Genomic DNA, 288,358 nt, shown 5'->3' on the forward strand with positions numbered 1-288,358 from the left:
CTGTCCTGGAAGCAAGCTTTGATGAAACAGCCAATGAAGCAGTCTGAGGTGGGAGCAAGATCCTAGAATACATCTCAGTGTCTCAGATGTCCAAAAGGCTTCTCCTGTCCAAAAGGCTACATCTTGATTGGGCCTCTTAACAGCATTGGTGTTTTTAAATATATAAACGTTTGCTGGATATATGCATTTAGCCAATGTATGGAATGTGCTATGTGCACAATTAGGCTAAACATGATTCTCTGTTCTCTGTTCAAGCAGGTGAGGCATCTGTCTTTGCTTTCTACAGTTTGGACTGTATAAATAAACTGTAATATAAATTTTTATCTATGCTATTTGAAAGAAATCCTGAGGATTTTGGAACCAACAAGACTTCTTGGCTATGGTTAGTTGAAGTTCTGGCTGAGATAGTTTCACATCTCAGAGCTGTTCTCACATGAAGGGATCAGCAATATGTTACCTGTGTTGTTGGTCTTCTTGATTTCTTTCATGTCTGCAGTCAGGATCTTCAGGACGACTTCCTCTGTCAAATCCGATTTTTATTAATTTTGAAGAAAATCATAGTTATCTTTTCCTGTTGAAACAAGAGCATATTCTCTTCCCCTAAGGTAACACATTTCCTGCCTTCCATTCTGAGGTGATCCTATACATAGGCTGATCTAAATTAGCAGTCCTTTTTAAAGTCTAGTGTATTTTAGCTGTTATGTTATCCGTCTCGTTGACATTTGAATTTTCAGTCAATAAAGCATTATGTAATGGATCTCTGGGAGAATGCTTGTCCTCCTTCTCATGAGCACTTTCTTTAAAGTCCTGTTACATTGCTCTGCAACTGTGTGACCTGCAGGATTGTAAGACAGAACTGTAGCACTTTTATGCCACATTTTCAAAAATTGTTACATTTCATTGGATACATATGTTGAAGAATCATCAGCTTCAATCAAACACATCACCAAGGCTGCCATCACCTCTAATAAATGTGCAATCTCAGAATCAGCCTCTCCAGAACCGAAAGCAGGTCCCATTGAATTTTTAAGTAGGTATCAATTTTATTATTTAATAACATAAACATATATCTTAATTTTCCAAAGTCTATAAAATGAAACATAAGGTATTATATGACATTATTCTAAAGCATCAAGAAACAGAATCTAGATTCTTAATTCAGAATACTACATCTCTATGGGCTGCCATTCTAAGTCCTCAGGCCTTTCTAGCTTTTTCTCATCTGGAACAACCTTTTCTGCTGTTGCTGTAGAGCCCAGATGGGGATTAAAGGTGGCCACTCCCACACTTCTTTCCCCTTGTGGTGCCTTCCAGTAATAGTTTTTCTTCCTCCTCTTCCTCCTCCTACTCCCCCTCTTTCTTAGACAGGCTTTCTCTGTGTAGTTTTGGCTGTCTCTGTGATGCATTGACTTACATTCCTCAAGGCTTATATCCAATGGTATGGCTAGGTCATATTTTAGTTTTTTGAGGAAACTACTTCACACTGACTTCCATGGTGGCTGCATTAGTTCACATTCCAATCTTCAGTGTATAAAGATGCCCTGTCAGTTTTGGCTGTTGTTTCCTGGCTATTAGAGAATATTCAGTTCCATGACTTGTGTCTTCTTCATGGTCTGTGTGCATCGCTCACGGTCACACCCTGAGACCCAGCCTACAGCAGGTCAACGCGGGCTGCTATTCTGGGCTACTCCAGAATACCACTTACTAGCTGCTGTAAAATAAGGAGTAGAGGTTGCTGGACTAACACACTACAGTCAGACCTGCTTTGTACTCTGAGATCGTGAGTCTCAAGGTCCCTTCCTTGAGCAAAGTACTAATATTCTTATCTTACTTAGAACATAAGAGAACAATGCGTTTCATGTTAGATCTGTTACCTTGCCCTCCACTCTAGCTTCATTAGGACTTACTGAAGATAATACTCTCCAAGAAACTGCACCCCATGGCAGCCTCAAGCTGAGGGAAGTATTAGAACATACTATGTTGACCCATGCATGCACACTCACGATGAAGCTACTTACGATGAGACCTAGTGAGACATTAATAACAACTGATTCACTTGAGTGTGAAGACTAAATTCTGTACAGTGTTGCTAGCAACGCTGGACCTGAGCTTTGGGACGGTTATTAAATGAAGTCAGGCTTGGACACAGCTCTGTGGTACTGTGATAATCGCCTCACAGCCGAACACTACTGGGTGAGTAACAGGCACCTAGCATGTACAGTTTGATGCAGACTAAGGTGGCGCAAGACAATGAGGATCTTATCATGTCATTCAGAATGGCCCATGGTTTTAAATGAATTATTTCTGAAGTTTCAGGTGCAGCTTTCCCTCACATAGCCAAAACTCCACACAAAAGGAGACAACTGGGCAAAGCTGTCATTGTCAGTATCAGGTTCCGAACCCAGTGACATCACTTTTAGGCGACTCCCACATTGTTGCCGAGGCAACAGGCGCACACTCCCAGAAATCACCTAGCTACCTCACCTTTACCTGGGAGATACTACGTCACCACCCATATAAAACAGGCAGGACCCCGGACTCGAGCTCTTTTTAACCTCTTATCTCTCCCCACCTTTGCCCCATCTCCTGAATAACCCTCCCCCCCTTTAGAACCGCGTGGTCTGGAGTGGTCTATTCTGCACGGAGGCTGGATTTTCTTTCATCTTTCTTTCATTGGTGCGTTGGGCCGACTTCGAATACTTCAGGAACCGCAGTGGCCAGGCAGGACAGACGCTGCGTGGCTCGGGCCACCGCGCTGCCACCACCGCCACTGCCACCGCCACTGACCGGGCCTGGCAGTGCCTCCGCTGCGGCTGCTGCCGCCGCCGCCACCAGGCCTGACATCCCAACAGCTACTGGCGCCCGCCAGACCTGCCACGTGCCACCACCACCGCTGCTACACTCCATCGCTGCTATCACGGACTGTACAATTTCCGCTGCTGCTGCAGATTAGCTACGCCTGTGGTCCACCATGTGGTGCTCCACCGCGTGGGTTAGGCCCACACAGACTGCGTGGTTCCACTTTCCTGATATCAGACTGCATAGGCCTTCAAACACACACCGGCTTATTTGTTAAGGAAATTCTAATTGGCTGGGAGGGACCCTAGCCGTCCAAATAAGGTCCGGCCAGCCTTTCTTGGGCAGAGAGGTGTTGCCATTTGTCTGCCTAGTCCCTAGGACTAGCCTCCTAGCCGAACCACTATTTAGGACATTGGCCACTGGGTGACTCACCCCTCGAAAGAAATTTACATCCTCCCTCCCCATTAGCTCTCAGAGCTGCCGGAAATCCTGGTACCAGGTTAAATTGCTCGCCACTGAACTCCGGGAGTTCGCGTTGACCCCCTGGGTACCCTCGTGACAACCTGGTTACCTAGGCTGTTGGCTGATTCCTTGCCGCCTTTCTATTGGGACGCCCATACGTTAGCTCGGTAAGCCTTCCCTGTCACCCAATGGGCACTACATTGTCTTCGGCTGCACCCCCAGACACCCCACTGGATTGTCTCCTTAAAAACCTCAGATCTCTAAAATTAACGCCTGCATTGAGGCCTTCCAAATTGATACATCTCTGCAATGAAGTTTGGATCCTGTGTCCTCTAGATAATGGTTTAAAATGGCCACCTAATGGCACCCTAGACCCAATTATTTTAAAGGGTCTTCACACATACATACAGCAGTCTGGTAAATGGAAAAAGGTCCCCTATATCCAATCATTCATCTACCTCCGCTCTAATCCCTCCATGTGTTCTGCCTATTCCCCACCCCAGGTCCTTTTAGCAATGGAACCTCCCCAATCCCCATTAGATAACGCAACACTCTTAGATCCAGCTGACGAACCACCCCCCTTCCGTCGCAGAAAACCCATGATACCTCAGAGTCTACTAACTCAACCTCCTCAGACCCCTCCCTTCCCTCTATGCCAGCTGGAGGCCAAGCTAATCGCCTTGTGTTGGCTCCGACCTTTAACCCTCCTATCACACGTTCTAGGGCCACAGCCAAACCTCCAATTCCTTCTCCTCCAGGGACACCTAAACCAGCATCTGTCCTTCCCCTGAGGGAAGTGGCTGGAGTAGATGGCCTTGTCAGAGTACATGTTCCTTTCTCACTAAGCGAACTCTCTCAAATAGAGAGCAGATTGGGTTCCTATACCTCTAACTCCTCCGCCTTTATTAAAGAGTTCCAGTACATCACTCAGTCTTATAGCTTGACTTTTCATGATGTTCATATGATTCTCACTAACAATTTACTTCCTGATGAACGCAGGCGAGTTTGGGAAGAGGCAAAAACGCATGCAGATCAGATTCATCAGACAGACGGAACATATCCAATCGGATCTGAGGCGGTTCCTGACCAGGATCCTAGATGGGATTACAATTCCGCAGGTGGTAGCTTAGCTAGAGATAGATTTATAACATGTCTCTTGGCAGGCCTAAGAAAGGCAGCCTTAAAGCCAGTAAACTTTGAAAAACTCCAAGAGGTTGTCCAGGACAAACAGGAAAACCCGTCCCAGTTTCTGGAACGCCTTACAAAGGCTTTATTGCAGTATACCAATCTGGACCCTGAAAATCCGGAAGGTAAGTAACTCCTGATGACCTACTTTTTTTTTCCCAGAGCTACCCCGACATAAAAGCTAAACTTAGGCGATTGGAGAGGGGGACCCTAACTCCACAGGCAGAAGTCTTGGCACTGGCCTTCAAGGTGTACCATGAGAGGGATGAGAAAGCCCGAAAACAAAAATACCATATGCTGGCAAAGGCTATCCAACCAGCCTCAGCCGCTACCCCAGACTCCTGGTCCCTGAAGACTCAAGGACCACATGGCCCCTGCCATAAATGTGGTCAACAAGGTCATTGGGCGAGGGCTTGCCCCAACCCCAGCAAACCAAGGGGACCGTACCCAGGTGCGATTAGAAGGGACATTGGGCTGTTGATTGCCCTCATGTTGCTCAGAACAGAGGGACATCACTCCCAGAAAACCCTTCAGCTGACCTTCTAGGATTGGCTATGGAGGACTGACGGGGCCGAGCTCTCTCGACCCGACCACGCCTATCATTAGCAGGAGCCTCGGGTAGATATTATGGTATGTGGAAAACCCATCTCCTTTCTCTTGGATACTGGGGCCACTTACTTGGTCCTGACGGAGTTTTGGGGACCCACCTCACCTTCGCGTTTTCCTATTGTCAGGGTAGGAGGACAACCTTACCTTCCTCACCAGACTCCTCCACTTAATTGTATTTTTAGGGGTGTACCTCTCACCCCTTCCTTTTTGGTAGTGCCTACATGTCCTGTCCCCTTATTGGGAAGAGATATTTTAGCTAAGTTGGGAGCCTCTATTTCCTTTGCTCCCCCAATTCCCCCAATTCTTTGCTCCGTCAGCAGTTCCTCTGCTCCTTCTTCTAGCTAGTCAACCTACTAACACTAACATGTTATTTCCCTTACCAGCTTCTCACGTAGACCCCCGAGTTTGGGACGTCCAGAACCCCTCTGTTGCTAAACACCATCCTCCTGTTGTCATCCAGTTACTGGACTCTACCAGGTACATCACCCAAGCTCAATACCCTCTCTCCCTCCAGAGCCTCAGAGGACTTAAGCCTATCATTTCTGACCTCCTAAGGAAAACTCTCCTTCCCCCTACCTCCTCTCCCTTTAATACCCCTATATTAGCAGTTAAGAAACCTAATGGTACCTATCGCCTGGTCCAAGACCTCAGACGCATTAATTCTGCAGTGGTTCCCCTCCATCCTGTTGTGGCTAACCCTTACACACTTCTTTCTACTATCCCCTCAGGGACCTCTCATTTCTCAGTCCTAGATCTCAAGGATGCATTCTTCTCTATCCCTCTAGATGCCCGATCACAGGACATATTTGCCTTTACCTGGACAGATCCTGACACCCACCTTTCTACCCCACTTACCTGGACTGTTCTACCTCAGGGATTCTGGGACAGCCCACACCTATTTGGCCAGGCCCTGGCTTCTGACTTGCTCTCTTTATCTCTCCCTAGAGCTAAGGTTGTACTTTACGTAGATGATGTGCTTCTCTGTAGCCCCTCTCTAGAGATTAGCCAAGCTGACACTGCTGCTCTTCTAAATTTCCTTTCCAGTCGGGGCTACAGGGTCTCACCTTCTAAAGTCCAACTGTCTACTTCTCAGGTTACCTATTTGGGACTAACAATTACCCCAACCCACAAGGCTATTACCTTAGATAGAAAGAATCTGATTCAGTCTCTAACTGTTCCTTTGACAAAGGAAGAGATTCTATCCTTCCTAGGAATGGCTAGCTTTCTGCGCTCCTGGGTTCCTTCCTTTCCCCCACTTTCTCGACCCTTATATGAAGCAGCATTAGGCCCCACCCACGAACCTCTTCTCAAGCCTGTTACTAAGCCCTTTCAAAGGCTCCAACAGGCTCTCCTTAAGGCCCCAGCCTTACATCTCCCTGACCTGACTCGTCCTTTTTCCCTCTATGTAACTGAAAAGGAGGGGTTTGCCCTTGGAGTCTTAGGTCACCAACTGGGACCATCTTTTGCACCTGTAGCATACTTGTCAAAAAGACTAGATCTAACCATCCAGGGATGGGCACCTTGTATTCGTACCTTAGCAGCTGCAAAACTCCTTATTCGAGAGTCAAAGAAACTAACCTTGGGATCGCCCATAACTGTTCTCTCTTCCCACAATTTGTCACAGCTTCTAACTTATAAAGGCTTACAGACTCTACCTCCCTCCAGGGTTCTTTTTCTCCAGGTAGCCCTAATAGAAGACTCTACCTTCAGCTTTTAATCATGCCCACCTCTTAATATTTCCAATCTTCTTCCTCGACCTAATACTAACCACTCCCTATCTCACTCCTGCACTGAAACTTTAGAGGAGCTACTACCTCATCCTTCACACATACAGGAGGGCACATTGCCCCAAGCCACCTATACCTGGTATACAGATGGAAGCTCCTTTTTACATGAGGGAGCCAGGAAAGCTGGTTATGCCATAGTGTCAGACACCAAGGTGGTGGAGGCACAGGCCCTTCCTGATCACACCACCAACTAACAGGCTGAACTAATAGCCCTTACCCGTGCCTTCCAGCTGGCACAGGGACAATCCCTCAACATCTACACAGATTCCAAATATGCTTTCCATATCCTCCTGTCCCACGCTGCTATCTGGAAGGAGCGCGGGTTACTTACCACAAAAGGAGGATCAGTAACTAATGCAAACCAAATTATGGCCATGCTAAAGGCCTCCCATCTCCCACAGCTATTGGGATTGTCCACTGCAGATCCCACAGGACGGATGACTCTATTGTCTCCAAGGGAAACAACCGAGCTGATGAGGCAGCTAGAGCTGCAGCCCTTAGGGGCCTAGACTCATCTCACCCTCCCCAGGACATTCTTACACTGCAACCCACATCCCCACCTACACCACCTGATACTCGTCAAACTCTGTCCTATCTTCACCAACTCTTTCATCCTAACAGCCAAGCATTGTCTCATTTTTTTAAGAGTCACCTACAGCCTACTCCTGAGGACTTAAGTTTCTTAAAATCTATCACTGCTTCTTGCAGAATCTGTCAGATGTCAGATCCCAACTCCAAGTATCGTAGCACCCCTTTTCCTACCCACCAGGCTAGAGGTTCCCTTCCTGGAACTGACTGGCAACTTGACTTTACCCACATGCCCGCCGTCAAACGTGTCAAATACCTCCTGGTTTTGGTGGACACCTTCTCAGGCTGGGTAGAGGCTTTTCCCACAACTAACAAAAGGGCTCAGACAGTCTCTGATCTTCTCCTCTGAGAGATCATCCCCCGATTTGGCATCCCAGCCTCCCTCCAGTCAGACAATGGTCCCGAATTTACTTCCCTGGGTTCTCAAATTGTATCTAAGGCCTTAGACATCCCCTGGCATTTTCATATTCCCTACCACCCTCAATCTTCAGGTAAGGTAGAAAGAACTAACCGCTCTTTAAAAACCACTCTTGTTAGGCTGTCACAGGAACTTCATCTTGACTGGGTAAAACTTTTACCTCTGGCCCTTTTCAGGCTACGAGCTCTCCCCAAGCGGCCTCTCCTCATCTCACCCTTTGAACTCATGTATGGACGTCCAGTCCTAACTCCTGGTCTTTCACCTAAGTGCTCTCCCCTCCCAGACCATCTACTCACCCTATTACTTTGCCACCTCTGTTCTCTCTTGTGGAACTTTGCTGACGGCCATCTACCTCGACCACACACTGCCCTCTGTCCACCGCCTGTCAGCATTGGAGACCCAGTCCTTCTTTCCCCTCCAGATCACCGGCTCTCACCCCTCTCTCCCAAATGGCAAGGCCCTTTTAAGGTAATTCTTGTGACCCCTACAACTGCTAAACTTGAGGGACTCCCTCATTGGGTCCACTTGTCTCACCTCAAGCCTTTCATCCCCCCACCTAAAATCGACTCTTCATACACGTCGACTCTAACAGGACCGTGCTCTATTAAGCTCCAGAGGACTTCGAAATCACCCACCTTGCCCTCAATCCCAGAACATGAGACTCTACTCCGGCAGCCGAGTTCGACCTCACTGGACTAGACTTGGGTTTCTCATTCTCCCCTGCTGCTTGTCTCTATCCAGGGTCAGGAAACTGCTCCATAGCCGGGGGCCAAGAACCAGTCCAAGCTGCTGTCATCTCTATATCCGTTACTCATTTAAATATCATGCTCTCTACACTTGTTTTCTCCTTGACCAGGTAAAAGATTATTGTAGAAACTGACCAGATGATTATGGGGGCTGCCCATATTGGTCTTGTTAGATACATATGCTAGGTCACAGACCAACCACTTCCACCAACGCCACAAGACCTGCGAGATTCCAGCTGTGTTGCTTCAGAACCGACGAGGACCAGATGTCCTGAAATGGTCTCCGCCAGGAAGAATGTTGTTTTTAAGGAACATGAGATCTCCAGTTCTAAGATTTTTTGAAAAAATCCCATATAAAAAACAAGATACTCTCTTTTATAACACCCTTTCTTGCCATCCTCCTGGTGTTATTATTTCTAACCAAATTATTAATCAGTTCCGGTTACAGGATTACCAGCCGCTGTCCACAGATGAACCTGATACACGTATCTACTGAGTGGACCCCGATGGTGAAAGCCAGCTACTCCCCACAATGGACTATGCCCCTACACAACAGGAAGTAGTTTAAGAGACACTGCCTCCCAACTCCCGTTTCACCATCGACTATCCCTCCACTTTTCTTCTCTTCTTTATAATAAGAAAAAGGGAGATATATTGGTATCAGGTTCCGAATCCAGTGACGTCACTTTTAGGGGACTCCCACATTGTTGCCGAGGCAACAGGCACACACTCCCAGAAACCACCTGGCTACCTCACCTTTACCTGGGATATACTACGTCACCACCCATATAAAACAGGCAGAACCCCAGACTCGCGCTCTTTTTAACCAATTATCTCTCCCCACCTTTGCCCCATCTCCTGAATAACCCCCCCCCCTTTGGAACCTCGTGGTCTGGAGTGGTCTATTCTGCACGGCGGCCGGATTTTTTTTTCATCTTTCTTTCAGTCATGGGCCATTCTAACACCTGAATGCCCTTTTTTTAGATGGGGCTTCAGCAATGATCTCTTGGCATCTGATCTCTGGTCATTGCAGTTCAGTTTGCTGTCTGAAGGCCAGAGTAGTAACTGCCCTGTGCACACAGCAGATTAGCTGAGTCACTGGGACTATGCAGTGTACAAAGGGAGAGGGGTGGGGACTTGTGCTCAGTCTGTCCTGCCTCTCCCAAGGGCTCTGGATGCTATTGTGTACAGAGCTCCATGGGCCTGCTGCTTCAAGAGGACTCGGGGTGCCTGCACTGAGCCCTGGTGGACAGCAGAGCATGCTGGGATAATTCTGCCCAGAAAAGGGAAAAAGGTATAGCTTGTGTCCCCAAGGAGACAACAGCAGTATGTTAGTCTCTCCCAGCTACAGGCAGGTAGGGGTTGATGTTCAATTCCCTGGGCAGGTTGGTCATCTCTCCTGCTGCCCCTACTTGCTGCTCTCCTGATGACATCATGCAAAACTGTTCTCATTTGCTTCAGGACCTGAAAGCTGTGTCTGAAGTGGCAGTGGTTGTCTGTGCTGACTGTGGTGCAGGGTCCTGGTGGCTATGACAGGAGCCGAGAGGTACATAGTCTCATCTTCTGGAAACAGGGTCTGTGATGTTTTCAGTCTCAGGCTGAGTGGTCTGCATGTGTCTGCCCTGAAGCCAGGGCATTTGTGTCTCATGTTCCCACAGTCCTTACATATCCACAGTCCCTGTCTGATGACAATGGCCATCAGAGGACATTGTATACCTTCTCAGAGAGGAAGTGAAGACCCCCATACTCGGGAGACCCTTCCTCAAGCCTCTGGAATCGCGACCACCCAAAAATCACAAGAAACCATACCTGGATGCAATCAGCAGAGGTTTATTAGGGGAGGAGCTGGCGGTCAAAAACGACAAGCTCTTTAGCTCCAAGAGTAGGGTTTTTGGCCACGTGTGGTGGGTTAAAGGGTCTTTTATAGCATGGGGTGGGGGGAGGAAGGCATTTTCGCATGCTTACACATGATTGGTTGTTTTACAAATTTTGAACATAGCACTGGGAAGACCAAGGGAGGGGTAACCAAGAACAGTGGAACATTTCAGAGAATCTAGCCCAAATGATAGCATCTTTATCTGTAGTCAGGAATGCCTTCCTGCCTTGGGCGAGGCTTGGGGAATGTAATCCAGCAAGTGTCCTTCACCTGGAATGTGAAGGCCTGAAATCTTATTTTCAGTTCCGAGTTCTGTAAGGCAAAAAAATCTACACATATTTCATAAAATGGCCTTTATAATTTTTCACTCTACAGAAGGTGTCTTAGAGAAGGAGTTGGTATCTCTGAAGAAAGATAGAAAGAAAGAAAGAAAGAAAGGGAAGAAGAAAGAGGATGAGAAAGAAAGAAAGAAAGAAAGAAAGAAAGAGTGCTCTTCCAGGCCTGAGCAGGCCTGCAAAGTCATTTGCCACAATAGACCAAGCAACAATAGGAGCTAGGAGAGGCATTGCATTACCAGCCTTGGAGCCTGCCACCTGAGCTAAGAAGAATGGACTGCCTGCTGAGCTAGCCTTGACACCTTCCGGACTGCTGTCTCCTTGCCCGGCCCCTGGGCTGAACCGCCCAGCCCCTGGGCTGAACCGAGAAGAGACTCTGGGGGGTGGGGCTTCCCCTTTATATGTGAAAGCAAATTATTAAACTTCAAGCCTTTATCAGAGAACTTTGTCTTGGCTTCATCTCTTCCTGTCCGTTTCCCTATTCTCAGCCTCTCTTGCAGGTGAACCTGTTCAGCTGTTGCTGCAGGCGGCAACAAGAAAGAAAAGAAAGGAAGGAAGGAAGGAAGGAAGGAAGGAAGGAAGGAAGAAAGAAAGGCAAGCAAACAAGCAGGATGTTTGTGGACCCACAAGCAGTATAAATAATGATATGAGATCTCTCATATAGTTTAAAGCTTAGGCCTTTTGCTGAGGCAGTTTCCCAGCTAGCTCATTTAACTTAAACTGACTATCTAGCCTATAACCCACCATGTGGCCTGCTCTCTCTGCTCAGCTCTGATCCATTCTGTTTCCTCCATGTCCACTCTCTGAATCTCTATCTGCCTTCCTTCCCTGTGTCCTCTGTCTGTCCAAATGTTCTGCCCTATCACTTCCTGCCTAGTTATTGGCCCTGAGATCTTTATTACAATCGATCAATATCAAGACAACCTCTGATACATTGCTAGATTGCCTTTAGGCAGGGGAGAAAGGATAAATATCTATGAAATAGAAAACCCAGACAGAATTAACAATTGAAAGTACAGAAACACACCTTCACACAATGTCAAGAAAATTTACCCCAACATATAATGACTAAATAAATACATAAATAAAGAAATAAGATAGAAAAAAAGAGAAGGGAACAGGAAGGAAGGGAGGAAGAAAGAAAGAAAAAAAAAAACTGCTCAACAATCTTTTCTCAGTCCCCTAAAGTGAGGGTCATGTCTGTAGGCATCCCAGGAATGCTGGTCTCACCACCAGACTAATAGTTGTTATCACAACAGACAAGGGTCCTGGAGACAGACATTCAGGGTACCTTGGTTAAGAAAGGAAACCTTCAGCCTGGCAGGCTGGAGATGAGCCAGCACTGGAGATGATCCCCCACGCTGCTGTCTGGCAGGGATGCACAGAACTGGCTCCTGATTCTTTGCGACTCTAGTAAAGTTTCTCACCAAGACTCTGAGCTTCAAAGAACTTACAGTCAGAGGAGGGGAATGTGTGGTAAGTTCAAGTCTATATTCTCAGGGCGTGGCTTCTAAAGATGGCAAGTGTGGGGTCTGAGCATGGCTGTGGCTCTAGCTGAAGGAGACTGAGCTGACTCTTGAAAGCTGCAGTGGTGTCCTGTGTGTGAGGAGGAGTTGTCTGATCACAGAGGAGCTGGCCATGGAGAGGGCCGAATCTGTGGAAGCAGTACCTATTAATGGATGGCTGTGAAGGAAGAAATGGTGGCCTGGGGGCTCATGGTGGGCTGGGGAGGTCAGTAGGGTCCCTGCTAAACACAATCAGTTTCCACACGAGAGCTTCCGTACACATCAGGAAGCAGGTACCTGACAGCTAGCCACAGCTCTGCACAAGTCCCAGTGCTGGCCCTCAGTGTACCAATAGATTTAGGAACAGTACCCACTGGCCGAATTAACAGCTTTAAGCTACACTTTGTGGGAGTTGCTGGGGTCTCTGTGAACACTCAGGAAGAGCCTGACTTACAGGCAGGGGGCTTTCCTACCTTGTGCTCCCACTGCCTCGAGTGGCCCTGAGCCCATCTTCTTCCCTCCACACTGTCTTCCCACTTGTCCTGAAGGTACTGAGTCCTTGAAACTTCTATACACAGTTATTGCACTGATTCTTTGCAGAAGCATTTCTTTGAGGCCATGCTTGCTGTGTGCAAGCCTAGGGTCAGTCTTTTAAGATAGCTACTGTCAGGCTGGAGAGATGGCCCAGTGGTTAAGAGCACTGACTGCTCTTCCAGAGGTCCTGAGTTCAATTCCCAGCAACCATATGGTGGCTCACAACCATCTGTAATGGGATCTGATGCCCTCTTCTGATGTGTCTGAAGACAGTGACAGTAAACTCACAATCATGAAATAATTAAGTAAATCTTTAAAAAAAAATTGTTCAATCCTAAACAAAAAGAAAAAGAAAGATAGGATCTTTGTGTTTTCTGGTTCAGCTGAGATAGGGAGCATGGCTTTTATTTTGCCTTTGTTGAAATCTTTCTGACAGGAAGGTCCATCGTGCAGAATATTCATCTACTCTTTGGTGTCAGAACACCTGAGACCTCACCTTTTCAGATTAACCGTGAGAAAGCCAACCCCAGATCTAGACAGTGTCTGCCCAGGAGTGCCCACTAGTGGCTAGATGGGGTACAAAAGGATATGGGCTTGGTTTTGGTGTGTGTGTGTGTGTGTGTGTGTGTGTGCGTGCGCGCGCGTGAGTTCTTCTTCCAGCGTGCAGTTTGTCCTCCTAAGAAGCAATAGACACACCAGATGAAGCTCTCATGTTCCTTCAGTGGGGTACAGAGCACCCCAACACAGAAAGTGGGCAACAGGAGATAAAGTAAACAAAGTAAGAACTTATCAAGACAAGAAGTGATAATGGTCTTGTGGATAAACTCCACCCAAAACCAATCAGATGCTGCTCCAAGTACTGGTAGCTGAAGAAACTGATTGCAATACACAGGTTGCTCAGATGCCAGGGACTGGGGGCCAAATAGGAGACAAGGAGGACACTGGTCCTCAGTTACCTAAGCACTGACATCACCCAGAGAAAGCAAAGCCATAGAGCCTGGCTGGCTGGTGCTGGCTCCCGTGCATGTGTCAGTAGGTAAAGCTGGATGCAGAGAAAGAAAGAGAAGAATCCTTGATTCCCTCCCTCTAACTAGTTGGGTCCCCTCAAAGCCAAACTGAGGCAGAATCTAGAGCAGAGAGCATGAAGAACAGCCTGCAGGGCCTGCCCCTTTGCTGTTGGGAGTAGAAAGGCCATAAGGCATAAAGTTGGAAGTGGTTAGATGGCAAATGGGTGTGGTCTAGTGCAAGCGGCCCAGGGTGATGTGAGATGAAGGGTCCCCCTTTTTACTAACCAGGCACTAAAACAAAGCACAATGAGATACAATTCCAGACACTCTGGCTTCCAGAGTGGAGATGTGCCCAGCTCTATCCATCCATTCTGCAGTGAGGTAACCATACTGTATAAATTTTTTTTAAATAAAACTATTAAAATAACCATGTACACCCTCTAGAGCAGTGGTTCTCAGCCTTCCTAACACTGCAACCCTTTAATACAGTTCCCCATGTTGTGGTGACACCCAACCATAATTATTTTTGTTACTACATAACTATAATTCTGCTACTGTTATGAATTGTAATGTAAAATATCTGATATACAAGATATCATCTGTGACCCCTACCGAAGTTGTGGCCCACAGACTGAGAACTGCTGTTCTAGAGATTGTTCCAAGGACATACAGTGTACGAAGGAAACATGGACTCAAGAGAATCTGAGTTTTGGAGGAAGATAGGTGCCCACAGCACCCACGCTGTGGCTGTCCTTTCTTTCTTCCAGCTCAGCATGAAGGTGCTGCAGCCTAGGCAGGAAAACCCAAGACATAGACAGGCTTCCTGCCCCCAGCTTCCAGTCTAGGACTCCAGTGTTATCTTGCAGAGGCAGGTTGCCAACATTCCTTACCCCTTCCACCTCCTTTATTACTAAAAGGCTAAATTTCTACATTGTGAAGCCAAGCAGCCTAAGAGTCTCTCATTGCCCTGTCTTTGACAAAGTAGAGAGTCTGTCTATGCTAGCTGTGGTAGGCTGAGAACTGGCACAACCCTTCCCTTACTGTAGGAAGAATGTTTCACAATGGGAAACGCAACTGAGACCAGATTGGGGAGCTGATTTCAGAACACTGTGGGCAAACAGGTTCCTTCAGTGAGAAGCAGGCCACCGACCTATCCCTTAACTTGAGACCAGTGTCTTAGAATTTTTCTCATGAGAAAAGGCAAGCCATAAGAAAAGAGCTCCGAAGCCCTTCCCTAAGAATGGACTCTGTAGAAAAGACTTCAGGAAAACTTAAACATGAAGACTCCCCAGAGAACACCAGGTGTTGGGTGCTTAGTAGCTAGGAGGAAGCCCCTTGAGAGCAGCAAGCTATACTGCACCCTCTCGGCCACCTGGGAGAACCAAGGAACGTGACAGAAAAGAAGAGCCAGCCAGAGTCAAAAGAAATCAACATGACAGCCCTCAAGACCTGCCCAGGAAGCTCTGGGCATGCTCAGTGACAGTGACATGCCCGCCAGGGGCCCTGGGTGCTGCCTCCAGGAACAGTAACAGACGACGTCTAAGAAGCTGCAAGCCCCCATGGCAGCCATGAAGAAGGCCAGCTTGGAAGAACACAAGAGCTGCTTGTACTGCGAGTTTATCCCATAGCTCAGCATTCTTATGCTCCTGGTAATTTTGAGGATGGCGTCACAGCCAAGATCCAATGACAATAGGCTGATTGAACAATTTCAAGGCACATCAGCTGCAATACAAAGACTATGGCCTGCTAGGTTCAAGCCCTGGAGAAGTGAGACCCATTGGAAAAGGACCAAGACGGGGCCACAAACTAACAACTTCAGGCACCAAGATCCAGACAGAATCTTCACAAAGATAATAGAGTGGCCAGCAAACTTTAGAGCAAATGCTACTAAATGTATAAACAAAACCCGACCATATTAACTAAGGGGAGGACGCAGAAGAACTCAGCCACATACATTTTTAGGTACTTTTTCTAGGGAAAGACCTGTCCACGACTCTTCTGTAGCACAGCCAGATACAGTATAGATATTTATCAGTAAGTGAGAGGGTAAACAAACTTCACTGGATGAAATCCTGCTGCGATAACCTGTATATACCTGTGGGAGGCCCAAAAACAAGGTCAAAAACTAATAAGCCTTGCTCAAGAGAATGTAGGCAATCTGCTCCCATTCGAATGATTATGTAAAGAGGCAAGTCCAATCTGGGAGTAGAAAGTGGGTCACCAGTTGTCTTAGTCCTCGGTGTGTTTGGGTAATATTATAGAAATTAAAGAAAACATTCTTTACCCCGACTGTGAGGAAGACATGTATATAGACTCATCACGGATGAAGAATACAGTAAATATATACATGCAGGTCATTTTGGTTTTTTTTTTTTTTTTTTTTTTTTTTGGTTTTTTGAGACAGGGTTTCTCTGTGTAGTCCTGGCTGTCCTGGAACTCACTCTGTAGACCAGGCTAGCTTTGAACTCAGAAATCCGCTTGCCTCTGCCTCCCAAGTGCTGGGATTAAAGGCGTGCGCCAACACCGCCCGGCTGTCATTTTGTATTCTATTCCTCAGTTGTATTAGGAAGATGTTGAAAACACAGTCATCAAGCTCCTGAACGTGTATAGTTTCTCCATCTCTTAGTCACTGCTGTTGAAACCCAAGGTTCAGCTTTTGCAAGTGCATACTGTTTAGGTTAAGTATAATTTATGCATTTTTTCTTTTGCTAATTGTTGAAGCCTACCCACCTAGCATGGCTGTTGCCAGTTTTTTCCATGCCTGCCAGCTATTTCATATTGTTGCTGTAATATGCCTGTAATATGGCGCAGAAAAATGACTTGACCCAGAGCAGGGTCATCTGACCATATCCCCTGTTATGGTCTCTGTGTTATGAGGGTTGTTAATCTTAAGAAATCCCACAACTACAAGCTTCATGTAGGACCCATCAAATTAGAGGTCAATACGAACTGTTCTGTCTAAATTGGCTTGAGCCAGGGCTGACCACCAGGCAGCACTTCCAGCACCTGTGTATGAGCTCATTGTGGTTTTTGGAGTTTTAGCCTTTATAAGCTGGCCCTGAGAAATGTTCAGCACACAGCTTTAAGCTGTTGCTCTGGCCAATCAGTCTTGGTGTGTGCATTCAACAAACCATCCCTGTTTAACTAAGATTGGTGTCCCTGTGATGGGTAGGGTGACTCCTGGACCTCAACATAAATGTCTTTACCCATTAAAGCTACTGTAAAAATGCCACATAAATTCATCTCTCTCAGTTCTGGTAGACAGGAAGTACAAGGTGAGGGGAACGGCAGCCTTGGTATCTATGAGACTGGACCCTGCTTCACAAGCACTCCTGGTCAGTACAGCCTCCTGCCCCCGCTCACATGCACAGGACCCCTTCTGACCTGATGAAAATTTAGATTTTTTTTGAGAGTCTTGGCTCCAAATGTGGCCTGGTGGGAGAGAATTTCCTTCTCTCGTGGAACCTTGTAATTATCCCATTTCAGAGACTAAGCATGTGTGCTTTAGTAGGCACACATGTCCAGTGTTCAGGGGTTCAATATTTGAATAGATAATAATTTTCATCATTGAAAAATAGCAACAATGTAGGGGCTGGCAGTGTGGCTTATTTATACAAGAATACAAGGCTGGCTAACACATAACCTATAGCACCGGGGTGGGGGTGGGGGTGGGAATAAGCAAAGGGGTTTCTGGGGATAAACTGATACATACTTACCACATCATCTGCTGGTTCTTCCCTCACTACTGTCCCTGGGGAAAGAAAAACACCATGTCACTGCCAGTATTGTGTGTGACTGCTTGTGCTATATTTACTTGTAATCATACCAAAACCTAGAAATGCAACAAAGATCAGTCAATAGACGACAAGACAGACTGTAGTGCAGTGCCGTATGATAGAATACCGCTTGGTAACAGTATACACGCTGTTATGTGTAGAGCTGTGTTTTCTATAACCAAATCTTGACACGTTGGATGATCATGATAACAGCCACAAAAAAGAGAAAATAAAAGACTTGACAGGAATGATGACCTTGTACTTACAATCTTTTCAAGATAACATTGATGTGGATCTGTGATGGCTACTCTTGGTTGTCAACTTGACCACATCTGGAATTAACTAAAACCCAAGAAGCTGGGTGCACCTCTGAGGACTTTTCTTTGGGGTGGTGTTATTTGTTTGTTTAGTGGTGGTGATGAGGTTTTTGTTCTCTTGTTTGTTTTGAGACAAGGTTTCTCTGTGTAGCCCTAGCTGTCCTTGAACTCCCTGTATAGATCAGGCTGGCCTCTGTCTCCCTGGTGCAGAGAGTAAAGGTGTGTGTGCCACCACTCCTAGCTTGGTTGTTGTTATATTGTTGTTGTTGTTATTGTTGTTGTTGAGACAAGACCTCTCTATGTAGCTCTAGCTGATCTAGAAGTTACTCCACAAAACCAGCTGGACTTGGACTCAGAGAGATCTGCCTGCCTCTGCCTCCCCAGAGTTAGGATAGAGGGATTTTGTCTTCTTAATGAAATCATTTGAAGTAGAAAGGCCCACTTTTTTATTGAATATTTTATTTACATTTCAGATGCCATCCCCGTTCCCCATTTCCTCTCCCTAGAAAACCCCTATCCCATCCCCCTTCTCCTTTTTGCTTTTATAGTGTTTTTTTATGTTAATCAAAGGCTTTATAAGTTTGGTAATACTCAATAACAAGATGAAAAGGTCCATTTTTAATAAGCATCTTTTGAGGTGGAAGTCTGGGACATGCCTTCTGCTGGAAGCCTATATAGAAGACATGGAGAAGGAATGCTCTTGCTTCTTGCTTTCACCCCAGATAGCAAGCCCATCCCTTCACTGACATCAGAGCCCAGTTCCTCAGGAGTCCAGCATGTACTGAAGACCAGCTGAGACACCCAGCCTCATGGACTGAACAACTACTGGACTCTTGAGCCTTCTATCAGCATAGACAGTCATTGTTGGAGCAGTGGGATCACATTCTGTAAAGCATTCTACTAAATCTCCGTTGTATACACACACACACACACACACACACACACACACACACACACCACATTGGCTCTGTTTCTCTAGAGAACCCTAAATAATAAAGTACTCATTTTCAGTGTACAGAATTTGCATGTGTATTTGTATTGATGTTGAGTGTTGTCCCTGGACACTGCAGTACCCTGAGCCACATGTTTGCGCTATTTTAGTTACATTTGACCACATTAACATTTCTGTCGCTACCACAATCAAGGCTAGAAACCTCACAGCATGTTAAAGTTTTGCTTAGAACAACTGTTCCTCCTTGCATAGCTCAACTGAAAAATAAAATGTCTGCTTTTAGTTATTGTGTGAGTTGGGGGTTTTCTTTATCCATATATGAGCAAAAGGACACCAGCACAGTATTTTGTCCTTTCTTTTTTTATACCAAAAAGCCAGCATGCTATAATATTGCTTTCACATTGTTATTTCCCTTAGCGGCTAGCCTGGGCTATGTGGTAAGACCTTTCCTCAAATAAAGAAACAGCAAAGTCCTTTCTCATCCAGTCGCTCTCAGTATTCTACAGCAGGGGCACATCACACTTAGTTTTGCATTAGTTTCTGTTCCTTTTCTCCCCTCTCCCCTTCCCACGCCTCACCCCAACAATCTCCTTCACACTCACACCCCAGTTCTTTTTTTGTGTTCCTGTGACTCATGTCCCATCATTCCCTCATCCCCCTTCCCTCCTCTCCTCACTTAAAGCTTGCCTTCTTATGGTGCCCTATGTAGTTTCAAGACGTATGCCTGCAGTCACGGACCACTCTAGTCGGGTATGGGAGTTTTTGGAATGAGGATCTTTGAAGGCTAGGTGGGTAAGGATTTGACGGTGACAAACAGAAACAATCACAGAGGCAGTTTGAATCTGAGTGCATTTTTTAGTTCTCAAGCAAGGGCTCTTGTACATAGAAAAAAAAAAAAAAAACAAATACTACAGCTCCTAGGAGATGTTTACAGGAGAGCAATCATCAAAGCACAAGGATCATGCAAGCACATCAGCTCTAAAAAGATATATTCAATAAATCACAAATAGAACAACAGGTAACATCAGTATTATTATTTAACACAATAAAAATCATTTAAGTATTATAACTTTAAAAGTATGTATTTAGTGGGGCAGTCATCTAAGGCTAGTGGCAGATCTCCAAGAGTACGTTAATTAATCTTTATAATCAACTATTATTTAACAACTAATACCTGATTTTTTAATAAGTCTTTAATGCACAAATTTAAACTATTTTAATTCCTTTTATTTAAGACTTTTTTTTACCATATATCAAAACCCTCCTCCAATGACACACATGTAGCCATATGAAATTTTATTGTTGCAAAAGTTTTACTTATCATAATACTATTGTGTAGCTTTTTAAGTTATTATAAAATAAAGCGTCGGTTTCTCTGGAAGCAAGGTCATGTTGGTGACCCCATCTCAAGGGATGATCTTTTCTACTTATTTTCTTGGCATAGGCTATCAGGAACATGTTGTAAATAAGAAAAGGAAGAAGAGAAACTAAAACAAATAAGTCGTCATGAGAGCTACGGCTCAACGTTTTGTTCTTGGCAAGAGTTCCACAACTGGTCCCAGGAGGCCTCCTTCTTTTAAAGTTTTTGCCTCAGTCTGTAAAACTTGTCACACAGATTTTACTGGGGTTGGTGTGACAGCCTGCACCACCCCCAAACAATGCATATATGACAATTAATGGGAGTGGCTCAGTGGGTTAGATGAATTCAGTGGATTTACATATATAACAAGTAAAATCTAGGAACTCAGGGAAGTGGTTCTGTGGGTAAGATGAACCCAGTGAGTCTGGATACACAACACCCACAGACGTGGTTTCGTGTGTCGAAATCAATCCCAACACTAGAGGTCAGGGAGACAGGCACAAATCAGGATTTTTCAGCTAGTCTACCACACTGGTGAGTTCCAGGCTCAGTCAGAGGCCTGGTTCAGAAAACCAAGGTGGAGAGTCGTAGGGAAGGACACTGAGCACTGAACTCCGAACTCCACAGGCCTTTGCATACATGTTCTTACCAGTGAACTAAATAAAATCCAGCATCCACAGGAGGGAAAGTGTGATGCTAATGACCACCCACTTGGGTTAACAGATTATGAAGGGAACGGCTTTGTCAGACAAGCCGGACTTCTCTGGCACATCTGACCTCACAAATTCAGAGAATCAGTCATTATGTCAACCATATTCACTGGTTCCTTTATAACATTTTAATACAGTTTAGCCATCAGTTTTCACCACCAGGCCATTGATTGTGTTCTCAATGAATGAAAAGTGAAATTAAAAGAGGACATGGCCACCCCTAAAGTATGGAGAATGTTTTTATGGTGGATATAAGGGAGAAAGCAGGCAGAGGCAAGAGGCCAGGCTGGATGGGGTTGGCAGACTAAACCAGACCATGAGAGGAAAGGAGAAGGAGAGCGACAGAGGAGCCACAGGTGCTGAGTGAGACTTGTCCGGGCTTTGAACCTAACAGTCAGAAGTGTTCAGGTTGTTTCAGAAGTCCCAGTCTGTGGTCATGTAATTCCATGTCTTCCTCCTTTTACTCGTGTTGTTCCTGTATTATTCCTGTATTTTCTTTTTTTTGTCTAAGTAAAAAGGACAGATTTTAACTGTAACACAGTAAAACTATTCACAATAATGAAGCTATTATCTATTAAGCTTTCCACAAAGTCCAACCTGGTTATATTTGGCAGTTTTAGGATTAAGTATTTTGAGTTCAAAGTTCTGTAAAGTGTCCATATCAGTCCCATACAAACTCGGCAAGTAGAACGTCCTGAGCAGTTTGTAGTCCAAAGCTGATCTCTGGGTGGTATCCATCAGCTTAGTAGCAACCGTGGCTAGGAAGAACACAGTAGTGAACCCAAAGGTGTCCACTGTTTGTGCAGAACCTGGTGGCAGAAGAGGCATGGGGCAGTTTTGCCCAGTGGTTGGTGTTACCACAATCCAGGTGGATTTGTTGTTGCAGGACCCCTTCATCTTCTTGGGGACGTCAAGGGTTGGAAATGGTAGAGAATCTAAACATTTTAAATGCCGTATTCAGCAGATTCAGAAAGGTTTGAGTACACAATCTATTTAGTACATCCGAGGCACACAAACTTTGTTCCTAGTTACCTGCTTCAGACTCAAACCTGAAAACATGTACAGGAAGCTAGGTGAAGGCTACTCCTAGAACTAGTTAATATTCTCTATAACTACTAGTGTCATGATAGAAAGTTTATATGTAATAATCAGATACATTTTTTTTAAATATTAAGAAACTTTTGGAGAGTCAGATGACAACCAAAAGATTGTGATATTGCTGGCAATAAACTAGTCTTTCTCTTTTTTCCCCTGTCCCATATCAGGTGGTTCTTCTGATATGAGACAAAGATTTTGGATTTTCCTTTAACAAGCATGTATGGGTTTAGATAAGGAGAGAGACACTCTCCAAACCCAAAGCCATCTTTCATTTTTAATTGAATTGGAACCACAGAAAGAGCATTTGCCACTTCTGTCTATAGAAGGCAACAATATCACTTGGCCAATCTACTCTTTTTCTTGAGACATTTTCTCTTGATGGCCTGGCCTTTTTCTTCAGATATTCTCCAGATTCCTTAGTGGGATGCTTTTATTCTCCTGGAAAGATAAAACCAAAACCCTGTCCCAACTGCCTGCCTCTGGGGAAGGGGGTGTCCCTTTTTGGCAGGTTATCTCTTTCCTAGGGCAAAATGTTGTCAAAAGACAACAAAAATAAGTATTATCTCTCAATTGAAATTTTTAAAAAATTCTTTTGAAAATTTGAAACTAAATACACCTTAGTGGATAAATTACACCTATATTCTCCTTTCTCTTTATATATAATTTCAAGATTAAGTGTATTTATTTTTAGATCTAAAGGACTGACTAAGTCCTTGCCCAAAGGGGTAGATTGTTCCCTGACCACTTATCCAAGAGGAGAGTTGGAGCATCCTCTGTCCTCTTAACCCAAGAGCATTACTGTGTCCAGCTGTCTTTACTTGAATCACCAAAAGGTACCAGAAACAAGACCAAACCAAGAAAAAGAACTGTGAAGATACAAAAAAAATATCATCTTACCTCCTCATGGAGGGCCAGCTGGCTTGGTGGCATTCACTGTCAGTAACTGAGAAATGCACCAGGATTCGGGGCTTCCTGGCCAATGCACCAATGTTGGGGTCAGGAATCACCCCACAAAACACACAAACACCCATCTCATTCCAACAGAGATAGTTTATTGAATGCACATGCTAAGACTGATCCATCAGGGCTGCAGGGTGATGCTGAGGCTACAGCCTTGAACATTTTTAGTATCAGCTTATGAAGGGTAAAACCACACACAAAAAAAATCATGATGAGCTCACATGCAGGTGCTGGAAGTGCTGCCTGGTGGTCAGTCCTGACTCAAGCCAATGCAGACATAAAATTTCATATTGACCTCTAATTCAAAGGATGCTACATAAAACTTTGTGAAAAAAAATTTTAAGACTTACAAACCTCATACAGAATACAACGGGGGACCCTGCTCTGAGTCAACTTATTTTTCTGTGTCGATGACTGGCAGACATTTTACAGCTACAATACGAAATAGCTGGCAGGCATGGAACAAAATGATTGTAGCCATGCTTGGATGGAGGGCCAGCTTCCACAGGCAGGAGCAGTGGTACCCATAGACTGCAAGAAGGCATATCCAAACCTCAGAACCTGGAGGCACAGCCTGCAGAGTCAGCTGACCAGGCATGGCTGGAGACTGGGTGGGGTTTAGCACCTCCTCAAATGTATTACTCAGCCTGTAAAGAGGATAAAAGACACAGGCCACGGCTGCCATTGATACTGTCACCTTCACAGAGTTGCACCTGGAGCAGATCCTAGGGCAGGTGTGCACACCAGCCATGAGGAAAGACGCATCACTGGAAGATTTTGAGTGGTTCTATACTGATCGGTGGCACAATGACCGACGTCGGGAGATATTGGGTGAGATTGTGGGGGGGGTTGTCTGAAGGGTAAGGTCATGGATGCCTAAGGCTAGGTACTGAACCTCCCCTTTTTCCTCCTCAACTCTCTATCACCAAGACTTGGTAGGAATGGCCCAGGCAAGAAGCCCTCAAGTGGCTCAGAGTCCATAGTGTGGAAACCTGGGATGAGGTCTGCCTGCCACTGTGCTGCACTGGCCTCTCCCCTAGGAAGAGTGGGCGGGACCCTGACTCATATTGTCACTGTTGGCCTTAGAGCTAAGGGTTCATTTGGTTGGGCTATCTACAGCAAGATTCTCCAACTTGAGAGATTCCTCAGGCCATGGATGGGTTGTGATTCAGTGCCTCCTCAAAGGGCTCCAGGCAAAGCACAAAGTCAGGCAGCAGGCATAAGCAGATGCCATGATGCTGAGGGGGCCCAGGGCACTGGAGCCACACTCATGTGATGCTAAGCAGAAGACAGTACTAGCAGAGTTCAGCATCCTACCCTGTGATTCCAGGTCTTGTTAGAGAAGACAGGTCCTGCTGTGCTCACATCTGCCCTCCTGACAGAATTGAAACTTTAAGTTGCTTATTAAGGACATCCCTTTAAGAGACTTTGGGTTAGCCTGGGGAGAGAGCACCTTTTATCCCAGCACCCAGGAAGCAGAGCCATGTGGTTCCACGTGAGTTCTAGTCCTGTTTGGTTTACACAGGAGAGCTTGAGTGTAAGATGGGGGAACCCTTGAATCATGCGTGTTCTCTCTCTCATATTGAAAATTGCTTATGCATACTTGATAGGACTGACACATGGTAATCTTATCTATGCTATCTACATATTGCATAATAATAAAGATAATTAATAATAGCCCATAATGTGATATCCACCAACATGAAAACTCACTCTCAAACAATGGAATTCAGCGTTCTCATCAATAGTCTGAAAATTTAAGAAACAAAAAGTTGTTGTCACCTCAGGAAGACTTTCCCCACAAATCTAGCAACATCCTTGAAAGCAGAAAGGACTTTACATTTCTCAGTGAAAAATAGACCATTTTCAAAGAGGAATGAGAGTGCTGCTCAATGTTCCCTTTCTGAAAACAGAGATTGATGGACGTCGGTGAGAAAGCCAGGGCATTGCTTGAATTACGTTGACATGATAGCATATTTCTGAAACTCTGCCACTTCCTAAGAAGTCCAAGTCATAAAACTGGCAGAGATGCCTGATCTACCAAACACACTCAAAAATCTCAAAACAAACTACAGAATTTATGTGAAACAAGGTAATAGGATGCCAGAAAAAGAACACAACTGGCTCTTAGCAATGGAAGTTGCAGAAACTACTGAGTGAAATGCTTGACAGATTTGTATGGAAGTGGGGCTGGGGACGTAGCTGGATGGTTGGATGCTCGAGCAACCCACGAGAGGTCACAGCCAGCATCGTACTGAACAAGGGAAGAACTCAAAGCACTTGCTCTGCATTCAGGAAGAAGGCAGGGTGCCACTTACTGTTCTCTCTCTCATTATCTCTGTCTGTCTGTCTCTCACTTCCCATTCTCTCTCCCTTCACCTTTTCTTCCCCTTTTCTGTTTCCCCCCAACATGTAAAGCAGTCACTGTTTATTAACCAACCTGCTTACAGAAATACCCCAGGAGACCCTTCCTCCATCCTTCACATAAGCCTGTCTGTCTGTCTGTCTGTCTTCTCTGTTGCCAGTATCTCCATCTTCTAGTGAATGTGTAGACTTTTTTTGCTTCATTCTACCCCTTGAAGAAGACATTTGGGCCTCAGGAGGTTGTTTCTTCCTTGAATTGTATAGATCCCAGAAATTATATTCTTCATATGAATGATGCCGTATTTCCCAAGAGGTAGAGCAATCAAAGAATCGTCTGTCGAAGCAATTTCCTTCTTACTGATTTTGCCCTAAGCAGGCTTTTAGATAAGCTCACTTACCATCTTCTGGTTGGAGTACTTCTATGTGTGTTGCCCAGTTTCCAGCATGTGTATAGAAGCCTGTTGCATTTAACAAAGGTGTCTGTCATTAAAAACCTGGTAGAAACAGAGAAGCTGCAAACTGTTGTGGAGTTCTGGGCCTACAGCACTGGTACCCTGAGCTCTGATGCTTCTGCAGGTATAGAAGTTTCCAGCCATCCTTGCCAACCTAGCTATGCCAATGTTAGTTCTATATATCGACCTGTGTTTGTCTTTCACAGATAAGCTTCCTCCTTGCCTTTCAAAGTGTCTTTAGGGCAAACTTCTTCCTTGGGGGGGGGAGATATCTTAAACTCCATGGAGAGATTCCTTTGTGTTTGACCAAGGGTTTCTGGCACAATAGAAACTTTTTCCTCTGGTGGCCTTCATGGTTCTTGCTGACAAAGAGGACACTCACTGCTCATGCAATAAAAGCCTAACAAGCTTTAGAAATTGCAAACACACAAGAGAAAGAGGAGAAACACAAATTCTGTTTGTCCGTAGTACTCTATATGTAAGAAACCAGACTCTATGCAAAGGCTCTTAGAACTGATAAAACAGGGTTGGCAGTTAAGAGTGCGCACTGCTGGGCTCAGTTCTTAGCACCTAAATCACGTGGCTCAGAGTCCCCTGCAACTCCAGCTCCATGGGATCTGATACCCTCTCTGGCTTCCATGGGCACCCACACACAACTTCACAGACAAAAACACACACACACATAAATGAAATTAATATGATAAGAGAGATAACTGATGTCTTAGACACTGTTCTATTGCTGTGAAGTTGCCCAAGGCAATTCTCATAAAAGAAAGCATTTCACTGGGGACGTGCTTACAGCTTTGGGGAGTTGGCCCATTATCACTATGGTAGGAAGCATGGTGGCATGCAGGCAGGCACAGCTCTGAAGCAGAAGCTGAAAACTTGCATCCTGATCTTTGGGCAACAGGGAGAGAGAGATACTGTGCCTGCTGTGAGATTTTCAAACCTCAAAGCCCACCCTTAGCAATACACTTCTTCCAATAAGGACACACCTACTCCAACAAGGCTCCATGTCTTCTGATCAGTTCATCAATAGCATGAAAATATGTGAGCCTATGGGGATCTCGTTTGAAGCTCCACAGCTGCCCACAAATCCGTAGCCTAGTAAGGTACAAGCACACATAGAGCACTTAGTTTGTTTGCTGAGTGTAGTGGTGCACTCCTGTGCACTCAGTGAGCTGAGGCAGGGGGACTACGAAGAGCCCACACGTTTGAGCCCAAACTGGACAACATAAGGAACTTTCATCCTTCTAAAATTTATACTTTTTTCTGAACCTCAAAAGTAAATAGCGAAGGAGAAACTAAACTCAACTCCACCCTACAATAGATTAAAGAGTTAAATAGTGAGAGGTGGTGGTCACATATGCCTGTAACCCCAGCACTGGAGGCAGAGGCAGGCAGGTCTCTGAGTCTGAGGCCAGCCCTGATCTACATAGGACTGCCAAGGCTACACAAATATACCTTATCTTAAAAAGAAGAAAAAATTAGATTGCTTAGAATAATCTTTAATAATGAAGGAATAGACTCCAGGAATGAAAAAAATGAAGACAAAGTGATCTGCGTAGTCCACACTGAAAATGTCCTCTCATCCAACTGTACAAAAGTCAACTCAAAATGTACCAAACAGCTGGATTTAAGACTTGAAACTGCTAGAATAAAACACACTCAAGATATCGGCAATGAGCAGACAGCCCAAAGGCAAATACAAGCCAGATTCATGAATGGACTTCTACCAATAGTGAAAGCTTCTGCAGAGCAAAGGGAATAATAACAGTGGAGAGACAGTGTCCAGAATGGAAGAAAATATTTGCCAGTTAGTCGTTGGACTGAAAGCCCATATCCAGAACACATAAGGATTTCTAAAAACTACAAACCCACAAGTAATCCAAGTGTAAAAGGAGTTAGTAGTCTGAAGAGCCACTTCTCAATAATGAAATACAAATGGAAAAGAAGTCTATGAAAAATCCCTCAGTACCCCTAGCCACCATAGAAACATAAACAGAGAAATGGCATGCTTGCACCCTGCTATGGGGGCCTTAAACTATACACTTACTGTAGGGGACAATATGGATTTTCCAAAAATTAATTTTAAAAAATAGTGTCTTTCCTCCCATATTAATCTCACAATAGAGCTACCACATAGTCGTCCCTCCCACTTCCTGCTATGCTTCCAAAATGAACGCAGTCAGCATACAAATGAGAAACCTGCACATTCACACGTGTGATATTCACAATAGCTAAGTCGTGGACTTAACTGAAGTGACTACCAATAAACAGCAAGTATAAAGAGACAATGGTGTGTTTACACAAGAGTGTATTGCTAAAGGTTTGACAAATAATAATGAAGCATCCTTAGAGACATAGCTCAGTTAATACAGTGCTTGGGATACAGGCATAATGACCTGAATTCAGATGCCCAGCTCCCAGATAAAAGCAAGGCACAGTGGTACATAAGAGTAATCCTGGAGCCGGGCGGTGGTGGCACACGCCTTTAATCCCAGCACTTGGGAGGCAGAGGCAGGCGGATTTCTGAGTTCGAGGCCAGCCTGGTCTACAGAGTGAGTTCCAGGATAGCCAGGACAACACAGAAAAACCCTGTCTCAAAAAACCAAAAAAAAAAAAAAATAATAATAATAATAATCCTGGCACAGCTCTACCAAAGACAGAAAGGGGTTTATTAGTGTGTCTTAGAGCTGTGGTCTGAGCATTCCAGCAATGGCTGCCTCTTGACAGGAAGGCCAAGGTTACAATAGTTATTCAGTTAAAGAGGCTGTAAAGAGGCTGAAGGCTGAATGTCTTGGCAGCCACACTCTGGTGCTGGAGTCCCAGAGACATTCCAGAGAGCTTCAGGTCTTCCCTCTACATTGGAATACCAAACAGGTAGGGTCTAATGCCAGCAAACGAGTGCATCAGCAACAGGATAGATGAACTTGCCAGTGAGAGTGAGGGCAAGCAGGAAAAAGGCAAAAGCTTGCTTCCTCCATGTCCTTTTATGTGGGATGCCGCCAGAACATTTGCCTCAGAGTTTAGGATGGATCTTGCACTTCAGACAATCCAACCAAAAGAAAAAGAAATATCCCTTACACGTATGCCCAGCTACCAGCATTTAAGTTAATTCCACAGGTAATCAAGCTGACAACCAAGATTAACTGAAGAAATATCTGTTCGGACAGTTTTACATTTAAAAAAAAAAAAAAGATTTATTTATTTTTATGAATATGGGGTAGCTGTCTTCAGACACACCAGAAGAGAGCATTGGATCTCATTACAGATGGTTGTGAGCCACCATGTGGTTGATGGGAATTGAACTCAGGCCCTCTGAAAGAGCAGTCAGTGCTCTTAACCAGTGAGCCACCTCTCCAGCCCAGCTTTACACTTTTAAAATTGGATTGTTGCTTATTTGTGTAAGCTTTAAAAATTCCTATACAGTCTACATAAAGGTCCCTCATCAATAGTATTCCCCTTTTCAGTGACATTATTTGCAGAAGGAAAGATTTGTATGCAGTTGAATTTTTCCTTTTATTAAATTGTTTGAGTGTCTTAAAAACCACAGAGACCATGAGGATTAACTTCAATGTTGTCTTTTGAGATTTGGGGCTTTATTGTTAGGTCCTTGACACAGTTTCAGTTAATAGCTGTGCGTGCTTAAAGGAAGGTGCTTTTACAGCACGTGCTCTTACCCATCCAGCCATCTCAACTCCTTTAACTGTAATTTCTTCAATGTGTTCACTTAAATATACTTGGTGATAATTATGATTACACTAATCTCCACTTAACGACTCCTGTATTTTCTTTTCCTACAGCAAAGTATCCAGAGATAAAATCCTTGATGAAACCTGACCGCAACCTGATCTGGATCATAACCATGATGCTTCTTGTCCAGTTGGCTTCATTTTACTTAGTCAAAGACTTACAGTGGAAATGGGTCATATTTTGGGCCTATGTCTTTGGTGGCTCTATCAACTACTCACTAATTACAGGTTCTCATGAAATCATTCATAATTTCCCCTTTGGCCACCACAAGGCCCTGTGGAACCGCTGGTTTGGAATATTAGTTAACCTCCCTATTGGGTTTCCATATTCGATTTCCTTTAAGAGATACCACATGGATCACCATCGATACCTTGGAGTTAATGGCATCGATATAGGTGTTCCTCATGATCTTGAGGGCTGGTTCTTCTGCACCACTTTCAGGAAGCTTGTTTGGATTGCTTTTCAACCTCTCTTTATTATTTTTAGATCTCTATTTATCAATCCCAAACCAATTTCTTATCTGGAAATCATCAATGCTGTTGTTCAGATCACTTTTGACATTATAGTTTACTATGTTTTTGGAATTAAATCTTTAGTCTACATGCTGGTAGCTTCTGTGCTTGGTCTGGGTTTGCACCCAATTTCTGGCAGTTTTATAGGGGACCATTTCGTGTTCTTTAAGGAACAAGTAACATACTCCTATTATGGGCCTCTGAACTTATTCACCTTCAATCTGGGCTATCATAACGAACACCATGACTTCCCAAACATTCCTGGAAAAGACCTGCCCTTGGTAAGTAAAGTATTTGGTAAATAATTTCATTTCTAATAGCTATATAATCCAAATTAATATTTACTTGCTCATTGTTTAATGAAAGTTAATACATTTTAGTAACCAAAGCTACTCATCAAAATGAAAATCAAAGCATAATGACATCTAATATTTAACGGGCTAGTTTGACCAAGGATACAGTCTTTTAGATCCTTAAGCTCAGGGATCAGAAGTACCGGCAGATGTGTAGAATCTGTTATGCAGTAAAATAACTCTGCCTTAGCTACTGTTATATTGCTGTGAAGAGACACCATGACCAAGGCAACTTAGAAAGCATTTAATTGGGGGTCTTGATACAGACAGCTTCATGGGACTAGCCCATGGTCATCACGGCAGGGAGCATGGTAGCAGGCGGGGAGGCGTTGTGCTGAGCGAGACTGGACCTGTATATCATGGAGCATGGTAGCAGGCAGTGAGGCATTGTGCTGAGCGAGACTGGACCTGGTATATGCTTTTGAAACCTCAAATCCAACCCCCCAGTGACACACCTTCTTAAACACAGCCACACTTCCTAATCCTTCATATGGAGGCCATTTTCACTCAAACATCACAAACAGAATTAGAAATCAAATCCTTCTGTGACGTGAGCATCAATCTGAGGCTGAGAAACTCTGGTCACTGTTAAACTGGTAGGCCTTGCTAAGATGGTGTGCTGGCTTATAAAATACTATTACTGCTTTGTGACAATGCAGTACACAATCACGTGGTGCTAGTTGATTTGTCCATGAGAACCATGAAAGCCTGCATAAATTTTCTGAAGAATGGGTAAGCATTTGTTTGCAATGCTATATTATGTTCCTGGCAGGGACCATCATTTCTCCCTTGCACAGACTTGGATAATGTATTGTAGTTCAGTGTTCTGTGCTTTGTAGAGTGACACCTTTTGGAAACACATATTGAGATATTGAGGAATGAAATACCAATGTTAACTTCTCTGAAACTCATGCATGCCATCTGCAACCTGATTTCAATGGAAGGCTGTGTCTTATGCAGAGTGACATTACACAGGGTAACTGTGTTACAGCTGTCATAGGTACCTGTGTCACACCTTCAAACTGTTGAATGGTGTATGAGAGCTATTTGGTGATTCTTTCAACAATGGGATTTACATTTTAACAATAAAATATTTGAAGAAAGAAGCAGGTTCCTGTGTGACCACAGTCTTGAGCTTGTGTAATGTAGCACTAGCCTCCAGTGCCTTGATATCAATCTGCCCTGAATCTCTAGTGTGGTTTCGTTGACCTCTGCTGTGACTCAGCAGGTGACTTTTAATTTTTTAATAATTTTAATTTAATGTGTGAATGCCTGCATGTATGTGTGTGGGCCACATGCATATTAGGTGTTCAAGAAAAGCATAGGAGGTATTATATATACCTTGGAACTGTGAGCTGCCATGTGGGTGCTGAGAACTGAACTCAGGCCCTCTACAAGAATGGAAGGTGTTCTTATCTACTGAGCCATCTCTTTAGCCTAGAATTTTTATTCTTTTTTAAGTAGGTCTACCCAAGAGACAAAGTTGGTAATATTTTGAACAAACAAATTTTTTCAACCTAAGCTACATAGAAAGGTATGTGTAGCCCTCTGGATCCTGAAACTTTAGTTCAGTTCAGACATCTTGACTTAAGGCCCATGGTACACCCACAACTCTTCAAGTCTCTCTTTCTTTATGCTTTCTTCTTTTTCTGCGCTAATCTCACAAACATCCCTAGATTTCACTAGTCTAGATTTTTTTTTTTTTGATCTTTCTATTGTTTATATGTAGGAACTTAGTTCTTTGTTTCTTAATAATTTCCTGGTGTTTATCACAGTTAATTATAGTAGCATTTGTGTAGCTATAAAATGATTGCTGGTAACACAATAATAAAATGGGTATTTTGCTTGTTCATTTGCTTGTTTGTGTTACTGGAGATAAAACCATGGCCTCGGGCATGCTAGGCAAACATGGTATCACTAAGCTACACCTCCAACTCTTATGATTTGTAATAGCTTTATTAAAGTGTAACTCATATACAATGCTGGGTATGATGGCATACACTTTCAATTCCAGTACCTGGGAGGCAGAGAGAGGTAGGTGGGTCTCCAAGTTCGAGGTTAGACTGGTCTACAGAACTAGTTTCAGGACAGCTAGGCTACACAGAGAAACTCTGTCTAGAAAAAAAATACATATATCTGTATCTACACACATTCATGTGTGTGTGTGTGTGTGTGTGTGTGTGTGTGTGCGCGCTGTTTTGTCAGGAGTGTATATAACTCATACGTAAAATTTGAAGTACCAATAATCAATTACAGAACATTTTTATACAATATCAATTAAAATATTTTCAATTCCAAAGTTAAACATTTTAATAAGCCAGTTTTAAATTTGCTGTTCACAAAACTCTTGAAATATTTACAGTGTGTGTGTGTGTGTGTGTGTGTGTGGTGTTGGAGGAAGTCAAAGGACAGTTTTCTAGAGTTGGTTCTCTTCTTTCATCCTGTGGACTCTGGTATTGGACTCAGATCTTCAGGACTGGCAGCAGTGCCTTTAACTCAGTAATCTCACAGCTCACCCTTAAACAAGCATTTTCCATGTTCTTACAACTTTATAAAGTATGCAGACATCCAGAGATTATGGCAGCTTCTGAATTATGTTGGACAAATTGCTTATAAATTCTCTAAGATTTATAACCCATACATAATGTTGAGTGTCGGGGGCAGCCTTGCTTATACAGTGAAAGCCTAAAATCAGCAATAGGCCTAAGTCAGCCTGCTAACACAAAGTCTTGGTCTTTGTGGAGAAACACTGAAACAGATAGATAGCTATAAGATATTGTAATCAGGCAGCTTTGGTGGAAATTTACCAGCCTGGATAAGAACTAATAGTCATAGACCTTGTAGATAGGTAGCCTTGGTGGATAGTACCAGCTTAGATAAGAAACAAGTGAATCATAGACAGAGTCTTAGTGGCCTGTTCCCTGAACTGTAACCCAGACGATACCCTGCTCTGGAAAATATCTGTACTCCCCCTGAATACAGATCTGGTCATCCCCTTCCCCACATCCTGCCTTTTTGTGTATATAAAGCCTGTGTGAAAAAATTAGAATCAGCGGTTTGATCAGCCTATAGACAAGCTGCTTGTTCTTTGTGTCCCCTGTCCTCCAGTTCTCTCTTCCAGGTCTTCTGATCCCAGTTCAATGCCCCATGGGACTGGGGCAGTTGAAAATGTATTCAATTTTTTTTAACCATATGTCCTCTTTATGTTTACAATTTGTCATCATTTGTATCATCCAGGTTGCTAATATACTTTTAGCCTTAATTAATATCTTAAATGTATTTATTTAACTTTTTATTGATTCTTTGTGAATTTCACATCATGCACCCCAATCTCACTCGTGTTCCCATCCGTTGAAATCCACACTCTGCCCTTGCAACCTCCCCCATAGAAGAAAAAAATCATCTCATTCTGGAAGCAATAGTCTGTCAGTGTGTCGCACAGTGTGGAATTCTTTGCCCACACTTCTTTGCTTTCAAATGTTTACTGCAATGAGTCGTTGGTCTACTTTGAGGCTTTATGCTGCACCATCAGTATTGGATCCTTACGGGGACTCCTCCTGCATATCCTATTGTTGCCCTGGGTCGTGGAGGTCCTGCAGATTTGGAACTGGAGGGCTGATCACTTCATGTGCTTCAACAGTTCATGGATGTGGTAGATTTTGGGGTGGGCCAACTCAAAGCCCTGGCTCTGGGCCTAATTGGTCAGCCCACAAGCTCTCCTGCACTCATACAACTAGTGTAAGCTTTTCAGTACTACCCCAGATAGGTTGCCCAATGCTGCAGCAGGCAAGCAATAGGGTCAGCTCTACTGTACTGCCCAGGTAAGAGGCAGGGCTTGCTAGTGGCAGGACCAGCTCTTCTACTTTCATGACCTTGCGGCTAGATCTCCTGCCTGTCATAGGTGGCTCAGGAGAGGGGAAACATCTGGCAAGTGGTAGGGCCAGGTGCCCTATACTCACTGGTATCCCTTCCACCATGGTCAGCTCTATTGTGCTGCCCAGGTGAGGTACAGGGTGCTCTCCCAAGTGCTGCAGATAGTGAAAGACAGGACTAGCTCTCCAGTTCTCATGACCCCAGGGTCATCTCTCCCATCTGCTGCAGGTGGCATGGGGCCGTGGTGGAAGGAGGGCATCTCTCCCTTACCACTGTAGTTCAGACACGCATTAATAGCTTTCTGTTCCAGTTGCTGAGTGAACTGAATGCTTCTGGCTTTGCCATAAGTCCAGTGTGAAGCATGACAGTGCTGTTAATGTATATGTGGTCTGTAGATTGTCTTTATTCATGAGGAACTGTAGTGGTCTGAAAGACCAACAACAAAGGCATTGCCCTTTAGTTGGTTTGGTTGTTTGTCTCTCAGTTTGTGTCAGACACTCACCTGTCATCTTGAGGCCTCAGTAAAACTCACTGTGTTTTGTTTTGTTTTTTTTTTTTAACTTCCAGGTGAAGAAAATAGCACCTGAATACTATGACAAACTCCCTCATCACATCTCCTGGGTCAAAGTATTGTATGATTTTGTGACAGATAACACGACACATCCCCATTCACGGATGAAGAGGCTTCCAGAAAGGGAAATGGCTTTTAGAGCAAACACTCAGAGCCAAAGCAAAATCTGCAAAGACTTTTAATTGCTGATAATGTGGATTTTTTTCCTTGTTAAAATTAAGGGCTATCAGAAGCCATCTAGACAAGGTTATGGCAAGAAAGTTTTCTGGTGATGACCCACTGTTTTTCATGGCTGTAATGGGTGCACTCTGAGATGTGGGATCCTCAGAAACTTCATCCCAGGGTTGCTTCTCGCTACCAATATGCTTTTCCTGCTACTCTTACATAGCTGGGCATCTGCCAACCCTATTGGGCAGATCTCCTGCAGAATCAATATGCAGATGGTACTTTCGTGTAGTTATGCTGTGTAGATGAACTGATGACTTCATATTCCTGTTTAGAGAACTCCTAAGTTGATGCAAGTAATCTCAAGCCCCCTACAGAACAAAGACTGCAAATAGAGCTCTGTAAACCTTCATGTGTCACAGGCTAATTGCATTAGAGAAAGAAAACAGGCTTGGAATAAATTTCTTCTAGGTTAAGAATGAGGCCACTAACTGGGAATGGGAAGTTTATTGAAGGTGCAAGGACAGAGCATAAATAATGGACTGGTGTACACATGACTTCAAAATAATAAGACACAAGGCAGATAATTTGTCTCTTGACAAAAACTGTGCTAACATGACATAAAATTATTGCTGCAAACTTTTAATGAACTTATGGAGCTAGTGACAGATAATGAATGTTTAGTCAGGTACAAAAATTATTGCTTTAAACTTTTCATAAATTTATGGATCTAATAACCGATAATGAATATTTAGTCAGGTGCTAGCCCAATGGAAAGCCATATAAACAATTCTGTTGAAATTCCTTAAGCCTTATTGATCTATGAACTTATGGAATGTAAAAATGCTTAGAAACCCATGTGATCTATTATCCTGAGAAAGTATAAAAACTAAGAACAACAATAAAATGGCAGTGCAGCCTACTTCAGCTTCATCCAGTATGCATGTACCTATGTGTGCCTTTCTTTTTTTTTTCTTTTTCTTTTTCTTTTTCTTCTCCTTTCTTGTCTCTGGCTCATGAAGAGTTAAGGAACTCCAAGCCTCTGGCCTGACCAGTGAGAGGCCTAAGTCAAAGAGAATAGAACCCAGGTAACTAAGTCTCTTTTTCCCTGCTGCTAGCAGCAGGAGTTAATTGCTAGAAGCCAGCTGCTTTAGGTCCCAGAATAGCAAGAAAGAGTAAAATCACAAGAAGCCATCATCTTCTGACCCCAAAGACAGAAAGAGTTAAATTGCCAAAAGTAAACAGCTTTTGGCTCTGATCACCAACTCCATACCCCCTTTCTGCCCTCCTCCAGAGCTGGATGATGCTATAGCACCCTCCTCTCCCCTAACTCCATCCCCCTTCTGCCCTCCTCCAGAGCTGGATGATGCTATAGCACCCTCCTCTCCCCTAACTCCATCCCCCTTCTGCCCTCCTCCAGAGCTGGATGATGCTATAGCACCCTCCTCTCCCCTGACAAAGAGCAGTGATGCTCAGAAGCTACCTCAGAAGAATTTCAACTCCATAATATCAGGAAGCTGTTCTGGTTTCCAAGCAACCTGACTGTTACAGAGATCAACTGTGTGCTTGCTTGTCCAATTACAATCCGAGAGAGGGTGTCTATCCATGTCTGTCATTTTGCAAGCATGCCATAAAACTGCCTATTTCTACTATATAATTTTTATCACAAAGTTTTACTTTTATAATAGCTAGTGACCTAAAGTATTAATCACAATATATCAATATCTATTGCTTTTTTTGTATTTTTCTTTCTTTATTAATTCTTTATTTATTAATGCAAACAGTGCAGGAAAGTAGACTCCAGTAGTGTAGCTGTCTGCAAGATCCACTGACAGTTTTCCTAAGTGGTCACCAATGGTGGGTTGGGCTTTGGGCATTTCAAGTGTCAAGAGTTATCCATGTAAGTAATGCCAGTAAATTCACTGCTTTACCAAGCTAGACTCACTTATTTGATGCGTCATTGGTACCTCTGTCTGGAATGCTACATATAGACTTCTCAGAAAAACTAACACAACACCAAGCATTGTACAAGGCCGTGAGGATACAAAGTGTGGTCCTAAATAAAGAGTTCTATGCCCTGTCTCTGTGAGACACTATCCCTACTCGGCATCATTTAACAATAAAGATTTCATGAAATACAGGATAAGTGTGTGTCTGGCAAGGGCAGGTAGAGGGTGTACGCCTGGTCCTTGGCTCTGTCAGACACTACTGTGATGAGCACTCTAAGTCTCTGTCAACCTCATTGTCAAAGGCAAAATTTGACATCTCAGGGTAAACTGAGGCAGGCAGTAATAAGGGGTATGGCATTGGTGATTAGGGTCCTGCTGATAGCCCACAGGACAAGGACCTAGGACCCAAACCCAAAACCCAGGTAAGTCAAATCTACATCCTTCTGTTATTCTACCAAATAGCTGACTCAGGAGTTCTGTTTGAACAAAGAAATGTGTCACATTCCCCCACAAAGTATGCCAGGAACCTTTTCATTGTAAATGAATCAATAAAGATCACAGTGCCAGTGAAGGGAAGGCTCTTACAAATTTACCCTTGGAAACTCAAAACAAATCTCTGAGATGATTTCAGTGCAATGTTCCCAGACAGACATGAACAGTGTGCCTAGGACACCTGGGAAAAGAATCTTAGCCTGTGGAGGGAAGAAGGCAGTGAGACATCTGGAGGCAGGGAACTAAACTGATCATCTGAGTGTCTGCAGGGCCTCAGAAAATGGAGTGAGGACAGCCTAGAGAGAGCCTAACCTGGAGTGAGGATGCCTGGATGGAGTGGGAATGTCAGTGTCAGATCCACTTGGCTGACACACCCTCCAGAAATCAATGCAGACTAAAGGCTGCTAGCCCTTATGTGAACCATTTCGGCCAGTGTGATTGCCTCCTGTATCTTTAGTATCTCAGTGAAGCAGATGCTTCTGATGAATGCTCCATTATCTGACTCCTGTTAGACCTTTTTGACTAGCATTTCAGGGTTCCTAGTCTCTGACAACAACATTCTAATTTCAGCAGGAAGTAGTTATAAAAGGACTACATCATCCCTTATCTTCTACAGAAGGCTGGAATATAACAGGACACTTGACCTCCTCTTTGTTTTTTGTTTTTTTTTTTAAGAACTTATTCTATTGTATTAAGAAAAAAATTGTTTGTATGCAAACTACTCGAGAAGCATTAGAGATATTCTGTCTGTACAAAAAACAAACTAGAAGATAGAAGAAAAAAAAAAACTAAACCAAAACAACAACCACCACAACAAAACATTGCAGTGGGGGAAGACCAAAGATGAGATAAATAACTGGCTCTCATTCTCAATTCAGGCACTTCCTAGATAGTAACTCTGATGTCAGGTATTGCAGGGCCCTGAATCCTTCTGTTTCTGGGAACTACTGTTGGCCAGTGCATCACCAATGCCTTAGTGAGATACATAATTCCCTTTAGGGTACCATTAAGCTCATGGCTTTTGGATTCCAATATGATCAGACACCCATCACAGAGTCAAAGATTTGACTCAAAATATAACTCAAGAGGGGAATGTGATAGCTAAAGTTATACTTTAAGTTTGCTGTGTTTAAAAGATCAACAAAATAAAAATGCTTCTAACTTCCTGGAATAGCTGATGACTGCCCTAATGCCTGAATCCTGTCCTGACCTTTGACTAGCATTCCAGGATTTCTGGTCCCTGACAATAACATTTGAATTTCAGCAGAAAATCGTTATAAAAGAAAACCATCAAGCTATTATTTATGTAAGCCATGTGTTTTTTTCTTCTAAAACCAAGCTTTGCTGCCATAACTGCAGAGGGTGTGCTTGACCTCACGCTGGCAGGAGGTGCACAGCAGGAAGCATGAAGGGATGAAGGCAGGAAGTAAGTAGCCTTGTGGGATTGCCATATCAACTCCTGACTACTGTAACTTGTGGCCATAATCTGGGAATCCCTGTATAGTCCTGGCCAATGTCCATCTTTCTGGCCAGGATTTATTAAGGCCTGCTTCAATTTTGGTGCAAAGATTGTGGTAATGGCATTATTCCCACCCAATGGGATTAACACCATTGGCAGCAAATGTCTCTTTGCCAGTAGGGCTCACATGAGCTGTTTTTCTGGTCTTCTCACTGGCCTTTCCCAGAACACCACCCCTTCCCTACAAGTAAGAGGAGTGAAGGTCCTGGCTCTGGCTACTCTTAGCCATGGGCAGTTGGTGTGGGGACTCCATTGGGTCTAGGCTGTATGACTGTAGCCCTGGACTGCTTTCAGAACTCCCTGTCTTTGCAACAAGGAGAAGCTGGAAGGGAGTGAGCAATGCTGTAGGCCTGTAGTCGGAGTCCTGTGCTTCCATGGAGGCTCTGGAGTTCCAGGAACTGGGGAGCAGAGTCTGTTTTTCAAAACAGCTGTATAAGATGCAGAATCTTCTTCACACTGAGCTGTGAAGAAGAGAAATAGCCCACCATGCAAGGCCCAGATACCAGGGTACACACCCCATGAGCAAGCGAGGCTCATGTTTTCTTGGGTGAATGTTGATGCGATGGACATCTCTGGGACAATTTCTTGAGATTGTACGTTGCTATCACAGACTCACACTTTTTCTCTGGGACAATTTCTTGAGATTGTACGTTGCTATCACAGACTCACACTTTTTTTTTTAATGTTTGCTGCACTGTAGAGTAGATACCAAAGTTCCCCATTCCTTCACTCTGACGGTGAGAGTTTCTGAAAAGGTATCCTACTGTGCCTTTTATCCACAAGTCCTTGATAACAGGGGTGGGGCATGTTTCACACTAACCTGGGAAATTTACATACACCCACACCCATTTAGCCTCAGACTCATTCCTGCTGTGTAGAGCAGCAGGCCCTGCCGTCTCTTGCTACTGCTCCCCCTTCAGCTGGATTCTGGCTATTTGCCTAATGGGAGACACAGGAGGAAAGGTGGAGGGAGAAGCCAAGGATTTATATCCCTCCTTTTCTCCCTCAGGTCCCATTTTCTGTCATTCGGGCTCCTGGTCCTCACTGACAGACCCTCTGCAGCTCTGCTGTAACTAGGTGACATGGTGTTGAAGTCCCACTGTCTCTTATCTGAGGAGAAGGCCTTCCAACTGAGGGACAGTGTGTCTTCCTTGTGTGCACTGACTCTGAACTTGGCCCTATCTGTGTAACCAGTGTATCACAATAGAATCCTTATGTTATCAGGACTTGAAAGGGCACGTGTCCACCTCATTAGACCTTGATTGCAAAGCCATAGTGCTTCTTGCCCTGATAAGTCCTTTGTTTCTGGTTTTCGATTCCTCTTTCCTCCTTGTATTTTAAATCACAACTCTTCCTTGATCATACATGTCGCAGTCACTTTCTCTTGGTGTGCGGCTTGACTTTCCAGTCGTGTCTCTGGAGTCTTGTCAGAAACAGATCTTAACTGTTCTCTTCTTTGCTCTTGGTTTGTGGTTCCAAGGATGTGACTCCAACCTCTTCAAGCTAAGCATGCCCTTGACCATTGAGCCGCACACTCAGTGACCAATGTGTCTCCACGATGGTTTGTGCTTTTTGTCTTTTATTAAGTCTTCCCCTAACTGTGACAACTTCTATGTCTCCTAAGTTTAAAAGCATCTTAGTCTTACTGCCCACATGTCAGTCATTGTCTGCCTGAAGCAGTGTTGATGCACAGTGCAGGTGGGCTTGTCTCACAGCCTTCTCTTCTTCTCTGATTTTACAGCACTCCATACACACATAGGATTTCTTGCTGGACACTGTCTTCTACTCCTATTATTATGTTCTTTATTTATTTGTCAATAATATTTTGTTTTCTCCAGTATAAGTCATCTGTTGCATACCAATGTTATGGTACTTCTAGGCAGGGCCCGGGAGAAGTCAGAGTAGAATCGCATTATAGGACTAATTCCCCTATTTAAAAAAAAAAACAAAAAAAACAAAAACCCAAGGGAGCCTCCTTCTACTTCTACCCTGAGGACACAGAGAGAAGATGCCCTCTATGAATTAGGAAGAGTTACCTCACCAGTAAAAGTGCCAGTGCCAAGGTCATACAGTTGTCTACCTGTGACTTAGAACATGTTTTTGTTTTCTGGGACCCACCTTGTCTATGGTAATTTTTTACAGCAGCCTGAGGTAGTCATGATGTTCTATAAATGACATATTACAAAAGGTCATTTTCCTTCTTCTCTGCAGATATCTTGGTGTTGCTTGGTTTTGTTGTTACTCTTTCATGTGAATTGAAAAACCATCTGAACAATTTCCAACAAAATTCTACTTGGAACTTTGGTTAGAATCTGTCAATCAACTAACTGAATGGGAGAACTTACATTTTTATGGAATTTAACCCAATCTATTAGTATGTCTGTTTCATGGAGTATGCACATCTTTAATGTCTGTCTTTTTATAAAGAGCTAATGCTACTGGCCAGAGTTTGGTGCTGAGCGGTAGACTGTTTGACACCACCAAGACAAGACTCACTCCCTTGTACACTTCCAACCAAACTGTTGACATTTAATCTTAATGGCCTAGCAAACCTTTGGTTAGATTTGTTTCTAGATGCATTTTTTTGAGTGTCCAAAAACACTTCATAAGTGGTTTTGCTCCGTTTAATTGCAACTTTGCAACAGTCATTGCTGCCATTATAAAAACACAGGGTGCTTTTGTACATTACTTTTCCAATCTGTCTTATTTTGACAAGTCAGTTCCATCGGATTGTATGAAAAATGATGCTAAAAAGGGAATTGGATTCCATTACGTTTGTTGCTGCTGTTGAGATCATGAAACTGTTCCCCTCATAGTCTGATTTTGTTCTTGAGCTGAGTTGGGAAGCAGAAGGAAAGCATGAGTGATCCTCTGGCTTTTGTAGGATAACCAGAAAGCCTAGCATCACAGGTGCTCTCGCTTGCAACATGCCACTTGAACAGTAGATTAACAATTGGGACCTGAGATGTCTAAACCCACACACATGAGGACAAACCCACAGAACCCCACAGTATCCCACAGAACTGAGTGAGCAACTGAGCCACTGGAAAGCATCCCTCTGAAAGAGGGAGGCCCAGAGCCCTGGGAAGGCTGTGTGCTGGAAGAAAGTGAAGCAGCTCAGCTGGTAGACACTGAGACAGACAGCATGCGGACCTAGAAATGCCAGCAGTAAATGGCACAGTAGCCTCTGGTACCGGCCAGGGACAGCAATGCCAAGGGATGCCTGAGGGGCAGACCACTGACAGGCATGGTGGAATATTGGTCTCATATTGGCTCTGCTCTAATTAGACATACTTGTGGGTGTTTTAAGTGAAAAATATTGTTATTAATGTAAAAGCACAAGAACAAATCATATATTTATTGGCAAAGAATTGCTGACTGCATACTGGCCCCACTTGATATCCAGAAGAAGATATTATGATCAATGTTTGTTTAAAGTGAGTAAGGAATGCTTACTATAATTTTCCTCCTGTGAATTAACATTGACAAAACATCTCACAGGCCTGAACCTTTTAAAGTCATTATAAGAGTTCAATTGGAATATCATTCAAATGTCTGCTCGAAAATGAAATGGTAGCTGGGTGTGGTGGCATGCCCCAGGCTGAGGAAAGAGGATCACAGATGTGACAGCAGCATAGGTGACCTAGAGAAGTTCACCTGTTTCAAGCATATAACCCAGACCACAGTTAATTAACTAATCAATTAGAGAAACAAAAGGGAAGGCTGTATGGGAGAAGGTTCGTATCTCACCTGACACTGCCTGTGGCATCAGGAGCTATGCAGACTTGCCAGGGCTTTCACATGACACTAGATGTGTCTTCCAGAATGACAGGGTAACTACGTCATTGAAACCTCTTGCCAAGACTAATAAGAAAGATGAAAGCTAGATCACAAATTGAGGACATTTCAAACTCTAAAACCCATGCTTCTCTCAGATTATTTTTTTCTTCTTACACCACAAAGCTTTTGAAACTGCAGATCTAGATACAGCTAAAGCAGCGGGTCTCTATCATAATCATTCTACCCCTCAAATTTTTTTCTTAGAATGTCAAACTTTACTTTTTAAAAAATTACATTTTTATCTGATTTTTTTTCTCCTTACCCTTCCATAGAGTCTACATTTATAAATTCTCAATGTAACAGAATGGGAAAGAGTCCAAAATGCTGTTAAGCAGCGAGAAAAGGCCAGCTCAGGACATACACTTGAGCTCTGATATCAAGAGGGAATCAAGAAAACGGCCTAAGCAGGCACTAGTTTGTGTAACCAGCAAGCTCCAGGGTTGGCCTGAATCAGGGGCGCTGATAGCAAGTGAAAAACCTAAGCATGGCTGGAAATACAGGGAGGGCAGGGTCTGTGGAAAGCTGTTATTCTTCATGCAGTGGGCAACTGGAGGACCCAGGGTGAGCACGTGCTCCTGCCCTACACAGACAAGGGTGGGCAGCACTGTGGCCAGGGGTCTTAAGGTGGGTTGAGCCTTCACAAAGCTTATGGGAAAATGTAGCTCTGTGGAGAGACCTTGGACATGGTGAAGAAGTGCTTTTGTGGGTTTTAAGGAAAGCACACACAAGGAAAATATTCCTGGGAAATTGCTTAAAAATGATTAGTGCCTTGGCGAAGGGGTACACACTGAAATTACAGCACCCTGAGGATCACTGTTTACATTTAATGGGAAAGTATTCCACTGGCATCCTCTCACCCACTTCCATCCTTGCGTGACTTGTGTGTACATTTACTGTGTAGCCTGCTGTTCACACCTACTGCTTTATGTCTAGCATAGGCTACCCCATGGGGTCCATCTCATATTAATACACGGAGAACTCTAGTCTGTAGCAGTAGCACAGCACAGCTTCCTACTGTAGCTGTTTTAGTTTAGGGTACTTTTTCCTGGTATTTATCTGGTTCTTACCTCTAAAGGAGAAGAACTCTCTTAAGAAACTATAACCATAAAATACTATATCCTCATTAACATTTTTAACAGTAACTTCCTGACACCTCCAGTGATTTAAATTAAATGCCAAATCTGTTTTTAAAACTACAAAATTTGCATCCTAATAAATCAAACACACTGAAGTTGATTGAACATCTTTCAACAGCCTTTCCTTCTTTCAGATCCCTTTCTTTGTGTCCCTAGAATTATAATCATTAAAACCCGGGTCACTGTGGTTTCTGCTCTCTACAGACAGCTCAGACTGACAGCACCTCTGTGCTCTACCTTGGCATTGTCCTCTGGCAATCTGAGCCAGGGGCCTCAATGGACTTGGCTCTGTGTGTGTGTGTGTGTGTGTGTGTGTGTGTGTGTGTGTGTGTGTGTGGCATGGTGTGGGGAGTGTGTCATTTAGGTAGAGTGGATGGCGTGTCCTTTTATTAGGAAACACACTGTCTACCTTCTGCCATCCTCATCCTGGTTTCTTTTCTGGACCCACAGTGGTAGTTAATTTTGAAACAAAATGTCCCCTCTTGAAGTACATCAGAATGACAGATCCCATGCAATCTTTCTCCTACAAGAATCATGCTTCCATTTGGCTTGCTGGCTTTCCAGCACCTGTTTTCCTTCTGGATGCAAGAACCTTTCTGTTTTAGAAGCAGACACACTGGGCTCGGCTGATCATTTGCTTTGGAAACTAAACATCTAACTACAATTCAGAGTGCTGCCATGTATTAAAGCGGGCAGCCTCCTGTCTTAGAAAACTTGCAGCCACCTTAGGATCCTCAGTTCCAGGAGGTTCTGGGCAGCAGCCTCTCTACCCTCAGACATTTCTTTCCTTTTCCATTTTGTCCTAGGATGAGGAGTTGACAGTAGACACAGGAGCTGGGCCTCACAGGTGCTCATGCACTGAAGAACCTCAGACCTAGCTAGCAACAAATTCTTCCTACTCTGGCCCCAGAGCTAGGAGCCAGAAAATGGTTGGGTGGGGTGAGTGGGAGGAGCAGGCTGGGCTCTGCCCACCTGCAGACCAGAGCTTGCGGCAGCCTCTACCTCCTTTGCTTTCAAGACGTTGAACTTGGAGCAGAACCCAGAGAGGTCCACGCAGAGCCATGGGCGGCCACGTTTCTCGGGAAGATTTCGAGTGGGTCGACACGGATGAGCCACATGCGCATAGGAGACGGGAGATCCTGGGTGAGGTCTTGTGCATATGTTTCATATTGTGTAGCCAGTGCCTGGGGCCCCAGCAGAAAGAGACGCCTGGTCTGGGCTCAGGGCGCTCAGCCTTAGGGATGCATGGAACTTCACCCCCCTCTCTCTCTCTCTCTCTCTCTCTCTCTCTCTCTCTCTCTCTCTCTCTCACACACACACACACACACACACACACACACACACACACACACACACACCATCACCACCACCACCACCACCAAGATTCACCTGTTTGGTGAAGTGGTACAGGCTGGTCCCTGAGTGTGGGCAACCTCAGCTGAACTTGGCGATCTTCAGCCTGAGAAATCCCAGGCCTTATCCGTTAGCTAGGAGATTTCTCAGATGACCATTGGGTAGTGGTTTACCTAAATAGCCTGCCACTGGAGTGTGTGGCTCAGGAAGTAGCTCTGGGAAATTCTGGGACCGTTGGAGCCAAGTAAGCATGAATCAGTGCAGTCTGAAGTCCTCACTGGTGAGGGGACCACAGGGCTTATTAGAGACGCCAGGTTCTGGTGTGCTGCTTTGTGAATCTACCACAATCCTGTGACACCAGAAGGGCAGTTCATAGATACTTTTCCCCTCTTATGGTGTTAGCATGAAGACACTAAAGCACAGATGACCAGCCAAATACAGAACAACCTGGTTTGTCCTGACAGTTTGTTCACTTAGGGTGTTTAACGCAGACTAAGCAGGCCTTACGGCTCTAGAGTATACTGGAATGTCTGTGTTTCACAGAGAACTCTCTCATCTCTCCCAGGCTGCCCTTCATGACCTGCAGACTTTTGAGCTGGTTGCTTTTCAGTAGTGCCTGACTTCTCTCATGGCAGTCTCCCTACTTTTCTGCCTTTTAAAGGTGCAGTGAGAGGGAAGGGGATAAATGCTAGGAGGATGATAATCTGGGCTGGCAGCCTGCAAAGAATATGCTTCTAACCAATAAGTCGGTTGCTTAAAACCAATGAAACCAATGGGAGGGGCTTTGAATGTGAGGAGCTCCCTCCCTCCAGTGAGACCAGACCCAGGGCTTCACATAGCAGCAGCCTTGGCAACCATTTGTCCAAAGAAAAGACAAGGCTCCAAGTTTTATGAGTATCTAAGTTAGAAATGTCTTGTCAGATGAGTTCACATCAGTGTGTGTGGGAAAGCCCCGTAAAAGACTTTTATCTAATTCTTGGGTTTCTTCTGTCTTCCTGAACAATGTTGCAGCTCACTTGTACATTTTTATCTGAGCTCTCAGTCGGCATATCTTATCTAATCCTTATCTACATATTGCATAAGAAGAAGGTGATGTCCAACCTTGCAAAAACTGATGCTCAAATATAGTTTTCTCTTCAGTCGTCAGAAAAATCGATGAAGCAACAAATTCTAGCATCGAATCTTTCTGCACAAACTTATCACCTATGAACTACCTCCCTTGAAAAGCTAAATGGTTTGATGAAAAATACCGTTTTTACCCCCTCAGTGTTCCATTTCTGGAGACAGAAAAGAAAGAAGGGAAAAGACTATGGGAACTTATTTAAATTACATCATCAAAATGACAATGTACTTCTGAAATACGTGTTTACTTTTAGGGAAGAAAGAAATCCATACACTTTCCATCTACATTTAGAGTTAGTATTAGAGGTCCACTTCAGGCTTTACAAACAATCCTCTTATGGGAGATGGAGAGAAACTCCACCCAGCTCCCTTCAGATGGGCTTCTACTCCAGGGATGCACTTCAGCTGAAAGAGTGTGCTGGGGTGCAGGTGCCAAAGAAGGAGTGCTGTGCTTCCCATCTCTGCCTCTTTGAGCCCATACCTCTGAGAGGTCAGAGAACAGGGCTTCAGCACTTCACCACTACAGGGGCTGACAGTGCACAGGCACTTGTCACTGCAGAGCTAGCCTCCACAGTGCCCACTGCCCTACACAGATCACCAGCTGCACCATACAAGAAGCTGCACTGTGAGGACCTCATATCCATTGCTGTCTATAACACACTGCCTGAACCATTTGCATGTCCCCACTGTCAGAACACCCTAGAGGACAGCGGCTCTCACTGCCTCTGCTATAGGATACATTGGGACAAAGTCATCACTCACAGTCACAGATGGGATAGGGAGACTATACTGAAATAAAGTCAACAGTGCACAACAAACTCCCACTTCAAGGCACATCTTCAGAGGAAAATCACTTCCTAAGAAGTCCACGTCATAAAACTGGCAGAGATGCCTGATCTACCAAACACACTCAAAAATCTCAAAACAAACTACAGAATTTATGTGAAACAAGGTAATAGGATGCCAGAAAAAGAACACAACTGGCTCTTAGCAATGGAAGTTGCAGAAACTACTGAGTGAAATGCTTGGCAGATTTGTATGGAAGTGGGGCTGGGGACGGAGCTGGATGGTTGGATGCTCGAGCAGCCCACGAGAGGCCACAGTCAGCATCATACTGAACAAGGGAAGAACTCAAAGCACTTGCTCTGCATTCAGGAAGAAGGCAGGGGTGTCACTTACTGTTCCTACAAAGTTTTAGAAGGAGTCATTAGGAGATAGAAGGCAGGAGATACGAATAAGGTAGAAAGTCAAATGTTCTGACTGCCCATGTGACAGTACAGGTAGGAAAATAGACTCGACACAAATGCTCCTGGAACTGGCAAACTCACTACCATGGCGGACACAATGTCAGCATACTGACACTAGCTCATTCTCTGGTCATGACTGTGCACATCTGTGTACTTGCTATTTGGAAGGCTGAGGCGGGAGGTTTGCATGAATCCACAAGTCTGAGACCAATCTTGCCAATACAGCAAGGATATATCTTTAAAAATATTTTTTGCTTTTGGGGTTTGAGAGATGGCTCAGAAGTTAAGAGAATGTATTGTTCTTAAAGAAACTCCAGATTTGCTTCCCAGCACTGACACGGTGGCTCACAAACATTTGTTATTACAGTGCCAGGCCATCCAATACTCTCCTCTGACACACATACATACATACATACATACATACATACACACACACACACACACACACACACACACACACACACATACATACAAGCAGAACATTCACATGCAAAGTCTTTTTTTTTTTTTTTTTGAGACAGGATTTCTCTGTGTAGTGCTGACTGTCCTAGAATTTGTTTTTATAAAACAGGCTGTCCCTGAGATCACAGAGATCTGTCTGCCTCTGCCTCTTGAGTGCTGGAATTAAAGGTGTAAGCTATTATGCCTAGCTTACATAAAATAACTTTTTTATTTTAATTAAAAATCCTTAGCTTCTCTGTATTACCCCCCCCAAGAAAACTTGATGAGAAAGAAAAACACTAAGTCAGTCACCTTCACAATATATGTAAGTTAAATAGCACAAAATAAATGTTACCAATGAAATAATAGAGTTCAACAATGAAAATTACATAATATTGATGAAAAACTGAAGTAGACACACAAAATAATGAAATTATCTAAATATATGACATTGAAATTTGACTCCTTTCAACATATTCAAAAACTGATTCAAACTGGGTTAAGAGGCACACAATTTTGTTTGTTTGTTTGATTGTTTGTTTTGTTTTGTTTTTTGAGACAGGGTTTCTCTGTGTAGCCCTGGCTGTCCTGGAACTCACTCTGTAGACCAGGCTGGCCTCGAACTCAGAAATCCGCCTGCCTCCCAAGTGCTGGGATTAAAGGCGTGTGCCACCACCGCCTGGCGAGGCACACAATTTTAATCCCAGACAGGCAGGTCGCTGTGAGTTCCAGACTAGGCAAGCTATGTGGAAGAGACCCTGTCTTGAATCAAAACAACAAAATACAATCACAAAGGCATCAGTGCCTAAATATAAGACCAGAAACAACTGACAGAAAACACAGGGGAGACAAGTGAGATACTGACACAGCAATCATTTCCTGGATTGGAGTTAAAAGGCAACAACAATTGAAAATAGGATTTTAAACTTCTGCAGAGCAGAGAGAATAATCAACCATGCAAGGAGACAATGTACAGAATGCAAGACATTTGCCAGCTAGACATGTGACAGAACTAATAGCTAGAATACATGAGGATTACTTAATAACAACAACAAAACACCCGGTAACCCAAGTTTAAAAGGAGTAAATGATTTGAAGAGACACTTTTCAAAAGCAAAACAAACAAAACCCACAAATGGCCAGGAAATCGATTAAAAAAAAAAAAATCTCAGTATCCTTAGACATCAGAGAAATGTAAATAAAACTACAGTAATATTCCACTCCAAGTTAAATGATTGTACCTGTTTAACACTGGAGAGGATACAGAGAAAAGAAACACTTACACACTGCTATTGGGGGCATAAACCATACAGTTATTATGGAGAACAGTATGAATTTTTCTCAAACAATTCTTAAAAGGTCTATTATTTCCCCAAAACACCAAAAATAGGTTTTCTATCTAGTCATTTCTCCCACTTCCTGCTACGCCTCTAAAATGAATACAAATCAGCATATAAAAGAGATACGTGCACATTCGTATGTATTACGGCATTCACAATACCTAAGCTATGGAGTGAGCTGAGGTGCTCCTCAACAAGCAGGGAGGATAAAGAAAGTGTGATGCGTACAACAACGTATCAGTAAACCACAACAACGTATCAGTAAACCACAACAACGTATCAGTAAACCACAACAACGTATCAGTAAACCACAACAACGTATCAGTAAACCACAACAACATATCAGTAAACCACAACAACGTATCAGTAAACCACTGTGGCAGTTAAGAATGAGATGAGCTGGAGAGAGGTCTCAGAAGTCTGTAAGTGCTTGTCATGCAGGCATGAGGACTCAGCACTGACGTTAAAGCCAGGTGCAGATGCCCGTGTCAGCCATTCTGGAACAGGGGTCACAGAGACAGGAGGATCTCTGGGGAGTTTTGGTCAGTAAGTGTAGTCAAATCGGTGAGCTTCAAATTCAGTTATAGGCTCTGTCTCAAAATACAAGGTGGAGTCGTGGAGAGATGTCTCAGTGGTTAAGAGTACTTTACTGCTCTTATAGAAGACCCAGGCCCTCACATGATGGCTCACAATCCTTGGTAACTCTAGTTCCAGGAGACCTGATGTTCTCTTGTGACATCCCTATACACCATGCACACATGTGGAATACCTATATACATGTAGGCAAAACACTTATACACATAAAATAAATAAATCTTTAAAAAGAACCTGTAAAATCTGAGGTGGACAGTGACTGAGGACATTGACTTTTGCACACAGAACCATACACACACAGTAATTAGTAGATAATGTGGTGAACTAGAGATTATTGTGTTAAACGCAATCGAGACAGAAAGATAAGTACCACATCTTCTCCTTCACATGCAGAAGCCAGAGGAAGTTGACTTGAAAGTGGAATCACAGTTACTAGAGGTTAGGGAGTGAATGGAGGAAAGGTGGGAAAGGGGAAGTTAGATTTGATCTGCACGGGCTATATGTGCATTAAAAATGCACACTGAATCTCATTAATATGTATAATTAATATATTTATAAAATGGTAACTTGGGGGCTGGAGACATGGCTCAGTAGTTAAGAGCACTGGCTGTTCTTCCAAAGGACCAGGGTTCAATACCCAGCACCCACATGGCAGCTCAGAATAGTCTATAACTATTGTTCTAGGGTAGCTGACACCCTCCTGCAATCATACATACAGGCAAAACTCAGGGCACAAATATATAACAAAACAAAAATAAATACATTATTTAAAACAAATAAAATGGCAACTTAAATAAAAAGATATAGGGAATTAGTCTTCTAGGTCATGCTCTTCCCATTAACATAGTAAAGACATTGGGAGATATAACCACCCTGGACAACAAAGCATGAGTTCATCTAAAGACAGTAGTTCAGATCTCTAGGGCTCACGGTATGGCTCACTTCTCTTGCATGTATCAGGATCTATTCCTGGTACACACACTCCAAAGAGATGAAATTTGTATTACATAAACATAAAAGCAAGTTTTATATTTACTTCCCAAAGAATTTTTGACTAAAATAACAAAGCTACCTGTCAAAGTTTTAGGCTCTAAGGGATTTTTCTAATTTGAGCATTCCTAATTTAATTTCTATGTCTTGAGAATCTTTTCTTTTAAGATAAGGTCTGTCTACATATTCCTGAAGGTTGAGGAACTCACCCTGTAGACCAGACTGACCTCACTCACGGAGATGTCCTGCCTCTGCCTCCTGAGTGATGGGAGGTGTGCACCACCACGCCCAGCCTGAGAATCTTTACATAGCTGTTCATGCTTTGACCATTAGTTTCTTCTCATTACATTATTCAGTCCATGTATGGAAAACAACCAGTTTTGTTAATATCTACACGATACTTTTTAGAGTATGGCTAAATCTTCTTATTTTTCTATAATTGTTACATACAATAGTATTTCATCTATATTATGTCTTTTGTTGAAGGACAAAATCTGTCACCTAAATTCAAGAATACTTAGAGGGGGCAGGAGAGATGGCTCAGTGGCTTACAACACTGACTGCTCTCCCAGAGGTCCTGAGTTCAATTCCCAGCAACCACATGGTGCCTCACAGCCATCTGTAATAAGATCTGATGCCCTCTTCTGGTGTGTCTGAAGGCAGTGACAGTGTACTCACATACACGCAATAAATAAATCTTTAAAAAAAAAGGAATATTTAGAAAATGGATAATTACACTATTTTATTATAGTACAATATTTCTCATATTATTAAGTGCTCAAAATACTAAGTAAATGATAATAAATTATTTTACCAAGGGATGCATACTTTATCAATCTTGATTTGTCATTATAGCCTTGTAGAAGGTAAAATATTGAGCTAGGAGACTTTACTTAATGTAGCCCTAAGGATCTACCTGTCTCTGTCTTCTTAGCTTGGAGATTACAAGAGCTTGCTAACACACTTGGCTCTTTGCCTTGGGTTCTGGAGATCAAACTCAGGTCCTCATGCCTACACACAAGCACTAGCTCTCCACTGAGCTCTGTCTCTCCAGACCTCATTATCATTTCTTAGGTTTGTTGATTATAATTGTGTATAATTATATTGTATGTTTCTCCACTTACAATTCTTGTTGTATTTTTTTTTTCTTACAGCAAAGTATCCAGAGATAAAATCCTTGATGAAACCTGACCACAACCTGATCTGGATCATAACCACGATGCTTCTTGTCCAGTTGGCTTCATTTTACTTAGTCAAAGACTTACAGTGGAAATGGGTCATATTTTGGGCCCTTGTCTTTGGCAGTTCCATTAACCACTCAGTGACTATGGCTATCCATGAGATTTCCCACAATTTCCCCTTTGGCCACCATAGGGCCCTGTGGAACCGCTGGTTTGGAATATTAACTAATCTCCCTTTTGGGGTTCCATATTCAATTTCCTATAAAATGTATCACATGGATCACCATCGATACCTTGGAGCTGTGGGAATTGATGTGGATGCCCCTTCTGACTTTGAGGGCTGGTTCTTCTGCACCACTTTCAGGAAGCTTATATGGGTTGTTTTGCAGCCTTTGTTTCTTTTTCTCAGACCTTACTTCGTCAACCCCAAACCAGTTACTTATCTGGAAACTATCAATATTGTGGCCCAGATCACTTTTAACATCATAGTTTACTATGTTTTTGGAATTAAATCTTTAGTCTACATGTTAGCCTCCCTACTTGGCTTGGGTTTGAACCCAATTTCTGGGCATTTTATAGCTGACCACTACATGTTCTTAAAGGGGCAAGACACAAACTCATATTATGGGTCTCTCAACCTTTTCATGTTCAATGGAGGCTATCACAACGAACATCATGACTTCCCCAGTGTTCCTGGAAGTCGTCTTCCACAGGTAAGAGAAGTTCTGATTTATTGCTTTAATTTTTGATGGATCTAAATTAAATTAGCCTTCCTTTGTTCATTAAAGAAAAAAACTAGTATGTTTTATCAAACAAAAATTTACTTCAAAATAAAAAGGAAAGCACAGTGTAGGTCCAGTGTCTGACAGCCTAATTTTACCTTCACTCTCTTGGATCCTTACACTTGGTGGTCACGATTAGAATTCAGAAGTGTCAAAGATGTACAAACTTATTACTTGATTTAAAAAAAATACCTCTATTAAAAATCAAATTCCTTTGTAAAGTGAACATCAGCTGCATCTTGAGCTGATGGGCTCTGTTAAGATGTATGTATTTTTTATTTCATTCTTTAGGAATTTCATACATACATGCAGCATATTTTGACAATACCCATTCCCTATTTTACCAGACCTTAACCCTGGCAAATTCTCCCTCCAGTTCATGTCTTCTTTTCATAGCCCAGTGGGTCTAATCAATTCTCTCCTTATTTCATGGGTGTGGGGTCATTAACAGAGCACAGAAAACTAACAGGGATAACCTCTCTGAAGAAAACTGACTCTTCCTACTCCAGAAGCCTTTAAGAACCAAAGCTCCTCAGGTAGGGGCTTCATGTGCCTCTCACGTTTCTATGCTTGATTTTTTTTTGACTGACTCAATCAAGAAGACACTATTTTGCAGCAATCCTTTCCCCACCCCCAGGCTCCTATAATCTTCCCACCCATTTATGAAATACGGTTGAGGTGACCTGCAAAAAATGATCTATAAAATGAATGGACAGGGACCAATCCTATACTCCTCCAGCCAAGACGCTCTCTCATCAAAATAAAGCTTTGTGTAATGTAGCTGCAGTGTGACCGTACTGTGGTTTATACTGCATGGGAAATACTGAGGGATGACCCAGTGTAACTGAATTTCATCTGCAACCTCCAACACATTCATCAAGAAGAGCAAAGGCTTTGGTTCATTTTATGGAGAACATCACAGAGGGTACCTCTGTTGCAGAACTGTTAAACTGATGAAGTGGCTGAAGATTACTTTGACTATTCTTTCAACTTTTTGATAATCCTTACATGATCAGAATAAAGGCTTGTGTAAACAAAGCACATGGTTGAGTGAACACAACCTTGAGTTGGTGTGATGTGTCACTAGCCTCCAGTTCCTGGTGTCAGTCTACTCTGGACAGAGTACAACTATTGTTTCTTTTCTCTGTGAATCACTGAATTATGAAATCCTTGGCTGGCCTGAAGCTCACTCTGTAGACCAGGCTGGCCTCTCTCATAGAATCTACCTGCCTCTGCATCCTGATTGCTGGGATTAAAGGCATTTACCACCATGCCCAACTAATATTCCAATTTTTGAAGTTTGTTTTTACTTATTTTTACTGAGATTTGTTGTTCACAAAATACTTTTTAAGCATATCTTTCTTCAGCTGCTCACAACGTTGTAAAGATAGTAGGTACACAGGGATTTATGATGTCAGCATTTGAATTGCACTGAACATGAGACTAATAAATTCTCTAGGATAACTCCAAGTAGTAAGAAATGTATTAACTTTTTATTTTATGTCCTTAAAATATGAAAAAAATATCAACTTTTATGCTCTCCTGGTTGATAATATATTCTCAATCCTCAAGAACGTCTTAAGTGCTCCTGTAGGATCTGAACTTTGAACTGGCTCTGTGGTTTTACAGGTTTAGATCTCCAGTGGTTCTCTGTTCAGCTGCTAAGCTAAATTGATTGCCATCGGCTAGACTCTAAATTCAATGTTGGTTACGATAGAGGCAGTTATGTGTGTGATCTACAGATTGTCCTTATTCATGAACAGTGTTGCCCTCTGTCTGTGTCAGACACCCACCTGTACTCCTAAGGCCTCAGTGACACAGTTCACCTCTCTGTGTCTTCACTTCCAGGTGAGGGAAATCGCAGCTGAGTACTACAGTGAGCTCCCACATCACATCTCCTGGGTGAAGGCGCTGTACGACTTTGTGATGGATGACACAATGAGTCCCTACTCGAGGATAAAGAGGCCTCTGAAAGGGAACGAGGTTCTAAGTAAATAACCATCACCAGGGCCAAAGAAACCCCTCCCCAGAGCTTTATAATAGCTAACAATGTGGGAATATCTTCCCATTCTTTCTCACACTGGTCATTTAACTTAGAGCACTGTACACACTCATCAAGACCTCTGCCAATGAGCTGCCTTCCCAGCCTGAATTTTTGACTGGCTAAACTTGGGGTCAGTGATGGTCAGAAGCTGTCTTGCTACAATTTAAACTCAGATCTCCATGATATCAAGGATTCACTCTGGTTTTCAGTCAGCTTGACTGTTACAGTGCTCAGCTCTGCCTACAGGGCACTTCTTATTGATAATGAGTTATCATTTCTTGTGGTGTCTTCATCTATGTCTATAACTTGGCAAGCACATCATGAAATGGCTACTTTACTACATGATTTACAACATTAAGTTTTATTTTAATAAAAATGCTAACAGGCTGTGCTGTCAATTAAAATTCACTTACTGGCTTGTTCTTTGGTGTTTGGTATTCAATTGTCTTTTCTCTGTGTTATATTGTTACATTAGTTCTTAGGGAAACCTAACTTTACATTTTTCTTCCTACAAAAAAGACTAGAAAGACTTATAGGCTGTGGTGGCATACACCACATATCTTATATATGGGCTGAGGGAGGCTGGGAAGGAGAATCACTTGGTGCCCTCTACTGTACTGAGCTTTATGTAGTTTCTGGGGCTTTGAACGTGGATCTACATGCTTGAACCTCAAGCTTTTCACCCTCTGAACCACCTCCTCAATCTATCATCTCTGTTTTCAAAAGCTCAGGGAGCAATGCATGTACACCTCAGGAAAATGACCATCCTGCTTCGATTTGACATCATCTCTTTCTAATGCACACATTGGAAAGTAGATAGTCTGGTCCTCATTAAAAGGAAAAGAAAAAAATGAGGGTCCAAAAATATGAAGTAGGTTCTTTCCAGTTGGCCAGCTTCCTCTTAACATGGTGGGGAACTGGAAGTAGTTCTGAGCTAACCTCATTCTAAGTTTAAGGACTGTCCACTGTCTATAATGATAACTCTTCAGTTACATAACCACAGAGAGCCTCTCCTTGTCTACATATAAAAGAAAGGGTTGGGAACTGATTTCTTTAGTTGGAAAGGAGTGTCTCGAAGCTGAGACAGAATTTCAGTAATTGGGAAGATAGTCACCCATGGGGATGCATGCTTCCTTCATCCTCCTGTCATATCCTTATGCTCCAGGGGATGCAGCAAGCTATGCTGAACCAGCGTGGGTTCATAGAAGTAAGGAAAGCTGAGAAGGAAAGAGAGATCAGGTTTGCCACATACACACGTTGCACATATTTGCAATGAGCAGCCTTGCAGTATCTGGCTCATGCTTGCCTATTACATATTGTGTCCTCGCCTCCCTGGTCATTGTTCTGTGCCAGCTCCAGCACATTCCTTTCTTCCATGCTCAAGACTGCCACAGTCAGAGCCTCCCCCACACCCTGTACTGGTCCTAATACATCCAACTCCTTCCCTGCACTCAGCTCTCAGCTCAGAGACCTTCACATTAAAAGCCTTTCCGATGCATGGTTCCTCGGCATTAGGAGCCATGGAGCAACAAGGCATGAAGAAGCAATTCAGTGGGCAAGAGCTTTCTCACTCTGACTCCTGAGGCAGCGCAAGGACACAGTGTCACCAGTGGTAATCTTTCAGCTCTTCATGGACTTGTACATCCACTGTATCTTCTCTTTTCTCTTCACGGAATTACATATGCTTGTAAAGTCTCTCTGAGCAGTGAGGAAATAGAGTTGCATGTTGGTCAGCTTCAGGCCCCCTTCACTAAAGGTTGATCTTAGGCACTCGAATTCCTGTGATGTGGAAGGGACAGAGAAAGTTATTAGGCAAAGAGTCCCATGCCAAAGGGCTTTACATTTAAGGATCACTGTTCTGAGTGGATAGACAGGAGAGGAGAGACCTGACCAGAAGCTGTGCTACCCCACTGGTGTCACACCACCTCTCCCACATCATTCTCTATCCCAAGTCTTAGGGTTTTACAGGTTCAGTGTGAAAGGGGTCCAGGAGACCTACTATGCCTGGGAAAGAGATCTAGAAAGTGACATTGATAGTCCAAAGAACTTGCCCACAACCACAGAGTAGTCTAAGGTGTGCTCCCCCACAAACCCCCCCCCCAAAAAAAAAAACAACAACAAAAAACCTTTAGGGAAGCACCACTATCATAAACAATTAAAAGGCAGATGAGCATGGTGGTATGCACCTTTAATCCCAACACTTGAGTGGCAGAGGCAGGTAGATCTATGAGTTCATGGCCACCTTGGTACACAGATTCAGTTCTAGAACAGCCAGGGCCACACAGAAAAATCTTGTCTCAACATAACAAACAAACATTAAAGGGCATAAAATTTGGGGCGAAGAGATGACTGAGGTTAAGATTTCTGACTTCTCTTCCAGAGGATCCAGGTTTAATTCCCAGCAGCCACACGGTTGTCTATAACACCAGTTCCAGTGACTCAACAACCTCTTCTGGCCACTGCAGGCACTTATAATCAAGTCTTGTAATCATCATTCTCTTGTGTCTCTGCTCCCACTCTCCTCTCTATGAAAGGTGACTCCAGTAGAGACAGCACTGTGTTCTTGGCTCCTGAGGTCACAGGAGAAACTGACGAGCAATGAGGAATATTAATTACTTTGTTGGCAGTTGGCTTTGTCATTCTCAGACTGGGAAAGCATGGAGCATGCCTCTGGCTTCACCGAGTTAAGTTACTTGTTATGCCACCAATTCTATTGATCACTAGCAGGACACCCTTGGCACCTCTGCCTGTAGCTGGTGACCCTCTAGCTGTGGGTCAGCAGATAACAGCATCCAACATTGTTTTCAGGTAGCTCAGGCTGTTTGAAACCACCCACTCCTTAAGTAGGTGCCTTAAAGAATCAGTTCTGACTCACAAGAGGAGTCACCCCAGAAAAGCCAACAGCCTTTATCTAGTAAAGCTCCTTAGAGATGCTTCTCTTCTCTACTTTTTCCTCCCTTCCATTCATTTCCCTAACCCAACTATCTGCTCTGTTCTTGTGTTTTTTTTTTTTTATTTGTTAATTCATTTTGCTTTTTTCTATATCTATTTTTCTTGACAGGGTCTTTTTTTTTAATAGTTCTATTAGAACTAAATATTTTTTCTTTTTTTAAAATTGGATATTTTATTTATTTATATTTCAGATGCCATCCCCTTTCCCCATTTCGCCTCCCTAGAAACCTCCATCCCATCCCCCTCCTCCTTTTTGCTTTTATACCATTTTAATTACATGCAAGTATTAAGGTCAGTTCTAGGTTGAGGATCTAGCAATACAATAGATGCAAATAGTCAAGGAACAAGCAAGACAATAAACAAACAAAATTCCGTGAACACTCCCATGAGCACTGTTTCTAAGGGCTTATCAGGATGACCAAAATATCTGAACCTACTTCACTGTCCTAGCCCAAGGTCATTTTCAAGTCTGAAGATTACTTCCTTGTTCTACTCTAAGATTTAGATTCCTGCCTGAAATTATTCTTTGTTCTAGCCTAATGTCAGATTCCTGCCTGAAGCCCACTTCCTTGGACAATGTTATATTCCTGCTAAGCAGCCAATTTCCTTGTCCTTGGCCCATGTCAGATTCTTGCCAAGCAGCCCCAAAAGCTCTCCACATTTCCCCCTTTTTTATTTCATAAACAAGACAGAGCCTGTTTTAGGTCATTCTGACAAGAATGCCTTCCTTACCCATCGTGGAATATGCATTATCAAAAGCAATGCACTTATTAGGTTGGTAAGGTTCTGTGCAGAATGTTACTCATCCTTGACTTTCCAGCCTGTTAATCTAATAACTGTTTGGGGGGACAGGGTTTTACTACCTAGCCCAGGCTGGCCTAAAGTTGGTGTCCCTCCAACCTCAGACTCACACACACACAAAAAAGATATCATTAATTTGCAAAGAGGATATGCTGGGTCTGGGTCAGAGTTCTAGAGGTTCTCAGCAAGAATGATTTGCCCAGTTGCTTTCTGCTGACAGGAGCTCAGTGGCCTTGGTACCACAGCAGACACCTTTTCACTTAGCAGGTACAAAGGAGGAAGAGGACATTCACTGTCCCTTTCAAGGCAGTCTCCAATGACCTCACTAGCTATAGACCTCACTTCATGTAAGCTGTATTTACATGTATGTACTCATGGGTCAAGTCTATTATCCAAACAGTTCATAGTCTGAGACAGGATACTCTCATATTTAAGATTTCCTGTACTACAAAGGGAACTCAAGGGTGTTCTGGACAAACAAAACAAAACCAAAAAACAGGCTTTCTGAGGTTGGGAATATTGTTCAATAGTAGAGTTGTTGCCAAACATCTTCAAGACCCTAGTATTGATACTAGTACCTTAAATAAATGAATAAATAAGTAAACAAGTATCTGTGGTACATTGACTTAGTCTTTTGGGTATATTTGCAGGAGTGGCATTTGTTCTAGATTTAAACATCAGTGTAGTGTATAATTTTAGACTGTTAAATGTATAGGTGGAAACTGTGAGAGTTCTATATTTAGGTTTAAGGTTTGGTTTTTTTAAGTCACACTAATTTTTATAGTTGCTAAGCTAATTTTCATTACATACATACATGCACGTGGATATCCATGGGTGCCAGAAGAGTGGGTCAGATTCCCTGCAGCTGGAGTTACAGGGGATTGTGACCCACTACTATTCTCTATAAGAGCAGCAAGTGCTCTTAACCATGGAGCCATCTCTCCAGCCTTTGCTGTTTTCTTAAAGATAGTTATTCTAACTGGGGGTGAGATGGGACATCAGTGTAGCCTTGATTTACAATTTCCTCATGTCTAAGCATGCTATTCTTTATTCATATGATTTTCAGCCATTTGTACTTCATCTTTTGAGCACTGTCTATTCATTTCATTAGTTCATTAATCAACTGGATTCTTTGTGAAAATATCTTAGTATTTAAGTTTTTAAGTACTCTAGATATTAATCCCCTATCGGAGTTGGTAATTTCCCTCCCATTCTAGAGTCTCTGCATTAGGTCCATCCCCATTTACTCAGTTGTTTCCTAAGCTGTGTAGAAGCTTTTAAAGCTTATTTAATCCCATTTGTCAATGAATGCTTATTATTTTCTGAACTATTAATGTTCTGTTCACTATGCCTATATCTTGAAGTGCATTATCTATGTTTTCCTCTATTATTTTAAATTTATTTTTAGTTTTGCTTTAGCTAAGACTTATAATACTACATTAAATAAGAGTGGAGAGGAAAGACCAGGAATGTCTTATTCCTGATTTCAGAGAAAAATATATTTTGGGGTTTTTCCCCATTTACTGCATTTTTGATGATAGATTTGATGTGCTGAATTGTATTCCTTCTACTCGAAGTTTAGGGTTAGAAATCATAAAGGGGATGTTCAACTTTGATAAAGGCCTTTTCTGCATCTATTTAAATAACTATATGACTTTTCTCTAATTTTTAATGTTGAATATTTCATTTTTAATTTGCATATGTTGAACTATCCTTGCATTCTTGTGATGAAGCCAACTTGATCACAGTGAATAATTTTTTTTAATGTGTTGTTGGCTTCAGATTGCAAGCATTTATTGAGATGTTTTGTATTTTGTTTTATTTCTGATTTGGTTTTTTTTTTTTTTTTTTTTTTTTTTTTTTTTTTTTTTTTTTTTTTTTTTTTTTTTTTCCCAAGGTTTCACTCTGAGCTCTGGATGGCCTGGAACTAACTCTGTAAACCAGGCTGGCCTTGAACACACAGTCCTCTTCCTCTGCCCGCCAAATGCTAGATTTAAAGGCATGTGCTGCCACATGCCTGACTTACTGATGAGTTGTACATCCATATTAGTGGTGGTTTGTATAGGTATGGCCCCCACAGACTCATGTATTTGAATGTTTGGCTCACAGGGAGTGGCACTATTAGGAGGTGTAGCATTGATAGAGTAGGTGCAGACTTGTTGGAAGTGAGTTACTGTATGAGAAGGCTCTGAGGTCTTCTATGCTCAAGCTCGGTTGGGGATTTAGCTCAGTGGTAGAGCACTTGCCTAGCAAGAGCAAGGCCCTGGGTTCGGTCCTCTTCTCTGAAAAAAAAAAGATGGATGTATTGTAACTATGCTCAAGCTCCACCCAATGTGGCAGAGTCTCCTTCTGCTGCCTGTAGATAAAGATGTAGAACCTTCTCTATGCCGGCCTGAATACTGCCATGTTTCCTGCCATGGACTCAGTCTCTGAAGCTGTAAGCCAGCTCCAAGCAAATGTTTTCCTTTGTAAGAGTTGTCTTGGTCACAGTGTCTCTTCACTGCCACAAAATGACAATATTCATCAGAATCACTAGCTTGCAATCTTCTTTTTGCTTGTGCTTACCATTTTTGGTGTCAGAGTAATACTAGCTTCATAAAGTGAGTTTGGTAGTATTTCTTTCCTTTGTGCACTATGGAATAATTTGAAGATTAGTGTTAATTCTTCTTAAAATGTCTAATAGATTTTAGCAGTGACTCCAATCAGGTCTGAGGTGAGGTGGGTGGGTGGGGAAGTGTTTTTTAGGAATCTTTTTATTAATGCTTCACTTTTATTACTCGTTATAATTTGCCTCAGTTGTTTATACACAACTGACTTATTTTTGGTAGGCCATTTCTACACATTTATCCATTTCCTCTAGATTTTTCCATGTATTGAAAAGTATTTTCACCAGGCGGTGGTGGCCCACGCCTTTAATCCCAGCACTTGGGAGGCAGAGGCAGGCGAATTTCTGAATTCGAGGCCAGCCTGGTCTACAGAGTGAGTTCCAGGACAGCCAGGACTACACAGAGAAATTTGTTTTGATTGTTCGAAACAATCAAACAAACAAACAAAAAAGTATTTTCAAAGTATTCCTTATTGGTTCTGAGTTTCATAGTTTATCAGTTGTAAAGTAATGTCTTCCTTTCCATTTCTAATTTTCTTGGTTTGGTTCTCTGTTTTTGTTTGATTAAGGGCTTGTCAGTCTTATTTACCTTTTCAATAAATCGACTGTTTCTCAGATTATCTTATTCTTTTCATTTCTATTTCATTAATTTGTGATCTTTATTATTCCTTTCTACATTATTGAACTTCTGTCCTCAATCCATGTCCTCTGCTGACAATGGAGAAGAAAGGGATGAAGAATATGAGAAAGAACAAAAATGGCTTACAGAATTAGATATCAAGTAAGAGAAGCTAGAAAGGGAAAGAGGGGTAATGGAGAAAACACGTAATAAAATACTGTGTGTATGTATTTTAATTGCTTTGCCTTGATTAGAGTTTCTGTTGTTTCAATGAAAGTCCATGACTGAAAGCAAGTTGGGAAGGAAAGGGTTTATTTGGCTTACAGTTTCACAGTACTGTTCACCATCAAAGGAAATCAGGACAGGAGCTCAAGGCTAGAACCTAGAGGAAGGAGCTGATGCAGAGGCCATGGAAGGATATGGCTTACTGGCTTGCTCCCCATGACTTGCTCAGTTTGCTTTCTTACAGAACGACACCATCTACGATGGGCTGAGCCCTTCCCCAACAATTACTAACTAAGAAAACACCTTACAGACAGATTCTATAGAGACAGTTTCTCAGTTGAGGTTCCCTCCTTTTAGATAACTCATTTGTGTGTCAAGTTGACATAAGATTAGCCAGTACATTATACTAGTCTTATAATCAGAGATGGGGATGTGATTCAGGTGGAACCCCTGGATTCAATCCACAGTACCACCTAAAAACAAGCACGGTGGTATATGCTTGTAACCCTCATTCAGAACGTGGGGGAGAAGGATCAGGAATTGCAAAGTCATCCTCTACTACACAGAAAGGTAGAGCCAACATGAACAACATGAGACCCTTTTCTCAAGAAAATGGCCTAGTCACAGAAGAGAATGCTCAGAGGAAACATAGGGAAGAATCTATCGTAGAAATATATCAGTTAAAAAAGTGAGAGGAGCATAGTGGCCCACACCTTTAAGCCCAGTACTTGGGAGGCAGAAGTAGACAGATCTCTTGGAGTTTGAAGCCAGTCTGGTCTATATAGAGTCAGGACAACTAGACCTACATAAAGAGACCCTGTCTAAAAACAAAACAAAACAAAACACAAAACCAAAAACAAACAAAACCCAAAAAACCCACAACAGAAGCAAAAACAAATTTGAAAATATGTGGCTCTCCATTGCCTAGAGATTTTACTTGCCTGTGGTAGTACAGTCAGTCTCTTTGTTTTCCTTCTCTGATTGCTTTGAGTTGGTGTCTTCTCATGAGAATTGATTCTTTACAGCATTTGGCTGTGTCAGTGTCTTCATTTGTCTCCTGAAACTATAGGGTGTAGTTCATGTGGCCAGGCAGTGTGCTCTTTCCATCTCCAGGGACCTTAAAGGACTACTGTCAAACATTTCACCCAAGGCCACACAGCACCTTCAAGCTTCTGTGGTTGTGGCAGGGCACAGCAGCTCTGACACTTCACTTTTTGGCTTCTATTGTTGCTGTTTCTTCTTCCTCCACGGTAGCTCTGGTAGCTGGCTTCTCTATTTGGCCCCAAGATGGGGACATGAGCTCCACTACAGCTTATAGTGCAGACAGGGCTAAATTGTGGGGGCTCTCCATGGTGCTGACTCACATCTTTTCTTCAGGCCAACTCTCAGAGCTTAATTGCCTGACACCTACTCAGGGTTTCCAAAGGAAGGAATCTTTCTTAATCTGTAGAACTGCAAGCTGCAGACTCAACAAGGGTATTTCAAAATGGCTTCCTGCAGCACACTGATTCAATGTAGAGATGATTTTCCAAACACAAATATACTGCTTTGTAGATTTGATTAGTTTTGTAGACATGGCTCCATTCTACTGTAGAGTGAAAAATTATAAAGGCCATTTTATGAAATACGTGTAGATTTCTTTGCCCTTAGACCTGGGCAGAAAAATACAGGTCCCAGAACTCGGAACTGTCAGGCCTTCATACCCCAGGACACTAGCTGCATAAATTACATTCCTCAAGCCTCAAGCAGTAGGCCCACCTATGGGTGGGAGAGGCCCAAGGCAGGAAGACACATTCCTGACCACAGATAAAAGATGCAAGCCACCTAGGTGGGGCTATAGCAGGAAGAAGTAAAGATAGTTAATCTGAAATAGTTGATAAATGACAGGGTGGGACACAGTGACATGGTAAACCATTCAGGGTGGGTTTTGTAAGAAAGATGTAAGAAATCTGACCACTGTGCAGAATAGACCACTTCAGACCACCCGGTTCCAAGGGGGGGGGGAGGAGGTTTATTCAGGGGAAAGGGCAAAGGTGGGGAGAGGAAGAGGGAAGAGATAAGAGAGCGAGTCAGGGGGATCCTGCCTGTTTTATATGGGCGGTGACGTAGTATATCCCAGGTAAAGGTGAGGTAGCCATGTGGATTCTGGGAGTGTGCGGCTGTTGCCTTGGCAATGATGTGGAGGTCACCTAGATGTGACATCACTGGGTTCGGAGCCTGATACCAACATATCTCCCTTTTTCTTATTATAAAGAAGAGAAGAAAAGTGGAGGGATAGTCGATGGTGAAACGGGAGTTGGGAGGCAGTGTCTCTTAAACTGCTTCCTGCTGTGTAGGGGCATAGTCCATTGTGGGGAGTAGCTGGCTTTCACCATCGGGGTCCACTCAGTAGATACCTGTATCAGGTTCCTCTGTGGACAGTGGCTGGTAATCCTGTAACGGGAACTGATTAATAATTTGGTTAGAAATAATAACACCAGGAGGATGACAAGAAAGGGTGTTATAAAAGAGAGTATCTTTTTTTTATATGGGATTTTTCAAAAAAAATCTTAGAGCTGGAGGTCTCACGTTCCTTAAAAACAGCATTCTTCCTGGACAAACCAGCGAAGATCATTTCACGACATCTGGCCCTCATCGGTTCTGAAGCAACACAGCTGGAATCTCGCAGGTCTTGTGGTGTTGGTGGAAGTGGTTGGTCTGTGACCTAGCATATGTATCTGACAAGACCAATATGGGCAGCCCCCATAACCATCTGGTCAGTTTCTATAATAATCTTTTACCTGGTCAAGGAGAAAACAAGTGTAGAGAGCATGATATTTAAATGAGTAATGGATATAGAGATGACAGCAGCTTGGACTGGTTCTTGGCCCCCGGCTATGGAGCAGTTTCCTGACCCTGTTTGGAAAGAGATGTTTTGTTTTTTTTTTTTTTTATCTGTGGGGGTCTCTTGACCCTCGAACCTTCAGATGTAAGGCCTGACCTGGATAGAGACAAGCAGCAGGGGAGGATGAGAAACCCAAGTCTAGTCCAGTGAGGTCGAACTCAGCTGCCGGAGTAGAGTCTCATGTTCTGGGATTGAGGGCAAGGTGGGTGATTTCAAAGTCCTCTGGAGCTTAATAGAGCATGGTCCTGTTAGAGTCGACGTGTATGAAGAGTCGATTTTAGGTGGGGGGATGAAAGGCTTGAGGTGAGACAAGTGGACCCAATGAGGGAGTCCCTCAAGTTTAGCAGCTGTAGGGGTCACAAGAATTACCTTAAAAGGGCCTTGCCATTTGGGAGAGAGGGGTGAGAGCCGGTGATCTGGAGGGAAGGGAAGGACTTGGTCTCCAATGCTGACAGGCGGTGGACAGAAGACAGTGTGTGGTCGAGGTAGATGGCCGTCAGCAAAGTTCCACAAGAGAGAACAGAGGTGGCAAAGTAATGGGGTGAGTAGATGGTCTGGGAGGGGAGAGCACTTAGGTGAAAGACCAGGAGTTAGGACTGGACGTCCATACATGAGTTCAAAGGGTGAGATGAGGAGAGGCCGCTTGGGGAGAACCTGAAAAGAGCTAGAGGTAAAAGTTTTACCCAGTCAAGATGAAGTTCCTGTGACAGCTTAACAAGAGTGGTTTTTAAAGAGCGGTTAATTTCTACCTTACCTGAAGATTGAGGGTGGTAGGGAATATGAAAATGCCAGGGGATGTCTAAGGCCTTAGATACAATTAGAACCCTGGGAAGTAAATTCGGGACCATTGTCTGACTGGAGGAAGGCTGGGACGCCAAATCGGGGGATGATCTCTCGGAGGAGAAGATCAGAGACTGTCTGAGCCCTTTTGTTAGTTGTGGGAAAAGCCTCTACCCAGCCTGAGAAGGTGTCCACCAACACCAGGAGGTATTTGACACGTTTGATGGCGGGCATGTGGGTAAAGTCAAGTTGCCAGTCAGTTTCAGGAAGGGAACCTCTAGCCTGGTGGGTAGGAAAAGGGGTGCTACGATACCTGGAGTTGGGATCTGACATCTGACAGATTCTGCAAGAAGCAGTGATAGATTTTAAGAAACTTAAGTCCTCAGGAGTAGGCTGTAGGTGAGTCTTAACAAAATGACACAACGCTTGGCTGTTAGGATGAAAGAGTTGGTGAAGATAGGAGAGAGTTTGACAGGTATCAGGAGGTGTAGGTGGGGATGTGGGTTGCAGTGTAAGAATGTCCTGGGGAGGGTGAGATGAGTCTAGGCCCCTAAGGGCTGCAGCTCTAGCTGCCTCATCAGCTCAGTTGTTTCCCTTGGAGACAATGGAGTTGTCCATCTGGTGGGATTTGCAGTGGACAATCCCAATAGCTGTGGGGAGATGGGAGGCCTTTCCATGGCCATAATTTGGTTTGCATTAGTTACTGATCCTCCTTTTGTGGTAAGTAACCCGCGCTCTTCCAGATGGCAGTGTGGGACAGGAGGATATGGAAAGCATATTTGGAATCTGTGTAGATGTTGAGGGATTGTCCCTGTGCCAGCTGGAAGGCATGGGTAAGGGCTATTAGTTCAGCCTGTTGGTTGGTGGTGTGATCAGGAAGGGCCTGTGCCTCCACCACCTTGGTGTCTGACACTATGGCATAGCCAGCTTTCCTGGCTCCTTCATGTAAAAAGGAGCTTCCATCTGTATACCAGGTATAGGTGGCTTGAGGCAATGTGCCCTCCTGTATGTGTGAAGGATGAGGTAGTAGTTCCTCTAAAGTTTCAGTGCAGGAGTGAGATAGGGAGTGGTTAGTATTAGGTTGAGGAAGAAGATTGGAAATATTAAGAGGTGGGCATGATTGAAAGCTGAGGGTAGAGTCTTCTATTAGGGCTACCTGGAGAGAAAGAACCCTGGAGGGAGGTAGAGTCTGTAAGCCTTTATAAGTTAGAAGCTGTGACAGATTGTGGGAAGAGAGAACAGTTATGGGCGATCCCAAGATTAGTTTCTTTGACTCTCAAATAAGGAGTTCTGCAGCTGCTAAGGTACGAATACAAGGTGCCCATCCCTGGATGGTTAGATCTAGTCTTTTTGACAAGTATGCTACAGGTGCAAAAGATGGTCCCAGTTGGTGACCTAAGACTCCAAGGGCAAACCCCTCCTTTTCAGTTACATAGAGGGAAAAAGAACGAGTTAGGTCAGGGAGATGTAAGGCTGGGGCCTTAAGGAGAGCCTGTTGGAGCCTTTGAAAGGGCTTAGTAACAGGTTTGAGAAGAGGTTCGTGGGTGGGGCCTAATGCTGCTTCATATAAGGGTCGAGAAAGTAGGGAAAAGGAAGGAACCCAGGAGCGCAGAAAGCTAGCCATTCCTAGGAAGGATAAAATCTCCTCCTTTGTCGAAGGAACAGTTAGAGACTGAATCAGATTCTTTCTATCTAAGGTAATAGCCTTGTGGGTTGGGGTAATTGCTAGTCCCAAATAGGTAACCTGAGAAGTAGACAGTTGGACTTTAGAAGGTGAGACCCTGTAGCCACGACTGGAAAGGAAATTTAGAAGAGCAGCAGTGTCAGCTTGGCTAATCTCTAGAGAGGGGCTACAGAGAAGCACATCATCTACGTAAAGTACAACCTTAGCTCTAGGGAGAGATAAAGAGAGCAAGTCAGAAGCCAGGGCCTGGCCAAATAGGTGTGGGCTGTCCCGGAATCACTGGGGTAGAACAGTCCAGGTAAGTTGGGTAGAAAGGTGGGTGTCAGGATCTGTCCAGGTAAAGGCAAATATGTCCTGTGATCGGGCATCTAGAGGGATAGAGAAGAATGCATCCTTGAGATCTAGGACTGAGAAATGAGAGGTCCCTGAGGGGATAGTAGAAAGAAGTGTGTAAGGGTTAGCCACAACAGGATGGAGGGGAACCACTGCAGAATTAATGCATCTGAGGTCTTGGACCAGGCGATAGGTACCATTAGGTTTCTTAACTGCTAATATAGGGGTATTAAAGGGAGAGGAGGTAGGGCGAAGGAGTTTTTTCCTTAGGAGGTCAGAAATGATAGGCTTAAGTCCTCTGAGGCTCTGGAGGGAGAGAGGGTATTGAGCTTGGGTGATGTACCTGGTAGAGTCCAGTAACTGGATGACAACAGGAGGATGATGTTTAGCAACAGAGGGGTTCTGGACGTCCCAAACTTGGGGGTCCAACTGAGAAGCTAGAAAGGGAAGTAACATGTTAGTGTTAGTAGGTTGACTGGCTAGAAGAAGGAGCAGAGGAACTGCTGGCGAGCTTGGGTTTAGGCAAATTGGGGGAGCAAAGGAAATAGAGGCTCCCAACTTAGCTAAAATATCTCTTCCCAATAAGGGGACAGGACATGTAGGCACTACCAAAAAGGAATGGGTGAGAGGTATACCCCTAAAAATGCAACTAAGTGGGGGAGTCTGGTGAGGAAGGTAAGGTTGTCCTCCTACCCCGACAATAGGAAAACACGAAGGTGAGGTGGGTCCCCAAAACTCCATCAGGACCAAGTAAGTGGCCCCAGTGTCCAAGAGAAAGGAGATGGGTCTTCCACATACCATAATATCTACCCAGGGCTCCCTGCTAGTGATAGGCGTGGTCGGGTCGAGAGAGCTTGGGCCCCGTCAGTCCTCCATAGCCAATCCTAGAAGGTCAGCTGAAGGGTTTTCTGGGAGTGATGTCCCTCTGTTCTGAGCAACATGAGGGCAATCAACAGCCCAATGTCCCTTCTGATGGCACCTGGGGCATGGTCCCCTTGGTTTGCTGGGGTTGGGGCAAGCCCTCACCCAATGACCTTGTTGACCACATTTATGGCAGGGGCCAGGTGGTCCCTGAGTCTTCAGGGACCAGGAGTCTGGGGTAGCAGCTGAGGCTGGTCGGATAGCCTTTGCCAGCATATGGTATTTTTGTTTTTGGGCTTTCTCATCCCTCTCATGGTACACCTTGAAGGCCAGCGCCAAGACTTCTGCCTGTGGAGTTAGGGACCCCCTCTCCAATCGCCTAAGTTTAGCTTTTATGTCGGGGTAGCTCTGGGAAAAAAAAAGTAGGTCATCAGGAGTTGCTTACCTTCCGGATTTTCAGGGTCCAGATTGGTATACTGCAATAAAGCCTTTGTAAGGCGTTCCAGAAACTGGGACGGATTTTCCTGTTTGTCCTGGACAACCTCTTGGAGTTTTTCAAAGTTTACTGGCTTTAAGGCTGCCTTTCTTAGGCCTGCCAAAAGACATGTTATAAATCTATCTCTAGCTAAGATACCACCTGCGGAATTGTAATCCCATCGAGGATCCTGGTCAGGAACCGCCTCAGATCCAATTGGATATGTTCCGTCTGTCTGATGAATCTGATCTGCATGCGTTTTTGCCTCTTCCCAAACTCGCCTGCGTTCATCAGGAAGTAAATTGTTAGTAAGAATCATATGAACATCATGAAAAGTCAAGCTATAAGACTGAGTGATGTACTGGAACTCTTTAATAAAGGCGGAGGAGTTAGAGGTATAGGAACCCAATCTGCTCTCTATTTGAGAGAGTTCGCTTAGTGAGAAAGGAACATGTACTCTGACAAGGCCATCTACTCCAGCCACTTCCCTCAAGGGAAGAACAGATGCTGGTTTAGGTGTCCCTGGAGGAGAAGGAATTGGAGGTTTGGCTGTGGCCTTAGAACGTGTGATAGGAGGGGTAAAGGTCGGAGCCAACACAGGGCGATTAGCATGGCCTGCAGCTGGCACAGAGGGAAGGGAGGGGTCTGAGGAGGTTGAGTTAGTAGACTCTGAGGTATCATGGGTTTTCGGCAGCCTGGAAACAGGTCTGTGACGGAAGGGGGGTGGTTTGTCAGCTGGATCTAAGAGTGTTGCGTCATCTAATGGGGGTTGGGGAGGTTCCATTGCTAAAAGGACCTGGGGTGGGGAACAGGAAGAACACATGGGGGAATTAGAGCGGAGGTAGATGAATGATTGGATATAGGGAACCTCTTTCCATTTACCAGACTGCTGTATGTATGTGTGAAGACCCTTTAAAATAATTGGGTCTAGGGTGCCATTAGGTGGCCATTTTAAACCATTATCTAGAGGATACAGAATCCAGACTTCATTGCAGAGATGTATCAATTTGGAAGGCCTCAAAGCAGGCATTAATTTTAGAGATCTGAGAGTTTTAAGGAGACAACCCAGTGGGGTGTCTGGGGGTACTGCCGAAGACAATGTAGTGCCCATTGGGTGACAGGGATTTGCCGAGCTAACGTACGGTGTCCCGATAGAAAGACGGCAAGAAATCAGGCACTACCTAGACAATCAGGTCATCACGTGACTGTCTAGGGGCAGCGGTGAATTCCCGGAATTCACCTGGTACCAGGATTTTCAGCAGCTGCAAGAGCTAGTGGGGAGGGAGGCTGTAAATTGCTTTCGAGGGGGGGAGTCACCCAGTGGCCAATGTCCTAAGTAGTGATTCAACTAGGAGGCTAGTCATAGGGACCAGGGCAGACAAATGCCAACACCTCACCGCCCAAGGAAGACTGGCCAGGCCTTATTTGGACGGCTAGGGTCCCTCCCGCCAATTGGAATCTCCTTATCAATTAATACGTTTGTGTTTGCAGGCCTATGCAGTCTGGTATCAGGAAAGTGGAACCGAGAGGTCTGTGTGGGCCTAACCCATGTGGCAGAGTACCACAGGCGTAGCTAATCTGCAGCAGCAGCGGAAATTCACACAGTCCGGTCCGTGATGGCAGGTGGCAGCCATGGAGCGTAGCGTAGGAGCAGTGGCGGTGGTGTGTGGCAGGTCCGGCGGGCGCCAGGCTGCGGCGCTGCCAAGCTCGGCCTCGGCCTCGGCCTCGGCCTGTTCTGCGGCAGCGGCAGTGGCGGCAGGCCCCGAGCCGCGCAGCCTTCGCAGTTAGGGGCTGCACCGGTTCCCGAAGTATTCAAACTCGGCCAACACACCAATGTAAGAAAGATGTAAGAAATACGACCCACTGTGCAAAATAGATCACTCCAGACCACTCAGTTCCAAGGGAGGGAGGAGGTTTATTCAGGGGAAAGGGCAAAGGTGGGGAGAGGAAGATGGAAGAGATAAGAGAGCGAGTGGGGGGGGGGTCCTGCCTGTTTTATATGGGCGGTGATGTAGTATCTCCCAGGTAAATGTGAGGTAGCCAGGTGGATTCTGGGAGTGTGCGGCTGTTGCCTTGGCAACGATGTGGGGGTCGCCTAGGTGTGATGTCACTGGGTTCGGAGCCTGATACCAACAGGTTTCTCTGGAATGTTTCACTATTCTTATGTTATGTATCCTTGGCAACCTCTCACCCCCGCCCCATTCCCCTGGTTTGTGGTTTTTCCCTTTAAAACCCTCCATGGACTGGATGTTGGGGTCAAACCCCACTCCTGCGTGAGTGCGTTGTGAGACCCCTGGCTGCCAGGTTTCTTCCCTAATAAAGCCTCTGCTGATTGCATCCAAGTATGGTTTCTTGTGATCTTTGGGTGGTCGTGATCTCCTGAGACTTGAGGAAGGGTCTCCCGAGTATGGGGGTCTTCACTACATTTGAGACTCAGTTGACACTCAATATATATACACCAGGCTAACCTCAAACCCAAGTGTGGGATTACAGGCATGAATCACTATGCCCACTCAGCAACCTATGTTTTCTAAACCCCAGGATCCCTGTTCAGTTAGACAGCAAATCTGCTCAGTGACAAGACCTGTTATGTTTTCTCAATCTGTTATGAAATTTGGGGGAGTATGTAGGCTTCAAACCTTACTTTAATAAGGGTTCTCAAATGCTTCAACTAATGAAGACCCCCATACTCTGGAGACCCTTCCTCAAGCCTCCAGAAATCGCGACCACCCAAAGATCACAAGAAACCATACCTGGATATAATCAGCAGAGGCTTTATTAGGGAAGTAAGCTGGCGGTCAAAATGACAAGCTCTTTAGCTCCAAGAGCAAGGTTTTGGCCCCAAGTGGTGGGTTAAAGGGTCTTTTATAGCATGGGGTGGAGGAAGGAAGGCATTTTCGCGTGCTTACACATGAATGGTTGCATTTTCGCACACTTACACATGAATGGTTGCATTACAAATTTTGAATATAGCACTGGGAAGACCAAGGGAGGGGTAACCAAGAACAGTGGAACATTTCAGAGAATCTAGCCCAAATGATCTAGAGTCATGTGAAAATCACTCTGCACACTCATTCTTGTCAAAAATGTGGTTTTTTTCCATGCTATTGTGCCCTATCTTGCCATTTACCAACTATTTCAGATTAACTATCTTCCGGCTATAGCCTGACCTAGGTGGCAGCATCTTTTATCTGTGGTCAGAAATGTGTCTTCCTGCCTTGGGCCCCTCCCACCCATAGGTGGGAGAGGCTTGAGGAGTGTAATCCAGCAAGTGTCCTTCACCTGGAATGTGAAGGCCTGAAATCTTATTTTCAGTTCCGCGTTCTGTAAGGCGAAAAATCTACACATATTTCATAAAATGGCCTTTATAATTTTTCACTCTACATTTTTCACGCAACACAAAAAGCTGAACAGCATTTACTCCCCCCCCCCCCCTTCTAGCCCACTGTCCAAAGGTAGAGGGGGAAGATGGTAAACAGTACAAGGGAACATGCTTAGAAGTAGTTGTTTGGGATGATTCCTGTAGCAGCCAGTGGCTATGGGTAACCAGTTTCACCTGAGAGGAAGGCTGGGAATGAAAGGTGGAATGGAGGGCGAGAAGCAGGGGGCCAAGACAACTATTCTGATCAAGGCCCAAGGTTTATTGTTTGACTCTCAAATAAAAAGACCCCACCCCACAAGAAGAGTCTTCTTCCTTGGCACTTCAGCCCAGCAGTGTGGGTGAGGGGTATGCATACTTAATCACAAGCCAGAGGTGTTTCAAGCAAGCTCAGCAGGCAATCTATTCAACTCAGCTCCTGTGACAGACTGCAGGTCTCCAAGGCCCAAAGCTTCCCAGGTCCTATTGTTATTTGGTCTCTTGTGGTAAACAGCATTTGGGCCTGCTCAGCCTGGCAGGCTGTCAGGATAGGGGAAGGACACAGATTCCTATCTCCATTTGTCAGGATACCAGCAGTCCAGTTCAGTAGTGTCAGGATACTAAAAGTGTCACCAAATACCAATGAGCAACAGTGGCATTATCCAGCAGAAACTAGCAGGCCTCTGCCAAATCAGCAGTCAGCAGAGTGACCAGGACCAGCTGGAATGCCAAAAGTTCTCTGCTGTGCTTCTCTTAAGAAGTGAAGATCAGATGGGTTCCCATCTTCGTCCTGCTGATGGGTGACTGGACACCCTCATGGCCGTCCAGTGTAGCCTTGTGAGAGCTCAAAATAAACTATATGCCCGGCACCACCAGCTTCATTGAGGACATTGACAGATGCCAGAAGAGGGCATCAGATACCCTGGAACTGGAGTTAGAAAAAAGCCAAACCTCATCTTGTACAAGAGGTGCAGTGTTCTTCACTGTTGAGCTATTTCTCTAGCACCTCGAAGCTGTATTTGAAGACCCCCATACTCAGGAGACCCTTCCTCAAGTCTCAGGAGATCACGACCACCCAAAGATCACAAGAAACCATACCTGGATGCAATCAGCAGAGGCTTTATTAGGGAAGTAAGCCGGCGGTCAAAACTACAAGCTCTTTAGCTCCAAGAGCAAGGTTTTGGCCCAGAGTGGTGGGTTAAAGGGTCTTTTATAGCATGGGGTGGAGAAAGGAAGGCATTTTCACGTGCTTACACATGAATGGTTGCATTTTCGCGCGGTTACACATGATTGGTTGTTTTACAAATTTTGAACATAGCACTGGGAAGACCAAGGGAGGGAGGGGTAACCAAGAACAGTGGAACATTTCAGAGGAATCCAGCCCAAATGATCTAGTCATGCGAAAATCACTCTGCACACTCATTCTTCTCAAAAATGTGGTTTTTACCATGTCATTGTGTCCTATCCTGCCATTTCAGATAAACTATCTTTACTTTTTCCGGCTATAGCCCCACCTAGGTAGCAGCATCTTTTGTCTGTGGTCAGGAACGTGTCTTCCTGCCTTGGGCCTCTCCCGTGGGAGAGGCTTGAGGAATGTAATCCAGCAAGTGTCCTTCACCTGGAATGTGAAGGCCTGAAATCTTATTTTCAGTTAAAATGGCCTTTATCATTTTTCACTCTACATATTCATAATCATAAATAAAAGCACTGAAGAACACTTACAGGTTTTTGGTTTTGGTTTTTTTCTTCTTTTTTCTTTTTCAAAAATTTTTTATTGGATATTTTACTAACTTATAGGCTTTTAAAGAAGCACTGGTCAGTTTGCTAACTTAGTGCTCCATCAGACTGTGGAGCTAATTCATGTGGGCAAAAAGTATGGTGACATTCCTCGAGGGATTTTCAAGGTCAGAGGAGAAAATGTGGTCCTACTAGGAGAAATAGACTTGGAGAAGGAGAGTGACAAACCCCTTCACCAGTGTCTATTGGAGAGATCCTAGAAGAACAGAGGGTAGACAGACTGGAGGCAGAGAAGCAGCCTTAAAGATCAGGGTCTCTCTATTCCTTGAGCAGACACTCTGGATTGAGTACTGAATCCTTGCTCAAAGACTGCCCTAGAGAGCAGGTGCTGTCACCTGGTCACCTCACACATTTGACCAGAGTATCACATTGAGAAGTGAACTTATTCTTTTACAGATGCCAAAGAAATTATGGGATTTTTAAAAACAAAATTATTGTATATTAGTTTTGCTTTTCTTCTTCAAACAGTCTCAACATATAGTTATGGCTGACCTAGAACTCACTACGTAAACCAGGATGACCTCTAGCTTGTGGGATTACAGGTGGGCTCCACCGGCCCAGTATTACTGTTTAAAGAAACAGTAGCATGACCTCCCCTCACTTAAGTCACTGTAAAGCCAAGAATTGTGTCTTTATATGGCTTTTATCTCAGAGTTTACATTTCTTTTCAAAAAATATTTCATTTACTTGTAAATAAAAAATGAATCTCAGGCCGGGCAGTGGTGGCGCACGCCTTTAATCCCAGCACTTGGGAGGCAGAGGCAGGCAGATTTCTGAGTTCGAGGCCAGCCTGGTCTACAGAGTTCCAGGACAGCCAGAGCTACACAGAGAAACCCTGTCTCGAAAAACAAAAAACAACAAGCAAAAAATGAATCTCAGAACTGTCAAAAAAATGTGAATGAAGAGTTGCACAGCTAGCTCATGCAAGCACCCCATCATGCTGAGTCCTTCTAGTCTCCCCAAACATTACATGTTCTCTCATAGGTCTTGCCTCAACAAAACATGTGAGTCTGTATCACATAACACAAACAGAAAATTTCACTCCAGGAGTCATTTGTTCCCCAACCAGTTCTGTGCCATGTGGCTTTTGTCCTTTGTATCACCTCTCCAGTGCCCTTATTCTCATAATTTCTGATACTGAAGTACTCATATTTTCTGAGGCTTTCTCCTTGCCTTTAGTGGTTCCTTATCTGGAGCAGGGCATGTCACATTTGAGATGGAAACCAAGAATGAACGTCCTTTCCTACTGTTCTGCTTCCCAAAGCTTTCATGTTTTCTTTGCAGATACTTCAGTGCCTGCCTACCTCAGGTAACTCATTATTATTCCCTTGAGATCCTGTACTTGTCTTCAAGCATTTTTTTTCAGAAAAGCTCCTTTTAAGGTTGTGAAACCTCAGTGAACTAATTGCACATGGAGCAATGCCTAGCCCCAACTAGTGATGCTTTCTGTGGTGGCTATTCCTGGTTGTCAACTTGACTATATCTGGAATAAACTACAATCCAGAAATGGAAGGCACACTTGTGATTCAGATCTTGAGGCTGAAAGACCCAGGCTTCTGACTGGGATCTTGATATGGGTTGGCACACGATTTTGATCCAGATCTTGAGGCAGAGTGGCCAGGAAAAGTTTAGGCCCAGGCAAGGTGGTACATGCTTTCAATCCCAGGAGACTGAGGTAAGCAGATCTCCAAGTTCAAGGCCAACCTGGAACAGAGATAAATCCAGGCATGGTGGTACACACCTTTAATCTTGGCTATACCTTCTGCTGGAGGCCTACTAGATTCTTGGACTTCCCATTCAGTTGCCCATTGTTGGGTTAGTTGGACTACAGACTGTAAGTCATTATAATAAATCTTTTTAATATATAGACATTCCATAAGCTCTGTGACTCTACAGAACCCAAATACATTGTTTAAATATGTCAGGCTTGGCACATGGTAAGTATGAAACTAATTAGCCTATGTGAACAGTCTTCACATAAGAGAGAATGTCCTTAGATTCTTAACTATAAGGCATGCCCTGAGTGGACAAACCACCAAAATGGCAGCTTCTTGGTTTGGAAGTTAGGCACTCATAACACAGGATCACATCACTCAAGAACCAAGTTGTGTTTACTCAGAGGGAATCCAGGGCCTCTATAGCTCCCTTTGTGTATACAGTGGAACAGGTTCTACGCAGCCAAGACCTTTTCTATACTAGGTTCTTTCAGCTCAAAGGCCATTTCTTTGGAAAAAATTAAAACCCTCTTTTTATTTTGCTTTATATTATTTGGGTTTTGTTTTTCCTTGTTTTGAGGCAGAGTCTCACTATATATAGCCCAGGGAGTGCTGGAACACCCTATATGATTCAGGCTAACATCGGACAAGTAGATCCACAAGGGCTGAGATACAGACCTAGGTACCACTCCTGCCACATGCTCCCTTACCTCATAATCTATAACCCAAATTCTAGGGAGGTTAAGATTTGTTACTTAAGACTCCCATGACTTCACAATCCCTACATGGTTAAACTCTTTAGAAAATTATTATTGAAAGTGTGACATTCTGCAGTGGTCAAGATACCTGAGATGAACCAATCTGAAATAGTAAAAACTAGCTCTAAATGCTTTTACCCCAACTTGTATGTTCTGGTGCTATGGGCTTCTAGCAGCACAGTATCAGTTATAGTCCAAGCAAGAAAGTTCCAGACCACTAGTATAGAGCACAGGCTCTTGTCACAAAGAACTCTTGCCCCAGAGCTCATGGATGCAGCATTTATAAAGGCAAAAGCTATGACATTAGTCGCAGAAAATCCTGAATTTGCTGCCACACTCAGTGGTACGAGGCTGGGGATGGCTGAAAGAGCACCCTGACAAAACAGAGTAAGAGCACTGGCAGGACAGCAAAGCAACCAGAGATTGAGTTCAAGGTGCCATTTTCCCCCATCTGGGTACTACTACTGGGTACTCTCACATAGGTAAATTTTTTTTCTTTTCTTTTTTTAAAGATTTTATTTATTTTATGTATATGGGTACACTGTAGCTGTCTTCATGTACACCAGAAGAGGGCATCAGATCCCATTACAGACGGTTGTGAACCACCATGTGGGTGCTGGGAAGTGATCTCTTAACCGTTGAATCATCTCTTCAGCCCCCAGGTAAATTTCTCACAACTTAAGTTGGAAGAGTAGGACCTCAAAGGTTCTTGTACAAAAGGACACAGGCCAGTCATGAAGAACCTGAAGAAACATTCCCAACCAGGATGCCAATAGCACCTCCAAGTGCTATTTATGACGCCTTCCAACCTCTACTCCTCTTGTTAGTGTTAGCAAACTCTCAATCTTTATTTCTATAAAATGTGGATGTCAGAGATCCTATTGAGTTGGGAACACCACATAAGAACACATTAGAGTGTCAAGCAGTCTACAGAATATGTTCGAAAGGTGTTATCTGAAGAAATGTTGTAAAACTTATTTTCTGCCCAGTAACTGACTTCTGTTCAACTTGTACTGCAGCAGATACAACCTGCATTTTATATCCAGGCCAACAGAAATAAATGCACTTAGACCCAATGTTCAGTTGTCAAGAAAATCTGATATGACAGATGGTGTTTCCATTTGGCATATAACAAGTTCAGCATCAGGCTCGACTGCTCAGACTCACTATTGAAGGCTTTCTGGCATTTACTTCTAATTCTCCAATCACCCTCATCATCTACCTCTACTGATCCCAGTTTGGTTTTCTCTCTGGGTTGGTCTCTTTCTGGGATCCAGTACTGTGTCATTCTGCTTAGTACCTATAAACCTCTGTCAAGTCCTCACACAAAAGGGGACATGTTGACCTTTGTAACCATAACTCCGATTTTATTCAGTTGTATTTTTCCAACTGTGTGTATGTGAGAAAGAGAGGGAGGGGAGGATGGGAGGGAGGGAGACATCCACAGGGTCAGAGTAAAACTTTTGGGGGGTGGGGGCGGCAGCGGCAGACATACCCACACGGTCAGAGTACAACTTTTAGGAAGTAGTTCTTTCTTTCCACCATGTGCGTCCCCAGGATCAAGATCAGGTTGAGGCTTGGCAGCAAGTGCCTTTACCTACTCAATCAATCTTCTTGCCAGCCTATTATTAATTTCATTTGTTTTATAAAAATATGTTTAATTTTTAAAAAGTATGGGGGTGGGGGGGTGTTACATGCATTTGAGCACAGGTGCCCATGGAAGCCAGAAGTGCAGGATCCCCTGTAGCTAGTTTTGAGCTGCCTATGTGGGTGCTGGGAATCAAACTTGGTCCTCTAAGCCATTTATCTCTCCAGCTCCGTCATTCTTAAATTCTTAAAAGGACTTTGCACAAGAACTTCTTAAAAACTTTAGAAGAAAATGAAATAACCAGACCTGTTTAAACACTAACAGCAATACTTAAATGGTTAGATGAAATAATCAAGACACAACATAAAATCTCTCATAAAACATCAGCTGAGAAATTCACTAAAGATACAATCTGAGACAATATGAATATCTAACCATAATAATGAATAAAACACTGAAAAAAACTATCCCCTGAATCTGGTGAGGGTAGAGCACATTTATAAGAGATGAAATTATCTCCCCCACACAGGTGAATTAAAAGGACTAGAAGGACATGTGGAGAAAGAGTAACTTGGTAGTAAAAAGCCTGTTAGAACCACTTGAACCATGTGATTCAGTGACAGTCTTAAGTAACAGCGAGCTGCATTACCACCTGAGAGGATGCAGAGAACAGCTTCACCACTGTATCTTCAAAGAGATGAAAGGAAGCCAATCCAATTACTGACCCAAGAAGTTCAACTATCCCCAAACAAAACCCAAAACAACAAAAACTTGTAGAAACTCTAAGGAAGACCTAACACACTGGAATAGCTAACTCAGAGCAGATCCCTTTACTATAAATGACATCATATAAGCTGAGAAAGACTGACTAGAGCTACAGAGTTAAATAGTGGTAATATGTATTTGATGGTTAGTTATGTAGAAAAATATCCTGAAAATTACAGAAAACTGATATGAATGTGTATCTGAGGGGATGGGATGTGAGGTGATCAATTCTCAAGGAAACTGTTTTTTGTAACTTTTATGCATGAACAAGAGAGTTCAAAATAAAACTTTATTTGAATAAGGCTTTATCGGTTCTTTTTTCTCTTTCTTAAAAGGGAGGAAGGGAGTTTTTCCACAAAGCTGGTCAGATGGGAAACACCATTTTCTTCAATTGGGCCTCATCAATTTGAAAATAAAATGCTTACAATAAGATCATCTGTGTCAAGCTGAAAGAAGACCCTTCAGAGCTAGTGTGATTCGTGGTGAGTGCCACGCACCAGACACCTCCACGCCAGGTCTGCAAACGTCACTGACTGAGGGACCTCTGCAGAGCTTCATACATCTCTTGATCCTGTGAGGAAAAAAATACCACACTGTGCTCATCAATCAGTTATGGGATGGAAGGTGTAACCTGCAAATCCCTACATTGAATCCCCAACCCTGGGGACATCAGAGTGTGGTTGCCTTGGAGACAGGGCTTCTGCAGAGCCCTGCAGAAGTTGGTGAAGTTGGGCCTCAGTCCCAAATGGCTGGGGTTGCTGTACAAGAGGAAGTTTGGACACCGAGTGCATAACTAGAAGGACATGTGGAGACAGGACAGAGAGGACACCTGTAGGGACAGAGACCGGAGAACTCTGACAGGTCGACATCTTGATCTTAGACGTGTGTCTCTGTTGTTTAAGGTGCCTGTCTATGGCTCTTTGCTACAGCAGCCCTAACTGCTGGGCCCAGAGATTCTGCCTTGCTACTGTACCTACAGTCTGTACAAGTTCCTTTCTAGGATAGCCATGATTTCCATCATTGTCCAGGGAAGTCTGCACACAGGTCAAGAGGTATTTCTACTTGTAAACTACCCTGAGACCTGATGGAAACAGGAGACTAAAGAAAAGCCCTCTAAAGTGTCTAAACATGCCAAGAAACTGCCAGGATGGCTCCCACATGACTGTTCCACTCTGTACAGCACAATGTATGAGACTTGGAGCATCTCATGTCCTCACCTCCCTTGCTGTGCTAAGTCTTTCAGAGTTCTGTCAGTGTAGCAGGGATGTAGAGGAAGCTCACTGATGCCACATGAGCCTTTTCAGTGTCACGTGGCAATTCCACTCTTACCTATTTATCCCAAAGGAAAATACAACGTGTTCTGCTTTACTTCCGGCTATTTAGAATCTATCTTAGGGCCAAAGTTCAATCCTTACCCTCTACATAACAGAGAGAACTCTCACAAGTTATCTTCTGATTTATGCTTACAAGCTATGGTACGTGTATGCTCCCCACCACACGCAAGTAAAATTTATTTTTAAAAGCCAATTATGCTAGGTGCGGTGGCTCATGCCTACAATCTAATACAATTCTTATGCTTTTTATTTAATGATATGTTTCAGAAATGTCTTTTTGTCTTTCGAGTACCTATACCATTTCATTACATGAACATTTAAAGTTTTGGCCTACTATATATGCCAGTGAAGAGAGTATTGCAGCATATAGCTATAACCCTATAATCCTGAAGGCTGAAGCAGGAGTCTCGGGAGGTTGAGGATGGCTTAGGCTATACAAAGAAACTATCTTTCAATAAAAAATAAACAAAAGAAAATAAAAAGATAAAATTCCTGAGTTCTTTAGAACTGATGTCATATCCCACCTCTTTTCTAGACACCAAGGATGTTTCTTACCTTTATTGATATGGATGGTTTTACTTTCCTGAAAGCTTCTTCAAAGTGCTTATGACTGACCTTAAGATCACCTGTGGAGGAAATACAAAAATACACATCTCAGTATAGTAACACAAGAAAAGAAAACTGTGAGGGGTGATCAAATGGAACCTATTCAAGCACATGTACATATGCCCCTCTCCAGTTCGGCCTCACTGAGAATCTTTCCATTTCATCTGAAGAAACAGGACTGCTGGTAGTCAGTCTGTCTTTCAGGAATGCTGGGATGGAAGAAAACCAGTTGAAGTTGAGCTGTGCATGCTGTTCACACTGTCAGAAATGACCAATGTGATCTCAGGTAGAAATAACTTAAGAGATTATAAGAAGAGATGGTCGACAGAAGTAGAAGTAACTGAGAACCAGTATTACCACCCAAGGGTAGGTTCTTTTTTTTTCTTTTTCCTAAAAAAAAAGGTTTATTTACTTTATTTATATGAGTACACTGTTGCTGTCTTCAGATACACCAGGATCCCATTACAGATGGTTGTGAGCCACCACGTCGTTGCTGGGAATTGAACTCAGGACCTCTGGAAGAGCAGCCAGTGCTCTTAACCACTGAGCCATCTCTCCAGCCCCCTGCCCTCTTTTTTTTTTTTTTTTTTTTTTTTTTGGTTTTTCAAGACAGGGTTTCTCTGTGTAGCCCTGGCTGTCCTGGAACTCACTCTGTAGACCAGGCTGGCCTCAAACTCAGACATCCGCCTGCCTCTGCCTCCCAAGTGCTGGGATTAAAGGCGTGCACCACCACCGCCTGGCTAATACAATGTTCTAAGTTTGCTTATTATCATTAATATCTAAAGGGAACAGAATACGACTTATAAAAAACTTTCTAATGAATGTATGCATATGTGCAGTACATATTGCCATTTGATTTTTATATTTCAAAGAGAAGAAAATAATTGATTATATAGAAAACTGTATTTCTTAAATTTTCTGAAGGTCTCATCAAAACAAAGTCTCATCCTCACTATACAATGTTCTAAAAAAGGCTAGAGAAACACTACTTAAAAGCAGTGTTTTAAAATATCCAGAATGATAAACTAAATGTAGAAATCCTAGAGAACGTCATACCTGTTCCAATTCCATTCTTCTGTCCTGTTATTTCTTGTCTCAGAGCACAGAGAGAAGCTTCTCGTACCAAAGCAGAAAGGTCTGCACCCCTAGAATAAAAGAAGTGTTCTTAAGTATTCCTAGGTGGTCTAAAAGGCAAGACAGAGGTTTACTTATAATATACTTAACAGTGAAGAAAAAGAGGAATGAATGAAGGTGGAGCTAGGAGCAGTAGGAACAGCTTTTAGCTTTCACTTAAAGAATTATCAGCCTTTAGAAGAAAAGGACTTGAGGAAGGTGTCATACAATGAAAAATAAAATGTCCTTCCTCTTAGCCATAGATACTAATGTTGATATAAAACATCTAGTCAGATACTAGAGTATAATGACCTAAATTCAATTCCTAGAAACCACATTAATGTTGGGCAGTGGTGGCACACGCCTTTAATCTCAGCACTTGGGAGGCAGAGGCAGGCGGATTTCTGAGTTCGAGGCCAGCCTGGTCTACAGAGTGAGTTCCAGGGCAGCCAGGACTACACAGAGAAACCCTGTCTCGAAAAAACCAAAACCAGATAGCAAATAATCAAGTGCCTGTGTTACTACTCAAGAACAGCTCTCAGAAGCAAGCCCACAGTGCTGAGCAACAGTCCTGAAGCCCTTAACAATGAAAATTCTCACTCACTTATCTTACTTTCTTGTGGAAAGGGCCCTATTATCTGGCCTCAGTCTATAGGCATATACCAAGCACCAGAGGTTATTAGGGACCATCAATAGGGCTTTTAAAATTAGAGTGGATGGGGCATCTCAGCTAAACTACTAGAATAAACATTAAAACTCAAGGCAGAACTATCAGGTGTCCTGTTTCGGTTGCAGGCTGTCAATGGCACATGAATACAGGGAACAGACAGCTTTGCAGATGTAACTAAGGAATTTGATATCCAGTGAGAAACACATGTACACAGTACATATTTTGAAAAGAGAACTTTCAGCAAAGTGTAACAACCTGGTTAGGGAAGCTTGAGTGACAAAAGGGACAATCTATGCCAGGAATTTAGCCTCCAAATCAGCAGGCAAGCTGTCGGAGAAGAAAGCAGCCAGAAACAGCCAGGCACTGGGAAACACCGTTAGCTTTTCCAACAATCTGAGAAAGGAGCTTCTTTTCCTCTCCTGCTGATGAAGAAACTCTACTCCAGAGGTTTCAGACAGCAGAGACTTAAATACTCACGTATAGCAATTACAACGAAGGTCATTAGCAATTGTTTCCAAATTTACATCTTCATCCAGTGGAGGTTTGGTGCCATTCTGAATAAGAGAGAAATATGAGATTTGTTTGAGGCATTAAAGAATTATATTATCTGTGTCACTGGTTCTTAATGAAAAAGAATGGCTGATGACTAAGGTCCAAAAGCAATGAAGCATGCCATGGGTTTCAATCTGGAGAACCAGGGTAAGACGCAGACTTAAGTGTGAGAAGCTGTAAAGGCAAACCATTGACACCCATGAAGTTGGAGGGATCTGTGTCATGAAACTTACTAAAGGATAGTATTGAACCCAGCATGGTGAGCATGAAAGGAGGCTGCTCTACACCGGACTCCAGATGTTATTTTTTAATCTCTCATCTAAAACCCAAAATTGACAATGGAACCAATTCCTCCCAGCTTATAATTACAGATGCTAAAAACAACAAGGCTCAGAAAAGCCTCAGAATTTCAACACTGAACATAAGCACCACGTACAGGAACCATGCTTATTAATATTCTCAGTAGATTACATGGCAGAAGAAAACACTATACAATTTTTAAAAAAATATTTTTACAGAGACTAGTTAGTGGTTAAGAGCCCTGGCTGCCTTTCTAAGAGAACTAGGGTCAGATTTCTAGTACCCACATGGTGGTTCACGACCATCTATAACTCTAATTCTGGAAGATCTGATACTCTCTTCTGGCCTCCATAGGTACAGCATATATAGTTAATTCATACACATGAATCTTTAAAATCCAAAATATAAAAATTTACAGTTAAAACTATGTGCATATATGGGTACACATATGCCACAGCATGCAAGAGGAGGCTGGAGAAAATTTCCAGTTGATTCTCTCCTTCCATCATGTAGGTTCTGAGAACTGAACTCAAGGTCTTCAGGCTTAGAGGCAGGCACCTTTATCCTCTGAGCCATCTTACCAGTCGCCACTATAGCTTTTAATGACTTAAAATGTTATGACAGTTGAATGGTAGGTTCAAGAATATTACTGTCCTGGTACAGGACTTACTTATGCATTCTATCTTCTCTCCTTAGAGTTATATATATACTACATTATGAAATAACTATTTTTAAGAAATGCACACATGAATAAACATGCCAATGAGTTAATCTTAGCATCAAAGAGCAACACTGCAGGGTGCTGTCACTATGAGATCCAGCAGACAGCTACCTTGTGCAACTATTTATCACTCCACCCAGATCCAAAGAAACTATTCAAAACCCACAGAGACTGTGGGCTCTCAGAGCCACTGTCATGATAAATATCAAACCTACCTAACACGGGGCCAAGGAATCAGTTCCTGTGCCTATTTAATACTTTACCAGTGACTAAGTTCTACATATAGCAAAAACAATTCTAAAGCCAGACTGCATGACCATTAAATACCTCTCAGTTGTCTCAGCCTGGACAGTTATTAGCCCTGGACGGGCACAGTGGTGAAAAGTGTCTAGAAGGGAGCAGAAAGGCAACTACTGAAGACATGTATGTATTTGTGCACAGGAGCTGCCAGGAGGGGCTTTCAACCTCAATGTCACACAGCACACAGAACCTCACATAAATTCTATATGTTATTAGACTTTTACCTTAAACCTTCTAGTTTCTACATCCAAAGCTCAATCATAAGGAACAAACTCACCAGGCATTACCTGAGGATTCCTGTATAGTTCTCAATACCTAAATTCTATTCTTGTCAAGCTATTCATGTGCATATCACAAGCCCAGGATATGCACATAATGTACTTCTCTGACCTTTCCTAACACTGGACTTAAGGAACTGAGCTTGAATTCTGTCCTGCAGAAGACAAGACAATCTGACTTGCTCTGGCTCATTCCAAGGGGCTTTTTACTGTGATGTTAGTAGGATATTGCTTAAGACATCATTCAACACACCCTTTGTGTGGAGCAACTATCAACTTTCTATACCTATCATATCTATAATCTAAGAACTTGTGGGGATGGAGGTAGGAGGATCAAAATTCATAGACACTGCACTACATAGTAAACTCTATGATACTACAGGCTACATGAGATTGTCCAAGAACAAAACAAACAACAAATCACACTGCGATTTCTACAAAGTTTATGGAGAGATTGCACAACAAAGGAAAAATTAGTCCCAGCTAACCTATCATTGAAACATAAAGACAATAAGCAAGAATTTTTTTTTTTTGTTTTTTTGTTTTTCGAGACAGGGTTTCTCTGTGTAGCCCTGGCTGTCCTGGAACTCACTCTGTAGACCAGGCTGGCCTCGAACTCAGAAATCCAACTGCCTCTACCTCCCAAGTGCTAGTATTAAAGGCGTGTGCCACCAACAAGAATTCTTAAATTGAAAATAACTCAGGAATAGAGTTGAATAAACTACCAAGGAATAGAATGAACCCAATAATGACATAGTTACAGATCAACCAAAATAAACTATAAAATGTATTTGGGAGAAAAAAAAAAAACCTGGCAAAAGGTGCTACTTTGAGTACTAGATCTACTGAAACACACTCTGAATACTGACTACTGAACAGAATGCCAGTGTGATAAAACTGGACAAAGATATACAAGGAACAAACACTGGGCAGTGGAAGGAGAGAAATACAAAAACACTAATTATTTCATTAATTAAATGTAAGTGTCCAAAACAAAGCACGGCTGGTGTGATGGCTCACATGTGTAATCCCTGCACTTAGAAAGCAGAAGCAGGGCTATGACAACTTACAGCTGGATTACACAGTGACACCTTTTCAGGCATGACTTCCAGCAGCAAGTTCCAAGCCAGTCCAGGCTATAGTGAGACTTTATCTCAATAATGGTAACAATAACGATAGCAAATAATAACAACAAAGCTAACTCTGCTAACTCAGAAAATAGAATTTACTATGAAGATGTCAAATCTCAATGTGTTTCTGAATGTTCCTGACGGATCTGCACTTACTTTCTTTACATTCTAAAGCTTCCTTCTCTATTTCAGACAGGATAATCTAATGATCAAATATTTAAAGACATGGGGAACATGATTACAAGGACATCTGATAACACTTGTTGAACACTAAGTCCAATCCTTCATTTAATTTACCTTCATTGTGAGTAAGAAAAAAGAATGGACCATGTGTTTAGTGCTCATTTTGGGAGATGGAGGCCTGGTAAACATTTAAGCTCTAGGAAAAGAACAATTAGCTGACCTAACTTACTACCTGGATAACTTTAAAAGTCATATGAGCGGGGCTGGAGAAGTTGCTCAGTGGTTAGGTGCACTTTCTGTTCTTGCAGAAGACCTGGGTTAGGTTCCCAGCACCCATGTGAGGAGGCTCACATCTTGGAGTCACTCCAGTTTAGAGGATCTGATTCCTTCTCACCTTACTGAGCAACTACATACATGTAGCTCGCATACTTCATACAGGCACACATACACACATACATAAAACAAAATAAAAACATTTTAAAACAATATAAGCATACACAAAAAAGCCATTTCTTTTACTCACTTTTGTAATAGTCTTTAAAATGGCAACACGGTCTGCTGGGGGTGGCAAACCCACAAAGAGTGTTTTGTCTAACCGGCCTGGGCGCAGAATGGCAGGGTCAATGATATCTAGAGGAAAGAGAAAAACAGATATAAATTAAATAGAATGTTTTTATTTTTAATGTAATTAGTCAAAGACAGGAAAGATTCTTTTTGAAAACAAAAAAAACCCAACAAAAACCAAACTAAAAATCGTGGTCGGCTGGGTATTATGGAAGTAAAATGCTCTGGGGCTAGGAACATGGTTCAGTTGGTGAAGTGTTTACAGTGAAGGCATTAGGACAAAGTTCAAATTCCCAGAAGCCACATAAAAAGGAAAGTATGGCAGCAAGTGCCTATAAGATCAGCACTGGGAAGGCAGAGATAAGATTCCTAGGGCTTGTCAGCCAGTCTAGCCACAGTGAGTTCCTGGTCCAGTGAGGAATCCTGTGTCAAAAAAAAAGGTGAAGACTGAGGAAGATGCCTGCTGACCTCCACATACAAGCATGCACATCCACAGACAGATTTCATGCACACACCCCTCTTACACAAAATCCATCCATATGACAATGAAACTCTAACCCTACCTGAGCTCCACAACTGCTCTTCTTCCAGGACTTTCAATCTGAGGTAATATGTCCTGCCTCAACTACGCTTTTCTCAGTGGTGCCTTTCCTGTCCTTTATCCATGTATTGGACTTTCCCAAGAGCACCTAAAATTCTCATGAATCTTCTCAAAGAAACTGCCTTATGTTCCTCTGTTCCTGGCTCTTAGTAGCTAGGGCACAGTGCTGAGCTTCATACTGCCATAACACCGAGGCTCATTAGAAAATTTTCTGATTTCTCCACCAAGAACCTGTTGGTAAACCACATCTTTTTTAACAGTCTTTATACCAAGAGAATGGATATGAGAAGTACCAATGGCTAAAACTGGCATTTACACAGACAAATCGAAACACACATGCACATACACAAAAACACACAAGGAAACGTTACTGTATTCACTTACACAGGGCCCTCACGCATGTGCTCTACTGCTAAGTAAATATCCCCAGCCTTCCTTTAGCTATTCATAGCTTGGTTCATGGCAGACTTTCTTAGTCCATCACCTGAGGATATTCTGAAATACATGTATGATGGATACAGCTCTGAGTTGACAGTCTTTTCAGCTTTTGAGAAGTATTATACTATTTCTCTCTAGCCTTTATTGTCTTTTGATATAAATCTGCTATCATTTCATTTTTACAGTGCAGATACAAACTAACACAATAGAACCACACAGATGTGTGTGCTGGGGGTTGTAGCTCAGTTACTGATAGAGTACTTATGTAGTATGCTTGAGACCCTGGGTTCAATGCCAAGCACTGCAAAAAAAATTTTTTAGCTAAAAAAATAATCTAGGCAGAAAATTATTACAGACATCAAAACAAGTCACTTGATATAATGAAACAGAATAGCCAAATAGTCTTGAGTACAACTGAAAAAGATCCAGACAATCTATCTGTAAATACATGCAGTAAACTGACAGAGCAGTCTACATTATAAGAGAATGGGAATGGGTGAGATTCAATAAAGCAGAAGATAAAACACAAATGCACAAGGTAAACTAAGGTTCATTGTTACTCATCATAGGCCTAACTTATTACAGAATGTTAAACAGAATCCTATGTTTTACAACTAAGCACAAAAAACTGGAGAATACTATTCCTCTCTACTGGCCTGACACCTACCCCCAGCCCAAAATGCACTGCTTTGTCTACAGAAAACAAAAACAAACAAACAAAAAAATTGAAGAATAAAGAACTTTAAGATGACTGATACATGAGGGTAAGAAACCTCTCGGGAAGGATAAATGGGTATAAATGAACTGGTGGGTATCACCATGGGTGGGCAGACTCTATAGTAACTTGGGTATCATCATGGGTGGGCAGACTCTATAGTAACTTGGGTATCATCATGGGAGGGCAGACTCTATAGTAACTTGGGTATCATCATGGGAGAGCAGACTCTATAGTAACTTAGGTATCATCATGGGTGGGCAGACTCTATAGTAACTTGGGTATCATCATGGGAGAGCAGACTCTACAGTAACTTGGGTATCATCATGGGAGGGCAGACTCTATAGTAACTTAGGTATCATCATGGGTGGGCAGACTCTATAGTAACTTGGGTATCATCATGGGTGGGCAGACTCTATAGTAGCTTAGGTATCATCATGGGAGGGCAGACTCTATAGTAACTTGGGTACCATCATGGGTGGGCAGACTCTATAGTAACTTAGGTATCATCATGGGTGGGCAGACTCTATAGTAACTTGGGTATCATCATGGGAGGGCAGACTCTATAGTAACTTGGGTATCATCATGGGTGGGCAGACTCTATAGTAACTTGGGTATCATCATGGGAGGGCAGACTCTATAGTAACTTGGGTACCATCATGGGTGGGCAGACTCTATAGTAACTTGGGTATCATCATGGGAGGGCAGACTCTATAGTAACTTGGGTATCATCATGGGTGGGCAGACTCTATAGTAACTTAGGTATCATCATGGGAGGGCAGACTCTATAGTAACTTGGGTATCATCATGGGTGGGCAGACTCTATAGTAACTTGGGTACCATCATGGGTGGGCAGACTCTATAGTAACTTGGGTATCATCATGGGAGGGCAGACTCTATAGTAACTTGGGTATCATCATGGGTGGGCAGACTCTATAGTAACTTGGGTATCATCATGGGAGGGCAGACTCTATAGTAACTTGGGTATCATCATGGGATGGCAGACTCTATAGTAATTTTCTCCAAATGAAAACATACACCAGCTAGACAACTGGGAAATCCATTCAAGGAGCCAAGTGAGGACTCCATCTCTATAATCACAGTACTTAAAGAGGCTGAGGCAGAAATATGTACATACCAGGCCTTCCAGGGCTATTATGTGAGATCCTATCTCAAAAACAAAAAACAAACCAAACCCAAAACATGCTAACATATTGTAAGGACAGGGCTGGGGAGATGATTCAATAGTTAAAAGCACTTGATTATCTTTCAAAGTACTTGAGTTTGTATCCCAATATCCATGTTAGGTGATCACAAGTGCCTAATCCTTTCGCTCCTGAGAATTTGACATCTCTTGGCTAGCAGACAGTTATCAAACATCACAATAGACTAAGAAAGTCTAAGCTGCAGGGAGGGCAAAGGATTAAAAATATAAACAAAAACTAGAGTGAACTAGAAAAGCTGACTTTTAAAGTCTGTAGCCTTTTATCCAAATCCATCATAGAATGCTTTAGCCTGACAACCATTTTTAAATCATAGTTTAGGCCAATAATAGGGCATGGTGTCAGCATAAGCCTTTTAAAATTTTATCTTAAACTTTCAGGAAATATTCTTTTGTCCTAGGAACTTGAGAGATACCATACTGCATAATTTCTGAGACAACTTTTAGGGTCAAAAGTGTGCATTAAACCAGGCATGGTGGTTCATGGCTATAATACTCAGGAAGCAGAGTAGAAAGACAAATAGCTCAAGACCAATGTACATAGCAATATCCTGTCTCTAAAAAGACAAATCAGAAACAAAAATGAGTGTGGTACAAGTATTCTGACAAGAAGACAATGTTATTAGAATTGTTCTAGTTTACTCTCTATTGCTTTGAGAACTTCAAGATGAAAACAAACAAACAAAAAACACCAAATGCAAAATAGGGGAGAAAAGTATTGATCTGGCTTATATTTAATACTGCTAATGGCTTGCTCGCTGGCTCATATTCAACTTTCTCTTCTTTAATGATATATTTATTGTTATTTTATGTGATTCACGAGGGTTTGGGCAGCATGCACAGATGTCCACTGTGTGTCTATGGTACCTGGAGACCAAAAGAAGGCATAGGGTCCCCTGGAACTGGATTTATAGATGGTTGTGTGCAGACATGGGTACTGGGAACTGAACTTGTGTTTTCTGCAAGAGCATCAAGTGCCTCTAACCTCTGAATCAATTCTCCCTCCGGCCCTCAGCTAACTTTCTTATGCAGCCTTCAGTAGGTTGGGCCCTCTCATGTCAAGTAACACTCAAGATAATCTCTTAGAGACATGGCCAAAGCTAGTCTTGTCTGAGCAACTAACTATTCAAATGAAGTTCCATCTTCCTGGGTGACTAGAGGTTGTGTCAAACTGACAACAAAAACAACCAACAGAAAAGTCAATAGAGACAAACAATTTCGTAAGAATCAAAAAATAATGCTTTTAAATTTTTTTTTTTTGGGGGGGGGCGGGTTTTGAGACAGGGTTTCTCTGTGTATCCCTGGCTGTCCTGGAACTCACTCTGTAGACCAGCTGGCCTCGAACTCAGAAATCTGCCTGCCTCTGCCTCCCAAGTGCTGGGATTAAAGGCGTGCGCCACCACTGCCCGGCCTTAAAAAATTTTTTTAAAAAGATTTATTATTTTATGTGTATAGTGTTTTGCCTACCAGGATGTCTGTACATCACATGCTTGCAGTGGATTCCCTGGAACAAAGAGCTGTGTGCTGCCTTGTGGGTGCTATGAATTGAACACAGGTCCTATGGGAGAGCAGCAAGTGCTCTTAACTGCTGAGCCATCTCTCAAACCCCAATGTTTTTAATGCAGCATAAACAAGACCTGTCTAAGGTTTTATTTCACTTTATAAGTACATTTGTGTAATGTTCTTCTTTCTTACCTGGTCTATTAGTGGCTGCCAAAATAAAAACTTGCTGGCGCGTTTCTAAACCATCCATCTCTGTAAGCAGCTGATTCACCACACGAACACTAGCACCTGTCTTAAAAAAAAAAAAATCTAGTTTCTTCACCTTCAAGATAAGGAAAACAGTCTATTTTTCGTCTACACAATTGAACACATTGAACACATTTCCTCTCTTGAATGAGAGCTTCTGTCAAAGAAAGATTACAGTGACTAAGCAGAGGCATGAATCCAGAAGTCCCAGGTACCCAGAGGCTAAGGCAAGAATACATACTCCTAAATCTAGGAGTATAGGGTCAATTTGAGCAGAAGAAGAGAGGGGTGTGGGGAACAAAGTATGGAAGAGGAGCGTGAGAAAAGGAAAGCAGGCAGGCAGGCAGGCAAATGGGCACTGATGTCTATTAAGAGTCACTGTCACTACAGATACTGTGCAAAAGGAAATTGTCGGTGCACTTCCCCAGCCAAGCTGTTGTTACTCTCTGTCAGAATGAGAAAAACTGAAGCTTAGAAGAGGCTATCTGTCTAAATTGTATGCTTCTGAATTATTTAACAGCTACCATGATCCACCATTTGGGCAACTCTAGACTCAGCTTCCGAGCTCTAGATTTCTACCTATGTTGAGTATCACATACCTTTCAATGCAGTACATAAAGGGACACTAAGTAAATTAGATTTTTATCTCTTTCTTGAAGCAAATGGTACAAGTATTCAGGACTATACCAAAGGGAATGATTTAGGAACTAAGTGCAGGGATACAGAGATATAAAAACATGGAAATAAAATACACAGACAATGAAGAAAATGAGAAAGTACTGCTATGGATTTTTTACTATTAATTGACTTTCTTCATTCACTATAAATTTATATATAGAGACAGCAATGTGCTTTAACCCATTGGTTCTTTTAGATGAATGCATGTATGGACCCTTATTATCCCTCTCTGGTGACACAGTACTACTAATTAAGACTCATAACAAACTCATAATCCAGACTCGGTAACATTAAGAATTATTTGGTTTAGCCAAGTAGTGGTTGTGCACCTTTACTCCCAGCAGTTGGGAGGCAGAGGCAGAGGCAGAGGCAGAGGCAGAGGCAGAGGCAGAGGCAGAGGCAGAGGCAGAGGCAGAGGCAGAGGCAGAGGCAGAGGCAGAGGCAGAGGCAGAGGCAGAGGCAGAGGCAGAGGCAGAGGCAGAGGCAGAGGCAGAGGCAGAGGCAGAGGCAGAGGCAGAGGCAGAGGCAGAGGCAGAGGCAGAGGCAGAGGCAGAGGCAGAGGCAGAGGCAGAGGCAGAGGCAGAGGCAGAGGCAGAGGCAGAGGCAGAGGCAGAGGCAGAGGCAGAGGCAGAGGCAGAGGCAGAGGCAGAGGCAGAGGCAGAGGCAGAGGCAGAGGCAGAGGCAGAGGCAGAGGCAGAGGCAGAGGCAGAGGCAGAGGCAGAGGCAGAGGCAGAGGCAGAGGCAGAGGCAGAGGCAGAGGCAGAGGCAGAGGCAGAGGCAGAGGCAGAGGCAGAGGCAGAGGCAGAGGCAGAGGCAGAGGCAGAGGCAGAGGCAGAGGCAGAGGCAGAGGCAGAGGCAGAGGCAGAGGCAGAGGCAGAGGCAGAGGCAGAGGCAGAGGCAGAGGCAGAGGCAGAGGCAGAGGCAGGTGGATCTCTGTGAGTCTGGTCTACACAGTGAGTTCCAGGACAGGCAGGGCTACACAAAGAAACCCTGTCTTGAAAACAAAAAGAAAAGAATTACTAGTTTCAAAAAGAAATTGTGAGGCTGGAGAGATGTCTCACTTGCTACACAAAATATATTTTGTTAATAATTGAAAAAAATAAACACAGGCATTATCCTTAGTTGCTAAGGTGTGGGAAATGGTTAATTTAACACTGTTCTTGGGTATTATGTAAACAACATGTAATTTGAAATATGACATAGTATTAACTGTATTTCAGTATCTAAGTCTCATGTATGTACATCTTTAGATATTGATTCATACTTCCCAAATTCTATTCCATATTATTTGTACATGTGCACAAACAGATAAAAATGTCTGAGAAAGTTCTGTCTGTAAAAGAAACATGTAGAAAAAATACGAATGTCTAAAAGAAGGGATTATTATTAAGTAAATTCTGCTTTCAATAGACTTGTATACACAGGTGAAAATAAAATCCTGAAGATAACATATCCATCCTTATACATTCAGCAGAAGTTCCAAACTATTCAAGTATTTATGAAAGAACTTCAGAATGATTAAATGCTAAATGATAACATGCAGTGTGTTAGTGTCTGCAACTTTCAAGCAGTATAATCAGGCGAAAGGGATGTTAACTTTTTCCATACATGTGACTTATATCAACTTTTATAAGCGCTCATTCACATGTAACTAGAAAAAGCTTTGATACTTACTTCTCGGTCTGATCTCCGAGGACATAAAGCATCTACTTCATCAAAAAATATCACGCAGGGCGCCGAGTTCTTGGCTCGCTGAAAAACCTGTCGCACAGCACGTTCACTCTCACCAACATACTAAACACAGACACAAAGCAGAGGAAATGAGAGAAAGTCCATCCTGGGGCTGAGTAACAAGTGACAGCAAAGCAGTTTTACATCATGTAGATTCTATATATTTATATATTCAGGAATGTTAAACAATAATTTTTAGAGTTTGACAGAGTGGAAGCAGGGAATGGCTGGATAGAGAAAAGTGAAGGGAGCCAATGTTGTAATTATATTTTAATTAAAAAAGTAATTTAAAAATTGAAGTCATATAGATGTCAAGAATTCTGAAAGTATTAAACCATATGCATTTGCTAACAGTAAGTCATTTTGATCTATAAAAATAGCCAATTGTACTGGATATCGTGGTATACTCCTGTATCTCAGTATTTGGGAGACTGAGACACGATAATCACCAGTTTCAAATCGGCCTTCAGTACACAGCAAAGCCCTGTCTTAAAAAAAAGAAAACTCATAATTCTATTGTAGTCTAAAACCAATTTCCTATTTCTTATATAATAAAATACCTAGGAGTAATTGTTATACATCTAACAATATTATTAAAACACACAAATCAAATTGATATCTACTCCCATATATAAACAATCAAATATTCTTGCTAAAATAGAAAAAAATTTTTTGCACAGCAACAGTGGAGTCCAGGTGAATGTGAAGGCATCTTATAGATTCATAATGGCTTACTCATGTTAAACTTAAATTTAAACATTAAGTTTAGTCAAGGAAACACAGCTATCCATAAGTAGCAATGTATCAGGACTGAGTAATTAGACTATTTATATGTACGGACAAACGTTTTTCTCTATAGCCACACATAAAAAAATTTCTGTTAGAGCTGAGGGGATAGCTCAAATAATACAGCAATGCTCAGCATATACAAGGCCCAAGAATCATTATAAGAAGAAGAAAAAGTTTTCACAACTAACACTAAGGAAGAGCAAAGTTTGGGATTGGGAGATAAAGAGCTTGCTGTGCAAGCATGAGGATCTGAGTTCAATTCCCAGGAACAAACAAACAAACAAACAAACACCCAATGTGGTGGCTAGAATTTATAATCCCAACCCTGAGAGGTAGATACTGGAAGATCCTTGGGGCTTGCTGATCGACCAATCTGGACCAATCAGCAAGCTCTAGTATGCTTACTCAGAGACCCTGTTTCAATAAAACAAGGTAGAAACGGAGGAACATCACCCAAGGTATACCTCTAGTCTCCTCACACACCTGTGTATTCACATACCTGTGCACCCTCCAATATATACAAAACAAGCACACTCTACTATTTTGTAGATATTTAATTTTCTTTCTTATTTATTTATTTATTTTGGTTTTTCGAGACAGGGTTTCTCTGTGTAGTTCTGGCTGTCCTGTCTCACTCTGTAGACCAGGCTGGCCTGGAACTCAGAAATCCGCCTGCCTCTGCCTCCCAAGTGCTGGGATTAAAGGCGTGAGCCACCACTGCCCGGCTAATTTTCTCATGTATTTATTTTGTGTATGGCAGGGGAGAAGGCATGCCAGAGCTGAGATAGCTCAGATAGTCAGTGCTTACATGCATGCATGAAAACTCAAGTTCAATTCCTGGAACCCATTGACAAAGCTGGGCACTTGGGAGGCAGAGAAGGCATATTCCTAAGATTCACTGTCCAGTATAGTCTCACATATATATTACATATATATATATTATATAGACCCAGGTCCCTATAAGAGACCCTGTCTCAAGACACAATACACAAGGTGGACAGGTTCTGAAGAATAACACCCTAGGTATATCCCTAACTTCCATACACATGTGGATCTGTAAACATGTATTAGTGTACACACACACACACACACACAAACACAATTCCTACTTCACAGGCTGTTCAAGAAAACATACATTTGAAGTGTCTGACAAATAATAGAGAACAAACACATTTCAATGTTATAACTGTAATAAATTATTTCTATTTTAAAGCAAAAACTCAACTTCATAGTTTAATAGATTTACTCAAGAAAGCATTTACAAACCCTGTATGTTATAGCTCAATCTTCCAACTCTGTAACAGAGATTTTGTCAAAATTTCACAACTGTCCAAAGATCTGAGAGCAGAGTCCTATAATCAGAATTGACATATTTTATCTTAATTAAAATAATGGCCGATGCCACGTAACTTACCATATTCAATAATTCGGGGCCTTTGACAGATATAAAATTTAACCCAGACTCATTTGCAACAGCCTAGCCAGAAGAAACAAAAAGATATAAAACAAATATGAAAAAAACCCTTTTGTACTACACATATACATATATTGGGTTGTCAAATAGTAAAAGAAAATTTAAGACAAATGTAGCAAGTGTACACCTTTAATCATAGCAATCAATCAGGAGGTAGAAGCAGGTACATCTCAGAGTTCAAGGTCATTCTGGTCTAACAATGAGCTCTAGTCAACTGAAGTGAGGCCTCATCTGAATAAAGAAAAACAATTTTAAATAATAATTACAAATTTAAGTTGTGAGATCAATACTCACGCTCTACAATGACACAAACCTTTAGAAAGCCACCTTAATATACTTTAAAATCATGCATTCTATTCACAGAAAAATGATTTAGGACTATTCTAATAAAATTTCCGGTGAATGTAAGATTATATAACGTAATGGGATTTTGTTTGCTTCCTTAGTTGGTTTTTTATTTTTGAGACAAAGGTTTCATGTGGCCTAGTCTAGCCTCAAACTCATTGTGTAGCAGAGGATAACCTTAAACTCTTGATCTTCTTGCCTCTAGCTCCCAAAGTACTGGGATTACAGGTATGTACAAACCATATCTATATTACCACAAACTACAAACATCTCTATGGCAAATTATAATACAGGCATTAAAAAATCCTAAAACACTTTTATTACATCTATTTATGTGTACATATGTTTATGTGTAGGTGTGCACATGCTTTACTGTACTCTTCTGGAGAAGTCAGTTCTTTCCTTCTACAATGTGAGTCCTGGGATTGAACTCAAGTTATGAGGTTTGGTGGTAAATGCCTTAACCTGCTCATTGGCCATCTCTTCAGTCCAAGGTATTACAAATTTTGTATTGAGGGCTGGAGAGATGGCTCAGTGAAGCACTGGCTGCTTTTCCAGAAGACCTGGGTTTGATTCCCAGCACCTAAATGGCAGTTGGTATAACCCTCTGTCAAACTCCAGTTCCAGGGTTTATGTTGCTGTCTTATAATCTCTCTGGGCCCCAGGCACACATATGGTATAACTGATACTGAAAATAAAAATACTGTATTCAGGAAATAATGCTAAGCAAGAAAAGTGTGCTCAAAGACCTTTTATTTATAATCCCAGCACTCAGGAGTCTAAAATAGAAGGATGTGTGTAAGAGATTGTGGTCAGCCCGTGCTATATGAGTTCCAGACCAACCTAAGGTACAGAGGAAGACACTGAAGACTCTGTAATTAAAACAAAAAATTTTTAAAACAAAATTTTGCACTTTTGGAATATATAATTATTGTTATAGTTTAGATTATGAAACATCCCAAAGGTTTGTATGGTTAAAGGCTCGAGTTTCTGCTGAGTTTTGAGAAATAATTGGATCCTAAGAGACATAAATGACAGATTAATTGATACATTAACAATTCAATCTCCTAAGATGTGTCCAGTCCTCTCGGGACTTGGTATGTCAAGGTGGGTTGATATCCAGGGGTGGCCTCCACTTTTCTCAGGAGAAAGGGAAGACAGGAGAGCATGGGGAAAGGGAAGGGAAAGAGAAGGACTATGAGGAGAGAAGGGAGGGGAAGCTATGTCTGGAATATTAAGTAAATAAACTAATTAATAAAAATAGTAATTCAATATCCTGGAGTGGTGGTAGTACATGCCTTTAATCTGGGAGGCAGAGGCAGGCAGATCTCTGTATGAGAACAGCTTGTTACCAGGCAAGCGTTCCAGGACAGCCAAAGGTACAAAGAGAAACCTTGCCTGGGGGGTAAGTGATGGGGGTGGGATTTGATCTCATTACTGAGAGGTAGTGGAATGCTTGAGAATGAAAGTCATCAGGGGCACATTCTGGAAAGATTTATCTTGTGCCCACTCTCTTCCTGGCTTTTCTTCTCTCTGCTTCCTAGCTGCCATGAGGTGAGCTACTTTTCTTTGTTACCCTTCTGATAGGCTGTTCTCCCTCCCCACAGGCATACAAACACGGAGCTACCAGTTACTGGACTAAAGTCTCAGAAATCATGAGCCAAAATGTCTGGTATCTGATCACACCAACCAAAGCTCATTACCAAACTATCTTGTCTATATTATATCTTAATATGCATAAAAGAAAGATACCTGGAACTGACTACCAAATAAAACAGTGGTAGCAGAAAGCAGTAGCAGGGTTAGAAAAGGGTTTTTCCCTTTTGCTCATTTACATTCTCTACTGCAGAAAGGGATTTTTTAAATATCAAGTGACATAACAATACTTAGACAATGCAAAGGTTAGAAAGTCCCTAAGCAAGAGTACTGCAAGCTCATGAAATGTTGCACAGCTTTGAGAAACACATGAGGCTTTTGTCTTCAGGGGTCAGGACCCTTTTCTTGCTTCTTTCCCAGGAATGAGGGTGACACAACCAATTAAAACCATTTTGTTCTAAAGGACAATGTAGAAGATTTTATTGAAAAAAAAAAAAATCAGTTTGCTAAAATGGATTTCTAACAGAGTATACACAGATCTATTTCATGATGTTATTTAAACCTTCACTATCCTACTGAAAGCAAGAAACGCAACCCACACAGTAGAACTTGTGCCATACCTTTGCGAGCAGAGTTTTTCCACACCCAGGAGGACCAGCTAGGAGGATGCCAGCTGGAGTCCCCAAGCCAAGAGTTCTGAACTGGTCTGGGTTGCGAACAGGTGCCTAGAAGAAAGAAAGCCAACTGTGATCCATTGTAGGTGCTCACTTTACACTGAATGTTAAAAATGTCTTTCATCTCTTATATTCAACCCTGACCACAAAGCTTAAAAATGACGGTGGAGGTCAATTTTTGTTTTAGACATCAGATACATGGTACATGGTAATAAACAGGAAAGGCTCTCTCTTCATTCTTTTCTTTCTTTGGAGACAAGGTCCCACTATATAGTCTAGTTAGCCTCTATCTCAATATGTAGACCAGGCTGGCCTCAAGTTCAAAGATCTGCCCGTTTCTGAAGAACAAAGATTAAAGGTATGTACTACCACATCAAGCCAGACACTGTTCTTAAGGAATTTATACATACACGTAAATTATAAAAACATTTTACACACAAAAAATACAGTATTTCATTATTTTTTACCATTAAAATGTGCCAGTGTATGCATAGATAGAGGACAACCTCTGGCCCTTGCCTTCCACTTTCTTTGAGGCAGGGTCTCTTGTTTGTTCTGTTGCGTATACCATGCAGGCTGGCCCACAGCTTCCAGGGACCCTTGTTGTCTCTGCCTCCAGTCTCCCTCTTGGGAGTGTTGTAGTTATAGACACTAACTACTGCATCTGATTTAATATGGCTTCTGGGGACACAAACTCAGATCCTTACCCCTTACATGGCAAATGATTTACCCACTGAACTATTCCCCCAGGCCAAAATAAACTATTTCAATATACTAAAATCAAGTTTTATAAACAACCAAATTTCAAGTTATGAAAGTCGAGAAGACGGCATTCTCAGGGAAATCAGAGGAAGCAGGACCTATACATGGTTAAATACCATACATGGTTGCTCTCTGCAATCCTAGTGTGCTTTCACATTTGGTAGTATATAACTCCTAAATGGATCACAACTCAAATAAAATCATCAGTAAGCAGAAAAGTAAAAGTAAACTAGAATCAATCCAAAGTTCCATGAGCATCAAAACTGCCTTAACCCTCCTATGACCAAGATAAGAAGGTATTTTTCACATACATTGGTCTTGAATGAAACCTGAATTTTTTTTTCTTGAACTCACTATGTAGTAACCAAACACAACCAAAATAACAAATATGAAACATCTCAAGAGAATGATACCGAACTGTTGGGACTTAAAAAAAAATGACTAAACTGAAGCTGAATTTCCTATTATAATATCTGAACTGTATCTGAGTAAAGCTGTATTTTTAACATGTATTTGGGGGCTATAGAGATAGCTCAATGGTTGAGTACTTACTGCTCTTGCAGAGAACATAGGTTCATTTCACAGCACCCAAAAAAGTGGTTCTCAAAAATCTATAACACAATTCCAGAGGAGCGATAGCTTCAGACCTCCACCAGTACTAGACATGTACATGGTATACATATATATGTGTGTGTGTGTGTGTGTATATATATATATATATATATATATATATATATATATATATATATATATAAAACATATATAACACATACACACACACACACATATATGTGTATATATAGGCAAAACACTCATATACATAAAATTTAAAAATCTAATTTTTTAATGACATAATCTGGTAGACATGCGTGCAGGTTTTCTTTTAGATCTTAACTTGTGACCAATGCTAATGGCACAGATAGCTGGCATACCTACCAATATTGCCATTATAAGCTCGTCTCTAATATCTTCCAGGGCACCGATATCAGCCCATGTTACATTAGGGACAGTTACAAAGCCTTCCCTTTTGGCAGAAGGCTGGACTTCTGCTAGAGCAACAATGAAATCATTTAATTCAATGCACAGTCCTTGCATCTGTTCCTCTGAGAGGGTATCTTGGTCTCTTAGCAACTCCAACAGCCTTCGCAATTCGTCCTTTAAAATAACAAAGGAAAACAATATGAACCAGAAAGTTACGTGTAATTTAAATAAGTATTCCAAGATTCTCTAAGTTATAGTGAATTTAATGAACTATACATTGTAATAATGTCTCTACACAATATATATCCCTTTCTAAGTAGAACATACATTTAGTAAAATTTAAAAAATCATTTACAATCAAGAAATATAAATGTAATTTCTAGGTCAGTATTAGTGGCCAATGCCACTCAGTCACCCAAAGCTAGTATGTAAGTTTGAAGCTAGCACAGTCAGATAGATAGATAGATTAGGTAGACAGGTAGACAGGTAGACAGGTAGACAGGTAGACAGGCAGACAGACAGACAGACAGACAAGATAGATAGATATTTGATATTAAACATAATTCTAAATTTTAATCTAGGGTTAGCTAATGTAAACAGAGGCAGTTGGCCAAAAGTATCTATTTCACCAATTCCATTTCATTTCTAAATATTCATAAAGCAGCTGACTTATGACAATATTACTCTGGCATCAATGTAAATTCATTTTAAGTTTCTCTAATAACTTACCAACCAAATCTACAGTGAGGAACCCTTCCCAAGACAGAGTTTCTCTAGGTAGCCCTAGCTGTCCTGGAACTTGATCTATAGACCAAGCTGGCTTTGAACTTACAGAGATCCACCTGCCTCTGCCTCCTGAGGCTTAGAGCCATGCACCGCCACCACCTAGCAAAATTTTAAATTAATTCATGTGGTTAGGTGTTCTGCTTACATGTATGTGTGTGTTGCCATGTGTCTGATGCCTGCAGAGGCTAGAATAGAGTATTGGATCTTCAAGGACTGAAGTTATAGACAGTTGAGAGTTGCAATGTGGGTGCTGGATTTTATACCCAGATCCTCTGGAAGTACTAGCAGCCAGTGCTCTTACCAGTGAGCCATCTCTTCTGCCTGTTTTATCTGTTTAATCATTCTGAAATCAACACCTCTCTATATAGATAGATGTTAATATATTTACTGTGTGCTTTCTGCTAGGAAAGTTAATACTAGTAACAAAGATTAAAATAAAAGAACCTATATTAGACTCAGACAAATCATCAAGATAGGTAAGATTATGTAGCAAACTGTTGCCATTAAAACCGCCATAACAGAACTACAGAGATGGTAAGCACTGCCTGTGATTTCAGAGGACCCAAGTTCAACTCCCAGCATCCACAGGGCAACTCACAACTGTGTGTAGCTCCAATTTCAACAGATCTAACTCTGACATCCTCAAATAGCAGGCAAGCATGTGGTGCACAGGCATACACACTCAGGCAAACACTAGTACACATAAAATAAATTTAAAAATGAAAACAATACCATACTTTGTGAATATATTATTATTTGAGAAATTCTGATATTTATAGAGCTCTCTTTTATTTCTCCTTATAGTCTCACTCTAAGATGTTTAAATGCAGAGCCTGGTTTCCCATCGCTGTATCCAGCACTTAGAAGAACTCTTAATAGATATTTATTAATAAAAAACAAGCCAAATCTGGATTAATGCAAGCCCTGTGTTTAAGCTCAGTTCAGATAAAAGTTAAATCAAATAAAATACGTTTTAAAACACAGCTCTAGGACTAGAAAATTGGTTCAGTGTTTGAGAGTTCTTACTGCTTTCACAGGGGACCTGGGATTGACTCCCACCACCCACAAATAACCCAAAACCACCTCTAACTCCAGTCCCAGGAGATCAGAAGCTCCCTTCTGACTTCCATGGGCAACAGGAACACATGCCTGCATATATACACATAAAGGTAAAACACTCATATAAAACATACAAAAAAAATAAATAAATAAAATCTAAAAGAAAAATAAAATACAGCTCTACTTAGTAGAATTATGTAGTAAATCCCATAATGCATCTTGCATTGATATGAAGTTTACACCATTTGCCAGTCTGTGTATGAAAAGTTATTTAACTGAAAGTTGGAAAATTTAGCAATTCTGTGAGAACATATCTTTACAGATTAGAAACTTGACTTAACTAAAATGAATTTTTGAATCAACCAATCATCAAATCAGGCCAAAATCCTGCATTGTTGCCGTGACAGCTCATGCCTATAATCCATAAGTTAGAAGCTGAAGCTTGAAGTTAGTCAAAACTACAGTTAAAAAAAAAAACAAAAAAAAAAAAACAAAACGCCACCTCAAACAAAAAAAAAAAGAAAGAAAGAAAATTAAAGTAAATCCTAAATTGTATGTAATATTATAAAAAGAATGAGTTTATCATGGTTGACAGGAATAATAATGGTTTCAAATAAGGAAAAAGAACAACTGATTTAAAACAAAAAACCTGGATTTAGTACCTGCTTTGCAAAGCAGAAACCAACTTCTTAAACTTAGTGTATTTGATAACAAAGTAAGGAAACCTCCTACCCGAATTACACAATGCTGTATGTTACAATGACCTTTTATGACTTACCAACTTATACCACAAGTGTCACATAAATGCCAATGCCTTGGCGGGAACTGCAAACTTTTTCCATAAAGGACTAAATCTCAGTCATGCCACGGCATGAACACAAGGTAAGAGAAAGAACATTGAAGAGCACCTGAGTTTCAGAAGTGGGCTCGGCAACCAGCCTTTCCTCCTGATCCCCTTCAGAGGGCAAACCTTCAATCTCAAGCTTCTTCTGCTGCTGCTCCTGTTGTTTCATCAAGACCCTATTGACCGCACACATGGCCGCCTCTCGGCAAAGAGCCATCAGATCAGCACCAACAAAGCCTGGCGTTAGGTGTGCTAAGTGACAAAAATTAAAAGTTTCCGGAAGCCTCAGTTTTCGGCATAACGTTTGAAGAATTCTGCAGAAAAGACAGTTTAAAAACTTCAGACTCCATGACTATTAGTAAAAGTAAATTCCTACCTATATTTACTTGAAAGCTTATACATTAATCTGTACTGATGGTATCATAATGAATGCTACATAAGATGAAATAAATCACTCAATAAATGCTAATTACAACTACATGCCCAACTTTACTTATTCCAGAAAAGCTTATGCTAAGTATCTGTTTACTGGGAAGTATGCTATGTACTATAAAGACTATAAATGCAGGTTTGTTTCTTTTATCCACCTTCAAGTGTTTTGCAATATTGTAGAGGAAAGATCTTATGGGGGATATACTTACAAAGCAAATGTATTTACCAGAAAGAGAAACCTACTCAAACCATACTTCATACTACTCAGCACTAAAAGTTTGTTGTCCCCCCTCCTTCCACCCTTGAAGTGAGGTCTTAGTATGTATATAGCCCTTGTTGGCCTGCAACTTGATATGTAGAGCAGGCTGACCTTGAACTCAGACTACCTCTGTCATCCAAAAACTGGAATCACTGTCATGTTCTACCATGTCCAGCTCTACAAGTTATCTTTTACAAGCATATATTCACTATACAAAATGAAGGTTTCATAGTGGTATTTATCTTGGTACTTCAAACACCCAACACTGGATTTTGAGGCAGGATCTCATGCCACTCAAGATGGTCTCAAACTCTATATGTAGTGGAGGATGGCCTTTAACTCTTGATCCTCCTGCCTCTACCTACCAAGTACTAGGATTATAGATCTGTGCCACCATAATCAGCTAACATCATCTTATATTAGGATAGCTACTATTCCAATTTCCATCACTTACTGTTGTTCAGACCCTATATCATACATGTAAAACATTTCATTAAGCCCAACTGACATATGGTATGTGCCAATGTCATTTAAGAGATGCAGGTCCTCTTATGTTGCTCTGGCTAATTCTAAGTCCTCTGCTCAACTGATCTCTCTGACTCAGTTTCCTAAGTATAAGAGACTACATACAGGTACATGATACCACACCCAGCTTCTAATCTGTGTTTTTTTCAATTTTTTTAAGATGACATTCAAATAGAGTTAGACTTTAGTTTTAAAAGGTCTTTAAGGTACAACCATTTCCTACATCTACAGGCTTCAGGGTGAATTATATACAAAAAAAAAAAAAGGCATTCATACATGTAGAGGATTGTCAAAGAAACATATTTTGAGAATTCTAGTATATGCATATTTTACTAGCAAAGAAAAGTTATCTAATTTGGGTCTTTTCATGTAAGCTCTACCTGATGGATAAAAGACATTTACAAAACCTTATGAAGATGCAAACTATTAGGAGTTCCCAGAATAAACAGTCCAAGCCTTAACAATTCATTTGTTAAGTAATGGGACGGGTATTTAACAGGTTTGAGTTTTATTGTTTTTGACTGAGGTTTTGGAGACAGGATATCATATAATCCAGGCTGGTCCCATACTTGTTTATATAGCTCAGGTTAGCCTTGAATTCTTAATCCACTTACTGTACCTACTAGGTGCTGGGATTACAGGCAACCACATTTTATCTACCATGCTTAACTAATGTTCTAAAAAACATTTCCTTTTTTTTTTTTTTAACATAGCCCTGGCTGTCCTTGGACTTCAGAGATCCACTGCCTCTGCCTCTCAAGTTCTGGGCTTAAAGACACACATCTTTTTATTTTTTAGAACAACTTTAGTTCTACAGAATACTACAAAGTCAGTACAGAGAAGTTTGTATACCCCAACTCATTTCATGCTATTGAGAACAGTTTTTAGGTCTGGTCCAGTTTTTTACAAGATGTTCCCAATTGGGGTTTGTCTGATATCGTTTCTCATGTCCAGAATGGTTAGAAAGACCACAGAAGCAGTGTCATTCTCAACCTGTGACATGGCAGACATACTGACAGCACTGTGAACTTTGGGCTTGGCGGCTTATTCTAAGACAATACGTAAGTTTTCAATTATACAGTTATTCTTGCCCTCAGTGCTCTTGAACCGCACTCTTGAGAAAGAAAGAGGCCATCACCGAGTGGTAGCATGTCAACAGTATTAATGCTGATAAATCGACAGAATGTATTTGCAATTCTTGTCTCTCTCTGTGTGTGTGTGTGTGTATCTGGAGACAAGGTCTCACTCTGTAGGCCTGGCTGGCCTAGAACTAGCTTAGACAAGGCTCAGACTTATAGGTGTCTGCCTGCCCCTTTCCAATTATGTGTATATTCTTAAACATTCATTTACTGAAGCACTTATGTATACAGTATAAATTATTAAGTATGTGATTATCTGTGAGCCTGTCACAATTTATGGACAAAGAGGATAAATGGAAAGTAAACAACCCAGTAAAAGACACAAAATAAAAATAACTCTTCTTGCCAAAGAAATATAATAATGAGAAACAAGGTAATTTGCTTGCTGGAACACCAAAGAACCAAAGGGTTAGAACTGGAGCTATTAAAAGTGTTGGGTCAGAAGCATAGCATCAAAATCCAAAACATAAAAATCACCTGAAAACTCTGTAATATAGTAAGAACATGCGGGCATGTACTCCACCCTGTCAACCACAACTCCAGGAATGTGCTCTCTGAAGAAACCAAATCAAGAAGTAAAGCTCAAGGTTTGGCAGTCTATGTATGTAGTGTGCATTATTCTTCCGCCTCCTTAGCTTGCGTGTGTCAGAAGGACAGAAGACAGACTTACACTACACTATATAGTACCACAATACTGTCTGGAGACCCACACACAGACACATACACACATACATTTAATCTATGAAAAAAAGTGAAAAGAAGAAGGGATGGAAGAAGGAAAGAGAGGAGGAAGAAATGACAATAACCCTAACCAATCTCAGTCAGACTTAACTACATGCCAGGTAATGTTATTTTGCATTTACCTTATAGTTTCTCAGGTACATAATATAACACACACCAAAACAAACACACATACATACATACATGCAGAAGGAGTTAAAAAAAAAAAAAAAAACAACCCTCAGAAAAAAAAAAAAAAAAAAGTGCCTCAATGGTAAAGCACTTGCCTAGAATGTTGGAGGCCCCGGGGCTTTAATGATAAGGACTATAATAAATCCAACAACAAAGTTAACAAATAAAATACTGAAGTTTAAGAAAAGGGAAAAACTTGCAGAAATAAAGTCACCTTACCTAAAGTTAATGGTACAGTGAGCCTTGCTTTCACTTTTAACAGTGGCTGCAGTGCAGGATGTCAGAAGGGCATGTTTCCAGAGCATCAGCCGCTTCCTCTCTAGGGACTCTCTTTCCCTTTTAATAAAGTGCCTCTACTTCTATCGCTATCCATAGCTTTTGTTGTTGTTTTGTTTCTTAACGACTGGCAGTGCAGTAAGAAAACAAAATATAAGCCGGGCGGTGGTGGCGCACGCTGTTAATCCCAGCACTTGGGAGGCAGAGGCAGGCGGATTTCTGAGTTCTAGACCAGCCTGGTCTACAGAGTGAGTTCCAGGACAGCCAGGACTACACAGAGAAACCCTGTCTCAAAAAACCAAAAAAACAAAAACAACAACAACCAATATATATATATATTTTTCCAGTGAGTAAAGCAAAAATCTCACAATCCTTATGAGAACTGCAAGTATCACTATAATCCCACTATAAATTTTATTAAATACATATTTCATACATTTATGAATGTGTATTTCCTAGCTGTGTTTACTGATGGCCTATATAAAACTGACTAAACTCAGAGTAAGATCCATCCCCAGTACTCAGACTTGAACACTAATACCACTTGCCATTAAAAGAATAAACAGTCCTTAGAAGAGCAAGTCTTAACTTCAGGTCTAGCACAAAAAATAGAAATGACCATGGACATTGTGGTATCACAGTGCCCTAGTCAGGGTTACTATTTCTGTGAAGAAATACCATGACAAAAGAAACTTGAAGAGGGAAGGGTTTATTTAGCATATATTTCCACAGTTCTTATACTACTGTTCTTCATTGAAAGAAGTCAGGACATGATGTATAACAGAGCAGGGTCCTGGAGATAGGAGCTGACAGCACCATGGAAGGGTGCTGCTCACTGGCGTGGTTCTCATAGGTCTGCTCAGCCTGCTTAAAACAGAACCCAGGACCACCAGCTCAAGGGAGGCACTACTACCCTCCATGGGCTGTGTCCTCCCTCATCAATTACTAATTAAGAAAATGCCTTACAGCCAGATATTACACAGGCATTTTCTTAATTGAGGTTCCCTCCTTTCAGATTACATAAAACTAGCCAGGACACATCGTAAGAAAAACTATCAGAAGCTATAACATCAAAATGACACATCTTTTTGGCAGTCCAGAAAGGTTGAAACTGTTTGGTAATTGCTGACACTATGGAATAAATACGTGAAGTTCCATAATTGGAACAGCTTTAAAATACACCCAAAGATTCATGACCCTTCTCTTATTGGAAGATTCAGTGTATCTTTTCTTTGAAATTGGGCCAACCTTAATGACAAAACTATCTAGTATAGTGATTTTAATATTTTGTGACTTCTAAAGCTAGGTTTAAAAAGCAATGTTGGCCAAGCTTATTTGCAGAAAGCCTCTGACTGAAGACCTATGTGGCTATGAAGAAGCTCAAACTGTCCCAAAGAAGTTTGAAGCTAGACAAGAAAAAGGAGAGATGATTTTGTGTTTGTGTGTGTGTGTAGATACATAATATACATTATATATATTATATATATGTTTATATATTTTACACAGACACAAATATACCCATAACCTAAGCCTACCTCCTGCCTCATGCTCTTGCTTCAGCTACTGAAGCTACTTGACACCAACATGACACCACAAGATAGAACCACCTGGTTTACTCAGACCTTTCTAAACTGTTAATTCACAGAAATGACGAGTAACAACAAAGTGAATTGTTTAGGGCATGTCGTTTTTAAGGTGTTTTGTTTTGTAACAATGACAGGGAAAGGGACAATGACTTCCTATTCTTGAAATATTGACAATTGATGGGTTCTTGAAGGAAGGAGAGTTGGTTTTCTTTTAAGTGTATGTATGGCTCCTGGTAGGTTGATCCTGCTCTAGTGAATGGTCCCAAACCTTGCTTGAATATATGGGAAGCACAGACTCTGGGCTTTTATTTAAATAAAACCAAAAACAAACCAGAGAACATGAAGTTGGAAGGCGATGGGGCAGAAAGGGATGTATATGCAAGAAGTTTGAGCTAGGAGTGGGAGTAAATATGATCAAAACATATTATATGCATGAATGGACTTCTCAGAAAATATTATTATTCTAAAAAAAAAAAAAAAAAAAAAAAAAAACTTAAAACAGGTCTTTTTTAATGTACGATAGAAATTTCTTGCCGGGCAGTGGTGGCGCACGCCTTTAATCCCAGCACTTGGGAGGCAGAGGCAGGCGGATTTCTGAGTTCGAGGCCATCCTGGTCTACAGAGTGAGTTCCAGGACAAGCCAGGGCTACACAGAGAAACCCTGTCTCGAAAAAAACAACAACAACAACAAAAAAAAAAAAAAACAGAAAGAAAAAAAAGAAATTTCTTGTAAAGCAAAAGCAGGGTTGTATAGAGAGATGCTGCAGTGGTATGTAAACTGCTTTTGCAGAGGAGCCAGGTTTGATTCCCAGCATCCAATGGCAATTCACAACTGTCTGTAACTCCACATTCCAGTAGATCTAATACCCTCTTTCTGATCTCCATGGGCATCAGGCACATACATGATGCACAGACATACATGCAAGCAAAATACTCATAAACATTAAATAATATCTTTCTAAAAATATGTTTAAGAAAAAAAAATAAAGCATCAAGTTACCTTAAAACTTCTTTTCTAGGGCTAGGGCAAAGTTCAGTGAAAAAGAAGATACTAGCCAGTGCAAGCCTTGGGTGCAACCCCCAGCACGGTGCTGTGTTTTTCTGTGTCAAGACATTGTGCTAAGTTACATTAAGTTAATTTTCACAAGTCTTAAAGCATCACTAATAACATCATTAACATAAGGGGCTGGAGAAATGGCTCAGCAGTTAAGAACACTAACTACTCTTCCAGAGAGGTCCTGAGTTCAATTCCCAGTAACCACATGGTGGCTCACAACCATCTGTAATGGGATCCAATGCCCTCTTCTGGTGTGTCTGAAGACAGTGACAAAGTAATACTATATATAAAATAAGTAATTCTTTAAAATATTTTTACACATAAAGTAAATTACCTTCTAAGTTATTTTTGTGTAAAACTAAAGCTTGACTTAAGGGATAACTTACCATGGGATAACTTTCTGTACTGAAGTTGAGATTATAGACATATACCACTTTGCTCAGCTGCTTTGTATTTCATAAATAAATGAGTAAGATCAATATTATTTTGCTGGTTGTATTAAAGTATTAGTAAAGAAATTTTGATAAGTTATTTAAAGAATACGTATGAATATAATTAATCTATACAAATAACTCATGTCAAATAATAGTAATTTTTTAGAAAAATGAGGTGACATCAAACACTGGGAAGAAGGAAATGATGGCACAGACCTAAAGCTGACCATCTTCTCCATCCACCCTCACTTCTTCCCTTCCCTCTCAAGCAGCCATTTCCTTTCATTATTCATCACTCATCCTAAAGGTGACTAGTGATTATGTGATTTTAGTATCACAATTACCACAAAAAAATTGAAAATGTGGTAGTTCACAACATTAATTCACGAGATTTCTACTCTACTACCTTAAATGGCACATCTTCTTCTTTTTTTTTTTTTTTTAAGTTATTTTGGTTAGTATCAGCTGGACAGTTAAGTAGTTGTTTTTTTTGTTTGTTTGTTTGTTTGTTTTTAATTTATACATGTATACTGTCACTGTCTTCAGACACACCAGAAGAGGGCATCGGACCCCATTACAGATGGTTGTGAGCCACCATGTGGTTACTGGGAATTGAACTCAGAACCTCTGGAAGAGTAATCAGTGCTCTTAACCACTGAGCCATCTCTCCAGCCCTTAAGGGCACATCTTAATACACTCCTTAATACACTTAAGACACTCCTTAATACAGCTCCTTGCTCTTTCTGCATCAATCACTGAAGAGCATTCATTATCATCTTTTATGAGACCCACGGCCTTGGGCAGACTAGTGCAGTGATCCTCAGGCCTAACTAGTATATGGACTAGATGGCACAATACTTCTCCACACCTACAGACACGGCTCCTTAAGGTGATGAGCCAATTAACAAAGGCATTAAGAGTATCAGACAAACAGCTATCAATAAACACAATGTTACTGGATAAACTAAAACAAATGCCCTACTGAGTTATTTTGTTAAACATTGGTTTATGTTTTTCTTTCCAAATCAATTTGAGAGAGAAAAGGGAAAGAGCTCAGGGTAGGTTGTTTGCCAACACATTTGAGGTCTGTTCAATTCCCAACACACACACACACACACACACACACACACACACACACACACACACACACACACAAAACCCAATGAAGAGACAAGAGACAGAGAAAGAACAAGCATCAACTACATGGTATTTCTTAGCACTTATTTTCAAAACATGTTACTCAGCTCACATAGTGGTACACAAACAACATTGTTCTATAAGAATATACCTTTTTCTCGATGCCTCATCTGGGATACCCAAGCAGATTTCTCGGTCAAACCTTCCTGCACGTCTCAAAGCAGGATCCAATGAGTCTGGCCGGTTAGTAGCACCAACAACTAGGACCCGAGCTGTAGCTGCCACGTTATTTAGATCTAAGAACCAGATGTGGAAGACAGAACAAGACAGCTGATATTTGAGGACAGCAATGCTTATACAAATGATTTAAAGATTGGAGAGAATTTGTGTACTCTGATATACAAATATTTATAAACATTGTTTACGTAACAAGTGTGAAGATAAAGACTGCCTTTCTTAACAGCAATTCACAATCTACTGAGGACTATAAAGTGTATGAATAAGAAAACATAGTGTAAGACATATTTCAAGAAGTTTAATAACATTTAGCATAAACTAAGTACTGCAATAGAGCAAGAGAGGGGACAATGGTGGCTTCACAGAAAAAAACACTCAGGAAAGCCTAAAGGACTAGTATGGTTTCCATGAGCAGAGGCAGAAGTTCTACAGAGAGCAGCAGCATGAGTGAGTGACAGCACACAGGGGCACATGCTAGGCATGCCCAGATAACCTGAACAGCCCAGCAGTGGGGCCTGGGGAAGACAGCAATGCTGTCCCACAAGGACGGCCCAAGTGCTGCAGAGATGTCTCAGCGGTTAACACCTGACTGCTCTTCCAGAGGTCCTGAGTTCAATTCCCAGCAACCACATGGTGGCTCACAACCACCTGTAATGGGAGCCAATGGCCTCTTCTTGTTTCAAAAAAAAATGAGGAAAAAAAAAAAAAGGAACAGCCACTCTAGCTTACGTAAGAAATAGATTTTTAGAAATGAGCAGAATACAGGTTTTAAATTTTGTCTTTCACAAATATTCTGTCAGTTTTATTTTTGGTAAATGTTCTATCAGCTGAACTAGAATTAAATAGGACAGAGTCTAGGTTATACTGCCTCATAGGAATAACATGGTATTCAAATGCTAAGTACAATGTTATTAATGGATATATTATCTGATTAGAAAGAATCGATGAAAAGCTTTTCTAGAATATAGGCTTCAAAAACATGACAGAAAAAAAATAGCAAAATAGCATCGGGCACAAGTAATAGATAGCTTACAGAGCAATACCAGCTCTCAAGTTCAGCCCTGACAGAAAAGGTTAAGTACAACAAGTCATTTATAATTGGGAGCTGTAAGAAACTTGCCATACGTGTGTGTGTGTGTGTGTGTGTGTGTGTGTGTGTGTGGAGAGTTAGTGATGTAATATTTCAAATTAACTTTCCTTTTTTACTTTGTTTTGAGACAGGTTCTCACTCTGTAGACCAGGCTGGGCCTGAAATCACTATGTAACCCAGTCCAGCTACAATGCATGTCTATTATTCTGTCCTAGCCGATGTGTCTGGATAATACATTACAGAAGTATGACAATACAACACGTGCTATTTCTTGACCTATGACCATGAGGGATCTTAAGGTCTCTTAGGCTCTGCATTCACATATACCCCCACAAACGCGCGCGCGCACACACACACTTAAAATAATTGTTTGTGGAAGGGGGATAGAGACAGGGATTCACTTTGTAGCTCTGGCTGGCTTGGAGCTCACTATGTAGATCAGGCTAGACTTGAATTCACAGAGATCTGTCTACTTCTGCCTCCTGAGTGCTGGGATTAAAGGCATCATGCCAGGCTACAAGTAAGAATATTTTCTTAAAAGGTAAATATAAATGCATTAAAACTTCAACATTTCTTATTAAGGATATCCTTAAAGGCCAACAGTAGGTACTATGCAGCCCTGAAAATCATACACAGCAAAAGCAAACCATTACATGAGTACACACATATTTTAATACTATAGAGTTGGAACACAGCTCGGGTAGAAGAGTGCTTGACATGCAAGTATGAGATCCTGAATTCAATCCCCAAAACCCACATTTAAAAAAAAAAAAAAAAAAAATGCATTCAATGTGGCAGACTTGTAATCCAGTGCTGAGGAAGTGGAGACAGGCAGATCCCTGGAACTCACTGGTCAGCTAGCCTAGCGTATTCAGTAAGTAAGCACCAAGCCAATTCAATTAATGGTGGTCCCTAAAGAATGCTACCTGAGATTGACCTCTGGCCTCCCTCCCCACATACACATGTACACTCACACACAGATACACCCACATACAAACATACATACATACAAACACACATACATACATACAAACACACATAAACGGTAGAATTTGAAATGAATGGAAAATCCTGTTTTATGAGATTCACTATTTAAGTGGTTCATACATACATGTATGACTTGCATTATTTTAAGAAATACATTATCTTAAAATGAATTCATTATTTACCATCCATGCAGGTTAGAAGCTGGGCTACGATTCTTCGTTCCATATCTTTTGAAGCAACTTCTCTTTTGGGGGTAATTGCATCAATTTCATCAATGAAAACAATACATGGTGCATTTGACTAGAAATAAAAATACCAAACCAAAAAAAAAAATTATATATATATATATATAAACTATAAAATAAATTCCCTATATTGGTGTATAACGTTTATGTATTCTTTCGATTTTTAAAACTAAAAGGTTTAGTCACCAACAGAATAACCATGAAGAAGGCAATTCACAATAATGCTTTCCGACTGTTATCAGAGAACCAGATGCTTAAATAGAAAGGATTGTGGTTTATGAAATAGTCTTCTGAAACTGTTCTGTAATTAGGCATACTTGTATGCTACATAATATAAGCAGTCAATTTGAAAGTTCTCAACTAAGCATAGTAGCACCCAATAAGAATTCTGGCACTTGGAAAGATCAAGACAAGACTTCAAGGATTTCCTAGGCAACATTTCTAGTTCTAAGCCAGACTGAGACTCTAACTCAAATTGACAAACAGCAACAAAGAGACTAACATGTCTGCACACATACACACACACAATAAGGATTAAGTGAAAAACAAAAACCTAGACTTATAATCCCAATCTTTCTTAGTCACTCCATTGTCAAAATAGTGACACTTATTGTGCTAAAAGTCACACACTATCAGTTCAAAATGACCCCAAGTAACAGATACTTGGCCCATCACTACTGGCTCTTGGCCAAATCTTCCTCTTGGCAATGTTTGCAAAGAGCACCTACAATTGCTAGATCAGAAACAAAATTAAAAGTACAGAGCAAAGGTCTCAGAAAATAAACCCATTATTTTTCGTCACTGACCTGGAAAACTCAGTGGGAAAGAATAAGTGATGATAATCAGACCTTAGCCTAAAGAGGGGTAACGTTAGAAAACACCTACCTAGCCTGACAAGGCTCTGTTATCCACTTGGATTAGGGAGTGAGTGCAGAAAATGAAGGTGTAAAAACACCCGCATCAGCAGTGCTGCTTAGTGCTGCTTTACAGGGAAAATCGACTTGAACTCAGGACCTAAATATGCCACTTTGCATCCACGTTTGCCATTGTGTTTGCCATATACACAAACATTTCCATGGTGGTCTGAATGAGAAAGCCCCCCACACTAAACAGTGAGACTTTCAAAAATTAATAATCACTCTTATAATTTATACTTACTATAAGTATATAGTACTTAGTAATATTTCTGCTAAAACACATTTTTCTCCTTATTTCACATCAGCTTCGGGTAGTTAAAATGGTTATGTATATGAGCAATTATGAGCCTCAGGTGCAAATAAAGACATAAAATTAAACCCAGTATGGTGGCATACAACTGTAATTTCAACACTTGGGTAGAAATAGGAGGATCAACAGTTCAAAGTCATCCTCAGTAACACAAGAAGTTTGAGTCCACACTGGGTTACATAAAACCCTGTCTGAAAGGAGTAGGTAAGGAAGGAAATGTGACACAAAGACTTCTTATCATTTTTTAGTTTTAGTTCAGTGGTGATTCATGTCTGCTCAAGTGCAAATGTCATGATTAACAGGACTCTTGCTATGTACTAGATACAATGTTAAAGGGTTTAAAATAATTCTTTTAACTGGGCATGGTGCTGTATACCTATAATCACTTGGGAGACTGAGGTTAGAAGGTTGGTTGTCAGGAATTTAAGGCAGGCTAGACAACATAACAACACACCATCTGAAAAAAAAATAATGAATCTTCTGATTTAAATGCTCAGTGACCCTATGAAAATTGGGTATTTTATCATCACAGGTTACTGTTACGAAATAGAGGGGAAAAGTCTCTTCCCATCACATTATGTGACAACACTGAACTGGTCCTCAACTTTTTCAGTGAGAAGGCAGACATTTATACAATGAAAAGGCAGACATTTACCATACTATGCTGAAGATATAACTTTAACTGGATTCCAATACCCTCTTCTAAATTGTATAACAGTACCTGTAGACAGGTATAATCTCTCTCTGTCTCTGTCTCTGTCTCTCTCTCTCAGAATTTTCTTTTCACCCCTCTAATCATATAAACAGCACTGATCCTGAGTCTTACAGTGCTTGCATAATTCTAAGTATGATAATTCTAATGGTGTTTGCAAGTTGTTCAGACATGAGCTGGAGAAAAAAAGTAAATGAAGCATCTCCAGGACAGTATGTTCTGAGCACTTAACTCTGGGTATGACAGCCCAAAGCTTGTCACTATAAGCTTGTCACCTATATACTTCATTTCATATGAAACATTACATAACCAAGAATCTATATCACTAAATTCACTTTAAATTTACCACTAGACATTTTTACAAAAGGAAGGTCAGTGAGCAGGATAAAGAATTCTAGTGTCAGAAAAGCAAACTCTACTGAAAGCTTACAGCAGGTAACAAGGTATAATCAATAGCTGACTCACCACAGCCTGGTCAAATAAATCTCTGAGCTTTTGCTCAGACTCTCCAGAAACTCCTGACACAATCTCTGGAGCAGCCACTTTCAGAATCGGCAAGTCAAGTTCCTATGTACAAATACAGAAAAGAATGACCAAAGGTTAAATAAAATTTAAGTTCCCCACATTCTTTTTATCTAATCTGTCCCACTAAAACTAGGGAGGTTTCTTTCTTAAAGTTTCTAAAAACCATTTATTATTTATTGTGCATCCATTCATGTATGTGTGCAGGTATGTTTGTGCCATTGTGTACACATGGAGGTCAGAAGACAACCTGTCAAAGGTAGTTCTCTTTTTCCACCTTTGTTTCCTGTTTCAATAGAGGGTCACCAAGCATCGTGGAAAGCAACTTTACCCACTGAGCCATCTTTCTAGACTCTACAATTTCCTAAGAAATTTCATTTCTGTATGTGAGTCCAATGACAAACACTATTTAAAAGTATGGAGAGATAGCTCAGCAGTTAAGAGCACTGACAGGGCAGGGTGGTGGTGGCGCACGCCTTTAATCCCAGCACTTGGGAGGCAGAGGCAGGAGGATTTCTGAGTTAGAGGCCAGCCTGGTCTACAGAGTGAGTTCCAGGACAGCCAGGACACAGAGAAACCCTGTCTCAAAAAAACAAAAAACAAAAACAAAAACAACAAAAAAAAAAAAGCACTGACAGGGCAGCTTATAATGGTGTATAACTCCAGCTCCAGGGAACCCTATGTTCTCTTCTGACTTCCATGGACATCAGATATGCATATGGTACATAGACATACATGCAGGCAAAATACTCACAAAGATAATACAATAAACAATTTAAAAAAGAAAAATCAGCCGAGTGGTAATGGCGCACAACTTTGATTTCCTCCCTGCACTCAGGAGGCAGAGGCAGTTGGTTCTCTGAGTTCAACACTAGCATAGTCTAAAGAGAGAGTTCGAGGACAGCCAGGGCTACAGAGAGAAACCCTGTCTCAAACAAACAAACAAACAAACAAGTCTATGGATTTATTCACCAGTTGTAGTGACTTATACCTGTAATATCAGCACTTGGGAGACTAAAGCTTTGGGTTCAAGGTTGGTTTGGCAAACAGTGGGAAACCCTAACTTTAAAGAAACCTAGGGATTTACTCAAACACAAAAATGCATCTTATGGCCTGCTATGCAATGGCCATAAGACAAATTTATTTTTAAAAAGACAAATCAAGTTGCCTTTAAAAAGTAAGTTTGTTCTATTAATGACTAGAATAATATGCTATCCTGCTAGTTAAAGTTCCTTGGACTATTTTATTTTACACTTTATCATGAAATTAGTTTCCAAAAAATTTGATAGGACAAAATCAGGACTGCTAGCTCTTTATTTTGCAAAATAAGTGGGGTTTTTTTTTTGTGTGTGTGAGTGTTTGTGGGTACAGAGGTAGGTGTGGTTGATACAAGAAGAAATATGCAAAGTTTAAAGGATAGCTTTAAACTTACAATCCTCTTGTAGTCCAAGCAATACTGGATTTTCAAGTGTGTACTACAAATCTAACTGATCTTTTAAAAACTATTTTAGAAGGGTATTTTAACAGTGGAAATTTTAAATAAATTTAGCTCTAAGAGAAAAACCATTATTTTGCATGTTTTGCTGATTTTAAGAATGACTAAGATAAGAGAATAGCTACAATGTAAACTAAATGTTTAAGAGTTTTTACAGTTTTGCTTCTGATCCATTTTGTCACAGACACAATAACTGCATTCATTAAACATCACCACCCCCAGCATAAGCAGCAGCAGGAAAAAGTAAATGAAGGAAGCTGGGGCGGGGATGGCTCCATGTGCCTAATGTTCGGGGCAGCCTGAGAACCTGTGTCTGGAAATAGTGCTGATGTAAAAGCCAGGCAGTGAGCTCCACATCTGTAACCCCAGCACGGGCAGAGTGAAGGATGACCCCTGGAGTTTGCTAGGTTGCAGGTCCAGCCAAATCAAGTGTGATCCAGGTTCAAACAGAAACCCTTGTCTCAAAACAACAAAAAGACAATGAGGAAAATGATGGGGGAGGAAAAAAGAGAAGGAGAGGAGGAAGAAGGAGAATCTCTTACCGATTAAATTTGCTTACTAAAAAAATACCAGGTCTAGCTGGAATTGACCAAAGAGAAAAACAAACAACAACAACTAGAAATCCAGCAGCCAATAGCCTTACCCCAGCTATTGCATGTGCAAGTAATGTCTTCCCACAGCCTGGTGGCCCATGCAGGAGAACACCACGAGGCGGCACGACGCCAAGGTGCTGGTATACCTCTGGGTGACGCATGTGTATGAGCATCTTGCAGACTTCCTGTCAAGGAACAAGCATAAAAGATATCTTCCTCAGCCCAAGAAAGAAAGAGTCAATGTATAATGAAATGCCCATTTTTTGAACACCAAAATATACTAGACAGAAGACAGACAGGCGTAGGCTGTGACCTGAGCTGAATCCCAGCATCACACACTATGTACATAACTTCTGTGACATCTCCATGCTTCTATTGCCTAAGCTATAAAAGTGTCTCTCATAAAATACAGTGACTGTAACAGAGAAGACACTAGAAAGCTGCCATGATCATTATTAATGTCATTAATGTTAGCACTGTCAGAACACTGTAACTTACAAAGCATGTACTTCACATACACTATAACTAAAGACGTAAAAAGACAGAAAGCTTCATTTTCTTTTGGTACCCTGAAGGGTCAGGTTTGTTCACCTCACCTTCACAGTATTTTTTTCTATACTTATTTCACAGTAAAAACCAAAGGACTGGAGAGGTGGCCCAGGGGTGAAGAAGAGCACTGGCTGCTCTTACAGAGCATCTGGGTTCGTTTCCTAACATCTACATGGTGGCTCACAACCATCTGTTAACACCAGTTCCAGTGAATCTGACCTCTTCTAACCTGAAGGCACTAGGCATGCAACAGGTATGCAAACATACATGCAAGCAGAACACCTATATACATAAGATATGTTTTAATTTAAATTAAAAATAGGTAGGCTTTTTAGTGTAAATGTTTAACAATATATGCATTTCAAGTAATGCCATTTCTCAGTTGGCACTAACTTTTAATGTTGCATCATTGCCTCCAACATCTTCAAACTTCACATTGGAAATCTGCAACTCTGTACTCCTTGCTTTAGCTGTTAAACAAAAAAGATAAAAAGATAGGTGTTTCCAAACAAACATACAACTAAAGCACCAATAGATAAAAAATGTTTTCAATTAGGTTTTTCTACACACAAATAGTTCTCAAACAAAACGCAAAATAGTCACCCCTCTCTCAAAGCAAACACACCACTGCTATCTACAGCTCACCTTTCTTCTGCAGAACAGCTTCGATTTCTCCGTCTACTTCTTGAAGATCCTCTGTCTTTCTTTTGTTTCCTTTGCTCTTTGCCCTACCTTTCCTTTTCTTATCACTTTCCAGAAGAGAAGAGTCTTTTAAATTCTGGGGAGAAAATATAAAAATTCTATACTTAAAATGATAATGCTAACAGACGGTTTTCAAAGACAGCTATATCCATTTATGCTACAGCATTGCTAACTACTAGCAATCTCTTTGCTCAAGGATGCTGCCTTCTTTCAGAAACCTAAAAGCTTAGATTGTTCATTTGATAATATTTTCTCGGGTCTGCCAGTTAATCTCTTCTAAAAGACTTAAGGCATATATATATAAACATCAGGTTCTTACCAATTATAATAGTGCTTTTTTTTTTTTTTTTTTGGTTTTTCGAGACAGGGTTTCTCTGTGTAGTTCTGGCTGTCCTGGAACTCATTCTATAGACCAGGCTGGCCTCGAACTCAGAAATCCTCCTGCCTCTGCCTCCCAAGTGCTGGGATTAAAGGCGTGCTCCACCACCGCCCAGCTATAATAATGCTCTTGATAGTTACATACTTACAGCTTAAAACAAAGATACTGGGGAATGACCCACTAATAGCGTAAAAGGAAAACCTGTAACCCCAATACTTTGGAGTAAAAACAGAAGAATCAGAAGGGCATTTTTAGCTACATAAAAATTTCAAAGTTGGACTAGGCTACAAAAGACCCTATTTCAAAATTCAAAATCAAAATAAATAAGGCTCAGTCTATAAAGTATTATAAAATCATGAGGTCTGAATGCAGACCCCTCCCCACTCATACATGAGAAGGTGTGTGCAATGGAGAAGGTCTGTAATGCCAGTTCTGGCAAGGCAAAACAAGAGGATCCCTATAGCTTGTTGGTCAGCCAGCAAAGTAGAACTAGAAAACCCCACATTTAGTGAGATATTTTGAGATCACAGACATCTACTTCTACGTGTGTGCTTTAGGTTTATTTAGGTTTATTCTGTTGATGTTGTTACAGGGTTTCTCTCAGTATCTCTGGCTGTCCTGGAATTCACTCTGAAACCAGGTTAGCCTTGAAACGCAGGCATGAGTCACCACTGACCAGCTGAGTTTTCTTTCTCAAAGAAAAGGTAGAGAGCAATTGAAAAAGGCATCTGACATTGATTCTGGTATGTTACCCCACACATGCATTTGCACATAAACATGCACATGCGCATGCACGCACATGTGAAAGAATTCGCCAAACCAAGGCTTGATGCTTAGAAACTAATTATAGCAGCACTGTTCAGGAAAAATATATCACAAGTCAAACATTTTATATATTCTAATTATATATTAATGTGTGCACCCCATTGTACACTAATAATATACACATAATTAAATGTAGAGAACAAAATGCATTTCATAATCACTTTTCTTGGGTGCAAACTATTATATTCTAAGCACTAAACGGACCAATGCGCCACACTCGTCTACCAATAAATTTATTTTAATTAACACATCCCAAACACTTTTTCAACATAGTTAATACAAAAAGTTACTAATGAGCTGGGGTAGTGGTATACAGAATCCCAGCACTCAGGAGGCAGAAGTAGGACTGCCTCAAATTTAAGGCCAGCTTAATCTACAGGACAAGTTCCAAGGCAACTTGCAACATGTCTAAAAACAAGTTGCTAATGAGATTTTTTTTTTTTTTGAGACAAGGATGTAGCTGATAATTTTGGATTTTTGTTTTCTTTGAAAAACACAAAAATACTATGGAAATATGTTTTTGTTTTAATGCTAGGTGTGGGATACTGGGCTGTTTCAGTTTGTCTACAACAGCTGACTATGATTTGCCTTATTTTCTAACAGAGGTGTGATTTTGCCAGCAGCAGTTTTTAAGATAGTGTTGACATTTGGAATTCTGGGCACTTTTCAGAGAACATATAAACACTAGGGCCAGAAAGAGAAACGGTGGGTTATTGGTTATTTGCTACTGTTTGTGGTTTGTTAAGTAATCCTGTGCAAAGAAAGAAGAAATTAGATACCCTGATGGCAAAGATCAAACTTGCCCCAAGGAATCAGTTGCCCCTAATCAGCAAGAAGCAGTCTAATGATAAAGCCCCTTTCCTCTGATCCCTATTTCTTTCCTATCTAGTGTTAGGGGGTTGACAGGGTGGAGAAGGGTGGAAGGAAAAAGAACCCACAAGTAGCCTTGTCTGTTCTCGAGCTTGCCCTATAGACTAGGCTGGCCTTGCCTCTGCTTCCCAAGTGCTAGGGTTAAAGGTGGTTTCCACCACTGCCCAGCACTAATGATATTTTATATTGTGCTTTTAATTAACTCTTCACATGCCAAAATATACTGAAAATTGATAGCACATCCCAATTTGGACACAAATTTTCAGGGGTAATATATGACTTGGATTTTGCAAAATTTATACTTGAAAAAGTTAATCCCTACATCTAATTGTTTCAAATATATTTTGAGGTTTTCCAAAAACCAAGTATTGAATTTACATTTCAATGAAAAAGCTAGTAGGGTAGGGAAGACAGACTAGCTAGCTAGCTTAATGTTACAGATACAGCAAGAACTTGCTGTCACTGAGGAAGGGAAGCAGGCAAACAATGACACCAAGAAACAGCAGGGTAACCAAATCATAAAGGGCTTTGTGGGCTTTTGATATGAGACTGAATGAAGCCACTAAAGGACTGAAGTATTTCAATGGTATTGTGGTTTGGGTATGAAGTACCCGACCCCCACCACCCGCCCACCCGCCCGCCCGCCCAGCCGGCTCATATGGGAAGACTAGTCTCCAGATGGTGACTGGATCATGAGGGTACTAGGTTCATTAATGGACTGATCCACTTATGAGTTCATAGCTGAACAGTATTAGGAGGTGGAATCAAACTAGCAGAAAAGGGTCACTGCAGAGTGGCAGATGTCACTGAAACAAATCCTGCAACTGTGGTCCCTTGTTATCACTGCTTCCTGGTTTGCTGAGGTGAGTAGCTCTGCTCTATAATGCTCTGTTCACCATGCTGTTCACCTCTCAGGGGAGAAGCAACACTGAGTCAGTCAACTAGGTCCTTCCTCCTTTAAACTGTTTCCCACTGCCAGTAAGTCTGATACAAGTGGCAGTGATCCAGTAAGTCACGAAAAGGTAGCCACATGTGAAAAATGGAGTAGAGGAACAAGATGCAGATCACACTTGGAAATCTACTCAACAGTTAAGGCAATAAAGATGCTGGACTACGGTAACGACAGAACTAGTCAACAGTGATGACGTTTTCTGTGTATTCCAGGTATTTGTGATGTTTTAAAAACAGAGTGTAAGTACTGGTTTGATACTACATTCAGTGAAAAGACTGCAATATACTCCAACTATATGGAACTAACTTTCACTATAAAAATACCTGAGTCTCAGAATCCTGCTTTTTATACTTGCTTTGGTCATCTGATAGGTCCAAGGGAAGACTTCCTTTTTTTCCACCTGGGGTTTTGTCAATAAACCATCCTCCCTCAGATTCTCTGGCAGGGGTCTTCAATGGCATGGAGTCCGTTTTAGAAGTCAGCAATGGTGTTGAAGTGACGGCTTCTCTCTGTTCCAACTTCGGAGAGGTTGAAACAGAATCAGAGTTTCCTTTCCGATACAAAGAGAGCAGGGAACTGTTCATGTGATTTGCTGACTGACAGAAACATGATTTCAGTGTAAGTTACTCAAGAAGTCTTGAAGCTCCAGTACCTAAACTAAAAAGCTTTGTGTATTTTGCTTTAAAATAACTTTTCTCACAACATTTGTATTTAAAATTCACAGGTTGTCAGTTAGATAACTCCCAAATGAACTTTTACTATCTGAAACTACTACAACCACTCTTGGCTAACAGAGAACTGGTTATGGATCACCAATCCATAACTGGTGATCAAATAAAAACCAAGAGGTATGAAAATGAACTGGTTATAAGTGAGTCACTACTATCTCAATTCAATACTGGATCAAATATAATGAAGTACTGTAATCACTTTGTTAATAATTCAAAGCCTCATTTACCAAGAAGAAAAAAACCTAAGAAGCTACCTATAAGTAACCTGATGCATTTGTGATGTATCTTTTTAGTTAGGCCCATCATGAATTAGGGCCCTAATTAGGAATTAGGGTCATTTCTTCCTTTTTTGGTTTTTGAAACAGAGACTCATTACACAGGACTGGCTAGCCTAGAACTTGCTATATAGAACAGGCTAGCCTAATACTCAGAAATCTGCTGCTTCTGCCTCCCAAGTGCTGATGTTAAAGGTCACACAAGCCTGTTGAGGTTTCTTTTTATTATCTCCCTTAATATTCTAATCTGCCTTTAGTTTTGGCCATTGTTTTCCTGCCTTTTCTTTATATAACTGATTATACAAATATAAGCACTGGAAGAATAATTAAATCATCAATGGTGTGTATACAAAGCATTTAATTATATATTGATATAGATGGAAACAGTTCTTTATTCTATTTTTGGCCTTTTTTTTTTTTTCCCCTAAAAGAGGATCTTTAAAAAAAAAAACAAAACAAAAAACAAAAAACTGGCACTGGGGAGACGGCTCAGCAGTTAAGAACACTGGCTGCCCTTGAAGAAAACCAAAGTTCAGTTCCTAGGACCCATGTGGCAGCTCCCCAGTTCAAGGGTATGCCTTTATCTGACCTCAGGTTCCAGATGTGCATATGGTGCTCATATAGACATGCAGGTAAAATAGGCATACACATAAAATAAAAAAATTTAAAAAACAAGAAATCGGGCTGGAGAAATGGCTCAGCAGTTAAGACTGCTCTTCCAGAGGTCCTCAGTTTAATTCCCAACAACACACATGATTCACAACCATCTGTAATGGGATCTGATGCTCTCTTCTGGTGTGTCTGAAGACAACTACAGTGTACTCATATGCATAAAATAAATAAAATTTAAAAAAGAAAGAATGAAATCAAAGTGGGCTCACTGACTGTTTATCTTACCTGTGGGTCTGGGTAATCTTCCATGTTTGAATCATCATCAGAATAGCTTTCACTGTACCTCAGAATTAGAGAAAGACAAAGAAAGAAAAAATATTTTGAAGTCCTTTCTCTGATAACCTAAAAAATTACTATACCAAAGAAGTCAATATATTAAGGTAAAACACTGGTTATGAGTCCAAAGGCTGAGAGCTGGCAAGACACCTCAGCAGTTAATAGAACTCCGTGTTCTTACAGAAGAACACATTTGGTTCCTATCACAATGACCTCTAACTCCAGCTCACAAGGTATTTGATGCCATCTTCTTGCCTCTATAGGCACCAACATTCACATGGCATTCATGAACACAGTCACATTCACTAATATAAATAATTTGAGGAAAAAAAGCAGAGTATTGCTCAACCATCCTCAAAGAAGCTGCTTCCTATAGTAGACAGGAAACAACACAGAGACACAGAACTATCATGTGCAGTGTGAGAAACTTTGGAGCACTCAAACAGAAAGACTCCAAGAACCGGAGGTAGTAGATGACTCCAAGTAAACAGTGTCTTCCAAACCCAGCAGGACTCACAACAAGACTCACTCACAGCAGGACTCACTCACTCACAGCAGGACTCACTCACTCACAGCAGGACTCACTCACAGCAGGACTCACAACAAGACTCACTCACAGCAGGACTCACTCACTCACAGCAGGACTCACAGCAGGACTCACTCACTCACTCACAGCAGGACTCACTCACTCACAGCAGGACTCACAGCAGGACTCACTCACTCACTCACAGCAGGACTCACTCACTCACTCACAGCAGGACTCACTCACCCACAGCAGGACTCACAGCAGGACTCATGCATGCATGGACTCACAGGGGCGGCAGTGTGCACAAGACCTGCACAGGCTCACACAAAATCCCACCACAAAAAAGGGGAAGTCAACAAAAGCCAATTGGTATATACTAGGAAAGAGAAAACCTTTTCTCCCCGAGGAGAAAAAATACCGCTGAGTAGATTAACCACACTCCAAAAGAAAGCCCGTGTCTGAGACTAGGTGGCTAACACAAAACGAACTATAAGGTTTCTTTGGGGCCTTTCTGGTTATGGTTTTTTTTTTTTTTTTAATTAGTTTTTTGTTTGTTTTTATTTTCATTTTATGTTTGAGAAGGAGAGAAGAAAAAGGACATGAAGCTAGGTGGTAAGGAGGCAGGAAGAATCTTAACAAAAACGGGAGAATGGGAAAAACATGATCAAAACATATTGTATTAAAGTTTTTTAAATTAAAAAACAAAATAAATAGTAAAAATAAATCTTAAGAAAAAAGGGGTATTATGATCAAAGAAACTGGAATTTAAAAATCTATTTTAAACAGCCAGGCATGGTTGTGTAAGCCTCTGTCCCCAGCACTTAGGAAGCAGAGAAAGGCTGATCTCTGTGAGTTGAGGCCAGCCTGATCTACATAGAGTTCAAGAATAGCCAGGCGTACCGTCTCAAAACTAAACTAGAAATCCATTTTAACCAGCTAGAACCTGTGCTTAACGTCTCTGAGTGTCAGCTTTCTCATCTATCATAAAAAAAGGAATGTCTCATTGAGTATTTTGTTGTTTCTCGTTTTTTAATGTGTTTTGCCTGAATGTATGCATGTGTGTATGCGCGCGCGCACACACACACACACACACACACAGCACCAAGAGGCCAGGTGGGTATGGCTGCCCTGGAACTATAGTTACAGACAGCTGAAGGCACCATGTACATACTGGGATCAAACCTGATTCCTCTGGAAGAACTGAGCTATTGCTCCAGCTCTAGAAATGTTTTCATGTTTAACATGAGTGTTCCAGCCATAACATATTTAAACATCAAAATTTACTGCCATGTTTTAATATACCCAGTATTATAGTAAAGCAAAAAATGAGAAAGATGAGACAACTGCATTTGGTAATACAACAGAGTACATGATTTCAGTGCCACATAACATAAAGATTACAGTAAATCTCTGTAACTAGATGCTAAAAAAAATACTTGGAAGGGACCTAAGAAGGAGCAGGAAAGACTGACATCTTCACTGACTTTTTCACGTAGCTGAGTGGGATGTGTGAAACAGAATGAATACTCAAGTTATTGAAGAGCACAGTCAAATGCTTTAGGGACTACAGAGCAATCAATACGGCTGGGGGAAACACAATGCCTTAGCAGGAAATATTCAGCACAGTTGACTGCTGGCCAAGAAGAGCCACTGAACATATTCTCAGTACGAATGTGGAACTCCAGGAAATTAGCTCTGCAATACTTACTCATCCTCTTCATCTTGTCTTGTTCGTTTTGCCAGATGTCCATCTTCTAGTTCTTTAAGACTCTTAAGTTGTTTCTCACTACTAATTAAGCTAAATACTGAAACAAGTAAACAATAAAATACCAAGTTAAAATAATTATTTCAATGACTGTTGATAATTGTGCTCAAACAGTGAAAGACTCACCTTTATCTACCTGAATTCTAAAAGCATTTCTTTTTCTTCGACCATAATCTACACTGGGAAAAAAAATAATTTTAGCACATAGTTTTCATAAATATTTTCCACTAAATATTATTGGTTATATTGGTAAACTGTCATGTGATACTGAGACCAAAATGGGGTCCCCTGTCTCAGACTCAAGACAGGGAGGGTCTTCTAACCCTGGCTAGCTTGGAGTTTGCTAAGAAATCTATCTGCTTCTTGAGTGCTGCGATTGAGTCCTACACCCAATTACTGACTTTTTTATTTTGTTTTTGATATTTGAGACAATGTTACTAAGTAGTTCAGGCTAGACTCAAACTCAGGATTCCAAGGAAGTACTGAGATAATAGGTGTAGGCCACTATGTCCAGCTGACACTGACATTTTAGAAGGAAATAGGTCAGCTAATTTTTAAAATATTCATTATCTAGATTTATCTCACATTTCTTCATTATTAAATTCAGGTTGAAACATTTGTATGCTAAAGATAGTACACAAAAGATTTATGAGCATAATATTTCTGTGTAAATTCTTTCCTTCCTTCCTTCCTTCCTTCCTTCCTTCCTTCCTTCCTTCCTTCCTTCTTTTCTTTCTTTCTTTTGGAGAAAAGGTCCTGGCTCTCACAGAAAATCTGCCTGCCTCTGCCTGAGTGCTAGGATTAAAGGCAACCAACATCATGCATGCCTTTAAGGAATATAAATTACTCATATTGGGTGTTTTAAAGAATACCTGTAACCGAAGAACTCAGGAGGTAGAGGCAAATGGATGGATCTCAGTGAGTTTAAAGATAGCCTGATCTACATAGTAAGTTATAGGTCAGCCATAACTACATAATGAGACTGTCTCAAAAACAAAATGAATTCAACCTCTAAACTCATATGGTAAAAGGAGACAACTGACTCCTACAAAGTTGCCTTAACTTCACAGCTGTGCCATGGCACCTGTGTGTGTGTGTCTGTCTGTCTGTCTGTCTGTCTGTCTGACTCTGACTCTCTCACACACACACAAAACACACAGAAAATGTAATTTTAAGAATTTTCAGTAAGATACTTGGGGCTAAGATGGCACAGTACAAACAGTACTTGCTGTGCAAGTGTGAGGACCTGAGTTAGACTCTCCAAAACAGGTACTGGGAGACAAAGTAGTGATTGTTTTCCCAGAAACTGGCAGGCCAGGTAGCCTGGAGTATAAAAATGAGAGTTGGAGAGATGTCTCAGCAGTTTATAGCATTGTCTGCTCTTCCACATGATCTGGGTTCAAATTCTAGTACCCACATGGCAGCTCAAAACTGTCTATTAACTCCCGTTTCAGGAGATCTGACATCAGACACCTGGTGCCTGACACTACACATGTGGTACACAAACATGCACTAAAGTACACACAAGTACACACATCACACATAATATACTTAAAAGACAAAAACAAGGCCAGACGCATGCCTTTAATTTCATCACTCAGCAAAGGCAGAGGCAAGCAGATCTCTGAGTTTGAGGGTAGCCTGGTCTATCTATAGAGAATTCCAGAGCAGCCAGGACTACACAGAGAAACTCTGTCAGGGGTGGCAGCAGGAGAACACAGTATGGGACAAGAAAAAACTTGGGGGGGGGGCGTGCAGAGGACACAAGACAACTCAAACAAGGCAGAGTACTGCCAAGATGTTTGTGAACATGTACACACAAACAGGGAGAAACAAAACAGGTACTTAGTTATTTTAAGTGGGGACCATAAAGCTATGATACCTTTATTAAGCAATCATATTCTTTTTTTCTTTCTTTTTTTTTTTTTGGGGGGGGGGTTCAAGATAGGGTTTCTCTGTGTAGTTCTGGCTGTCCTGGAACTCACTCTGTAGACCAGGCTGGCCTCGAACTCAGATATCCGCCTGCCTCTGCCTCCCAAGTGCAGGGATTAAAAGCGTGCGCCACCACTGCCCGGCAAGCAATCATATTCAAGTGGGAAAAGCAGAACTAATTTTTTTAAAGACCTAAGAATTTATAAAGCATAAAATAAACAGAGCATTTGGGGGCTGAGAAATGGCTCTGCAGTTAAGAGCACATTCTGTTCTTGCAGAGGATCCAGATTTGGTCTCCAGCACCCTCACTGCAGCTCACAGCTGCCCATAATTTCCATTTTTTTTTTTTTTTTTTTTTTTGGTTTTTTGAGACAGGGTTTTTCTGTGTAGCCCTGGCTGTCCTAGAACTCACTCTGTAGACCCTACCTCTACCTCCCAAGTGCTGGGACTAAAGGTGTGTGCCACCACTGCCCGGCAGCCGTAATTTCCTTATAGGGTATGTGATGCTCTCTGCAACCAGGAATGCACCAGACACAGGCTCTGTTCCTAGCATCCACATATTGCTAATCTTAATTACAGTCTGAGGCCATTTTGTGCCTCAACTATATGAAAGCTTATCAACAAAATAAGGCAAAGCTTCCTCAATAAATCTTCTCACCAGAATTAGCCTTGTCTACTATTAATAGCACCCCACTTTTATAGTAGAGATAATGCTTCCTGTTAGGAAGCCTGTTAGACACGTGAGACCATGAAGCTTCTACTGGAAAGCAGTTGAGAACTAGGCATGTAGTTCAGCTGGGAGAATGCTTGCCTAGTGAGTTCAATTTCAAGCATAAAAAAAAAAAAAAAAAAAAAAAAAAAAAAAAAAATCAGGTACAGTGACATATGCCTGTAATTCCAGCACCTGAGATAAAGGCAAGACCATTCAAAGTCACCCTGGGCTACAAGTTTGGGGGACAATTGGGCTTTTTGAGACCTGCTCTTAACAACAACACAAAAAGCTGGAGGCAGGGGCTGGAGAGATGGCTCAGTAGTTAAGAGCACTGATTGTTCTTCCTTAGGTTCCCAGCACCCACATGGTGGCTCACACCCGTCTGTAATGGGATCCAATGCCCTCTTCTGGTGTGTCTGGAGACAGCTACAGTGTACTCATATAAATTTTAAAAAAGCTGGAGGCAGAAGCAGGCATATCACTGTTAAGTTAGAAGCCAGCCAGGTCTACAAAGCAAGTCCAAGCTTAGCTAAGGCAATACAGTGAGATTCTATTTCAAAAAAACAAAAAAAAAAAAAAAAAAAAAAAGAAAGCAATTGAAAAAAGTACCACTGACACAAATGAGGGCATTAACAGCTAAAAAAAGGAAGTTGGTCAGGCTAAATAAATGTGCTCTGAAGACATCCCTTCAATGACTATGGTTAGCATAGGTTTGAAGAGTGGTTTTCAATGGTTGTGGCAGTGACCTACCTAGAGGGTACTATGAACTTGTGAGGGGCATTTTATATGGTCACAAAGATTTAAGAGCATTAAGAGATTCGGGGTGTGAGAATACAGCAACTGGATATTCTTGCTCACATATAACAATCCCACCTAAGAAATCTACTATTCCTTCAAGAGTCTCACTTGTTTAGCCATTCATTCATGACAGTGAAAACCTGATTTAGTTACCTAAGCTGGGACCCATCTGCTGGTATATAAACCCATTTTGAATAGTTTTTTTTTTTTTTTTAAAAGATTTACTTATTTATTTTATGTATATGAGTACACTGCAGCTGTCTTCAGACACACCAGAAGAGGCTATCAGATCCCATTACATACTCAGGACCTCTAGAAGAGTAGTCAGTGCTCTTAACCACTGAGCCATCTCTCCAGCCCCCATTTTGAATAGTTTTTAAAGAACAGAACTTTTTAAGAATACAATTACTTCACAAATTGAGTGATTTCACTATTGTTTTTTCTTCAACCTGAAATCTTCCTTCCTCAGTTTTCTAGGTGATGCGATTAAATATGGCTACCCAGCCTGACTCACATTCCTTGACAGAGTCTGAAAGTTGAGGAAGAAATGCTTGATTGCTCTAATTTTCTGATGAAACAGAAAAGGAAGTACTATTGCAATAGCTCTATCTCCTGGCCAATCGAAGAGATATTAAAGAATAAAAAGAAGCCATTTCCTCTGGCAAAAGGAACTAACCCTGAACATAATAGGTGACTATAGACGTTTGTATAACTGACTTAAGATCCAGGTTTATGAATTGGTAAGATAATGCCAATAACCACTGATATCAACTGAAAAATTAAGGAAGATGGAATATTTAAAATCAAGGAGGAGTGGGCTAAAACAAGCAAACAAACAAACAAGCCAGGATTTAGAGGTGCATGTCTTTACCTGTACTTTGTTTGCAAGTCGGATGCTAAGATTCCAATGTCCACATATTTACCACATCTATTACTACTGAGGTACTAAAAGAGAAAATGTGACAATTAACTTAGGCATTTCAATCACTAAATAAGATTGAGTTATTCCCACACATACTTCAATATAAATTCTTCAGCAATAACGTGTACCACAAAAAAAAAAAAAAAAAACCTATCATGAACATAATTTTTTTTTAAATGCCACATCAGCTAGGTAGTACACACTTTTCATCGTTTGGGCTACAAAAAGGATTTCAGGACAGTCAGGGCCATGCAGATTATACGTTCAATAAACTGTTAAATAAATCCTCTCTCTCTGAGATCGAGGTTTGTGTACTTTGTGGGTGACTCCTGGACTTCAACACAATCAAGCTTTTACGCCTTAACAACTGGATGGAAGGTGGTGTCAATTCCCAGTACCCACCCACATGGCAGCTCACAATTGTCCACAACTCCAGTTCCAAGGGATCTGACACCCTTCACAAAGATATACATGCAGGCAAAACACCAAAGCGTATTAAAAAATACTAATAAAATAAAAATACTCTATTTTTTTAAAAGGCAAAATCTGGGACTGGAGACAGCTACTGGTCACTGAGCAGATGTTAACTTGCAAGCTGGATATAAAGAATTCAAGAGACCCTGTCTCAAAACAGTAACAAAAACAGCTGAGTACATTCTCTGGGTAAAGAATAACTCTAAGGCCAGAAGAGCCTGGGCTACACAGAGAAACCCTGACTCAGAAAACAAAATCAAAATGAAACCAACAACAAAACAAATACAGATTTGGGTCACAAAGTATACAGCTCATACTTAAAGGTGTTAGGCTGAATGAGATCCAGTAAAAAGCATGGAATTAAGAGAGGAGTATGAAGAAAGAAGGGAGGTAAGAAGCACAGGGGATTGAGAACTTAGAGAACTTTCGGACCCCAAATGACCCAAGGGCGGTAGGTAAAGGAAAAACAAGCTAAATTTTTGAAACTCCAATTAAAAAAAAAAAAACTTGCAATTCCATCAGTGAAAAATGGCAAACAAATACAAATGCCTTGCTGGGCATGGTTGGTAGAGCCTTCAAACCAACACCGAAGAAGCAGAGGCAGATGGGTGGGTCTCTATGAATTCAAAGCTAGCCTGGTCCACAGACCGAGTTCCAGGCTAGGAAGGGCTACACAGTATGACGACCGAACAACATCCAAATCTCTCCCTCCCTTTAATTCGTATTGCTGAAAGCATCCACCACACAGTGCTATCAAGTTATGAAAATAAAAACCCAGGAGCATCCAGGCTCCTGGGCCTGTTTTTACTGTTCCCCGGGGTAACCGTAAGCTCTAGAGAACGGGAATTAACGTTTGAATTACGGACACCGAGGGCACTGGAAGAAAACCCCTGTCCTGACTACAAAGAGGTACGAATCCCGCCCTCAAAAGGGAGGGCGGGCCGCTGTCAGCCTCCACAGAGGAAACGTCTACACACCATGCGGGAACCCAGCGGCGGCCTGAGGCGCTAGGCCAGGCAGCCACATGAAAATGGAGACGCAGTATATTCAGACACACACGCACCTGAATGATCCGTTCCTTCAGTTTCCTGTCTACGAAAACCGCGGGTCTGGGCTTCATGCTGCCGCTGCCAGGGACTGACACCTCACGTTACCGGGAACGACCGCAGTGGAGCCCTTCTCTGGCCAAACGGAAACTCTGCCCACGCGTGGTCCCGCGGCACCGGAAGTTTCCCCCGCAACTTTTCCTCAGCACGAAAGTTCCGCCAGTAAGGAGGACTGCGCTGCTAAGGAGTTAGGGAAGACCTGGAAGTGGGCGGAAGTCGAGTTCCTTTTCGGGATTGCCCAGCAGTACCTAAGCGCCTAGGCCCGCTTTGAAGACATTCAACTTTATTGGTTCCTAACTGAGCAAACGGACACGTACTACATTCTTTGCGGCTGCGCAGACTCTCACTAGCGAGTGGTAAACTTGATGCCAAGCCAGGGATCGCGGGAAAAATTTATAATTTCAATATTCGGGAAGCCGAGGCAAGGGAGATTGTTGAAGAGTTCAAAGGCAGAAGGGCCAAGTAGTAAGATGCTGTCTCAAAACAAAAAAGTTTGGGCTTGTCACATTCCAGGCTGGAAACCTCAATGTGTTCGCGGTTTTTGTTTGTTGTTTTAAGACGGAGTCTCAGACATTGGAACTCTGTCTGCAGCCTAAGAAGTTTTTCCCTTAGAAACATCTTTTTAGGAAAAAACAAGATTCGTGGCTTTGTTGCAGAAAATAATTTCAGGACAAACCAATATGAATAAGAATTGGAGCCGGGCGGTGGTGGTGCACGCCTTTAATCCCAGCACTTGGGAGGCAGAGCCAGGCAGTTTTCTGCGTTCGAGGCCAGCCTGGTCTACAGAGTGAGTTCCAGGATTACACAGAGAAACCCTGTCTCGAAAAACAAAACAAAAAACAAAAAAGAAGGAGGAGGAGGAGAAGAAGGAGGAGGAAGAGGAGGAGAAGAAGAATTGGAATTTATTAAAAGAGTTCATAGTGGTTAATAGAGAGGTGCTCAAGGAAAGAACAAGATAAAACCCAAGTGTGAGTATAGGTTTCTTGCCCTTTTCAAGGGAGAATTGTGCATACAAGTATTTTGCAACGGATACGTGTAGGAGCCTCTGAGTTGTTATTCGTGTTTGTTATTAAAGAAATTATTCGAAGAGTAATTACAAGGTTTAAATAATTGTTCAGAAAGTTGGATTTGTGGAGGTGCAGTAGTGCACACCTTGAATCCCAGCGCTCAGAAGGCAGAGGCAAACGGATCTCTGAGTTCCAGGCCAGCCTGGTCTACAGAGTTCTATGAGATTTTGAGAGAGAAGTTCTGAGGATACAGAAGGGGCTGTCAGCTACTATTCTGTTAATAAATGCTTGATCAAAGCACCTGTAGAAGGGTTTATTTGGGGCTCACAGTTCCAGAGGGATAGCTGTCCATTATGGTGATGCGGAGGTAGCAAGCAGCTTGGGCAGCTGCTGAGAGCATATGTCTCTAAACACAAACAGAAAGCCTTGAGCTAACTCAAGCTGATAGGAATCATTTGAAACCTCAAAGCCTCAATGACATACTTCCTCCAGCAAGGCCACACCTGGTCCTCCCCCAAATAGCCACCAACTAGAAACAAGTGTTCCAATGGCCAGGACTGTGAGGGACATCTGTTCAAACAACCACAGTAACCATGCCTGGCAGTCCTTAGTTTTCAGTTCTGGATATCAAACCCAAAGGCCTCATATATGATAGGTAATCACTCCACCAACTGAGCTATATCTAGTGAACTATATTCCTAGTTTTGACTTCCATTCCTCTTAATGCCAGAATAATATTCCATTGGATATGTATATATTTTAATCCATTTATATCTTGGTGGGTGTCTGGGTTGGTTCTGTAACTTGTTGTTGTGGAAGTAGTGTTGTGATAAAATATGTGTATTGTAGGTATCTCTTGTGTACTGACATTCATTTAAAAAATTATGCCGGGCGGTGGTGGCACACGCCTTTAATCCCAGCACTTGGGAGGCAGAGACAGGCGGATTTCTGAGTTCGAGGCCAGCCTGGTCTACCAAGTGAGTTCCAGGACAGCCAAGGCTATATAGAGAAACCCTGTCTCGAAAAAAAAACAAACAAAAAAAAAAAACAACAAAAAATTATATATATGGGTCAACTAGATCATATGATAGCCTAGTTTTAGGAATCTTCCTATACTGTCTTCCATAGTATCTGTTTATAGTCACACAAGAGTATATAAGGTTCCTTTCTTTCCAAGTCCTCGCCAGCGTTTGTTGTTAATGGTTTATTTGTAATGCTTGCCTTTCTGACTTGAGTGGGATGGGAGCTCAGAGTCATCTGCAGTGCTGTATGTCACACCGCTATCAACAGCAGCTGTATCACTTTACATTGCCACTGGTGCATATAAGAATTCCAGTTATTCAGGCGGGACACATTGGCTCATTTTATACTTCCAACATTCATTGTAAGTTTGATTTACATTTCCCTAGTGATTAGTAATACTAATCATGTGATTATTGGCCATTTGTATAATCTTGGGGAAATGTCCATTGAGTTCTTTTTCCATCTTTCTTTCTTTCTTTCTTTCTTTCTTTCTTTCTTTCTTTCTTTCTTTTCCCTCCTTCTTCCCTTCCCCCTCCTTCCTTTTCTCTGTATAACAGTCCTGACTGTCCTGGAACTCACTCTGTAGACCAGGCTGGCCTTGAACTCAGAAATCCGCCTGCCTCTGCCTCCCAAGTGCTGGGATTAAAGGCGTGCACCACCACCGCCCGGCTTTAGGAATTCTTGTATGCTTTCGATATTCATCTCTGATGAGATACTCAAATCATGAATATTTTCTCTAATTCTAGGGGCTGCCTTTTGCTTTCTTGAAGCAATTTTGTTGTTGGTTTTTGAGACAGGTTTTCTCTATTATGTAGCTCTGGTTGTCCTGGAACTCCTATGTAGACCAGGCTATCCTCAAACTCACTGAGATCCATGAGCCTCTGACTTGAGCTGAGATTAAAGGCATTTCATGCTACGCCCAGTCCCTCTCTTTTTTTCTTTTCTTTTCCTTTTTTTTTTTTCTGTTATTGTTTTGAGACCTCTTGTTACTTGGCCCTGTTGCCTATATTTTTATATTTTACAAAAACATTTATGTTATGTATAAATGTATATGTTTAGATAGAATTACACACACATATATTTAGAATTACACTTTTGTTTAAATTCATTGTTAAGAATATCACTATCATTTAGAGATGAACACTGTTCATTTCTTCTCTCCATTTTGTTGTTTCCTTTTTGGTTGTAGAAAAATGGACATTTTGGTATCATGTAGCAACTTCCATCTGTTTTCATGTCTGACTCAGTTAACCTCCATCTGCTTTTCTTTCTTTCTTTCTTTCTTTCTTTCTTTCTTTCTTTCTTTCTTTCTTTCTTTCCTTGTCTTTTTTTGTGAGACAGGGTCACAACTCACAGAGATCCACCTACCTTTGAGTGCTGGGACTAAAGGCCTGTGTCACCACACCTGGCCTCAGCTGTTTTCCTTCTTTGAAAAATTTAGGTTTATTAAATTTTTTGTGTATGAGTAAAACTCCTTTGAGACAGTGTTAGCTACATAGTCCTGCCTGGCCTAGAATTCATTTTGTAGACCAGGATGGTTTTGAATTTAGAGAACCACCTGTGCTGGGCAGTGGTGGAGCACACCTTTAATCCCAGCACTTGGGAGACAGAGCCAGGTGGATTTCTGAGTTCAAGGCCAGCCTGGTCTACAGAGTGAGTTCCAGGACAGCCAGGGCTACACAGAGAAACCCTGTCTCGTAAAAAAAAAAAAAAAAAAGAAAAAAAGAAAAAGAAAAACCAATAAATAAATAATAGAGAACCACCTGCTTATTCCTCCTGAATGCTAGAAATAAAGGTATGTGCCATTATATCTTGTAACCATTTAAATCTAGTATTTATACTAATAAGTTTAGACATGGGAGGCATAAACTGAGGTAAAAACCTGCTGGCTCAGCGAAGTAACTTTATTTTCTTTACAATATACAAAAATCTACTTACAAATCTGATCCTACAATTACTAATCTCTGTGTCATTTTACTGAGCTAGTCTGCATTTCTCTTGGGCTCCTCCAAACTCAATGGGACTCCTCAGACCTCTTTGCTAGAATACCATTTTTCCTGTGTCCTGTTTCTCTGTTGTTCATGAAAGACCAAAGAGAAAATCCCTCTCTTTTAACCAGAGCTCCTTCCATAAAGGCTCTTTGAAGCCAAAAGAGCTCTATCAAAGGTCCAGTGGCTTATAAAAGAAGTCTCTAGCTCCTCCCTTAGACCCTTGGCAGGCTGAACCATGTCACTTGTCATGGAGGAGGGGGTTCCAAGACAAGCCAGTAGGGACCAAAGGGTAGCTCAATGCTATTGTTTTAAAGATAAAAATATCTTTAAAAACAACTGAAAACAAAAATCTCAGCAGTCAATTTATCAGATAAGATTCAGGAGCCAGATGCTGTGCTGAAAGCCGGCTAAGAGAGGCAGAGAAAGCACCCAGCTGACCTTCCTACTCCACTGGAAGTTCCAGAAGGAAAAAGTTTTCTCCTCCTCCATGCTGCCTTAAATACCCTTCAACTCTTAAGAACTTCCTTTATGTTTACTGAAGAGTTCATTCCTCTTCAGCTGGTTACTTGCTCTGTCTCTTGACCTAGGCTTAACTCTATTTAGCTCATGGATTAAAGGTGTATGCTAAACAGAAAACTAGATCAAAGGGCGAGCTGCACCACAATTGGAAACAGTTGACAGTCTCTCAGGGGTTCACAATGTGATTGAGTATCCTGCAACGGCAAGGCTACCCAGCTGACGTTGTCTTAGGTCATAGTGCAAAGAACACAAGTAACTTGCCTTAAAATGACTGGAGCTTTCTGTTCTTTAGCACTCTTATCTGTGGAGCCTTTTAAAGGCACACCCAAGCTGCATCTCTTCAGAACACTCCTAACTGCATCTGACAAACCAATGTCTATTTAGACTTTTATATTTTGCTAACAATTAGGCTTTCTGAGTACAATAATCAAATGTCTGTAACAATACCTGGCCTGTTAACTTTTTATGCTGATCATTTCCTTCTTGTAAGTTTTGATCCCCTGTAGAGGAAATCTTTGTTTGTTTGTTTGTTTGTTTGTTTTGTTTTTCGAGACAGGGTTTCTCTGTGTAATCCTGGCTGTCCTGGAACTCACTCTGTAGACCAGGCTGGCCTTGAACTCAGAAATCCGCCTGCCTCTGCCTCCCAAGTGCTGGGATTAAAGGCGTGTGCCACCACCACCCGGCCTGTAGAAGAAATCTTTATGTACTGTGTGGAAGCATCACCTGTCAGTAAAAAGCCTATGGCCAATGAGCTGAGGCAGGATAAGATGGGACATCCAGCAAAGGGAGATGGAATTCTGGGAAATAGTTAGGCAAGGGAGAGATGCCCCAATGTGGAAAGAGATGGTTGCATGAAACTGAGGAGAGGTAACCAATCGTGTAGTGAGACTTAGGATAAAATGAATGGGTAGTTAAGTTATGAGAGAATAAGCCGAAGCTTTCTGTCTAAGATTTATTCATGAAATATTAAGTCTCAGTTATTCTGAGGAGCTTGTGTGCGGGTGGAAAAGCCCGATGTTACAATTCCCCATATTTGACATTGCAACCATGTTTTTGAATTTTAGGTAGAATAAGACAAAATTTATCATAATGGAAAATGGTAATTTAATAATTTGGTTAAGGGCTAGAGAGTTGGGTCAGTGGTTAAGATCACTGGCTGCTCTTCCAGAGTCCTGAGTTCAAATTTCTAGCAACCACATGGTGGCTCACAACCATCTATATTGGGATCTGATGCCCTCTTTTGGCATGCAGGCATACATGCAGGTAGAGCACTCATATACATTAAAAAATTAAAACAAAATAATTGTGGTTAATTATGGTGTGAGCTATTACATTTTCCCAGGATAAAAGAGCATCTAAAGAACACAGGACAGGCCCCATGTGGTGATAAAGAAGGCACTGGGTGCCCTGGAAATGGAATTTCAGACAGTTGTGAGCTGCCATGCAAATGCTGGAAATGGAATCCAGGCCCTCTGCAAGAGCAGCTAGTGTTCTAAGCCACTGACCCTTCCCTCCAGCACTCCACCCCCACCCAACCACTGAGCCGTCCCTCCAGCACTCCACCCCCACCCAACCACTGAGCCGTCCCTCCAGTGCTCCACCCCCACCCATTTTTATATTTGCTTTTTAAACACAGCAAGTTTCTACTGTCTTGGGCCTCTCTGGTCCTTGTAAATCTTCCAACACTATTGTTTCATTGCTGTGTGAGTTCCTCAGTTTGGTCTCCACTGGTGTTAAGTGTTTCTTTGTGCCCTTCAGAGTACTTGGGACTGCTTTTAATTGTTATGGTTTAATCTATCTCCCCCCACACTTACTATGCAAGGTTGTGGGTACCTTCCCTCTCTGTTCACTTGTGTCTCTAAGACCTAGAACAGTGCCTCACACACACTAACTGCTCAGAAAATGGACGAGTGAGTGAATGACTGCTGTACTTGGTTTCCAACGGCTTATCACCCACTTAAGTTTTCTTTTGAATACTTAGTTGCTACTTTATTGCCTTATTACCCACCAGAGCATTTGTTTGCTCTGCTCATTTCTGCACTTGAAGTGTACAATAGCTCTTGGTCTATAGTAGGGGTGTAGTAAGAATTATTTGCCTCCCTCTAAAAAAAAGTTTGGCCTGGCGGTGGTGGCGCACGCCTTTAATCCCAGCACTTGGGAGACAGAGGCAGGCGGATTTCTGAGTTCGAGGCCAGCCTGGTCTACAGAGTGAGTTCCAGGACAGCCAGGGCTACACAGAGAAACCCTATCTCAAAAAACAAACAAACAAACAAAAAAACAAACAGTTTGGTTCCGGATTCTGTAAAAATCTTAAAATTCAAAGGTGAAAAAGCTTGCTGTAATCGAAAATCTGCAAGCAACTGGGTTCGTGTTGGAGAAACAGGTCAGGAACTGAAGCGCAGATCTCGGTGGCTTTGTATTTGAGATGAAAAGTTATAGAATGCAAGCGGGTAGAGAACAGAAATTAAAGCAGCCATGTTTGGAGACCTATGCCTATACACTGAAGAGACCCAAGTTAGAGGCCAGCCTGGGCTACAAAACAAGATCTTATCACACACGTACAAAGCGCATTCCACCGAAACCAACAATGGTAGGCAGATGGATAGAAAGTAAAAGAAAGACAGAAAATTTCATTCGCGGTAAGTAACTTCTTACTGTGGATACTCAATGAGGGTGAGGCCCGCCTCCTCTTACGCTCCCTGGGCACCAGTGAACTGCATTTCCCATCATGCATCGCGTCGGGAGGCGGTGTTTCTGGACCACAACTCCCGGCATGCCGCCTGTCCCGGCGGCGCAGCCCGGAGCTGGTTTGACGGGAGGAGCGGCCGCGGAGGATGGAGGCGGTGGTATTCCTCTTCTCGCTCCTCGACTGCTGCGCGCTCATCTTCCTCTCTGTCTACTTCGTATCCTTGGTTGAAGCGGGCCGCGGCCACGGCTCGTTCCCAGGGCTACCGCCGGGGCAGTGGACGAAGGGTGGGCCCGGTGGGCGCTGGCGGGGGGGGGGGGGGCGGCGCGGGCCCGGGTCGCTAGCAGAAGAGCCGCACTCCCCCTGCATCCTCTCTGCCTGTCCTGGGCCGCCGGGATCCCGGAGAGAGCGAAGCCGTTCCGGGCGTAACCGGTGGGCGGTAGGCTCTGCCGCCTTCTATGATCCCAGGCAGCACCCTTGCCCCTTTGTCCTCGCGGGTGTCTGCGCTTCTGGGGACTCCCCACACCCAGGAGATGACTCACTCCATGAACCGGCGATGTGCTTCCTTCACGTGCAGTTCTTTAGAGAGTTTTTAAAAGGAGTTATGGCAGAAGCATCCACAAAGTGTTTCTCGTTGCCTTTGGCAGTGGAAGATCTGTAAACTCAACCACATGTGATTTAGTCTCTAAACTTAAAAAAAAAAATTGTCCGTGTTAAAATTCAATAATTTTCTGTAGTTGTTTCTGTTGGCAGGTTTCAAACAGTATTTTCCAGACCAATAAATGGTGTTCATCAACCTAGCACTGTAATCGTTGTGTGGCTACAGTCCTTGGGGGCTGATAGTCTTTGTCATAGCACAATGTTGTAATGCAGTGGTGTAGTGCACAGACCAGTTTTAAGTAATTAAATATGACTTGAAAAGTGCTTGAGGACCTTTGGCTGTTCCTCCTTTTCCTATGAAATCACGTCGAATTTAACTTTTTGTTTGGCACTGTGCAACTTTGGAATGGCTGACCACTTTATGGTGAACTAACTGTTTTAATAGGAAGGGACAAAATTTGGAACTAGGAATCTTGCCCAGTACTGTATCTTACCTGCTTTGATTTTCTTTGGGACTGTAGATATCTGTTTCCTAAATATACACAGTGAGAGTCTGTGTTAGCCACCCAGGGGCTGTCCTATCGCAGTCATCCGGCAGCAGTTCTCAACTTTGATGATTTCTAGTGTAAAGAACCCTGTGTTTTATTAGCTTTGAGAAGCTGATTAAAAGGGCACGATCTCTTACCTAAGTTCTGATGACCAGTGTTTAACTTGTGATACAAGGGACCAGAGCTGTTTGACAAAAATGCAACATTTTTTTTTTTTATTATTTTTACAGTTTGGAAAACTTAATTTGGTCATTAAAATAGTCTCAGTCTATATATTAGATCATGTGTATATGTACATGGACCACTGAACAGTGGTTACACAGGGCGCATTTTGGTGAAAATTCAGCATTTTACAAGGTGGTAGAATTGTTGTAGTAATAGCTTTACAGAGAGTAGGTGGAAAATGTTCAGAACATCTTTCTTCTAGAAAATAGGAGTGTGTGGAATTTGACTAGTGAGGAAATCTACAGGGAAAAGGGGACCAGATATTTGCAGTCACTGGCAAGAGCAAGGTGCAGGGCAGGCATGCTCCTTTTTTGGGTGATGGTTAAAGATCGCCATGAGTGCATGGTTGCTTTAGGATGTAGCAAGAGATCAGGTCGGGAAGGAGGAGTTAGATAAGATAAAAGTGCGGGCTTTTTTTATCCTGTAAGCAGTTGTGAGTCACTGCAAACTTTTGACATTAAGTAGTTTTAGGTCAAGGATACACAATTTCTGTTAGAAATAAGTTGAAGAGATTCTTTGTTGATCTGGAGGTGAGTCTCAGTGGTAGAGTGCCTCCACAGAATGAGTAAGATGCTGGACCTGGAGTAAGGGAAATGTTACATTCATCTGGTGACTACAGTTAACAATGTATCCTATTTGTAAAAAATGTAAGACTGAAAGTAGACTGATTTTACCACAAGTAACCATGTGAAATGAAGCATCTTGATTGGCTAGGTTTTATCATTCTACAATGTATATATTATTTTAAATGTTTCTTTCTTTTTTTTTTTTTTTTTTTTTTTTTCTTTTTCCGAGACAGGGTTTCTCTGTGTAGTCCTGGCTGTCCTGGCCTCACTCTGTAGACCAGGCTGGCCTCAAACTCAGAAATCCATCTGCCTCTGCCTCCCAAGTGCTGGGATTAAAGGCATGCACCACTACTGCCCGGCTTAAATCTGTTTCATATGATAAAACATAATTCCGTTACTTTAAATGCTCAAAATACAGTAGTGTACAAGAAAGATGAGTCAGCAGAGTCGATTGAAAATGAGAAAGACTGGAAGATAAAGCAACTGAAATGAGAGTCTTCTGAATTTGAATTATAGTGTTAATTGTATTGGCATTGACTAATTATAAATTTGTGGGGAAAGTGGTAAGTAGGGGATACTTGGTTGAGAATATTTTACTGTTTTACTAAATGTTACCTTTTTTTTTTTTTTTTTTTTTTTTGAGACAGTGTTTATTGTATCCCATTACAGCCTTGAAATTCAAATTCCTATGTAGCTGAGGGTGGGTTTGAACTTCTAATCCACTCTATCTCCTCCTGAGTGCTAGAATTGCTTTCTGAAACATAGGTAATTAGAAAGTGTCATTCCTGAGGCTCTGCAGATGGGAATAAGGTAAAGTACCTGCTTTGCAAGTGTGAGGACTTCATTCTGATCACCAGCACTGGGGAAGAGGACACAGGATCCCAGGGGCCTGTTAGCCAGCCAGGCTAGTCAAACAGCAAGTTTCAGTCTTAGGCAGAGGCAATGTCTCAAAAAACTAAGGTGGAAAGAAATAGAAGAAAATTGCCAATATCAACTTCTGGTGCATACCTGTACACATACATATACCTTAGAAACACCAAAATTATGTATATATAATTCCTTATCTCGATTACCAGATCATTACATTGTCTGATTTAGAATGCGATTACATCAATGCTAGATCATGTTGCTCAAAATTAAACAAGGTAAGACATTTCTTTGGTCATTTTTGGTTGATGCCAATTCTTTTCATATTAAATTTTATTTATAGATAATCAAAATTTGCATTTTTTTGTATTTGTATTTTTTTATTCATTGTAATGTCCTAGATAGAACTGCTATGTTTTATAGTATTTTAGGTCATAAAGTAAAGCTAGATCTGACTTTAAATTTTGTTTCTTCACTGTGGAAGATCCTGGCCATCTTGTGTGCATGAGGCTGGTTGTTCTTGTATTCTGTGTCCATACTGCCACCTCCCACTCATGGAAATGTTTAGTCTGTCTTTTGTTGAATGAAAGAAGGCCTTCCTTGTGTCGTTTGTGGAAAGAAGTGGATTTGATTAATTTGTCTTAGGGCCATTTTATATCTAACATAATAAGGATTTTATACTGGCATAAGTCCTGTAAGCTGGGGAGTCTAAGATGGATACAGGGAACACATTTGTCCCTCATTCGTTTTCTGAGATGAGCAGACGGAGATGCTTTCTGGATAAAGTTTGTGTAAAGCTATATTGAAGGCCCTTTTTGCTTGACTTGAAAACAGTTCCCATGTGACATCACATCTTTAGTCTACTGGACAAAATAGGAAAGCAAGAGGTTCAAAGAAGAGTTGGTTGTTAGGCATTCCCTTATTGAAAACACCCACTTCCTCATTGCTGTCTTGTTGCCGTACCTGGTTTGTGCTAGTTTCTCTTTGCCTCTTCAGAGTAAGCTGATATTCCAGCCTTTGTGTCATTAGGATCTACTCTTGTAACGGTGTGTCCTTGTTGCTGAGCCACAGTGCACAGTGAAGATATTCCCCTTGAACCTCCTTTCTCTGACTTTCCTTGTGTTAATTGTTACATTTCAGCCAGGCAGTGATGGTGTACAGCTTCCAAGCACTCAGGAAGCAGAGGCAGGCAGATCTCTGAGTTTAAGGCCAGCCTGGTCTACACGTGAGTTCCAGGATAGCCAGAGCTACACAGAGAATCTCTGTCTCAAGAACAAACAAATGAGCAAACAAGAAAGAAAAAGAATCAGAAAGGGGAGGGGTGTCATATTTTTTTTATTTCCTTAGTTTTCTGTTTGCCTGTTACTAAGTTTTCAGACACATCTGTAAGCCCTTCAATACTATTTTCTACACAGTAAAATGTTGGATATGGTAGTGAATGCCTGTATTCCCAGTATTTAGGAGGCTAAGGGAAGAGTTTTGCCCTGAGGCCAACCTGGGCTTCTCAGCTAGACCCACTGTTTATCCCACAAATGAATTAGGAAAAGATGAAAAAGATATATCAGTTTTTCCCCAGGACAGGCAGTGTGGGCTACCCCGTCGAGTGCTGGGAAACAAACTCAGGTCCTCTATGAACAGCAAGTGCTCTTAACCACTAAACCATCTGCCAGCCCGCTATTTTAAAATTTTTTACTGTTTTGAGACTGAGTCTCACTAGGTAGTCACAGCCGGCCTCGAATTTCCCATGATTACCTGCTTTCCTAGTGGTGGGATTGCTGGCACTTACTATACCTGGAATTACACCTGGACATTTAAAATTTTTTACCTTTCTGCATGGCATTTGCTTCCTCAGGATTCTGGACTTGGGGAAATTTTTTTCAGAGGCGGGGGCTGTTACTTTAAGATTGACATTCTAAAAGGCGTGTATATGGCTGTGTACCACGCAGGTTTAGAGCAGGAGGCTTTAGCATATTGGCATAAACGCTGGAATAGAAAGTAACGAATGCTCTGCTTTTTCCTTAGTTATTCTGAGCTGCTTAGTGAACGAATCTCAGCCTTTGCTTAAATATAAAGTAAAACTGAAATTTAATTGCTTTAGTTTTGAGCTGTTACCTTATATATTTGTCTAGGGTAAGAAGTTATAGCCCTGTCTGGGGTTTCTGAGTCTAAATAAAAACTCTCTATATTCCTCAATTTGGCTTGAGTGTCATGTCCGGCCAGGAAAGAGATCAGCGGTGTAATGCTCTGTTGTTGGATTGCAGTGGGTGATGCCAGAGTTGGTTGGTCACACCATCGTCACCGTGCTGATGCTTGTCTCCTGGCACTGGTTCATCTTCCTTCTCAACCTACCTGTCTCCACATGGAATATATACAGGTAAGTACACTCTGTTTACTGTCTTCTGACAGTAGTTCTTAAAAAAAAAAAAAAAAAAATCAACAGCTAGACATGGTGGTAGATGTCTGTGATCCTAGCATTTGGGAGGTTGAGTCAGAAGGAGCAGGAGTTAAGAAAGTCTGGCTTTGGCCATTTAGTGAATTTGAAGTCATCCTAGGCTACATAAACTGTAGATAAAAGAAAATAATTAACAGGTTCTCCCCCACAGAAGCATCCCAGTGATTAAATATAAAGAACAACAAAATACTTTATGAAATCAGAATAAATTACTGTTCACTTTAGTATATCGGGCAGATAGCAGTTTGCATGGCTCAGTCTTGTGGTGAAGCACAAAACTCACATGCAGAAGAGTTAATGTTTAGTTGTGAAGCCTGAAGACCTGTGAAATGTTTTCATTGCCCTGAATATCATTTTCTTCTAAGAATAGTCAAAGGCTTGAGACAATAGGGCCTTTATTTATATCTATAATATTGGAAGTACATCAAACAAAAGTGCATTTTAGTGCCTGCAAAGTAGGTAACTTGTATTTGGGATTTTTGTTTGTTTGTTTGTTTATTTTGAGGTCTTTGTCTTTACAGTGAAGATTAACACAAAAGTCTTGATTTAAGAACACTTTAGGAAGCAGGGAGCTAGATAGATATTCAGTGGTTAGGAGCACTTACTGCACAGTGAGTGTAGGAGTTTAGATCTAGCACTCAGAAGCACAGCATTCTGCATGTCTACATACACACACATACACACGTATACACATATACACACACACACATAAAAAATTAAAAAATAGATTTTTTTGTAACTTATGAAGTATATTAGTCACTTTTCTCATGGCTGTGACCAAAATGCCTTATAGAAACAGTTTAAAGGAAGGAGGAATTATTTTAGCTTACCATGTCAGAGTTTTTAGTTCATGGTTGCTTGGACCTGAAGCCTTGGCCAGGAGGTGCTTCTTCACTCCATCTCAACTGAAAGCAGAGAAAAAGGAAAATAGAAGGGACCAGGGTGAGGCAAAGCCCCAGCACAGTCCCCAGTGGCACACTTCTGTGCAGGCCCCACCTGTGGCCTCACCACTTCCCAATAGTCACTTCCTATTATGAGTACACTGAGGAATTAATCCACTTATTGGGTCATAGTTTTCATAATTTAATTGCTTCCGGAAACTTCCCAGACACACTCACAGAGGTGTGCTTTACTAATTTGGCCTTTCTTTATCTCCTATGTTGACAGTCAAGACTAATGATCCCTAGCTGGGCAGGTATGGAGGCGTGGAGAGAGTGTTAATTTCAGCACTCAGAAGGCCTATACAGACTGAGCTCTGATTTCAAGGGTAGCCTAATCTACAAATTTGAGGATATCCAGGGCTACACAAAGAACCCTGTCCTTCAAAAAACCAAAACCATTGTTATCATCATCATCACCTCTTGGAAATTTGTTTAGAAATAGACCAGGGAAGTCACCTGTAGTCAAGCTGCTATATCTTGTTATTTAGTGAAAAATAGTAGAACAATATTTACTTATTTACTTATTTGTGTGTGTGTGTGTATACATACATATATGTGCATATATACACACACACACACACACACACACACACACACACAAATATGACATGTGTGTGGGAGGCCAGAAGAAAGTATTAGGTCCCCTGGAACTGGAGTTACAGATTGTTTTGAGCTGCCATGTGGTATTGGGAACCAAACCTGGGTTTTATGTAAGAGCAGGCAATGTGCCAATGCTCTAATGCTCTTAACCACTGAGCCATTTCTCCTGACCTAGAATTATTTTTTATGTTAATAGATTGCATCTCTTTCTCTCTCTCTTAGCTTTTATTTTGTTTATATTTTATAAAGGCAAAAACCACTCCTTGGCTGATTGTTAAGTATGATGTTATAAAATACTGTTAGAATAAAAATGAGTCATATGTGGTAGCAAACACCTTTAATCCCAGTACTTGGGATGCAGAGGCAGGCAGACCTTTGTGAGTTTCAGGCCAGCCTGGTCTACATCAAGAGTTCTAGGACAGCTGGAGGGACACAGTGAGAGCCCCCATCTCAAACAAAGCAGAGGATAAAAGGTGAGGATGCTGTGGAGAGGCGTTGGCTGCAACCTTGACAGCCTGCCCTTGATTCCTACAATCCACACGGGAGGACAAAACCGACTCCTGCAAGCTGTTCTTTGACCTCATGCTTGCTCCTCTGACTTCCTAGATTTCTCCTGACAGAAGCATGTGTCCTCTCTTCCATCCCCTACTGCCTGAGACCAACCTGACGTACACAACAAGATCATGTCTCAAAAAACAAACCAAGTTCTTCCTAGGATTGGTCCTGACCAGACTGTAAGGAACCTGTGTTCCCAGGATGAGGCTCAGGTTAGGATGTTGGCCTGTTGTGAGCGAGCAGTAAGAAAGGCCAAAAGGAAAACAGTAAATCAACATTCTATACCGGGTGTGTGCTGTGCTGTAGAAAAGAGACTGAGCAGCTTCCACAGCCGAGGCAGGGACTGATGACAGGCCATGGAGGAGTGCTGTTTACTGGCCTGCTCTCCCTGAACCACCACCTCATATCATTCATCAGTCAAGACAACGCACAATACACCACAGGCTTGCCCTTGGGCCAGTCAGGTGAGCTCATTTCTTAACTGAGGCTCTTTCCAGAATGACTCTGTCTTGTATCAATGTACCATCCAGTCGTACGGGAATTTGACTAAAAAGTCTAAGAAGATGGAACCTCAGTTGAGAAAATATTTCCATAAGATCAGGCTGTAGACAGGCAAGCCTATAAGGCCATTTTCTTAATTAGAGGTTCATGGTGGGAGGGCCCAGCCCGTTTTAGGTAGGTACACCCCTGAGCTGGTGGTCCAGGTGGTCTATAAGTAAGCAGGCTGAGCAAGCCTTGAGGAACAAGGTTCCTGCCCTGCTTGAGTTCCTTACCTGACTTCCTTTTTTTATGAACTGTGATGAAATGTACATTTAATAAACTCTTTCCTACCCAAGCTGCTTTTGGTTATAGTGTTTGATCATAGCAATAATAATTCTAAGATGATCATATTGATGTTAAAATTAGCCAGCACAGCAGGTAAGGGATATTTTTGAATCTCTGACTTCTACCTTCTAAGTCCTGAGAAAACAGGACTTAGAAAACCTGCATGTTCACTTATCTAACGCTGGGGCCAAACCCAGTGCTTTGTGCATGCTGGGCAAGCACTACTTTACTAGCTGAGTCCATCCACAGCCCGATCTACTTGGTTAACATGTACAGATTCTAGAAAGCCAGATATAAAGATGTGTAAAATGTAACTTTTATTCTAGTGAACTAATACCTCCAAGGCTGACTGCCTCAGTCTGCTAACCTAAGCATAGTCCTGGAAGCTTCTAGCCTCCATACAATCTAATCTAGGCCTAGAATGTTTTCAGCCTCTGAGACTTACTGCTGAATAAGCTCGACCTTTCTAGCTATTTCTGAGCTCTTGCTGGCTGGTTCAACTCTTGTTCTGGCTCAAACTCCTTTCCAAACTGACTGGTTCAGTCTGACTTCTCGGCTTCTCCTGAATTGCTCTGCTTGGCCTTGAACTAACTGTAGCAGCCTTTTCTGATCTTCTAGCTCCTTGTCACTCTCTGGCTTGTTCTGTCTTCACCTGTAGCTTTTCTTTCTCTTCAGCCTGTCTCTTTACAACTGTCCCAGGAAAGCTGCCTGCTTCTTTCTCTTTGCACTCCTCTTAAGTAGACCCTTTTTCTTCTCTCTTCTTGTGAGAGTTAGACATAACCTTATTCTGTCATATCTTTCTCTGATTCATCACTTTGTCTGACACTCAATTAAACATCACTTCCAAACATGGGTGCTTCCTTCTACAAACTAATTTTATATTTATTGTTTGGGATTAAAGGTGTGTGTTAAGGCTAGCCACATTACAACTAGAAACAGGCTTTTCTAGTAGATATACAATCTCGGGATTCCCAGTGTGATTAAATACCCTGTAACAAAGCTGAGTACATGGTCTTTTTTTGACTGGCCACTTAGAATGTCAAGGTTGGTGTGCAGCTTATATCATCACATGATTACTTTGGAATTAAAGGTGTGCCCACCACAGCCTGCTGAGCTCTGGGAAAAGCTGTTCCACTGAGTCCTATCTCCAGATTACATTTTATGCTTTTAAGCAGCAAAACAACATAAATGCTTCTTTTCATAAGTAGTATGTGTTGAATAGAGAAGTATTCACTAGTATTGAATAGAGAAGAACCAGGATATTACAAATTCAGTTCAGAGAATGGAGAAAAGATTATATTGTTGGAACAGGGTTGTATTAGTAGGAATGAAAAAGACAGCTTATAAAGGGTAGTAGAAAGAGCAAATGGTAGGGGTCAGTGGGCTATGAAAGGTAAGAAAGACAAGAATTGCATAAGAAGAAAGTTTTAAGGATTACCAAGGAACTTAGATAACATGGAAGTCTTTTTGAGACTATTTGGGGGTATTATTTGTATATTCAAGTAAAAGCACCTTCTATTCAGGTACAGATAGGCCAGTAGGATTTGGGGGACAGTTTAAGACAGACAGGCTTTTATGTTGCACAGAAGTGGCATTGAGAAATTGTGTGTGGCAAGAATGAGAAAATCATGAAGCCTGGACGTGCAAGCGGGAGGAGGTTATTTACAGTCCCAGGTGCAGACATATAGTACACATATGGCACAGTCTGGATGGTGACGCCATTGCTGTAACCGTTGAATCTCTCGTTTTCCTTCTCAATTCATATAAACAAGTTTCTGAAAGCCAGGTGTGGTGATATATGCCTGCAATCTCAGCACTCAGGAAGCTGGGAAAGGATAGTCCTCAAGTTCAAAGGACTGGACTATATAGTGACTAGAAGCTGGTTTGAGCCACAAAGTGGGACCCTGTCTTAAAGTCGGGGCTACAGAAATGGGTCAGTGGGCAAAGTGCAAGTGGGGTTCGTATCCTAGCACCCACATGAACGCCAGATGGGCATGTGGACCTGGGCCTTCCTTCCGTAATCTCTCAGTTGGAGGCAGGTTATCCCTGGAGTAAGCTGGCTCTAGCTGAATTGGGGAGTTCTTGGTTTGGGCAAGAAACCGTGACCATTGAAGATCCATCTTATATAAGTAAGATGAAGAGCAAGTGAAGAAAACACTTGATGTCATCCTTTGCCCTCCACATGAACACACACACATAAGCATTCATACATACATGTAGCTCACACACAGAAACACACAAAAAGATCCTTAGAAGTTTCTGAGAACTTATAACATTAATTTATTTTTGAAATCTCCTTTAACTTGTATCTAATGAGAAAGAGCTAATGAGAGACAGATGTGTTAAAGGTTCTCAGTATTTATTAGGTATTACTACTATATTTGTTTCAGTGGGAAGAAAATTAAATAAAAGATCAACAGTAGCTTCCGAAAGAAGACCAGACAGTAATCTTCAATCGTATAGCTCTACTTTCCTGAATTTGAGGCTGCAGTACCTGGTTCACTACCTTTTTGAAACTTTTTCATTATTCATGCTGATATTTGATTTCCTTTTATGTGTGTGTCCTTTGTCAGGTTCATTATGGTGCCAAGTGGTAACATGGGAGTATTTGATCCAACAGAAATACACAACCGGGGACAGTTAAAGTCACACATGAAAGAAGCCATGATTAAGCTTGGTTTCTACCTGCTCTGTTTCTTCATGTATCTCTACAGGTAAGTTTAGAATCATCTTCAGCGTACTGAGTGCCATGCCTGCTTTTGGTTCATTGTAATACTTTCAGGAATTATGTGAGTTTATTGTAGCTGTGTACATTTTTTATGTTATTAAATTAGTAAAATAAGTTAGTTACTTCTAACCTATAGTATAGTTTTCTATACCACCTGTTTCTTAGCTGTTGAAGTGATTAATATGCTTAAAACTGCATTGCTGTTCTGTTTCAAAAAGCCAGAAGGAAAAAATATGTACATGCATGCATATGTATGTATACACACAGAGAGACAGACAGACAGACAGACATATTGGATGCCCTAGAACTTGAGTTACAGTTATGAGCTGCCGTATAAGTTCTGGAAGCTGAAACTAGGTGCTCCGCAAGAGCAAGAAGTGCTCTTAAGCACCGAGCTGTGTCTCCACCCCAAGATACTGGTTTTAGCCAGGCATAGTAGTTGGTGTACATCTTTAATCTTAGCATTTTAGAGGATGAGGCAGGAGAATCACAAATTCGGTGCCATCCAGGACTACTTAGTAAGTTCCATGGTTCCCAAGTTACAGCAAGATCTTATGTCAAAAATAAGAAAACGAAAGAGAGAGAATAGCACTGTAGGGTCAGGGCTAGGGTGTGGTCCTGACAGCTGTTTGGTCTGGGCTGCTGTACCCCTCGTGGGGTGTACCCTCCCCTTTTCTATCCTTCCTTTTCCTTTGTTAGCTTGTTGTTTTTGGCTACATCTTTGTTACCTTAACCCCTGACTGTCATCCATATTTGAGATGGTTGGGATGGATGCTTTTGTTAAGAAATGACTTTATTACCAGCTCCTCTCACACCTGCCACAGCAGGCACTCAGGGGATCCTTAAATGGAAGTTAAGTTTTGGGGCAAGTGCTCCCATGCTCAGAGAATGGTGGGCACATGCCTTTGGTTTGATGTCCAAGTTGCTCACATAGTGGGATCTGGGTTCTACTACTTACCATGAGATTTGGGGCACACTTCCTAGCCTCTGTGTACCTCGGGTTTTCATCCGAACATAGGCTCTTACTAAAACTTACCTCATGGGATTGCAGCATGAACCAAGTGCTATGAAGTGCTTGAGTTTATCATCTATAGCAAACCCAAAATCTTCAAAATATCAGTGACTGCCTTTAACCTGTGCTGTGCTGTGTTTAATGTGCTTGACTTTCATTCTGTTGGAAACTGAGTAACACTGAGGTTTTGTCTGCGCACTGTAATAATTTTCCTGTTAGTCAAGGTTGATCTCGATCTGATGATCAAGAATAAGGTCGATCCCTGCACATCAGAGGAAAGGATTATGTTTCTCTTTTTTGTTTGTTTATTTTCATTGTTTTTCAAGACAGGATTTCTGTGTGTAGTCCTGGCTATCCTGGAACCCACTCTCAGGCTGGCCTTGAACTCAGAGATCTTCCTGCCTCTGCCTCTCAGGTGCCACCATGCCCAACTATATCTCATTTTTTAAAAATTATTTGTATTTTTTATGTGCATTTGTGTTTTGCCTCTGTGTGTGTGTGTGTGTGTCTGTGTGTGTGTGTGTGTGTGCGCGCGCGCGCGCACGCGTGCGCAAGGGTATTGAATAGCCTGGAACTGGAGTTATAGACAGTTGTGCGTGACCATGTGGGTACTGGGAATGGAACCTGAGTCCTCTGAAAGGTGGTCTTAACCACTGAGCCATCTCTCTAGACCCTTTATTTCATTTTTTAATTGAGGGGATTTTCTTGAGTATTTCCTATCCTGATGTCACCTCAAGTGACAAGAAGGAGCAGTATCAATCCCAACAGTGAAAGTGTTCGGCCTGGCAGTTGCAATCTGTGGTAGCACAAAGAATGAAGGAGGGGAGGCCTGGTCCTGCTGTTCTCACAGCTCACAGACCACACAGGAATGTGATGGGCTGTGGAAGGAAGCCATACGACCGCACTGAGCTACAGTGCTTCAGAGGCCAGCCATGAGTAGGCACGACTGAGATGAGAGCGGAGCGAAGGGACTCTGTACAAGGCAGATCTGCATAGGGAATTGATGTGGTTTGTCTTGTTGTTTGCTTTGGCCTGCGCTTAGCTTTCATTTATTTATTTTAACTTTATTTATTATTATAATTTATACAGAGTCTCTCTGTGTTGACCAGGATGGCCTTAAACTCAAAGAGATCTACAAGCCTCTGTCTCCTGAGTGCTGAGGTAAAGGGCATGTGCCTGGCCATATTTTATTTTATTTTATTTTATTTTATTTTATTTTATTTATTTGGTTTTTTTGAGACAGGGTTTCTCTGTGTAGTCCTGGCTGTCCTGGAACTAACTCTGTAGACCAGGCTGGCCCCAAACTCAGAAATCCGCCTGCCTCTGCCTCCCAAGTGCTGGGATTAAAGGCGTGCGCCACCACTGCCCGGCCTTGTTTTGTTTTTAAAGAATTTGTTTTTATTTGTGTGTGTGTGTGTGTGTGTGTTTTCATGCATATGGATATATACATGTGAGTGCAGGTGCCCTTGGAGACCAGAGGCATTGAATCCCCTGGAGTTAACAAGTGTTTGTGAGCCACCTGACATGGTCCTCTGGAAGAGCAGTAAGTGCTCTTAACTGCTGAGCCATCTCTCCATCCCCTATTTGTTTTTTAATGACAGCACCAAATTGATTTTAGATTTTACTCTGCCCCTCACCCCCATCTGTCTGTTGTTTTAGTGAAAACGTTAGCGGCCTCTTCCTATAGCAGGTGTGAGGTGGTGCAGTGAGTGTTTCTTGATGAGCCTGGGTTTGCAGGTCTGAGTGTACTGGATTCCAGGGGAGCCCTAAGGAAACTTAGTAATTCCAGTTTCCTCTTTCCACAGTATGATTCTGGCTTTGATCAATGACTGAAGCTGGGGAAGCCGGGCTGAAGCCAACCTCCACTACACAGCGCACAACTGAGGAGCCAGAGACTACTAAAACCACCCTAGAACCGTGACCGACCGGAGCAGTATATATTTTGGTCTTTGAACAAAAAAAAAAAAAAACCCAAAAAAACAAAAAAAAAACAAAAACTATTTTTGCTGTATTTTTACCACATAAAGTATTTAAAAAAATTGAGTTTTTGTAGATTTCTGATTTCTCAACCCCAGCACATGAAGGTATTTTGTCTCTTCTGTGGCTGTTTGGTAGAAGTAGGAATGTGTGCCAGCTCTGCATGCCAAAGAGAGAAAGGACACACCGAAAAGAGCCCTTAATACAGTGGTCCTCAACCTATGGATCACCACCTCTTTAAGACCATTGAAAACACAGAGATTTACATTGTGATTCATAACAGGAGCAAAATTACAGTTATGAAGTAACAACAAAGATGGGTTTATAGTTGGGGGGTCACAACATGAGACCTGTATTGAAGGGTCTCAGCATGAGGAAAGTTAAGGGCCGCCGCCTTAGCAGATGAGCGAGCCTGTCTGAAAGCCAGAGCAGAAGGCAGCACAGCCAATCTGGACAAAGGAAGAAAGCCATGTGAATGTGGCTTAAGGATGTGGGAGACTTTTCAGCTAAGTCTTTCAATAGAAAATGACGTCTTAAAATATACTTACTTCAGTATTTGAAACCGTATGAGCCATATACCCAAGTACAGTGTAATTCCTGCTTATAGAAAAGAAAAATACATTTTAAAATCAAGATTTACTAAGAGCTTTCATTTTAAAGCTTGTGCCTCCATAATTCTGCCACCTCTCTGATCACCTCAGCTCTTGCCAGGCCTTATTTTGCATCGTAAGTGTTCCATTTGTATTTGATTTCTTTAATAATATATTTTAAAGGATTTGGAGAAGTGATTTGGTAGAAGTCACTCAGAATCAGGAAACCAATCAATCATTGTTAAAAAACAAACCGAGCAGCCTGTGGGAGCTCACTTGGTGCAGAATTCACTGCAGCTCCTTCTGTTCCACACAGACCACTGTGTGCACTGGGAGCCCAGCGCAGGCCATTGCATGCACGTGGAAGCTCCTGCTCTGGGTGAGAGCGAGCAGTTAACCTGGTCTGTGATTATCATATCCTGTAGGGTGTGAATCTGGCGATGCAGCCTCTTTCCTAGCTGTACTTTAACGTTGGTGTCATAATCACTGACAGGGAAGGAAACATGACTGGACACTGTGGCATAATGTACTTTGGTGGCAAAACAAAGTGTGTGGATCCCCAAAAGATGAAATGTTTAAATGTAGCATGTCTTACTGAGTGAGGAGCTGGCAGACTTAAAAGCCAGGACTCTGGATTCCCTGTTAGAATGGGAGCTATGCTCCGACCGCACAGGAAAAAAAAGGCTGGGACAGCATGCAGAGGAAACCTGTTCCCTGGGCCTGTGTGAAAGCAGGAAATCCTCCCTATAATCATCTTGTGCTTCTGTCTAGAAAGGGGCTAAGCAGCCACTACATGGGGAGTTACCTTATATTCCTAACACCTTTCCCTCGGGCACCCTCTGCTAACAGCTCCTCCCACCTTCCGGTGCCCTCAGTGTTAAAGTTTTCAAACAGACCTGCTGGGACTTCATAGGATGGAGAGACATAGTGGAGGACCTTTGTCTAAAATGTTTGAGCTTAAACTGAAAGCCATGTAGCCAAGCACCTTTGGGCTGTCGGTTGTCAGGCATACGCTGGTAAGGAGGAGGGAATGAGAAAGCTGCCCTGTATAAAAAGACCAAACGTAACTCTGAAACACTAGTTAAGGGTGGACACCCTTTATTCCCCATATTGCTCATGTGTATCAAAACCAGGAAGGGGAGTCGTTTTTCTGGGTTTTTTGGAGAGAGGGAGGAAGATGCTTTTATAAACGCTGAAAAAGAGGATGTGGGCGCTGGCCCTAAGTGGCTGTGGTTCTGATGCCTGCAATGCAGCTTTACAGTGATCGGTGTTGCAGAGCGGCTTCAAGACCATCTGTTCCAACTTTTTCATCTCAAAGATAGAGAGCAGAGGCCTAGAGGTTCTTAGAGGTTGACCATCAGGAGCTCACCTCAGTGTTCTCTTACGCCCTCTTCTTCCCTGCCAGAGCTCTGTAAAGCTCTAATGTTGAGGGCCTGGCCAGTGCATCCTGCTGTATCATGGTCCCCCTTTCCCAGGCTTTTAACTGTAGCAGATGCTGTGTGTCTAGAGCTGAGGATGCAGCCCCTCTCGTCACATCTAGCAGGTCCCTTTTCATGCCTGCTACCCAAGAAGACAATGTAGCAAGAGCCCAGCGGCTTCCTTCTGACCTGGTCTGACTTTAAATCTGTACTGTTTCCTGTGGGAAGTACTCCTCACTTTCCATGTGGCATCTCTTGTATGCAAACTAGATTGTGCGCTCCTAGAGGGCAGCATCCACTCTGATCATGTTTGTGTTGTCTTCCTTCCTCCTGGCGCCTAATACAGTGCCTTGCACACAGACACAATAAATGGCTGTTGAATAACAGGTTAATCTGATTGTTCTATGGCTTGAGTCTGACTTATATCCTTTAGTTCAGAGAAGGCAGTTATGGAATAACATAATCAAAGCCCACTTCTCTATTTCTTTGTCTTCAAGGTAGTTAACCTTAGGAGCACTGTTTCTTCTAAAATGGTTTTTATTTTATTGTATTGGTGTTTGGGCTGCATGTAAGTCTGTGTGATGGTGTCAGACCCATGCAACTGGAGTTACAGACCATTGTAAGTTCTCATATAGGAGCTGAGAATTGAACCTAGGTTCTGTGGAAGAACAGTGGTGCTCTTAACCATTTCAGCAGCCCAGTAGCACAGTGAACACTAGAAGTATTGTAAAACCATCTGGACATATAAAAGAAACTTATTAATTGGGTTTACTTCTGATGGCTGAAATTGATGTTGCTTACAAATAATATTTTATGAGAAGTTATGAATTATCATGCACTAGGTATAATTGTCTAATATCTAGAAAAACTTATTTTAATAATGCAGACACAGAATAGGCTGGGGAGTGGCTCAGTGTTAGTGCAAGTTTCTGGCATGAGCAATAGGTCCCATCCCCAGGTCCACAGAAGGGGAGAATTGGAAACTTTTTTGTCATCTAGGGTCAGCAACCTGAGGTTTTGTCTTTTTTAAATTGTGTGTGTGGTTGTGAATGTGTGTGTGTGTTCTGCCTGCTTGAATGTTTGTGTACAAGTGTGCAGTACCTGTAGAAGCCAGAAGGGGGAGTCAGATCCCTTGGACGTGAAGTTACAGATGACCTTTAGCTACCACGTGAGTACCAGGTGAGTACTAAGAAGCAAACCCACCTCCTCCAGAACAGCCAGCGTCCATTAGTGCAGTTGTCTCCCTACCCTGTTTGTTTTTAAAGACAGGCTCTCCTGTGTCCCAAACCAGTCTGGGGCTCAGTATCAATCGAGCTATATCCCAAGTTTTGTCCTTTAAATGAAACACACTCTTTTGCCAAGTACTATAATAGATTGAAATGTAAAGCTGGTTAGCAAAGCTGTTAAAAAAAAAAAAAAAAAAAAGGGCTGTACGTGAGGATTTTCAGTGAAGCCACTTCAATTTAGAGCATTTAAGACACTTCTCTCAAATATTTTAAAAGGCAGAAGGCTAGTCAGTCAAAGCCTCTGCAGTTAGCACAACAAGCCACAGCACTAACTGCACTCCAGTTACTCTTAGAAAGGTCTTTTCAGGTAAGAAAAGATAGCATTTCAGCTGCTCCCGGGAGGCGGGGTGCGAGGCGGGTGTGTGGTCACAGGTGACTAGCTGAAGCTGCAAGCTTTGACTGCGGCTTCTTGTCAGTCTGCTCTGCTACATCCGCTCAACTGTAGTCTCGGGTGGGTCTCTTCTGTGCCAGTTTCCACTGAACATTACAACCTAGTCAAGTGTGGCTGCTGTAAAAGCCAGTGGACGCCTGTAATCTCTGCTCTGCACACTGAAGCAGCAGGGCTCCAAGCCTGCTTGCCCTACACTGCGAGGCATATCTCAAAACCCCAAACTGAAAACATAGAAAAACCTCAAGCGTGCCAAGTTCCGGTTTTCTAAAAGAACCTCTGTATGTCCCACATTGGAAGGTCATGGTTAGCCGGGCAGTGGTGGAGCACGCCGTTAATCCCAGCACTTGGGAGGCAGAGGCAGGTGGATTTCTGAGTTCGAGGCCAGCCTGGTCTATAGAGTGAGTTCCAGGACAGCCAGGACTACACAGAGAAACCCTGTCTCGAACAAACAAACAAACAAACAAACAAAAAGGAAGGTCATGGTTAAGGTTTTGTTTTTATGGTGCTAAGGAATGAACACAGGGCCTTGCATATGTTAAGCAAGTACTCTACCAGTGAGCTCTGTACCCCAACTCTGGTATAGCAAGATAGAGTTATTGCTATTCCATGGCTCTCCTGACATCTCTTCCCCATACCTACTGCCCAGGGCCTGTGATGTCACCTTAGGGAACTTGACCTCATCCTTCATCCATTAACCCCTAAACCATTTACTGACACCTGAACAAAGGAGTTTTTTTTTGTTCATTCCCAAAACTTGCTTCAAAATGCTCATTCTCAATGGAAGAGAACATGGATCCAGTTGTGGACAATTTTCTTCTAGACCTTGATGTCTCTGGAACTCGTGCCCAGGGCCCACTTATTCCACACACTGGATAGATTTGAACCTCACTTAACTGAAGGCAACATATTAACTGCTACGATTGCTGATCTCCATGGGACAAGGCAAATAAGTCCTCTATAGCAAATCTGTGTAGACTCCCCTGCCCCTTCCAGCAGCCAGGGAAGGAAGGCGGATCTCTGGACAACTTCGTGGAGTCAGTTCTCACCTTCCATCTTGTTGAGGTGGAATGTCTCATTTCTGTCACTGCTCAGCACACTCCAGAAGACTGGTCAGCTACCGGCCCAATGATTCTTCGATTTCGGCCTCCCCGCGTTGTAATGATCACAGATACACATCACTAGATCTGCCTGATGTGAGTTCCGGGACTGAACTCGGCTTCTAAGGCCTTTATCTGCGTTCATCTGTTGAGCCACTGCCTCTACCCAGAATCTTTGGAACTGAACTCTGGACCTCACATAGAAGAGGCAAGTGCATGAATCACTGAGCTACATCTGCCTCAAGAATCATGTTTCTTAGTTGATAGTTTTCAACTGGTTGTAATAATTCATTCAACCTTCCCTTCAACATATGTGTTACATATGTTTTAGAATCTTGGAACATATCTAAGTAAGCCAGTACTCTACATAAACCAGCATTTTCTTTTCTTGCTATGTAGCTCAGGCCAGGTTCAAATCTACAAACACCCTGCCTCACCCTCCCAGGTAGTAACTAGATGACTTAGCATTTCTTTGTATTAAATAACCCGTTAGGGCTCAAATTTCCCCCATGGCTCAAAAGTTCTGCAGTTGGTTTGTTAACAGTGATCTAAAGCAAGGCCTATACTTTTGAGCAATGTCTAATAAGGCTTTTTATTTCACTGCAGAGGTCAGAAGTGGGACTGGAATTACCGGTGATTATGAGCTACCATGTGGGTGCTGAGAATTGAACCTGGATCCTCTTGAACAGCCAGTGCTCAGTCTCCTAACCTCTGAACCATCTAGCCAGCCTTACCCCCTGCACCTACCTTTGTTTTTCCAAGACAGGTTTCTCTGTGTAGCCCAAGCTGTCCTGGGACTCACTCTGTAGATCAGGCTGGCCTCAAATTCAAGAGATCAACCTGCCCCTGCCTTCTGCTGGGATTATAGGCGTGAGCTGCCACTATTACCTGGTGCCCTCTCACCCTTTTAAGAGCTCTGGAACTTGGTATGAAGATTAGAATGACCTTGAAGTCTGCTTTATCCCTTTTGTTATGTTTTAAATCACTCTATAAAACATTAGAGTTTTCTTGCATGGATTCTCAGTTCAATGTCTCGTAGGATACCATTAGTTGCTTTCGAAGATGAGTGGCATGGCTTTGACATGCTAAATAACTTATCTGGTCTCTGTTTATTTTTTATTTTTTTGGTTTTTTTGAGACAGGGTTTCTCTGTGTAGCCCTGGCTGTCCTGGAACTCACTCTGTAGACCAGGCTGGCCTCGAACTCAGAGATCTGCCTGCCTCTGCCTCCCAAGTGCTGGGATTAAAGGTGTGTGCCACCACTGCCCGGCCGTCTCTGTTTAATTAAATGAGGAGATACTTCTTGAAATCTTGTATCGTTTAATTTTAGTGACTAACAAATTTTAAGCTAGCTATCTACAGACTAAGGAGGACTATAGACATGAGCTTAGAGGTATAGTTTGAATCTGAGCTTCATAACTGCTTCCCCTCATCTGGGAATTAGCATCTGCCAACTGTGCTCCAATCTAGTGGCTTTTGCATAGGGGCTAGAACACTTTCTAAGCACTGAGGGTATTAATAGTTTGTCAGTTTCCCTCGGTAACCAAGTAGATACACATAATCAGTGGTCAGTCCCTCATCACTGGAGTAATACAGTTCAGTCTTGTGATAGTCAATCACTGGATTGGTAGCAGGCTGATACCATATAACTATGTGAGATATTAATAACAAAAGTTGATCCTCTGGAGCTAGAAAGACAGAGTCCCCATACCCACGTCTGATGCCTCACACTATTAAAGTTCCACTTCCAGGGGTTCCGCTCCTTTTATCTCAGAGTGGGAGCATGAGTGCACATGTGCACAGATAAGAATTCTCTTTTAACTTAAAAGATTATTTCTTTTTGTCGGAGTCAGTTTTCTCTTCATATAGGTCATCAGGCTTGGCAATAGCCACCCTTACCTACTGAACTATCCCAGTGTGTTTGTTTTCCCTCTAATGAGTGATTTGAAACCCTAACCCACCACTGCTTCGAGTTGAGTCTCACATTGGTGCACAATGGCCTTCAAATACACTAAAAGTTGTTTCCTTAGATTCCATTCACAAACCCTAGGTCAAGACATGGCCACCAGCTGAGCAGTGTGTTGATATGGAATGCGACAAGACTTACTTAGTCACTCATTCTGTTTATTGACGCAACAGAAGGGGATACAAAGGACGGAAGTGCTATGCACTGACACGGAAAAGGTAAGAGTTAAAATCTAAAAACCCCAGTAAAGCAAATCAAAGTTATTGTAATTTTAATAAAACAAAAAAAAATAAAGACATTTAATATACCACACATTTATAAAATGTCAACCAAAAAGTGTCTTGTAAATAATTAGTAGAACAAGTGAAAATAAATATGTGACCTGAAGTTTTTATACTTTAATGAAATAAAACAAAGAAATTTAAACTACTAAATATAATCTGAGAGGCAGTTAAAAAAGCAAACCCCAAAGTTTAAGAACACATCCTCCGGAACATCTTTCAGTCCATAGTTAACTGTTACTCCACACCAACAGCTCTGTGTTAGCCACTCACACCACAACGCCTTACCACTTCCCACAGCCCAGAGATCTCCAGAGCAACACCCAGGTTCTTTACACGATCTCTACAGCTTGGTTTATAAGCATGTACATGCTTTTGTGATCTATTTCCCTCAACACACACACTCACACACACACACACTCTCTCTCTCAAGGGGCCACTAACACCCTCACTGAACCTATAAATGTTATGATTTAATTCTAGCATGTTGATCCTGATAATGTAAATGTCTAAGTTAAAAATGGGACACAATTTCATTTTTATAAAAATAGACATTAACCAAGCCTTAAACGCAAGAGAGGGCACTTTACATGTGCACAAGATGTTCAGTAAAAATGACAACATAAAAGTTGTTTCTACAATATTTTACGAATCAAGTTCTTTCTCAAACACACACACAAACACACACGCACACACTCGCTCATTTTTATACGATTAACTTCATTAAATCCAGGCAATCTGGATTAAGTAGATAGGGGATGGGTTTTTACAGCTTGTTTTTGCAACTCTAGGGCAGCTACTATAACAGTAACTCAACACTGCAAAGTTTAGGTTAATTTCACCCTGTTTTTAAAAAGTGTCTAAGTGTAAATGCAAATTCACCTCTTTAAGTTAGCAGTTTATGTGAAACCAGGTATGGTTTTGGAAATGGTGGTGATGCTTGGCCAGCAACACAAAGGGAGAGTTGGCGAAGTCTAAATGAGATATCAAAGTAAAATTACTAAGTAAAATTGTAGTTTTAAAATGGAAACAACGGCTATTAAGACAATTTGTCTTCTTTCCTCCCATTCTTCTGCTGTACAGTAAACGACATAGCATGTCCCCTTTCGAGAGACGTGTGAGACATGCACCCACTGGGAGGCAGAGGGTCAGTTCTTGTTTGCAGGAACCAACATCCTAAAAAAGAAAATTTCAAGATGGGGAGGGTGGGAAAGAATTTTCTATTAATGCCACACGGCAGTTGAGGCAAAGCGCTCCAAATCGATTGCTCTTGCTTCTGTCTGCTTGGCAGGCTCATCATAGAGAATTCCAGTTTTGTTCTCCCACCCAATAAAATGAGCCAATTTATGGGGGCATTTGCAAGTAAAATATCCTGTGTTCACTACTTACCTGGGTCACCAGGACATTTACCTGGCCAGGAAGAGCAAAGTCACACAGCTGGCAGGAATACTAATGAAATTCAAACCCCAGGTGTGAAGCTTTGTCATCTCTCCTGACTCTAACTCCAACTCCAATTCTCTTGATCACCACCCACAAACCAACCTCAGTGATCCCCAAATCCAACACTTTACCACTAATAACCAGTTATTTAGAGGAAAAAGACATTTAATTTCATTCTTACTCTAGCCCTTAATCGATGCATTAACAACAGAAACATTTTAAGCACATGGAACTGAGCCTACTAACCTGATTTTTGGAGCCCAAGTTCTCCACTACTTTGATCTATGTGCAAAAAGTATTGGTACTTTTCAGTTTATACATTGGTTAGCATCTTGTGGCAGACTTGACAGAATTCTCTCCTAAGCCTTTACTGAGTTTATCACAATGTCAAGAGATTTTCCTGTAATCCTGCCACTAGGTTCTTTCACCATAAACCCTAACTTTCTTCACACCTTCCTACCACACTCACTTCATGGCAAACACATGAAACAGACGCTTATAGCAAATTGGCACAGTCAAGTACTGTCTATAGAGGAAGCTGCCAGTCGGGACAGACCTGGAAACCAAACTCACCTAGCTACTTCCTATTAACACCTTCGCAGAGTTGTAACTTCACTCTAACAGGAGTTACGTTCTGGTAATGTCCCTCACCTCTGGTACAGTTTTTCCCTCCAGGTATTTGTAAATGTACTTCAGAAGCACTGTGAAAGCTCAGATCCAGGTGTAGTTGGGTGTACTAACAGAATGTAAGTGCCAAACTGCCCTGATGGGTACAAACCTCAGGAAACATGATGTAAGTGCCATGTAGCACAATGTAACCACATCTGTAAACAGCTGTGGAGTTCTATGTCCACATGCTGTTGGTGACTGTTACTGTAGAGAGTGGGGTGTATGGATTAATGGCTTCAGGGTATATCAATCAAAAGATGGTTTTAACTGCACTGAGGTAAAGAGGAGTTGCCACTTAATTATATACAGTTATGAATGAAAATTTTTATTCAAGCTTAAAGTGAAAAGTAATTTTAGTCAAGAAAATGAAGTACCAGATAAACGGTGACAATTATTTTAACTAAGAAGCATCAAAACAGGATTTCTCTGATTTTCTAAAATGGTGGTCTCTGAAAAATGAAGCTTAAAGGAATCTTTTACATAGCCATGTGAATTAATAATCTGCTGACTATGATCTGCTATCTCCTTACTAGGGGCTTTGGGAGAATGAACAAATGTGTTTCCTTCTCCCTCTTTCTGGCTTTTCCCTCCCTATGACCCACACAATGGAAAGATTCCTCAGTACAAGCCTCTCTTTTTCTCTCAGGATCCCAAGGGGTATGATCATGGCAAACGCTATGGACTTGGCTCAGCCTCAAGGGCAAGTTGTACAAGATTGTTTTTGTTCACCAGGAATGCATTGGGAGTAATTCCATTTCTCTTTCCAATAGCTGCGGTCATCCTGGTTATCCTCTACTGGAAAACATGGATTTCAAAGGAGACTGTTAGACCCAGCAATTGTGGGGTTTAAAACACACCATGCACATCAATCAGGCTTATGTTAGATATAGGGTCTTCAAAATGAGAGAAGTCCTTTCCCCCCCATAAAGGAAACGCTCCCGTAAACTAAAAGGGGAGAGGGAGACTGTCCACAGCACCAGTTTGAATGAGGTTCATTATGGCAACATCTGAGAAGCTGAGAAGGAGTCTTTAAATGAGTGTCCCTATGTTGGACATTAAGGGCAATTAGGAGAAATGACTCAGGCTTTAATTCCAGCTTACATATGTTTGTAGCCTGCTGAATTCAACTACACTGTAAATTCCCAAAGTGGGTCTATCTTCTGATGTCTACTTTTGCTAGATCACACCAAAATGATTCCCCCAAGTTCAGAAGAACTTGGAACAAGCTTTCTTGAAAACCTAGACTGATGCTGATCTCCCGTGTTGGTTTATTTATAAAATTTTCCTTTTGAATCTTGAATTTCTTCAGTATCGGGTACTGATGTTCCTTCGGGAATAAAATAAAAAGGGGGAACCTTCAAAGTATCTCTCTGGCTTTCCTGTGCCATGTCCTTCTGGACACTGTTTCTGACCATGCCATGTCTCATGTGGCACTCCAGAAGAACATCAGTTACACTGCATATCTCAGTCACAGAGGACACTGTTTTTAAGCTGGTTTAGATTCCAAATGTATACAAATGAAGTCACTTTAATCCTATAAATACTTCTTAATTTATTTTTAAAAAATTGTGCTGTTAACCCTTTTACGGGGCAACAAGCTATGTGAAAAGTACAAAACTTTTTGTCAAATGTAATATTGAGAGTGCTTTTGACATAGTTCACTGGTTTATCATCTGATCAGTATATACTGCGCAACGGGCAAGGCTAGAATCCATGAACCAAGCTGCAAAGATCTCAAGCTAAATAAGGCGGAGAGATTTGGAGAAACAAAAGGAAATTCTTTCCTGTTCAATGTATACTCTTCAGACTAATGAACTCTTCCTATTAAGCCTTCTAAACTGTTAAATAAAGTTTCCAAACAAGCATTTGAACTTCATTACACAGAAGAGCAACAAGAATGGTATCCCACCAGACAAAAGGCAGGAGGGAAAAAAATATATATACTGAGTTCAATGGGTAAGCCTGAATGTAGCACAGTTCTTCACAACCGATGGGGAATAATTCAACATGGTGTCCAACAACGTTCTAACGACGTGCTTCATCAACTGGTTACTATGAAGCAAGGTGTAAATGTTTGGCCCCAATCGGGCTTCAAAATGGTTCTTTTTTTTCATGACGAGCATGTCTGTCCAGCTATCAATCATGTTTGTTTGCACCAAATCCCAAGCCATTAAAATACGACTAATTTTAAGTTAAACAGAAGTCGTCTGCTCCAAATTCGCCATCAACTATCCATGCTACTGCATTCCTCTGAATGAAGACCAGATGAAATGTGCAGAGAAAGGAAGAGAAAAAAAAAAGATACCAGTTAGAAAGTTTCAAAATCTGCATCAAGAAATAACAGTAGAATACGTAACAAATTATTGATATTTTCATAATCATTGAACAATCTGTCTCTAAGTTTTTAGATGATATATTTTTAAATTGTAACCTTGTGATTATTTTAAATAATGGAGAAAAGGGAATGAGTAATTATATTAGAATTTCCCATTTCCAGGTTACTATTGGGGGAAGAGGTTGGGTTGAGGCAGAGTCTCGCTGTGTAGCTTGGATGGCCTGGCACTCACTGGGTAGACTAGGGTCCTCTTGAACTTGAAGAGCTCCACCTGCTCCTGCCTCCTGAGTGCTAGGATTAATGGCATGCATGACTATGCCTGACTTCCTATTTTTAAAATAAGCTTGAAATAGGTAATTAGAATAAGAGAATCTTTGCTAGTTTACAACAAAAATGATGGAATGAAAGCCCTGGTAGTAGAAGGCGGGGCTGCACATTCTGTGTACTCAGCTTTATCAGCTGGTCCAAGTCAGTCACATCATCCAGTTTCATGTGGGAGAAGTGTATATGAGCCACAGTCCCCTATGGCAAGGTAAGTTCATCTAGAATATCTAAGCTTTAGTGCACTCACAGGTGCTCAGTATCAGCTACAACCTTAGACCAACTTCACAACTAGTAGCAATCACACATTCTCATAAAAACAAAAGCACTCCTCTGGTATTTGGATTGGCCTATTTTTATACCACTTCAATATAAAATGCAATCATAGCATGTGCTATGTCTGCTATGTTTTTGTTTCTAGTTATGTTTCATTCAGCCTACTGATTTCTAGACTTATGGACCTTACATTGACAGCATGTGTTAACACTTCATCCTATTCCATTTTATACCACCCCAAACACACAAACAAAAATCAGGAAGTACCCAGTTGTGGTTTTTTTTTTTTTTTTTTTTCTTTCAAGACAGGGTTTCTCTGTGTAGTCCTGGCTGTCCTGGAACTCACTCTGTAGACCAGGCTGGCCTCGAACTCAGAAATCCACCTGCCTCTGCCTCCCAAGTGCTGGGATTAAAGGCGTGCTCCACCACTGCCCGGCAAGTACCCAGTTTTTAACTTAACACAAAGGATCAGCAACTTCTCTTTAAAAGAATTGTTGGGCGAGGAGCTACGATGATAGATCAGCAGTTAAAAACAACAGCTGTCCTCAGAGAGGACCATGGTTTGATTCCTAGCATGCACACGCTGGGTTTGTAAAGCCTCTAACTCTAGTCCCAGAGAAGCAGATGGACTCTTCTGGTCTCTGTGAAAACACCCATAGCAAAAAAATAAATCCATTTTAAGAACTTCTTGGGCTAATAATAAGAACTTCATGGCATCATGAGAAAAAGCACTTGTTGCTAAGCTTGAAGACCTGCATTCAATCAACAGAACCCACGCGGGGCAAGGAAAAAAAGTCCAGCAAGCTGTCCATTGACCTCAGCACAGCAAGTGCACCCAGCACCCTCCTGCAGTTAATAAATGGACAAACCTTTAGTATTTAAATGACATGTATTACCAGATGCTACAGTCTTTTAATATTATCTTTAACCCACTTATACTTTCAAATTCCTATTCTAAACAGGTACAATTTAATCAGAATACGATTTTATTGTGTGGGGAAAGATTGCAGACAGTATCCCTTTTTCCTCCCTAAAATAAGGTTTCTCTGTGTAACAGCCCTGGCTGTCTTGGAGCCCGCTCTCTAGACCAGGCTGGCCTCAAACTCAAAAAGCTCCACCTACCTTTGCCACTGCTGGGATTAAAGGCTTGTGCCACCACCACCTGGCCATAGTCCTTTTCTTTGAAGTAAGAATGACCATGCTGGTACAGTCAGATCTATCTTCGTGCAGCATATTGGAAGCTGCTGAGTTGGACCTGATCTTACAACTGAGCCAGTATTTGGCACACCCAGTGAAGTGAATTATCACATTAACCAAAGTAATGGAGTACAGAGTGCAGCTCTTATCCCACTGTGGATAAAACAGCTCTCATGAGCTGCTGCCACATGACCGGTACCTTCCTATTCTTCCAGTCACATTCTGAATGACTAACAGAAAACTACAGAACTGGATCTGAAGAGAGTGGGCCTTGGCAACACAAGCAACAGTAAACATCTCCAGGAGAAAGTGCCTTCCAAATCTCAGCAACCTCACTCCATGTGTCGCACACTCTTTCATTTTCATCTCTGTGTGTATTTTTTTGGTTTTGGTTTTTTGAGACAGGTTTCTTTGTGTAGATCGGGCTGGCCTCGAACTCAGAGACACTCCCTCCTCTGCCTTAAAGGTTTATGCCACCACCGCCTCAGCCTCATCTCTGTATTTATTTAATTTAAAAAAAAAAAAAAAAAAAAAAAAGCTAAAAAAGCAAAAAAAGCTAACTACCCTCCAGTGGAAATCACGAGTATTTGTTCTCTTGCAGAGGACTGGATTCGGATCCCAGCATGCATGTAGATAGCATGGGTCCCAGCATGCATGTAGATAGCATGGGTCCCAGCATGCATGTAGATAGCATGGGTCCCAGCATGCATGTAGATAGCATGGGTCCCAGCATGCATGTAGATAGCATGGGTCCCAGCATGCATGTAGATAGCATGGGTCCCAGCATGCATGTAGATAGCATGGGTCCCAGCATGCATGTAGATAGCATGGGTCCCAGCATGCATGTAGATAGCATGGGTCCCAGCATGCATGTAGATAGCATGGGTCCCAGCATGCATGTAGATGATAGCATGGGTCCCAGCATGCATGTAGATAGCATGGGTCCCAGCATGCATGTAGATAGCATGGGTCCCAGCATGCATGTAGATAGCATGGGTCCCAGCATGCATGTAGACAGCATGGGCACAAAACAAAAACGTCAACTATATAGGTGGAACACACTGAACAAAACAATCTGTAAGTCATTTCCTTCCAAATGAGACATTTTTACCTGTTCTCTTTGAGGAAAAAAAAAGATATTTACATAAAATGTTTTACTTCTCTCTAGTACTATTCTATTTAATCAAGAATTTGTCCTCATCTGTTAGCCTTATGACTTTCTTTATCTTCAAGTACCAAGGTGGTGGGGAAAATTTTCCAGACTTAGATTTGCCAAAATGGCAGCATTCAACAAGTTAATGAGATATTTTGGTTCCTTCCCTAAAAAAATAAAAATAAAAATGTTTCTCTTACAAGACCATGAACATATGTGAGAGCAAATACTCTGAACACACTACTTGGGCTTAGGCAGCACAGGAAATTTTAGTTTCTTTTTTCCCCTCACCATCAGACACAGTTCATGTCAGTATAGCACATTCTATACACTGCTAAGATATTAGGAAAATCCCAAAATGATGATCATTAAAACTAAAGTTTCTCAAGTTTTATACATTTGTTAGTTTTCTTATGTACATAAATGTTTGATGTAATATCACATTTACATAGTAGGACAAAACAACATGTTAATAAACTCGTATGTGCATGCAAGCAGGTGGTAAGATACATGGAGGTCAGAGGGCAACCTTCTGGTTCTAGAGAGCGTCTCTAATTTGCACACGCCTGACAGCTGCTGGGGACTGTCCTCTGTGTTCACCTCCCACATTCCATAAAAGCAAAGAGATTAGAGATTCGCACTGCAGTACACCAACAAGGGGGCTCTAGGGTCCAAACTCAAGCCACCATGCCTATGCGCCAAGCACTTACCACTTGACCCATCTGTAAACCCAACGATCTTTATGACTATAGTTGACTTGATGCAAATGAGGCAGCATATTCTAGCTTACTTTCTTTCTTCATTGCCTCTCCAAAAACAATAAAACCTAATCCTAGATTTCTTAAATTCTTTCTACAAAGTGAGATAGGTTAAACACACAAAAAAGTCATATTCCATGTTTCAACTGTTAGGTAAAAGTACTGTTGACTCAGAACAACGTTTCATCTAGAGAAAACAAGGACTGCATTGCCTTACCTTCAATATTCTGGTGGTCTATGAAAGGTGCTGGTCCCCATATTCTAACAGTGCCATCATCTGAGGCACTGGCCATCATGGATGCAATCTGTGGGTTCCAGCTAACACAATTTACTGTGCGCGTGTGCCCCGTGAGCTCCGCAATTGGCAGTTCACTACGTTTGTGCCAGATGTAAACCTTGTGATCTAAATGTACAGTAATTCAGAGAAATGTTAGCAAGCTGTTAGTAACAAAGTCACTGACCACAAATTACTGTTTACTACACACAGAAAAGGACTCGTCAATATTACAATTTACAGGGAGAAAAATATATGGATAGTTTAATAAATTAATTTTGTGAAAACCATGTTACTTTTTTCTGTTTAAGCTTTAAAATCCCAAAAACATTTGTAAGAGTTTGGCCATATATGACTGATAAATAATTACAATCTGGGACAAGATGGCGCAGCAGTTACAGATGACCAAGTCAGTTTCCAAGCACCTACGTAAGCTGGCTCCTCTGCAGGAATCTGCACTCACAGTCATGTGTGCATACACACACATAAACACATAATACTATTTTTTTAAACAGAAAAACTCCAATTAAAATGAAGGTGTATGAGCACAGCGTGTTATAGATCAGAGATGATCTTAGGTGATAGAAAAGACAAGGTATCCAAACTGAAAAGCGCCAGCAGCTGAGCATACTTTGTGTAATTCAACTGTCACATGCTATGAGGCGGGTACTACGCTTCTCCCACACTGCACAGATGTAAAGCCACCTCTTATGGTCTAACTGCACTTAACCTCTCCACTGTAGCAACCCTGCTTAGGGATTACTGCAGAAAACCACCTGATTTGTATCTGTGCCTTAAGTGCAGTCTCTAGAAGATGCTAATCTCATAAAGTGACCATCAAAGAATTAAATCCACTACACCTTAGTGATAATTACATGATGATGGTTCTCATCTGAGAACAGAACTCAAGGATAAACCAACTTTATTATGACAATCTATTGGTGAACCAAAGGGTCAGTGTGGAAACCTATGAGTGAGTGAGTGTACTGTTCTAGTTTCAAGTACTAGAACTCGGGCACGTACTACCATGCCTGGTGGTTTGCTGTATTTCAATGAAAGAGAAAGAGCACAGGTTTAAAAAGTATGATGATAGATTCACATTTTTGATTCCAGAACTTGGGAGGTGGGCACACTCCTGTGAGTTGTGGTTCAAGTGAACACATGTTCAAGGAGATTATTTGCTGACAAGGCAGCACAAGTGGGATATGCAGCCATCAAGGTCAGAACTAGGCATGGCTTATGAGGGCATGTTCTGTGTGCTACACCAATCTGGAAAAGTTACCGCCTATGTGAAACAGTCATTCTCTTTCTTTTCTTTTTTTCCTAGGATACAGTCTCATGTAGCCCAAGCAGTCTCAAACTCACCATGTTGCAGAGGATGCAACCTCTTGAACTTGAACCACCTTGAACTTTTGATCCTATGCCTGTACCTGTAGAGCTGTGATTATAGGTGTGAGCGACCACGGATGGCTCATGCGTGAGGAATTGAACCCAGAACCTGTGTGTGTGCTCGAAAGCCCAATACAAACTGAGCCATATCTATAGTCCCTACTTTTTCTATATATTGTTGGCTTTTTTTTTTTTTGTGACAATAAGGAGGCTCAGCCAAGGAATGAGAGCAGCTTGAGGCCCTGGGTTCCATCACCAACAAACAAAAGAAAATAAACATCAAAACATAACACCACCACCACCAAAACTAAGACCTCAGGCCATTCCCAAAAGTCACATTAAGAATGTAATAGCTGGGATGTAATAGAATGGGATAGCTGTGTGGTGGTGGTGCACGCTTTTAATCCCAGCACTTGGGAGGTAGAGGCAGGTGGAGTTCCAGGACAGCCAGGGCTACACAGAGAAACCCTGTCTGGACAAAACCAAAAAAAAAAAAAAAAAAAAACCCAAAACAAACAAACAAAATGTACGGGATAACAGACCAAAACACACATTGCCAGATCTTACCCTTGCCGAGAAGCACAGCACTGAAAGCTGGGAGAGAAACGCACCAATAGGGACAGGGAGACTTTACCTTCACTGCCACTAGCGATGAAGTCTTCATTATGGCCTCCAAAACATGAATGAATTGTATAAAACCCTTGTGTAACACCTTGATATTTCCGTACTAAAACTCTGTCTTGCAAATCCCATAAGTGAACTCCCTGTAGGGAAAAAAAAAAAAAAAAAGTCTTTTTTTGTTGTTGTTGCTGTTGTTTTTTGAGACAGGGTCTCAACTCTGTAGCCCTGTAGGTTTTGCTACCTGTGTGTGTGTGGGTGGGGGGGGGGAGGCTTTTTTTTTTTTTTTTTAAATCTCACTATGTCTCAGGCTCCCCTGGAACTGATAGAGCCTCCGAAATCCAACCCATCACCATCACCCGCGCCCCCCCCCCCCCCCCCCCCCGCCTTTTTTAAATGCTAGAGTTTCTCTGTGTAATCCTGGAACTCACTCTGTAGAACAGGCTGGCCTCAAACTTAAAGAGACCCACGTGCTTCTGCTGCCCCCATGCTGGGGTTAAAGTGTTCAGCACTGTAGCTGGCCCTTCTGAGGACAGGCCCACAGAGCATCACTCAGCTTAGTAGTGTTGTTAACAGACATCTAGCCCAACAGTTCCAAAGCTTCCTAATGCTGGCATCATTTAGTGCAGTTCCTTGTGGTGTGCTGATCCCCAACCATGAAACTATTTTGTTGCTACTCATAACTCTAATTTTGTTGCTGTTATGAATCTTACTGTAAATATCTGGTACACAGGATATCTAATATGTGACCCACCCCATGAAAAGTTTATTCCACCCAGAGAGGGGTTGTGACCCACAGGCTGAGAGACTCTGATCTAACCCAGCTGGCTTGGAGCGGCTATGTATACCAGGCTGCTCCTAAATTTATCCACATCAGGCAGTTCTGGGAGGGCTGGTGTGCTCTGCCACACACAGTCTCCATAACAGAGTTAACAGTAACTGTGAATACTCCTTTTCTACTGAAGCAATGTTATTTTCTATTTGTTGAAAATGTCAGCATTTTAACTACTTTGTTCCCGATCCCTACACATTTAGGCACTAAACATAGATATTTAACACTTATACTAAAATAACAAAAGCAAATTTTCACTAAACATTTTTAAAATGTTGTTAAAAAAAAAAAAAACATACCTGAGTTGCTACATTTAACAAAGCTAATCGGCCATTTTTTGAAATAGTAAATGACATAATAGGATGATCTTCTTGTACTCTGTAATCAGAAATAAATGGTCAGGAGCAACAAATGAAGAGTCAAGAATTTCAAATTATGACAGACTATAAAATGTTATAGTGTAAATGATATTTTGCCATATATCTGTCAATCAGAATGAGTTAACACGTACCGCCTAAATGCCAATTCAGATTACCAATAAAAAAATTGCTTTTCGGAAAAAGCCCAACTAAATACACATTTTGGTATAAATTTGAGCATCTCTTTCTTTCTTCCTCATCCCCCTACCCCATCTCTTTTCAAGACAGGGTTTCTCTGTGCAGTCCTGGCTGCTCTGGAACTCACAGATCCGCCTGCTGCCTCTGCCTCCCAAGTCCTGGGATTAAAGCCACGAGCCACCACCACGCCTGGCCAAATTCGACCTTTTCTAATGGAAAGCAAGTGATAGTTACATGTTTCTATCTGTCAGGTCCTCAAAATTGTAGCCCCGGATTCTCTGGTGTGTGTCCGAAGCCAGCACAGTCTTCCCGTCACTCAAGCACCACAGGCATTGCACTCGCACTCCCTCCCAGGAGTCCAGAAGATTCCCATCCAGGTCCTAAGCAGGAAAACAAAAAAGCCCAAACAACAACAACCCACTGAGAAACGCCTGGCACTGCTTGCTGAGGACAACTTGAAGAGGAGCTAACTGAGGGAGTTTGGCTAAGGTCTGTCCTATGACATAACACGGTGACATACAGCACTGAGACAGGAAAAGGAGAACTAACAAGTGATAGCTTGCAACCTGCTAAGTAAACAGTGATAAATCTCCTCAGCTTCATCTTACTAGACAGGAGCGAGTCTCAGCAGCTACCCACAACATCCTGGAATGCCAGTGAGCTGCCCTTGAAGTGTAGTGCATGGCCTACCCAGAAGGAAAGCAGGCTGTTACAGAGCCTTGTAAAATCTGTGTAATTCCACAAAGATCAATTACAACTATGAGTCTACACCTAACTAAAGTGATTCAGTGAGAAAAAAAATTTAAAATAATCTGAAAACCCATTAGTCATGTGTGACAGTGATGTGACTGACAGGTGGACCCTACACAGCCCACTCATAGTATGTTACAGGACAATTTACCTTAGCTTAATTAATTTACAATTGCCTGGCATGGTGGCACATGCTTTTAACCCCAGCATTCTGTAGACAGATGTGGGAGGATCTCTATGAGTTTGGGGACAGTCTGGTCTACATAAGGAGTGTTAGGATAGTCAGGGCTACATAGAAATCCTGCCTCAAAAACACCAATAACAGAATTGCAATCAACACAACGGCTGCTGACTATAAGATCCTTTAAATGACTAGAAAATCTGTCAGCACTCACCACTTCTTAAAAAGATTTCTTAAAACTTATGTCTCTGTGAGGGTGTATGAACAAGGGGACAGTGACTCACAAAGACAGAATGGGACACTGGACCCTTTGAAAGCAGAGTCAGTTGTAAACCACCCAACACAGGTGCTGGGAACCCAACCTGGGTCCCGCGGAAGAGCACTGAACGTCCAGCAGCTGAGCCACCCTTCATTCAGCCCAGCATTCATTACTTTTATTCTTCAGATATTTCTATTCAGTCTATTCTTATGGGTCTGTCATTCCACACAAGGTCTCATAAACCCCAGGCTGACCACAAGCCAAGGAGGACCTTCAGCTTAGGATCCTACTGTCTTTATTTCCCAAGTGCAGAACTGCAGTGTGTGCTACCATGCCATGCCCAGTTTTACTGGGGCCTGGGGAGCAAGCTCAAAGCTCTGCGTATGTTAGGCAACACCTACAAACTGAGCTATATCCCCAGCCCTACAAATATTGTTTGTTGTTTTATTTCTTGAGATGGGGTCTCTCACTTTATAGTCCAGGTTGGTATCTAATTCCCTATAGCCCAGGCTATCCTTTAACTCTTTGTGCAATTTTCCCATTTCAGTCTCCCAAGTGCAGGGATTATAGGCATGGGCCACCATGCCTGGCTAGTAATGTTTTACTTACAAAGTTCTAAACTTACTCAAAAGAAATTGCTGAAATTTTCAGTCCTATAAATTAGTACCTTTGTTTTTGAGACAGAGTCTATGTAATTCTGGCTGATCTAGAACAAGAGATCCACCCACCTCTCCCTCCCAAATACCAGGAGTATAGCTAACTGTACACTTTTCATGAATACTTGAAATAGTTTTAAAAATATGAAGAAAAGTAACAGATATTCTATTAAGAGGAAGGTAAAATAGGTTTTCATATAATGTGTGTCAAATGAATCTGTCTTTATTTTATTTTCTTCTTTTTTGAGATAACTCTCACTGTTCATCTTTGAGTAGCCTGTAAAACTCATGGAGATCTGTCTACCTCCACCTTTCCAGTGTTGTGATTTAAAACTTGTGCCACCATTCCTGGAAAGTATAAATTTAAATAACCATTAAAAACAAACAAACAAAGAATTTACTTTGAAGTAGTCAGACCCTGGAAAGGAGGCACTTAGTACTTACACCCTGGTAGAACTGACCACGCTGACCTCACTGTCAAGGAGGCACTCAGTACTTACACACTGGTAGAACTGACCACGCTGACCTCCCGTCACAAAGCGCTTCCCATCTGGATTCCAGGCTACACTGGTCAAACTGTCTTCATGAGATTGGCTCATTTTTGTTCTTAATTCTCCCGTCTATAAGGAAATAAAACTATGAATAAGATGTTTGAGATTTGTCTCTAAAAGGTTGAAAGAAAAAGACTAGAAAGGAAGAGGAGAGGAGACAGAAAGAGGAGGAGAAGGAGGAGAGGAGACAGATAGGAAGAGGAGGAAGAGGAGGAGAGGAGACAGACAGGAAGAGGAAAGAGGAGGAGGAGGACACAGATAGGAAGAAGAGGAAGAGGAGAAGGAGGAGAAGGAGGAGGAGGAGGAGGAGGAGGAGAGGAGACAGACAGGAAGAGGAAGGAGGAGAGGAGACAGAAAGAGGAAAGAGGAGGAGAGGAGACAGACAGGAGAGAAGAAGGTACTGAGGTAGTCTCTGATCAGAGAAACAAAACACATTTGCAGCCTCACCAGAAACAAGACTACAGCAAAGTAAAATTAACAAGTTCAGATATTAGATAAGCTTTAGTGAATTTTAATATTTTTATCTTAAAAGAATTATATTCATAAACTAACAATTTTTCACAATCAAGGCAAAGAAAAGCCCAAAGTTACACACCTGAAACCTTCTGATCTTCCACCTCAGTCCAAAATTCTTTATGAATTTTATCCTAAAATATCCTACATTACTGCAACTAGCAATTCTTTTTTTTTGTTGTTGTTTTTTTGTTTTTTTTGTTTTTTTGGTTTTTTTTTGTTTTTCGAGACAGGGTTTCTCTTTGTAGCCCTGGCTGTCCTGGAACTCACTCTGTAGACCAGGCTGGCCTCGAACTCAGAAATCCGCCTGCCTCTGCCTCCCAAGTGCTGGGATTAAAGGCGTGCGCCACCACCGCCCGGCCTGCAACTAGCAATTCTTTAAGAACAGGATTAATGGGTAGTAAAGATGCTAAGGGCAATTTTATGTACTAAATTTCATATTCAAATGTTCACAATATAGCAGGAAGATAGGAAAAGGAGACTTTTTTGTAACATATAACTTTATTCCAATATAAAGAACAAAGAACAAACCTCTGAACTGTTCAGCATTCTACGGTGCTTCCAACTAAGCAAGCTTGTTTAGTGCTTAAGCCTCAGACTGTTACATGTTCTAAGTTATTCCACTTAGGAGATAGCACACATACTATTTCATCTAGTCTTGCTCCACTTTGTTCAGGGATTAGAACCAGGATCTAAGAGGCAATTGCTGCCTTGGGCATAACAAAAAGGCCACGGGGACAAGTGAGGACACAGGTGAGGACTGGGCACTCGGGTAAAGTAAGAGTGGAAACAGGGTGTGATCAGGGATAAAGGCATAAGAGGCACACAACAGAAAACGGGATGTCTTCCTTATATGAGAGGAACAGAGACAAAACCAGTAAAAAACTGAATGTGACATCTCAATCTTTCCCTAAGCTATCCATTTTCCTCAGCTAGTCAACGGCTGCTTTAGTCACTTGACCAAAACAGTTAGAAAAGTTTAAAAAGTATATACTTTTCTTTTACAGGTTTATTTATTTTATGTATATGGGTGCTCCATCTGCATACACACCTGTGTGCCAGAAGAGGGCATCAGACCCCATTATAGATGGTTGTGAGCCAACATGTGGTTGCTAAGAACTGAATTCAGGACTTTGGGAAAAACAGACAGTGCTTTTAACCACTGAGCCATCTCTCTAGCCCCTTGAGTGTTTACTTTTAACAAATCCATTAAAACAGTAACTCTATGCACAGACATGAGATAATTCCATTAGAAACCTATGGTAAACACAAGCAGACTCTTGGTATTTATTTGTTCATTCATTTGTATTTTCAAGACAGGGTTTCTCTGTACAATCCTGGCTGGCCTAGAACCTACAGAGATCTGATTGCTTCTGCCTCCACAGTGCTGGGATTAGAGGCAGGTGCTGCCGCTGCCACCACTACCACTACCACCATCAGCACCTTCAGACTTCTTAAAAGACTACCCTTCTAGAAAAAGCCTTAACTTAACAAAGAGTGCATAGGAACAGTTATATCATACTAACCATAACCCAGAAACTAAACCCTGACTCAAGTACAGACCACACAAGTACCAGTCATGTACCCTTATAATACTATAGCCTACTTACGAAGAAGAAAAAGCTTAAATAGGGGAGTGGGGGGAAGGTCATTTAGATCAGATCCACTCTGTTTTATTCCAATTTTATTCAGTGTTTTGCCATCTCTCTAAACCCAAACTTAACAGCGGTTAATTGCTAACTTGATACAAATAGCATAAAAGGCATTTTTGGAAAAAAATGAGATGTGGGTTAGGTATTAGAAAGTGACAGGTGTGGGAGATGGTTTGTCCATTATTAAGAGCACTTGTTACTCTTCCAGGTTTGGTTCTTCACCACATGGTGACTTCCCACCACGAGGACCGGAGGAGGCAGTGGGGAACCCTCCTCAGACAGCATGAGGGCTGTGCTTCTGGTCAGTGTGCACTCTCTTGTCCATGGCTCCCATGCTACTTGAGTCAACTCCGTCAATTATGTTATTTTGGTTTTTTGAATATAGTCCCAGCTGTCCTGGCTATGTACACCGGGGTTCCTTGAACTTAGAGCTGCCCCTACCTCCACCTTCCAAGTGCTGGAATCAAAGGTGTACGGTGCCACACCCTGTTTGGTATATTATTTTTGGTCTTGTATTAACATTTACTAGATCCAAAGGTCTATTCCATCAAGTTTTACTTTTATATTCAAACCATAGATTGTCATTTGTTACTCAAGAGTTTAAATTTTGAATATGGGGTTTCAAAAACATGTAAAATAGAATAAATCTAATGCTAAGTTTTTCTAAGATAGTATCATAAATTAAATTTTAAGTTAGAAAAAGTAATATAAAAGTATGTTCTTAGAACATTCTTTAGTGGCACTAAACTAGCTCATACTATTAAATGTAGGCTGAAAGATGGCGTGCTTGCCATCAAAATATGAAATTATATTTAACAGCTATTTTACATTTTACACACAATAATGAAAACATAAACATCTTTTCTGATTCAACAGTATAAATTCCATTGAGCAAAGCAAAAATGTTGGAAATGCTTACTGATCGTCCTTTAATAAAATAAGCTCTAGTGCCCTAAATATATTTAAATTTATAAATCTAAACATCTGTGCTCTAAACACTTGAAGTACTATAACTTACAGGAGACAAGTTATAGTAATTTAGGTTAAATGGTTTTGTTGTATAAACTAAGAATAATGTTTTGGGTTTTGTTTGTTTTTTTTTTTTTTGGTTTTGTTTTGTTTCCCTTAGAGACAGAGTTTTGGTGGAGCCCTGGTTGACTTGAAACTCCCTCTGTAGACCAGGCTGTCCTCAAAGTCAGAGATCTGCCTGCCTCTGCCTCCTGGGTGCTGGGATTACAGGCAGGGCCACTATGCTGAGTAAGAGTGGAAGTTTTGACAAGTGTATGTATTAAGAGCATGTTGGACTTAAATCAAGGAAAGCAGAATTTGCTCACTTGTACATTCCAAAGCCAGAGCTCAGAGCAGTCATCTGGACCACAAGCAACAAGGTAGCTGTCATCCGGGCTCCATGCTATATAAGAGACACCATACGCATGTCCTTCTAATGTTTTAAGCAGTTTTAACAGGTGTGTATCCTAAAAAACAAAATAGACAATATGGTTAACTCCCATCCCTAAAAGCTACCATTTTCTAGCACAAGAACTTAGTACATGTTTCTGTGCCAATCCTGCTTAAGCTCGGCAGCTTGCTTCACAGACATTCACTCACAGCAACTACTGTAACAAGAAGTTTCGAGCTCAGCAACTTGCTTCAGACATTCCCTAACACTGACTAACCACCTACTATAAACAAGATGTTGTTTACTATATAAATACATGGAACCGTCACAGAATTTGCTCTGAGAAAACTTGAGACTGAAAGTAGATGTGCATACCAAAAGTCAGTTCTTCTTAAAAATTTGGAAAACTTCACAGACACACATAAAATATATCCTCTTAGGGTATAAAGTTCAACAGTTACAACTACTACTGTCTACTCACATTTTTACCACCTGCCCAAAAGAAATCCTGTATCTGGTAGTGATCATTTCTCTCCCTTAGTTTCTAGCAATGATTCCTTTGTTTTTATTAATCTGTTGTCTATTCTGGGTATTTCATATAATAAATTAAGCACAATATAGTTTCTTCTAGTTGGCTTCTTTCATTCACTTCAATGTCTCTGATTCATTCATGCCATAGGGTATCTAATTTTATTGAGTGATATTCCATTTTACAAACATTTTCTCTATTTGGTTTCTATATTTTTGAATATTAAGAGTAAAATGGCTAAGATTATGTAGGCACTTTTCTGTGGACATATCTTTTACCATTAATAATGTGATATCTGGTAACAGAAGCCTTTAATTCCATCACTCCTGAGGCAAAGGCAGGTAGATCTCTGAGTTCAAGGCCAGCCATAGCTACACAGAGAGACAGGCCCTGTCTCAATAAACAAACAAGAAAAAAGAAAAAAGAGAGATCAATGCCAACTACAACCTTACCTGCTTTGCCTTTCGTTTCCCAGGTAATCAACTTTCATAACCTAAGCTAATTATACAGCTGCAACTTTGAGTTATGCACGATTCCATGCCTGGAACCAAAGTAGTGCGTGCATGCTATAACAATCAGTTGCTGAAAGCAAATGTCAGTGACCTCATAAATATCTACCAGAAATATCTGGTATAACATACGGAAATTCCTTGGTAGCATTTGTTTGTCTGGGTCAGTTGGTGTCAGTGACTTCATTTGTTGTAAAAAAAACTCTGCTAAAAGATTTCTGATGGCTCAGAGGTGAAGAGCACTGGCTACTCTTCCAGAGGTCCTGAGTTCAATTCCCAGCACCGACATGGTGGCTCACACCAGTCTGTAATGGGATCCAATGCCCACTTCTGGTGTGTCTGAAGACAGCTACAGTGTACTCATAGACATAAAATAAGTAACTGCCAGGCAGTCGTGGCACACGCCTTTAATCCCAGCACTTGGAAGGCAGAGGCAGGCGAGTTTGAGGCCAGCCTGGTCTACAGAGTGAGTTCCAGGACAGCCAGGGCTACACAGAAAAACCCTGTCTCAAAAGACAAAAAAAAAAAAAAAAAAAAAAAAGCCCTTTGTTGGGGACAGACAGGAACAGATTCACAAAACAGCATTAAGGCAGGTAAATTCAGATTCATAAAACAGCTAGACAGAGAATGGCAGAGACATCGGGAAGAGGGAGAAGTCAAGAATTCAAATCTGGGCTAATTGTTGGTTAAACTACTCAAAGAAAAAGTGCTTATTATGTCTCTTCCTTAAGGATGCCAATGAATCATTTGTGAGTGAGTTTATCACTAATGCATTTAAACTGACAGAGTATACTACATTATAAAGAAAGATTATGAAGTGCATTAGGTAAGAAAATAAATGCAGTATAAATGCAGTATTATCCCGTAATAGAGAAATCTCAAATACTTTCATATTATGATTGCGGCAGATACCTTACAATATTACTAATTCAGAATGCTGGTAGTCATTTTCTGCTACTAAAATTTAGTGCTAATAAAGGAGTATCATATATTGTACCTCTATTATGTTGAGAGCCCACATTTCAATATAGTTAGGTTCCTTAAGTCATTAGGGTGTAATTTATAGTACGTGTGTATGCAGAGGTAGGGGAGACAGACAAGCTGGTTATGTATTTCAGCTTGTGTATTAAAACAGCACCATTTTAAGGCAACTGGGAGTTGTCAGATTGTTAACTAGGTATTATAGTACAAAAACTTCTTTATAGTGAGAACTTCTTTATAGTGCAGAGTTCTTTGCTTTCCTGCTACCAGTTATAACATGCCACAGGTAAGTATCCAAGAAGTGCCCATCTCAAATTTGTATTTTTCCTTCTAGGGTGTCTTTGAATACTTGTTGTGTTATATGACCCTTGTATGGGGAGCACATGCTATGGCTTCTACGTGAGGATATCTTTGTGGAGCTAGTTCTCTTTTTGTACCTTTATGAAGGTCCCAGGGAACAAAATCAGGTCTCCAGGATGGCAAAACAATGCCTGCACCACTGAGCTGTCCTGTTAGCTCCTAAAACTCCTGTTAAAATAAACCTGAGGCCAGTGTATCTATCAAGAGTCAAAAGCTGTATTTAGCTCTAAGCCAAGTTTTATTTACTTAGATCTTAGGTGAATGGCTAAAAGAAGTATAATTCCTTAACCTATTTGAAATCACATTCTGTTTTGACTAATAGACAGGCTGGCTATGTATGTATGTTCAACTGGTTGAGAAATGAACACATTTATTTATATCTGTAGGTTATCAGGTAATAAAGACAATTCTGAGTAGAGAAAATTTAGCACTTAAAATTCATATGCAGTAATTTTCAAAACATCATCACTGGGGAAACTGGGGGAAGGCTGCACATGGGATCCCACTGTATCACACACAGGGAAGGCTGCACATGGGATCCCTCTGTATCACAAATTATCCTCAGCACTCAATACTTCACACCCCAGTTTCCTCATCACAATTCAAGAGACTATTTCGGCACCTCCAAGTCACTCAGTTAAATAATGCATACCAACTTGGCACAGTCTCTAGTACTTAACACTGTATGCTTAACACTATGTACAACTGGAATAATATTAATCTATAAACAAAAAAGAAAACACAAATGGGAAAAAATTTAGAAAAAAGTGATTAACATAGGCATACATCTTTATATTCAGAAGGAAGGCTGGAACGGGAGAGTCTTGAGTTCTACAAAAGTCTGAAAAACTGAATAAAAACCTGTCTCAAAAAAAAAAAAAAAAAAAAGTCAAGTGACAAATATGACAAAAAAAAAAAAGACTTGCAGAAGACTGGACAGTGTATGTATGTGTTTATATATGTATGTATGTGTGTATGTATGTGTGTGTGTCTGTGTATATATATCAATCAAATAGGTAAGTAGCCGCATAGTGTTGGCTCACACCTTTAATCTCAGCACTTGGGAGGCAGAGGCAGGCGGATTTCTGAGTTCGAGGCCAGCCTGGTCTACAGAGTGAGTTCCAGGACAGCCAGGACTACACAGAGAAACCCTGTCTTAGAAAATAAAAAAAAAGGTAACCAGTGAAGTAAAATTCAGAAGTACCCCCTTTTAGGGCTAGAGAGAGCTCCGCACTGTTACTCTAGCAGAGGACCTGGGTTTAAATTGCTGGAATCTACACTGCGGTTCATAGCCGTATGTAACTTGGATCAGATGCATTCTTCAGGCCTATGCAAGTAAGGCACACATATGATGCACAGGCATATATGCTGACAAACACACAAACAAATCTAAACTATGTATACACACACACACACACACACACACACACACACACACACAGAAATACATACCGGATCAACTTGCCATATGATAACTGTGGTGTCCTTTGATCCTGTTGCTAGTTTAGTGCCATCATTAGAGAATTTACAGAACCACACTTCATTACAATGCTCTGTAAGGATCTGCTGAGTGTAACAGGGAAACTGCCTCCTAAAACAAACAAATCCACACATAATTATTCTTTCAAAGCATATTTCAGCAACAACGAGAAGGACATTTAACAACTGAGAGAACTTTTGGAGATCCTATCATGAACCTCAATATAAATATGAATGCATTTACAACTCAAGAATCAAACTTACTTTGGTATGTCGAAAAATAAAACACTCTAACAGCAGGTACTTTTTTTTTTCAAGCCAATTCTAATGAAAATCTGTTAACATAGAATGTACTTCAACCTAAAGGTTACCTTTTTGCTACCTTCTGAAGGCTACTTGTTCTGATTAAGACAATTCATATAAATAATTATTATTCAGGAATTATGTTTACCCACTTTATAGATGAATGACGGCTGTTCTACAAGGAATAAGGACTCACACAACATTTTTAAGCATATAAAATTGGTAAGCTATTGTTAAACACTTGGTATGACAAAAGAAAATGGAGAGGAGCAGTGAGATGGTAAAGTGCCTGCTGGTCAGCTGACTTACTGACACCCCTAAATCCCAGCACTGCCTGCTGCCTTCACTGTGACATGCATGTACACACTCATTAAAAACTGACCAGCGGGGCTGGGAAGACAGCTCAATGAGTGAAGTGCTTGCTGTCAAGCCTGGCAACCTGGTTCAACTCCCGGGACCCACATGATGGAAGGATCAAAACAACACTCGCAGAGAATGTGTTGTGTCTCGCCTGCATATAAGTGTGTGCATCATATGCATGCCTCGTGTGCCCTGTGGAAACCAGGAGGGTGTCAGTTCCTTGGAACTGCCATTACATTTGTGAGCCACTATGTGAGTACTGGGAACCAAACTCATGTTCTCTGCAAAAACAGCAAGTGCTCTTTTAATCATTGGACCATTTCTCCAGACCTCTGACTCCATTTTGAGACTGGTTCTTACTCCTGTAGCTCAGTCTCATCTGAAACTCTTCATCTTCCGGCCTCAGTCTCCCAAGTACTGGTTCATAGTAGGCAAGCAGCATGAGCTCTGCTTTAGGTCACACTTTTAAACTTATCACCAAAGACTTCAACAGTCTTCTCTATTTTTTTCCTACCAATAAATAACAGGAGCTAACATAGCGGCATGAGCTTATGGTCCCAGCACCTGTAAAGTTCTGACAGGAAGACCACCTGAGCCCGAGTTTGAGACCAGCCTTGGCAACACAGCAAGACCATCTCAAAAGAAAAGTGTATTGGTACGCACATAGAGAAGATGTGCACTGTCAACTCATCAGCCCGACAGGCTACAAGGAGGTAACACTCGGCAACTTTAAACTTTTAGATTCTTAACTAAAAACTGCATCAATATTAAAGTTATTTTTCACTGAACCAAAATTATCCATATTTGTATTCTGTACTGTACATGCAAGTACTGACATGCACAGTACCAAGTATTATATGACACCTTTCAGAGGATATGGTTTTCAATTTTATTTTTGTCTCAGGTATATGGGTGTTTTGTCTGCATTTATGTTTGTGTACCCCTTGTGTGCAGTGTGTCCACAGAAGCTAGATGAGAACCCTGGACGCCCTAGAACTGGAGTTATACACAGCTGTTAACCATGTAGGTGCTGGGAATAAAACCTGAGTCCTCGCCGGGTGTGGTGGCGCACGCCTTTAATCCCAGCTCTTGGGAGGCAGAGACAGGCGGATTTCTGAGTTCGAGGCCAGCCTGGTCTACAGAGTGAGTTCCAGGACGGCCAGGACTACAGAGAAACCCTGTCTTGAAAAACCAAAAAAAAACAAACAAACAAAAAAAAAACCTGAGTCCTCCTCAAGAACAAGTACTTTTAACTGCTGAGCCATTCAAGAATTAGTATTCTTGAAACTAACTTGACAAAAGAAATTTTATTGACCCCATTTTTACAAGGCTCAAAAAGCCAAGTATCTTACCAGATTTTCACAAAACTGGTAGTAACTGAACTAAAATTTGAGCTTATGATTAACTGCACTAATTTTCTAAATGTCAACTTTAAATATTTTTCAAAGACTGAATTTCAATAAAAATAAGTTTAAATGCCTAAAGTTGATCACAGTAAAAAAAGATTCATTTAGATTACATTTTAAGTTAAGGTCTGACTCAAAATTACAGGGCATAAATCATTTCATCTACTGACAGCTGTCAGTTATTTTAATATTACTATTTAATCTTTATTAAGACTAAGGCAGGGCTGGAAAGACTGTTCTTTCCATGTGCTTAAGAGCACATGCTGCTCTTGTAAGAAGACCTGAGTTCAGTTCCCAGTACCCACACGGCAGCTCACAACTGTCTGTACGCCAGCTCCAGGACAGCTAGCACACCCATCTGGGCTCTGTAGGCATAAACACATTGCACAGAGGCAGAACATTCATACACATAAAATAAAATTTGTTTTAAATCTAAAAATAAAGACTATAGTAACATGCAAATTTCATGTTACTGAAAACAGCCTTTTTCAGATACACAACTGATAGTTGTCTTTGCTTTCAAATGAATTTAAAATTTAAGATGGTATTAAAAATCAGTACTGTGCAAAAGAAAACACACTCAAGTGTAACATTTTGACCAAAGTCAACCTTTAAATTGTGTCTACAAATATTTGTAATAATCCTGTACTAAAAAAATTAACATTTATAAAACAGCCCATGAAAACATACTTCCATTAATTACTGGTGTAAAATAAAAGCTCAGAAAATCATTTCTCCTTTTTAAAAAATCTGTTCCTTACTAGTCAAATTTAACAAAAAAATATGAGCATATTAACTGATAAAAGCCTCTCCAGTGCTTACATGTTCACTTATTCGTGACCAATTCTCCAGAGAGGAAAGAATGGTTTGCTTTCAATGTTTACATGTAATTTCAGAGAATTTCCAGCTGCAATGCTAAAATCTACTTTCTAGAAGAAAATAAACCAGATGGCTAAAAAATATCAACTTTTCTTTTGAAGACCTCCAGGTAAACTTAAGGAATTAAATTGAGGCTCTATTTTCCAGTTTGGCAACGAAGAGTACAACTTACTGAGTTAATGCCTGGTGTTAATCTCTTAGTGTCCTTAAAATCTACCTCTAGAATGAACGGGGGGGGGGGGGGGTATGGCTCCTGGTTTTCTAACTTGGTAAACTGAGATAGAAAATGCAGGGATGGGAAGAAAGCTTGGCAGCTGAAGTTCTTACATGCAAGCAAGAGGACGGGAGTTCAGATGCCTGAATCCCATGTGAATGCCAGGTGGACATGATGACCAGCCTGCAACTCCAGCCTTTGAAAGTGGAGGCAGGGAGGCCCTGGAGCAAGCTGGCTAGAGATTTGCTGGGAGTGGTGAGCTCCAGCTTCAGCGAGAGACCCTGTCTCTAAAGAATAAAGTGGAACAACAACTCAGGCCGATTCCCAACACCAACCTTGGGCCTCCACACAGACACACCCACATGGACATGTGTATGCAACATGAGTGCCCACACATGTAAAAACAGTCACTCAAGCATATATATATCATACATGTGAAAAACAAAAAATAATAAAAAAGATTTCAAGTGTAAAAAAACAGCCTTAGCAAGTCTGGGGAAGAGGTAGAGAAAATCTATTTGGATCTATGTTTATCTAGCGCAACAGCCAAACTGCACTTGGGTCTGAGGCTCAAGAGAGAAAAACTGCAGCTCTGCTGTTTCCAGGAGTCATAATCTACGGAAGGAGGATGGGGAGAGAAGTCATCTTGGACACAGGACTAACGGGACAGGCAGGGAAGAGAAAGCCGGGAGGGGTTAGAGCACTTGGAACACTCATTTCAAAGAGTACTCAAAAGAAAACACAAGAGGAACACTGGAAAGCAGCTGCTGAAGTAAATAGACTGTCCCTCACCAACATCACCAAGTTTTATGCTGTTTTCTCTATAGGCATTAATCCTAGAAACCTGATGAAGAAAAACCAGACAGAACACGGACAGAAGAATTGTACTTGGTAACAATGCAAGGAGTTACCTTTGAAGGTAGGTGGTGAACAAGAGGCAAACTTTAATTTTCTTATTTTTAAGTTTATTTTTGTATGCATGGGTGTTTTGCCTGCAAGTATATCTGTGCACCACGAGTATGTTTTTATCTTTAAAATCTTAAAGAAGACCCAAGGAACAATTAATTACTTTAGAAAAATAAGAACTTTTCAGACCTAGTAAAATTATACCTGGACTGAGGAGCAGCCCTGTCCCCAAGGTGAAGGCTGGAAAAGGAAGAGTAGTATTTGTTTATTGGTTCCAGACATTGCTGGCTCTCACCTTCCAGCGTGTCTGCCACCAGCAGGTCTAGCATCACCTTTCAGCGGCCCAGCAGAAATTAATGTGAGTCACAGAGACTTTGGTCTACAAGGGCCTTAATTTTGACAGTTTCCAACTACCTACAGGAGCCATGAAACAAGGGACTGACTATAGAGCCCTTTACTTGATTATCTCCTTCTGACCCCAATTTAAACAGAAAATTATTTAAAAATCTCCCAAATAAGTCAAGGAGTGTCAGGGAGTAGAGGGGCTAAAAATGAGCCCTCATCACTTCCAGCAGAGCAGTGCCTCACACAAGCTACAGCCCAGCACTCAAGACAAGCATCATTTCTTAAGGGCAACAGCATAAACGATTCTTTCCTAGGTGTGGTGAGTAATGTCACAACTGTACTCACAGGCAGGTTATAGGGGTGGGGTGTAGCTAAGTGACAGAGCTTTTGACTAGCATTTGAAAGGACTTACGCTCTATTTCCCAGAACAAATGAAATACAAAAACCAGAGTAAAACACCTAATTTAAATACACCTCAGCATCGTTAACTAGTATCTAGATGTGTTACTGATGTTTCCTTGTAACTCACACATACACTTCTGTTTTTCCATTACTGAAATTCATTACTTTCATTAATTCTTCAGTGAATATCAAATCAGCAGGAAAAAAATGTCAGCTGCCTGTTTTTCTAGAGTTTGAAAGGGTTTTTTAAATTTCTATCTTGGTGTTTTAACTGTAAAGTTCTGATTTTATTTTGGAAAGCATCATTAAAAGAGAAAAAACGTTTTTACTTAAAAAAATAAATAACACCAAAAGGCAAACTTGAATCCTTCCAAGTTCAGTCATGTGCCTGGCTGGGTGAACATGAACACAAAGGTAATGCCCATTATTCTAACCATTTTTGAAGTCTTTGATTACAAAAAACAGAACTTTCATTAAGGAAAAGTATTTCCACGATATTTATATGCAGAGAATTAATTTGGTGCATAAACTGCTGAACACAGGTGACAAAATCTACAGACAAAACACAAAAAACTGGCTTGTGGGCTTTAGCTCCCAACTGTGGCATACTACGTAAACATAGGCTTATACAACAGAAACTAATTTTTTATGATTTTTTTTTCTACTAAGTTTTCATTTTAGTAGTCCTGGGGTTTTCTGTGAATTAAGTGTTAATCAAGTATAAACTGTTATACAAGCACACAAAGAAACCCTAGAAAGTGTTCTAATAAGGTTCATAAATTCATCTGTAAAATGTTAACATTTGAAAATGTAAAAAATTTTTCTCTTACCTACTACAAACATGATCTATAAGTAGAGACACAGAATCTAGATTATTGTCAAGTTTGGTATTGTGATATAGGCACCGATCCCTTTGTAGTTCCACCGCCTGCCGCAGGAGAGTCTGTAAACGCCGTGGGGGAAGCATCACTGATGGTGGTAAATAGGCTTTAATAAAAGATATTTTAAAAAAGAGAAATAAAAATAATAATAAACTGTAAAGTGTATATATAAGACATTTACTCCCGTTGTTCCTTCCACTTCAGTATCACTGTTTCCTTCACACTGGCGAGCTTAGGGAGACGCCGGAAGGTGAAGTTTTCAGTACTCGTTAAGGGCTATGCTAAGGCAGCCACTAAGGAGGAATGTATCGCTGCATCTTGTAGAGTTTCTAGGGGGAAACACCACATACAGAAAAATACTACAAAAGTGAAAGGAAGATGAATAGAAAATTTGATGATTATATATCAGTAGACGACCAGTTTAAAAAAAATTCTTAAGAAAGAATAAGCCAAAACACTGACTTGGCCAAGTTCTAGCTGCCTCCAGTAGCTACTAATGCCAAGGGTACTATGGAAACTCACACAGTAGTGTTTTATTATCAATACAAACTTATTCCAATCCTCAAACATTTCTCCAGGGCATATGGAGTCTCTATTTTCTGATTCCTGAGATTTCTGCTCTCACTGCAACATGATATAACAGCATGACTTGACTAGAAAGGGGGTATTCTATATAAAAATATGGCAAAAATGAAATTCCAACTCAACTTCCAAGTGCTGGAACACAGCTGGGAAAAACAATTTACCTAAAGAAATCTAGACCCACAGGCACAATGGAGCACTCCTTAGTCCCAGCACTCAGGAGGCAGAGGCAGGTACATCTCAGAGTTCAAGGCCAGCCTGGCCTAAAAGAGAGTCTGGGACAGCCAGGGTTACAGAGAGAAACCCCATGTCAAAAAAACAAAACAGAGAATAGAAAAAGAAATCTGGTCCTTCTAAAGAAAAAACACAAACTGTAAAGCACTCTGATGTGAAGCTGTGCTCACATGCTGTTCTCTGACTCTAGGATTCTTCTCCAAAGGAAACCCTATTGTGTCACGTGACAGCACAGCCACAAGGAAAGTGCTGAGACCAGCAGTGTCTCAGTGACTCCAGAGATTACAGCTGGCAAACATCTTGGGTTTGAAGGGATCTTTAATGGGTCCCTTTTCTTCCACAAGCACTCAGTAATGTGACTAAGTACAAGCTTCCTATTTGACCTCCAGCATCTATGTGTGACCAAAGAGGAAATACACATCAGACATGACTCTTACTCTGAAGCTTGTCCAGCAGTTTGGATCGGGAAGCTGTCCCCTTGCCTTCCCATTCAGCTTTTGCCCGTAGGTCTTCTGCATGGCTACACATCAGATACCTTTAACAGAGTAGCAAACAAATCTCAAACCCTTTTCCTTGGAATGAAATTGAAAAACAGTTGATTATATTTTCACAATCAAGTTCTTGCTTACACAAATTAAAAAACCATTTTTATAGTGAATTCAATTTATTAATACATTCTGGTACCTTCATAAAATCATTAAGAGGAAAACATTATTAAAAAGTAATGATAGTACCAAAACACCTAATACTACTGTTGCAATTAAAAGTACTCCCTTCTATTGTTATATATTATATGTGGTTATGCCCCAAATTCCCAGCACACGCTTCATCAAATGCCCACAACTATCCCATATGAAGCAAACACTATTATTCTAATTGCATAAATGAAGAAACAGAGACATGAAAGGCTTAGGAAGTAGTCTTGAGGGGAGGTGGGCAAAATGGGAACACAGAAACCCAGGCATTCTAGCTGCAGGCCTTGCTCTTCACACTGAGCTAACTTCACAGCTTCTCTCTACTCTAAGTACTAACAATACAAATCAAAATGACTTAGGGACTAAGAAGATGATTTAGTGGATAATGGCGCTTGCTTTGCATAAGAATCTGAGGTCAAGTACACAAAAGCCAGGCAGGGCTATGTATGCCTGAAAGCCCAGCATTATCTCTCACTGTGTGCAGACAGAGGTATAAGCTCAAGATCCTCAACTCTGAAGAAGAGAGAACCTACTGAAGGAAGCCTATCTCCAATCCAGCTTTTCTTGGGGAACAGGACTGACCAAAAGAAGTAAAGGCCTTTACTAAAAAACTTGGATGTGAGATCTGGCAAGTAGCTTTCCTGGATGCTCTAATATACCTTTCTTGTCACTTATTAGTGACAATTAGGCAGCAAGGGCTAACTAAAGAGGTGCTCACTCTGCTCCCTGCTGCACAGGTAAGACTCCATGCCGCCTCTCAGATGCCAGGATCAATCAGAGTCTACATAAGCAGAGCACAGTATCTTCTTGCTATTTAGTAGAGATGTATAATTTTGGTTAATGAAAAAACCTTTTAGAAAGTGTAATTATACTTAACATGCCTGTGGAGAAACTGGGTATTATGAATATTTTGTCTCTAAACTAATTTTGGAGAGGCAGTGAGAGGGCTTTGCCAGTCAAGGCTTTTTGAATAAGAGCCTGCTTTCCAATCCAAGTGTGATCCCTGGAAGCCACAGGCTGGAAGGGAATCAACTCATACAAGCTGTCCTCCGACCTCAACATGTGCATGAACATGACACAAAATAAGTGAAAAAAAAAAAAAAAAAAGAATGTTGTGGGAGAATTTAATGTCAGTAGCTAAGTGGGAAAATCGTTTACTTTTTAAATTTTGCAAAAAGCACATGCCTACAACCCAAGCTGCTTCAAAAGCTGAGGTAGCCAGGGAATCTAAATTGCCTCAAAACAGAAAGCAGTAAAGGAACTGGGGACATGTACCTCAGTGATAGTTGCTTCCTGTAAAACATGATTGAATCCTCAGTTCAATCACTTCCAAAACTGGGAACAGACAAACTATGTATGGTCTGTGTCCTTTACAAAACTATGCACTATTAAGCTTTGGGTTTCAGATAAATGTGCTTATGGGAAGTAACACAGTAGAACAGAAAAGACAGAGCAGTGCCAGGAGGTAATTCTTTCTTTCAAGATAACTTCAAAATAAAAACTATGCATTAAATTATATGTTCTGGTCCTGTGTGGTAGCTGAAACCTTTAATCCCAACACTTGGGAAGCAGAGGCCAGCCTGATCTATATTGAAAGTTCTCAGGACAGCCAGGACTTCATAGTAAGACCCAGTATCAAAAATAACTAAGGGGGTGGGGGAGGGGGTGTGTGAACAGGCACTCTGTTACCAGAGCAGGAAAGAAAATCACGTGAATGGCATTTAGCTGGTAAAGTAAGACCCCTATGAATAAAGTAACTAGAAATAAATTGTCAGCCACAGTAACAAAGTATCTAGCAGACTTTAAAATGACCCATATCACTTTTACCACATTAGACGTATTCCAGATGCTGAGATCATATTGCATAGTAAAAAAAAAAAAAAAAAACCACCATGAAGAAGAAAACAGAAGAGACAATTGGTCTGAAGACAGGACATTTGGGCTGGACATGCCTACTAGAAATCCAAGTAGAGACTGTCAAATGTGCAATTAGAATCACTAGCAGAGCCTGAGAGGTTCGAGGCTAGCCTGGTCTATCCAGTGAGTTCCAAGATAGCCAGAGCTACACAGTGAGACCCTGAATCAAAAAAACCAATTAAAAAAAAAAACAAAACAAAACAAAAAAAGACCTACCATTAGCATTTAGCACTAAAAGTACAGCAAAGACTGAGGTCAACTAACTAAAGAGAAGAGCCCAGCATGATGGCACACATCTTTGACCCTAGCAAGAAGATGGCAAAGGCAGGCACATCTTTTATGAATTTTAGGCCATCCTGGTCTCCATAGGGAGGAGTTTCAGGCTAAACAAGGCTATGTAATGAGATCCTGATTCAAACACACACATAAACACATACAACAGAAAAATAAAGGCTATGCAGCCAGTTAAGTGACCGATAACTTTGTATGCAGAACACTTGTATGACCTTTACTGCTTGCTGGAGTCAAAGCTATGAGGTTTGCTCTTTTCTTTTGTCTTTCTCTTCTTCCTCTTCTTCTTTTTTTTTTTTTTTTTTTGAGAAGATCTTGAAATAGTATTGTTATTGGCTATATGGATTTCTTCCCCCTTTTACCTATTAAGTATCTCAAATCTTAATATGAATCACTAAATAGCTTGTGCATACATAAGTAAATAAATTTAGCCAATACTAAGAACTTAGTAATATCCAGGTACTTTCTATCTTTAAAAAAATTAATGAAGTATAATTTCAGCCAACAGTAAACTTTATATATATATACTAAAAAAAATAGCCCCTTCATGAGCCTGGAGTCTGAGATCTCCACTTCCTTACCCACTAAGAACATGGATGCGTTCTGTATTGTATTTCAACGGCGTCAGTTCACAGCGTAGAACTTGAAGTGCCTCCAGGACCTTGCCGTCCTCCAGGTATTCCAGGTACTTCTGCTGCAGCAGCAGAAACTTCATCCTCTGACATGACAGAAAGCAGCAGTCAGGGGAAAAAGTTGCTGGAAGTTTCAGAAAACGTTTGTGCCTAAACAGAACAGTAGAAACCATCTACTATGCCTTCTGAAAATAATTTTATAAAGCTTCATGATGACTCAAAATATTCTGGTTTGTGAGTCATTGTAGGTTAACTATGACTCTCAAGGCTACATATCAATAAAGCTCTTTGAATGAAGGAGTAATCTCCATTAGTGACTGATGCATTAACATAGGAAAAATGAATACCATCCTTACATTTCCTTAGAATTTTTAACTTTATGTATCGACATTTAAAACTATTCCAAGAATTCCAAATTTGCTTTCAAAATTCCTGATTATTAAAAAAATTCTGATTATCTGAACTGGTCTTATGCAGCAAACTTTGAAAAGACTGGTGAAAAAAATGGTAGTTAAGAGTCGTTGCAAGTCATGGTGCAGCCAGGGCAACAGCTTGGTGGGACGAATGCAGAGTATGCAGAGGTCTGGATTTGATTCTAGCACCACAAAAACAACAATAAAAACCCTCAACAAAACAAAAAAGACAAACTGTGAAGGAGCTCAGGGTACTGGAAGGCAGGACTTTAGAGAAGCAGGAGAGTGCCAGACTTGGGCTTATTGGAAGCCAAATGGGCTTTCTCAAGATACATACTATAGGCTGGTATGCAAACGTTTGGAGATCCTGTAACTGACCTGGGCAAACACAGCTCACTTGCTATCTCTATGGTTATAAAGACACACTTACATCAGAAGGCTGGATTTAATGGTCTGTAGGAAGATTCAGTATCTATCATGTCTGTATATTTGTAATAATCTGTTCACATTCACTAACATGTTTAGCAACAAGGCATGGATGAATATTCTTTATTTTCTATCCACAAGGATAAAACACTTTTTAACTATAAAGCACTTTCCCATTTTTTCCAAAGGGAAATGTTTGGTTTCAATATTTCTAATGTCACATCATCATGTTACTTTAAACTTGAAGGTGAGGGTCAGTCCTCAAAGGTTTCCCTAGACAGGAGCAGCATCTATTAATGTTCTATGTAGGAGGGCTTTAGCTTTAGACCTAACCTAGGCCCACTGTGTGGAAAGACCTCCTCACACTTGATACCTGTGCTTTAGCAGAGTGACAGAAATGTTCATCATATTCAAAAGCTGCATAGAAAGTGGAAGAACTACGCCCACTTTTAAAAAGTTTTCTAAGTTGTTACAAAATGGTATGCAGAATTTACCATGTAATACCACAGGAAGAGTATAATGAACTACTTTATAAGATTTCTACATGAAGTAGTATTTAGAAGATATAAATTATTCTACTGTGATCTCAAATACAACAGTTTATTTAATAAATTCTCACTTGACACAAAAAAAACCCTCTTATATAAACCAAGCAACTATTTAAAAACACCCATTGTGAGATATGTTACTTATGTTTGGTAATTTAACCTTAAAATTTTAAAAGGTGAGACAAAAAAACAAAAAACAAAAAACCCAACAACAACAAAAAAACTTTTAAACTAAGACCTACTCCTGTAATTGGGAAAAATTCCACTTACCGATTTTACACATAGAGTTGGACTAATCCTAAAGATTCAGAAACAGACTAATTACCAAAAGGCTTTAAAAAGCGTGTGTGTGTGTGTGTGTGTGTGTGTGTGTGTGTGCGTGCGCGCGCACACGCACGCACGTATATATGTATGGGTGTATGTGCCTGTGTATAAGTGTGTATATATGTCTCTGTGTGTATATGTCTGTGTATGTCTGTGTATATATGTGTGTGTATATGTATATATATGTGTGTGTATATATGTATGTGTGTATACATGTATATATATGTGTGTATATATATATGTGTGTGTGTGTGTGTATGTGTGTTGTGTATCCTTAAGCTTATTTTTACATGTCAAATTAAAAAATACTTTGAAGTTCACCAGGTGACAAAACCCTGAAATGAAATTTTAAAATCTTAAAGAGGGGTGGGGGGACTAATGTTTCAAGTAATAGCTTGAATAGGCTACTCTCACCATCTTCTGAATAAAACTTAATTTTACAAAATGAAGTTTCTACATTAGCATGGTATTGAAGGTTTCAACAATTTAGTGTATTTTTAATTCAAATGTAAAGCAATGCCACATGCAACTAGTCATTTCCTCATTAAATTTTCTCAGCAACAGGGAATTTGAAAAACATTCTTTTTCCTTTTAGCTCCAGGCAAGCCTTTGATAAATTATTATTAATCATAAAGTCCTATACCTTCTCCCTCCCTCGGTCCAGCATGTCCCAGTAAGCACAGGGACAGACAGTGCTCAAATGCAATTTATCTATCCCTCACTTCCTCATCGAGGTCCTGGCAGAACATGTTACTCTTGTCTATGAGACAAAGATGGGGCAGAATAAAGAAGAGTAAACACATACTTCTGTATGTACAGGAGACGCTCTCAACGCAGTCCAAGAACAGTTTTCTGAGTCATTTCCATCCACACTGAGATAACCAACACCCTCAAATGGCTATCACAGCTTGGCCTAGTGCATGCCGACTAACGTGTTGCTACGCAAACCCAGCTAGAGAGCTTGTTGAGGAAAAAGCCTTTCTCTGGCTGGAACTTTTACTCAGCCTATGTATCTGGCACATAGTAACAATGAAATGTATTTTACCTTCCTAAATTTAAAGTTCAAAAACGTAAGACACTCAAGTAAATAAAGCCCTTTGAGTGCACAAGTCATGCGTAGTTCTGACAAAGTGAAAACAGGCAATACTGAGGCTTGCTTACACAGGTCTCTCCTTTCTTCCTTCCTTCCTTTCTTTCTTTCTTTCTTTCTTTCTTTCTTTCTTTCTTTTTTTTTTTTTAAATCAGAAACTTCTGAAAAGAAGCCAGAGGGTGAAGAGCAATGAGGAACTCTCCAGTTTCTAGTTAGACCTCTAGAAGATTATTTTAGATCTCTGATGATTTTTCAATGTCTTTTTCATACCTGGTCCCCTCCCTACCCTCTCCCCTTCAAGATTTTTTTATTTTATATATTTGAATACACTCAGAACCTATTACAGATGGTTGTGAGCCATCATGTGGTTGCTGGGAATTGAACTCAGGACCTCTGGGAGAGTAACCAGTGCTCTGAACCTCAGCCATCTCTCCAGCCCTCATCTCCTTCTTTAAAAATCCCGAAATTGAAATTCTTGGACCCTTCCACACCTTGCCCAGTAACTGAATCACTGTTCTTTTCCCCACATTAATTGACTAAATTTAACAATGAAGAAAACAGAAATAGTATACACCTGGAGCTTGACTGTGATGGCTTTAACTCTGGAATAATGTTACAAAGCAAATTTTGCCAATCAAATCCTGATTCCAAGGAAAGGAGAAATAAATTATATTTAAGCTATGGATCTCAAAGCTCTTTCTTACTTGACTTTATGAGTTCATTTTTGTATGTCAAGTCAGTATTTTTTCCATTACATTAAAAAAAAAGAAAGAAAGAAAGAAAGAAAGAAAGAGACTTTGTAAACAGCAATTTTCTGTTCTTAGTCTCAAATGCCCATCCAGATTTATCAGACATGGCTGAGCATATCAACTCAAACTGACTGAAAAACATGAATCCACGACCTTAGCATTTAAACCCACAACCCTTGGTGTTCTGAGTGCAGTATGGGGCAGCAGGGAGTGAACTACATCAGCAAAGACATTCAGGGTTAGAGAACAGAGTCCAGCCTGCAGGCGAGGGATGCAGCTCAGCGACCGAGCACTAGCTCATCCAGACAAGGCTCGGGCTTCAATTCCCATCACAAAAAATAATATAATGTCATTAAGTGTCTGGGTAAATAATTAAGTAATTATGTTAAAAACCCACGTAACTATCTTCTAAGATATTACAAATTCCAGCCTATAATAAGTGATCTTCTAGCAATGAAGTTGGGAAGGAATAAACAGTATCAGAAAGGTGAAGAACGGCTTCAAAAAAGGCTGAACTAAATCGTTACAGCACTGACTCATCAGTGCTTGGGGGAGACAGAGTTGGACCCTTTCTTTGTATAAATACCTAAACAGTTTGATGGTGTGAGGCTCAGCCAGAGATTTAATCTTCATCTCTTATTAGATCCTAGAATGTTCTACAGACTGAACAGGCTGTAAAAAGAAAGGATTCCTCCTTATTATCTATAACTACCTTTCTTCAATTCACACGTTGCTTCTACTGAAGTTTTTAATGAGTCATAATCTAAATCCAAGCAGAAGTCTCAAACTACTATAAATCGAGTTTTAAAAGAAGCGAATCCATTAATTTTTTAGAGTACAGATACAATTTGGATAAACTTAAAAAATGAAAGAACAAACAAACAAACAAACAAAACAAACAAACAAGAAAAGGTACTCTAGGAGATCACATCAAAATACTCCACAAATAATTTCTTTATAGCCACCAATAAATCCCAATTCAGAGTTTGGCCACTTTATTTTCTTTGTTTTAGCTCATTCAGTTTGAGTCAAAAATTTGTAAAAAACTTTCCAATTAAAACACACTCAGGTTTGAAAGCCCAGACATCCCAATTGAGGGCACTCTCTAATTCCTGAAAAAAATAAAAAATTAATCCCTTCAAATAAGGATGCTTGGTTACTTTAGCTCATTCTTATGTTTCAATCACACTATGGAATTCTTTATTCCTTAAGTTAAATCATTTGACTTGATACTGCTTTAAATTTTTTAATACTTTGGGTATTTATTCAAAGAACTGAACCATGAATTTAGCTAACTTCATGTCTGTCATACTTCTTTAGACCTTTAATTTGCCTGAAGCCCACTTTCTAAGATTATATTATTGCACAGAATTATATAAAGAATTTCAAACTACTTTGCAATAAAGTTTTTTTAAACAAACAAAAAGCCAAGGCTCAATCAGGTTTATAGACAAAGATAAAAAGGGTTAATGTTTGACCCAATTTCAAAGAGGAAATGTCAATGGTCACATATTAGCATTTAACAAGCAGCTGCCTTCCTACTTTACTTCCTAGACTCTCCTTTGTCCCTCCCCCACCAGACAGGAAACTTCTTTTGATAACACATGAATCAGCTACAAGTTTATAAGCTGGCAGGTGATTCTTTATGCGTTCCAATCACATGCTTTAAAAACAGAACAAAACAAAAACAAAACAACATACTCTTCTTAATGAATTAAAACCCACCAGCATAAAAAAACCACAACAAAACTAAACCAGTCAAAGTTTATGAAAGAGATTAACAAGGGTAAACTATTAAACTGATCTTGCTAAGAAAATAAGGATTGGAAAGCAGGGCCCGATAGCCAGACCTGCACTGCACCCTCCCAAGGTGACACTGTCATGTCATGCAAACCTTCAATCCTGTCATTCACATAACCTGAATGAAAGAACATGGTGGGCACATCAACAGAAATAATTAAACTTAACTATGTAATTCCAATGATCAGAAAAATTAATGTAGCAGCTTCTTCAGGCTGTACAGTATATACACACCCAAGTATATACACATTGAGTATTTTGAGTGATATAAAAGTATATTTTATTCTTAACCCTAACAATATAAGGCTCCTATCATCAGCACTAAAGTAGGAAGATCTTTACATTTTTATAAAGCTTAAATTACCAATTGTTTCAAATGACATCTACTAAGTTAAGACTTAAAACAGTTAAAGTTCATAGCTTACAATCATAAACTCATTCTTATTTATAAATTATATAAAATTTACTTTCAAGCCTCTTAAGATCAGATGCCTATAATTATCAATAACCTAAAATAAGCATAAATGTGAAACTAAGAACAAAAGTGTATTTACCACAATTATTCCCAACAACGTTTGAGAGATTTCAAGTGCGCCTCTTACCACAATAGCATGAGGAGAATGCACTAAAGGCTTTAGTTCATTCAGGTCATTTTCTGCCTGCAAAAAAAATGATATAAAAGAAAAACCAGAATGTCACAAACTTCCCACCAGACCCATAGCGTTAGCAGCAGTCACACAGCTCGTCGCCCTACTTTACCTTATCCCAGTCTCCTTCCATGACATGATTTCGGAATTTGGTAGCAGAAGGATGCTCTAAACGACATCCTGACTCTTGCATGAGGAGATCAACAGTCTGGCTGCAGGAGAGATACAGTGTGAAAAAGACCTGACCAACTTTCAGGCTTTCCTCTTCCTAATAAACTAGTATCTACAACTTCACAAAGAAGAACAAGAAAAATAGCTTTAAAACCTTCATTAAGGAAATGATTTAAAATGTCACCTACATTTCAAATTAAAAACCTTTCTTGAAACTGGAATTAAGTAATTCTTCCTACTTTTGCCATTTAGTGTTTCAGAAGTTTAAAGGAGTATATAGTTTCTAAAAATGTGCTCTAACACATTGGTTAAATAAAAATGAGGGTCTACACATTTTCTACGGCACAGCATTTTCAAAGATAAAATACGAGGTGACAGATGGCCTATATTAGGTAGAGCTTTCCTTCCAGATTATTTTGCTGGTATGGAAATCCTGCCAGGTCAATCTTTAAAATTAAAACAAATCCAGCATCCCAAACTCTTTTCTTTCTCTCCACACTAAAATTAACCAATTTACTATGCTATAGGTTCCAAACAGTCACGAGTTATTTCCGCCTACTGCTGTCAGCTTGCTGCTTCCCTCAGTAATATATTCTGTTAGCATTCACAAAATTTATGTTCACACTTATCCTTTTCCTTGGGGACTAAAGTGAAATCTTTCTAGATTTTTCTTTGGGAGCTAGCTGCTCATGACTTTAGTTCAAAGTTTCTTTGGCGCTCCCCATTTTTCAGCTCAACAGTGCAATTATCAGCTTGGGAGTCAAAACACTTCTGCCGAGTAAGAGCAGTTTTCCCCCTTTCCCAACAAAAGCACACGCGCACACTCCAGCACACACACAAAGCAAAACCAAACACCCAGGTCTCCTAAAAGTTTAATTTAAAATTCGCTTTGACGCTAGGAAACTGTTGCATGTTTACTCTGTCAGCTCCTGGCTCTTCCACCTTCATTCAGTTCCAGGACACTCCCACTAAGCCTGCCTCAACTCCCTCAGCTTTTCTTTCGTGTGTGTACAAAACAGTTGAGTTTTGGTTGAACCCAATGTCTACCTTCACCATACGTTAAAGGCCACCCAAACTGTATTTGAAAACAAATGATTCACCAGACCAGTCATCACTTTTTCAAAAGGCAACCTTCTGGCTTTTGAATTGGGATTTGACTAATGCTAGGCCTCTAGTACACACACACAGCCTCGCATGACTTCCACTCGGTATCTGACTTCATTATTCCCGTCAGATTTACTCGACAGCCTCTTTCTAAATTCTGCCAGCCCCTTAGTTCCCATAAACACTTGTAGGCGACTGTCCTTCCTGATTGGTAGTTTGCCTGGGCTGTTGTCGGTCAGGGGTGGGGGTGGGGAGGTGTCCCACAAAGATGCCTCTGAGACACACTTGAAAAACAAATCCTCCAAGGTTCATTATTTCCACCGCTCTGATCCACCCCTCCCCCAGTATAAACACCCTCGGTGTGGTGTCCGCCTTCTCCGACCGACAATCCAGCTCTGGAGGTGCGTGGGGAGGGGTCGCTCTGGGCTTCCACCACCCCTCCCCGCCCAGACGGTTCGGCTGGCCTTAAGACATCAGGCCGATTCCTCTTCCTCAGCCTCCCCTCCGCTCCGCGCCTCCCAGGGCTGTCTGTCCGCCGCCTCCGGTGCACTGGGCCCCCGGGTCCCCGCAACCCACCCGGAGGCTCGGCCCCGGCCTGGCCCTTACCAGTTGTAGGACGGACACTTACTTGAGCCCTAGGCCATTGAGGTGCTGCCCTATGAGCCTAATGACATCCTCGTCGGACTGCGAGAGCCGCTTCTTCTTCTTGAGGCTGCTGCCCAGCTCGGGGGTGGCCTGGGCGGCGGTGGCGGAGGCCGCGGCGGCCCCGCCGGGAACCCCGTTATTGACACTCAGGCTGTTGCTATTGTTGCTAGCGGCGGAGGGGGCGGCAGGCAGGAGCCCGTTGGCGTGGGCCAGGTCCCCCGCGGACGTCGCCGAGGGGGACGACTCCCCGTTCTGCGCCGACAGGCAGGCGAGCTCCGGGGTCTGGCCCTGGCCCCCGCCGCCGCCGCCGCCTCCTCCCGCCCCGTTGGCCTGCATGGTGCCGCCGCTGACCAGGCTGTGGCCGCTGCTCCGCTGAGGGGCGGCGGGGGCGGCCGGAGGCAGTCCCACCACCACCACCACGGAGGAGGAGGCGGCCGGCGAGGGCGGGGGGGGGAGGCCTGCTCGGCCGGCCGAGGCCCCGGGCTCTCCTGCTCCCTCCGCCGCCGAGGCTCGGGGCTTCTTCCGCGGGGGCGGGGAGGCTCCGCCGGCGTCCGAGTCGGAGGAGGAGGAAGCGGAGGCCAGAGTTTCCTCGCCGAGAGAGGCCGTGGTGGGAGGCCGGCGGGGCGCGGCGGGGGTCGGTGGGGCGGGAGGAGGGGGAGAAGGAGGACCGGGCCCTTCCCCCCCCCTCCGGAGGCGCTCGCGGCGCGGCCCGGGGGCTCGCGGGCACTGGGGGGGGCGCGGGCCCGAAGCTGGAGCCCCGACGGCGGCGGCGGAGGCGGCGGCGGAGGCAGCGGCCGCCTCGGTGCTCGGTCCGCGCCGCTCCGCTCCCCGGTGTGTTGATTCTTCCCCCAGCTGCTGCCTAATGGAGTCCGGGCGCTGGCGTCACAGGAAATGCCTATACTGCCCTCCTCGCTCACTTCCGGCAGCAGGTATGGAACCTATAGGGGGCTGTCACCCGGCACGTGTGTGTCCGGCAGCCGGGGAAAGGCGGTGGGGTGAAGGCGAGGGCGGCCGGGGGGGGGTCCGGCCTCGGGCGAGGAGCGACCCAGCACGACCTGGCCGGCCTGTGCGAGGCCGCCCTGGCTCCCCGGCCTGGCGTGCGAGCTCGGCCCGCAGTAAGTTCGCAGCCACCCTCCGAGGCCCAGCAGGGTGGGAGGTAGAGATCGTGTCCGTGCCGTGCACCCGGAGTGACCCAGAGAGAAGCGACCGGCCGGCGTGGAGGGGACCGCAGACGCACTGGCACGGACCAGGGTGGGGCCGGCGTAGCGGCCTGGTTTTGCAGCTGTAACTTCGAGCACAAGGGTGTGCTAGGCCCCTGTCCGCTGGCTTCAGGCTCTGCACCCAGGATTGAACCACTGCCTCCTTTTAGGGTGGAAACACTTGAACTTCCACAGCCAAGCACCACACACAGTTGTATCCGTGTCACCCCAGGACAAGGGAGATGACAGCAGAGCGGAGTGTGCTCCACCCTGGGAAGGCGAAGTCGTCTGTAACTGCCTTCCTTCTGGGAGGAAAAACAACTCGTGGGGGCAAGAAGTTTCAAAGGCTGAGGGTGTGTGGAGGCGCTTTGCTTTGGAGTTTTACTGGGTTTGTTTTGTTTTTCTTTTAAGTGCTCGCTCAGATGTCTAGTTCCTGGTTCCTGCTACCTCTCTGACGGGGGGATCGGGGCATCGGTTCAGATCCTGGTTTGAAATTTTCAAGTGGCCCGAGTTTCACTGTCCCGGTGCTTTAAGCAGCTTTCTTGAGTGGAGAAACACAGCAGCAGAGAACTGAACTGTATGTTATCCAATGGCAGATGGTCCACAGGACCCCTAGTCAGTTACATGTAGTTGTGTAGTAGCATGTAGACCTTGTGAGTACAGATATTTTCCCTGACTGTAGGAAATCCTTGGTGACTTCCCTTTGGGAGAAAAAAACAGCAATAACAACAACAAAAAGAACAAACAAACAAACCTCAATAGCCTCAAGCAATACATCTTAAGTCCCTAAATTTACAACACTCAACACCTCAGTAATTTTGAGGTCTTTGGGGACAGCCCTCTTAATTTAGAAGTGTCATAAAAAATTAGCCTATGATTTGTCAAGAATCCTGATCTCTGTTCATCTTGAGACTGGAAAGAGAGACTGGAAAACCAGGGCAGTCTTACAGAGATTTAGCTTTGTGGCTGTCATGCTTTAAATATGCTTTCAGGTGTCGGCTGTAATCCCAAGGTGACTCACATACTGTGTTTGTATTCACCTGAGACAGACCTTCGATTTAGTTGAGGTTCATAGGGCACAGACAGTATATCCAGCAGAGCCAGAATTACTAGATAGTTAATGCCTTCATAGATCCTTGTAGAGTAACTTTAGAAATCTCATTATCGTGACAGTTGTTATTGTTTAGGCAAAATTTACTTTCTGCAAAATGGTTTATAGTGATTTACTAGGTTCCTAGCAACCTCCAGGTGGGTCAAGTCTGGAGCTATTCAAGTGAAGTCTACAGCTTTTTATAAAGAAAACCATTTAACTGCAGGCCAGGCTCACACTCATTCACAAAGGGGGAAGGATCAAAGGAGCAGGAAATAGGGTTCTATCCACATCCAAGTTCAGTGTGCATATCTCAGCTTTTCTCCCTTCTGGGTAACCAAGACTGCTAAGACATTTTTTGAATTTATGAAATCCATATACATGTATATTTCTTTATAGTAAAACATTGGGAACCTGTTGTCTGAACTCTAGACAACAGGTCTTTTTAGAGACAGGTTTCAGGTCTGCTTGCCCGTGAATAATTTTGAAATACTATTCTGCACATTGAGAAACCTTTAGTAACCTCACTTAGTAACCTCACATTCCCCACACGTATAAAGTGTATAATTGTGTTGTTTTCCTTAATGGATCTCTTATGGAAAGGTTGCCATCTATGAACCCTTTGTTGCTGTCACCCAATATGCTGGGCTTGTTTCTTCTGAAAACCTCCTGTCTTCTCTATAAGTCTGATTTTATGGAGTTTCTCTGTCAAGACTCAGCTCCCTGTGAACCTTCTCAGGGGAGCATTTCCCAGTTTCTAGCCTTTGCTAGAAATATGATTTGTGGGAACTTCCCAATACTGAGATTGTAAAATCTCATCCACTGACACTCCTAAGGTCACGCAGGGGACTTTCTAGACCTCTGTCTCCTGACTTTATCTCTTTTGTCCTTCTACAAAAGACTAAGTTGGGTCTAGGATTAAGTCAACTTGCCTCCTAGGAAAGAGTTGCAAGTATATTTAGTTTAGGTGCTTAATTAATTTCTGTACTATTATATGGGACTCTATATGAAAGCCCTGTGGTAGGTGCAAAATGAAGGGAGCATCTTGTCCTTTTGTTCAGCAATGGTAGGGAAGCAAGGATTTTCTGGGTGCCAAGCTGTATTGTGCCACTTGAGCTTTACCCACTGTGTGCTGAGCTGTACTGTGTCACTGTGTCACTAGAAAGCAGAAGTTTTGGTTGTGTCAACTTGTCAGAGATGCTGCAGAATCTGTTTCTCACTACGTTGTTGAGGTAATTGGCACTACGGTCTTCACCAGTCTCCAGGTTCTCTTAGGACTGTGTATATTTGACACTGACAGCAAGTGTTCGGATGCCTGGAGGGCAGAGTCCCTGTGTATTCGTCTTAGGGCTTTGTTCTTCAAACTGTGGGTCATAACCCATTTGTGAAACAGATTACTGAGCCATAATTGATGGGATTTTTTTAAAGTAAAGTAGAAAATTATAGAAGCATGAATATTCAGGTAAATCACTTGAGGGTGGTGTGGTTATTTTGTGAACTTTTTGTTTCAGTGACAGATACATGTCTGGGCTTCATAAAGTAAATGCATGTCTTCTCTTCTCAAAAAGGGTTTGAGGGCTAAAGAGATGGTTCAGCAGAGCATTTGTTGCTCTTGCAGAGGACCCAAGTCTTGATTCCCACCACTTGAACCATCTGTAACCCTAGATCCAGGAGATTCAACAGGCATGTATGTGATACTAACTCAAGAAATCAAAATGACAGATGACTGGTATGTTCCAAGGCAACATTTCTCATCCTTAAAACGTTGAGATGTTTTTAATATAAAGGTGTTTATGATCACAAAAGTAAATTTTCACAGGTGTTGGCTAAACTGGTAAAAATTATGTTTCTGTCAATATTTAAATTTAGGATTTGGGAATAGAGCAGTTTAACGTACAGAGGTCAGGCTGGCCTGGAACTCACTAGATAGCCCAGGCTGGCCTGGAACCTATCTTCTTGCCTTACCTTCTGGAGTGCAGGGATACCAAGCATGTACCAGCACACACAACTCTTCCTCCCTTTCTTTGTTTTAGTTTGCAAAGTGGCAGGCTGGACTTGCTGGTCTGGGGTACACTAGGCAGGCTGGACTTGCTGGTCTGGGGTACACTAGGCAGGCTGGACTTGCTGGTCTGGGGTGTGCTAGGGAGAAGCCAGAGTGAATATGGGAGCGGCCTGGAGTTGGAATACTTGGTCAGTCGCCTGACTTTGAACAAGCCATTTGACTTCACTGCTCCTCAGACACAATGTCATTTTTATTTTAAAGTAGATAATAACCCCTATTAATTTGTCTAATGGAGTTGGTGGATGTGTAAATGGGATTGGAAAAAGCAAACAAAAAAATAAAAAACATGTTACAATCTTTTAAAATAAATTTAAACCTGCAATCCTTTAAGGATTTGAGGCAGCTATGTGTAGAGATATGAGGTGGCTTTATTATTGAGATGAGGACCTGAGCCACTTTCTGATCCTAACTCTGCCCTCCAGCCATGGTTATGCAGTCATACGCAGTCATTCTATCATACTTCACCTCAGCCTTTGTGAGGGGAGGCGCACCCAGCCACCAAGCAGTTCTAACCACTGTCCTGTGCGTGTCTTTCCCACACAGGCGTATTTCCCTCCTCTCTGCGAACACGCCACTCATGCAGTGAGCAGTCGGGGCCAGCGAGCACCCGGGTGCATCTCATGGGAAGACTTTGAACTCACAAGTGAGCATGCATCCACCTTTGTCCCAGAGAAAAGTAGCCTTTCCTCAGTAGTTGTGTCCAGCTGTTCAAAGACCCATTTGAAATAAATAATAATGTCTGGGGAAATTTTCTGAAGGAAATGACTACACTAACTACTTATTTTCTTCCCTATCACACAGCTATGAGAGATTGCTTGGAGTAGTTTTATAATTGCTATTCCAATCTTATGTGACACTAACCTGGGTGTACAGTGATGCTTGTTGAAGCACAGTGTCTGAAAGGAAGAGGAATTCACCAGGACTGGAAAGGACACAGAGGCCAGGTACTGTGCTGCATAGAGAAGGAGTGTTACAAACACTGTGTGTAGGGCTCTTCTTGGGAAAAGAGTAGGCACACAAATGTGCTTACATTTCTGGTAGGACAGATGTGTCGACAGTGGCTTTCTGGGGAGGGACTGAGTAAAACTTCCCTCCCTTTAGATTTTCTATAAGTGTCAACAGGGTTTATTTGAGTTATAAAGATAATAGATAAATTTGCTTTTTTGTATTAATGTTATGCTTTTAAAGCACTAGTGTTTCTAAAAGAACACTCAAAAACAATCAATATGAGAAGTTGACCCTAAGCCGGGCAGTGGTGGTGCCGCATGCCTTTAATCCCAGCACTTGGGAGGCAGAGGCAGGCGGATTTCTGAGTTCGAGGCCAGCCTGGTCTACAGAGTGAGTTCCAGGACAGCCAGGGCTACACAGAGAAACCCTGTCTCGGAAAATCAAGAGAGAGAGAGAGAGCCTAATAAAAACATGACAACAGATAAAACAATGTGTGTTCTATATTTATTCTTTAAGAATCTTTTCTCTGTGCCATGGTTGTCCTATATTCTCAGGCTGCTGTCTTCCCCCTACATACACATACCGTGTCATCACCTCCCACCACACACACACACACACACACACATACGCACACACACACCCCACATGGCTGAATTCATCTGGTGGATAAAGAGCAGAAAGGCATTTCTATTTATTAACTTTGAAAAGTAGATAAATAATTAACAGCCCAGGGAGTCCCTGCACAGATCCTTAGACAACAGGCCCTTTGGGCAGACTTCCTTATTCACAGTTCAAATGTGTTCTTTATCCCTCTGGCATTATTATAACTCATAAATAATGAAAGGACAATTATGACTTGAGAAGTAAATTCTGGCTATTAAAAATATAGTCCATATAGAGGTACTAGACTCTTAGTTAAAACAACATTTTTGAAGCAGGTTTTTAAAAATTGAATGGGGCATGGTAGTGAATTCCTTTAATCTCTGCAGTCAGGATGGAGAAGCAGGAGGATCTCTCTTGAATCAGAGACCAGCCTGATCTATACTCAAGGTCACCCACAGCTACCTAATGAAACCTGTCTCAAAAAAATTATTGGAAAGATATCTATCTCATTACTTTTATTTTAAAATCGCTAAGGGTCTGGGGAGATAGTGCAGCAATTTAGAGCAGTTGTTCTTGCAAAGGAACTGGTTCTATTTCTACCACCCATGGTGTGGCTTACAACTGTAACTGCAGTTCCTAGGGACCTGGCCTCTGAGGGAACCAGGCACACACATGCAGCAAAGCATGCATACAATGCAAATAAAAAGCATACCGTGATTGCTGAATCTGTAGGCTCATCCAGAATTAGAACAATGCTATTCTTGTTTTCTGGTGTCCAGTGGTTCTACTCTTTTTTTATTACTATAATTTATTTTGTGTGTGATGAGTGTGTAAGTCAGGGACAGCCTCAGCAAGTCAGACTAACCCCTACCATGTAGGTAATGGGCATAGAACACAGGTCCTCAGGCTTGGTGACAAGGGCCTTTATCCCCTGAGCCATCCTGACAGCCTCTGGTTCCATTTTACCCTTTCCTGTGATGAAAGCTGTCCACAGCAGAACTTCCAGAATCATTAAGTGAGACTAAGAGCTGACACTCTTGGCCAGGCATTGCTCTAAGTGGCATATATGCATTATCTGATTTTACTCTTCTTAGCACCCTATGAAATACAATTAGCCCCACTTTACAGGTGAAAAACTGAAACTCAGACAGTTTGAGGTCACACAGTTTGTGTGTGGCAGAGCTGGGCACTCTTCAGATAGGCTACTTCTCAGAGATAGCAATTGGTAGACTATGAAAGAAAGTCATTGTTTAATTCCTTCAAGGTTAAAAGAACAAATAGCATGAGTCCTTTAAATTAATTTTTGTTCCTGGTCGTTTTGTGTATATGAAGCCCTGGTCTTTTGCCTTTGATGCCTGTCCCATTTCACTGGACTGATTGATAGTAAATCAGGGTACCACTGAGGGACACTGAAAGGTTTTTCTTCCTTCAAAAGCTGCTACAGGGGGTGCCTGCAGCGCCTTTTTGAAGATGCAGCTTGCTGGGCAGTGGTGGCTCAAGCCTTTAATCCCAGCACTTGGGAGGCAGAGGCAGGTGGATTTCTGAGTTCAAGGCAAGCCTGGTCTACAGAGTGAGTTCCAGGACAGCCAGGGCTACACAGAGAAACCCTGTCTCGAAAAACCAAAAAAAAAAAAAAAAAAAAAAAAGAGAGAGAGAGAGAAGGAGGAGGAAGGAGAACGTGAATCCTGGTTGGAATGCAGATGTTCTGCCTGGTAGAGATTATACACAAAGCCAAATGTAACCTGCAGGCTTAACCAACCAGGACACTACACCAGAAAATGACAAATGTGAGTAGAAAGGAATTTTCTTTCCCTATAAGTAAGAAGCTCTTACAATTGAACTCTTCCTGAGAAACTGGAAGAAATTCCTGAGAATCAAGATGCCCTCACAAAGTCTACTTTGCATCTGCATCTGTCTAAACCCAGGTTTAGGCTGAAGATACTGGAGTTGCAAACAGCCAGACTAGATTCGTTCAAGAATTCATAGTTGTTTTCTTACTGTTAGCACTTCCAGGCAGGTCAGCTTGCAGAGGAGGTCATAGACACTTGTCTGAGATCAAGCATAAGCTTGATGTATAGGAGTGATATGTAGCCTAGGCTGGCTCCAGGTAGCTGTGGGAGCTGCTGTTTAGGGAGGGCAGCTAGGTTGCTCAGAGCCCTTAGATTGATGCATACCCCAAAGAAGGTAGCTGTCTTAGTGTGGTTTTCTGTTGCTATAATAAAAACCATGATCAAAAGCAACTTGTGGAAGAAAGGATTTATTTTATCTTACAGCTCATAGTCTATCATTAAAGGAAGGCTGGCCAGGAGCCTGGAGGCAGGAGCCTGGAGGCAGGAGCCTGGAGGCAGGAACCTGGAGGCAGGAGCTGAGGCAGAGGTCATGGAGGGATGCTTCTTATTGGCTTGCCAGTTGGCTTTTTTATACACACTTGCTCTGGAGTGGCACTGTCTCCAGAAGGCTGGGCCCTTCAACCTCAATCATTAAACAAGAGAACACGAACCACATAAGTTTATCTATAGACCAGTCTACTGGGGCATTTTCTCAATTGAGGCTATTCTCAGATACTAGTTGTGTCACATCAAACACAGACAGACAAACTGTGACCAGCACAGGGTAATACTTTTTGTCATGTCTGGATGAACTCTCTAAGAAGAGGCACTGTGCTACTATTGTGCAGGTCAGAGTATGGTTTGGTTTATGTTTTTTCTTCTATTTCAAATATTTTGAAGATGGGTAGAAGTAAAGATGCCTTTAAAAAAGAGTTTATTTTTAATTTGTGTGTGTGAGTGTTTGCTTGCAAGTATGTGTGTGCAACATGTGTGTGTCTAGTACCCTCAGAGGCTAGAAGACAGTGTCTGAAGATATGGACAGTCGTGAGCTCCCCTGTGAGTGCCAGGAACCAAATTCTGGGCCTTTATAAGAGAGCTTTTAACTGCTGGGCAGTCTCTCTAGCCTCTCAATACTCTTTCTTTTATTCTTTTTATTTTTGGGTTTTTCTTAGACAGGGCTTCTCTGTGTGGTTCTCCCTGGCTGTCTTGGAACTCACTTTGCAGACTAGACTGGCCTCAAACTCACGTAGATCTGCCTGCCAAGTACAGGAGCTAAAGGCATGTGCCACCACTGTCTGCCTGCCTTGCTTTTCTTTTTTCTTTTTTTCTTTTTTCCCTCCCTCCCTCCCTCCCTCCCTCCCTCCCTCCCTCCCTCCCTCCCTTCCTTCCTTCCTTCTTTCCTTTCTTTCTAGACAGGATATCACTATGTAAGTATGAAGTCCTGGCTGGTCTGCAACTTGTTACATAGACCAGGCTAGTCTCAAGCTCATAGAGTCACAGAGATACACTGGTACCTGCCTTCCTTGTGCTGGGGTTAAAGAGACCCCCCCCCTTGCTTTTTGTCCTTTTCTTTTTTTAGATTCAGTACTATGAACTGAATTTAGGGTCTTATACATGCCAGGCAAGTATGTTACCACTGAAGACTATTCTTAGCAAGGTTTATTTTTTTTATTTTGAGACAGGGTCTCTCTGGTTTGTACAGGCTGGCCTTGAATCCACTACATAGCCTAGTCAAGCCTTGAACTTGAAATCCTTCTGCTTCAGCCTCCTCAGTAGCCTGCTTTTGTAGAATGCTGGAAACTGTGGGTTCATTTCCCATTAAGCAAAAAAGAAACCATTGTTATAGTCCCCTTATGACACCTAAACAGTTAATAGCCCCTTAATTATCATCAAATATGCAGTTAGTGTTCAGAATTCCTCCAACAGCCGGAATTCTTTTAAACAGTTGGCTTGTATGAAGCAAGATCCAAACAAGGCCCACACATCACATTTCTTTGAAGTAGTAAGTCTCTCTGTCTTTTTTAGTAATGATTTTAATTAAAGTACCATATATAGAGAGTGGTATATAAATCCTTAAGTGTACAGCTTGGTTTTTTTTCTTCAAGTGAGTATGTACGCAGCCATCACCCAGCCTGTGAAACAGAGCATTACCCAGATGCTGGTGGTAAACAGTTGTAGCTTCAGTTGGCGCTCCTCTTGTGACTAGTGTTGAGCGTGTATACACACACATAAACATGTATGTTTGTTTTGCTGTTAGCACATGCTCGTTTTCTCTTGTGAAGTCCTTTTTTTTTTTTTTTTTAACTGCCTATCCCCACCCCCACTTTTTTCTGTATTTTTATTCTTTCTTTTTTTGACAGGATCTTACTGCATAGCTCTGGCTGGCTTGGAACTTGATATGTAGTCTAGGCTGTGAACTCTGAGACCCTTCTGCCCTTACCTCCCAGGTGCTGGGATTAAAGAGGTGTGCCACCATGTCCAGCCCTTATTCCTGCCCTTTTAAAACTGTTACCTTATGACTCTTATTAACTTATGAAGTTAAAAAATACATTTTATTTTATGTTTATGAGTGTTCTGTCTTCATGAATGTCAGGGCACCACATATGTGCTTGGTATCCACAAAAGGTGGAAGAGGGTGCTGGATCTCCTAGGACTGATGGTACAAACTTCATGTCAGTACTGGGAATCCAGCCCAGGTCATCTGGAGGGACAGTGCACACTCCCCCTGATTTGTGTGGTTCTTTTTCTTTTTTCTTCTTTCGTTTTTTTTTTTTTGTTTGTTTGTTTGTTTTTGTTTTTCGAGACAGGGTTTCTCTGTGTAGCCCTGGCTGTCCTGGAACTCACTCTGTAGACCAGGCTGGCCTCGAACTCAGAAATCCGAAATCCACCTGCCTCTGCCTCCCAAGTGCTGGGATTAAAGGCATGCGCCACCACCGCCCGGCTCTTTTTCTTTTTTAAAAGCAAGGTCTTATGTAGCCCATGCTGGTCTTTAACTTCCAGTGTAACTGAGGATGACTTTGAATTCCTGATCCTCCTGTCTCCGTTTCTTGCATACTAGGAGTAGTGCTAGAATTGCAGGCATGAGCCACCTTTCTGGTTTTGGGTGGTGCTGTGATCTAACCCACTGCATACTAGAAGAAATGGACAACAGCCCTATACCGGGAGTTCTTTGTATGTTCTGGGTTTAAGTACTTTTGTAGATTTCTTCTCCCACAGTGTGACTTGCTTTCACTTTTAATGCTCTCTTGATGAATTCTTAATTAAGTTCACTTAATCTCTTGTTCCTATAATTTTTTTTAATGTTTCACTTTAGAAGATATTGCTATGTCCTCAAAGGTATGAGGGCAGCCTACTACAGTGTCCTCTGGGCTCAGAGTTTTCTCCTTTTTTTGTCTGCATCCTTTATGGACTGACTTTTTTGGGGGAGCAGGGGCAGGTGTGAGTTAGGAACTCTACAATTCCAGCTGAACATACCATACTTTTAGAGAAATCTTTGCCCAGTGTCTTTCAGTGTAGTCACGGTCATAAACTCGGGGCCAGCACATGCGTGAGCATGCTTCTAAATCCTTCCTTATTTCGCGGGTATGCTCTTGTGTTCCGGCAGTCACTGGCAGACGTCTATGCCCTGCCATCTGACCCAGTGGCTGTACTTGTCTCAAGTTTCGCACCGAGGAGCGTGGGTCTCTCCACTGGTTTCCTTGAAGATTATCTTGGTTATTCTTAGTCCTTTGTGTTTCTTATGAAATACAAAATCGCCTTGTTAAATTATCACAAACACATGTTTGGATTTGATTGCAATTGTAATAATACATCTGTAGGTCAATTTGGGGTAAACAGGTTTCTTTATAATGTTGAATCTTTTTTTGTTTTGTTTTGTTTGTTTGTTTTTCGAGACAGGGTTTCTCTGTGTAGCCCTGGCTGTCCTGGAACTCACTTTTTAGACCAGGCTGGCCTCGAACTCAGAAATCCGCCTGTCTCTGCCTCCCAAGTGCTGGGGTTAAAGGCGTGCGCCACCACCGCCCGCTATAATGTTGAATCTTTATTTAAGAGTATGGAAGGTGTCATAGCACAGGCCTTTAATCTCAGCACTCAGGGGGCAGAAGCAGACAGATCTCTTGAGTTTGAGGCCAGTCTGGTCTATGGAGCGAGTTCCAGGACAGCCAGGGCTACACAGAGAAACCCTGTCTTCAAAACCCCATCACCACCACCTCCTCCACCTCCACCATCACCCCCATCACCACCACCTCTACCACCACCTTCACCCCCTCCACCATCACCACCACCACCACCCCCTCCACCACCTCCACCACCTCTACCATCACCACCTCTACCATCACCACCACCCCCTCCACCACTACCAGCACCACCAGTACCACCTGCACCATCACCTCTATCACCTCCACCACTACCCCACCACCCTGCCAAAAGAATATGGACTATTTCTCTGCTTTTATTGTCTTCTTTCTCCTTTTGCTTGTCTTCCTCGTTTTTCTTTGTTCTTATTTTTTGACTGAGTATCACTATACAGCCAAGCTCTTAGGTGCCGGGATTTCAGGGATGTATCCCTATGCCCTGCTCTGCCAAGATGTGCATGTGGAGGTCAGAGGACAAGTTATGTAAACTAATTCTTCCCTTCCACCTTTCTGTGGGTTACAAGAATTAAACTCAGGCCATTGTACTTTGGGGATGAACAGCTGAGCCGTTCTGCTAATCTCATGCTTACTCTTCCCCTGGGTGCTTTGTGATTTTTCTGTACAAGAATCTCATATCTTTTGTTGGATTTATTCCTATTTACTGGTTAAATGGTATCCCATTGGATGTTCGTTTTCTTCTCCTGTCTCAGTGCTAGGCTATGGACAGGCACCTCATCATCAGGATACATTAAAAGCCTGTGTCAGACCTGGGTTTTAATCTTGACTGAGTGTATTTCAACAGTTTGTAATTGTTTTCCACCACCAGTCTTCAGTACAGCTGATGCCTGATTCTTCTCAAAGCTTCAGCCTTCAATTCACCCTTTAACGAGGTTGAGAGGAGAGACTCTGGAGTCTGTTGAGGATTGTGGAGGACTGTGGTGGGCCAAGTGCATCCTGAGGGAGCTGGAGCCAGGCTAAACCCACCTGACCCAGGTGAAGTTTTAAGAAAGGGAGAATGTCGTAGTGTGTGTCACCAGTGTCTGTCTTCTAGCCTGGGGTGTGTGAACTTCTGCATTTTTTTGGTCTTCCGGAAGTAGTGTCATGAGAACGAGTGGGAGGGCACAGGTGAAAGGTTGGCCGTCTCAGTGGTAAATTCAGAACACTCAGGATATAAGCTGTTTGTTATCCCCTTGACATAGTACTACAGAAGGAAGAAGGACATTGGCTTTTACTTCCCGATGAACTTCTAGAGCTTTGGTGCCTATGGCAGGACCCACCAGAGGGGTTCCAAGACCATCGGGTACCATGGTAGTACTATAGTAGCTTGTGTTTATTGAGTGCCATGTGCTGGATGTTTTTAAATCTACTTTATGAATATTAATACTTTAATCATCGCAGCTACCCTTGTAAGGTAGGCCAGTTAACACTGTTCTTTGAAAAGGAATTATGTGCATGCATCTATGTGAGAGTATGCCACATATGTTGTGGTGCCCAGCATAGGGCACTCCTGGGGCTGAAGTTATAGGCAGTTGTGAGCTATCTGACATAGGTACTGGGAACTGAACTCAGATCTTTTGCAAAAGCAGTAAGAACTCTCGACCACTGAGTCATCTCTCTAGCTCCCAATATTCTTCATTTAAATTTTTTTATTTTATGTACATTGGAGTTTTGTCTGCATGTGCATCTGTGTGAGCTGGAGTTATAGACAGTTCTGAGCTGCTATGTGGGTGCTGGGAATTGCACCCTGGTTCTTTGGAAGAACAGTCAGTGTTCTTAACCACTAAGCCATCTCCCCAGCCCCTTCTTCATTTTTTTTTTTAATGGAGGCAGAAACTGCACCTTAGAAAGGCTAATGACCAAATCACATAACTCATAAATGGCAACACAAGTATTCAAACCCAAGGTGGCAGGTCCCAGAGCCCATGCTGCTCAAATTAGATGACCTTGCGTGGAAGCTGCAGATGGAGGCCAAAGGAAGAGGGAGGGGATTCAGGGATCGGTGCAGTGTGTCTGCTCGGACACCTACTGTGCTTGCTCTGAACGTAGTGGTTGTGAGCATTGGGCGGAGGCTGTGCAGAGGTCTAAGAGTGACTTTATGATAACACTAGAACAGCACCTAAGATATAAGGCAAGTGCTTTCAACACTGACTGAGGTTGGATGGAGAGTTGGGTGGACAGAAGACTCCATTTGGCAAATGCCTGCAAGGTCAAGAGAGACATGAAACACAGGTGAGGTAATCCTCGCTTAATTGTTAGGTCAAATTGACAGGAGAAGTGTAACATCCATTGATTTATCAGTTTTCTCACCTTAAGATTTCCTTGAACTAACTGGAAGCCTGACTTCTGGTCTTTTGTTTCTCCGAGGTTGCAAGCATGTCTATATTTAGATCAATAGTCACGCTTCTGTGGTGATGGACCAGTGTGTGCCTCCAGAAATGGCTGTGAGCTGAAACCGCATGTGTGTCCTTAGCAGAGAAGTCATCGGCTCTGTAGGTCTGGCATAGCCTCGCCAGAGGGACTGCTGCGCAGACTCGCTTAGTAAGCAGATAAACAAGATTTGTGCTTGGCGCGTAGTTGGCCACTTAGGCCAGCATCCACCTGCTCACGGAAGCCAGGGCCTCCGTCCCACTGTATCACAAACAATAGACCTAGAGATTCAGAGCCTTTTATTTTGAGGAAAAATCACAGTTTCTCCCGTTGACACAAAGCAGATACTGGATTTCTTTCACCGTATCCTCTCGTTCCCTCCCGCATGTCATGTGTCACTGAGCTCTGCTGAGTTGCCTCCTTTTCTGCTCTTGATCCAGCTCTTCTCTCCTGTCAGCATTGCCATTAATATTTTACATTCTTTTGCTAATTTGGATTAGACAACAGCCTCCTAAATGCTTTGTGCTTTTTTCTAATCAGTTGCCTTTACTGCTACCAAAATCATCATAATAAGGAATAAAACAATGTCACTTGGAACTATTTGGATGGTTGTCCATACATATAAGCCACAATTCAATGTCCAGAGTCTTAGAAGTTGGCCTCTTTTTTATGGCCCTCTGTCCCTCACACCAGCTACATCAGATCTTCTGGGGCCCTGTGCTTTCAAAGTTTGTGCATCTGTTGTGATTTTTCTCACATGATTCCTAACTTTCCATGGAGGTTGTCCTCAGAGTCGTCTTGGGAAGAAGCAGTCTCTTACCCTACCAAGGTCTGCCTTTAGGAAGGCCTTTCTGCAGTCTCAGTCCACCACAGGTACCTTGCAGGCATTTGCCAAATGGAGTCTTCTGTCCACCCAACTCTCCATCCAACTTCAGTCAACGTTGAAAGCACTTGCCTTATATCTTAGGTGCTGTTCTAGTCCCTGGAAATATGTGTTGAATAAGACAGACTCTGAGTTCCTATGGAGCTTATATTTTTATAAGCTTATATCACATTCATATCATTGTAAATGCTCATTTTAGATTCTGTCTTCTAAGGAAGACCCAAAATAAAGAAGAAAGAAACAGGAAATACGTCACATGGTGTGTGGTGCTAAGCCGAGACTTTAAGTTGGGTCCCATGCTGCAGATGTTTTGTGTTGGATGGTTAGGTAGGGCCTCTCTGAGCGGCCTCCTGAAGGCTGAGATCTGCATCAGCTGCTTTCAAGATCAGCTTAGAGAGTATGCCTGGCAGAGGGGGAGGACTACACAGAGGCTTTAGAGAAAGCACAACCCAGCTTTTAGAACAAGCACCCTAGTTACCCAAAAGACAGGCAGGAACAGAGCAGAGTGAGAAAATGCCTCTGGGCATTGAGAAGTGAACTCCTGGACTGCACTTGGTTTGGGGCCGAAAGGTAACCATTCTTTAAAATACTGCATTCTTGCTGGCAGCTGCTAATAGCAAAATAAAAAGGTCCTGTTGTTCCTAACTGATGCACAAAGCTCTCAGAAATGAGTGCTCCACGCGCCCTCTTCTTCCTGTCACAGTTGTCATGTTGGAAAGGCCCAAGTGAAGCGGGCCCCTGATTATAATTCACGTGAGCTTTCATCATCCTTTGGGCCTTTATTTTGCCTAAAATCCATGATTAATAAAACCACAAGAAAACGAATACTTTCCTTTGTTCTGCTTATTGTATCTGCTCCATGAGAAATCTCCATTTTAATACTTCTATTTCCTTCCTATGTTCTTTGTAAAACAGGGAATCATTTCCTCCATCCAGTTCACTTGTGTGCAGGCCAAGCCATGTGCTTAATACCCACATCTCCATGGGCTTTGTCTGGATCTCAGGTCACATGAGCCTCTCCTCTCCTAGTGTAATTGGCCCCTGACAGAAGTCACTAAGTGACAGAGACAAAGGATAACACTCATGGCAGGTGGGCTGACTTGAGCTGCCAACCAGGAGGCCCAGCCTGGGGGGAGCTGTTGGTCAGATTTGCTCTGAGTCACATTCCTTTAAATCTTTAGAATTGGCCTCAAAATGCCCCAAAGGGTCTGCCACATGGAAGGAGGTCTGTACTCAGCAATGGTGTGCTGATGGGTGGTGGTATCCTCCAGATCTGGACTGAAGAAAGTGTGTGTGTGCCTGTGGTCCTGTTAACCAAGTGTTTGCCACACCCAGCCCATGTCTGTGCTGTGGTGCAGGGCTCAGGTTTTGTTTCTCTTCCCTTCTCCCACAGTCCTAGATTGACTTATGGGAATTGATGTCCTCAAAAGATTTGTTCATTCAAACCCGATAGTGATTAAGGATTGGAAGGCATTTTGGACTTGTAAACTTTTGAGACAAGGCAGTTGAGGTACAAAACAATGATGTGTCTTGCTCAGGGGAAGCGTGGGCTGGTATCAGAGCTGGATCTACCAGTCTTAGGCTCTTAGTTTCCAGGGAGGTGGTTCTGTTTCCACTCATCGTGCTGCCAGCCCGTAAAGACACATAACAGAGTAGTGAGCAGATGAAAACAGCCGGAGTCCACATGAACGAGTAGGCATGGCAGGGGTGGGGTGGGAGGTGGGGTGGTGTCATACTTACAGCCCCAACAGGATAAGGGAGGATGAAGAGTTCAAGGTTATTCTTGGCTATGTAGTGAGTTTGAGACCAAGTTCGGCTACTTGAGACAGTCTCTCTCTGTCAAAAAAAGAAAAAAAAAAAAAAGAATTTGGATTTCTGGTTTTTCTCATCAAAGACTTGAGTACAAATTTCTGCAAGGTCAGTGACTGATGTAAACAGAGGCCCTTAACAGGTGATGTATGCTTCTGTTCACCTCAGTCTCCACCACTCCCTGTTGCCTCAGAATGACTGTCAACTGGTATTTGTGGCTAAGCTTTTGTATTTCTGATGGCCAGAGTAAAAAGAAAGTGATCCATTTCTTCATCGTGGCTTTATCAAATGTGGGCTAGCTATATTTCGAGAAGAAGTGGATATTTTAGAAAGCACAGTGTTGAGTGGCTAGAAGGACATAGGATATTTAGGATACTGGTGTGAGTAGAGCTGTCAAGCACCTACAGGTGCTGTAAGTTGTGACTGTCATTAATCCACATGGCACTATGATCAGAAGAGAGAATCTGAGCACTTATGTATTTTCATTGTGAGGTCCTTGACAAGTTTTGAGAGCTTTTTTCGTAGCATGGGAGGAAGAAGAGGAATGGAACAAGGAAGAAGTGAGGCCTTCTCCTCTGCCTCTCATTCCAGGCTGTTAAGCCCTGAGGTCAGTTCATTCAGACCCTCGATAGATAGGGCTATCCAGAAGATGGCGTAGTGAGCATCAGAATTTAGATAGGATCGGCTCAAGCTGTTCTATTGTGATCCAGCCAAAACCACAAGGAAAGTGTCAAAAGGAATGCACCTACTACTCTGAGAAGCGAAGGGCACCTGGACCGTCCGGCTGACATCCTGGAATAAAAGATGCTTTGCCATGCCCATCCAAATCTAAGTACTGATGTTTATGGGTCAGTTTTTATGAGTAAGGGTTCCCCTCCCCCATCTCTGCTTCTATCTCTCCTTTAACTCCTCCAACTAAAATCTCTTTATAAAAGTCAGGGGCTCTGTAAAGTTAACAGTGACCCAGCTGCATGGTATTGGATGGAATAGAAACGTACTGAGCCACACAGGGAGAAGGGAAGTCACCCTCTCCTCCCCACTGGTGTAGTTGGTTTGCTCTTCTCCTGGCAGGTCAGGGAAGCTCAAGCAGAGACCTGCTAAGGAATGCATCCTTCTCCCTCGCTGTTGTTTGCAGGGCAATCGGCACAGCAATTTGTCACCACCTCAGAAGCTGTTTGGCTGTAGGTGAGGAAAGCCACCTGCCCGTGTGGGAGGGATACTCGTGACCTGAGCATTTAGCCTGACCTCCTTGTGTGCCAGGCTGGCGTCTGATGCAGGAAGTGCTGTTTTTGTATGTTCACCTCAGCAATTTCCTGACTCACTCACTAGAAGGGACACGCCCCATGGTCCTGCAGAGGGAACTTTGGAGGTTGCAAAGCTAGCCTTTGCCTAGCTGACCATAGGGTGTGTAGGTGGAGTCGTTTAAGGAAGGAGGATTTGCAGAGGATGGAGCTATTGTCATTAGGATGCCACACGTGACAAAACTCAACATGACCGCCCACCTCTTGGATGATTCACAGACCTGAAGCATGAGTAACTTAGGGTGGGCAAGCAGGTATTTGATTCAGTAGGGTGGGGCTGAATCCCTTCCTCTCCCCTCAGCACCCACTCCTCCCTTTCCAAAGGATCTGGAAGCGTGGAGGTTTCAGGTCCAGATGAACCTGTGAGTCTCTCTTGGTCTGTGGAACCCTTGTCATTTGAATGGTTCAATGAAGTGGCACTTATGACTGAAAGTGAGGCTTTTCAGAGGTCTGCATAGTCTTTGGCTTTCCAGGCATCTAGCTGGTTCAGTATTATCCAAGGGTTACTAAGCAGTTTAAACAGTGGCCAACAAGGGGGACAGCTGGATTGGCTCCACCTTGAAACCATTCTCAGCACCCACCATCAGGACTGGAGTGGGGGTGACATTACAAGAGGTTCTTCTCACACATCACACATCACATGTGATAGCATAAAGGGGGAGGGGATCCTATTGTCATTCCTCTGCACACCACATCAAAGCAACAGCTACTGTCCTGCATGGTAAGTTACTGTCCATCCAGAGTATAAGGATCATTTCATCTCCTTTACATCAGTCCATGAAGCATTGGCTTGTACATTATGTATGGGACATCACACATCCTGTGTAATCCTATTTGACTGTGAATAGAACCTATGTTTTAATAATAACCAGCATTTTTACTATGTGTATGGCATCAAAGATGTGTCATTTTAAATTATGTATATAGCTTTTAAAATGTGCAGTGACTAAAATAATTATGGTTGCTTCATGCGGCCTATATAGGATATGCCAGTTTAGCAGATATGAACTCTCAACTCCCATAAAAAGGTCACCTTAACTTGCCTGTCAGCAAGCATGGAGGTCACATCTCAAGTAGGACAGGAATGATCATTGCCTGAGAAGGGCAGGGCTCTTCTTACTTCCTCCCTCCCATCCCACCAGCCCCTGCCCCTGTCCCTGCCACAGGCATCTGGAGAAGAAAGTCTTGCCGCAGTACGTAATGGGTCTGAGTATGTAATGAGTTCTGTGTGAATCTTTCCATCAACCCAGGTCCAGAAGTGGAATGTGGTCTAAGGAACCCCTAGACAAATGCTCACGGGACACCATGGAATGATTTGCCTGCGTCTTCGAGACATTTCTGTTGTTCTCCGCTAGGGCCCATTGTGCCCTCCAAGAATGAGGTCTCTCATGCTGGACCTTCTCTGTGTCCTGTCCCCCTTTGGATACTGGCAATCTAAGCTTGCTTCCAGGAGTCTCTGCATCCCACAAGGTATCAGCTCCGTAGAGCAGGGTACCCCTGGCTAGTCAGGAGGAGAGAGGAAGAACAGCAGTGTAACTCCCTTGGAGCAGCAGCCTGAGAGTTGTGTGTGAATGGGCATCCCCGTGCCCCCTGCAGGAGTTGCCACTTCTCTCCCAGAATCTGGAGATGGCAGCCTGGGCCTGGACAGGAAGTGTGTGCTGAGTCAACTAGGAAGTGGCAAGAGCTGGTGTTCTGCTTACATAGAGCTCTGTCTACCCAAAACTACATGTTCCTCCTGAAACAGGATGGTATGTCCGAGCCCTGTTCCACAGCCTCGGACAGGGAAGGTCTTGACTTAGAGAAGCAGCCTTACAGTGACAGGCAGGCTAACCACATTCGTGTTTCTCACAGAGACTTGACAGCTTTAAACACTTCTCTAGAGACCCAAGGGAGGCCAGCTGAGTGTGTGCATGGCCTGTCACTCCAGTGTTTTCCTGAGGATCCCTCTTCTAGACTACCTCTAAGCCAGCGGGTGAGACACTGGGCCAAAGGGCCAAAGCAGCTGCCTGGGGAGGAGTCACCCGCAAGGTCTGTGGACACTGTCCCTCTTGTAACTTTCCAGTGCTCCAGGATTCCGACTGGCAGTTCTGACGCCTGGTGGTCATTTCAAAAACTGCACTCTGGAAGAATTGTCCATTTTTATTGTTTTTAGCTGCTTTAGCGTTCTGTTTCCAAAGTTCAATATAAATAAGACGGAGCGTATACATTAGCAGTTATTACTGTTACTAAATGAATTATTGTAAGTACAATTCTTGCAAATGCAATCAACAAAATATACTTTTGTGGAAGATTCTGGAAAGATAAACCAGGTCTCCAGGGAGCACTGCTGTGGGATGGAGAAAGGTTCACTTTGCTTTATACATGTTCTCTCTGAAATATATTTTAATTATTTTTCGGTTTTAAAAAATTTTCTCTTAGTGCTGGACATGGTGGCACATCCCTTTAATCCCAGTACTGTGGAGGCAGGTGGATCTCTGTGAGTTCAAGTCCAGCCTGGTCTACAAAGTGAGTCCAGGACAGCCAGGGCTACACAGAGAAACCCTGTCTCAAAAACTGTGTGTGTGTGTGTGTGTGTGTGCATGTATTTTTTCTTTTAGTTTTATTATTTCATGTTTATGGGTGTTCTGTCTGCATGGAGTTGTGTGCACTGCATGCATGCCTGGTGCCTGTGGAAGTCAGGAGAGAGCATCAGATCCCCAGGAACTGGAGGTACCCGTGCTTGTAAGTGCTGGGGTGCTGGGGATTCACCCTGATCCTCTGCAAGAACAAACAGTGCTCTTAACGACTGAACCGTCATTCTGGCCCCTGATCTTTAGTTTTTTTGGTCAAAGTCTCTCTTCATAACTCTGGGTGTCCTGAACCTACTCTGTAGTCCAGGCTGGGCTCAAACTCAGAGATCTGTCTGCCTCTGCCTCCTGAGTTCTGGGATTCCAAGTGTGTGCCACCGCACCCAGCTAACATCCATTTTAACCAAAGGTAGGTAATTACAGTTAAGAGCTGACCTAAAGTCTAGGATTGTTCCTCCCAGGTCTCCAGGTTTTGTGCTCAGAAGCCTCTGGAGTATTTAAGGGAACAAAGTAGGGCTGAATCTACTCTGGTCTCACTCACTAACAGCAGCAGTGCATTGCAGAGCTGAACAGGACAAAGCAGCTCCGGGGAGTCCTGGGGTGAGAGAGCCAACAAGAAACTCTTCATTCTTGAATAGATCCTCCGACCACCATCCTCCATGATATCTCACCTGTATGGGTATGTGGACACATTAACGCGTTTTTAAGAACATGGCCATAGATAGGAAGGCTTCTTTCTTTTTCTGCCCATAGCCTAGAAACAGGGTAGCTTTGTATGTTCACAGCCCACTCGCTGCACTGTTCAGAGAAGGTGAAGGCATTTGAGGCTGAGCATCAGTGCAGGCTCCAAGGGCTAGTTCTCACTACCATCCTGCCTGAAGGCCAGGCCACAGCACAGCAGAGATGCTGTTTTTGCAGTATATAGCTCTTCAGGGAAGGAGAAGCCTTAGCATCCAAAGATGGGGTCCTCATCCTGGAACTGCCCAGACCTGTGCTGTTTCAGATCCTACCTGTTTCTGAGCCTGCCCTGTGTCAGGCTCCAATCAGCAGGCCTGGTGGAGTGGTCTCTGCTCCCTCCTTACTTGCAACCTCTCCTTAGGTGATCAAGCACTCCCCTCCTAGCTTCCTACTGCCACTCAGAACAGAACTGCTGCAGCTATCATGTGACCTTGAAGATGGAAATTACGTGCCAGAGAAGATGAAGACAGAGACCCAGATAACTTCACAGAGCCAACCAAATAGCGCTAACTCCTGGTCCTTGTAAAGTGAAGAGAATAAATCCTTGCATGTAAACAGCTAGATTTTCTTCCTCTTGCAGCTGAACCCGATCATAACAGACAACGCGGTAGCCGAGTGTCTTTCTGTTCTCATCTACACTTGCAAAAGCGCAGAAATAATTTGACTTATGACTGAAGTCTCTGCTGGGGCCTTCTTTCTGGTGGAGCTCTGCTGTAAAATCTGTATGTGCTAGCTTTCTTACAGTTACTGAATTTGAAGTCTTTCTTGGGAGTGAGGTGAAGCTGGACTCTCACTAGCTGTTTAAACATGGAGGCAGGATGAAGAGGGCTGATAAGGATTCAGAATGGGGAGACAGGCTGCTCTTACTGCCTTTGTGAAGTGCACATTTGGAGTCTGCAAAGCCCTGGTGAGGAGCTCAGAGAAGCAGGGTGGGAACACGCCTTTGGTTCAGTTCCCTAGCACATCCTGGATGGCAAGAGGAGGTAAAGTTAGAATCACATGGTCTTGATTGTGGAGCCACCCTTTAGAGCTGACAAGCAGCAAACTATACATGCTTAAAGTATATAATCTGACATTTTTCCTTATGTATATGGGGACATATCACTATAGCCAGTAAAGTGTTCATAATCATTAATCCCAAAAGTTTACTTAAGCCTCTTGTAATACATCACCCTACCCTTGGCAACTAGTGGACTGGCTGCCCTCTATAACTATGAACTAATGTGCATAGAGATTATAATTGCATCATTTCCCCCTTTCCTTTCTTCCCTCCAAACCTTCCCATACCCCTCACCTTGCTCTCTTTCAAATTCATGGTCTCTTTTTCTGTAATTGTAGTTACGTGTGTGTGTGTGTGTGTGTGTGTGTGTGTGTGTGTGTGTGTTCCTACATGCAACCTGCTCAGTCTGTCTGACATTACTTATATGTTTGTTGCGTTTTCCGGGTCATTATCGTATCATACAGAACAGTCCACTGCCCTGAAAACCCATTATGCTTGTGCTCAGCACATTCGTCTGTTTGTTTTTGAGACAAAGTCTCACTATGCTGTCCTTCTGGCCTGAAGCTACGTAGACCCGGGTGGCCTCAAACTCACTGAAATCTGTCTGCTTCATTTTCCTGCCTGCTGGGATTAAAGGGTGAACCAACATGCCAGACCTGTGCTCAACTCTTAAAGAAACTTCTTAACTATTATTGTAAAGCTGCCAACTGTGTGGGTGCACGGCTCTTTCACAGTCCGGTTTCTTTGTTTACTTGCTTTCTGAGGTACCAGGGATCAGCTGCAGGCCTTTCACAGGTTAAGTGTGAGCTTGCGTAGAGCTCACTGCCACTGAGCCACACATGCACGTGATGCAGTTTAATTTTGCTTATTGGCCACCTCAGTGGGAATATCTGAAGGCGATGGTAAAGCGGTTTCCTTAAATCCCTGCTCCACCTTCACATACAAGTTCCTCCTCAGGTGTTTGCTACATGAAGATCTTCTCCTGCCTCCTCCATCATCTTCATCTTCATTCTCTCTTCGCTATCTTTTTTTTTGTTTTCCTCTGTTGTTTGTTGTTTTTGAGACAGATTCTTGCTATGTAGCCCAGGCTGGCCTTAAACTAGAACTTCTGCCTCAGCCTCCCAGATGTGGAATATACTACCATGCATGGTAGTTTTAAATTTTGATGGTTTGCTTTATTCTTTTAATTTTTTTTTTTTTATTGGAGATAGGGCATACATGTGTCACAATGTATATGTGGAGGTCAGAGGACAATTTCTGAGCATTAATTTTTTTTTTTTTTTAATTTTCACCATGTGATTTCCTGGGAAAACAAGCCCGGTCAGGTGGGGCCTCCTTTTCCAGCTGCACCATCCCTCAGCCCTTCCCTCAGCCTCCCTGGATGGTGGTAAGATATTGAATCCAGGGCCTCACTCACACTAGGCAAGCCCTGTTGGCTGAGACAAGCCCCCACCCCATTTCTCTATTCTTTTAGATGGGCTTTCCCCCCACCAAGCACTATTTTGATTCCTTTAGCTTTTAACTAAATCTGCAAGTCAGGCCTGGTGTTCTTCAAGGCTGTTGTGGCTGCTCTGTAAATTCTTTGCATTATCATATCAATGTTTAAATTAGCTTGTCAGTTTCTACACAGACACTCAGAAGCCTGGGTATGGTGGCACAGGCTTCTAATCCCAGCACTTATAAGGCAGAGCCCTGGAGAATTGCAGGTTGAAGTGTGAAGTCAGCCTGGACTACTCGGGGAGGCCTTGCTTTAAAATAAAATGAACAAACCAAGCAACCGGAGACTTCGGGCCTCCAGTCAGGGGCAGTTGACCTGGATGCTTTGAGCAACACAGCACATCACAGTACCAGTACAAAATGGAGCAAAGCCACTCACTTCATAGCCAGAAATAAAAGAGGAAGGTGAAGGGACCAGGGCCCCAATCCCCTTTAAGGGCGTATTCAGTCACTTCAAAGCTTGCCACCAGGCCTCACCTTTTCTGTTACCTGCCAACAGGGGCAAGCTGGGAACCATCCCCGAGTCCGAGCCTTTGGGGAGAGCATTCAGGCAGCATGGAGCAGAGCCGCTTCCTCCTGCTCCCTTTTAAAGTATTTTCTGTATCCATGTTGTGTATGGGGTTGCTGGCTGTGGTGGCACCTCGGTTTGCTCAGGACAGGCAATCTTATCCTTGGCTCGTCACAGCCTGCCTGCAAACAATGTGTATTATATTCTTCGGGTGCACTTGCTTTCCCTTAAGTTTTTATGCAGCTGTGCCCAAACAATTACTTACACATTTGTTACAACTCTAGATTGTTATTTTTCTAGGTGGAAAGATGACCTTTCCTTATAAATTTTGTAATAAGATTGTTGATGTCTACAAAAAAGCCATGCTGGATTTATTATTTTTTTAGAGAAGGTTGGGTTTGAGGCGGAGTCCCTCTGATCTAGCTCAGTCTGGGCTCACCTTGCAGTTCTCAGGCTCTGGCTGCTGGAGTTTGCAAGCCCACGCCGGCCACCGAGCTGCCCTGCACTGTCTGTGGTAAGGAGAGCTCCTGAAATGATTGATTGTTCTTCCTGACTTCTCTGTTTTTAGGTATTATCGTTTTAGGCAGATTCTGATATGCCTTTCTTCCTTGGTTACAACTCTATTTACGAAAAAATTCAAGCGGCACAAAGCCGACTGGTACAACACACTCCGCTGTAGCAAACTGTGTTGTCTAGTTTTCTGATTCTCCTACAGAGAAATCATGTGGAACACATAACCTTCTCCATCTTGGGTATATGTGAATCTCCATCCCTTAGGGGTAGTTTATTATCTACATTAAGATGCATTCAATATGAAGATGTAAGGTCTCCAGTGATTTCCAGTAGTCACCACAGGCTTTAACATTTTCTCTTCATGTTTTATGTCTGGTCTCTTAAGTGTAGCCTGTAGCCTTCAGTATGTGTTATTTAGTCTTGAGATGATCTGAGCTCATTGCAACACTCAGTAAGGTTTATGTGCTCTCTGCAGTTCCTATAGTATAGACACACAGAAACCTATCATCTATCATTATGTATCAATTTATCACCTACTATTATCCATGGATTTATCATCTGTCATTCATATCTATCTAAAATCTGTTTATTATCTATTGTGTATCTATCATCCATCTATGTGTCTATCATCAATCTATCATCTATCATTTATCATCTATATATCTGTCATCAATTTATCATCTGTCATCTATTATCCATCTATCTGTTTATTATCTATTATCTATCACCCATCTATGTGTCTATCATCAATCTATCATCTATCATTTATCATCTATGTATCTGTCTGTCATCAATTTATCATCTGTCATCTATTATCCATCTATCTGTCTATCATCTGTCTATCATCTGTCATCTATCTGTCATCTATGTATCTGTCATCATCCATCTATCATCTATCTATCATCTGTCATCCATCCATCTATCTGCCTATCATCATCAATCACACTCTTTATATCTCAGCTATGCTTAACAAGTAAACAGCACAGGAGCCAGAGTCAGTGAGAGGCAGCTGAGAGATCCTGGCACCACCACTTACTGATGTGGCTGTTCAGGCTCAGATCCAGTGTCATCATCTGTAAATTGAGCAACACCCACTTCCAGATGATTGTTAGGATTAGAAACACAGCCTGAGGACTTTGTGGGTCCAGAGCTGCTAGACAGTGGACAGACAGCAGAGTGCCACCCATGGCTGGGCTGGCACCAGGGAGACTAAAACCACTTAAGAGCTGTGACAGATTCAAAGTCAAGCTCATAAATGCTCCTTCCTGTATGCTGAGACTCCTGTGAACATACCCAAATCTAATTCCTAATAATCATATATCTTTATGATTCAGTTCTATTTTATAACAGAGACAGATATTCCCAGCAGCTCATTTCCAGGAGATTTGCAAAGTTTATGGTCCAGGCATCGAGTCTCAGTCCCTGTGCCTGAGTCTAAGAGCTTGTACCAAAGGAGCGTTTCAGATTAGCACATTGCTGTCAGGATGTTCTTTGGAGTTTGTTTGTAGATAGATGTGTTCTCAGGACTGCAGAGTCTTAATAGAAACTGACTGAGTGACTGACTCAAGGGTTCACAAAGAAAAAGTTATATTAGGAATCTCACTGGGTGTGAAAGTCTCTGTATCTTTAGATTCTCTCCCCCCTCCCTCCCACTCCCCCTCCCCCTCTTCCTCTCCCTCTTTCACACAGGCACACACACACACACACACACACACACACCCTACTAAAATTGTAATTTATCAGCTCTAGGCATCTGAAAGCCATTGAAAAGTAGAAAGCAATATCAAGCAACAATAATGAAGCTGGGGATGGGGACCTGAGTTCAAATCCCCTGTACCTATCAAGAAGCCAGGTCCAGTGGGGATGCTCCTGTAACCCCAGTGCTGCAGCAAGGAGGACAGAGACAGGCAGTCCCTTGAGGCCAGCCAGGTCAGGTGAAACATTCAACCCCAGGCTCAATGAGAGTGTTTGTGTACAAACTAAATCGCAGAACAAGGGGAACAAGGGTGGAAGACACTGGCCACTGACCACTTGTCTTCACATGTACACTTACTGAGTGCACAAATGTGGGTACATGTGTATGCGGGAGCACACACACACACAGGCACACAGACATAGAGGCACACACAGAGAGACACATGCACACACACACACATATACACATACACACATGTACACAGACACATGCACACACACACACATATACACATACACATGTACAAGGTGCACATGCATACACACACAGGCACACAGACATAGAGGCACACACAGAGAGACACATGCACACACACACACATATACACATACACACATGTACACAGGTGCACATGCATACACACGTAGGCACACAGACATAGAGGCACACACAGAGAGACACATGCACACACACACACACATATACACATACACACATGTACAAGGTGCACATGCATACACACGTAGGCACACAGACATAGAGGCACACACAGAGAGACACATGCACACACACACACACACATATACACATACACATGTACAAGGTGCACATGCATACACACATAGGCACACAGACGCATGCCGCACACGTACACACACACACACACACACACACACACACACACACACACACATACTTGTGTGAAGTTGTATAGAGAAGGCTTCCTCTTCTGCACTGAATGAACACAGTCAGGTGAGAAAAGGACCATCTCGAGGCCTCTAGGAAGAAGTCTCGGTGATTGGCCTATTGATGAGACAGGCCCTTTACTCTGAACTCAGTTTGACATCTTTTTTTTTTCTATTTAGATTCCCTTCTAAAAGATTTTATTTATTTTATATATGTGAATATGCTGTCACTGTCTTCAGACACATCAGAAGAGGGCATTGGATCCTATTATAGGTATTTATGAACCACCATGTGGTTGCTGGGAATTGAACTCAGGACCTCTGGAAGAGCAGCCAGTGCTCTGAACAGCTCACCACCACACCCAGCAATTAAAAATTATTTGGTAAGAGTGAATAGTTTCCTGAAACAGCATTAGTTTTTAAAAAATTATTATTTAATTTTGTTTTTTTAAAAAATATTTATTTATTTTATGTTTATGAGTACACCATTACTTTCTTTCAGACACACCAGAAAAGGGTATCAGATCCCATTACAGATGGTTGTGAGCCACCATGTGGTTGCTGAGAAGTGAACTCAGGACCTCCAGAAGAGCAGTCAGTGCTCTTAACCGCTGAGCCATCTCTCCAGCCCTATTTAATATTGTTAATTTCATTTATTTATTTTAAATATTTGTTGTTTATATTTTATATGTTTGTTTGCCTGCATGTAAGTCTGTGTATTACGTGCCCAAAGTGCCCTCAGAGGCCCAAAAAGGGGGCTGAGAAATCTGGAACTGAAGTTTCAAACAGCTGTGAGCAACCTTGCCGCTCCTGGGAGTTGAATGCCAGTCTCCTACAAAAGCAACAAGTGCTCCTAACCATGGAGCCGTCCTTCCAGTCCCAGCATTGTTAATTAAAAAGCAAAACAAAGCAAAGCAAAGCAAAACAAACCCCAAAAAGCTTACTTTCCGTGCTTTTCAGATTAGGTAAATAATTTATTAATCCAAATTCACCAACTCTTTTGTTGCTCATCAGATAATTTTTAATTAAAACTTTTTTGTTGTATTTTATGTGCATGAGTGTTTTGCCTGCATGTACACATGTGCACCATGTGTGTGTCTGCAGAGGCCAGGAAAGGACATGAGATCCCCCAGAACTGGAGTTACCGTTGGTTGTGAGCCACCATGTAGATGCTGGGAATCAACACTGGGCCTTCTGCAAGAGCAGCTGGTGCTCTTAACTGCTGAGCTTCTCTCAAGCCCAAATATGCTTTTCTTTAAAAAAAAGAAAAAAAGTGTTCTGTTTTGTCTTTGGGTGTGAAGTGCTTTCCTGATCCTCACTAAGGATGACCTGCAGCCCGGCCGGGTGTGAGTGGCCTCCTCGTGGTTTCCCTTACAGTTACAGCCATGATCCCTCTGTCTTGCAGACTTGATTTCATAAATGTTGAAATTTTTTCCTGACTCAGTACCACCTGTTTGTACTTCTGTTTACTTTCCTGGCTGTTTTCGTTTATACAATGTATAGAAGAAACAAACACTAAGAAATCCTTGTTATAGATTCATAAAACCAGGGCCTGAGGCTTAACTGACAGTCTTCTACAGTCTTAATGTACATTTGTGCATCGGGCTATGTGCTGAGTGAAATAGAAGAAACACTCAACCCCTTTTCAGGAGGCGCTGTCTGTGTTACCCATAATGACACTGGTTGGCTGATACCCTCTAGTTTATCACTTTCCTGACATGCTAGGGGATTAAGGTTTTTTGTTTGTTTGTTTGTTTGTTTGTTTGTTTGTTTGTTTTTGACAGGGTCTTAAGTAGCTTAGGCTGGCCTTGAACTTCTGATCCTTCTGCTTCCTCCTTCCAAGTGCTGGGATCATAGATCAGTGCTACCAGGCCCAGCTTAAGAAAATTCTTTACTTCCTACAAAACTGATATTCGTTACATCGTAGAGTAGTCTCATAAAACAAAACAAACAACAACAGCAAAATGGTCAGCAAGATGGCTCAGCAGGTAAGGGTGCTTGCCACAGAACTTCATGGCTTTACCTTGATTCTCAGAAACCCATATGGTAGGAGAGAGCTGTCTCCTGTTAAGGACAGCTGACTCTATTTTCTTTTTAGTTAAATGATGTTAGACTTTAATCATCTGATTGTCTAGAGGTCGTCTTGGTTTTATGTTTATTTGTTTGTTCTTCCTCAATAATATTGTGAATTACACGTTGTAAATTGTTTCCATTTTTCTGAGGATTGACTGACCATAAAATGTTTCATGATATGTTAATTGTCTGACCATAAACCCATAACATGCACCTTTCTCATGATCATAAAAATAGCTGCAAAATCTTCTTTCATTTTTTAATCATGTGCTTGCTTGGTACAAAAGAGTCCTCTTGCTTCTGGTCTGTGCTGCTTCATTTTCTGCCATAGGAGAGTGTAAGCTAGCCTGGCCTTAAAGATAAAACTTTGCCTTGCAGCATCTCAGTGTTAGCTTCTGGTTTCCAACACCGTAACACTTCAAATTTAAAACTTCCTAATTTAAAACATAGACTAATACTAAAAATGTTCATAAAAAGTGTCCTCCCTTGCTTCATTTCTGAGGAGTGTTGGGGTGATGACTTTCAAAGCATGTTTCATTCTTGCTTGCACAAGTATACCCTGTTACATTTATAATTAGAGGTAAAAAGAAAGAAAAGGCCTTTTCCCCATGAACTAATGAGACAGAGCATTAGTGACGTGTAAATCTGTTCTCTTAACTGTGAGAAGCTCACTTTTGTTTCATTAATCTTGGGCTGAGCAGTCTGCTTTCAAGAAATCACTTGTCTGCTAGGAGTTGGTGGTCCTTGCCCAGATGCCTCTTAAGACTGACAGGAGTGTGTGCTATGGCACCTGTCTTCGCTGGCATGACCACGTTCTGGGGCTGTCAGTACACTTGCCACACCTCTTACTTCTCGTTTTGGGTTTTCTTTAAAGGGTTGCTATTCTTTTCTGAGTTTACAGTCTTCAGTCAAACTGGAAGGGAAAACAGACATCTATTGGTGGTAAAACTGAATTGCTTTTGGATATTTTAAATATAATAACCAGCAGTGTCAGAATGGTGATGAGCCAGGTCCTTGAGTCCAGAGGAGCACAGGCAGGGTTTCATAGGTGACCTGGAGCTGACAGAGAGCAGGTGAGGCAGAGGCCCCCAATTAGAAGAGAAAGCCCTTACACAGAGTATGTGGTCTTGCCTGACTGTGTTTGGGCTCAGTTTTCAGGCAGCTCTCTGGTCACTACTTATAACAGTAAGGCAGGCTTTCAAGAGACAGACTCTTGCTTCCATCTGTGTGAGTAGAACATGTTTATAGCTGTTCTATTTTAACTTGGGGCTGCATGTGAGTTCAGGGTCTCCATCTATGTCTGTCTGACTTTGCCATGGAACCACAAACAGGTATGGTCCCTGTGGGCCTTCTCAGCCTCTTGGTGGCCCCAGGCTTTCCCATAATATGGGGATTTAGTTTAATGACTCCCCTGGAGAGTGAGGGCACTGACCCCAGGCCCTTTAAGCATCTCATAAAATCTTGTTTTGCTTGTTAACAATTGACAAAGATATTTTAAGCCTAGAAATAAATCTTCCACTTATAAATTTTTTATTTTTGCCATGACTCAGGATTTTACCTAGGCCTCAGGCATGCAGAGCAAGTGCTCTCTTACTGAGCTACATCTTCAGCCCTTAATTTTAAAAATTAATCATTTTATGTGTATGTGTGTTTTGCCTACATGTATATATACGTATCATGTGTATGTCTGGTACCCAAGGAAGTCAGAAGAGGGTGCTAGATCCCCTGAAACTAGTTATGGATGGTTACGAGCCATCATGTGGGTGTTGGGAAGCAAACCCAAAGGACCCAGGTCCTCTGAAAGAATAACAAGTGCTCTTAACCACGGATCCAACTCTCCAGTCGTCTTTAATTTTCATGTTTTTGAGACAGGCTCTTTCTGTGTATCTTTGGCTCTATAAAACAGTGTGGCCTTGGAATCATAGAGAGCCATATCCTGAGACTTTTTTATTTGTTGAACATATAAAGATTCTCATGCCACCTATATTGCCCATAATTGTCTTGCCTGTGCTCTTCTGGATGCAGTTACATTGCTATTATTCCTTCACCCAAGCTGATAATTGTCAAACTTTTAAAATAGGATTTACTATAGGATTATAATTTTACATTTTAGCTTTAAATATTAATTTATAGACTGTAACTTCTCTATAAAATTATGTCTATAAGTGTGCCTGTGTGAATTTATGTTCACTGTGTGTGTGCAGGTGCTTGAGGAGACCAGAGGAGGGCTTGGATTCTCTGGAGTTACAGGTGGTTGGGAGCTGCAAACTGAACCTGGGTCCTCTGCAAGAGCAATGAGGTCTCTTTACTGCTGAGCCGCCTCCCTCACCCCCTCACTTAGTAAAGTTTGGAAAGTAAAATGAGAAATAATTTACTTTCATTCCATTCCCTCGTTCCCTCTGTGTAGCTGTTGTCATTTTATTAAATTCTACTCTGAAATTTCATCATATGTACATTATATTATTTAAAAATTTTAATCATGATTCACAAAGAAGCTTGATAGGAATGTTTCTCTCTTCACACCAAGTCATGAACTTTTTTTTTTTGTGTTGCTCATGGTCTTTGTAGCCCTACATTTCAATATTTGCTCACTGCAGAATTTCTTGCCTTTCAAACAAGAAATGGTGCAGTTGACAAGACTTCAAATGTGAAGTGAATTGGAACCACAAAGAAGCTAAAATAGAGCCAGCTATTCCTTTGTTAGCAGGGAGTGGTAGCACAGACATGGGCTAGAGCACATGAAAGAGCTAGACACCATGACTTCTCAGGCAACAGGCAGGCAGCAGGCAGGCCTTCACAGTCACGTAGTTGTGGTAAATATGTTGGAAGTTAGGGGTACTTTGCTTTGATCATAAATTGAGTATGATTGACGTTTCTCTCATGCCTGGCATCTTACATGCTTTGTGGCTTTGTGGCCCTGTGGTAGAGAAAGGAATCGAGCTGGGTATGTGGGTTGGAGGTGAAGGGAACAGGGAGGAGACTGAAGATCATCTGTCCTGCAGGTCAGGGAGGGAGGTCTGGCCAAGGCCGGGTAGCCCTGCTGTGCTTATCTCTGCCCAGAAGCAGCCTCACTGCAGCACAGCACAGAGGGATGGAAACAGAAGATGCAGCAGCCTGGTTCTTGTGTGTGTGTGTGTGTGTGTGATTGTGTGTCTCTGTCTGTCTGTCTGTCTCTCTCTGTGTATGTCTGTGTATCTCTGTGTTTGTGTTGTGTATTTCTGTCTCTGTGTGTATTGATGTGTGGGGTTACAGGTCAATCTTGGGTGGCGCTCCTCCACTGCTGTCCACCTTATCTTTTGATTCTTGTCTCTCATTGTCCTGGAGTTCCTTAATTAAGTTAGACTGGCTGGCATCAAGTTCCAGAGATCTTCCTGCCTCTGCCTCCCCAGCACTGAGCTCACAAGCTGGGCATCACCATGTATGGCTTTTTCTCATTGATTCCTGAGATTTAACTCAGGTCCTCATACTTGAGAGGTAAAGCTCTTTCCTGGCTGCAATATCCTTCCAGCGTCTTATCTTGGTTTTTAAGAGATAAGATCTCACTATATTGCCCAAGCTAGTCTTGAACTCGTGAGTTCAAGGGAGGCTTCTACCTCAGCGTCTCAAGTAGCCGAATCTCAGGACCCACACTGCTGTTCCTAGTGCTTGGATTATTTTATTTTATTATAGTTATTTTATATAGAGGACTCTCAGGTGCTCCTGCCCTAATCAAAGCTGAAGTCCATTCTCCACGTACTTTAAGAACAGGCGACCCAAATCTGGGGCTGGTAAAAGGAGCACATGTGACCAGAGTGCCCACCAGCTTGTCTGTGCTAAGCTCATGCTAACACACCTTCTGCATCGTTAGAACGCTGACTCTTTCAGAGGTTTTAGGGAGATCAAGTCAGCTTTCTGTTGTTGTGACAAATTACCTAAGACAAAGGGCTTACATGGAAGAAAGGTTTACCTTATCTCGTTGGTCTGTGGACAACTGAATATCATGGCAAGGAGCATATGATGGAGTGAAGCTGCTTGTTGTGGAGGCCAAGCAGAAAAGGGACAGAGTGTGTGAGGCACCACACTTTGAAGGGTATGTCCCCTCAGTGATGTAACTTCTTCAGTGATGTAATGTTAGGAGCCGCAGTGAGCGTGACAACATTCGCCATTACAAGATGGCGCGGGCATCCTGTGCTCCCACAAGTAAACAACTAACTGCGCAGGTGCAAAAGGCAAAAGTGCGCCAAAGTCACTGCCCGACCCCGGGGCATAATATGGGGTGATGAGTGAACAGCCAATCAGAAGTGAACATGCCACTCTAGGGTACATATAGCAGTGCCTTTCCCGGGTTTTGGGTCTTTCCGCTTCTGCTAATACAAGAATAAAGCCTCGCTGTAGTAACCACCTGAACACTGCCTCACGTGTCTCTTTCGAGGGCAAAGGGGACTCAGAGAGGGGCGAGGAACAATTTGGTGCCGAAACTCGGGAAGGAACGAGCCATCCGGCGCTGCAGGAGCCCCCCCCCCCCGAGATTCGGGGTGGGTTAAAAAACTACAGGATCAAGGTACGTCTCTGAGAGGTATGCTTGGGGTGGAAGCCTTCGTTTCGAGCAGATTTTCACCCATTGCTGCCTCTGCAGTAGTTGGCCTCTTGCTTGTGTTGTTTTCGTTTTTAGCTTATTTGTGTTGTGAGGATCCAGCTTGCAGCACAGCTATTAGGGCAAGTCAAGAGGTTTCAAGAGAGGTCCACTCCAGGCTATCAGAAACAGAGCGTGTTAGCCGGCATCAGGCCAAGGAGCCTGGGGAAATAGATCAGGCCAAGGAGCCTGGAAAGGAGAAGCAGGCAAAAAAACCTGGGCAACAGAGGGCAGGCCAAGGAGCCTGGTCATAGGAAAGAGTACTCAAGAGGAACAGGGGCCACTGCAGGGCCTGTTAAGGTTAAGGACCCTTCACCAGCTGGTGAAGAGAGAGTGGAGTTTGGGGGGACCCCCCGTACCCCATTAAGGAGCCTGCTTCCATAGACCTTGGCAGCTCCGAGGTGGAGAGCTTAGAGGAGGAAGCAGCTGACTGTGCAAAGGATAGCCGTTCTGGGATAAGACTAAGAAAGACCTTGAATCCCTCGGTCCCGTCCTTGCCTCCGGCCTATACCCCGGGCAGTGCCTCTAATTCATTTCTCAGCCCAGGAGATCGCAGACAGCTACAGCTTGCATTTCTGGTCTTTGAAACGGCAGAAGGCGTCCGTGTTCATGCCCCAGTAGAGTATAGGCAGGTCAAAGAATTAGCTGAGGCAGTACGTGCATATGGAATTGGGGCTAATTTTACTGTATCCCAAGTGGAGAGATTAAGTACAGCTGCTATGATGCCAGGAGACTGGCAGGACACAGTGAAGGCGGTACTTAACAATATGGGCCAATACCTAGAGTGGAAGGCCTTGTGGCACGAGGCACTGCAAGCACAAGCCAGGATTAATGCAAACACTGAGGGACAACAATTATGGACTTTTGACATGCTGGCTGGAGTTGGCATACACGCGAATGTCCAGACCACTCATCCCAGGCAGGTCTACGCACAGATAGCATCAGCTGCAATAAAGGCATGGAAGTCTCTCCCTAGGAAGGAAGGCAGTAACCTTTATTTGTCCAAGATAATTCAGACATCTAATGAGTCTTTTTCTGACTTTGTGGCCCACATGACTGAGGCAGCTGACAGAATCTTTGGGGAATCAGAGCAAGCAATGCCATTAATTGAACAGATGATCTTTGAAAATGCCACAGCTGAATGCCGTGCAGCCATTGCTCCTCGGAGAGCCAAAGGGCTACAAGACTGGTTAAGAGTCTGCCGTGGCTTGGGAGGTCCCCTTGCTGCTGCCAGACTTGCAGCGGCAAACTTAGAAATGGCTGCAGTCCTCCTTAAAGGTCAGAATCGTGGAATGCTTTGCCTGTGGGAAGGTGGGACATATGCTACATATTGCTACTGAGAAAGTTCAATTTTCAGAAATTGGCTCCTTTTTAGGGACGGTTATCTATCCAGAAAAGATAATTCCTCAGAAATTGGAGATTCATAGAGACCATTTACATATTTTGAATGATTTTCAGAAATTATTAGGTGATATAAATTGGTTAAGACCATTTTTAAAAATTCCCTCGGCCGAGCTGAAACCTTTATTTGATATTTTGGAAGGGGATGCTCATATTTCCTCACCGAGGGCCTTAACACCGGCTGCGAGCCGTGCTCTGCAAGTAGTAGAAAATGCTTTACAAGATGCCCAGTTGAAACGCATAGATGAAACCAAAGCATTTGACTTATGTGTTTTTAAAACTAGACACTTACCAACTGCTGTGTTATGGCAGGAGGGACCTTTGTTATGGATTCATCCCAATGCTTCTCCCGCAAAGATTATTGAAAGGTATCCAGATGCAGTTGCTCAACTTGCCCTTCGTGGACTAAAAGCAGCCATTACCCATTTTGGAAGGGAGCCTAAGGTTTTGATAGTGCCTTATACTGCCCATCAAGTCCAGATATTAACGGCGACCTCTGATGTTTGGGCAGTGCTGGTTACTTCCTTCAATGGTCAAATAGATAATCATTATCCTAAGCATCCCATCTTACAATTTGCCTTAACTCAAGCTATCATATTTCCACATATTGTGTCTCAGGAGCCACTCCCAGATGGAATGGTAGTTTATACGGACGGGTCTAAAACAGGAGTGGGTGCCTATGTGGTTAATGATAAGGTTACATCCAAACAATACCATGAAACCTCACCTCAAATTGTGGAATGCTTAGTGGTGTCAGAGGTTCTGGAAATCTTTCCAGGTCCCTTAAATATTGTTTCAGATTCCTTCTATGTGGTTAATGCAGTAAAAGCATTAGAAGTTGCTGGGTTAATTAAGACATGTAGCAGACTTGTAGAAGTTTTTCAAAAGATTCAGCTTACCCTGGCTAAGCGAAGATTCCCTGTCTTTATAACTCATATTAGGGCTCACTCAGGCTTACCGGGACCTATGTCCTGTGGAAATGACCTGGCAGAACGAGCCACAAAGTTGATTGCAATTGCCCTTTCGCCAAAATTAGATTTGGCTAAAGCCTTTCATAAAAGGTTTCATGTGACAGCTGAGACGCTATGATGTCGATTTAACATTACTAGAAAGGAGGCTAGAGATATCGTGACTCAATGCCAAAACTGCTGTCAATTCCTACCTGTTCCCCATACCGGAATTAACCCTCGGGGAATTAGGCCATTACAGATCTGGCAAATGGATGTTACCCACATCCCATCCTTTGGCAAATTACAATATTTGCATGTCTCCATTGATACCTGTTCTGGAGTTATGTTCGCCTCTCCATTGACCGGAGAAAAGGTGGCCCATGTTATTCAACATTGTCTCGAGGCTTGGAGTGCCTGGGGAAAGCCTAAAATCCTTAAAACTGACAATGGACCAGCCTACACTTCTCAAAAATGTCAACAATTTTGTTGCCATATGGAGGTGACACACCTGATGGGTCTTCCTTACAACCCTCAGGGATAGGGCATCATTGAGCGTGCTCATCGTACCCTTAAAACTTATTTGATAAAACAAAAAGGAGAAGTTGAGGAAGCTCTGCCCATGGTGCCACGAGCTACTGTTTCTCTGGCACTTTTTACCCTCAACTTTTTGAATTTGGATAGTCAGGGCAATACAGTGGCTGATCGCCATTGCCTGGAACCAACTAGGCCAAAAGAAATGATAAAATGCAAAGATGTTTTGACTGGTCAATGGAAAGGCCCGGATCCTATTTTAATAAGATCCAGGGGAGCGGTTTGTGTTTTTCCACAGGAAGAAGACAACCCATTTTGGCTGCCAGAGCGACTGACGTGGCGACTCGCGGTTCCTGAAAATGACCCCCTGAAGGATTCATCTGCAGACGCTCTCAGTTCTCATTTGGACTCTCCTAAATCGGGTTCCTAGTATATATAGTGAATTTAGATGGCTATCCTATCTGCTTTTCCAAAACCTATGCCCTTGCCTTCTTAAAAGGCGCCGCTTCTGCTAACTTATACCAATGTAACTTGCTTTATGTCCCAGTGCTGGTCTGCTCTTGTCTATAAGCAGGCCCTGATAGCCAGTATACCACTATGGATCCCTATCCCCGTTCAGACGTCTGGGACCTTGACTTTATTTTGACAGAAGAGAGATTTTGATATAACTGCAGCCATTATCACTGCTATTACCATCTCTGCAGCTACAGCTGTGACAGTCGGCATAGCCTTGGCTAATCAAGTTACAGCAGCTACTGTTGTTAATTAAATTTCAGAAAAGACCTCTGAGGCTTTGACCACTCTACAGAAAGTGGATGCATACCTGGCATCAGGCATCCTGTTGGTCAATCAGAGAGTTGATTTGCTCCAAGCCCATGTGGAGCAGCTCACGGATGTGGTTCAAATGAGCTGCGTGTCAGCAACCCCACATCTATGTATTACACCTCTGAGATTTATGAATGATACATTTATTCAAAGCCATAATCTTTCTGCTTATTTACAAGGGAATTGGACTGGGGAGTTGGACCAGGTGCAGCAGCAATTGCAGATCCGGATCTTGAGCCTTGATGGAACACGAGTGGACCCTGTTACCCCTGGCGATCTTACTTGTTGGCTTACCTCTGCCTTTTCTTTCTTAAAGGGTAGGGATAGGCCTGTTTGGTGCAGCCCTATGTTGTGGATTAGTTTTCATGTTATGATTGGTCTGCAAGCTCAGAGCCCAACAAAAACGTGACAAGGTTGCTATCGCCCAAGCACTCGTAGCCTTGAGCAAGCATCTCCCCCTGAAATTTGGCTATCTAGGCTAAGAAAGTAGCTGATGACTGAGACACTCAGTCGATGCACCCCAAGGGTTCAGCCCATTGCACTGGGTCGATGAGAGGTCTAAGTCTAGCCAGCCCTTGCCTGAATAACTGTGGTACCTGAATATTTAGAGGTGTTTGTGAGTGGGTACTCGACAGGGAATGTTCCACGAGTGTGGATAGATTTCCTGAAAGTATGCTTGATTGCACAAAGGTTTGATGCCAAGAAACCTCCCCTCGTGGCGCCCCAGGGTGGAGGCTCCCTTTCCCTGCCAAAAGGCATCGAGATGGGTATGGGAAGTATTCCTCATTGCACGACTACGAGAGAAGAAACCCATTACAATATTTCATTTTGCACAGTGGATCAGGCCTCTGCTTTCCCTCACTGAGTTGGTGCCGCGCTTGATAGGCAATAGGCTGTTCCATCTTAAATATATAGATAGGGGGAGATGTTAGGAGCCGCAGTGAGCGTGACAGTATTTGCCATTACAAGATGGCACGGGCATCCTGTGCTCCCACAAGTAAACAACTAACTGCGCAGGTGCAAAAGGCAAAAGTGTGCCAAAGTCACTGCCCGACCCCGGGGCATAATATGGGGTGATGAGTGAACAGCCAATCAGAAGTGAACATGCCACTCTAGGGTACATATAGCAGTGCCTTTCCCGGGTTTTGGGTCTTTCCACTTCTGCTGATACAAGAATAAAGCCTCGCTGTAGTAACCACCTGAACACTGCCTCACGTGTCTCTTTCGTGGGCAAAGGGGACTCAGAGAGGGGCGCGGAACAATGTAACAAAGGCCCTACCTCCTAAAAGTTTTACTACCACCAATAGGGTTATCAACTAAGAACCAAGCATTCAATACATGGACCTTTGGGGGACATTGAAGATCTGAAGCAAAACTGATGTCTAGGAAGTGGCTGGCTTTCTTCTGTAGCTTTTGCCTATCTCTACTTTCTCAGTGTTGGGGACTCATGTGAGCCCCACAAGTACTTCTCTGCACCCAGAGTTCAGATACATACTCAGGCACACTCACACTTATATACACACATACATTCTTGTCTTGCAGACCTGTTAGACATGTTAGGTGCTGCTAATGGCTCCTGTGTCTCTTCCTTTTCCAAGCTTGTATCAGACTCACCAAGTTTGCCTCAGATAAGGACTTGGGACTATTTCACACAATCCCTAGAGGAACTAATCCTGAGGCCCAATTCCCTCTCAATCCAAGCAACATCCTTCCTGTGTCAGAGAAAAGGGTACCAGCATTAACCTTGAACTTTTATCTAGTTGGATTTTTTTTTTTTTTTACTACAGGATCAATGGGATATGCCTCTATGCTTAATTCAAACCTGACTTGCTGCTTTTCTGGACGGAGAAAAAAATTCACTTGCTCATGGAATATTATTGCCCCACAGGTGTCAATCCAGGTGGTACAGTCACAGCCATATATCTCAAGAGCACAGAAGAGAGACATACACAAGTATGTGGTCACATGTAAGAAAGGGCTCAGCATAAACATAGATGGCCCCTTAACTTGTGTGTGACTGTGACAGAAGTCTTGAAAATGGGCATTTATAAACATAAGGGGTTTGCTCGAAAATCAGATTTAGAGGCTCCATCTGCTTGGCTCTATGGAGACCTTTTGGCTCCATCATACCGTGGTGGACAGCAGACTGGAAGGAATGTGAGCACAGTGTGAAGGAGACCTTGGCTAGGTTTGCTGATTTTGTTGTTTCTTGTTGTTTTGGGCTCACCACCTTAAATAATTGCTTTCCCAGAAAAACTATGTTAATCTCTTCAGAGGGCCACACCTTCAATAACATAGCCACCTCTTGTGTGGCAGTTTCTCCCAGGTGGAATGTGGTCCTTGCCATCTTGTGGCTATTGCCACATCTCTGACCACTCACATGAGACCCCAATAAGACAGGGCCTAACATTCCTGAATGTAAGGTGGGAAGGGCTCATGGTGAATGAAGTTCACAAGGTGCACAGGACATCTCCCTCGCTGAGGGAATAGGTATAGTTAACTGATGCTGCAGGGAGGGAGGCTCTTCTTTGGTGGGGTACCTGCCTGTAAGTCATCTGTATGTTTTTAGTAAGCCCTATAAATTCATTGGTTTACCCAGCTAGACTTGGAGGGATAATTTCTTTGGCCTGTCATTGTCGTATCCTGGGTGACTAGAAATAGATTCATCAGGGAAAGTCATATAACAACCTTCCACAAGGATCATGCCCTGGTTTGGCTGCATCTTAACACCTCCATATTGGGGATCTAGCCACCAGAGTAGGAATTTGGGGATACATCATGTCAGTGGCCATCCTTCCCTCAAAGAGCACTAAGGGCATCTGTAGATGTAGTTGACTCAGCATGCTGGGCTGCAACACACTTGGAAGAGGATTCAGTGGTGAGGGACCAACCACCAAGTCTTACCTAGAACATGCCTGATCTAAACACACTATAATGAGTACAGTATCACAGCAGCTAACACTTTTGTTATTTAGAATTGTCTATATTTCAAGCATATAAAAACCATAGAAAAACCAAGAAAATTGAAAATAGACACCTACACAAAAATGAAACTGTTCATAGCAGCTTCCACAAAAAATAAGATGAAAGCAACTCAGGTGGGTATTGATAGATGGCAGATAAAATATAGAATTGCCCCAAGCTGGAATACTATCCAGCCATAGAGAGGAACGAAGCACTGAGACATGCTACAGCATGAATGGATCTTAAAACAATCCTCAGAAACATAGATTTGTGGTTGTCAGGAGGGGGAGGAACGAAAGATTTCTCATTAGATACAGACTTTCTCTTTGAGGAATGTATATGAATACACCAAAATTTCTTCACAGTGGTGATTTTCTTGAGAATAATATTTTAAAGTCTAGCAATTACTTATGCTATGATAGAATATAATATCTTAGCTCCAAACACTTGGGTCAGAATTCCTTGTGGATCCTGTCTGCAGCATCAGGAGCTGTACTTACTAGGATATTTGAGAAAGTGTGTCACCATGTCATGCAGGGCTTGGGTCCTGGGGCCCTGCCTAGGGGTGCTGAGGGCATGAAAGACACACACTTGTGTAGTGCAGCTAGAGACAGATGTGGTTCTCCAACACTCCAGCTGCCTCCACAACCTGGGTCCCTGGCATGGTTATTAGGAACAGTGTGGGGATAGCTATTCTCGAAGAGGAGGAAGCTGCAGGTGCTAGTCTGCATGTATTGATTGATCATTCAGAAATACTCAGACTTGGTGATGCAGTTCTTGGTTGTCAACTTGGCTTCATTTGGCCGGATAACTAAAACCCAAGCAGCTGGATACGCCTGTGAGGGATTTTTGTTAAATTATTTAAAGAAGGAAGACTTACCTTTAATCTAGATTTTTTGTTATTGTTGAGTTAGGGTTTCTGTGTGTAGCCTTGGCTGTCCCAGAACTAGCTCTGTAAATCAGGCTGGCCTTGAATTCACAGAAATTCACCTGCCTCTGTTTCCTAAGTGCTGGGACAATAGGCATGCAGCACTACTGCCTGGCTAAACTCAGATCTTTTGAGGTAGGACAATACACCTTAATTCTTGTTAGTAAGTCCACTCCTTCCCGTGTCTTAGAGCCCACTTCTTTGGGATTCTAGCATATACTGTAGACTAGCTGAGACATCAAGCTTCATGGACTGAACAACTACTGGCTTCTGGGACTTTCTGTGGGTAGACAGCCATTGTTGAACTTGCTGGACCACAGCCTGTGATCTACTCCAGTAATTCTCTCTCTAACAGTCTGTCCCTCTAGAGAACCCTAACTAATACAGACTGCCAAGAAAAGCTTTGACATTTCTCTTAAACCTGGAATAATATGGATAATAGCATTACCATTTGGTCTTGGAGTCCTTAACTGGCTATGCCTGTGTCAAAATACACATTCACTTAGGGCTCACTCATTCAGAGCTTCCCCCACCCCCTACTAAAGTGGATACTTAAGAGTTCTTTGGAAAGTCAGTTGTGTTGGAAGGTGTTTTGCTGGAGAAAACACATGAAGGAGTGTTTTCCTGAAGCAGACACAGGTGAAAGGCTAAGGCAGACTTGTGAAGAAACGTTTAGCTGAAGCAGACACAAGTGAAAGGATATTCTGCTGAAGCAAGCATGTGAAAGGACACGTGATGAAAGATTCTTTGCTAAAGACACTCATGTATTGGTCCTCCTTACATTGCGTCCTCGAGCTGCATTTGTCCAGACTCCATAGAGGAACCCCCCTCGCCCCTGCCCCCCCCACAAAAAAACCCAAAAAACAAAAAACTTCTGATGGTGTGCTGCAGTTTTGTAAGAGGAGTGCCAGCCAGGAGGGATTCTGCTTCCTCCCCCGCACCCAGATGGGAACTTCCAGGTGTCCCTGGGGTCCCTGTCCTCCTGAGATGTCTCCCAGGGCACAGCAGCCAGTGACCCCACAGCACGTCTGCCGGTCACCCATCTATCTCTTCCCGAGACAAAAACAAACAAACAAAAAACCCCAAAAAACAAACAAACAAACAAAAACAGTTTACTGTCTCTCCCAAGACAGAAAAGGACTGCCAGACCAAACCGAAAGTGCACTTTTCAGAAACCAAACAATTCAGACAGATGGGCACAGGAGAAACCAAACAATTTAGACAAACCAGCACACAGCAACCAGACAGAAAACCACAGGTAAAATCTTACCTCCAAGTGGGTTCTTGGAGATTAGGGTGGTTGCAATTTCCTGGTCCATGCACCAAAATGTAAGACACCTCCTCTCCCCCCCCCCAGAAGGGAGGACCTCCCCCAAACCTCAGGAATTCGTGGCCACCCAGTAACTCACAAGACACCGTTCTTGATGCAACAGCAAGAGGTATATTTTGAGATCAGTCGACTGATGGTCAATTCATAACCCACGCAGGAGCAGAGGAATTGACCCCGTTGGCTGGGAGTGGAGGGCTTATATAGGGAAGAACCACAAACCAAAGGGGGAGGGGGTAACCAAGGAAACATAACATAAAAACAGTAGAAAGTCTTAAAAAGTCCCAACCCAAATTTAGTCAGGGTTATGCGGAAAACATCTTACACACTTATCTTTTGTAAGAATGTAATCTTGCCCAACCATTTATCTTTCGGTCAGCCAGTTCCTGGGACTACCCAGATGACTTGCATCTTTCTTTGTGGTCAGGAATGTGTCTTTCTGCTTTGGGCCTTCCCCACCCACAGGCAGGTTCTCTTCCCTGAGGTCTGAGGAATGTTAATCAGCCTCTGCCTTCCTCTCCTGAATGTTAATCCAGCAAGTGTCCTCTGGCTCAGGGATAATGTACTCCTCCCAGAATGTAGAATGTATTGCGGGGCAATGAAGGCCTGAAATCTTATATTCAGTTCTGCTTTCTTGGAGGAACTAGTGAACCTGCATTCTTTTGCTCAGGTCTAAGGGTCATAAAAACATTGTATTCTTTCATAAGTTTTCTATACCTTTCAGTTTCTTGCTGCTTCCTTGGACTTGGGCTGACTGGCAGAGTGATGTCAGCTGAGACAGACTCACATGCAGAGGCAAGACCTGTGGAGGACACATGATGTTTTGAGGATATAAATAGGACTTGACAGTGACAGAGGCTGAGTTTGGTTTGCTGATACAGCTCGCTGTGCAACACTTGTGGGTCTCCAGTCTTTGCTGATCTTTGCTTCCCTGAGAGAGGCACAGCCAAGAACTTCTGGCATTCTTCCTGCTGACTCATGCTAAGGCTGAGGCCTGGTTGTCTCTGTTAGGTAGTGTCACCACTGCTGATTCATGTTTGCTATCCCAACTCTACCGAACTGGACTGCTGGTGTATCCATGAAGTGTTAGCAAGTGCTGCCACTGCTGACCTGTGAACTGAACTGCTGATTTCCAGACAACACAGACAGGAGTTGCTCCAAAGAACCTTTCTAAACAGGTCCACTTCCCCTGTATCCTTTCCTTCCTGCTACCTCTGGTGGGTGATGGGTTAGAAGGGAGGTTAAAACATTTATGAACCATCATTAAAAATAGGCATTTGAAAAAATTAAAGTTACACCCTACAGCACCTGTAAGAACGGAAAGGAAGCGTAGCAGTGTTCTTTGTCATGCTTGTGACATGCTGGGGACCCTGCTGTCATCCCCTGGAAGCATCAACAGAGCAGCTCTGGCATTGCTGTTTGCCAGGGCTACCACAGGGATCTTGGAATTAGAAGACATCGCTAAGATAATCTCATAGCAAGGTGGAAAGGAATTCTTCATTGACCCTGCTGCCATGCTCGGGCCTGGGCAAGAGTGTAGCTGCTTCTCTCTGGCCTGGTGGCCTCAGCATCTTACCCTCTCCTGTCTCTCAAATGATAAGCATTTTCCCAAATGGGTTCATCACATCCACGTTCTAGGGCATGTGGCCTGTATTAGTGTTTCATACAAAGACTAGAGGCTGCTTGAGGCCTTCTGGCCAGAGGCAGGTGGACATGGAGGAGGTTCCTCTGAAACTCATGGCTTCTGGTTTGGTCTCCTGCCCTCAAGGTCAACCCATTGTGTCCTGTGGTCCCTGCTGCCCGTCTGGGAGGTTCCAACTGAACCTGGAGGCTATGGCAGCTCAGCAGCAGCCATGGTGGCACCAATGGTAAGGGTGTCATGACAATAATGAGTCACTGCTGGGCCTGGTTCTCTGTGACTCAGACAGGAAGCCAGTAGCCAGTGAAAACAGAACCTTCTGTGGACCTCTCTGGGTTGGAAACCCCTGGGTGTGTTTTAAGCTTCTATTTCTAGAAGCCAAAGGGGAAATCAACATCAGAAAGACTGATTTACCCATATTCGGCTGAGTGGAGGGACAGGACTGGGAGAGAGTGGTTGTGAGCCAGGGCTCTTGTTTCTTAATCAAACTAAAAAATAGCCTCTAGGAGTTTATAGCAGGCTGAAAGCAACTGGGATTATGCAAATGGGACAGTTTAGAGTACAGGCTGGAGGTTGTCCTGGGTTAGGGAGTGAGTGGGGCTGAGGGGCTGCTACAACGCAGGGCAGAGGGAGGGTGGTGATGCCACACACAGCCCTGCCAGTGTTGGCCCAAGGGGAGGCTGGAGCAGTTGGCACCACTACAGCAGGGAAGACAGGCCCTGGAGTCAAGAGTTAAAAACAAAGCAATTTGAAGTCCTTTTATCTGATTAGTTAAAGGTAGGCAGAAGTCACCAAGTACATTTTTAAAAAGCTGCAAGGAATTGCTTTAAAATGTAAAATGATGAGCTTCCCATTTCTTGAAGTGTCTAAACAACTGGAACACATCTTGAGTGCTGCTGAAGTTTTTAGGGCAGAAGGCTGAACTCTGACAGCTCGGCAGACAAGGCTCCAACTTCCCCTGTCTCCAGAACACCAAAGAAAAAGAGTAACAGTGAGAAAGAGAGCCGGTTTTCTTAGTGGAGCCATGCTGGGGAGAGGAACCGATGAGGGGCCCAGTGACTGGGGGTGTAAACAGAGGAAGAATTACCACATGGGCAAGTGGTGTCTGCACAATGGAGTGATCCTGGTCAGGGTGTGGGCTGGTTGGTTAATTCCTGGTCAGGATGTGGGCTGGTTGGTTAGTGTCTCGGTCCTGTCCTGCAAGGTGGTCTGAAGAAGTCCTCCCTTGTGGGCATCTGCCTAATTCACTATTGTATCTGCCCCAGGTGCAGCCCCCACATCATGGACAGTTGTCCTCCTTGGGGGATGATCTGTTTTTTGTGGTTTTGCTGTTTCTGGTGTCCAAGATGACTGCAGGTTTCAGACAGTGATTTATCTCTGTGCCTTCAGCCTTGAGGGCAACAGGATAGGTTGGACACTTCTGGAGATCAGCAGGACAAGCAGGTACAGTGAAGGCAGAGGTTCCAGCTGAAGGTAGAGATTCCAGCCTCCCTTCCTGCTTTCAGTTGCTTTGTGAGCCTAAGTGAGCAGCCTATGCTTTCTAGCAAAAACAGCTTCTGAGTGCCCACTCTCTGAGGAGCAGCGGTGTGGGCTTTTGGCTCTCTGCTGTGTACTATATGCTCTCAAGGGAGAAGAAAGAAAGGCCCTTGGCACTGATAAGGTCTTGCTAAAGGAGCTGCCTGCTGGCCCACTCCCAGCCATCCACATCTGGGCTCGTTTGATAAAATACCTAGGCTTATTACTTAATCAAAACAAGTTTTTGGCCAGGAATGGTAATGCATGCCTTTACCCAAAGCATTCAAAGAGGCAGAGGCAGGTGGATGTCTGTGAGTTGGAGGTCAGCCTGGTTTATTTACATAGCAAGTTCCAGGTCAGTTAGGGCTATCTACTGAGACCTTGTCTCAAACAAAACAAAACGAATCAACCACAACAAACCAAACCAAACCAAAACCAAAACCAAAACAAACCAAACCAAAACAAAAAACAGTTCTTTGCTTCAAATCCCCCTTCCCATCTGTCATGCTCTGACCATCAGCTGACTTCCTAACATAAATTCTGACAGGCTACTTTTTTGTTTGTTTGTTTTTAAGTTTTTGAGCAGAGCTTTCTTTCTGTTGCTGCACAAAGTTCCGTATTTTGGCTCAGAATAAAGAAAACCTTTGTTGATTTAACCTTCTAGTTGCTAGTTTCACCACTGACTGCTACGCTTCCCATCTCTTGCTCTTATGCTGATTCTGCATTGTTTCTTGATGACTGAAAAGTAGAAGCTCAGACTGACTCACAGAATATAGAGGGGTTTATTCATTCTTGTGGGTGAGGATGGGAAGCCTACAGTCAAAACAGGCTTCAGGTAAGGCTAGATCTAGCAGCCTAACAGTTTTCCCCAAGAACCAAGTCCCCTTTTATCTGATTCTGGTCCCCAGATGGTCACCAGAAGCTCTTGGGCTGCTTGATCTCTGAAGAAGGGCTCTGCTGCAGCATTCCTAGTGCATCTTCAGTCTGATTACACACTCATGCCATGTCTACCCCATCTACACTGCTCTCTGTGGAATGTGGTGTTCTGACTGGCCGCTTGCTTGCTGCAAGGCCTCTTTCCCCTGAGTTCCTCCAGATGAAGAGGATACCCAGATGAGCACTGGGGTGTTAAGGAAGTGGTGAGCGGCTAAGCAAAGCGTCCAGGCTTGGCTCACTGTACAATCTCTTCCTTCCTGCAGCCGACTGACTATTCTGAGTGTCCATTTTCCGAGGCCACATTAAGAACAGAGAAATGGGCCAGTGACCTGCTTCTCCATCAAAGCCATGGTAGTAATGTCACTGCTAGCGAGGCTTAAGGGGGCTTTTCTGGACAATGTCAGGCCCTTTTCCTCTTCTTCCTCTTCTTCCTCTTCCTCCTCATACCCCTCTTCTTCCCACTCCCCCTCCTCCCTCCTCCTCCTTTTGTTCTTTAAACTGAAGGGTTTTGTGTCCTGGACAAAGATACAAGAAATTGGACAGAGATGTGTGGACAGTAAGTAGCAAATAGGAAAATTTAAGGAGTCTATTAGGAGCCTGATGTGGTGGCTCACCTTTGATCCCAGCACTTGGGAGGCAGAGGCAGCCGTATTTCTGTGAGTTTGAGGCCAGCCTGATCTATATAGAGAGAGTTCCAGGACAGCCAGAGCTCTTACACATGTTACACAGAGAAACCCTGTCAAGAAAAGCAAACAAGCAAAGGGATTATATCATCAAAGGTGGAAGTGGGACAGAGGAGAGAACAGCTCCAGGCACCATACAATGACACATTGTATACAAAGGATGGCTGACACAGAGTGACACAGTGTGTACAAGGGATGGCTGACACACGATGACACAGTGTGTACAAGAGATGACTGATTTTATGTCACAATTCATGGGCTTTTGGGGCCATTTTTGTAGCTTTCCAGTGCATGCTGTATCTGTTACATGTAGTTCTACATACAGTTTCTATGTGGGTATATGTATTTTAAGAATATACTGAGGCTGGAGAGATGGCTCAGAGGTTAAGAGTACAGGCTGCTCTTCCAGAGGACCTGAATTCAATTCCCAGCAACCATATGGTGGTGGCTCACAACCATCTGTGATGGGGTCTGATGCCCTCTTCTGGAGTGTCTGAAGACAGTTACAAAGTACTCATACACATAAAATAAATATAAATCTTTTTTTTAAAAAAGAATATACTGAGCTACGTACGGATCCCTGTAAGCACTCTGGATGCCTCTGCTTCTGTACAGACTCTAGCAGGATGGGATTGGGGCTCAACTGTTTCTCATATGCTAATTCTGCTGTTGGGTCTATCCTCCTGGACCTCACTCTGCCTTTCCCTCCCACTTTGCTTAGATTTGTAGCTCTATTCAGGGGCTGCCTGGCTGCTCTGGGTCCTCTATTCCCCAGAAAGCTCAACTTTCATTTTCTTCCTCTCTGAAGCAGTCCTTGATTCTTTCTCTTCATAACAGTGCTTGTTCCTTCTGGTTTTCTTTTCTGATAGTGCTAGGGATGAACTCAGAGCCTCTATTCTCCCACTGAACCACAAACATGAGCCCGATTCTGTTTTTCTTTATGCCTAGTTGTTAGTATACTTGACTGTTCTTTGAACAGAAAGACTCTTGAGGCAGGGGGATTCATCCTTGGTCATTGTAGGGTCTCAGGAATGTTGTCTAAATGATTTCAGGCAGCCCTTATGAACAGCTGCCATGTGAAAAGCACTTTGATAAGAACTCTGCTTCGGGGCTGAGCAGAGTGGTGCATCTTTGACCCCAGCATTCAGGAGGCAAGAGGCAGGTGGATTTCTGAGTGTGAAGCCAGCCTGGTTTCTGAAGTGAGTTCCACAATAGCCAGGGCTACACAGAGAAACCGTGTCTCAGAAAAAAAAAAAAGAAAGAAAAAGAGAGAGAGAGAGAGAAAGAGAGAGAGAAAGAGAGAGAGAGAGGAAGAAGAAGAAGAGGAAGAGGAAGAGGAAGAGGAAGAGGAAGAGGAGGAGGAGGGAGGAGGAGGAGGGAGGAGGAGGAGGGAGGAGGAGGAGGAGGAAGAAGAAGAAGAAGAGGAGGAGGAGGAGGAGGAGGAGGGAGGAGGAGGAAGAGGGGGAGGAAGAAGAAGAAGAAGAAGAAGAAGAAGAAGAAGAAGAAGAAGAAGAAGAAGAAGAAGAAGAAGAAGAAGTTTCTCACCAGCTAAGAATTAAGAGTTCCAGTGCAGTTAACAAAACTGGTGGTGAGGTGAACTCCAGAGAGACAGTATTCATCTTAGATGGAGATGCTGAAGCAGCGATGACCAGGCCTCAGACAGAAGTGGGTTTGGCCTTTTTCCATCTCCCAGCTGTAAACCTGCAGTTTTCGAGGAATCTCACCAGAAACACCATTTATAGTAAGGGGTGGGTCTTACTTAGACCCTTGCACAACCCCCATGGCTCATGGTTTTATCTTCTTTTTCAGATAGCAGTCCTGTCCAGGTGCCCCTGGAGCCACACTTTAACCTCATTTATTGAAAAAGAGGGGAGAGAGGTCGTCTTTTTAGTGATGCTTTTAGATGTAACTTGAGAGCTACCAAAAATTGTATTTGTGGCCACCACTAAGACACTGCAGGGAGACTCCCCCATGATAGGCCCACATACCTGTAGACCAGTATGCATTATCTCTGACCCGAACCCCTCTTTTTCTTCAAGCAGGCTTGTCTTCTTAATAAACCCCAACTATGTGTCATCCTGGCTTACCCCAAAATTTCTTTCTGCAGTGAAATCCAGACTCCCACCTTCAGTTGAATGACAGCTGAACAGTTCAGGCTGGTTCAGGCCACAGAACCTTGTGGAGGTGTGTCTCAGGCCCACTGCCAGGGGCATGTGTGATGCCCAGGCTCCATTTGTAGTAGGGGTAGGAAGCTGGATTCCTCTCCTTTCATATGGGCAGCAGGAAGCCCTTTGGCATAGGTGTTAAATCCACAGTTTAGCATGATTAAGTGACTTGCCCGAGGCCACATCATTAGCAGACAGTTGCTGAGAAGCTTGCACGTATCTCTACTCTAGCAAGTGATGTTTTAAAGCCTTTCTCAGCTTGATGCTTTCCTAGAGGACCATCCTGCTACAGCAGGTTCTCTATACACAGGATTGGAAGGAGGTAGGGTAGGTGTGCAAAGCTCTTTCCTGTTCTGGATAGTTGCCAGCGTGGTTGTGAGGAGTGAGGAGGGGGCTTCCTCGTGGCGACCCACTGTGGACCCGCTATGGGCAGATTCCAAGCGAACTGCTGAGAATGAGCCCAGAGACACAGGTTCTTGTGTTCCCCAGGCCATCAGAAGTTGGAGCCAAGCAATTTTATTTGCTGGAAGAAATGGAAATTAAGGTCTTGCTCAAACTGTGCTGGAATACACAGGTGGCATGAGATAGCAGCTGCAGTTGCTGTCTGGTCTCTGATAGACACGGGTTGGAGGCAATAGCGCCACCCTCTTAGTTAAAAAGTCCCGGCAGGCGCTTGAGAGTTGTGAGCCTTAAGCCTTCTAGCTCAGAGAGGGTATGGACAAGCCTTCCAGCTGGCCTAGGCTGCCAGCCTGTCAAAAGAGAAGGTGGGGGAGGGGACGGGGTAAGACCCCGTGCAGTCCACCCAAAAGACAGCTGGCGGGCGGCAGGTGGCAGGTGGGTGGAGGTTATCGGGACACCCCTCCCCCTTCCCCGCCGAAGCAGCGGAAGAAACTGTTCCCTTTTATTGTCTTTGCCACTGGTTGTTTTCTAAAGTAACTTAAACACTGGCAAACACAAGTCTTCCATCCTTTCTCTAGCCATTGAAAGGAAGCGGCAGACTTAAAAATCATCTGAGTGGCGAGGACAGGGCCAGGAAGACGGGAAGGGTGGAGGAAAGGGTGAGACGATGGTGAAAGTATGTGGTTTGGCGGGTGGGACCAGGCTCGGGTGATGGGCCGAGACCTGCGGCAAGCAAGGGAGGAGTGCCCAGGCATTGCTAGGCGGAGACCTCAGCGAGCAAGAGGCTCTGGGGAGGGTGCGGGGCGGGGACAGGCGACCTGCCAGGGCCTAGTCACCTCCCCTCCCCCCGTGGGAGGAGGGCAGGAAAGAAGGCGGCCTTTATTCTGTATTAAAATCCTTCGTTCTACCTAGGACACGGTGTACTAACCTTGCATGGTATTTGATCCTATGCAATCAGTCTGCGCTGGCCAGGCAGAGGCCTAGGGCCTCACACAGCCTCCCCTAACCCCTTGCGGGCTTTGATCTTCCTCCCCTCTGCTTTCCCTTCCTCTTGACACCATCCCACCCTTCCATTTCCTTCCTTGGGTTTGGGCTCTAGGAGCGCAGAACCCGCCTCCCTTAATTCCAGGTTCTGGGTGAGGAGGTATCACCAGTACCATCTGGAGGGGTTCGGGCCTCGGGACCCTACACGGGGTGGGTCTTCCCTAATCTTGTCTTTGCATAACGTGATTATTGTACAGGACTTCGGGTGCTGTGTTCGGTAATCTGGACTATTTCTCCCCAAGGCTGTCTGGGTGTGTACCACAGCTGTGGGGCTTAGATAGACAGACCCGGGCTTCGGGTGTGTCTACCCTCGGCCAGTGGCCTGTCGCCTCCTGCAGGCTGTCTGTGCTTCTCGCGATTGGGAGTGGGGACACGCTATCCGGAAACCTGGTTTAACCAAGAGCAGAGTGAACCTGCTAGGGTCTATTCTCACTGGGAGCCTCTCCACCTGCAAAGCGCTAATAGTAACTTCTTAGGTTGTTTGGGGACTGCGGTTAAGCGACTCCTTCATGAATTATATCTGGGCTCCAACCCCACTGTTGCTACATGACAACTGACCTTGGCCTCTGTTTTCCAGTATGGGAGGGACCGTAACAGAACCACCCTTATTGGGCCCGCGGTAAATTCAGCTGGGTGCAGGGTTTATAAGTTGCCCAACACGGGCTGCTTGTCATCATAGCGATCGGGACATTTTTTTTTGTGCAAGTAATTTATAAACTGTGGTGTGTTCTTTAGAAATGAATGCCGACAGGGTGAAATTCTGGGTTCCTGCCCCATTTTCTAAGGGAAATCCACCCCTACCCCTGCCGTAGGCACCCTGGAAGTTCCCTTCCTCAGCACTTCTGGGACCTCTGGGTGGGGGACAGGCTGCTCTCCTGATCTCTGTGGATTATCCACCCCTCCTCCTTCAGTTCACAGGCTTTTCTTGAGCTCTCTGCTCTGGTAGGCTTGAATCCTAGAATCCTGTCCTCAGCCTCTCAAAACAGGCAGTGGACTACCAGGTTTATCCTGCTTTTCCTAGAGAGCCCAACTCAGTCCTTCCTAGAAATGGGGTGTCACCATCCCATCCCATGTAAGTCTTCCTCTGAGTCCTCCTATTACAGATAGAGTTCTTCTCTATCGAGTAGTGACTAGCCCCTCTATGCCCAGTCACACTATTTGAGTTCAAAGTCTACTTGGACAGTAGATGGCACAGGCCTGTAATGCCAGCACTAGGGAAGCCCAGTGCTAGACACAGGAGGCTCATGAATGCTAGACAAGGTTGTGTTATGTATTGAGTTCCAGGACAGTGTGAGCTACATGGGGAGACCCCGACTCAAAGCAAAACAAACAACAAAACTAAATACAAACCCAAGACCACCTAGAGCTTTGTGGTGTTAACAGCCTTGCCGAGCCTCAGTTTAGTCATCTGGAAAATGGGAAACAGCAGCAAATGTTTCACTGCTTTGCTAGAAAGAATTAGAGGAGACTGCTTTTGAAGAGGTGATGTGAAGGGCGAGATGTCAGCAGAAAAACAGTGCCTGGCACAGCACACCTGGAGGTTAGGTACCGGACGCTTTACATGAATGTCCTGCCTCCAGGCAGAGTATGAGCTCTTTGAAATGGACATGCCTTCTGATGTATCTCAGATATTGGTGCACATGCCTTGGGTACTCAGTAAGATGGGACCTCATCCCCTCAATCATGGCAGAATATGATGTAACAACAATTTGCTTCGTGTTTCTGTGGGGGTAAGACTTACTGAGCTCCATAGATGCTGGGCACTTTCCCTGTTATCTCAATGAACTTGCACAAGAATATCACATTTCTGGAGCAGACATAAGTATTCACTTGATCATCGAGAGCACTGGCGCTCAAGGAGATTGACCAGACCATGGGCACCGAGAGAACTGGGATTCTAACTTGGGTTGATCTGTCTCTAAGATTTTGTTTCTTTTTTAGTTTATACTGTTTTGCCTTTCACACCAGATTAACTCCCCCCCCCTTTGTGTGTGTGCATGTGTGTGTGTTTCTAGTGACACCACACAAACCACGGTTGGTCAATAGAGTTGATAAGCTGTTGATTGATTTTTATAAAAATCTCTAGGTGCAAAGAACTTTGAAGAGGCCAAAGCTTTAACTGTAAGCTCTTTGATCCTTCGATATATTGCACTAGAGGTCTAGTTTTTTTTTTTTTTTTTTTTGAAGTGATCGGCTTTAGGGCTTAATCTCACTTGTTACTTGGAAAGCACACCCCCCTTTACTAGCCCCATAAATTGGCAGTAAAGGCCCACAGGCAGGTTTTCTCTATTTTAAGGACTCTTGATTACAGAATTTTGATCTTTTTTGGAATGAATCTCTCAGGGCTAGTGAATCTTTAAGGGATGAATTCATTGATAACAAAGGCAGCTGGTGTTAAAGGAAATTAGATAATGGCCTATGCGGTAGTGTGGTTATCAGACAAGGCCACATTCTGAGGGCCATACACACATGTACTGGTAAATACAGTGTCACCTCTTTGTTCTACTCCAGGTAGTAAGAAAGCCAACACAGTTCCTGTTGTCTCCCCATTTCTGCTGTTCAGCCAGCCTCTGCTCTGCTGTCCCCTGGGCCTCCTCTCTGTTATGCATTGCTGGCCATAGCAATAGAGGGTCTGCCCCGAGCAGTCAGCTCTGCTGTCCTGGGAAGTGGGGTATAGCGCCCAGGGTGACCCTGTGGAGCATTTGCAGGCAGGGAATGGATGCAGACTGAAGAGTGCATTGTTTCTAATTAGCTCTGATTAATCCTTTCGAGGGACCCAAGCAGCCCGTGTGTGCAGCTGCTGCCCTTAGCAAATGAACTTGGTTGTTTTACAATGGTAAGTTCCTTTCCTGTACTGAACTTTTATATAGGTTCACATATCAGATTATGCCCATCATTGGACCACAGAAAAATGATCACAAGGGAATCCTTATATAGCTCATTAGCTAAATAGGAAGTCCTCTTTTGCATAGACAAGGGAAGTACCAGGTAACAAAAATATAATAAGCAAATGTACTACTACCAGGCCAAATAGAGAATTGGTGTAACTACCCAGAACAGGAGTTTACGAGGCTAGGCAGATCAGTTGCAAATCTTGAGTCCATCACTCTATGACAGTGACCTTGGGCAAATCAAGCACTCTGTGCCCCAGTCTTCCCAACTGCAAGTGAGGGTGGAGTGAGTATCACACTGGGCTTGCTGTGAGCATTGAGTAACATGAGACAATTAAAATGGTGCCTAGGCCACAATAAGCTCTCTGATAAGATAATATACACATCAGTATACCTCGGCGTTAGATGCTGTGTGCAAGCTAGAGGTTGATCTTGAGTGTCTTCCTCTGCTGCTCTCCTGTGGGGACCAGATCGAGTCCTCCGAAAATGTGTGTTGTTGACTTGGGCATGGCCTTATCAAGGACCCTAGAGCCTCAGAACCATGGGAATTGGCAAAGCCTCCCTCCGGTCTGTGTGTGATGTTGGCAGGGTATGTGGAAACGAGCATTCTTTGTAGCTTCCTCCTCCCTGGTGACTGCAATTTGAGACTTCTCCCCTACAGAGACCTCCCACCAAAGCTAGCTAACTCTTCTTCCTCCTCCTCCCCGGGTTGTGCATCATAAAATGCATTGAGCTTCTGGGTGCTCTTCTCCAGAATGAGCACAGTCCATCCAATCTCAGTCTCGCTCTCTCTCTCTCTCTCTCTCTCTCTCTCTCTCTCTCTTTCTCCTCCAGAAAATCACCCCATCCCCATTCTGTAACAGGACAGTGTCAAAAAGGGTAGCTAGTATCTTATTCTGTGGTAGGGCCTGCTGATATTCAGAAAGAATTATCACTGAGGGAGACCAATTGATAGTTATACCTTATACTTACATAGACCTGCAATCCCAGCACTCTAGGAAGCTGAGGAAGGAGGATCTTGAGTTCAAAGCTAGCCTGGGCTTCACAGTGAGGCTCTATTTCTACAAACCCAAACCAACACCAAACAAAAGAACAAGAAACGAGTTATGATTTCTCATTAGGCCAGTTCTGCAAGCACTCCCCTTCAGAAGTATTACTCTCTGCGTGGCCGTGGCACTGTAGTGATCAGTTGGTGAGCCAGACTCAGACCCTGCTCAGGAATGCTACAGTGAAGGGGATGCTGTCAGGGTTGAGCATGTCTGCAGATCCAGGATGACTCCTTGTCATTTTATAGGCCTTTCTTTCTGAGAGTCTATTTCCTGACTATCTGGACAGGGTCCTAGGCCACACCCAGCAGCAGATGTGTGGCATGTCTCTCCTCAGCTCCCATTTTCTGGTACTTTGTGAATCCAGGCCTGACATGTGCTTGGCAGTGATGAAGTTGATCGAACAGAAGCTTCAAGGCTAGAGATAAAACACACCCCTCTCCTCTTCCTGTCAAGCAGACTCCTTTCTCTCTGAGTCTGCAGACATGTTGTTTTTCCAGACGATGGTCATTAAAGCCAGATGTGAGCCTCTTCAAACTCACAACCTGGCAGAGCTGTGAGCACTCTCGTCATTTACAAGAGCAAGCTCCTCTAGTGAAGACGAAAGTATTTGAACTAGCACAGTTGGATTTTTATACTATGTTTGAGTGTGTCTTCATTGGAATTCCTAAGTATTTTTCTTTTCTTCCTCCCCCCCCCCCCCCCCCCCCCCCCCGTTGAGCTTCAGTTTCACTGTGTAGACCAGGCTGGTTGCAGACTCAAGGAACTCTGCCTGCCTCTACCTCCCTGAGAGCTGAAATTAAAGGCATATGTATGTACCTTGCCCTTGCTTCTGAGGTGCATTTTAAAGTTAAGGGTCAAACTTAGCTTCCAGGCTGTAGATAAGGGCCGTGGGCTATTGTTCTCTCCCCACTCTCCTTTCGTCCTCCCTTTCCTCTTCCTCTGTAGAAAGTTCCTGGAGAACAAGGACCCAGTCTGTAGCCTATATCCCTTTGTGCCATACCTGGAGTCCCCAGGTCACTGCAAGGTTGACTGGCCGCTCCTTATGGAATGTGTGGATGCTTTTGTACGTCTGTTTAGGCTCCCCTGGGAGTAGCGCAGAAACCAATTCTGCTCTGGGGACAGCCCAGGACTCTGAGTGACTGCCCTAAGAAGTTTGGAGTTTTTCTCCCAGGTCCTGCTTCTTTTCAGGCTTCAGGTGAGCAGTGTAATGGCGTGGGAGACAGACTCAGAGCCACGCGGTTTGTTGGCACTTCTTCTAGGTTCCAACACGGTTCCCTTTGTTTTCGCCACGCCATCACTCCATCGAGGGTTCTGGTGCCTTTCCGGAAGATCAGTTCTAACCTAGAGATCGCCCGCGGTGAACCTCCAGGGCACAGATGTCCGTCTCTGGCAAGGGACAGTAGGGGGCGCCAAACCCGCACAATTGGCGGGCGGACCCTGCCTGGCAATGCCTGAGCCCAGAGCCATACCCTCGCCCCTTCCCTGGTAACTGGACAATTCATGCAGATTCCACAGCTGCACAGTAGAGAGCACTCTTTGTGAAAACAACGAACAGCCCCCTTGCCCCAGGCCTCACCTCCACAGAATAGAGAGGCCGTCACCCGACAGATAGAACCATCTTGCAATCTTAGATTCTTATTAAGTTCCTAAAGTAGGACCAGAACCTAGGACCCCAGGGATGATGTTTTCGTTTGTGCACAAGCTGGGAATAGCTGCGGAGTTTTGACCCAGAGCATTTAAGGCCTTTTAGCCCAGGCTGTTCTTAGCTAAAAGACATTTCTGAAACTCTACCACCCCAGTAGTTGACACACAAATCTAGCTATCTTACATTTACTTAGTATTTTAACACCCATGCTTGTAAAAGCTACATAAAGACGTCAACTATCCAAATGTAACATTAATATTTTTGAAAATTATATATTGAGATAAAGAATTAACATGGGGCGGAGAGGAGATGGCTCAGCCTTTAGGAGCCAGGCCTGCTCTCGCACAAGGGTCGAAGTTGCCTGCAACTTCAGCTTGGGGCTTATCTGAATCCTTGGGTTGTCACAACACCTGCACTCATGTGCATACAGTTTAAACACATCTTAATTAACATCAGCATAGAAGCGCTCTCTGAGGCCTCCCCCTGCACCCCTTTCCCTCACCCCTCCCCTACAACTTCATTTCCATGTGTCTGCACAGGCCAGAGGACTGATCTGTCTCTAGTTCTCCCACATTTCAGTGAGACAAAGAGCTGAGATTTGACTGGCGTCTTTATGACTCCAACAGGCTAAATGTCCAGTCGAACTAGCAGATCTTTGACAGAGTTGTGAAGTAGCCATCCGTGTACAGCGTTGGCAGGAACTGTGTGTTTGGACAGATGCTGACGGTACATCTTTATGGGGTACATTTGATCTCTCAGGATATTTATGTTTCTTATGGTTTTTTTTTTGTAATAAGGAATTAAAAATCTCTTCTAACTACTTTGGATTATATAATAGAATGTTGCTATGAATATTGTCCTGTGTAATAAAATACCAGTACCTTTTCCTCCTGTCCGTCTGAGACTTTGTATCCACTAGCCGGTCTTTTTATCACCCCCCCTTCCCCCAACTCCCTTCCCTGTCTTTGGAGCACTATTATAGTTTCTACTTTTGTGAGCATTTTTAGCTGAGTGTTTGTCGCTCTGTCCTTGGCTTAGTTCACTGAATCCCATGATCCTCAGGTCTGTCTGTGAGGATCACATGATGTGAGGATCACATGATGGCCAGATTCCTTCTTACAGCTGAATAGTTATCCATACTGTGTGTGAATGCAAATATGTGCATGTGGGAAAAAAGAGGACGATGCTACACATTTATGAGAACTGTCCATTCTGATAATTTCCTGTATGTGTCTGTCTGTCTGTCTATCTATCTATCTATCTATCTATCTATCTATCTATCTATCTATCTATCTATCTATCTGGTGGTACTGTGATTGAACCCAGGGCCTTGTGTGGCTAGGCAAGCATTCTAACAAAGAGCTATATTGCTGCTTGGATTGATTGATTATTATTTGTTACTGTTTCTAAGTCTTTGCATGTCCTGGTGTTAACCCCTTGTTGGCTGGATAGTTCCCAGAGCTCCATTCTGTAAGTCATCTCTTCTGTGCATAAACATTCACTGTGACATCATCCCAGTTGTCTAATTTTGGTTTGATGCCTGTGCTTAACAAAAAACACTTGCCCAGACTACTACCATATGCCATTGGCCCTTTTTTTTTTTTTTTTTTTGGGGGGGGGTTGTTGGTACATTTAAGTCTGACTCCATTTTGAGTTACTCTTTATTGTGCTGGGGGTTAAACCCAGAACTTTGCACATACTAGGCAAACATTTTACCACTGAGCTACATCCCCAACCTATTGATTAGATTTTTGAGCCAGGTGGTGGTGACACACATCTTTAATTCTAGCCTGATCTACAGAGCGAGCTCCAGGACAGCCAGGGACTACACAGAGAAACCCTGTCTAAAAAAAAAAAAAAAAAAAATCAATCAATCAAGTAACCATCCAACAAAAAACCAAAGGGTAAGTCCTTGGCAGCTTTGTTAGAAATTATTTGGCCGTGTGTGCTTAATTTCTAGGTTCTTCCCACAGTCCGTCGTACTGGCTGGTTTGTGTGTCAACTTGACACAAGCTGGAGTTATCACAGAGAAAGGAGCCTCCATTGAGAAAATGCCTCCATGAGATCCAGCTGTAAGGAATTTTCTCAGTTATTGATCAAGGGTGGGAGGGCCCATTGTGGGTGGTGCCATCCTTGGACTGGTAGTCCTGGGTTCTATAAGAAAGCAAGCTGAGCAAGCCAGGGGGAACAATCCAGTAGGTAACATCCCTCCATGGCCTCTGCATCAGCTCCTGATTCCTGACCTGCTTGAGTTCCAGTCCTGACTTCCTTTGGTGATGAACAGCAATGTGGAAGTGTAAGCTGAATAAACAAACTCTTTCCTCCCCAACTTGCTTCTTGATCATGACGTTTTGTGCAGGAATAGAAACTTTGACTAACATCATCAGTCTGTCACCATTTCTGTATGCCAGTCCCAGGCTATTTAGATTACTGTAGCTTAGGAATATGTTTTGGAGTCATGTCATAGGGGTTCTCTAGCTGTATTCTTTTTGCTTAAGATCATTCTTTTAAGCTATTTTCCTTTTTTTTCCCCACTGAGGATGTGAGCCAAAAAATGTCCCTGGCAAGAATGGGAGCGTTTAGATGAAGCTCATTGAGGGGTTAGAAAAGTGGCTCCCAAGCCCATTTTGTTCTCCACTGTCAGCAGCAAGCAGCACTGAATGTGACCTCATGACAGGTATGTGTGCATTTAATGTAATTTTGTGCCTTCATTATGGCAGCAGTATGTTATGCTCATTGTAAAGCATGTGTTTAAGTATCAATTAAAAATGTGGTAAAGATAATGCAAGTGTACTTTGTAACGTCTTGTTTTATCGCTGTCATTAACGAATATCTCAAAGACAATTTATACTTCGGATTAGAGTTCTCATTCCCAATATAGAAAGCTATGTTTCAAACTGAGTTGGCAGCTTACATACTTCCTGTTAACTTGTGAGACCTGAGTACTTGTCACCATTGTCCCCTGTAATGTGACAGACTAAAGACTCACCGGATCTCCCTTCCTCTCATATGTCTGTCTCACATATTCACTACTCAACCACGACTTTTTTAAAAGAGAAAAAGCCTTTGTACTTCTTGCACATTTCCAGATGTTTGAGTACTTAAGGACTAGATCTTGGCTAGACCCACTTACTCAGGTTGTCTGTCCGGGTCGTCTCTCACTGGAGAGAAAAGCAGGGGTGAGGCTGTTACCTTCCCCAGAGTCCCTCACGACCCTGATGGTTTGTGAATGATGACAGTGGGACAGGATGACCCTGTGGAGACCACTACTTATAGACCAGTCCCTGCTTTTGGTTTAAACTTTTTATTATTAAAGTTTTTAGTTTGTTGGACATAGTGACATTGCCTTTAATTCTAGCACTTCAGAGGCAGAGGTAGGCAGATCTCTGTGAGTTTGGTTTGAGGTTAGCTCAGTTGATATAGCAACTGAGGCTCCAGGCCAGTCAGAATACAGCAGTATATACAGCAACTGAATCCAGGCCAGCCAGAGATACACAGTGAGATACTGTTTTCAGGTTTAGTTATTTTACAAAGCAATAGGTTTCATTGTGACAATTTCATACATGTGCACCATTGTACCGTGCTCATGTGCACCCTCTGGTCTCTTTTGCAAGCTTTTTCCTCTCAGTGGTCCCATTAGCCCCTCCCACATAGGCTTCTTCTGATTTTATGTTGTGTGTGTGTGTGTGTGTGTGTGTGTGTGTGAGTGAGTGTGTGTGTGTGAGTGTGTGTAGGTCAAGCACTTTATCCACCAAGCCATCTTTTAAAAAATTATTTATTTAATATATATGAGTATTGTGTATATGAGTACACTGTTGCTCTCTTCAGACACACCAGAAGAGGGCATCATGTGGGTGCTTGCTGGGAATTGAACTCAGGACCTCAGGAAGAGCAGTTAGTACTCTTAACCTCTGAGCCATCTCTCAAGCCCCCACACTGAGCTGTCTAATATTTTGGCCCTGATATGCATTTTCTTGATACTTAAGGTTGTTGAACATTTTAAAATGTATTTATTGTCTATCTGTACTTATCTTTTGAGAGCTGTCTTATTTATTTTATTATTCCATTTATTGATTAGGTTAGTTTTACAGTATTTAGTTTTTGAGTTGTTTATATATTCTAGCTATTAATTCTCTGTATGATACCGTGTTGGCTAGTTTTTTTGTGAACTTGACACAAGCTAGAGTTGTCTTAGAGGAGGGAGTCTCAGTTGAGAGAATGCCTCCATAAGACTGGCCTGTAGGTGATCAATGTGGGAGAATCCAGCTTCCTATAGGTGGGGGCATCCCTGAGCTGGTGGTTCTGCCTTGTGGAATGCCATGGGGAACAAGCCAGTAAGCTGCATTTCTCCGTGACTTCTGCTTCAGGTCCTGCCTCCAGGTTCCTGCCTTGAGTTCCTGTCCTGTATTCCTTTAGTAGTGGAAGGAGGCCTGAGAATTGTAAGATGAAATAAAGCCTTTTCTACACAAATTGCTTTTGGGTATGGTGTTTTATAACATCAATAGAAACCCCCACTAAGACAGATGTATAGCTAGCTGAGATTTTCTCCCATTCTGTGATTAATCATTTCTTTTACTACCCAAACTTTTAAAAGTAAATTTATTTTATGTATGTATGTGTGCCTGAGTGTATTATCTGCACCACATGCACTCAGGAGCCTGAGGAGAGCAGAAGAGGCATTAGATCCCTTCAGACTGCAGTTATGCAGAGCTGTGAGCTGCCTGTGAGTGCTGGGAACAGAGTCTGAGTTATCTGCAGGAGCAGCCAGTGTTCTCAACCTCACAACCATCTCTCCAGCTCCCACAGAATCTTTTGATTTCATGAAATCCCATTCACCACTTCCTGTGCCTTAGAAAGTACTTGCCTGTACCTACATCTTAAATGTTTCTCCTGTTTTTCCGCATCAGTTTCTAGGTGTCAGGTCTTACAAGAGGGCATTTAATCTATTTTGAAATTATTTTCTTATTGGCTGAGTGATAAGAATCTATTTTCATTTTCTGTGAATAGATATCCAGTTTTCCAAGGGCATCTATCACAGAGGAGGTCTTTTTCATTTTTTGGCACCTTTATTGGAGGTAAGGTGGGCTTATTTCTGGGTTTTCTAGTCTATTCCATCAGTCTACCTGTCTATTTTTGTACCAGTACCATGCTGTTTTCATTACTGTGTTCAGAGGTATAATTTGAAATCAGGTACTGTGATCCGTGCTCTTGGCGCACTGTTCTCTGTGCTCTCTCTGTTTGGAATTACTTTGCCTCTCTGGGTTCTTCAGCACTTCTTTGTGGATTTTAAGGTTATTTTTAGCCGATTCTGTGAAGAATGTCATTGGAGATTTTATGGGAATTGCATTGAATCTAGAGGTTGCCTTTGGCAATATAGACATTTTCAAAATAGTAACTCTGCCGAGTTACGAGCATGAAAGGCTTCTCCATCTTCTTGTGTGCCCTTGACCTTTGTTCATAGAGGTTTAAAGTCTCCATTGTAGAGTTCTTTAACCTCTGTGACTAAGTTTATTCCTAGATTGTTTGTTCTGAAGCCATAGTGAATGGGATTTTTTTTTACTGATCTCTTTCTTGGAAGGTTCATTATTGATGTTTAGAAAAAAAAATCTACTGAATTTTGCATGTTGATTTTGTGTTGTCCTGGGACTTTTTTTGAAAGCACTTCTCACATCTACAAGCTTTCTTGTAGAATGTTTCTTGTGGAATGTTCAGGGATTTTTAAGTATAGGAGCACATAATATGAAGATAGTGATAATTTGGCTTTTCCTACTTGTATTCTTCCTTCCTTCCTTTCTCTCTTCCTTCCTTCCTTCCTTTCTATTATTTTATCAATGTAGCTAAGACTTAAAGCAATTCAAAAGCTTAGAGGGTGAAGACATGGCCTCATTCCTGTTTTCTCTATCTCTGTCTCCTTCTCCTTCTCCTTCTCCTTCTCTTCCTCCTCCTCCTCCTCCTCCTCCTCCTCCTTTCCTTCTTCTTCTTCTTCTTCTTCTTCTTCTTCTTCTTCTTCTTCTTCTTCTTCTTCTTCTTCTTCTTCTTTTCTTCTTTCTTCTTCTTTTCTTCTTTCTTCTTCTTTTCTTTTTTCTTCTTCTTCTTTTCTTCTTCCTTCTTTCCTCCTTTTTCCTCCTTCCTCCTTCCTTCTTTCTTCTTCTTTCCGAGACAGGGTTTCTCTGTATAGCTCTGGCTGTCCTGGAACCCACTCTGTAGACCAGGCTGGCCTCGAACTCAGAAATCCGCCTGCTTCTGCCTCCCAAGTGCTGGCATTAAAGGCGTGTGCCACCACTGCCCGGCAAATATGTGTCTTCTTTTTCTTAATTATTATTATATATTAGGGGTCTTGTCTCTCTGTTGGTAGTCATTTGTTGCCTATAGTTTTTTTGTTTAGCAGTGGCCCCTTGAGATTTCCTCCTTTCACATTAACATGTCTATCAGTGTTGTCATTGTTTGGATTTTGTTTAGGTGGCCATATTGATATGCCACCATGGATGTAGCTTCTTTGTCATTTCTAAGAGGCACAATCATACAGCAGACTCCTTGTTCCTCCCTGTCTTACAGTCTTTCTGCTCCCTGAGCCTTAGGTGTAGGAATTAGTTGTGTTGTAGACGTGCCTCTTGTGGCTGAACACCCCATGATTAATTGTTCTCTATTTTGACCAGTTACGACTTTATGAGATAGTCTCTATCTGCTGCAGAGAGAAGCTATTTTTTTTTTTTTTGATGCAACAGCAAGAGGTATATTTCGGGGTCAGTTGACTGAGGCTGAGACTCATAACCCACGCAAGGGCAGAGGAGTGCTGACCCCAGTTGGCTGGGAGTGGAGGGCTTATATAGGGAAGAACCACAAACCAAGGGCGGGTGAGGGGGTAACCAAGGAAACAACATAAAAACAGTAGAAAGTCTTAAAAAGTCCCAACCCAAATTTAGTCAGGGTCATGCGGAAAACATCTTACACACTTATCTTTTGTAAGAATGTAACCTTGCCCAACCATTTATCTTGTGGTCAGCCAGTTCCTGGGACTACCCAGATGACTTGCATCTTTCTTTGTGGTTAGGAAGGTGTCTTCCTGCTTTGGGCCTTCCCCACCTGCAGGTGGGTTTTCTTCCTTGAGGTCTGAGGAATGTTAATCAGCCTCTGCCTTCCTGTCCTGAACACTAATCTAGTAAGTGTCCTCTGACTCAGGGATAATGTACCCCTCTTGGAATGTAGAATGTATCCGGGGCAGTGAAGGCCTAAAATCTTATATTCAGTTCTACTTCCTTGGAACGAGTGAACCTGCATTCTTTTGCTCAGGTCTAGGGGTCATAAAAACTTTCTATATTTTTCATAAGTTTTCTATACCTTTTATTTCCTACTCCTCTTTTGTAACCAGCTCTAATCATAGAGCTAAATTTTAGTATCACCATAATCTTTATTTTCTTGACCAGATAAAGTTTGATATTGTTGGTGTAGCATTAAGATCTGAACAGCATTCACTCTCTCTCTAACAAAAGTTACTAGTCTGTTTAACACACAAGGACCTATAGTCAGAAGCAAAAGCAAAATTACAAGGGGTCCAGTGAGGGAGGATAGCAGGGTAGTAAAAACAACATTCATTTTACTAGTGTGGTGCCTGTTCCCACACCTGCAGCCACTCGTAGCCTCAGTATGACAGCCAAAGTCAAGGAGATGGGCTCTCTGTGGAAGCATCTTGGGCGAATCTCGAACTCATTTTCAAGGCTATCAGTGGGGTGATAATAAACCCGTGGGACCAGCTGTATAAGCATATAATAATCTTTGGCCTCATCAAAGACAGATGTAGATATATAAAGGGTTAATCTTGAACTGAAAGCCCACCATTTATCAATCTCAGGCACTAAGTATCTGTTAGCAGGGGGCCTCAGGCTCTATTCTATTGGCTAGGGGTCTCAAAAAGTTTTTATTTTTTTTAAAACACACCTCTAAAGTTGCCCTCTGACTTCTACATATATCTTGTGGCACACAGTTGTCTACATACACATATATTTACATATATAATAAAGTGAAATTGTAAAATGAACAAATCTATATAACTCTAGATTTACATTTAGTTCTTATTCTTTTGTGAGCGATTTCAATCTTGGAATCACAAGCTGTCATTTAACTTTGAGTGTATGCACCCTAAGCCCCACCCTCTAAGGCTGCATTACCCCTGTGCCTCTAGGGTGGGGATAGAGAGAAGCTATTTTGATGAGCAGTGAGAACTACATTTATCAGGAAAAGGAGGCTTATAAATATGAAATGTTTTAGAATTTTTCCTAGTTTCTATAATTTGGTTGTAGTTTTCTGGTATATAGCCTTACTATCTTGAGATATGTAAATGTTGCTTTTATTTCCTCCAGTGAAATGATGAAATGAGAGCTATTTCCAAGCTGTGTATGTACATAGCTTGGGCTGAGCCCAGACATTTCCTTCTCTGTTCTAACTTTCCTAGGGCTAGGTCTGGAAGCTTCTAGCTTCTGTACAATCTAATCTTCCAAGCTGACCGATTCAATTTGGCTTCTCTCAGCTTCTGACTGAATTGTTCTACCTGGCCTTATACTAACTTTGGCAATCTGTTCTAATCCTCTGGCTCCTTCTCATTCTCCAGCTCATTCTGTCTTCAGCTGTGTCTAGCTTGTTTTCTCTGCAACCTGTCTCTGTAAAACTGTCCCAGTAAAACTGCTATTCACACACATCACACACCATACACACCTTCTTTTTCTGTCTGTCTGTCTGTCTGTCTCTCCCTCTTTCTGTTGGTGTTTTTGTTTTTGAGTGATTTTATTGGGTTCTTATACCTCTACCTCTCTTCCAACCCTTATTCCACACTAATCCCTTCCAAGCAGCAGCTGCCACAGGCTCTCTTGGGGCTCCCTCATTTATACCATCTCCAGAGTTCCCAGAATTAAACTGTCTATAGCTGGTAAAAATCATGCCTTCTGCAAATCATAATCATCTGCTGTGAAGAAGCCTCTTATCCCACATCTGGGATCAAAACAAAACCAAATTCCCATAACATAACTGGGTTTTAAAAGAAACCAAAATTATCACTACCTCTCTCTCTGCTCTTTTAAGTAGCCTCTTTTGTAACTTTAATTTTTTCAATGTTTACACTTCACTCTTTCCTGTGCTGTTCTTATGTAAGTTGGGCTTCTCCTATCTCTGACTCATTCTGTCAAATCTTTCTCTGACTCATCACTTTGTCTGCCCCTCAATTAGATGTCCCTTTTAAACATGGCTGCTTCCTTCTACAAACTAACCTTACCTTCATTGTTTGGGATTAAAGTGTGTATTAAGGGCATGTCTATATTCCATCCAGAGGGATTAAAGCTGTGTGCTAAGGTATATTCCAGCCAAATCATACTGTAATCAAGGTCATGTCTGCATTCCAGCTGGATCATATTTTTAGATGTGATCCCTTGCCAGAGGAGCCATGTTCCTAGATTAAAGTTCTTCTTCAGAGATATGTTCTTTGAATTTCTAGTTTCTATCATGAAGGGATAATGATCTTTGTCATGAACCTTTTCTGTGTTTATTGAGATGATTTTGTGATTTCAGTCTTCAAGTTTATTTATGTGCTAGAATACATTTATTATGTACAAAGTGAAATGCATTCCTGAAATGAAACTTGACTATAGTGTATGATCTTTTAAATATATAATCGAATTAATTTTGCCAGTGTTTTATTGGTTATTTTCTTTTATTTACATCTGTGTTCATCATGAGAATTGTTGTCGTTGTTTTTGATATCTCCTTAACCAATTTTGATATCGGGCTAATACTGGCTTCATAAGATGGGTTTGGTTGTATTCCCACCCTTTGTATCTGACCTGGCATCAAATCCATATGATCTGAGCTTTTCTTTGGTAGGAGACTATTTTTCACAGATTTAGACTTGTTGCTCACTGTAGATCTTAGGTTGTTAATGTCCTCTTGATTTAATTTTAGTTTGTCACAACATATAGAGGAACCTATTCATTTCTTTTAGATCTTCAGTTTTTTAGAATACATGACTTCAAAAATACTCTCTGGTGATCCTCTGGATTTTAATGGTATTTGTTGCAATAACAATCCCTAGTTGTACTAATTTTTTTTTTTCTCTTTTACATGGTTACTATGGCTAAGACTTTGTTAATCTTGTTTATCTTTACAGCAAATTTAATATGAAACTCTTTTTGGCAGAGTTTTCTACCTTCCATGTTTAGGAAGATACACATGAAGTGCTTTTCAGGGCACAAAGGGCAGAAAGAGGATTTGCTGAGTCCTGTGTGGTATAGTGCATCAGGCTGGTACTGTGGTGTGGCTCTCTTCTGGGAAGTGGAGTATTTATTTATTTTTATTAAAAATATTTATTTCTATTTTATGCATATGGGTGTTTTGCTTGAATACATGTCTATATGCAGTGCCCAAGAGTGTTTTGGATGCTCTCCATCTGGAGCTACAGATGAGTGTGAGCTGTCCTGTGGGTGCTGGGAACTGAACCTGGGTCCTCTACAAGAGCAGCCATTTAGCTCCTTAACCGAGGAGCCATTTCAGCGGTCCCCAGATTTTGCTTCTTAATCTGGTCAGATAGTGGCTATATTTCAACTGGAGTGCTGACATTGTTTCCATGGAGCATCATGATTGACTTGGGTTTGCTGATTCCTATGGTTTTGGCCACACACTGACCTTCTCTCTTTCTCCTATTCAACCGTGGATTTTCTTATTTACTATTATTATTATCAATTATTTAGACATAATTGATTCTCATCTAGTTCTTATGTATTCAGCTATATCTCTCATGACATTTATTCTTTCCCATGCTCTCATAAATGAGATTGTTTTACTTCCTATGTGTGTAGGATTTTTCTCTAAATAGCTTCTGTAATGCTGGCTTGGTGGTCAGGAATTTCTTTGTTTTTGTCTTGAAATGACTTAGTTTTTTCATTCATATGTGTGTGTGTATGTGTGTGTGTGTGTGTGTGTGTGTGTGTGTGTGTGTATACATTCAGACTTTCTGTGTATCCTTGAATGGCTTGTAACTCAATATGATGCCCAGCAGGAAGTGCTCTTAACTACTGAGCCATCTTTCCAGCCTTAAAGTCATTGATAATTTTTAAAGTAGTCTTTTGAATTCTTTGCCCAGCATGCCATCTATGCCAGTGTGCTTGTAGTCAGTATCTGAGGATTAGTTTGGAAGATAAGGTGTTGTATTGCTTGTCCCTTTTTCTTTCTGTTTTATGATTTGTGCATTGATTGCTATAGCCATTTCTTCCAGTTTATTTGAGCGTATTTTCAGTGGCAGGCTTTTTTGAGGATCAGTTCATAATACTAGGCAGAATGAAGAAAATAAACAGTGGTTACAGCAATAACACCAAATAGACAAAATGTTTTGATAGTACAATAAAGTAAACAAATGCACAGACATTAGATAAATGTTAAGAAGACTAAAAGCAATTTTTTTTAAAAAAGCAAATAAAAATTAACAAGGAAAGTATACTAAAGGAAATAAGGAAAAACACAAAAGGTCAAAAAGAAAAGGAAACAATCAAGAAAAATCTTGTAGTAATGTCTTCTTCTTGGGTCTTCAAATACTGTAGTCTTCCAGATGAAGACAGGGGATCAGGGTGGGGTTCAGTTGAGGTCTCTTGTCTTTCCTACCACTTAGGGTGGTGTCCACCCGAGCTTGGTTAAGTATTAAATGCCTTTAAGGGCTGTCTTCCCAAGAGACTCCCCTTCTTTTCATGCTAGGAGCCTCTGCTAGTCACACGTAGCTTTGCATCCTATGGGAAATTTGTGTTCTCCCATACTCTACAGTAACCCTTCCCCCAGACCCCGGTTCATATACCCAGGGTGGCTAATGGTTCTGGCTAAAGGGTGTCCTGAGTGCTTTGGGGACTGAGGAAATGAAATAAGGTTCTAGGAACTGTCCAGAAGGATTAACTGCAAGTAGTTCTAAGTCCCAGGCATTATTAGGCATCTGTGGGAGGACCGAGGCTGGAGAAGTAAAAGTCTGTGGGGTTTCATGGTTCTCAGTCTAGTTGGAAGTAGACAGGTAGCTCTAAGTATGGACCACATGCTAACCTTATACTTGGGCTTATCAGACTCTGCAGTTATCCCAACTCCAAGGGGATGCTGAGGTTTCTGACCACCATACCCACTGCCTATGTGTCACTCTCTACCCGAACTACTAGCATGTGTGCATCCATCCCTCCTCTCCATGTCCCAGGAGCTCTTACTCACCAAGAGACTATGTAAGTTTGTTCCTAGGCCCCCTGACTTGTGATTGATTAGATCTTGTGATCACATCCTTAGAGTAACTCAGGGTTAAACAATAGGCTCCCTCTTCAGATGCTTTCCGGCTGCATCCCTCTGAGACACGGGTGTGTGTGTGTGAAAACATAGTCATTCGCAGGGGGTGTCACTGTGCCCCCCAGGTCCCCTCAGCTGGATTAGAGGCTTGTGAGAACCATGGCTCTGCTCCATGGGTAAGACTGCCGGTTTCTGTTGTCTCTGCTGGAGAGTTATGGTTGGAGTGGCACACTGTCCACTCCTTTTGCTGCACATCCTTCTGTCTGTCCACACTTTCCAGCTGTCTTACCAGCTCCTTTGTGATTCCCAAATACTCTTCCAGTCTTGCTTAAAAACAGTTTATGTTCCTTGTAACACATGGAAGCAGCCTCTAATCTGCATTTCAGCCTGGAAGTTCCTAGACTGAACTAGCTAATTTGTTATGCATTTAGTTTCATAAATATACAGAAACTTTAATGTTTTCTTCCTACACTTCTGGATCAAGTTTTACAACCATAAAAATAGAGACCATAGATGGAGACATATGCTCTAAGCACGTTGGCTTTGTATACAAGACACAATGCAGTCTAGCCTCAGTTTACCTTTCTAACTTCATATTCAACTACATTTGCTCACTTATGTGGACTTCCCATGAGACTTTGGACTTGGAAAGCACAGAACTTGAGACTGGAGTTCAGATGTGTCAGAGTAAGTGCTAGCATTCAAGGCAACGGACACTCTGCCTTTGGGTTGCGTCATGCAAGTTCTAGGAGATTCCAGACAGTAAACCTGGCCTTCCTTCTTTCTACAGACTTTTCCAGGCAGCCTGGTCTCCACATGGGTCTGCTTGGCAAGAGCAGAAGCCGTTCAGTGCTTGCCACGGATGGAACAGCACAGAGCAGATGGAGACAGACTGCAAACTTTGCAGTACATTTTTCTACCCTCTGCCACTGTGTCATCTCTGCCAGACACTCTCCCTCCAGGCTGTGCTATAGGGAGGTTTCCTTCGGCCCTGCCTCAGTTTTCTCAGGAGTGGTAGATATGAAGCAGGTTGGCACTCCTCCTCCTGCAGCGGGCGTCTTTCTCAGCAGTAAGAGAGTGAAGCGTAATTTAGACTTGGGTAGGGATGTTTCGGAGCCCTGGAGATGAAGGTATCCTGCATGTAGTAATGGCCAGGCTGTTCTGGCCACAGGGTGTTTGATTGCTCTGTTTCTTAGCCTCTTATGCTGTCCCCAGTGCAGTCCAGTCTGTTCTGGCCTGACTGAAGTGTGTTGGTGGAACCTCCACAGGCCGTGCTGACATGAGCTGCTATGGAGAGGTGTGGATCTCAGAGAAAGGCTGCTCATGTGTCATTGGCTCTGGTGCAATCGAGGGCTGGGAGCTTCAGGCTGAGCTGTCTCACAGGGTGTGCAGTGTTTCTGTGGATGGGCCAGGGCTTGGCTTGTCCTACCAAGTTATTTACTCCTGTAGACTGGCACTCAGTACATGTCTTTCAGAACATTTTTTTTTTTTCTCTAAGGAAAAGTGTACATTTTCTCAGCAAGTCTACGCTGTTTTGGGATGACATCATGGAGACCACAGTGAAGATAACCCTGGGTGTGGTGTGGCTCTGGGAGATGGAGCTCAGAGAGTTATGAGGGTGGGCCATTCAGCACAATAATGGTTCCCCCCCCCACTATTGCAGACTGGATAACTGAGGGATGCCTATGAGCTGTGCTGGGGCAGGGGTGGGGTGGGAAGGCAAGGTTTGTGCTCCTGAGAAATTAATCCGCAGCTCACTGTAGGGAGCTTTGCAGCAGAGTTGACTCTGACCATCATCTCCTCTGGCCCTGGGGCTTCAGATTGGGAGAGATCCACACCACTGGTTCTCTGGCTGCCTGACTGCAGGCAGCAGCTTGTGGGGGTCTCAGCCTTCATAACCATGTGTTTTATAAGGTCAACTCTATCTAATAATAAGGAACAAGAGTGACAGAGTCTGGGACAGGAACAACATCCAGGCTGTGCCCTTTCTTAGTCTTGTGGGACGGTGAACATTCAGCTGTTTTTGCCTAAGCAAAGGATGATGAGAACACCCACTGTTTCTTGCTGCTCTGCATGAAAAGAAGTGTTTGTGGACAACAGCTATAGAAAAGGTAGGACTTCCAGACACAGGAGACAGAAATCCCGTACATCCGTACCATCGTCTATAGATTTCTGCAAACAGGCAGTGTGATAGTTGTGTAGCTGTCTTGGTTGTTTCATTTTGTCAGATCTCCAAGTTAACGTTTTCATAGTTATCTTGGCTTTTCCCCACTGTGTTCATAAAATGGCTGCAGCAGCTCTAAACTCTGAGACTGAATTATATATGAATAAATAAATGCTTAGGCCATAAGCTTGGGCCTGTTCCCTGACTAGCTCACAATTCAATTGCCCATTTATTCTATTCTGAGTGCCACATGGTTTGTTATCTCTCCTCAGGGTTCTTACAATTGTCTTCATCAGCATTTCATGGAAAATCTTCCAGAGCCTGTTTCTATCCTAGAATTCCTTTCTCTGTCCCGAAATTTCCACCTCTATTTCCCGCCTAAGCTAATAGGCCAACAACATTTTTATTGACAGGTGAAGCTTCCACACAGTGCACAAAGAGATTCTCTCTACAAGCCAATGAGAAACATGGGTCCAAATGAAACTTCTAGACCCCTGAAGGCAGTGGTGACAGACTTACACAGGACGGTTCAGTGGTCAACATGGCACAGCTACACCATCCTTACTTCCTGCTAGGGACCAGAAACAAGTAGTGAAATGTAACAGATTCTAAAACTGGAATCGGTCGATTGAAGATGAGATGAAAGCAGCAAGGGAGGAGTTCCATCCTGGGCTTAGAAGATCATAGGCATGTTGTGTTCTAATAAAGCAGGTAGTGAAGGTGCTGCCTATCTCATCTTGGGCCACACACCTAGGGTGGGATTGCTCAAGCACTTGGAACTTTCCAGGCTGTGGAGTGTGAGAGGTATCTTCTGAAAGTCTGAGTTTCTGTGAACAAGAGGCCAGCTTCTCTCAGAATTAGCCCACCTGAAAGAAGAAGGGGAAGAAACATGTCTTTGTGTACACACGAGAGGCCCTTTGTATCTCTGGATGCTGAAAGCCAGGTAATGCTGTGCCTTGCAGGGCTGGAGCAGGTTAGTTCCTCATCAAGTGATGAGATGGAAAAAGAAAGATAAGTGTGAAACCAGAGAGGGGCAGGGGTTAGCCTGGCATTCCTGCAGGGTGGGAGGCAGCAAGGGGCCTCCTGGGCATGGAAGGTATTCCTGCAGAGCAAGATCACCAGCTGCATGGTGGAAAAAGACAGGTGGCACCTGTACACAGATTGGCTTGCAGCCAGATGATGGAAAGGATTTTATTAATGACCCTAATCTAGAGAGAGCATATCTGGTCAAAAGCAGCCGCTCTATACTGTCATTCTGTCTTCTTGCTCTAGTCCGCCAGGTGTGTTGGGGACACGAACACTCACCATTTGGTTTACAGGTGGCCAAACTATGACATGCTATATTTAGAGCTCATTGAGAAGTCCCTTATCGTAGGACTAGATGTGAAACAAGACATCATTCTGGGCTACCTGTGACTGGAGAGGAAAGGAGTGAAGTCTGAGGTGTGTGCTGTTGGTGTATGAGATGACATAGGGAGGCCACTGAGATTGTGAGGAAGGGAAGAAGATGTGTAGACAAGACACCAAGTGTGGGCTGTGTAGACAATTGCTCCTACCCTTTGCCAGTCAGCATCCTCCTCTTCTGAAACAGCTCCGAATATCATTGGGGACAGGCTTCTCACTGACAGTGCTCAGACTCTGCCATGGTGATGTTCTCTCAGGCACAGAGGCTAGTTCACAGCTGGTAGATGGCCCCAGCCAGGGACCTCTGCAATGGGATTCAGTCCCTGAAGCATTGAGACCCTGTAGAGGAGAGAAGCCTCGTTCTCTGTGTTCCTAATGTGCTGAGGCATGAGAGTTGGGTCACTGGGGAGAAAGCTGCAAGGGAAGCAGTTGCCTACATTTGCCAAGAGAAATGAAGGTGGGGTGGGGAAGAGGCGAAGCTGGGCAGCTCATCCAAGCTCTGGAGACAGTGGCACCTCTGAACTTGTTAGTTGCATGGACCAAAACCCATTTCACACTTTCTTTATAAATATGTAAGTTTGGCTTCTGAGATTTGTAGTTGAGAACCCCACGGTCATAGTTCTCTGTGGCACATGTGAATATGGCTCAGTGTGCACTGAGTGTGTTGGACATTCTCTGGTACTCCAACATAGAACCGATTAAGGAAGGGTGTGATGGGAGGAACCAAAGCCAAGTAGAAGGTTTCAGAACAGCAACAAGAAAGTGTAAAATTAATTGTCAGAAGATGAGAATCCATAGCGCTGGGAGACAGAGAAGCTTGTAGGAGGCATAGGTAGGTCAGCTGTATGGAGGGAGTGTTCAAGGCTATTTTGAAGGGTTGTCCATGCCACCTTCTGCCACTAATGTAGCAACCAATACCTGAGGAACACTGTAGTTCTTCCTCTGTCTTCTGCTTCAATGGCTTGGGCCTGGCACTATGCAGGGTTGTAGGTCAGAGACCAAGACAGAACAGTACTACTATGTATTTACATAATCATAGTGGTACCTGTTGTTGTTTTTCTTATGATGCATTATATGCTTTCTTAGTCACTATCCTATTGCTGTGAAGAGATACCATGACCAAGGCAACTCTTATATAAAAGAAATCATTTAATCGAAGGCTCACTCACAGTTTCAGAGGTTATTCCATTTTCATCATTGCAGGGAGTAAGCATGGTACTGGAGAAGCAGCTGAGAGTTATATCCTGATCTGCAGGCTTGGAGAGACTCTGGACTTGGCATGAGCTTTTGAAACCTCAAAGCCCGCCCCAGTGACACACTTCCTCTAACAAGGGCAAATTTTCTGGATCCTTTCAAATAGTGCCACTCCCTGGTGAATAAGCATTCAAATCTACTAGCCTATGTGGTCCATCCTTGTTCAAGCCACCACATATGCATCTGATCTGTCCATAAAATTTGATGTCAGAACTCCTAAGCATGTGTCACAGTATAGACTGACAAGTAGGTGCTTGTTATGGTTTAAATATTTATCACTTTTTTTTTTTTGTTTTTGTTTTTCGAAACAGGGTTTCTCTGTGTAGTCCTGACTGTCCTGGAACTCACTCTGTAGACCAGGCTGGCCTCGAACTCAGAAATCCACCTGCCTCTTCCTCCCAAGTGCTGGGATTAAAGGCGTGCACCACCACTGCCTGGCTATTTATCTCTTTAAAATTCTTATGCTGAAATAATCCCCAGTGTGAGCCATTTCAGAAGAGAGTTCCATCCTTACAAGTGGACAAGTATCCTCTAAGAGATTGGTGGTGGGGGGTGCGGGTGGGGGGGGGACTGTGTTTCCATGGAGCAGCAAGAAGGTGCCATCTCTGAAGCAGAGTACCTCATGGGATACCACACCTGCTGGTACCTTTGGCCTTGGGCTTCTTAGCCTCCAAAACCATGAGTGATATATTTTTGGTGTTTGTAAGCTATCTCTGGCTATGATCTTTTGTTATAGCAACACAAATGGGCCAAGACAGTGCTAAAAAGGCTCAATAAACTTGGGTATTCATTGTGGAAGCAGTCATGTAAGGGTGGTACCCCATAGATGGAAAGATAAAACTGGTAGAGCTGGGGGATTGTGCTGCTCTGGGAAGGCACAACAGGGAGAACTCTGCATTTGAATATCCCCAGCCTGCCTTCATCCCTGTGTCTGCATGACACTGTAAACAACCAAGTTTGTCTATCAACTATCCTTTCAAAGCATTGTGTGCACCACTAACATACACTTTAATCTCAGAAGAGAGAGAGATGCTCCTTACCATAGGAGTGCATTACATTCTGCATGTCTCGGTGGCCTCAGTGAAATGGCTGTTGGATCAGCTGAAAGCTTTGCTTGAGAGTTGTCACCGAGACAGCAAACCCTGAAATGGGCTGGCACATGCTGACGCCAGGCTCTGTTTAATGAACACATTGTTACCAGTAGCTCCGCTCCGTATTTATAGCACATGATTTTGCTAAAGTCTATGATGAAACATTATGCAGAATTTCATGCAAAATGTTTCTAAAAAGACTTATAGTTATGGAAACTTGACATTGATACAATGACAGGCAATAAAAACAGGGTACAACACATAGAAATGTTTTCAGACAAACATGTACACATATCTATGTCTGTATCTTTACACAGGACTAAAGGTCTGGCTACCTTTGGATCATAGGGTTACAGGTATCTTGGGTTTTAAGTCATGTGTATTTCACATTTTTCTACCATGATTGTAATATAGTGGTTTTCTGTGTCATTGTATCTTATAATCAGAGTATAAAGACAATCATCTTTAAAGATAATGTCTTCCTGTCTCTGACTTATTATACAACTACAGGAATATGCTGTCATGCCTGCTTAATGCTATATCTGATCATGTCACCTGTGGGGGCTGTCACAAAAACACCACATTTTAGAGATTATTCAGTTCGTTAGTGGTCACCCAGGATACTAAAAGTAGAATTGAGACTCATATTTGGAGACCTTTGGGGTTCTTTGCCATCTCCCAGAGTCATGCTCGTATGTCTGCAGTAGGTGGACTGCTGGCGTTACCCATTCCCTAGTCTGCTCTGTGTGTAGGGAAGGGAGACAGATTGGTAGGGACCGCTTCCCACCTGGCTGTCCAGCTTTGGAAGGGGAAGGCAGGTGGTCGTGGCTGTTAGTCTGACAGGTGGCCTCCCAGATTTTGAGCACCAGTTCTAGTTTTGAGTTTTAGCTCAGGACAGTTCTGGTTTGCTCTGGCTTCCTTTGTGTTGCTCTGCAGTCCTCCATGCACAGGCAGAGAAACTCCTTGTGATGTGTCAATTCCTGTCAACCCACCAGTGGGTTTGTTTACTTATTGTCAAGAAAGGATGGAAATGGAGTCACAGCAGAAGCATCCAGGGGTGAGAAGTAGAAAGAAGTATAATTACTTTATTACACCATAATGGCCAGGAGTTCTACTGGGAGGCTAGAGTTGGGATCAAAGGCTAAATAAGAAGAAAAAGAAGAACAAGTTGTTCAAGAGATGTGTCAGTCTGAAGGATATGAAAGACTGAGTTCTTTTGAAGACCCCCAAACTCAGGAGACCCTTCCTCAAGTCTCAGGGAATCATGGCCACCCAAGAATCACAAGAAACCATACCTGGATGCAATCAGCAGAGGTTTATTGGGGAGTTGGCCAGCCAAGGTCAAAACTGCTTGTCCACGCAGGAACAGAATTTTGACCTCGAGTGTCAGGCTAAAGGGTCTTTTAAAGAGGAAAACAGAAAACCAGGGGAGTGAGGAGGGGGTGAGGGGTTGCCAAGGATACATAGCATAAGAATAGCGAAACATTCCAGAGAAACCCACCCTGAATGGTTAATAGCCATGGAAATTACTCGGTACACTCATTCTTCTCAAAAATGTGGTTTTACCATGTCACTGCCCTACCCTGTCATTTACCAACTATTTATTAACTATTTCTCACTTGTTTCAACTGTAGAGCCACAGCCCTGTCATCGTGTTTCGCCACCTGAATGACTTTCAGCCAGTTCCTGAAACTGGCCTGGCTTGCTTCAGAGAAAATTTTCTATGTTCCTAAAAGAACTTAAAAAGCATCTATATATGTATATATTCTATAAAAATGATTTTTATAATTTTTCATTCTTCACTTTCAGGTCTTTTGGCGTAGTCACTCTAAGTGAGTCTTCCATATCACCTGTAGTGGCTGGGTCTGATGCTGCTTATACTCAAATGCTAGACACTGCTTTCCCAAGGCGTGGCTGCTGATCCTCACATACACCAAGTGATACTATGTGAACCTTACTCCTCAATTTAACTGTTCAATAAACGGTTAGAGCCTGTACTTGGTCAGTGGAGGGAGATCACTTTTCAATACCCACATCAATGGGGATCAATAAAGGACTCTGTACCAAGGAAAGCATAGTTTACAGAGTCCCTTGAACTGTGCAGCCAGGCCTCATGGCTGGAGGCAGGATATTCTTTCTGATGGCAGACTCTGTCTTCATGGCAGAGGCATCAGGAGGCTTAGAAGTTGTTGCAGCAAATGTGAAGTACCCCACACAGCTTCATGTCTGTGATCGTTTGGTCCTAGCTGGTGGTGTGGTTTTGGGAGGTTGTGGGGACTCTAGGGTGGGAGGCATAGCTGTGGATGGAGGTCACATGGGCTAACCCTAGAGGTTATAGCTTGGCCTGCTTCCTGACCAGGCTGTCTGTTTCCTAATCAACACCATGTGAGAACCTGCTGTTGTAGACTCCGTAACTCTGGCCACCATGCTTTCTACAGCATTCTGGACTCTAGCATCTGAACCCTGGACCCGAACACACGTCTTACCCCTTAAGAAACAATAAGAAAAGCTAATACAGGCATATAATCCTGAATCCCTACATGGTGATGTAGGCATGGGAACTAAGATTGTGTCAGCCAGAGTAGATTTTCCCTGGCCTCATAGTGTGGTGCAGAAGAATGGGATGCAGCCTGTCTTCTGGGGTGGGGGAGGGTATACTTCACTAAAGGTAATCTGGAGCAGAACCTCTCAGGAATGCTGCCTCCCAAGTTCTCCAGAGCTAAGAGCAAGGCTATTTGTAGGCCAAGGCCTGAGGAGGCCAGAGGATAAGTCAGAAGGTCTGATTTGGTAACTTAATTATGCGACAGTATGTTTTGACTATGATGTCTGTGTGCCTTTTGTTTTTCCAAAGTGATTACTCAATTATTTATTGTTTACTGAGTAAATGAGGTGTCACAGGTTGTTTCCAATTGCGTTTGGCTGTTTAAATGTAGTTACTATAGAACACTGTTATCAATATTAATTAATATTTGTATCACAGGCTCTCAAGCTCCGGAGACATTTTCACTATGAAGCCACACTTACTGTGATACAGTAGTTCATGCTACCAGGCTTCTTTTCACACCTACAGGTGGACAAGCATGAGACATCCAAATGGGAGACACACAGCCATCAAGATGCAGAACCACAGTTTTATTTTATTTTAAAATTAGTTTTCTTAGCATACAGAATAATGTGCTTCATTAGGGCATTTTATATGCATTTGTCATTATGGTGTGTTCCTATTTGCACCTGCTGCTTCTGCCTGCCCTTTGCTCTGCTGCTCTCCTCTCTCTGCTAGCCTGCCTTTTGCTTTCTGGTCACACACTCATTCTAAATCTAGAGTCTTCCCATGGAAGACAAACAAGAGATTGTCTCTTCCCTCCCCATTTTGCCTTCTTATGAAATTAGACTTCTAAAATATGTATTTATTTACGAACAGTTTATTTAATGTGGATGTTGTTAGTCCATACAGGAGTCCCTGGAGGCCTGAAGAGGTGATCAGATCTCTTGGAACTGGAGTTACAGGTAGTTGTAGGCTGCTGTGTGGATGCTGAGAACCAAATTCAGGTCCTCTGTAAGAGCATTTAAGTGCCCAAACTTAAATGCCCAAAGTCTTCCCACCCTGTGGTAGTTTGAATGAGAATGGCTCCCATAGGTTTACTCTCATACCTTTGAATGCTTGGGCCTCAGTTAGTGGAACTGTTTGGGAAGGATTAGAAGGTGTGGCCTTGTTGGACCTGTGCCACTGGAGGTGGGTTTTGAGGTTTTAAAATCCCACAGAAGGCCCAATCTTTTCCCTGTTCTCTCTCTCTCCCTCTCCCTCTCCCTCCCACCCTCTCCCTCTTTCTCTCCCTTTCCCCCTTCTTCCTTCCCTCTCCCTCTCCCTCTCCCCTTCCTCCCTCCCTTCCTCCCTCCCTCTCCCCCCTCTCTCTCTGCCTCCAACTTGCAGATCAGATGTGAGCTCTCAGCTACTTCTCCAGTACCATGCCTGCCTGTCTGCATGCCACCATGCCTCCTGCCATGGTAATAATAGACTAACCCTCTCAAACTGTAAACAAGCTTCCAATTAAATGCTTTCTCTTTTAAGTCTCCTTGGTCATGCTGTTTCCTCACAACAATAGAACAGTAACTAAGACTCTGCCTTAGATCTAGAATTTTAACCCTGTTTTTAATATTTGCATCTTTTATCCCTTGGGCTGAAATGATTTCTCCCTGGAAAGCCAGATAGGATGGACTTTCTAGTGATGGAGGCAGCACAGAGTTTAGGGCATCTCTGCAGATTTTACTCCCTTATTCTTACCATTGATTCTTAAAGACGCGAAGGGGCAAGATCCAGGATTGTAGGAATCGAGCACTGAGCACAGTGTTCCTTTTCTGTACCTGCACTGATCTCTTCACTCTCTTCATAGATGCTTAGTAAATGCCTGCTACATGCCAATTGTGGAGCCAGGCATTGGGGTCCACTGAAGGGCAAGGAGATGGATGGACCTTGCTGTCACAAAGACCAGAGTGGGACAGGTAGATGTTCAGTGAGTCATGACTTCCTCTATTGAGGTCAGTGATGAGGTTTGGTGTGCACCTTTAGACAACATGGACATCTAAAATAGAGAGACTCAACCTAGGGGATTCTGGAACAGGTTTCTGGCGAGAGTAATGTTGGCAATGAGAGTAGGCTAGACCAAATAAGCTTTAAGTCCCATGAACCATGAACTTATGAAACCTAAAAATCCAGGTTACCCTTCATGAATAGAGGGAGGAGACTGTAGTGGCAAATATGGTTGAGCAGTGTAATGCAGGGAATATGAGGGTTTCTATCTTTATACTAACAGTAAAAAATCAATTGAGAAGGGAACTAAATAGTATCATTTACAGAATAAACATTATAATAAATGTAATGGTCTGTTCAGGAGAGGTTTACGTGGGCTGGAATCATTCAGGAATCATGAAGGAACAGAGAAACCAGATTTAGGCTGTGGGAAAAGTTCGATCTGGTTGACTCATACTAATAGAAGGCCCAGAAGAAGCCATTCCAGATAGGAGAATGTAGTCCTCCAGTCAGAACGTGGATAGAAATGAGGGAGGAATGGAGAGAGCAGGAGAGGATGGCCTGGCTGCCTTTAGAGAACGTTTCCTTTTTAACTGCATGTGTAAGTGTTTCTCTGTGTTTGTGTAGGTACCATGGAGGCCAGAGGCATCTGTTCCCCTAGAGCTGGAGTCATGGCCGATTGAGAGCTGCCTGATATGAGTGCTGAGAATAGAACTCAGGACTTCTGCAGGAGTTAATACTTGCCCCTAACTGCTGAGCCATCTCTCTAGCCCCCAGGCTGGCTAACTTTTGAACAGTATTAGACCTGCTAAGACTGGACAGAGGGAGATGGACTGACATGTTTTTGCATTATGAGATGACCAGAGGTTTAAGATATGTTTAAAGAGGGCCCTTGAGTGTCAGGTTAACAAGGGGAGGACTTCTGATGGCTGTTCTTCATTGTCAACTTGAATGGATACAGAATCACTTGGAGGTGAGTAAGGCGAGTCTTAGAAGATGCTTGTCCATTTGTGATGCTGGAGCTTGTCGCGGACCGCTCTACCCCACGTTTGGGGGCCAAAATGTCGCGGACAGCTCTATCAATGTTGGAACCTGTACTGCCAAAAGCCTTGGGGGCTAAATTGTTAGAGCCCGCACTGCTCCAAGCTGCTCCGGTCCACGGGTTGGGGTTCAGCAAGAGAGAGAGTGAGGACAGACACGAAGAATGGAGACCAGACAGTGTATTCTTCAGTCTCTCTTCTTCTCTCCAAGTCCCTAGTTCCCAGTCCCTAGTTCCTAACCAAGTCTCAAGTCCTAATCCCTGTTCCAGATGTAATAAGTCTGAAGTCCTTATTCTGTTCCAGTTGCTAGTCTCTTTTCCAGTTCCAAGTTTATCTCCAAGTAACAAGTTCCTTCTTCTGTCTGCCTCTCTACTTTTATGTGTCTCACTTCTAAGCCACGCCTTTAAGTCTTGTCTCTAAATTATACCTTTAAGTCACACACCTTTAAGTCTCACACACCCAAGGGAAGATCCTGGGTATCTAAAACAAGATGTTATCAGAGTGTGCTCAGCTGTTGTAGGCTGTTGTAAACAAGTCTCTTGTCAGGGTATGTGACTCAAGATGGCTACAAGGATGATAGCCACCTTCTGTCGGCTCTCCACAGGAGCTCTCTTCTGAAGTAGCTCACACTGGGATTATTTCAACATAAGATTCTTGAAGACATAAATATTAAAACCACAACAAGCATCCACTTTGGATCTATACTGTGTGACACATGCTTAGGAGTTCTAACATCATTTTTTTTTTTTTTTTTGGAAAGATCAAATGTGTATGTGGTGGATTGAATAAAAAATGGCCCACATAGGCTCATAAATGTGAATGCTTAGTCACCAGGGAGTGGCAGTATTTGAAAGGCTATGGAGAAAGGAACAGATCAGGAGAATTTGCCTTGGTTAGAGGAAATGTGTTACTGGGGGTGGGTTTTGACTGAGAACTACTGGTTTAGATAATGAGTCAATGAGCTAATTTTTGTCCTATTAAAATTTCTGTTGCCAACTTGATATATTCAAGTAACAAGTCTATGGTCTCACAGATCTCAGGAATAAAATAGTTGGTTTTTGTATTGAAACCTGTGGATGTGGTGGCCATGGGCCTCTGAGTATGGTGAAACTTGTGTCAGCACCAACATGGATATGGTGCCTTTTTCCAGACAGAGTACTGCTAACACAGAATCCACAAGTTTGACCCATTTGTTTCTTACTATCCCACAGCTGCACCAGAGGAACTGGTATTCTGGGTATTGACAGGGATTGAATCCATAGTGATTTAGCCCTAAAGGGCTTTTCTTCTTTTTAAACCTCTTTCTATCCCCAGAGTCAATGCCAGGTGCCACACTGCTGTGTACTGATTACTGGTCCTCATCTTGCCTGGAAGATTCAGCCAGCTCAAAATCAGCAGGCACTTACAGATTCTTAGTACCTAGTTATGATCTTAGTTGTATCTTTCCAAAAGATACATTACCCTCCTAACTTTCAAGGAGTCAGAATAGGCCCTTATTAGCAAATAGGGCTTTTGTAGATATAACCAAGTTATGATAAGGCCATTGTGTATCCCCAACCCCCAATTCAGTATGAATGATATTCTCATTAGAGGCAAACGTGACATAGGCTCAGAGGAGTGGGGGCCAAGGGGCATGTGGAGCAGAGACACCCAGGAAAATACAGAGGGTGAGAGTAAGGTCTGTCCACAACCAGGAGTACTCAAGATCACCAGCAGACCTAGGAACAAGAGTGTATTCTTATAGGGTCTGGAGGACACAGCCTGGTGACACTGATTTCAGATGCTGGCCACTTGAATTGTGAGCCAATCAATTTCTACTGCTGCAAACCACCTACTAGGTGCTACTTTGTTACTCTTTGATACAATTACAGGGCCTCTTTCATGGATGTTTACTTGTTTAAAGTTTTATTTCCTTACATTAGTGCAGCTCACTAGGTGAACTTAATGGCTTGCTATTCCTTGAGTTGTGATAGTTATTATTAGCACAGTGGGGCATGATGGGAGCTGTGTGGGGCTGTGTGGGATCTAGTCCAGAGGCCACTCTCAAAGTAACTGAGGAGTTTAATGAAGGGACACCAAAAGGATGTGGACAGGGGTAAGGGCACTAATAGGAGTGGAGATGGGTAGCTACTGCCAGCCAGGTCATTACTGCTAACTCTTTAGGTTGAGCAGGTGGGCAGCAGTTCCTGAGCTTGGAGAATCTGTGGTAGCTGCAGGAATTGGCAACTGTTGCCAGAACTCCTTCTCTGCAGAGTGTAAACAAACACTTACATTGGCCCCAATGACAAACGGAGATGCGATTCAATCAAAGCTTTGCCCAGTGAACCAGTGACTTCAGCTGAGGGGTTATAAGGAGTGTGGGGGACCCCAAAGCAGCTGCACTAGGAAGTCTCACCCAGAGTGGGATGATGGCTTCTCATAGCTGGATGGATGAGATGTCTGTCTCCCACTTTCCTCTAGTTAATCTTCCCTGCATCTCTAGAAGCCACAGCTATTAGGGCAAAATTGCATACACATGTCTGGGCGGTCACTGGACTTCCAGATGAGGGTGCAGTGAAGCTCTGCCCCTTCTTCTCTGTACCAACAATCAGCAGGCCGATGTGGTCGTCTCTTTCAAGCAGGCACAGCTGATTTGCTGAAGATGGCGGCTGTTTTGTTCAGAAGACCTCATTCTACAGGAGCTGAACCTTTGGTGGAGACAGGTGACCCTTTGCTTGCAGAAAGGGATAGGGGGAACCAGGGGCCACTTAGCTGACTTCTTTCTCTGTCAACCTCATCCTCTATGCCTTTGTGCTTACCCTCTCAGTGTGTCGATGCTGCTGCTCTGTTTAGCTCTCCAGGGTTATCTTGGCAACTTGTTGACATACAAGATTCCCAACACATTCTTTTGTTTGTCACATGACCATCTGATAATGGACAGATAGTTTTGACTTCTCAAAAACCTGCCTCTGTCCAAAGTTTCTGTTTCACTTCCTGGTCATGACTTGAAGGCTCTCTAGGACTTGGCCCTGACACCTTTCACCTTCCTCATGCACAGTGCCTGTCTCTGTTCCCATCCTCGCCACACCCTCCCCTGACCATGCCGTTTCATCTTCTGTCACCGACAATCCAATCCACCTCTTCCTGTAGCTTCTTTACTGCAGTGCTTCTTCCCATTCTGCTCAGCACTTCAGTCAGTTGCTTTCCAGACTGTGAGTTCCATAAGGGCAACCACTGGATTCTGTCCATTCCTGTGTCCCCTGCAGCCACCACCACACAGGGTTTCACTCATAGTCACTTCTTGATAGATGCCGGCAAATGAGTGGATACTATCCATATCACACTGTGTGGGTAATTGGAGCTTGGCTGTGAAGTCTGGCAAGAGCTCTAGAAGTCTGATCTTTTTCATGGCCACAAGTTCAAACCAAGGTGATCCAGCGGCTGGGGAAGCAGTCTGCGGGAAGTCTGAACAGAAATATACTGTCTCTCCTTCCCTTTTGTGCCTGTAATTTTGTTTCATGGTCTTGAGTTGAAATTTCTCTTGGAAACTTGAAACATAACCAAAATAGCTTCTACTGTGTCACCCAGTAATAAAGCCTTCCTAACCCTTCATTTTCCTGCAAACATCTCCCTTGAAAATCAACTCTGCTACAAAGTGGGGCTAATTCAGCTGCCACCCATGCGGATGCAGTTGTGAGCAGGAGCTTCAGAGGGACATTTTTAGCTTCTCGAAAATGTCAACAAGCTAAGACTTTCATTCATTTAAAAAATGTAAATAAATGCAGCTGCATCTGGCTGTGTGGACAATAAATCTGACACAGCAGTGCTAAGCTGAGAGAGGGTGGCCACACCCTGACCAAAGCACCCAGCTTTGAGGGGAATGAAGGAACATTAATAAATATATTTAGAAAACTCATGTGGTAAAACTTGTACCCACAGCTCAAGGTATTTTTCCCCCTACCTTGGGAGCAGAATTCATAATGATTGCTTAAGATAAACAAAGAACTGGCCACTCACCAAAACCAATAGAATATTGACAAAAGGAAATTCACATATATAGAACTTGCATGCTCCAATTCTCCATCATTGTGCTCAAAAATAATGAAATAGTCTCAAGTTTCTCACTGGAATGCTTGATTTACTGTATCGGTCAGGTCCTCAAGACTAACGGAACTTATAGACTGAGTCTCGCTATACAGAAAAGGGTTTTATTAGAACGGCAGACTGTGGTCTAGCTAGTCCAACAATGGCTAGTTGTGAATGGAAAGTCTTAAGAATCCAGTAGTTGTTCAGTCCCCCAGGCTGGATGTCTCAGCTCTTCTTTAGTATGCACTGAAATCCCAAAGAAGTAGGCTCTAATGACAGTGAAGGAATGGATTTGCTAGCGAGGTAAGGGCAAGTAGGCAAAGAGCAAAATTTCCTTCTTAAAATAGGCTACCAGCAGGAGGTGTGCTTCAGATTAAAGGCTTGTCTCTCTGCCTTGGGATCAGATTAAAGCCTGCCTTTTCCCAGTTCAGAAGATCTGAATTAGAGAGGTGTCTTCCTACCTTAAAATTTCAGATTAGAAGTGGATCTTCCTATTTCAAATTAAGCAAAAATCCCCCACAAGTGTGCCCTCCTTTTTGGGATTTTGATTCCAGATATAGTCAAGTTGACAACTAAGAATAGCCATCACATTAAGTTAAGCCGTGTTCAAGTTTCAAAAACTAGATTGTCAGAATTCAGCTTTAAAGTCTGTTTGAAGATGTAATGTACTTTTTCATTAAAGTGTCACTGGGCTAAAAAGCCAACCCTGGTGACCCAACTTCCAGCCCTGGCAGCCATCTTAGACCTAATGCCATATAGACTCTTTGAGGAAATGCAGGAGCCTGTGGCGCCTCTGTCTTCATCCCATTTTTCCTTCACAAGGTTGACCTCCGCATCTCCACAGATCTCCACCCATACCCCTACCTCAATAAATAAATGCATATCCCTACCTCAATAAGCAAGCAAGCAAGTAAGTAAATAAATAAATAAACATATTTTTAAAATGTCATGTAGCCAGGTTCCTAAGCCAGCCCACTAAAGCCATTTACACTTAAAATTTTGATATCATCTTGTGTACTTGCAAGAAAATATAGTAAGAGAACATTTTCATTGTTATATTTGGATTTATAGAAAAAATTTAATGTCTTGTCATTGATATTTATTAATAAAGGTTTTCATTTTTACTGAATGATGGTGTCTGTGGAGAAATAGATATAACTAAAGGCTGAAACACACATGGACACTGTAGTGGAGATTCTAAGGGGAAAACTGGGCCCTTTCCAAGGCCTGATAATATGTTGTTACATGTTCTGTTTTTTTTTTTAATGACCAATATTAAATCACACTTCCTAATATGGACATGTCACTGAAACTACTTTATACTTATCATTCATAATTAAGATCATTTTGGCTTTAGGGCTGCAGAGATGGCTCAGTGGTTAAGAGCACTGACTGCTCTACCAGAGGTCCTGAGTTCAATTCCCAGCAACCACATGGTGGCTCACAACCATCTGTAATGGGATCTGATGCTCTCTTCTGGTGTGTCTGAAGACTGCAACAGTGTACCCATATACATGAAATAAACAAATAAATCTGGTTTTTTTTAAAAGATCATTTTGGCTTTGGTTTGTAGGTGGAAGAGAACAGGGATAGAAAGGAGGAGTATCTATCCTGGAATAATTGAACAAAAGTGACATGAGAGGAGAAAGAGAAGTGGGCCTTAAAGGGGCAGTGTAAGAAAATGAACTTCCCGGATTGGCTGGACACTGGGCTGTGTCAACAAAAGTTGATGCTTATGATCCTTGCAAAGAAGAAATAGTGCATATGATGCTTGCAAAGAAGAAACAGCTCTTAGATCCCAGAAGCCCCTGAGGCAACAGCCCACACGGCTGCCCCAAGGAAACTTCAGGGGCCACAGAGCAGCAAGCAAAGAAAGCTCACAGATGGTACAGCAAAGATCCACCGACTGGGCGTTCCTAGCTCCGTGACTCACCGCATCCTCATCAAGAAGCTTGAATTTTATGAGTGTAATTTTGATTTTCTTTCTTTTTCATGTGCATGCTAACTGCTCATCCTGTTCTGAAACCGTTTTTCCATTTTCCTATTCTCCATCCTCCATCCCAACGCACTCTAAAACGCTTGACACCTTCTTCTAACTCGACGCCTTTGTTTGATGACAGGCTGTCAGACCTTTCCCACCAACAGAAGCTCAGTGGTTTCCAGTTTTCTTCACACACTGTAGCTTCCTGCCTGTGTGCAGGGGTTCCTAGTCCATCCCTTCCACCGCCCCTCCCGCTCTGCTCCACCTCCTGCCAATCCTTCGCCTCTCACCAGAGCTTGGCTAGAGCCCTTCCTGTGGGTAAAACACCGCAGCTATCGCGGGCTCTATTGCAGGCTCTATCATCGCGGGCTCTATCATTGCGGGCTCTATCATCGCGGGCTCTATCATCGCGGGCTCTATCGCAGGCTCTATCATCGCGGGCTCTATCGCGGGCTCTGCACCATTTAGCTGATGCTTACTTTCTTGACGATCCTGCTTTTCCTTCCTTCTTGTTCAAGTCCCATTCATTTGTGGGGAGCAACTTTCGAGGTGTCTATTTTTAAGATATTTTAGATTATGCGCGGTCTTGACTTCCACGTTTCCCTGTGCTGCCCCAGATACATGTCATCAGACTGAGGGAGGGTGTACAGCATGGAGGGCGAAGATGAGATTTCTCTTTCTTGGGAGTTCAGAAATGGAACTGGAAACCAGTGTGGGCATCGGGAATGGGAACATATCAC

At 42.6% G+C, this 288,358-nt stretch overlaps 5 protein-coding genes across 11 annotated transcripts; 3 read left to right on the plus strand and 2 right to left on the minus strand.

Moving 5' to 3' along the window:
• The first annotated feature begins 23,773 nt into the window (after positions 1–23,773).
• On the plus strand, positions 23,774–35,093 carry LOC117721879 (sphingolipid delta(4)-desaturase DES1-like). The gene is made up of 3 exons (XM_034520727.2): positions 23,774–23,855; positions 29,647–30,389; positions 34,902–35,093. The coding sequence occupies exons 1-3, from the start codon at positions 23,774–23,776 to the stop codon at positions 35,085–35,087; spliced, it is 1,011 nt and encodes a 336-aa protein (XP_034376618.1). The 3' UTR covers positions 35,088–35,093.
• A 9,902-nt stretch (positions 35,094–44,995) lies between these two features.
• LOC117721382 (sphingolipid delta(4)-desaturase DES1-like) lies at positions 44,996–55,513 on the plus strand. Its single transcript, XM_034519949.2, has 3 exons — positions 44,996–45,149; positions 52,248–52,987; positions 54,905–55,513. The coding sequence occupies exons 1-3, from the start codon at positions 45,068–45,070 to the stop codon at positions 55,052–55,054; spliced, it is 972 nt and encodes a 323-aa protein (XP_034375840.2). The 5' UTR covers positions 44,996–45,067; the 3' UTR covers positions 55,055–55,513.
• Positions 55,514–79,575: 24,062 nt separating this feature from the next.
• On the minus strand, positions 79,576–132,957 carry Nvl (nuclear VCP like). 6 transcript variants are annotated; one of them, XM_076914619.1, is made up of 23 exons: positions 132,784–132,957; positions 131,196–131,269; positions 127,009–127,061; positions 126,826–126,922; positions 124,541–124,592; positions 122,961–123,155; positions 119,555–119,687; positions 119,303–119,379; positions 118,411–118,545; positions 116,216–116,317; positions 113,749–113,866; positions 111,404–111,548; positions 103,560–103,809; positions 100,762–100,980; positions 99,010–99,114; positions 96,389–96,451; positions 94,129–94,248; positions 91,723–91,822; positions 87,011–87,117; positions 83,501–83,577; positions 82,297–82,385; positions 81,190–81,260; positions 79,576–79,871 (listed from the first exon to the last, which is right to left on the minus strand). In XM_076914619.1, exons 1-23 carry the CDS (start codon positions 132,838–132,840, stop codon positions 79,827–79,829), a joined length of 2,484 nt encoding a protein of 827 aa, XP_076770734.1. In that variant the 5' UTR covers positions 132,841–132,957; the 3' UTR covers positions 79,576–79,826. The 6 variants fall into 6 exon arrangements, with proteins under 6 accessions (XP_076770734.1, XP_034376562.1, XP_034376563.1 ...); XM_034520671.2 differs by having other exon boundaries at positions 122,961–123,233; XM_034520672.2 differs by having other exon boundaries at positions 124,541–124,598.
• A 7,152-nt stretch (positions 132,958–140,109) lies between these two features.
• Cnih4 (cornichon family member 4) lies at positions 140,110–156,348 on the plus strand. Its single transcript, XM_034520961.2, has 5 exons — positions 140,110–140,269; positions 143,068–143,136; positions 145,120–145,232; positions 150,805–150,945; positions 153,777–156,348. Exons 1-5 carry the CDS (start codon positions 140,201–140,203, stop codon positions 153,802–153,804), a joined length of 420 nt encoding a protein of 139 aa, XP_034376852.1. The 5' UTR covers positions 140,110–140,200; the 3' UTR covers positions 153,805–156,348.
• A 4,484-nt stretch (positions 156,349–160,832) lies between these two features.
• Wdr26 (WD repeat domain 26) lies at positions 160,833–201,434 on the minus strand. Of its 2 annotated transcripts, none has more exons than XM_034520795.2 (14): positions 200,562–201,434; positions 198,771–198,870; positions 198,566–198,670; positions 192,611–192,747; positions 189,564–189,661; positions 188,260–188,416; positions 182,588–182,726; positions 178,692–178,832; positions 175,142–175,261; positions 173,030–173,175; positions 172,538–172,616; positions 171,423–171,552; positions 169,343–169,528; positions 160,833–165,335 (listed from the first exon to the last, which is right to left on the minus strand). In XM_034520795.2, exons 1-14 carry the CDS (start codon positions 200,912–200,914, stop codon positions 165,310–165,312), a joined length of 1,917 nt encoding a protein of 638 aa, XP_034376686.1. In that variant the 5' UTR covers positions 200,915–201,434; the 3' UTR covers positions 160,833–165,309. The 2 variants fall into 2 exon arrangements, with proteins under 2 accessions (XP_034376686.1, XP_034376685.1); XM_034520794.2 differs by having other exon boundaries at positions 198,614–198,670; positions 200,562–201,051.
• Between the last annotated feature and the right edge of the window lie 86,924 nt (positions 201,435–288,358).

Source organism: Arvicanthis niloticus, chromosome 16 (assembly GCF_011762505.2).
Source record: "Arvicanthis niloticus isolate mArvNil1 chromosome 16, mArvNil1.pat.X, whole genome shotgun sequence".
Lineage (NCBI taxonomy): Eukaryota > Metazoa > Chordata > Mammalia > Rodentia > Muridae > Arvicanthis > Arvicanthis niloticus.

Bases quoted from the DNA above. Each gene is read 5' to 3' on its own strand.
- LOC117721879 (XM_034520727.2), top strand. From the start codon at position 23,774: ATGAGGAAAGACGCATCACTGGAAGATTTTGAGTGGTTCTATACTGAT. The intron at 23,856-29,646 runs GTGAGATTGTGG...CTTTTCCTACAG, and splicing joins CCGACGTCGGGAGATATTGG to CAAAGTATCCAGAGATAAAA. The intron at 30,390-34,901 runs GTAAGTAAAGTA...TTTAACTTCCAG, and splicing joins CTGGAAAAGACCTGCCCTTG to GTGAAGAAAATAGCACCTGA.
- Wdr26 (XM_034520795.2), bottom strand. From the start codon at position 200,914: ATGCAGGCCAACGGGGCGGGAGGAGGCGGCGGCGGCGGCGGGGGCCAG. The intron at 182,727-188,259 runs GTAAGAGAAAAA...TGTTTGTTTTAG, and splicing joins ATAGATCATGTTTGTAGTAG to GAGGCAGTTTCCCTGTTACA. The intron at 178,833-182,587 runs GTATGTATTTCT...TTTGTTTTTTAG, and splicing joins TCATATGGCAAGTTGATCCG to GATACACACCTGTTAAAACT.
- Nvl (XM_034520670.2), bottom strand. From the start codon at position 132,840: ATGAAGCCCAGACCCGCGGTTTTCGTAGACAGGAAACTGAAGGAACGG. The intron at 103,810-111,403 runs GTATATTCTTAT...TCTTTTCTGCAG, and splicing joins GATGAGGCATCGAGAAAAAG to AATTCTTCAAACGTTATGCC. The intron at 83,578-87,010 runs GTGAGTAAAAGA...TCTCTTATTCAG, and splicing joins TTTTAAAGACTATTACAAAA to AATGGCACCAAACCTCCACT.
- Cnih4 (XM_034520961.2), top strand. From the start codon at position 140,201: ATGGAGGCGGTGGTATTCCTCTTCTCGCTCCTCGACTGCTGCGCGCTC. The intron at 143,137-145,119 runs GTAAGACATTTC...GTTGGATTGCAG, and splicing joins GTTGCTCAAAATTAAACAAG to TGGGTGATGCCAGAGTTGGT. The intron at 150,946-153,776 runs GTAAGTTTAGAA...CTCTTTCCACAG, and splicing joins TTCTTCATGTATCTCTACAG to TATGATTCTGGCTTTGATCA.
- LOC117721382 (XM_034519949.2), top strand. From the start codon at position 45,068: ATGGGCGGCCACGTTTCTCGGGAAGATTTCGAGTGGGTCGACACGGAT. The intron at 45,150-52,247 runs GTGAGGTCTTGT...TTTTTCTTACAG, and splicing joins TAGGAGACGGGAGATCCTGG to CAAAGTATCCAGAGATAAAA. The intron at 52,988-54,904 runs GTAAGAGAAGTT...CTTCACTTCCAG, and splicing joins CTGGAAGTCGTCTTCCACAG to GTGAGGGAAATCGCAGCTGA.